This window comes from Hypanus sabinus, chromosome 18 (assembly GCF_030144855.1).
Source record: "Hypanus sabinus isolate sHypSab1 chromosome 18, sHypSab1.hap1, whole genome shotgun sequence".
NCBI classification, from domain to species: Eukaryota; Metazoa; Chordata; class Chondrichthyes; order Myliobatiformes; family Dasyatidae; genus Hypanus; species Hypanus sabinus.
In genome coordinates this window covers 77,554,822-77,843,179 of record NC_082723.1, presented here as the reverse complement: position 1 = coordinate 77,843,179, position 288,358 = coordinate 77,554,822, and the positions used below count along the sequence as shown (strand labels likewise).

At 43.1% G+C, this 288,358-nt stretch overlaps 2 protein-coding genes across 9 annotated transcripts; one reads left to right on the top strand and one right to left on the bottom strand.

The window, feature by feature from the left end:
• The first annotated feature begins 50,095 nt into the window (after window positions 1-50,095).
• Window positions 50,096-170,651, top strand: ydjc (YdjC chitooligosaccharide deacetylase homolog). The gene is made up of 6 exons (XM_059943726.1): window positions 50,096-50,233; window positions 95,168-95,346; window positions 113,568-113,727; window positions 146,807-146,906; window positions 162,906-163,083; window positions 167,534-170,651. Exons 2-6 carry the CDS (start codon window positions 95,183-95,185, stop codon window positions 167,880-167,882), a joined length of 951 nt encoding a protein of 316 aa, XP_059799709.1. The 5' UTR covers window positions 50,096-50,233; window positions 95,168-95,182; the 3' UTR covers window positions 167,883-170,651.
• Window positions 170,652-181,532: 10,881 nt separating this feature from the next.
• LOC132377444 (ubiquitin-conjugating enzyme E2 L3) lies at window positions 181,533-268,648 on the bottom strand. 8 transcript variants are annotated; one of them, XM_059943725.1, is made up of 6 exons: window positions 268,512-268,574; window positions 240,888-241,062; window positions 238,526-238,654; window positions 222,735-222,830; window positions 193,181-193,367; window positions 181,533-183,566 (listed from the first exon to the last, which is right to left on the bottom strand). In XM_059943725.1, exons 3-6 carry the CDS (start codon window positions 238,643-238,645, stop codon window positions 183,412-183,414), a joined length of 558 nt encoding a protein of 185 aa, XP_059799708.1. In that variant the 5' UTR covers window positions 238,646-238,654; window positions 240,888-241,062; window positions 268,512-268,574; the 3' UTR covers window positions 181,533-183,411. The 8 variants fall into 8 exon arrangements, with proteins under 8 accessions (XP_059799708.1, XP_059799707.1, XP_059799703.1 ...); XM_059943724.1 differs by lacking the exon at window positions 268,512-268,574 and adding an exon at window positions 242,650-242,729; XM_059943720.1 differs by lacking the exon at window positions 240,888-241,062 and having other exon boundaries at window positions 238,559-238,654; window positions 268,512-268,556.
• Between the last annotated feature and the right edge of the window lie 19,710 nt (window positions 268,649-288,358).

Here is a 288,358-nt window from a genome sequence, read left to right as displayed (position 1 = left end):
GGTGCGAGAGTCTAAGAGCAGAAGATGCAGACTCAGAATAGAGGTACGTCCATTTAGAACAGAGATGAAGAGGAATTTCTTTAGGCAGGCAGTAGTGAATCTGTGGAATTTGTTGCTACAGGTGACTGTGAGGGCAAGTCATTGAATATATTTAAAGCAGAAATTGATAGATTCTTGATTGGCCAGGGCATGAAGGGATACAGGGAGAAGCAAGAGATGGAAAATGGATCGGCCATGCTGAATTGGTGGAGTTGACTCAATGGGCTAAATAGCCTAATTCTGCTCCTATATCTTGAGATCTTTAACTGGAAAAGGTTTTCACAACAGGTGTTGCTGATCATTCACTGAGTGGGAATAGGGCAGCAAAATTGTTCATTAATCCTTTGGTTTTAGGCCTTGTAAAATGAAGAAAATGCACCCTCATCTGTGATTCATCTTAATCCTCGCTAGATTGTCCAAATGTTCCCATTCTAGTCTGCTTATGGATTTACATCTGAATGAATTGATCAGACTGAATCCATATTCACAGTCTGCACAAGAAGCTAGACATTTTCCAACAATGTCAACAAGAATTGACAGTGGTTCAAATTCTTAATGAGCTACTCCTTCCATTCTGCGTTTGTTGTTACAATTTGGAGCAGAGTTGTAACTTGAAACACTGACAATGTAAGTACATTGAAGCTCTGAAATGTGTCAAGGTAAATGTTGTGATATGTTTATAATTTAGAAAATTTATGGATTATATTCATTAATACATAATTAATTACAGGATTAATCACAAATATATTGGAATAGATTTCCAAATTATGTTAACATTATATAAAAGACAATTAAGTTGATTTAAAAAAGTACATTGATTAAAGGAAAGCAGGCTTGTTTGAAGAAAACCCTTCCCAATAACCATCAGCATATAATCTATAGCACCAAAGATCCCAACACACTTGACCACTGTTACATTAAGGTAAGGAATGCCTATTGTTCCATGCCCAGATGGCATTTCAGTAAATCTGATCTTTTGGCTGTCGGTGACCATGCAGTAACTGAATGCTCCCAAGGACTCATCATCTCATGTTCTCAATGTTTATTGCTTATTTATTTATTTAGTTATGATTATTATTCTATTATGGATTTATTGAGTATGCCTACAGGAAAACAAATCTCAGGGTTGTATATAGTGACATATGTGTACTTTGATAATAAACTTACTTTGAACTTTAATCATTCTAGCTGCACAGCAACAAAGGCTATGTGCTTGGGAGCATTCAGTTACTGCATTCTGCCACCAAAGATCCTAGCAAATTTCTATAGAGATACTGTGTTTCTGGAAGACTGGAAACTTGCAAATGTCACTCCACTCTTCAAGAAGGGGGAGAGGCAGAAGAAAGGAAATTATAGGCCGGTTAGTCTGACCTCAGTGGTTGAGAAGATGTTGGAGTAGATTGTTAATAATGTTGTTTCAGCATACTTGGAGGCACAGAATAAAATAGGCCATAGTCACAATGGTTTCCTTAAACCTGCCTGACTAATCTGTTGGAATTCTTTGAAGAAAGAGCAAGCAGGATAGACAAAGGAAAATCAGTGGATTTTGTGTACTTGGATTTTCAGAAGGCCATTGACAAGGTGCCACGCAAGAAGCTGCTTAACAAGTTATGAGCCTATGGTATTACAGGAAAGATATTCGTATGGCTGATTAGCATGAGGCAAAGAGTGAGAATAAAGGGAGCCTTTTTTGGTTGACTGTCAGTGACAAGTGGTGTTCCATAGGAGTGTGTGTTATTTCTTTTTATGTTATATGTCAATGACTTGGATGATGGAATTGATGACCAAGGAGTCAGTGTGGACATAGCGGAGGATTACGAATACCTGGGGATACGAATGGACAATAAACTGGACTAGTCAAAGAACAATGAGGCTGTCTACAAGAAGGGTCAGAGCCGTCTCTATTTCCTGAGGAGACTGAGGTCCTTTAACATCTGCCGGACAATGCTGAGGATGTTCTACGAGCCAGTGCTGTCATGTTTGCTGTTGTGTGCTGGGGCAGCAGGCTGAGGGTAGCAGACACCAATAGAATCAACAAACTCGTTCGTAAGGCCAGTGATGTCGTGGGTGTGGAACTGGACTCTCTGATGGTGGTGTCTGAAAGGAGGATGCTGTCCCAAGTTGCATGCCATCTTGGACAATGACTCCCATCCACTCCATAATGTACTGGTTAGGCACAGGAGTACATTCAGCCAGAGACTCATTCCACCGAGATGTAATACTGAGCATCATAGGAAGTCATTCCTACCTGTGGCCATCAAACTTTACAACTCCTCCCTTGGAGTGTCAGACACCCTGAGCCAATAGGCTGGTCCTGGACTTATTTCCACTTGGCATGATTAATTTATTTTTATTTAATTATTTATGGTTTTATATTGCTATATTTCTTCACTATTCTTGGTTGGTGAGGCTGTAACAAAATCCAATTTCCCTCGGGATCAATAAAGTATGTCTGTCTGTCTGTCTGTTTGTTGCAAAGTTTGCAGACAATACAAAGATAGATAGAGGAGCTGGTAGTTTTGAGGAAGTAGAAAGGCTACAGAAGGACTTCAAAGATTAAGAGAATGGACAAAGAAGTGGCAGATGGAATACAGTGTTGGGAAGTGTATGATCATGCACTTTGGTAGAAGAAAGAAAAAGGTAGACTATTTTCTAAATGGAGAGAAAATTCAAAACTCAGAGGCACAAAGGGACTTGGGAGTCCTCGTGCAGTCTTCCCTCAACGTTAGTTTGCAGGTTGAGTCGGTGGAGAGGAAGGCAAACATTCATGTCAAGAGGACTAGAATATAAAAGCAAGGACCTGAAGTTGAGGCTTTATAAAGCACTGGTGAGGCATCACTTGGGAGTATTCTGAGTTGTTTTGGGTTCTTTATCTTAGAAAAGATTGGAGAGGGTTCAAAGAAGGTTCACGAAAATGATTCCAGGATTGAACGGCTTGTCATATGAGGAGCGTTTGATGGCTCTGGGCCTGTACTCACTAGAATTCTGAAGAATAGGGGTGACCTCATTGCAACCTATTTAATGGTGAAAGGCCTTGCCAGAGTCGATGTGAAATGGATGTTTCCTATGACGGGGGAATCTAGGATCAGAGGACACCACCCCAAAATAGAGGGACGTCCATTTAGAATGGACATAAGGAGAAATTTCTTTAGCCAGAGAGTGGTGTATCTCTGAAATTTTATTACCACAGGCAGCTGTAGAGGCCAAGTCATTGGGTATATTAAGGCAGAGGTTGATAGGTTTTTAATTGGTCAAGGCATGAAGGGATATGGAAGAAGGGAGATTGGGGTTGAGAAGGAAAATGGATTGGTCATGCTCTTGTATGTTATGGTCTTGTAATAACTCTGCTTCTGATTCTAAAATGGGAGCTGATAGGCAGATCGAGTCAGATGAGGGAGGAGAATGGAGAGACTGTAGATAGAGTCTGAAAAATGATATGGAACAGATACATTTGGGATGATGGGCAGATGGAGCCACCAGGCATGGGAAGGGAGAAAATGGGGCTGTTTCATGCTGTATCACTCTGGGAGGGGGAATGATCAGATTGTTTTCCTTGGAGTCAACACAAAACTGATATCCTCTGGCTTCACAGACTAAAGCACCGTCAGATTCACTCAATAGCAAGAAGACAAAAGAAATGATCATTGACTTCAGGAAGACAAGGAGTTCTGAACAAACCCCACTATTCAGAAATGGTGAGGTAGTGGAAAGAGTCTCCAGTTTCAAGTTTTTGGGGATAAACATCACCGAGAAGCTCCCTTGGTCTATCAATATGATCTCAATAGTAGGGAAGGCACAACAGGCCATTCTAGATTGGGTATTGAGCAATGAGGAAGGGTTAGTTAGCAATCTTGTCGTGTGAGGCCCCTTGGGTAAGTGACCATAATATGGTGGAATTCTTCATTAAGATGGAGAGTGACATAGTTAATTCAGAAACAAAGGTTCTGAACTTAAAGAAGGGTAACTTTGAAGGTATGAGACGTGAATTAGCTAAGATAGACTGGCAAATGATACTTAAAGGGTTGACGGTGGATATGCAATGGCAAGCATTTAAAGATCGCATGGATGAACTACAACAATTGTTCATCCCAGTTTGGCAAAAGAATAAACCAGGGAAGGTAGTGCACCCGTGGCTGACAAGGGAAATTAGGGATAGTATCAAGTCCAAAGAAAAAACATATAAATTAGCAAAAAAAAAGCGGCACACCTGAGGACTGGGAGAAATTCAGAGACCAGCAGAGGAGGACAAAGAGCTTAATTAGGAAAGGGAAAAAAGATTATGAGAGAAAGCTGGCAGGGTACATAAAAACTGACTGTAAAAGCTTTTATAGATACGTGAAAAGAAAAAGATTGGTCAAAACAAATGTAGGTCCTTTACAGTCAGAAATAGGTGAATTGATCATAGGAAACAAAGACATGGCAGACCAATTGAATAACTACTTTGGTTCTGTCTTCACTAAGGAGGACATAAATAATCTTCCGGAAATAGTAAGGGACTGAGGGTCTAGTGAGATGGAGGAACTGAGGGAAATACATGTTAGTAGGGAAGTGGTGTTAGGTAAATTGAAGAGATTAAAGGCAAATAAATCCCTAGGGCCAGATGGTCTGCATCCCAGAGTGCTTAAGAAACTAGCCCAAGAAATAGTGGATGCATTATTGATAATTTTTCAAAACCCCTAGATTCTGGATTAGTTCCTGAGGATTGGAGGGTGGCTAATGTAACCCCACTTTTTAAAAAAGGAGGGAGAGAGAAACCGAGGAATTGTCTGACATCGGTGGTGGGGAAAATGCTAGAGTCGGTTATCAAAGATGTGATAACAGCACATTTGGAAAGAGGTGAAGTCATCGGACAAAGTCAGCATGGATTTGTGAAAGGAAAATCATGTCTGACGAATCCTATAGAATTTTTTGAAGATGTAACTAGTAGAGTGGATAGGGGAGAGCCAGTGGATGTGGTATATTTAGATTTTCAAAAGGCTTTTGACAAGGTCCCACACAGGAGATTAGTGTGCAAACTTAAAGCACACGGTATTGGGGGTATGGTGTTGATGTGGATAGAGAATTGGTTGGCAGACAGGAAGCAAAGAGTGGGAATAAACGGGACCTTTTCAGATTGGCAGGGGGTGACTAGTGGGGTACCGCAAGGCTCAGTGCTGTGACCTCAGTTGCTTACAATATATATTAATGATTTAGACGAGGGAATTAAATGCAGCATCTCCAAGTTTATGGATGACACAAAGCTGGGCGGCGGTGTTAGCTGTGAGGAGGATGCTAAGAGGATGCAGGGTGACTTGGATAGGTTAGGTGAGTGGGCAAATTCATGGCAGATACAATTTAATGTGGATAAATGTGAGGTTATCCACTTTGGTTGCAAGAACAGGAAAACAGATTATTATCTGAACGGTGGCCAATTAGGAAAAGGGGAGATGCAACGAGACCTGGGTGTCATTGTACACCTGTCATTGATGGTGGGCATGCTGGCATAGCAGGCGGTAAAAAAGGCAAATGGTATGTTGGCATTCGTAGGAAAAGGATTTGAGTACAGGAGCTGGGAGGTTCTACTGCAGTTGTACAAGGCCTTGGTGAGACCACACCTAGAATATTGTGTGCAGTTTTGGTCCCCTAATCTGAGGAAAGACATTCTTGCCATAGAGGGAGTACAGAGAAGGTTCACCAGATTGATTCCTGGGATGGCAGGACTTTCATATGAAAAAAGACTGGATTGACTAGGCTTATACTCACTGGAATTTAGAAGATTGAGGGGGGATCTTATTGAAACGTATAAATTTCTAAAGGGATTGGATAGGCTAGATGCAGGAAGATTGTTTCCGATGTTGGGGAAGTCCAGAACGAGGGGTCACAGTTTAAGGATAAAGGGGAAGCCTTTTAGGACTGAGATGAGGAAAAACTTCTTCACACAGAGAGTGGTGAATCTGTGGAATTCTCTGCCACAGGAAACAGTTCAGGCCAGTTCATTGGCTATATTTAAGAGGAAGTTAGATATGGCCCTTGTGGCTAAAGGGATCAGGGGGTATGGAGAGAAAGCAGGTACAGGGTTCTGAGTTGGATGATCAGCCATGATCATACTGAATGGCGGTGCAGGCTCGAAGGGCCAAATGGCCTTCTCCTGCACCTATTTTCTATGTTTCTATGTTTCTAACAGTGCCTAATCTGCCCCAAATATTACTAGCCAACTTTAATCAATGTGCAATAGAGCATACTGACACCGAGTGACAGTGTGGGACTCTAGCTGCAACAAGACAAATCACAAAACACTCCAACAACTCACAATGCCTACGGCGTGATTGTGATATCATTAAAGACCCATCCCATCCCAGGCATCGTCTGTTCAATCCCCTGCTATCGGATAGAAGATACCGAAACATCTTAGGAAAGACAGTAAGACAGAAAAACAGATTCTTCCTGAGGGCTGTTGTGCAGCTGAATAATACTACACCCCGGTTTGCCAATGGCCTTTGAGTGTTATGGACTGTCAAAGTCACTATGTAAATATCAGATTTAAAAAAAAACTATGCCATACCGCAGGCTTTGTAAATATCTATTTTATTTCATATTTTGGAGTTTCTCTGGAAGCTGACCTTTGAAAATTCCTGGCAAGGATAAATCCGCAAACAGAAGCAGGTGCTGTTGCTGGAAACAGTTGACCTTGTCGCGTGCAAATAAAGCAGGTGGAAGAGATAGCAGTTTGAAAACTAACATCCCAGGAACCAAGGGCACCTGGAAACCAGTCATCTGAAACAAAATAATTGCTCCCACCCTCCACCTCCAGAATATCCCTGCATGTCAGTGACTTTAAATGGTCAAAGAGTAGGAGGACAGTGCAGAGAGAAAAAGTGAAGGTCAAAGTTCAAAGTAAATTTATTATCTAAGTACATACTCTATGTATCACCAAATAATACCCTGAGATTCATTTTCTTGTGGGCATCTCATTACTACCATCAGGGAGGAGGTACATCAGCCTGAAGTCACACATTCAGTGATCCAGGAACAGCTTCTTCCCTTCTGCTATCCAATTTGTAAGTGGACAAAAGGTACTTCGCTACCTTTTTTTTCTGTTTTTGCATTATTTATTTAAACTTATAAATATATATATACATATATATAGATATACACACACATGCACACATGTACTGTAATTTACAGTTTTTATTTTATATTGCAGTGTACTACTGACACAAAACAACAAATTTCATGACATTAGCTGGTGTTGTTAAACCTGATTCTGATTTTGAATAAATAAGTTTATGAATAATCTCGAGATCATGAACTTAGAGTAATTGAAAGTGAGCCCATAGGTTGTGGAGTCAGTCCAGCGCTGAGATATCAAATTATTAATACCTATAAATGGCAAATATTTATTTACTAAGATACAGCAAGGAATAGGCCATCTCTCCCTTTGAGCCATGCTGCCCAGGAACCCTTGATTTAACCGTAGCCTAATCACAGAACAATTTACAAAGATCAATCACCTACTACCCAGTGCGTCTTTGGACTGTGGGAGGAAATCAGAGCACCCAGAGGAAATCCATGCATTACACAGGGAGGACACACAGACTCTTTATAGAGAATGTTGGAATTGAACTCCGAACTCCAACGCCCATGCACTAACCATGGTGCCCCCAGTAAAGTTAATAAGGAATGAAGTTGAACTTTGATCCTTAAGAGCCGATACTTTTTTTATCACGCTAATCTTTCAGTGGGCTTTCAGCGTCGAGCAGCGGTTCAGTAATGAACTATTACCCCAATTTCAAATTCAAAGTCAATTTATTATTAAGGCACATATATATAAATCACCATATACAAAGCTGAGATTCATTTTCTTGTAGGCATACTCAATAAATCCATAGAATAATAGCCACTGCAGAACCAACGATAGACCACACAACTTGGGTGCTTAACCAGAGCGCAGAAGTCAACAAACTGTGCATAAATAAATAAATAAACAAACAAAAAAAAAACAAACAAACAATAAATATTAAGAACATGAAGACTCCTTGAAAATGTGTATAGGCCAATGACGGGACAAGTGAAATTGAGTAAAGTTATCCCTTTGGTTCAAGAGTTCAGGTTATGGCTGGCAAATCTCCCTTGCTTGTTTCTCCAGCTTTCAGTATATGCAATCTCATTTTTCCAACATTCTGATGAGTTGAAGTTGAGGCAGGGAGGAAGCAGGAGCACTCTTGTAACAACACTGCTGTCCTCCCTTTGTTTCCATATTCAATGGTTCAATGTTTCCATTTAATATAAGAGAATGTATACAGTATACAACCTGAAATTTGTACTCTTCACAGATATCCAAGAAACAGAAAAAAAATCCAAAGAATGGATAACAGAAAAATGTTAGAACCCCAAAGCAGCAAAAGTATCAACCCTCCCCCTCCTCCACTTGCTCCAGAAAAGCATCAGAAGCATTTCACCTGTTGAAAGGGGCCATGGAGCTTGGAGTTAAAACCTCTTCAGTTCTCAGTGCATGGGGTGAAGGCAGGACAATATGGTGGAGAGGGATAATCAATGGAATGGCGGAGCACATCCCACAGGCAAATGGCCTAATTCAGTTTCTATGTATTATGAACAATATATGAACAATAATAAAGTGGTACATAAGGGTCCACTATGGTGGAGAATATACTCATGGTTAACAGCAAGAAAATACTGAATCATGACTGGACTCTTTCAATTTTCTATTTTATATTCTATGTTTTTGCACACTTTTTTGTTGTTGCTGTTTGTGTGATTTACTTTTTTTTTGCATGGGGGATGGCGTTAATGTTTTTTCTGTGAACATGTTCCATTGTTTTCTTTGTTCATGGCTTGTACACTGTTTGTACACTGCAAACAATCTTTGATAATAAATGAACTTTGAAGATATAAGCTTAAGACCCTAAGGCACAGGAGCTGAATTAGGCCATTCTGTTATGGTTGATCCCAGATCCCACATAACCTGATACACCTACCTTCTCACCATAACCTTTGACACCCTTATCAATCATGAACTATCAATTTTTGCTTTAAATATACCCAAGGTCATGGCAGAGCATTCCACAGATTCACCACTCTCTGGCTAAAAAAATCCTTCTTACCTCTCTTCTAAAGGGTCAAGCCACAATTTTGAGGCTACGCCCTCTAGTTCTAGATACTCCACATGAGGAAACATTCTCTCCACAGCCACCAACCTAGTCCTTTCAGCATTCAGTAGATTTCAATTAGAACCCTCCCCCCATTCTTCTAAATTCCAGTGGGTACAGGCCCAAAGCTGCCAAAAACTTTTCATATGTTAACCCCTACATTCCTGGAATCATTCTCGTGAATCTCCTCTGAACTCTCTCCAATGATAACACATCCTTTCTGAGATACGGGGCTCAAAACTGTTGACAATCTTCCAGGTGCGGCTTGACCAGTGTCTTATAAAGCCTCAGCATTATCTCCTTGTTTTTATATTCTATTCCCATGCAGACGATTGCCAACATTGCATTTGCCTTCTTTACCACAGACTCAACCTGAAAAATAACCTTCTGTGAGTTTTGCATGAGGACTTCCAAGTCCCTCTACACCTCTGATATTTGAATTTTCTCCCCATTTAGATAAAGTCCACACTATTGTTCCTTGTAAACAGAGTGTTGCTAAGACTCTGTTAGTGAGCCATTCTTGGTAATAATGGATTCCACCATGATGTTTACCTAGCATGCATATCTGAAACAGCCATTATGCTCCTTGGTGACACAAACAAATGTCCCTTTACAAAATGTTTTCCAGTCACTGAAAGTCACCACCATGAAGGTAAAATCCAATCTAATCACTTATTATTGAAGAATTATAAATCTGACTGGATATTCAATCAGTGCAAAATAAAAGTTGTGAGAATGTAGATGGCTTATGTACTTGCTGCCTGGTGTTCAGGGCAGGAATGAATGTCCACCATCTCCGTCTGTCCATGCTACTGCATGCAGCTACAGAAGGATGGTTCATTGCTGTTTCCATAATAATTTTGTTTGACCAGTCAGCGTAGTTAGCCCTGGGCTGAACCCCTGAAATCTGGTGGACCGGAGAACCACTCGTAGTCTGGCCTCTACCTTCGATCTGTTTGGAATGGGTGACCCTACCAAGAGTCAAAGCATAAAGCCCTGACTCCACCCAACATAGCTCTCAGGAAAATTGATGCACGCAAGCCTCCAAATCCCATAACAAGATTGTGGTCCTCTTGGAGGATGTAGATTTTGCAAGCTACAATTTGCTGGAAATTCTAACAATAATGGTACAATTGGTTTGATTGACACTCTGCATACTCTGAAGTACACAATTAAGATTATATGGGCTATTAGGGAATATATAAGCAAGGTGCACAATAAGTAAATAGACAATAGACAATAGGTGCAGAAGTAGACCATTCGGCCCCTCGAGTCTGCACCGCCATTCTGAGATCATGGCTGATCATTCACTATCAATACCCAGTCCCTGCCTTGTCCCCATATCCCTTGATTCCCCTATCCATCAGATATCTATCTAGCTCCTTCTTGAAAGCATCCAGAGAATTGGCCTCCACCATCTACCGAGGCAGTGCATTCCACACCTCCACAACTCTCTGGGAGAAGAAGTTTTTCCTCAACTCTGTTTTAAATAACTGACCTCTTATTCTCAATCCATGCCCTCTGGTACTGGACTCTCCCAACATCTGGAACATAGTTCCTGCCTCAATCCTATCAAATCCTTTAATTATCTTAAACGTTTCAATCAGATCCCCTCTCAATCTCCTCAATTCCAGTGTGTACAAGCCCAATCTCTCCAATCTCTCTGCGTAAGACAGCCCTGCCATCCCAGGAATCAACCTAGTGAATCTACACTGCACTTCCTCAATTGCCAGAATGTCCTTCCTTAAACCTGGAGACCAAAACTGTACACAATATTCCAGGTGTGGTCTCAACAGGGCCCTGTACAAATGCAAAAGGACATCCTTGCTCTTGTACTCAATTCCCCTTGTAACAAGGGCCAACATTCCATTTGCCCTCTTCACTGCCTGTTGCACTTGCTCATTCACCTTCATTGACTGGTGAACAAGGACTCCTAGGTCTCTTTGCATTTCTCCCTTACCTAACTCTACACCATTCAGACAATACTCTGCCCTCTTGTTCCTGCTTCCAAAGTGGATAACTTCACATTTATTCACATCGTGGGTCAGCGTACCTGACAAGGAATGCCAACTGGAAAGAACAGATGGCAACCGCAACAGCACGTTAGTGCAGGGGGTTTTCTTTAGCGCCGGGGAAACAAAAGAGCAAAAGCTGCCCAAAAGTTGTGAAGAAAAAAAGTATTTACAAATAGACCAGTGAAAACAAACGTATAAAATTTTCAAATATACAGAGGCTTTCTCCACAACACACTTTGCTGTTAACTTTCCAATATAACTATTCACTATCTGTCAAATACAGCCTCCACATCCCTTAAATCCGCCTGTGTAGGGTGTAAAATGCCTGCGCCACTAACCCACGATTATTTTACGACATCCCAAACTGTCCCTCGGTCTTTTGGAGTCGTTCTGCTGTCTACAAACTGGCGTAATGGTGTGAGTAAAATAAATGAAACTGTTTGGCATGCCTGTGTTTAGAATCCTTATTTTTAATGAGTTATAAACCATGCCAGGACATTAACTGAAGGGATTGTTTTGATTAGCCAAGCTACTGATGGCGTGTGTAAATAGTGAATTCGCAAGAATTACAGAATGGGAGGGCAAAGAATGGGAGACCAGACCAGGGACAGAATGAGGAGTGACTAGCCCAGCAAAGGGGCATGGTTAACAGGAAAATTAGCATTGGCAACCAGTTCTGTCCTATGTTGGGCCCAGGATAGATCCTCTGACTAAGTACTCTCACTGTCTGGGACATTTCCTCTTTACATTATTGCCATCAGGGAGGGGAGACAAGATCCTGAAGACCCATGTTCAATGATTCAGAAACAGCTCTTCCTCTCTGCCATCAGATTTCTGACCTGTTCATGAACCCACGAATACAATCTCATTATTCCTTACTTTTTAGTCAATCTAATTGTTTTTGAAATTTGTAGTCTTTGCACTATCTTGCTGCCACAAAATGTCATAAACACATGAGATTCTGTTGATACTGGAACTCTGGAATAACACACACAAAATGCTGCAGAAACTCAACAGGTCAAGGCAGTATCTACAGGGAGGCATAAACACCTAACATTTCAGGCTGAGACACTACAACAGGCCAGGTATTAACAAAGGGTCTCACACCAAAGCACCAACTATTTATTCCACTCCATAGATGCTGCCTGACCTGCTAAATATCATCTGAGTCAGTAATATATTTCAATCTGGTTCTGAGTAGCAAGAGGTACCAAGTTTCAAACCCTGATAAGAAAATGCATTCCTTTCTTTCACTCTTTCTTGGGGTTTTAGATAGATGAGATAAATGTTAGAACAGCCCCCAACCTGGTAGTTTAGTCTTAACAAAATGCTTCACAGTCGAGCATGAAACAAGACCATAAGACATGAGAGCAGAATTAGGCCATTTGGCCCATCGAGTTCTCCGCCATTTCATCATGACTGATCCAGTATCCTGCCTTCTCTTTGTATCCCTTCATGCCCTGACTAATCAAGAACCTATCAACCTTTGCCTTAAATATACCCAATGACTTGGCCTCCACAGTTGCCTGTGGCAATGAATACCACAAATTCATCACTCTCTGGCTAAAGAAATTCCTCCTCATCTCTGTTCTCACTGGTCTTAGACTCTCCTTTGCATCCTTTTCAAACCTACTCTATCGAGGCCTTTCAACGTTCAAAGGATTTAATGAAATTCCTCCCTCCGTCCTCATTCTACTGAATTCCAGTGAGTTCAGGCCCAGAGCCATCAAATCCACAGCACAACGCACCATAATCTCGATTAGATTTGCACATGGTACACAACACTGCTGAATGCAGTGATTTTTTAGTAATAAAAAATGCATTTCTAAATTGAAAGAAAGTACAGTGTTTTGTGGTATTTTGTATCATGGAGATGGGGGTAAATTATGCCTGTCATCTGTTGAAAGCTTCCTAGTACATGTTAAAAAAACAATTTATTAAACATAGAAGAGTACAACACAGGAACAATGTTGTGCCAAACCAATTAAATTAGTAATCAAATGGTCAACTAAACTAATCCCTTCTGCCTACAAAATGTCCATATTCTTCCATTTCCCTCACATTCATGTGCTTATCGAAGTTGAGAATAAATTCATTATCAAAGTACATTTATGTCACTATATACAACTTGGAGATTCATTTTCTTGAGGGCATACACAGTAAATCCAATAATACAATAGTAACCATAACAGAATCAATGAATGACTGCACCAACAGGGCATTCACCAATGTATAAGAGATAACAGACTGCAAATACAAAAAGTAAGAAATAATAATAATAAACAAATATGCAATAAATATCAAGAACATGAGATGGAGAGTCTTTGAAACTGAGTCCATTGGATGTGGGACATTTCAATGATGGGGCAAGTGGTTCAGGAGCTTAATAGTTGAGGGGATTTAACTGTTCCTAAACATGGTGATGTGGGTCCTGAGGTTCCTGTATCTTCTTCCTGATGACAACAGTGAGAAGAGAGCATGTCCTAGGTGGTGGGAGTCCCTGATGTTGGAGGCTGCTTTCTTGCAACAGTTTTTAGTGCAGATGTGTTCACTGGTGGGGAGGTCTTTATCTGTGATGGACTGGGCCATATCTATTACTTTTTGTAGGATTTTCTGTTCAAGGCCATTGGTGTTTCCATAACAGGTAGGATACACCCAGTCAATATACTCTCCACTACACATTTATAGAAATTGATCAAAAAATTTTGATGTAATGCGGAATCTTTGCAAACTCCTAAGGAAATGGAAGCACTACAGTGCTTTCTTCATAATTACACTTACATGCTGGGCCCAGGAGAGGTTCTCCAAAATAATAGCACCAAGGAATTTAAAGTTGCTGACCCTCTCAGGGAATTACAGAGGCATGAGAGAGGAGCTTGCCCAGGTGGATTGGAGGGGGATACTGGCAGGGATGATGGCAGAGCAGAGGTGGCTGAAGTTTCAGGGAATAGTTCACAAGGCACAGGATAGCTATGTCCCACAGTAGAAGTTGTTCTCAAAGGCAGGGGTAGGCAACTGTGGCTGACAAGGAAGTTAAAGACTGCATAAAAGCCAAGGAAAGTACATATAAGGTAGCAAAAGTGAGTGGGAAGTTGGATGATTGGGAAGTTTTTAAAATCCAACAAAAGGCAACTAAAAAAGCTATAAGAAGAGAAAAGATGAAATATAAGGGCAGACTAGCCAATAATATAAAGCAGAATACTAGAAGTTTTTTCAATTAAATAAAGAATAAAAGGGAGGTGAGAGTTGATATTGGACCACTGGAAAATTATGCTGGTGAGGTAGTAATGGGGGATAAAGAAATGGCAGGTGAACTTAATGGGCACTTTATATCAGTCTTCATGGTGGAAGACCCAGCAGTGTGCTAGAAGTCTGTGAGCGTCAGGGAGCAGGAGTCACTGACCATTGCTGTCACTAAAGGAAAAAGTGCTAGGTAAGCTCAAAGGTCTTAAGGCAGATGAGTCACTTGGAGCAGATGGACCACATCCCAGAGTCCTAAGTGATGTTGCTGAAGCGATAACAGATGCATTGGTCATGATCTTTCAAGAATCAAGTGATTCTGGCATGGTATTGGAAGACTGGGAGATTGCAAATGTCACTCCACTCTTTAAGAAGGGAGGAAGGCAAAAGAAAGGTAACTATAGGCCAGTTAGCCTAACCTCAGTGGTTGGGAAAGCAATGGAGTCTATAATTAAGGATGAGGTTTCAGAGTACATGGAGACTAATGATAAAATAAGTCAAAGTCAGCATGGTTTCTTTAAAAAGTAATCCTGCCTGACAAATCTGTTAGAGTTCTTTGAGGAAGTAACAAGCAGGCTGGCCAAAGAAAAGGCAGTGGATGTAATTTACTTGGATTTTCAGAAGGCGTTTGATAAGGTGCCTCACATGGTTACTTTATTTCAGTATTCACTATGGAAAAGGACCTTAGTGATTGTAGTGATGACTTGCAGCAGACTGAAAAGCTTGAACCATAGAACACTACAGCGCGGTACAGGCCCTTCGGCCCTCCATGTTGTGCCGACCCATATAATCCTTTAAAAAAAGTACTAAACCCACACTACCCCATAACCTTCCATTTTTCTTTCACCCATGTGCCTGTCCAAGAGGCTCGTTAAATACCCCTAATGTTTTAGCCTCCACCACCATCCCTGACAAGTCATTCCAGGCACTCACAAACCTCTGTGTAAAAAACCCCTGATGTCTCCCCTAAACTTCCCTCCCTTAATTTTGTATATATGCCCTCTGGTGTTTGCTATTGGTGCCCTGGGAAACAGGTACTGACTATCCACCTTATCTATGCCTCTCATAATCTTGTAGAACTCTATCAAGTTCCCTCTCATTCTTCTACACTCCAAAGAGAAAAGTCCCAGCTCTGCTAACCTTGCTTCATATGACTTGTTCTCCAATCCAGGCAACAGCCTGATAAATCTCCTCTGCACCCTCTCCATAGCTTCAACATCCTTCCTATAGTGAGATGAGCAGAATTGAACACAATACTCTAAGTGCGGTCTTACCAGAGATTTGTAGAGTTTCTACTCTTCAACTCAATCCCCTTGTTAATGAAGCCTAGCATCCCATAGGCCTTCTTAACTACCCTATCAACCTGCGCAGCGACCTTGAGGGATGTATGGATTTGAACCCCAAGGTCCTTTTGTTCATCCACACTCATAAGTAACTGACCATTAATCCTGTACTCAGTCTTCTGGTTTGCCCTTCCAAAATGCATCACCTCACACTTGTCCAGATTGAACTCCATCTGCCATTTTTCTACCCAACTCTGCAGCCTGTCTATATCCTCTTGTAACCTTCGACCACCTACAGCTCCATCCACAACTCTAGTGAATGATCAGCCATGATCTCAGAATGGCGGTGCAGACTCAAGAGGCCAAATGGTCTACTTCTGCACCTATTGTCTATTGTCTATTGTCCTCCAAGCTTCATGACATCCGCAAACTTACTCACCCATCCTTCCGCCTCTTCATCCAGGTCATTTATAAAAATCACAAATAGCAGGGGTCCCAGGACAGATCCTGCAGCACTCCACTAGTCACCAACCTCCAGGCAGAATACTTTCCTTCCACAACTACCCTCTGCTTTCTTCCTTTAAGTCAATTTTTTATCCAAACTGCCAAGGTTCCACTTATCCCATGCCTCATGACTTTCCGGATGAGTCTCTCATGAGGGACCTTGTCAAATGCTTTGCTAAAGTCCATGTAGACCACATCCACTGCCCTACCCTCATCAATTTCTTTTGTTACCTCTTCAAAAAACTCAATCAGGCTCGTGAGGCATGATCTTCCCTTCACAAAGCCATGTTGACTATCCATGAGAAGACTGTACTTCCCCAAATGCTCATAGATCCTATCCTTAAGAATCCTTTCCACTGACATAAGACTCACCAGACTTTAGTTCCCAGGTTTCTGCCTATTACCTTTTTTAAACAAGGGAACTACATTTGCCATTCTCCAGTCCTCCGGCACTTCCCCTGCAGCCAAAGAGGTTTCAAAGATCATGGCTAATGCTCCTGCGATCTCTTCTCTCAATTCCCACATCAACCTGGGGTGTATCATATCCGGCCCTGGGGATTTATCAATCTTAATGCTTTTAAGAAGAGCATGTAAATATTAAGAAAGAGAACGTGCTGGAGCTTTGGAAAGCATCAAGTTGGATAAGTCGCCGGGACCAGACGAAATGTACCCCAGGCTACTGTGGGAGGTGAGGAAGGAGATTGCTGAGCCTCTGACAATGATCTTTGTGTCATCAATGGTGACGGGAGAGGTTCCGGAGGATTGAAGGGTTGCAGATTTTGTTCCTTTATTTAAGAAAGGGAGTAGAGATAGCCCAGGGAATTATAGACCAGTGAGTCTTAACTCAGTGGTTGGTAAATTGATGGAGAAGATCCTGAGAGGCAGGATTTATGAACATTTGGAGAGGTATAATATGATTAGAAGTAATCAGTATGGCTTTGTCAAGGGCAGGTCGTGCCTTACAAGCCTGATTGAATTTTTTGAGGTTGTGGCTAAACACATTGATGCAGGTAGAGCAGTAGACATAGTGTATATGGATATCAGCAAGGCACTTGATAACGTATCCCATGCAAGGCCTACTGAGGTAGTATGGAGGCATGGGATCCAAGGGGACATTGCCTTGTGGATCCAGAACTAGCTTGCCCACAGAAGGCAAACAGTGGTTAAAGACAGGTCATATTCTGCATGGAGGTTCATTTTGGTAGGTCAAATATGATGGCAGAATATAGTATTAATGGTAAGACTCTTGGCAGTGTGGAGGATCAGAGGGATTTTGGGGTCTGAGTCGATAGGATGTTCAAAGCAGCTGCACAGGTTGACTCTCTGGTTAAGAAGGCATATGGTGTATTGGCCTTCATCAATCGTGGAATTGAATTTAGGAGCTGAGAGGTAATATTGCAGCTATATAGGACCCTGGTCAGACCCCACTTGGAGTACTGTGCTCAGTTCTGGTCGCCTCACCACAGGAAGGATGTGGAAGCCATAGAAAGGGTGCAGAGGAAATTTACAAGGATGTTGTCTGGATTGGGGAGCATACCTTATCAGAGTAGGTTGAGTTAATTCAGCCTTTTCTCCTTGGAGTGAAGGAGGACGAGAGGTGACCTGATAGAGGTGTAAAGATGATGAAAGATATTGATCGTGTGGATAGTCACTTTTTCCCAGGGATAAAATGGTTGCCACAAGAGGACACAGGTCTAAGGTGCTGGGAGTAGGTACAGAGGAGCAGTCAGGGGTAAGCTTTTTACTCAGAGAGTGGTGAGTGCGTGGAATGGGCTGCCGGCAACGGTGGTGGAGGTGGATACAATAGGGTCTTTTAAGAGGCTTTTAGATAGGTACGTGGAGCTTAGTAAAATAGAGGGCTATAGGTAAGTCTAGTAATTTCTAAGGTAGGGACATGTTCACCACTACCTCATGGACTGGAGCGCCTGTATTGTGTTATAGGTTTTCTACGTTTCTATAAGGCTGCTTGACAAGATAAAATCCTATGGCATTACAGGAAAGATACTAGAATGGATAGTAGAATGACTGACAGGCAGGAGGCTGTGAATGGGAATAAAAGGGGCCTTTTCTGATTCTCTGCCAGTGATCAGTGGTGTTCTTCTGGGATCAGTGATTGGATCAGTGATTTAGATAATGGAATTGGTGGCTCTGTGGCAAAGTTTGCAGATGAGACAAGGGTAGGTGGAAGGGTAGGTAGTGTTGAGGAAATGTAACCATCCTCTCCAGTGTAACCATGTCTTTTCCACAGTGTTCCATCTTTGGTCTATCTAAATGTTCTGTAAAATTGCACCAAGACTCTATGGCCCAGCAAACAGTGGTAAATATCCTGACGGCCTTCTTCACCACTCCACCTGTACTGGCACCTACAGGAATCTTCAGGGTGGCAAGCCTTTGGGGTTAGCACAACACTTTACAGTACCAGTAACCTGGGTTTATTTGCTGCTGCTGCCTGTAAGGAAGTTGTATGTATGTTCTCTCTGTGACTGTCTGGGCTTCCCATGGGTGCCCCGTTTTGTCTCACAGTCCAAAGACATAAAGGTCAGTAGGTTAAACTGGTCAATTGTCAATTGTCCTGTGATTAAGCTAGAATTAAGTCAGGGGCTGCTGAGCAGCACAGCTCAAAGGACTAGAAGGGCCTGTATCCCAATAAATAAATAAACAAAAGTCCCTTGTTCCTTTATACCCCCTGGCCTTACCATTTAAAATATGTCCTGTTCCTATTAGACCCCCCCCCCCAAATGCATTATGTACTTCATATTAATCAGAACTAAATTTCATCTACTATAATCCTGCTGAGTTAGCCAACGGGTTAAGTACTATTCGGTATCCTATGGCTACCCTTTTCACTATTCATAGTCATCATCATCATCAACATGTGCCATGTTGTATGACATCATCATCACCATATGTGACATGTCGTATGACATAATCATCATTATGTGCCGTGTCATATGACATGGGCGATCATGGTCTTTCCATGACCATGATTGTTCTTGGCAAATTTTCTACAGAAATGGTTTGCCATTGCCTTCTTCTGGGCAGTGTCTTTACTGAATGACCCCAGTCATTATCAATACTCTTCAGAGATTGTCTACCTGGTGTCAGTGGTCACATAACCAGGACTTGTGATCTGCGCCAGCTGCTCCCATGGCTTCACGTGGCCCTGATTCTTGGAGGATGGTGGGGGGGGGGGGTTAAACAGGTGCTACGCCTTGCCCAAGGGACAGAAGAAGCTCTTGCACTTCCCTTGGTAGAGACATATTTCCACCCCACCACCCATATTTTACCAATATTTATTGTGTGCATTGAAGGCTTCCTAAACAAACCTCTTATATTGACGAGCAGCAAAGAAGCAGCTGCAATCCTAGTGCTACATCGCTGGTCATGAATTTCTGGTCACTGGTGACCCCCATCATTACCCCCTGTCTCCTATTACTTTGACAATTTCAGATTCAGCTTGCCAACTTGCCTTGAATCTCATGGAGCTTACCAGAAAACAAAGCATTTCTCTGTATCCTGGTACCTGTCTCAATAATAAACCAATTTCCACTTACTGACGTCTATGTAAACCACAATGGCAATGCTATCACCATTATATTTAGTAAAAAACTTAATTCAATTAGTCACAGGATCCAATACTAACAAATATAAGGTAATAGTAATCCATGGAAGTATCAGCATGTTACTTGTTTACAAACTATAAAACAAATTGTAACATCATGCATCTCATAACTCACTTAGATAACCATGAATTAATTACAGAGCTGAAAGGATGCCATTGGGCGTAAATGATGTAAAGGACAAATGTTAATAGATTGATCGATCGATTGATTGATCAATTGATTGACATACAGCACAGAACAGGCCCTTCCAGCCCTTCGAGCCACACCACCCACCAATCCTCCGATAAAATCTGAGCTTAATTATGGGACAATTTACAATGACTAATTAACCTAACAACCAGTACGTCTTTGTACTGTGGGAGGAAACCCACATGGTCACAGGGAGAATGCATAAACTCCTTACAGACAGTGGCGGGATTTGAACCTGGGTCACTGGTACTATAAAGCGTTATGCTAACCACTACACTACCATGTGATGGGAATTGAACCCAGGTCACTGGTACTGTAAAGTGTTGTGTTAACCACTACACTACCGTGCGATGGGAATTGAACCCGGGTCGCTGGTACTGTAAAACATTGTGCTAACCACTACACTACCATGTGATGGGAATTGAACCCGGGTCACTGGTACTGTAAAGCATTGTGCTAACCCTACACTTCCATGCAATGAGAATTTAACCTGGGTCACTGGTACTGTAAAACGTTGTGCTAACCACTACAGTACCATGAAATGGGAATTGAACCCGGGTCACTGGTACTGTAAAGCGTTGTGCTAACCACTACACTACCATGTGATGGGAATTGAACCCGGGTCACTGGTACTGTAAAGCGTTGTGCTAACCACTACACTACCGTGTGATGGGAATTGAACCCGGGTCACTGGTCCTGTAAAGCATTGTGCTAACCACTACACTACCGTGTGATGGGAATTGAACCCGGGTCACTGGTACTATAAAGCATTGTGCTAACCACTACACTACCGTGCGATGGGAATTGAACCTGGGTCATTGGTAATGTAAAGCATTGTACTAACCTTTGCACTACAGTTCTGCCCCATTCTGTAAATCTAAATCAGGCCAGGCAGAAAAGCAGAAATCTTTGTTATATTGACTGCCAAAAAGCATTTGATTCTGTCCCACACTCATGGTTAATAGAAGTTCTTAATATTTTTATCTACACCTAATACTTCTGAAATTCCTTCAGCATCTGATGAAGCATCAGTGTACTGTAATCATCCAAAAATATTAACAACCAAAAAAGAACAATACTGTTATCAAGATACGTACACTCAAACATGCTTAGATTTATGCTACCTGGATCAGAAGGAGGAAGAGACATAAAAAATTTGCACATCTTCTAAGGATATATTTTCATCAATGAAAACAGGATTCAGCACTCCACGTAATTCTGATAAGAAGTATAAACCACTAATCTTAAATGACAGCAAAAGCCAGAAAAATGTAACCAATGGAAGAGCATGACCCACCACAGGAGACATTCCAATGATCTGAGCAGACTGGGTGTTGACAAGGAAGCGTCAAACGCCTGGCTCAGGAGACCTCTTCCCAGAAACAGAAGAGTTGCTTATGGCAATACAGGAGCAGGTGGTTAACACAAAAAATCAAAAACACATAATAAGAGACCAAAAAATTCAAAGCAATAAATGTAGAAAATGCCAAGAGTAACCAGAAACAATCCAACACACTACAGTATCCTGCAGCAGTTTAACTCAACCTGATTGCTTACACAGGCACAATCAAGTGGCAAAACATCATTCACCAAAATCTTGCTTTAAAATACAAACTCATGAAAGAAACCGTACCTTACTATAAATACAAGCCAGATCCAGTATTAAGAGCAAACACGAGGAAATCTGCAGATGCTGGAAATTTAAACAACACACACAACATTCTGGTGGAACACAGCAGGCCAGGCAGCATCTATAGGGAGAAGCACTGTCGACATTTCCAGCCGAGACCCTTCATCAGAACTTTGTCAGAAAGTAGTGGGGGGAGAGGGAAATACGAAATGATAGGAGAAGACCGGAGGGGTGGGATGAAGCTAAGAGCTGGAAAGGTGATTGGCCAAAGTGATACAGAGCTGGAGAAGGGAAAGGATCATGGGACAGGAGGCCTCGGGAGAAAGAAGGGGGGGGGGGAGAGCACCAGAGGGAGATGGAGAACAGGCAGTGTGATGGGCAGAGAGAGGAAAATAAAAACAAACAACTAAATATGTCAGGGATGGGGTAAGAAGGGGAGGAAGGGCATTAACGGAATTTAGGGAAGTCAATGTCATGCCATTAGGTTGGAGGCTACCCAGCCGGTATATAAGGTGTTGTTCCTCCAACCTGAGTGTGGCTTCATCTTGACAGTAGAGGAGGCCATGGATAGACATATCAAAATGGGAATGGGACATGGAATTAAGATGTGTGGCCACTGGGAGATCCTGCTTTCTCTGGCGGACCGAGAGTAGGTGTTCAGCGAAACGGTCTCCCAGTCTGCGTTGGGTCTCACCAATATATAAAAGACCACACCGGGAGCACTGGACGCAGTAAACCACACCAGCCGACTCACAGGTGAAGTGTCGTCTCACCTGGAAGGACTGTCTGGGGCCCTGAATGGTGGTGAGGGAGGAAGTGTAAGGGCAGGTGTAGCACTTGTTCTGCTTACAAGGGTAAGTGCCAGGAGGGAGATCAGTGGGAAGGGATGGGGGGGATCAAGTAGACAAGGGAGTCGCGTAGGGAGTTATCCCTGCGGAAAGCAGCACATCTTTCCCTTCCCCCCACTTTCTGCTTTCCGCAGGGATCGCTCCCTATGCGACTCCCTTGTCCACTCGTCCTCCCCATCCCTAGTCTAGATGATTATAACGCAGGATTAAAAAAAGAAAGAACAACTTACTTAATAGATATAGTCATTCCAAACACACATAAGATACAGAAATCAATCAGTAAGTGAGAAACATCAGAAATATGCTGAATTAAAAGAGGAAATTGAAAGACTAGAATGGTGCTCTCGAAGCAGAGCTGCCCCCACCACCACTTCACTTAAGACCTCATTCAGGTCCTCTGGTTCCAAGCACTTTTGCCCTTTGGCCCCACACTTTTTCTGATTATCCTCTTGGAAGGAAGAAAGGTAAGTCTCTTTTTTAAATTGGTGTTTGTTATAATGTTTTTAATTACTTAAAGATGTTTTGAGATGTTTTTAAGGTGTTCAGAAGCAGTGGAAGAGTTTGACAGATGTCAAGACAAGGATGGAACTCTGCTGTCAATCCAAGATATCCAGGGGAGGGTTTCTGGGTGGAGCATGTCCCAGACTGCGCACATAACCCAAGTATGCCACATGAGACACAGACATCATCAGGGCTGCGCTTCATTAGACCTTAAGACCATAAGACCATAAGACAATAAGACATAGGAGCAGAATTAGACCACTTGGCCCATCGAGTCTGCTCCGCCATTCAATCATGGCTGATCTTTTTTCCCCTCTTCAGCCTCACTCCCCAGCCTTCTCCCCGTAACCTTTGATGCCATGTCCAATCAAGAACCTATCAATCTCTGCCTTAAATACACCAAATGCCCGGCCTCCACTGCTGCCTCTGGCAACAAATTCCACAAATTCACCACCATCTGGCTAAAGAAATTACTCTGCATCTCTGTTTTAAATGGAGACCCTTCTATCCTGAGGCTGTACCCTCTTATCCTAGACTCCTCCAGCTTGGGAAACATCCTTTCCACATCTACTCTACATAGGTCTTTCAACATTCAAAAGGTTTCAATGAGATCCCCCTTCATCCTTCTAAATTCCAGTGAGTATAGACCCAGAGCCATCAAATGTTCCTTGTATAATAACCCTTTCATTCCAAGAATCATCTTTGTGAACCTCCTTTGAACCCCCTCCAATGCCAACACATCTTTTCTTAGATTAGGAGCCCAAAACTGTTCACAATACTCAAGGTGAGGCCTCACCAGTGCCTTATAAAGCCTCAGCATCACATCCCTATTCTTGTATTCTAGACCCCTTGAAATGAATGCTAACATTGCATTTGTCTTCTTCACCACCAAGTTAACCTTTAGGGTGTTCTGCACAAGGACCCCCAAGTCCCTTTGCATCTCAGATTCCTGGAATTTCTGCCCATTTAGAAAATAATCTGTACATTTATTTCTTCTACCAAAGTGCATGATCATACATTTTCCAACAATGTATTTCATTTGCCAGTATCTTGCACATTCTCCTACTCTGTCCTAACCTGTTTCATCAACACTACCTGCCACTCCACCTATCTTCATATCATCTGCAAACTTGGCAACAAAGCCATCTAATCCATCATCTAAATCATTGATATACAGCATAAAAAGGACTGGTCCCAACACCAACCTCTATGGAATACCACGTCCCTGGCAGCCATCCAGACAAGGATCCTTTTATTCCCACTCGCTGCTTTAGCTCCAGAATGGCCTTGATCATTGAGACTACCTTTTCAGATGCTGTCAAGTTAAGAGTGGGATAGACAAGGTAATAGTGGAATATAAAGACGGCAGGTGCAGATAGTAAACCATATTCAGCAAAGTCCAGGCCATAATTAATCCAGAGCTGCTAACCTTTCATACAAAACAGACTGGACAACAGAACAACCAAGCAGCTTTATTTGAAGGGTTCAACACTCACCTTCAAACCAGAACTTCAATCATTTATTTGAGGGCAATGGCTCAGAATAAGACATTAAGCCAAAGTTCCCTGTCTCCATCCGGATGGACAGAGAATCCCAGATTTCCTTTTGATAAGGAGCAGAATGGTAGACTATCAAATCATCCTGGACCCCAAAGCAAATAAACTAACAGGCCATTTAACTCATTTAGTGGTTGTGGGACCTGGTTTGCCTGTATGACAACAGTGATGGCACCTCTAAAGTAATTGGTTGTGAAGTGTTTGGAACATGGAAGTTTCTGTCCCATTGCACGTCCTTTCTTTCTTACCTTCTTCCCTTTTTATGATGTCATAGTCAACTAATCACAAGACAGAAAGTATCAGGTGGTAGGCTTGTGCAAGGCATTGGTTTCACATTGCTGATCCTCAATCCAACAAAATGGACAAATAATTGTCCAATCAAAATTCAAACCCAGCATCTGCTGATGTCATAGCATTATGACAAAATTTGTAATATCATCAGATGTTCAATGACATCACAATTACAACACAAATCAGCAAAGATGTTGCTTTTGTGCCACATTTAACTTCTTAGTTTAAAGTTAAACTAAGTTAAGCTAACTAATTTGAAATTACTGGAAAGATATGGTTGAACTGGTAGAGTGTAGAGAAGATTGATGAGAATGTTGCCTGGACTTGAGGGCCTGAGTTATGAGGAGAGATTGGCCAGGCTGGGTCTTTTTCCAAGGAACCTAGGAGAATGAGGGGTGACCTTATAGAAATGTTTAAAATACCTTCATCCTTCATCACTCCAGAGAAAACAACCCAAGTTTATCTGACCTCTCCTCATACCACACACCCTCTGATCCAGGAAACGTCTGGGTAAACTTTTTCTATGCCCTCGCCTTGTCGTCCTTTCTCTAATGGGACAACTGGAACAGAATGCAGCACCACAGACCTTAATTTAAATGATTATGGGAAGTTAGGTAAGGGTCAATTCTCATGTGGTTGAGTGGATGGCAGAATTGCATCACCACCTGTTCGGCATAAACTGTAACCTTGTTAGAAATACTTTATTGTTTGTCCCTCCCCTATCAGGGAGGAGGTTACGTAGCATCCATGCCAGGACCACCACACTCAAAAACAGTTACTTTTCCCAAGCAGTAAGGCTGATCAACACCTCCTGATCAACTCACCCCTTGATACCCCCAATCACTACTACTTTATCATTTTGAGTTATGATCATTATCAGTTATGTACAGACACTCCTGTGCCTAGTGTCACTTTATGGACATACAATCAGTTTATGAATATAAGCTATCTTATGTATTTATATTTACTGTTTTTATTATTCTGTTCTTTATGTTATTGTTTTTTTTTGTGCTCCAACAGATCCAGATTAACAACTATTTCATTTCACTTGTGAAGACCATTAGACTGTAAGTCATTGGAGCAAAATTAGACTATTCAGCTCACCGAGTCTGCTCGGCAATTTGATTGTGGCTGATCCATTTCCCTCTCAACCCCTCTCTCTTGCCCTCTCCCCATAACATTTCACACCCTGACTTATCAACAACTTCTCAACCTCTGCCTTAAATATACCCAATGACTTGGCCTCCACATCCACCTGTGACAACAAATTCCACAGATTCACCACCCCCAGCTAAAGAAATTCCTCCTCATCTCTGTTCCAAATGAACATCCCTCTATTTTGAGGCTGTACCCTCTGGTCCCAAACTACCCGACCAAAGAAAACATCCTCTTCACATCCACTCTATCCAGGCCTTTTAACATTTGATAGGTTTCAATGAGATTCCCCCCTTCATTCATCTAAATTCTTGTGAGTACTGCTCTTCATCAGTAGTGTACCATGGGACTTTTAGACAACACCTTTGATTCTTCCTGAGTGTTGCAGTGAAGTACACCTCAAGTTTCTGAATTGGGAACTTTCCAACACATCAAGACAATGCAACAAACACAAAATGCTGGAGGGACTCGGCAGGTCAGGCAGCATCTATGGAAATGAATAACCTGTCAACATTTCCATAAGACCATAAGATATAGGAAAAGAATTAGACCAATTGGCCCGAGTCTGCCCCATCATTTCATCATGGCTGATCCAATTCCCTCTCAGCCCCAATCTCCTGCCTTCTCCCTGTATCCCTTCATGCCCTGACAATCAAGAATCTATCAACCTCTGCCTTAAATATACCCAGTGGCCTGGCCTCCACAGCTGCCTGTGGCAATGAATTCACCACTCTCCGGCTAAAGAAATTCCACCTAATCTCTTTTCTAAAAGGAATCCCTTTATTTTGAGGCTGTGGTCTCCAGTCTTAGACTCCCCCATCAAGAAAGGGCTGAAACTCTTTTTCAGGATTGAGAAGAAAGGGGGAAGATGCCAGAATAAAAAGGTGCAGGGAGGGAAAGGAGGCTAGCTAGAAGCTAATAGGTGAAGCCAGGTGAGTGGGAAAGGTCAAAGGCTGGAGAGGAGAGTAGGAGAAAGGGAAGGGGGAAGTAATTATTCATTTTCATAGATACTGCCAACTTGTCCTCCTTCCCCTCCCCCTCCCCACCATCTTATTCTGATGTCTTCCCCCTTCCTTTCCAGTCCTGATGAAGGTCTTGCCCTAAAACATCGACTGTATGTTCATTTCCATAGATGCTGCCTGACCTGCTGGGTTCCTGCAGCATTTTGTGTGAGTTGCTATCTGTATGGGGTTTGAACGTTCTCCCCGTGGCTATGCGAGTTTCCTTCCACATTCAAAGGACATATGGGTTAATAGGGAATTGGTCACATGGGTGTAATTGGGTGACCAAAAGGGCCTGCTACCATGATGTGTCTCTAAATAAAATGAAATGAAATCTTTCCCACCCCTTCTGTATTCCTCACCCATCTGCTTCCATCTGTCCATCACCAACTTTCCATCTGGTCCCACCTATCACCTTTCAGTCTCTATCCCAGATCTTTGCTTTGTACTATCTACCAGAAATCGTTCCTCTTGCCTCTCAATCTCAATATGAAACAGCTACATACACCGTTTGCCTCCACAGATGCTGCTTCACCCATTGAGTCTTCTAGTGTTCTGGTTTTTGAACCAAGAAGGTCACTGGTTCATCTGTTGTTGAACCAGCTTTTTTCTTCAGGATTGGTGGTGGAAGTACCTAAAAGCTGACTACAGGGTTCACATTGACGGGGGAGGACATTATGCAGCAACTCTGATCTTGACCATTACCTCTTAACACTGTTGGAAGTAAATAAACATACAAGTGGCATAGTAGGAATACCTCTCTCTACAATCAATCCACCTTGCGTTTCAGAGCATGGTCATGCATCATGGTCACTGAAAGAGAAATGGCATGGTAGCTGATCACTGATCAGGGTTTGATTCTCACCACTGTCTGTAAGGAGTTTGTACGTTCTCCCTGTGAGTTTACTCCAGGTGCTCCAGTTTCCTCCCACATTCCAAAGACACACAGTTAGAGTTCATAAGTTGTGGCATGCTCTGTTAGCATGGCAGTACTTGCATGCAGCCCCAGCACTTTGCAAATGATGACACAGATGACACATTCCACTATGTCTTGATGCCTCAATGTACTTGTGTCAAATAAAGCGAGCCTTTAAAATATTTAAACTGAGGCCTCATCCAGAAAGAGTCAACAACTATGACCAGAGGTGAAGGAAAGGAAGAAACTATCGGGAGATGTTTGTTGACTGACATGTATTGCTATGTTGCCAGAGGTTCCCAAAAAGCTGCAAGGTACATGACAAAGTTTAATATGAGATTAATAAATATAAAAATGACCAGGGAGCGATTAACCATTGTGCATTGAAACCTATTGCTTTTACCTGGTAGATGTTCTTGAGGAATTAAATACAGTATAACACTGTACAACCTATGGACTCACTTTCGAGGGCTGTACAATTCTTGTTCTCAATATTTATTTATTACTTATGATTTTATTCTATTTCTACAATTTGTCTTCTCTTGCACATTGGCTGTTGTCCATCCTTCTGTTTTTCACTGATTCTATTATTTTTTTTTGTATCTACTGTGATTGCCCACAAGAAAATCAATCTTAGGTAGAACATGGTGACATACTGCAAATGGTCTTTGTTAATACACTTACTTTGGAATTAAGGCTTTCCTTGGTGTTAAGAACAATGTCAGATGTTGGTTGAAGACAGACCAGACTACAGTTTGATGGACAAACAACTGAGTCTCACTTAAGGAACAACCTCCAGCGGCATGTCTCCTGTAATACATCAGAACTTATGACATTTCAAGCATGTTTTAAGTTGCAGAGGAGGCAGCAGAATATTTTAAGTAAAGAACACATATAAAGTCCAAAGTACATTTATTATCAAAGTCTGTATACACTATCCTGTGACCGTGTGGTTTCCTTGCACAGTCCAGTTGGTCGTTCAATTGATCACAGTAAATTGTCCCGTGATTAGGCTAGGATTAGGGCAGTGCAGTGTGGCTCAAAGGGCTAGAAGGGCCTAATCTGCGCTGTATCTCAATCGATCAATCAATAAACTATCAAACCTCACATCGAAGAAATATGAGCAGATGTAAGATGACCCTTCAAAGACATCGGGATCATTCTTGCTACTTCTACACAGCAAACAATAACCAACCCAAAACGTTGATATTTCCTCTTCTCTCATTGACACTGTTCATTCCACTCTTTGTCCAACATCTGCCAACACTGCGACTCCATACCAGACAATGCAAATCCCTGAAATCTATAGTTTATCAATATTGCTTTGTTCAAACACGTCCAAGATTCACTACATACTTCAAACAACTGCTTAATTCTATAGTTTCACAATTACCAAAACCTACTATTTGTTATTACCAGCTGAGGTGAATCTGGCTGGGTTTAGAGATTAGCTTTATAGCATCTGTTAATCATAAACTGGAACAATTTGATTCATACTGGGAAAAATGGTTTAACTACATAATGCCTCATAGGCCTGATTTTATTCTCACAAATCAATGAATCTGTTGTAAAAAAAAAGATCACTCCCTACATGTACATAGTTCTTTTCTTTTGCTTGTTTTTTTCTCTCCACTCTTTTCTATAAGTGTATACCTCAGATAAATACTTTGTGGAGATTTGTGATATATATGATTACACAATGTCTGAAATACATCTTATGGAAATGTTTGTTTGATGATGAACTTCAATAAAAAAATAAATTACCAAAAAAAAGTGATTAGCTTTATTTGTCACATGTACAGTATTGTCCAAAAGTCTTGGGTCTATATAGAACCATAGAAAATTACAGCACAGAAACAGACCTTTTGGCCTTTCTCGGCTGTGCTGAACCATTTTTCTGCCTAGTTCCACTGACCTGCACCAGGACCATATCCCTCCATACACCTCTCACCCATGCACCTGACCAAGTTTTTCTTAAATGTTAAAAGTGATCCGGTATTTACCACTTCATCTAGCAGCTCATTCCACACTCCCACCATTTTCTGAGTGAAGAAGCCCCCTTAATATTCCTTTTAAACTTTTCCCCCTTCACCCTTAACCTATGTCCTTTGGTTTTTTTTTCTCCCCTAGCCTCAGTAGAAAAAGCCTCCTTGCATTTACATTATCTATACCCATCATAATTTTATATACATCTATCAAATCTCCCCTCATTCTTCTACACTCCAGGGAATAAATTCCTAACCTATTCAACCTTTCTCTGTAACTCAGTTTCTCAAGTCCAGACAACATCCTTGTAAACCTTCTCTGCACACTTTTAACCTTATTAATATACTTCCTGTAATTTGGTGACCAAAACTGCACACAATACTCCAAATTCGGCCTCACCAATGTCTTATACAACCTCACCATAACATTCCAACTCTTATACTCAATACTTTGATTTATAAAGGGCAATGTACCAAGAGCTCTCTTTATGCCCTTATCTACCTGTGACACCACTTTTAGGGAATTTTGTAACTGTATTCCCAGATCCCTCTGTTCTACTGCACTCCTCAGTGCCCTACCATTTACCTTGTATGTTCTACCTTGGTTTTTCCTCCCAAAGTGCAAAACCTCAGACTTGTCCGCATTAAACTCCGTCTGCCATTTTTCAGCCCATTTTTCCAGCTGGTCTAAATCCCTCTGCTAGCTTTGAAAACCTTCCTTACTGTCCACTACATCTCCAATCTTTGTATCATCAGCAAATTTGCTGATCCAATTTACCACATTATCACCCAGATCATTGATATAGGTGACAAATAACAATGGAGCCAGCACTGATCCCTGTGGCACACCACTAGTCACAGGCCTCCACTCAGAGAAGCAATTCTCCACTACCACTCTCTGACTTCTCCCATTGTGCCAATGTCTAATCCAATTTACTACCTCACCATGTATACCTAGCGACTGAACCTTGTCACAGGCCTTACTGAAGTCCATGTAGGCAACATCCACTGCCTTCCTGGTAACCTCCTCAAAAAACTCTAATAGATTTGTTAAACATGACCGACCACGCACAAGAGCCATGTGACTCTCCCTAATAAGTCCCTGTCTTTCCAAATACTTGTAGATCCTATCTCTTAGTACTCCTTCCAATAATTTACCTACTACCAACATCAAACTTACCGGCCTATAATTTCCTGGATTACTTTTAGAACCTTTCTTAAAGGACCCTCAGCTCAGACGGGAAGGAGGGAAAAGAGGAGAGCAGTAGTGATAGGGCATTCGATAGTTAGGGGGACAGATAGGAGGTTCTGTGGAAGAGATTGAGAATCCCACATGGTCTGTTGCTTCCCTGGTGCCAGGGTCTGCGATATCTCAGATCGCGTTCTCAGTATTCTCAAGAGGGAGGGTGAGCAGCCAGATGTTGTGGTCCATGTAGGGACCAGTGATGTGGATAGAAAGAGGGAGGAGGTCCTGCAAAGAGAATTTAGGGAGTTAGGTGCAAAGTTGAAGGACAGGACCTCCAGGGTTGCAATCTCAGGATTGCTACCTGTGCCACGTGCTAGTGAGGCTAGAAATAGGAAGATAATGCAGCTAAATACATGGCTAAGGAGTTGGTTCAAGAGGGAGGGCTTCATGTTTCTGGACAATTGGGCCGTGTTCCAGGGAAGGTGGGACTTGTTCCGACGGGACAGGTTGCACCTGAACTGGAGGGGGACTAACATCCTTGCAAGAAGTTTTGCTAGTGCTGCTCCGGGGTGTTTAAACTAGATTTGCAGGGGGAGGGGAACCAGAGTGTTAGAGCAGATAGTGAAGTGGAAAAGGATAAAGGTCATGTGACAGCTGCAAGTATAGTTCATGGAGTAAAGCCAGATCTAACATATAGAGAGGCTTTGAGGAAAAATAAACAGAATAAAGGGTGTAAAGATAGTAAGGGTTAAAGTGCATGTACTTCAGTGCAAGAAGCATCAGGAACAAAGGTGATGAACTAAGAGCTTGGACACATACTTGGAATTATGATGTAGTGGCCATTACAGAGACTTGGCTGGCACCAGGGCAGGAATAGATTCTCAATATTCCTGGATTTCAGTGCATTAAAAGGGATAGAGAGGAGGGGTGGCATTACTGGTCAGGGATACTATTACAGCTACAGAAAGGGTGGGTAATGTAGCAGAATCCTCTTTTGAGTCAGTATGGGTGGAAGTCAGGAACAGGAAGGAAGCAGTTACTCTACTGGGGGTATTCTATAGGCCCCCTGGTAGCAGCAGAGATACTGAGGAGCAGATTGGGAGGCAAATTTTAGAAAGGTGAAAAAATAGCAGGGTTGTTATCATGGGTGACTTTAACTTCCCTAATATTGATTGGCACCTGCTTAATTCCAATAGTTTTGATGGGGCAGTTTGTTAAGTGTTTCCAGGATGGATTCCTGTCACAGTATGTTGACAGGCTGACTAGGGGAAATGCCATACTGGATCTAGTATTGGGTAACGAACTGGGTCAGGTCACAGATCTCTCAGTGGGTGAGCAGTGGGGGACAGTGACCACCGCTCCCTGGCCTTTAACATGGAAAAGGATAGAATCAGAGAGGACAGGAAAATTTTTAATTGGGGAAGGGCAGATTATGAGGCTATAAGGCTAGAACCAGCAGGTGTGAATTGGGATGAAGCTTTTGCAGGGAAATGTACTATGGACATGTGGTTGATGTTTATGGATCTCTTGCAGGATGTTAGGGATAAATTTGTCCCAGTGAGGAAGATAAAGGATGGTAGGGTGAAGGAACCATGGGTGACAAGTGAGGTGTAGAATCTAGTCAGGTGGAAGAAGGCAGCATAAGTGAGGTTTAGGAAGCAAGGATCAGATGATTCTATTGAGGAATATAGGGTAGCAAGAAAGTAGCTTAAGAAGGGGCTGAGGAGAGCAAGAAGGGGGCATGAGAAGGCCTTGGTGAGTAGAGTAAAGGAAAACCCCAAAGCATTCTTCAATTATGTGAAGAACAAAAGGTTGACAGGCATGAAGATAGGACCGATTAGAGATAAACATGGGAAGATATGCCTGGAGGCTGTGGAAGTGAGTGAGGTCCTCAATGAAGAATTCTCTTCGGTATTTACCAATGAGAGGGAACTTGATGACGGTGAGGGCAATATGAGTGAGGTTGATGTTCTGGAGCATGTTGATATTAAGGGGGAGGAGTTGTTGGAGTTGTTGAAATACATTAGGACGGATAAGTCCCCGGGGCCTGACGGAATATTCCCCAGGCTGCTCCATGAGGCGAGGGAAGAGATTGCTGATCCTTTGGCTAAGATCTTTATGTCCTCATTGTCCACGGGAAAGGTACCGGATGATTGGAGGGAAGCGAATGTTGTCCCCCTTGTTAAAAAAGGTAGTAAGGATAGTCCAGGTAATTTTAGACCAGTGAGCCTTACGTCTGTGGTGGAAAAACTGTTGGAATATATTGTTAGAGATAGAATCTATGGGCATTTAGAGAATCATGGTCTGATCAGGGACAGTCAGCATGGCTTTGTGAAGGGCAGATCATGTCTAACAAGCCTGATAAAGTTCTTTGAGGAGGTGACCAGGCATATAGATGAGGGTAGTGCAGTGGATGTGATCTACATGGATTTTAGTAAGGCATTTGACAAGGTTCCACACGGTAGGCTTATTCAGAAAGTCAGAAGTCATGGGATCCAGGGAAGTTTGGTCAGGTGGATTCAGAATTGGCTTGCCTGCAGAAGGCAGAGAGTCATGGTGGAGGGAGTACATTCAGATTGGAGGGTTGTGACTAGTGGTGTCCCACAAGGATCGGTTCTGGGACCCCTACTTTTCGTGATTTTTATTAACAACCTGGATGTGGGAGTAGAAGGTTGAGTTGGCAAGTTTGCAGATGACACAAAGGTTGGTGGTGTTGTGGATAGTGTTGAAGATTGTTGAAGATTGCAGAGAGACATTGATAGGATGCAGAAGTGAGGTGAGAAGTGGCAGATGGAATTCAACCTGGAGAAGTGTGAGGTGGTACACTTTGGAAGGACAAACTCCAGGGCAGTGGACAAAGTAAATGGCAGGATACTTGGTAGTGTGGAGGAGCAGAGGGATCTGGGGGCACATGTCCACAGATCCCTGAAAGTTGCCTCACAGGTGGATAAGGTAGTTAAGAAAGCTTATGGAGTGTTAGTTTTCATAAGTCGAGGGATAGAATTTAAGAGTCACGGGGTAATGATGAAGCTTTATAAAACTCTGGTTAGGCCACACTTGGATTACTGTGTCCAGTTCTGGTCGCCTCACTATAGGAAGGATGTGGAAGCATTGGAAAGGGTACAGAGGAGATTTACCAGGATGTTGCCTGGTTTAGAGAGTATGCATTATGATCAGAGATTAAGGGAGCTAGGGTTTTACCCTCTGGAGCGAAGGAGGATGAGAGGAGACATGATAGAGGTATACAAGATATTAAGAGGAATAGATAGAGTGGACAGCCTGCACCTCTTCCCCAGGACACCACTGCTCAATGCCAGAGGATGTGGCTTTAAGGTAAGGGGAGAAAAGTTTAAGGGGGATATTAGAGGAAGGTTTTTTACTCAGAGAGTAGTTGATGTGTGGAATGCACTGCCTGAGTCAATGGTGGAGGCAGATACACTAGTGAAATTTAAGAGTCTACTGGACAGGTATACGGAGGAATTTAAGGTAGAGGGTTATATATGGGAGGCAGGGTTTAATGGTCGGCACAACAGTGTGGGCAGAATGGCCTGTACTTTGCTGTACTGTTCTATGTTCTACACAACGGAACAACATGAGCTATCCCCTAATCTAGCACCTCACCCTTAGATACTGACATTTTAAATATATCTGCCAGGGCCAAAGCAACTTCAACACGAGTCTCCTACAAGGTCCGAGGGAATATCCTGTCGGGTCCTGGGGATTCATCTACTCTGATTTGCCTCAAGACAGCAAGCACCTCCTCCTCTTCAATCTGTACAGATTCCATGACCTCACTGCCTGTTTGCCTTATTTCCACTGACTCCATGCTAGTTTCCTTAGTAAATACAGATGCAAGAAACCCATTTAAGATCTCCCCCATTTCTTTTGGATCCATACATAGCCGACCACTCGGATCTTCAAGAGGATCAATTTTATCCCTTACTCTCCTTATGCTCTTAATATATTTGTAGAAGCTATCCTTCACCTGACCGCCAAAGAAACCCCACGTCTTCTTTTAGCTCTCCTGATTTAAGTATTTTTTTTACACTTTTTATACTCCTCAAGCACCTTATTTGCTCTCTGTTTCCTATAGATGTCATACATCTCTCTCTTCTTATCAAAGTTCCAATATCCCTTGAGAACCAAGGTTCCTTATTCTTATTCACATTGCCTTCAATCCTAACAGGAACATACAAACTCTGCACTCTCAAAATTTCTCCTTTGAAGGCCTCCCATTTACCAATCACATCCTCGCCAGAGAACAACCTGTCTCAATCCACGCATTTTAGATCTTTTCTCATTTCTTCAAATTTGGCCTTTTTCCAGTTTAGAACCTCAACCCGAGGACCAGATCTATCTTTATCCATGATCAAGTTGAAACTAATGGCATTATGATCACTGGAACCAAAGTGTTCCCCTACACACACTTCCGTCACCTATCCTAACTTGTTTCCTAATATGAGATCTAATATTGCATCCTCTCTAGTTGGTACCTCCATATATTGATTTAGAAAACTTTCCTGAACACATTTTACAAGCTCTAACCCATCTAGACCTTTAACAGTATGGGAGTCCCAATCAATATTGTGGAAAATTAAAATCCCCTACTATCACAACTTTATGTTTCCTGCAGTTGTCTGCTATCTCTGCAGATTTGCTCCTCAATTCTTGCTGACTATCGTGTGGCCTCTAATACAACCTCATTAATGTGGTCATACCTTTCCCGTTTCTCAGCTCCACCCATATGGCCTCAGTAGACAAGCCCTCTAATCTGTCCTGCCTGAGCACTGTTGTAACATTTTCCCTGACTAGCAATGCTACACCCCCCACCTTTCATTCCTCTGCCTCTATCATGTCTGAAACATTAGAACCCTGTAACATTAAGCTGTCAGTCCTGCCCCTCCTGTAGCCCAGTTTCACTAATGGCTATAATGTCGTAAATTCCATGTGTCAATTCATGCCCTCAGCTTGTCAGCCTTCCCCACAATACTCCTTGCATTGAAATATATATATATATACACACACACACACACACACGTATACACATATAAACATAGGAGGGTGGGTGCCTAAGACTTTTGCACAGTACTGTATTTGTCAATGTGGAGCAGAGAGCAAGTTTGTAAATCTGGTGGGAGCAAAGGATGTTGAGAATGGGGAGGGGTGTGGGACAGGGGGCAGAGGAGGAGTACTGGGGGGGGCACTAGTGCAGACACACCCAGCCCTGAGACAGCGGACAAAGTAATTTGATTCCAAACAATTGGTTTATTGATCATTACAGAATGTCTCTTTGGTGTTTCCCGTTCCCTTCCCTCTCCCTTCCCCTTTTCCCAAACATGATTCCCTTCTCCCTGCCCCCTTCCCACTCTCAGTCCACAATAGAGACACATCTCAGAATCAGGTTTATCATCACTCACATACAGTACATCGTGAAATATTTTTTTGTGACAGCATTATAGTGCAATATATAAAATTACTGCAGTACTGCATAAAAGCCTTAGGCACCCTCACTATATATATGTGCCCAAGACTTTTGCACAGTACTGCATATCGAAACCTAGAGTGAAATGTGTCTGTTACTTCAAATAAACTCAGCTAGAGTTGTGCTGGGTGGGCAGCCCACAAGTGTTGTCACACTTTCAGCACCAGCATAGCATTCTCACAACTCACTAACTCTAACCATATATCACTGGGGAAACTGAAGCACCCAGGGGAACCCCACAGGGTCAAAGGGAAAACATTACATCCATCATATTCAGTGGTGATTTGAACCCCAGTTGGTGATCACTGGCAGGGTAAAGCCATACACTCACCGCTACACTATGATGCCATACCTCAGAGAGTTTTTCTCTAACCCAAAGCCCGCGGTCATGACGTACATCAGTGATAGTAAACCTGTTTCTGATTTTGACCCAATTTTAAAATGATAGCAGAATAAAGATTATCTTCATTTGTTACATGCACATCTAAAGATGAAAAAATACAGTGAAATGTATCGTTAGTGTTTGAGTCCAAGCACGTGCTGGGAGCTGACAGCGTGTCACCGTGCTTCTGACGCCAACATAGCATGCCCACAACTTACTGTCCATAGCCCATACACCTCCTATGTTAGGGAAGGGGGTGACCTCATTGAAACCTATCAAATGGTGAAAGGCCTTGGTAGAGTGGATGTGGAGAGGATGTTTACTATGGTGGGAGAGTCTAAGACCAGAGAACATAGTGGCAGAATAGAGAAACATCCACTTAAAAGGAGGAGAAATTTCTTCAGCCAGTGAGTGGTAAATATGTGGAATTCATTGCCACAGGCAGCTGTGGAGGCCAAATCTTCATGTATATTTAAGGCAGAGCTTGATAGATTCTTGATTAGTCAGGGCATGAGGGGATATGGTGAGATTGAGCCCGAGAGGGAAATGGATCAGCCATGATGAAATGACAGAGCAGACTTGATGGGCCGAATGGCCTAATACTACTCCTATATCTTACGGTTTTTAGAATGTGGGTGGAATCCAGAGCACCCAGAGGAAATCCACGCAGTGACGGGGCAAATGTACAAACTCCTTACAGACATCGGGGCAGAGGAAATTTTGTTCCAGCTGCTACCATCCGGGAAACTGTACCACAGTATAAAAGCCAGGACTAACTGGCTCTGAAACAGCGTCTTCCACCAGGGCATCAGACTGATTAATTCATGCTGATACAATCATATTTCCATGTTATATTGACTGTCCAGTTGTACATACTATTCATTATCAATTACTACAAATTGCACATTTGGACGGAGACGTAATGTAAAGATTTTTACTCCTTATTTATGTGAAGGATTGGGTGTATGGGGTGATTGGGTCCTAACTAAATACCAGGAAATGCCATTAGCAATTATATAGCTTCTACCACCAAAGACAACTCCGCCTTCACGTAGGACTCAGGTGAGTCAGGTGCACCCTGTCTTGCTGAAGGAGCTCTGTCTATGGCAAGTGTCTGATGCCAGAAAAATAACCAGAGCAATGGCGGTGGTGTCACCGAAAATCACTGAAGTCCTCGGCAGCAGGGAGATGGATTCCAAGCTTTGGTGGAGGATTGTCTTTGTACACCAACAGCAAAGGTTGGGTGACATCTTGTGTATGAACACCAGTAGAGGTCAAATGTTCTAGTTAGATGAGCACTGCAGCAACAGAAGGCAACGGCAAACCACTGTTGAAATTTCTGCCTAGTCAATCATGGGAAGAAACGAAAGAAGGAAACCAGACAACAGCGTGAATGGGGTTGATTCTAATCAACAGAACAATACCTCGCTTGGTAGGGGTAGTCATGTGCTGCAGGTGATACAAAAATGTCATCCAGAGACTGTAAGCAATAGGGAAAGGCTAAGGCTGGCAACATGGAACATCTGTACACTTTACCAGTAAGGTAAGTTGGACAACACATTAAATAAAATGAAAAGGTTGGAAGTTAATATCTTAGGCCTGTCAGAAATTAGATGGACTGACAGTGGCAAATTCACTAAGAATAGTTCTCTGATAATGTATTCTGGAGGTCAACAGCATATGTATGGAGTTGGAATTAATTTAAACAAACGAGTATCAAAATGTCTTATGGGATATTGGGTAACATCCAACCGGCTGCTTTTAGTTAAATTAGGGGGTAACCCTTTAAACATTAGCATAATCCAATCCTGTGTGCCAACAAATGATGCGAATGAAGAGGATAGCAACAAGTTTTTATGAAGATCACAACAGTGCTTATTAGTGATGTAAATCTCAGGATATAAAACTAGTCATGGGAGATTTTAACTCCAAAGTTTGACAGGAAAGGATTGATAACATCATAGGACCTTTTGGATTAGGGAAGGAAAATGAAAATCAGAAAGGTTTACTGATTGGTGTGTCAGAAACAACCAAGTGATCACCAATACTTGGTATAAAAACTATTTACATACATTGTACACTTGGATTAGCCCTGAAGATAGAACAAGGAATCAAATCAATTTCATTACCATCAATGAACACTTTAGAAATAATATCACAAATTCTAAAGCCTACCCAGGAGCAGACTGTGCAGGCCATCCAGTAATAGCTACCATTAAAACAAAATTAAAGAAACTGAAATGTGGTAAAAAGAGAAAGAAGAATATGTTGGGAGAACTTAAAAAAGATAACATACTTAAGCAACAATTCAAAACAGCTGTAGAAGAACACCTCAACAAAAATGTAACAACAGCTATTTGGGACAGATTTAAATATGCTGTACAGCAATTAGCAGAGGAGATAATCCCAGTACAAGAAATCCAACACACCAACAAGGGGTGGATAACCCAAGAAATTCTAGGTCTGATGGAACAAAGAAGGTTAGTGAAGAATAATTTAAGTGCAATACAGAGAGCTAGACAGACAGACCAGACAATTGTGCAATATTGCAAAGGAAGAATGGCTGAATCAAAAAAAATGCAATGAAGTAGAAGGCCATATTAACAACAGCAAAGAAATGCACAAGAAAATTATGGAAATTAATGGAATTAAGAAAACCTCCTCTGCAGGATGCATAAGATCAGCAGACAGATCCATACTAACAGATCCAGATAAAGTATGTGAGAAGTGGATTTAGTATATAGACCAGCTTTTTGAAGATAATAACCCCCAGATATTAAGCACCCTAATTCTGGCCCACCTATTACCAAAGAAGAAATAACTGAAGCAATGAATAGCATGAAACATGGTAAAGCCACCGGACCTGATGAAATTTCAGTAGAAATGATATAAGCCCGAGAAGATCTGAGCATTGATATTTTTTTTGAACTGTTTAATGGCATATATGAGTCTGGTGTATTGCCTGACGATCTCTTGAAATCAGTATTTATAACTGCCAAAAAATTCCTGGAACTACTGACTATGAAAATTATAGAGCAATCAGTCTTATGAGTCACATGATAAAGATTTTGTTGAGAATTGGTCTGAGTCGAATTTAAAAAAAAATTAAGGCCAGAAACTTCTAAACTGCAATCTGGGTTGACTGAGGACAGAGGAACTAGGAACACAATTGTCATACTACGAATGCTATCAGAAAGGGCAATTGAATATCAAAATGATGTCTTTTTATGTTTTATTGATTTCACTAATGCATCCAACAAAGTGCAACATGAAAAATTATTTCAAATTCCCGGTAAACTAAACAATGATGGAAGGGACCAACAACTGCTTCAAAATTGATAATATAAACAGTTGGACTAAAATTCAAAGAGGAGTTAGACAGGGATGCGTTGCCTCACTGGAATTATTTAATATCTATAGCAAAATGATTCTCAGAGAAATGGAAGACCTAGATGGGATAAAAATTGGAGGTGTTAACATCAACAATATAAAATATGCAGACAATACCACCCTAATAGCAAGTGCTGCAAAAGACCTACAAATCCTTCTAGACAAGTGCTGATTTTAGTCTAACCATCAAATGTAAAAAATCCAAATGTATGGTAATATTATGTCCGAATGGTACCGGAGGATTGGAGGGAGGTGAATGTTGTCCCCTTGTTCAAAAATGTAGTAGGGATAGTCTGGGTAATTATAGTGAGCCTTACGTTTGTGGTGGGAAAGCTGTTGGAAAAGTTTCTTAGAGAGAGGATCTATGGGCATTTAGAGAATCATGGTCTGATCAGGGACAGTCAGCATGGCTTTGTGAAGGGCAGATCGTGTCTAACAAGCCTGATAGAGTTCTTTGAGGAGGTGACCAGGCATATAGATGAAGGTAGTGCAGTGGATGTGATCTACATGGATTTTAGTAAGGCATTTAGTAAGACAGGTGTGAGCCACGGTGGCAGGGCCTCTGGCACTGAGTCTGACCCTGTGGTGCAGAAGGATGGGATGGAGAAGAGGAGAGCTGTCATCACTGGAGACTCTATAGTCAGGGGAGCAGACAGGAGATTTTGTGGACGTGAGAAGGACACCCGCATGGTTTGTTGCCTCCTGGGTGCATGACATCCTGGTACGAGAGGGAAAGCAACCAGAAGTCGTCATACATGTTGGGACCAATGACATAGGCAGGAAGAGGGATGAGGTCCTTCAGGAGTGTGAGTTTCGGGAACTAGGCAGAAGGCTGAAGAACAGGACCTCAAGGGTGGTGTTCTCAGGATTGCTGCCAGTACTACGTGATAGTGATGGTAAGAATTGGAGGAGATGGCAGTTGAATGCATGGCTGAGGATTTGGTGCAGGGGGCAGGGTTTTAGATTTTTGGACCATTGGGGTCTCTTCTGGGGAAGGTGGGACCTGTACAGATTGGATGGGTTGCACCTGAACTTGAAGGGGAGCAATATCCTTGTTGGTAGGTTTGCTAGCATGGTTCGGGAGGGTTTAAACTAATTTGCAAAGGGGATGGGACCCGGAGCGAAAGAGCAATGAAAGAAGTGGAGCCAGATCTAACATATAGAGAGGCTTTGAGGAAAGAGCAGCAGAAAAAAGGGTATAAAGGTAGTAAGGTAGAAGGGCTAAAGTGTGTGTACTTCAATGCAAGAAGTGTCAGGAACAAAGGTGATGAACTGAGAGCTTGGAAACATACACGGAATTATGATGTAGTGGCCATTACGGAGTCTGGTGGGCACCAGGGCAAGAATGGATTCTCAATATCAGTGCGTTAAAAGGGATGGAGGGGGGGAGGGAGGAGGGGTGGCATTACTGGTCAGGGGTACTATTACAGCTACAGAAAGGGTGGGTAATGTAGCAGGATCCTCTTTTGAGTCAGTATGGGTGGAAGTCAGGAACAGGAAGGGAGCAGTTACTCTACTGGGGGTATTCTATAGTCCCCCTGGTAGCAGCAGAGATACCAAGGAGCAGATTGGGAGGCAGATTTTGGAAAGGTGCAAAAATAACAGGGTTGTTATCATGGGTGACTTCAACTTCCCTAATATTGATTGGTACTTGATTAGTTCCAAGGGTTTAGATGGGGCAGAGTTCAAGTGTGTCCAGGATGGATTCCTGTCACAGTATGTTGACAGGCCGACTAGGGGGAATGCCACACTAGATCTAGTATTAGGTAACAAACCGGGTCAGGTCACAGATCGGTCAGTGGGTGAGCATCTGGGGGACAGTGATCACCGCTCCCTGCCCTTTAGCATTATCATGGAAAAGGATAGAATCAGAGAGGACAGGAAAATTTTTAATTGGAGAAGGGCAAATTATGAGGCTATAAGGCCTCATTCACAAGTGGGTGTGAATTGGGATGATGCTTTTGCAGGGAAATGTACTGTGGACATGTGGTTGATGTTTAAGGATCTCTTGCAGGATGTTAGGGGTAAATTTGTCCCAGTGAGGAAGATAAAAAATGGTAGGGTGAAAGAACCATGGGTGACAAGTGAAGTGGAAAATCTAGTCAGGTGGAAGAAGGCAGCATACATGAGTTTTAGGAAGCAAGGATCAAATGGGTCTATTGAGGAATATAGGGTAGCAAGAAGAAGGGGCTGAGAAGAGCAAGAAGGGGGCATGAGAAGGCCTTGGCGAGTAGGGTAAAGGAAAACCCAAGGCATTCTTCAATTATGTGAAGAACAAAAGGTTGACAGGCATGAAGATAGGACCGATTAGAGATAAACATGGGAAGATATGCCTGGAGGCTGTGGAAGTGAGTGAGGTCCTCAATGAAGAATTCTCTTCGGTATTTACCAATGAGAGGGAACTTGATGACGGTGAGGACAATATGAGTGAGGTTGATGTTCTGGAGCATGTTGATATTAAGGGGGAGGAGTTGTTGGAGTTGTTGAAATACATTAGGACGGATAAGTCCCCGGGGCCTGACGGAATATTCCCCAGGCTGCTCCATGAGGCGAGGGAAGAGATTGCTGATCCTTTGGCTAAGATCTTTATGTCCTCTTTGTCCACAGGAATGGTACCGGAAGATTAGAGGGAGTGAATGTTGTCCCCTTGTTCAAAAAAGGTAGTAGGGATAGTCCAGGTAATTATAGACCAGTGAGCCTTACGTCTGTGGTGGGAAAGCTGTTGGAAAAGATTCTTAGAGATAAGATCTATGGGCATTTAGAGAATCATGGTCTGATCAGGGACAGTCAACATGGCTTTGTGAAGGGTAGATCGAGTTTAACAAGCCTGATAGAGTTCTTTGAGGAGGTGACCAGGCATATAGATGAGGGTAGTGCAGTGGATGTGATCTACATGGATTTTAGTAAGGCATTTGACAAGGTTCCACACGGTAAGCTTATTCAGAAAGTCAGAAGTCATGGGATCCAGGGAAGTTTGGCCAGGTGGATTCAGAATTGGCTTGCCTGCAGAAGGCAGAGGGTCATGGTGGAGCGAGTACATTCAGATTGGAGGGTTGTGATTAGTGGTGTCCCACAAGGATCTGTTCTTGGACCTCTACTTCTTGTCATTTTTATTAACGACCAGGATTTGGGGGTAGAAGGGTGAGTTGGCAAGTTTGCAGATGACACAAAGGTTGGTGGTGTTGTAGATAGTGTAGAGGATTGTCACCCCCTCTGGATACTGTCAGGGGGAAGGTCTCTGGCACTGTGACTCAGGAGGGAATGGGGACAAGAGTGGAGCAGTGGTAATAGGGGATTTGTTAGTTAGGGGAATGGACAGGAGCTTCTGTGGACAGGAACGAGATGCCCAAGTGGTTTGTGCCTCCTGGGTGCCATTGTCCAGGATATCTTGGATCGAGTCCTCAGCATTCTTAAGTGGAAGAGTGAACAGCCTGAGGTCATGGTTCATGTGGGTACCAATGACATGGGCAGGAAGAGTGAGGAGGTTCTCCAAAGTGTGTTCAGGGACTTAGGTGCCCAGGACCACAAGGGTTGTGATCACAGGATTGCTGTTTGTGCCACGTGCTAATGAGGCCAGAAATATTAAGATTATACACGTGGCTAAGGAGTTGGTGTAGGAGGGAGGGCATCAGATTTTTGGATCATTGAACTCTCTTCCAGGGAAGGTGGGACCTGTGCAAATGAGACGGTTTGCACCTGAACTGTAAGGGGACTAATATCCTAGTGCAAAGGTTTGCTAAGGGGAGTGGGGGAGGGGGTGGAACTAGAGTTACAGGGAGATGGGAACCAGAGTGTCAGAACAGATAGCGGAGAGGCTGTGGTGAGAGATGTCGTTAAGTCCTCAAAGTCAGGAATCAATAGGTTGAGCATGGTGTGACTAATGCCCTGAGCTGCATGTATTTCAATGCCAGAAGTATCGTAGGAAAGGCAGATGTGCCCAGGGCATCAATCACCATGTGAAATTATGATATTGTAGCCAGTAGTGAGACTTGGATGTAGGAGGGGCAGGACTGGCAGCTCAATATTCCAAGGTTCCGTTGTTTTAAGACATGACAGAGCAGGAGGGATTAAAGGAGGAGAATGTTACTAGTCAGGGAAAATGTCACAGCAGTGCTCAATCAGGACAGGCTGGAGAACTCATCTAGTGAGGTTTTATGGGTGGAATTGAGGAATAAGAATGATATGACCATGTTAATGGGGCCATATGAAAGTCCATACAACAGTCTGTGGGATTAAGAGGAACACATTGGTAGAGAGATTGGAGACTGTTGTAAGAAACATAAAGTTGCAATAGTAGGTGATTTTAACTTTCTACATTTTGACTGGGAATCCCATGTTGTAAAAAGACTAGATGGGATAAAGTTTGTCAAATGTGTTCAGGAAAGTTTTGTTAATCAGTAAGTAGAAGTCCCAATAAGCAAGTTTATGATATTTGCTCTGCTATTGGGAAATGAGACAGGGCAGGTGACAGAGGTTTGTGTCAGGAAACACTTTGCACCTGGTGATCATAATGCCATTAGTTTCAAATTAATTATGGAAAAAGATAGGTCTGGTCCTCAGTTTGAGATTCTAAATTGGAGATGGTATCTGAAAGGATCTGGCAAGTGTGGATTGGGACAGGCTGCTTTCAGGCAAAGATGTAATTGTTAGGTGGGAGGCTTTCAAGAGAGAAATTTTGAGAGTACACAGCTTGTATGTGCCTGTGAGATTAAAAGGTAAAGATAATAGGTTTAGGGAACCTTAGTTTTCAACAGATATTGAGGCCCTGGTTAAGAAAATAAAAGGAGGTGCTTAGCAGGTATAGGCAGGTAGGAACAAATAGGTGCTGACGGAGTCTAAGAAATGCAAAAGAAAACATAATTCTATTTTTTATTATGTTTATTTACAGGGGTAGAGTATGGAATAGGCCCTTCTGGCACTTTGGGCTCTGTTATCCAACAATCCCTTGATTTAATCCTAGCCTAATCACGGGACAATTTACAATGACCTATTAACCTAGCAACCAGTAGGTCTTTGGGGAAAAGACCAGAAAACCAGAGCACCTCATGCAGTCACAGGGGAGAAAGTATTAACTCTACAGTCAATAGTGTGAATTGAATCTGGGTCACCGGTAATATCAAGCTTTGAGCTAACCACTATGCTACTGTGCGAGCCCAGACGGGAGTGTTGCTCCTCCACCTGAGGATGGCCTCATCTTGCTTGAATCAGTTTTTAGTATAAAGGAGGAACACAAGGGAAGTTCTTAGTTCAAGTTATTTGGTTACAGTTAGACTTGGTTCCCTGCTGCTGTGTTAAACTGTAAAACTGTTATGAACATTTAATAAAACTGATGTAGCCACAAGATCTGCATCTCATTCGCGACTTCCTGAGAACCTTCTGAACAATATCTTCTCCAGATCTATCAGATTGGCTATCCAGACAAATCCTGCCTCATGTAATGGTCTTTCTGTAGGAGGAGTGTTTGGGTTATGGTTGGAGATAACCAGTGCTTTGGAATGTGAGCCATCCAATGATGGGAGGGTGTTTTCGTGACACTGGGGCTTTTGCTCAGGAGGAGATGAAGGGACGAGATGCTGGAATGGGACCATGATCTAACGAAGGTCGGGGAGATCGAAGGAGGATCGGTGAAGGGGAAACCGTGAGCTCCAACTTGTGCACATTAGACTGTTTCATTAAAATGGGTCCTTTTCTTGCTTTTTCTTCACTAACTCTGTAGTCAGATTAAGAATTATAAAGCTAAATCATCTAATTGTATGCGTTGTACTGTCTGTTATTTCGAGGTTCAGATTTGTAACAGGGTAACAAATCACAGAGCATCCACTCAAACAGGGCAGTTTCGGGGTGGACTCGCATCTCAATCTCACACATTTGGTGGAATCAGAGATTGTCTTCCCTAGACTTACGCAGTAGACAGAGCCTGAAGGTTACACACACACACATACTGTATATATAAATCTGTCTGATGCCTCCATCAGTCAGATATTGCATCCTAGCTGTCTAGATATGCAGGAGCCTGGGCAGTACAATATGGAAGAGTGGATATAGCAGCAAGGCCGCAGAGGTTTGAGATCAGGTTTCTTTCTGCTAGATGAACTGCCAATCACAGCTGATGAGCTGCATTTGCTTAAAGCAACTGGTTTTAAGGTACCAATGACCGAACTTCTTCATCAGTAGAAATGTTTCTACTGGGCTTAGTAGTGAAACCACACGTCAAAGGCTGTTTGAGGCATATGCCATTGGGAGCATTTAATAGGTATTGGGAGCTTGTCTCCATTACCACCCCCAGCTGTAACAACCTTAAGAAATAAAGGATACCACATACATACATGCAGAAATAAATAAATATGTGTGTCAAAATGGTCACTGTGATTGATATGTCTAGTGTGGTGGTGTTGTGGGTATTGCTTTTATATATATACACACACACACACACACACACGGAATTACAGGGGAGTTAGCATGGATGGAGCATTGGCTGATCAGCAGAAAAGACAGAGTGGGAATAAAGGGATCCGATTCTGGCTGGCTGCCAGTTACCAGTGGCGTTCCACAGGGGTCGGTGTTGGGACCATTGCTTTTAACGATGTATGTCAATGATTTGGACTATGGTACCACTGGATTTGTGGCTAAATTTGCCAACGATACAAAGATAGGTGGAGGTGCGGGTAGTGTTGAGGAAACAGAGAGCCTGCAGAGAGACTTAGATAGTTTAGGGCAGGGGTCAGCCTGAAAAAGCCACTTCGACCCGTTTCCCACAGAAAAGCCTTTACCACTGAAAAAGCCACTTGGACCCGTTTCCCACAGAAAAGAAAACACTGGGAGCCGCAAAACCCGTTTGACATTTAAAATGAAATAACACTGCATACAACGTTTTGTTTTGCCTTTATGCTATGCATAAACAAACTATAATGTGTTGCATTTATGAAATTGATGAACTCCTGCAGAGAAAACAAAATTACATTTCTGCATGCAACAAAAACATTTTGAATTCCGAAAAAAAGACGTTGGGTTGAAGGTTACTTTTAAGTAAAATAATCAATGTCTAATTGAGTCCTTCTTGTATTTATGAAAAACGCCAAACTTAAATTTGCCGCCAGCAGCAAACCAAAAATAACGTCAGCCAGCTGTCAACCTGAAAAATAAAAGGACTATTTCACTGAACAATGAAAACATATGAATATACGTAAAATAATAGGCAATTAAAATATTTATCATACTTGTTCAGGTTGACTCACACCTGACAATGCAGTCATATTCAGTAGGGATGGATCGATGCCTAAGGGAGTGACCGGAAAGGATAATGTGTCTTTTTCCTCTCTGAACTCACAGAAGCATTTCCCAAACGATGTTTGCATTGCGATGATTGCAGAATGTAAATACTCCGAATTTATCATGTCGTGACCTTGTTTGAACTCTTTCAAATTGGGGAAGTGAGACAATGTGCCTTTCTGTAAATCTCTGGCAAGCACTGTCAACTTGCGCTCGAATGCCAAAACATCCTCCAACATGTGCAGGGCTGTACGTCCTTACCCCTGAAGAGCTGTGTTCAGCGTGTTCAGGTGCGCTGTCATGTCTACCATGAAGTGTAGCTTTTCCAGCCACTCTGGCTGTTCCAGCTCAGGAAAGGTGGGCCCTTTGCTGCCCAGGAAAGTTTTCACTTCTTCCAGACACGCGACAAAGCATTTCAGCACCTCCCCTCTGGACAGCCAGCGATAAAAACACGTTGTAGCGGTGTGCTACACGCAGTCAGTAAACTCCAGTCAAAGATAGCTTTATTCGAACTAAACAGCCTTGCTTTTAAGCCTCCCTCAACCCGCCCCCCCCCATGGGCGCGGATGCTGCAAAAGACACGTACTCACAAACCCCCGTAGGCTATCTCCCTTAGCCTGAACGCTGGCTAATTGTGAGCCGGTTCGGATGTGTCAGGAAATGGGTCGCCACAACGTCTTAATTAGATTGTACAAGATCACCATAATCTTCAAATTTAGAATTACATTTCAAAAACTAACAAACTAACATAAAATACATTTTAATTAAATACTGACCAATTATTATCACCGGCATGTGACACAAAATTTGTTAACTTAGCAGAAGCTATGCATAATGCAAGGCATAATCTAGCAGAGAGAGAAAAAATAATAAATAAAATAAAACATAATAATAAGTAAATCAACTTTGTTAATTGAATAGATTATTAAAAAGTGTGCAAAAACAGAAATACTGTATTTTAAAAAACATGAGGCAGTGTCCAAAGTTTCAATGGAAGAGTTACTGTATGAGGAACATCTGGCAGCTCTTGGGCTGTATTCCCTGGAGTTCAGGAGAACGAGGTGGGATCTCATAGAAACATTCTGAATGCTAAAAGGCCTGAAAAGATTAGATATGGCAAAGTTATTTCCCATGGTAGGGGATTCTAGGACAAGAGGGCATGACTTCAGGATTGAAGGGTGTCCTTTTAGAACTGAGATGTGGAGAAATTACTTTAGTCAGAGTTGCAAATCTGTGGAATTTGTTTCCACGAGTGGCTGTGGAAGCCAAGTCATTGGGTGCATTTAAGGCAGAGGAGTGGGGATGATTGGAAGACCCATGGTTGAATGGCAGAGCAGATTCGATGGGCCGAATAGCCTACTTCTGCTCCTGTATGATTGATGTGTATGTATATATATATATATATATATATATATATATATATATATATATATATATACATACATACACACTCACACACACACACACACACGTGTATATATACACACACGCAAGTATGTATATAACTGGGGTACCTAAGACTTTTGCACAGCATTGTAGTAACCTTCTGACGCAAAGGGCGAGTCAGCTGAAAAGGGGTCTCGGAAGGAAAATCTACTGTTTATTCATTTCCTAGTTCCTCCAGCATTTTGTGCGGTGCTTGAGAGATCAAGTGCTTCTCTTCAGTACATGATTCATTAAAGAGTCTGCCCACGGGACGAAGGTAGGAGTCCTTGACCATGAACGTGGTTAGAGAGCCCAGACGAAGGGTCTCGACCGTCCACTCGCGTTGTGTTGTTCCTCTCCCACCCTATCCTGACTACTACCGGTACCCCCCCCCCCCCCAGCAAGCCGCTCGGTTCAAGGGGAACAAGGGGTGGGGGAGAATTCTAAACGAAGGACACCATCACGATACCTTTTTAATTCAGAAGTCACAAAAAACTGGAATCCGGAGCAACACCAAATCTGCTGGAGGTACTCAGCGGGTCCAACAACATGCGTGGAAGGAAAGGAATTGCCAATTTGAAGCACTAATGCAGGGTTTTGACTCGAAACGTCCCCAGTTCCTTTCCTCCAGCCCCTCCCTGCGCGACGCGCTGAGTTCCGCCGGAATTTTGGTCGTTGCCCTTTTAATTCCGCTCTTTAGAGGGCGCAGGCACTTTGCGGCAGCATATTCTCCTTTCTTTGGGAAAAGGGACGCCCACTGAACCTTCACCGTCGGTCAGATGGTCCCAGGATTGGATAAGGTTGACAGAAAGGAGACTGTGTGTGTAAACGTTGCGAAATACTCGCCTCCCTGCTGAGGTGGATCTCCGGAAGCCTGAAGCATCCACAGTTTCTGTAGAATGCGACTGAGGTTGTGGAGGCACCTCTGCCAGTAGACCGGCGAGACCAGAGACTTACAGAAACGTGACTTCTCACGGGGTTTTATTACGGTACTGCCCCCTCCCTTTTCTTACAATGCCCTTCAAGGACGTAACATCCTCCTGAACGGCGGGCATTTAACTCCAAGTCGGATGTAAAGGAGTTTCCCCCCCAGTCGCTACTTGGAAATCCATTCACCACTTCCGCCGTTTAACACAGCCCGGCAGCATCAAGGAATCAGGAGCCGGAAGCAAAGCAGGTACATTCCCGTCAAAATGATCCCCGGAAAGCCAAACAGAAACTTTTCCTGCCTGGCTCTCTCATGTGGCCGGAGCTGGCGTGTTAGACAGAGAAATGACCCGCACCAGGAACTGGTGTATCATTTTCTCAGCGTCCTAGGGCTCTGGTTCAGTTAAGCACTGTTGGAAACAGGTCGACACTGAAATGTGTGTTTGGCTTCCGTTAAGTTTTGTGCAGACTGAGATTCACAGAATACAACGTGGCTGTTTTTAAACTTAAGTTTGTGGTTTCCCTTTTCATCTCAGTTTCTTGTTTTATTTAAGAAAGTATGTTTATTTTGCGGAGTCCCGATTTAACAAGACCACAATTAATTCTATCCCCTAATCTTCCCGCTGGTGCAGGAGTTTGCATGGTCCCCTGTTACAGCGTAACATGCCCGAACGTACCGGTTGGTCGGTTAATTGGCCACTGTAAACTGTCCTGTGATTAGGCGAGGGTTAAATCTGGGGGTTGCTGGGCACCGTGGCTGGAAGGGCTAGAAAGGCCTGTTCTGCGCTTGTATCTCAATAAACAAATGTTTAATTGTGGGTATACAGTCTTTTTCTGGTTGTATATGATAATTTTATAACTGTTGTTTGAATCCACATGTCTCTGATGTTACTGCAAATCTCCTTTTTTGGTTACATTTTACTGTATTTGTGCGCATGACAATAATCTTCAATGTACCTTTTCCCTCAATTCCCCCCCCCCCCCCCCCCCACACACACACTTGTCTCCTAGATCTGTTCTCTTGATTCATTCCCTCACTCCCAGCTGCATCGTCTCACCTCGATCTGCCCGATCCCATGTCTTCAATCCATTCCCCTCCTCAGGTCTCTGTCACCTTGATTTACCATTCCCCCCCCCCCCCACACACAGGTCTCTGTCACCTTGATTTACCATTTCTCCCCCCCCCCCCACACACACACAGGCCTCTGTCACCTTGATTTGCCATCCTCCTTCCACACACACACACATCTCTGTCACCTTGACATACCATTCCCCCCCACACACACAGGCCTCTGTCACCTCTGTCATCCTCCTTATATATACATACACACACACACACACACACACACACACACACACACACACACACACACACACACACACACCTACCTCTGTCATCTTGATTTGCCATCCTCCTCCCACACACAGGCCTCGGTTCCCTTGAAGCTTCCCCTCTTCTCCCACTCCCCTCCCCTTGAATTTGCCACTCCCCACTCTATCCGTTCAGTCCATTTCCCCTCTGCACAGCTCTGACCTCCTGCCTCCTTCTATCCCCCTCTACATCTCCTCACTCCCCACTCTGTCCCTCAGACCTGTTCTCCAAACGTCCACCAGTTTTGGGAAACTGTTCAATTAAAGAGAGAGGTAATTTAATTTAAAAAATGTTCAAATCTGAAAATGGTTTGACTAATTTGGAATATTGTGTTCAGTCCTGCTCATTTCTTTATAGGAAACATGGGGAAGCTTTAGAGAGGTTGAAGAGGATATTTACCAGGATTCTGTCTGGATTAGAGAGCATGTCTTATGAGGACAGGTTGTATCAGCTAGGGCTTTTCTTTTTGAAGTTACAGAGGATGAGAGGTGAATTGAAAGAGGTCAAAAATAGCTAAAACAAAAGGGCATCATTTTAAGGGAAGTGTTGGGATGTCAAAGGCAGGACTTTTTTTTTTACACAGAGAGTGGTGGGTACATAGAACACTCTACCAGGGGTTCAGATGTTTCAATTTAATATCAGAGAATGCAACCTGAAATTCCTACTCTTCACAGACATCCAGAAAACAAAAAAAAACCCAAATGAATGATCAGAACCCCAAAGCCCCCACTCACACCTCACACCCTCAAGAAGCATCGATCCTCCCCCTCCCCCTCACTTGTGTCAACAGAAACACGAACCCACATGTCCCCACCACACAAGCAACAGCAAAAGCCCCCTAAAGAGGTCAAGAGTCCATGAAAAAGGCTCTCTCAGCCCATTGCTGTTCCAGTGTTAAAATTGGGTAGTGGTAAAGGCTGATAAATGAGGGATGTTTAAGAGACCCGTGGATGAAATAAAAATGGGAGGGAAGGGTTAGATTAAAAGGCTGACCCAAAGGGTCTGTACTGTGAACTACTGTTCTGTGCTCCAAGGTGCTGGGTCTATATTGGGATCCAGGTCAGATGAAGATTATCGAGCCAAAAACGGCAACTTGTCTGTTTACTCTGATAGATGCTGCTCAACCTGCTGAGTTCCTCCAATCAGTGTTTGTCCACATGCCAGCATCTTTAGTTTCTTGTGTCCCTGGAATAAAATATTGCTGACCTGCTGAGTTTTTCTGGTTTGAGTTCAGTTGCTTCACACTACTGGGAAAAGCTGTAAGACTGTCAGTTTGTTAACAACTCGGCCAGCTGAGCTGTTTTGTTTTTGGGTGTCGATGGCTTCCAGGTAGATATACATCCGTGTAGCAGATCTCCAGCCAGCACTGTTCGGTATTGTGATTGCCGAGAGTCAGATTTGCGATTTGCATTGGATTAAATGTCAGCTTTCCTCCGGAGGCATGGTTTTAATGTCGTGGCAAGCCAGTAGATTTCAGTGTTTAGTAATGAGAGCCCGAGGCATAGATATCAATACACACAGAGTGCTGGAAGGACTCAGCAGGTCAGGCAGATGGAAATAAATGTTTTGGGCCGAGACTTTTCATCAGGACTGGGGGGAAAAAGGAGTGGTGTTCACTATTCACTGTGACCTTTTCCTCTCTGAGGAAGAACGTTCTGTCCTCAGTAAGTGACCCTCTTTGTCCCCCTGCGCCCGCACCTCAGTGAGTTCTGCACCCACCGTGATGCTGAGCTCTTCTTCCGTTGCCTCTGTCTCTGTGCTGCTACTCGCATCCTGCACTGATGACCCCTTCTCCCGTCTTCAACCCACCTCCCCTTCTTGGACACCCTCCTCTAGATCTTTTATTGCTCACTGCTGCTGAGACATCAACAGTCTTGACTTTACAACTCCTCTCCCAATACAAACCTCACTCCCTCATCTATTTTTTTTTCCATTCTTGATGAAGGGTTTTGGCCCGAAATGCGGTCTGCAGATTTTCTTGTGTTTGGATATATAAGAAACTTGATGGTCAGGGATGTGAGAATGAATGGGAAAGTAGTGTGTAAGGGGTGTGACTCCAAGCCACTATTCTGACATGCATCGATCCCAGTGCTAGAGCAGAACACACTCATTTGGATGAGAGCAGGAGAAATTGGAGGGTAATGTTGACTATTCAGCCCTTTGAACCTGTTATCTTATGCAGCGAGATTCCACATTTCTCTTATTCCTTCATTTCTATGATGTGCAGAAATCTATCAGTGCCTAGGTCTGCACAGTCCTTTGCAGGAGTCAATTGCAAAGGTTTACCACCATCTCAAAGGTGAATAGAAATCTGCTCTACAAATATAGTCTGTCTGGTATTTAAATGGTTATACAGGACAAGAATTAAATGCACATTATGTCATAGGGAGGCATGGTGGTTAGCACAATGGTTAACAGTACCAGCGACCCAGGTTCAATTCCCATCGCATGGTTGTGTAGTGGTTAGCAGAACACTTTACAGTACCAGTGACCCGGGTTCAATTCCCATCGCACGGTAGTGTAGTGGTTCGCACAACGCTTTACAGTACCAGTGACGGGTTCAAATCCCATCACTCCTGTAAGGAGTTTGTATGTTCTCCCCATGACCATTTGGGTTTCCTCTGGGTGCTCTGGTTTCCTCTCATTGTCCAAAGACCTACGGGTTGGTAGGTTAATAGAATGCTTTAAATTGTCCCATGATTAAGGGACAATTTAATTCTGGGTGATTGCTGGGTAGTGTGGCTCGAAGGGCCGTAAAGGGCTGTTCTGTATTGTATCTCAATAAATCAGTTAATTAATAAGTTTTTTTTACATAGAAAGTGGTAGGGGTGTGGAATGCCCTGGTGGTGGAGAGGGATACATAGGGACATTTAGGAGATCTTGGGCACATGGATGATAAAAAAAATGGAGGGTTATGTGGGAGGGAAGGGTTAGATTGATCATAGAGTAGTTACAAACTAGGCACAACATTGTGGGCTGAAGGTCTGTGATGTTCAGTGTGTGTTTCCCACCCGCAAGATGTTCCTCATGGTTTTCTTTGTTTCATGGCTGTCTGGTGAAAATGAATCTCAGATGTATACTGCATAATGAATGAATGGGATGTGCAGATGGCAAGAGTGATTGATGGGAGGAGGATAATGAATGAACCTTTGAATCTTTCCATACTGAAAACCTGGATCTGAGAACAGAAATACAAATATATGAGGAATGATTGATATGTTCGTGGCCTAAGGTAGAAGGAGATGAGTTTTTAACTTCAAACTTTCAGCATAATCACTCAAAGAGTTGAACTGCATGTGCATGTAATGAGAACTGTATAACTCATCTCCTGAGTCCTGACAAAGGGTCTCGGCCCGAAACAGCGACAGTGCTTCGCCCTATAGATGCTGCCTGGCCTGCTGTGTTCCACCAACATTTTGTGTGTGTTGTGTAACTGATCGTTTACCTTAGGCCACGAACTTATCAATCACCCATCTGTGGACACTTTCTGGAGGTCCAAGATCCATATGCTCTACGACTGCTGGACTAAGTATGTAAGTGTAGGAGGAGACTAGGTTGAAAAATAAATGTGTTAGGTTTTCTAAAATTGACGCCTTCTACCCTAAGCCACAAACATATCAATCACTCCTTGTATAAGGATAATCTAATAGCCATTAGTGAGATCTGGCTGCAGGATGAAAAATTCAAAGGAAATTTTATTATCAAAGTACATATGTCACCATGTACAACCCTGAGATTCATTTTTTTGTGGGCGAACTCAACAAATCTATAAAATAGTAATTATAACAGGATCAATGAAAGATCAACCAGAGTGCAGAAGACAACAAAATATAAATAAATAACAAGAAAATGAGATGAAGAATCCTTAAAGTGAGACTATTGGTGGGAATATTTCAATGACAGGGCGAGTGAAGTTATCCCCTTTGGTTCAAGAGCCTGATGGTTGAGGAGTAGTGACTATTCTTGAACCTAGTGGTGTGGGTCCTGAGGCTCCTGTACCACCTTCCTGATGGCAGCAGCAAGAAGAGAGCATGACCTGGGTGTTGGGGATCCCTGATGATGGATGTTGCTTTCCTACAACAGCATTTCATGTAGATGAGCTCAATGTTTACCTGTTATGCAATCTACTTTCTGGAGGTTTGACCATTCAAAGGCATTGGGACCTGATCACTGAAGGTACTTGACATTGAAAGAGGTCAGAATGTTTGCTGAGGGGAGGGGGTTGGCTCTGTTGGATAATGGTGTAAGGAATAAAGAGTTGTATGTGGCTTCTATTCAAGCATAGAGGTGGTTTGGTTGGGGATGATGAAGCTTACAGGGAGAATTTACAAGGATGTTACCAGGTCTTGAGTCAGAGAAAACTATAGCACAGAAACAGGCCCTTTGGCCCATCCAATCTCTGACAAACCATTTAAACTGCCTACTCCCACTGACCTGCTTTTGGACCAAAGCCCTCCATACCCTTACCATCCACATGTCTATCCAAACTTCTCTAAAACTTTGAAATCCAAATTGCATCCACCACCTGCACTGGCAGCTTGTTCCACACTCTCACCACCCTCTGAGTGAAGAAGTTTCTCCTCATGTTCCCCTTAAACTTTTCACCTTTCACCCCTAACTCATGACCCCTAGATGTAGTCCCACACAACTTCATTGGAAAAAGTTGGCTTGCATTTACCCTATCTCTACACCTCTATCAAATCTCCACTTAATCTTCTACGTTCCAGGAAATAAAGTCCTAACTAGTCCCCGCAACATCCTTTTAAATTTTCACTGTACTCTTTCAATCATGTTTACATCTTTCCTGTAGGTAGGTGACCAACACTGCACACAATACTCCAAATTAGGCTTCACTAACATCTCATACAACTTCAACATAACATCCAAACTACTGTACATAGTACTTTGATTTACAAAGGCCAATGTGCCAAAAGCTTTCTGAATGACACTATTTGCCTGTGACACCAAATTTAATGAACTATGGACCTGTATTCCCAGGTCCCTTTGTTCTACCACACTCCTCAGTTCCCTACCTATCCTGGTTGGTCCCACTGAAGTTTAACACTTCATAATTGTCTGCATTAAATTCCACCTGCCATTTTTCAGCCCATTTTGCTAGTCCAGATCCAGCTGCAAGCTTTGATGGTCTTCCTCACTGTCCGCTACACCCCTAATTTTAGTGTCATCCACAAATTTGTTGATCCAGTTAACCACATTTTCATCCAGGTCATTGTTATAGGTGACAAACAACAATGGACCCAGCACAGATCCCTGCGGCACACCACTAGTTAGTTACACAGAGGGGTAACCTTCAAATACCACTCTCTGGCTTCTCCCTCAAAGCCAATGTCTAATCCAATTTATTACCTCATATTGAGTGGCAAGCAACTGAACCTTCTTGACCAACGTCCCACATGGGGCCTTGTCAAATGATTGCTGAAGCACATGTCAACATCATTCACTCCCTTGTCTTCAACTTTCCTGGTAACATCATCAAAAAACTCTATAAGATTGGTTAGACATGACCTACCACACAATGGTATGCTGATTATCCCTAATGAATCCCCGTCTATCCAAATACCTTTCAATAACTTTCCCACTACTGATGAGAGGCTGACTGGCCTATAATTTCCTGGTTTATTTTTAGAGCCTTTCTTAAACAGCCATCCTCCAATCCTCCAGTCCCTCAGCTGAGGCTAAGGATGATTTAACTATCTCTGCCAGGGCTCTGCAGTTCTGCACTTGCCTCCCTCAGGGTTCAAGGGAATACCTTATCAGGCTCTGAGGATTTGTCCACCCTAATTAGCCTCAGGACAGAACACCTCCTCCTCTGTAATCGGTGTAGGGGTCATGACCTCACTGCTGCTTTGCCTCACTTCTACAGACTGAGTTTAAAGAAAAATGCAGTTAAGATCTCCCCCATCTCTTTTGACATTTCTGGTCTTTCAGAGGACCAGTTTTGTGCCTTGCTATCCTTTCACCTTGTCTGCTAAGACAACCTCATGCCTATTATCCCTCCTGATTTCTTAAAGCGTTCATTTGCATATTGTCCATAAATACCTCATTTGTTCCTACTTGCCTAATCTGCTATGAATTTCATTTTTGTTTTCTTAACCAGGTCCTCCATCTCTTGAAAATTAATGTTTCCACAACCTGTTATCCTTGCCTTTAATTCTGACAAACACAAAAGTTTTGTGCTATCAATATTTTGCTTTCGAAGGCCTCCCACTTACCAAGTACACTTTTACCAGAAAGCAGCCTGTTCCAATCCAGACTGGCCAAATCATTTCTGATACCATCAAAATTGGCATTTCCCCAGTTCAGAATCTCAACCCAAGGACCAGACTGATCCATTTTCATAATTGCCTTGAAGCTAATGGCATAATGATCACTAGATGCAAAGTGTTCCCCTACACAAGCTTCTGTCATCTGCCCTATCTCACTCCCTAATAGCAGGTCAAATATCAAATGCTGTCTCTATTTCCTGGAGCATTAGGAGAAAGAGGGAAGATTTGATGGGGACCTGCAAAATTATGAGGTGGTATAGACAGGTTAAATTCAAGAAGACTTCTTCCACTGTGGGTGGCTGAGAATAGAACAAGAGGTCATAGGTTAAGATGAAATGTGAAATATTTAAGGGGAACCTGAAGGAGAACTTCTTAGAGGGTGTGGGTGTGGAGTGAGGAAGTAGTGGATGAGGGTTTGAGCGAAGTTGAAGAGGTCTGGATAAATATGTGGATGGGAGGGGTGTGGAGGTGCAGGTCATTGGAAGTTGGCAGAATAACACAGTCTAGATGATCCAAAGGTCCTGTTTCTGTGCTGTAGGTGTGTCTAATAACTGCAGGCTATCACATGTGCGAGTGACATCTAGTAAATGTAGCCTCACATTCTGGTGGAGTATAAAGGAAGTATTTTTTACAGAAGGTGTGGTACAAATTATGGGGACTTTTAAACAAAACAACCCAAACTGCTGAAGGAAATTATGGTGCCAGGAATAGACAGTCGATTTTTAGGATGGTGGTGAATTAGTATTGGGTTCAGGTGTTTGATATTGCGGTGTTTGCTGAGCTTGGCAATTAGCCTGTAGACATTTCATCACCAGTCAAGATGACATCCTCTGTGCTTGGCGACAGTCAATGTTTGGAGTTGATACCCTTCGTCTGCACAGGAAATGTAGAGGGGAAATGGCTTGTGTAATGAGCTGAGGGGTTGGAGGTAGATCCAAGGTGCTGATTGGCAGATGGTCACATGGGCATGGGAAGGGTGGAGGTGACATTGGAGGCTGGGATGGGGGAGGTGGAGGCTGTAGATGAAGGTGAAGAAGAACCAATTGAGGGAGATATGGAGGGCGGATTGGAGGAGTGTGTGGGTGGTGGGCAAGTGGAGTAGATGGAGGAGAAAGGATCTGTGAGATGGGAGACTCCTTATGGGAGGGGGTGGCTTGGAATTAAAAGCAAGGATGTGATGCTGAGGTTTATAAGTCAGACCACACTTGGAGTATTGTGAGCAGTTTTGGGCTCCTTATCCAAGGAAAGCTGCACTGCCTTTGGAGAGGGTCCAGAGGACGTTCACGAGAATGATTCCAAGATTGAAAGGGCTAATGTATGAGCACATTTGATGTGCTGGGCCTGTACTCACAGAGTTTAGAAGAATGGTGGGGGGGAGGGGGGCGAGATCTCAATGAAACCTATCAAATATTGAAAGGCCTAGACAGACTCATAGGAGTCAAACTGGACACACTGGAGGCTCTGGTAGAACAAAGGACTCTAAGGAAAATCCTGGCAATTCCAGACAATGTTTCTCACCCTATGCATGCCACCTTGGCTGAAAAGAGGAGCATTTTTAGTAATGGACAGGACAACTGCGCTGTTCCAAAGAGTGCCATATGAGGTCATTCTTACACTCAGCCATTAGGTTCTATAATGAGTCAACCTATAACTGGGGAAATGATGACCCACTCCTGTTAGATTGTTTGAGGTAACTTTTAAAATTCCTTCTTTCTTATATTTGTAAATCTGTGCAATTGTAATGCAACTGTGACACTGTAATTTACAAAGTACTTTGGGATCAATAAACTACCTATTTATCCACTTATCATAGAACCATAGAACATTACAACACAGAAACAGGCCTTTTGGCCCTTCGTGGCTGTGCCAAGCCATTTTTCTGCCTAATCCCACTGACCTGCACCTGGGCCATATCTCTCCAAACCCCTCTCATCCATATACCTGTCCAGGTTTTTCTTAAATGTCAAAAGTGAGCCCGCATTCACCACTTCATCTGGCAGCTCATTCCACACTCCCACCACTCTCTGCCTGAAGAAGCCCCCTAATGTTCCCTTTAAACTTTCCCCCTTCACCCTTAAGCCATGACCTCTGTTTTTTTTCCTCCCCCAGCCTCAGTGGAAAAAGCCTGCTTGCATTCACTCTCTCTATACCCATCATAATTTTATACAACTCTATCAAATCACCCCTCATTCTCCTATGCTCCAGGGAATAAAGTCCTAACCTATTCGACCTTTCTCTGTAACTCAGTTTCTCAAGTCCCGGCAACATCCTTGTAAACCTTCTCTGCACTCTTTCAACCTTATTAATATCCTTCCTGTAATTAGGTGACCAAAACTTCACATGATACTCCATATTCTGTCTCACCAATGTCTTATACAACCTCACCATTGCATTCCAACTCTTATACTCAATACTTTGATTTATAAAGGCCAATGTACCAAAATCTCTCTTTATGACCCTATCTACTTGTGATGCTACTTTTAGGGAATTGTGTATCTGTACTCCCAGATCCCTCTGATCTACTGCACTCCTCAGTGTCCTACCATTTACTTTGTATGTTCTACCTTGGTTTGACCTTCTAAAGTGCAATACCTCACACTTGTCCGCATTAAAACTCCGTCTGCCATTTTTCAGCCCATTCCTCCAACTGGTCCAAATCCCTCTGCAAGCTTTGAAAACCTTCCTCACTGTCCACTACACCTCCAATCTTTGTATCATCAGCAAATTTGCTGATCCAATTTGCCACATTATCATCCAGATCATTGATATAGATGACAAATAACAATGGACCCAGCATTGATCCCTGTGGCACACCACTAGTCACAGGCCTCCACTCAGAGTAGCAATCCTCCACTACCACTCTCTGGCTTCTTCCATTGAGCCAATGTCTAATCCAATTTAGTACCTCTCCATGTATACCTAGCAACTGAAACTTCCTAACTAACCTCCCATGCGGTACCTTGTCAAAGGCCTTACTGAAGTCTGTGTATACAACATCCACTGCCTTCCCTTCATCCATTTTCCTGGTAATTTCCTCAAAAAACTTTAATAGATTGATTAAACATGATCTACCACGCACAAAGCCATGCTGACTTTTTCTAATAAGTCCCTGTCTATCCAAATACTTGTAGATCCTATCTTTTAGTATTCCTTCCGATAATTTACCTACTACCAATGTCAAACTTACTGGCCTATAATTTCCTGGTTTACTTTTTGAGCCTTTTTCAAACAAACGGAACTACATGAGCTATTCTCCAATCCTCCGGCACCTGACTCGTGGATATTGGCATTTTAAATATTTCTGCCAGGGCCCCTGCAATTTCAACACTAGTCTCCTTTAAGGTCTGAGGGAATACTCTGTCAGGTTCTGGGGATTTATCTACTCTGATTTGCCTCAAGACAGCAAGCACCTCCTCCTCCACTTTAATCTGTACACGTTCCATGACCTCCCTACTTGTTTGCCTAATTTCCATTGACTCCATTCCAGTTTCCTTAGTAAATACAGATGCATAAAATCCATTTAATATCTCTCCCATTTCTTTTGGTTCCTTACATAGCCGACCACTCTGATCTTCAAGAGGACCAATTTTATCCCTTACTATCCTTTTGCTCTTAACATACCTGTAGAAGCTCTTAGGATTATCCTTCACCCTGACTGCCAAAGTAACCTCATGTCTCCTTTCAGCCCTTCTGATTTCTTTCTTAAGTATTCTCTTACTCTTATTATACTCCTCAAGCATCTTATTTCCTCCCTGTTGCCTATACATGTTGTACATCTCTTGCTGCTTCTTTATCAGAGTTCCAATATCCCTCGAGAACCTAGGTTCCTTATTCTGATTCATTTTGCCTTTAACCCTGACAGGAACATACAAGCTCTGCACTCTCAAAATTTCTCCTTTGAAAGCCTCCCACTTACCAATCACATCCTTGCCAGAGAACAACCTGTCCCAATCTACGCTTTTTAGATCCTTTCTCATTTCTTCAAATTTGGCCTTTTTCCAGTTTAGAACTTCAACCTGAGGACCAGATCTATCTTTATCCATGATCAAGTTGAAACTAATGGCATTATGATCACTGGAACCAAAGTGTTCCCCTACACACACTTCCGTCACCTATCCTAACTTGTTTCCTAATAGGAGATCTAATATTGCATCCTCCCTAGTTGGTACATCTATATATTAATTTAGAAAACTTTCCTGAACACATTTTACAAGCTCTAACCTGTCTAGACCTTTAACAGTATGGGAGTTCCAATCAATGTGTGGAAAATTAAAATCCCCTACAATCACAACTTTCTGTCTCCTGCAGTTGTCTGTTATCTCTCTGCAGATTTGCTCCTCCAATTCTCACTGACTATTGGGTGGTCTATAATACAACCCTATTAATGTGGTCATACCTTCCCTGTTTCTCAGCTCCACCCATATGGCCTCAGCAGTCAAGCCCTCTAATCTGCCCTGCCAAAGCACTGCTGTAATATTTTTCCCGACTAGCAAAGCCACCCCCCCTCCACCCTTCATCCCTCTGCCTCTATCATGTCTGAAACATCAGAACCCTGGAACATTGAGCTGCCAGTCCTGCCCCTCCTGTAGCCAAGTTTCAGTAATGGTTATGATGTCATAATTCCATGTGTCAATCCAGGCCCTCAGCTCGTCTGCCTTTCCCACAATACTCCTCGCATTGAAATATACACACCTCAAAAGATTATTACCACCACACACAACCTTACTATTTGTGACTTTGAATGAACTACTAACATCATTTATTTTTACCCCTGTTCCACTATCTACTCTGGCACTCTGGTTCCCATCCCCCTGAAAATCTGGTTTAAACCCGCCCCAATAACACTAGCAAACCTCCCTGTAAGTATATTGGTCCCCCTGTAGTTCAGGTGTAACCCGTCTCTCTTGTACGGGTCCCACCTGCCTCAGAAGAGGTCCCAATGATCTAGGAATCTGAAACTCTGCCCCCTACACCAGTTTCTCAGCCACTTAATCTTCTACGTTCCAGGAAATAAAGTCCTAACTAGTCCCGGCAACATCCTTTTAAATTTTCACTGTCCTCTTTCAATCATGTTTACATCTTTCCTGTAGGTAGGTGACCAACACTGCACACAATACTCCAAATTAGGCTTCACTAACATCTCATACAACTTCAACATAACATCCAAACTACTGTACATAGTACTTTGATTTACAAAGGCCAATGTGCCAAAAGCTTTCTGAATGACACTATTTGCCTGTGACACCAAATTTAATGAACTATGGACCTGTATTCCCAGGTCCCTTTGTTCTACCACACTCCTCAGTTCCCTACCTATCCTGGTTGGTCCCACTGAAGTTTAACACTTCATAATTGTCTGCATTAAATTCCACCTGCCATTTTTCAGCCCATTTTGCTAGTCCAGATCCAGCTGCAAGCTTTGATGGTCTTCCTCACTGTCCGCTACACCCCTAATTTTAGTGTCATCCACAAATTTGTTGATCCAGTTAACCACATTTTCATCCAGGTCATTGTTATAGGTGACAAACAACAATGGACCCAGCACAGATCCCTGCGGCACACCACTAGTTAGTTACACAGAGGGGTAACCTTCAAATACCACTCTCTGGCTTCTCCCTCAAAGCCAATGTCTAATCCAATTTATTACCTCATATTGAGTGGCAAGCAACTGAACCTTCTTGACCAACGTCCCACATGGGGCCTTGTCAAATGATTGCTGAAGCACATGTCAACATCATTCACTCCCTTGTCTTCAACTTTCCTGGTAACATCATCAAAAAACTCTATAAGATTGGTTAGACATGACCTACCACACAATGGTATGCTGATTATCCCTAATGAATCCCCGTCTATCCAAATACCTTTCAATAACTTTCCCACTACTGATGAGAGGCTGACTGGCCTATAATTTCCTGGTTTATTTTTAGAGCCTTTCTTAAACAGCCATCCTCCAATCCTCCAGTCCCTCAGCTGAGGCTAAGGATGATTTAACTATCTCTGCCAGGGCTCTGCAGTTCTGCACTTGCCTCCCTCAGGGTTCAAGGGAATACCTTATCAGGCTCTGAGGATTTGTCCACCCTAATTAGCCTCAGGACAGAACACCTCCTCCTCTGTAATCGGTGTAGGGGTCATGACCTCACTGCTGCTTTGCCTCACTTCTACAGACTGAGTTTAAAGAAAAATGCAGTTAAGATCTCCCCCATCTCTTTTGACATTTCTGGTCTTTCAGAGGACCAGTTTTGTGCCTTGCTATCCTTTCACCTTGTCTGCTAAGACAACCTCATGCCTATTATCCCTCCTGATTTCTTAAAGCGTTCATTTGCATATTGTCCATAAATACCTCATTTGTTCCTACTTGCCTAATCTGCTATGAATTTCATTTTTGTTTTCTTAACCAGGTCCTCCATCTCTTGAAAATTAATGTTTCCACAACCTGTTATCCTTGCCTTTAATTCTGACAAACACAAAAGTTTTGTGCTATCAATATTTTGCTTTCGAAGGCCTCCCACTTACCAAGTACACTTTTACCAGAAAGCAGCCTGTTCCAATCCAGACTGGCCAAATCATTTCTGATACCATCAAAATTGGCATTTCCCCAGTTCAGAATCTCAACCCAAGGACCAGACTGATCCATTTTCATAATTGCCTTGAAGCTAATGGCATAATGATCACTAGATGCAAAGTGTTCCCCTACACAAGCTTCTGTCATCTGCCCTATCTCACTCCCTAATAGCAGGTCAAATATCAAATGCTGTCTCTATTTCCTGGAGCATTAGGAGAAAGAGGGAAGATTTGATGGGGACCTGCAAAATTATGAGGTGGTATAGACAGGTTAAATTCAAGAAGACTTCTTCCACTGTGGGTGGCTGAGAATAGAACAAGAGGTCATAGGTTAAGATGAAATGTGAAATATTTAAGGGGAACCTGAAGGAGAACTTCTTAGAGGGTGTGGGTGTGGAGTGAGGAAGTAGTGGATGAGGGTTTGAGCGAAGTTGAAGAGGTCTGGATAAATATGTGGATGGGAGGGGTGTGGAGGTGCAGGTCATTGGAAGTTGGCAGAATAACACAGTCTAGATGATCCAAAGGTCCTGTTTCTGTGCTGTAGGTGTGTCTAATAACTGCAGGCTATCACATGTGCGAGTGACATCTAGTAAATGTAGCCTCACATTCTGGTGGAGTATAAAGGAAGTATTTTTTACAGAAGGTGTGGTACAAATTATGGGGACTTTTAAACAAAACAACCCAAACTGCTGAAGGAAATTATGGTGCCAGGAATAGACAGTCGATTTTTAGGATGGTGGTGAATTAGTATTGGGTTCAGGTGTTTGATATTGCGGTGTTTGCTGAGCTTGGCAATTAGCCTGTAGACATTTCATCACCAGTCAAGATGACATCCTCTGTGCTTGGCGACAGTCAATGTTTGGAGTTGATACCCTTCGTCTGCACAGGAAATGTAGAGGGGAAATGGCTTGTGTAATGAGCTGAGGGGTTGGAGGTAGATCCAAGGTGCTGATTGGCAGATGGTCACATGGGCATGGGAAGGGTGGAGGTGACATTGGAGGCTGGGATGGGGGAGGTGGAGGCTGTAGATGAAGGTGAAGAAGAACCAATTGAGGGAGATATGGAGGGCGGATTGGAGGAGTGTGTGGGTGGTGGGCAAGTGGAGTAGATGGAGGAGAAAGGATCTGTGAGATGGGAGACTCCTTATGGGAGGGGGTGGCTTGGAATTAAAAGCAAGGATGTGATGCTGAGGTTTATAAGTCAGACCACACTTGGAGTATTGTGAGCAGTTTTGGGCTCCTTATCCAAGGAAAGCTGCACTGCCTTTGGAGAGGGTCCAGAGGACGTTCACGAGAATGATTCCAAGATTGAAAGGGCTAATGTATGAGCACATTTGATGTGCTGGGCCTGTACTCACAGAGTTTAGAAGAATGGTGGGGGGGAGGGGGGCGAGATCTCAATGAAACCTATCAAATATTGAAAGGCCTAGACAGACTCATAGGAGTCAAACTGGACACACTGGAGGCTCTGGTAGAACAAAGGACTCTAAGGAAAATCCTGGCAATTCCAGACAATGTTTCTCACCCTATGCATGCCACCTTGGCTGAAAAGAGGAGCATTTTTAGTAATGGACAGGACAACTGCGCTGTTCCAAAGAGTGCCATATGAGGTCATTCTTACACTCAGCCATTAGGTTCTATAATGAGTCAACCTATAACTGGGGAAATGATGACCCACTCCTGTTAGATTGTTTGAGGTAACTTTTAAAATTCCTTCTTTCTTATATTTGTAAATCTGTGCAATTGTAATGCAACTGTGACACTGTAATTTACAAAGTACTTTGGGATCAATAAACTACCTATTTATCCACTTATCATAGAACCATAGAACATTACAACACAGAAACAGGCCTTTTGGCCCTTCGTGGCTGTGCCAAGCCATTTTTCTGCCTAATCCCACTGACCTGCACCTGGGCCATATCTCTCCAAACCCCTCTCATCCATATACCTGTCCAGGTTTTTCTTAAATGTCAAAAGTGAGCCCGCATTCACCACTTCATCTGGCAGCTCATTCCACACTCCCACCACTCTCTGCCTGAAGAAGCCCCCTAATGTTCCCTTTAAACTTTCCCCCTTCACCCTTAAGCCATGACCTCTGTTTTTTTTCCTCCCCCAGCCTCAGTGGAAAAAGCCTGCTTGCATTCACTCTCTCTATACCCATCATAATTTTATACAACTCTATCAAATCACCCCTCATTCTCCTATGCTCCAGGGAATAAAGTCCTAACCTATTCGACCTTTCTCTGTAACTCAGTTTCTCAAGTCCCGGCAACATCCTTGTAAACCTTCTCTGCACTCTTTCAACCTTATTAATATCCTTCCTGTAATTAGGTGACCAAAACTTCACATGATACTCCATATTCTGTCTCACCAATGTCTTATACAACCTCACCATTGCATTCCAACTCTTATACTCAATACTTTGATTTATAAAGGCCAATGTACCAAAATCTCTCTTTATGACCCTATCTACTTGTGATGCTACTTTTAGGGAATTGTGTATCTGTACTCCCAGATCCCTCTGATCTACTGCACTCCTCAGTGTCCTACCATTTACTTTGTATGTTCTACCTTGGTTTGACCTTCTAAAGTGCAATACCTCACACTTGTCCGCATTAAAACTCCGTCTGCCATTTTTCAGCCCATTCCTCCAACTGGTCCAAATCCCTCTGCAAGCTTTGAAAACCTTCCTCACTGTCCACTACACCTCCAATCTTTGTATCATCAGCAAATTTGCTGATCCAATTTGCCACATTATCATCCAGATCATTGATATAGATGACAAATAACAATGGACCCAGCATTGATCCCTGTGGCACACCACTAGTCACAGGCCTCCACTCAGAGTAGCAATCCTCCACTACCACTCTCTGGCTTCTTCCATTGAGCCAATGTCTAATCCAATTTAGTACCTCTCCATGTATACCTAGCAACTGAAACTTCCTAACTAACCTCCCATGCGGTACCTTGTCAAAGGCCTTACTGAAGTCTGTGTATACAACATCCACTGCCTTCCCTTCATCCATTTTCCTGGTAATTTCCTCAAAAAACTTTAATAGATTGATTAAACATGATCTACCACGCACAAAGCCATGCTGACTTTTTCTAATAAGTCCCTGTCTATCCAAATACTTGTAGATCCTATCTTTTAGTATTCCTTCCGATAATTTACCTACTACCAATGTCAAACTTACTGGCCTATAATTTCCTGGTTTACTTTTTGAGCCTTTTTCAAACAAACGGAACTACATGAGCTATTCTCCAATCCTCCGGCACCTGACTCGTGGATATTGGCATTTTAAATATTTCTGCCAGGGCCCCTGCAATTTCAACACTAGTCTCCTTTAAGGTCTGAGGGAATACTCTGTCAGGTTCTGGGGATTTATCTACTCTGATTTGCCTCAAGACAGCAAGCACCTCCTCCTCCACTTTAATCTGTACACGTTCCATGACCTCCCTACTTGTTTGCCTAATTTCCATTGACTCCATTCCAGTTTCCTTAGTAAATACAGATGCATAAAATCCATTTAATATCTCTCCCATTTCTTTTGGTTCCTTACATAGCCGACCACTCTGATCTTCAAGAGGACCAATTTTATCCCTTACTATCCTTTTGCTCTTAACATACCTGTAGAAGCTCTTAGGATTATCCTTCACCCTGACTGCCAAAGTAACCTCATGTCTCCTTTCAGCCCTTCTGATTTCTTTCTTAAGTATTCTCTTACTCTTATTATACTCCTCAAGCATCTTATTTCCTCCCTGTTGCCTATACATGTTGTACATCTCTTGCTGCTTCTTTATCAGAGTTCCAATATCCCTCGAGAACCTAGGTTCCTTATTCTGATTCATTTTGCCTTTAACCCTGACAGGAACATACAAGCTCTGCACTCTCAAAATTTCTCCTTTGAAAGCCTCCCACTTACCAATCACATCCTTGCCAGAGAACAACCTGTCCCAATCTACGCTTTTTAGATCCTTTCTCATTTCTTCAAATTTGGCCTTTTTCCAGTTTAGAACTTCAACCTGAGGACCAGATCTATCTTTATCCATGATCAAGTTGAAACTAATGGCATTATGATCACTGGAACCAAAGTGTTCCCCTACACACACTTCCGTCACCTATCCTAACTTGTTTCCTAATAGGAGATCTAATATTGCATCCTCCCTAGTTGGTACATCTATATATTAATTTAGAAAACTTTCCTGAACACATTTTACAAGCTCTAACCTGTCTAGACCTTTAACAGTATGGGAGTTCCAATCAATGTGTGGAAAATTAAAATCCCCTACAATCACAACTTTCTGTCTCCTGCAGTTGTCTGTTATCTCTCTGCAGATTTGCTCCTCCAATTCTCACTGACTATTGGGTGGTCTATAATACAACCCTATTAATGTGGTCATACCTTCCCTGTTTCTCAGCTCCACCCATATGGCCTCAGCAGTCAAGCCCTCTAATCTGCCCTGCCAAAGCACTGCTGTAATATTTTTCCCGACTAGCAAAGCCACCCCCCCTCCACCCTTCATCCCTCTGCCTCTATCATGTCTGAAACATCAGAACCCTGGAACATTGAGCTGCCAGTCCTGCCCCTCCTGTAGCCAAGTTTCAGTAATGGTTATGATGTCATAATTCCATGTGTCAATCCAGGCCCTCAGCTCGTCTGCCTTTCCCACAATACTCCTCGCATTGAAATATACACACCTCAAAAGATTATTACCACCACACACAACCTTACTATTTGTGACTTTGAATGAACTACTAACATCATTTATTTTTACCCCTGTTCCACTATCTACTCTGGCACTCTGGTTCCCATCCCCCTGAAAATCTGGTTTAAACCCGCCCCAATAACACTAGCAAACCTCCCTGTAAGTATATTGGTCCCCCTGTAGTTCAGGTGTAACCCGTCTCTCTTGTACGGGTCCCACCTGCCTCAGAAGAGGTCCCAATGATCTAGGAATCTGAAACTCTGCCCCCTACACCAGTTTCTCAGCCACTTAATCTTCTACGTTCCAGGAAATAAAGTCCTAACTAGTCCCGGCAACATCCTTTTAAATTTTCACTGTCCTCTTTCAATCATGTTTACATCTTTCCTGTAGGTAGGTGACCAACACTGCACACAATACTCCAAATTAGGCTTCACTAACATCTCATACAACTTCAACATAACATCCAAACTACTGTACATAGTACTTTGATTTACAAAGGCCAATGTGCCAAAAGCTTTCTGAATGACACTATTTGCCTGTGACACCAAATTTAATGAACTATGGACCTGTATTCCCAGGTCCCTTTGTTCTACCACACTCCTCAGTTCCCTACCTATCCTGGTTGGTCCCACTGAAGTTTAACACTTCATAATTGTCTGCATTAAATTCCACCTGCCATTTTTCAGCCCATTTTGCTAGTCCAGATCCAGCTGCAAGCTTTGATGGTCTTCCTCACTGTCCGCTACACCCCTAATTTTAGTGTCATCCACAAATTTGTTGATCCAGTTAACCACATTTTCATCCAGGTCATTGTTATAGGTGACAAACAACAATGGACCCAGCACAGATCCCTGCGGCACACCACTAGTTAGTTACACAGAGGGGTAACCTTCAAATACCACTCTCTGGCTTCTCCCTCAAAGCCAATGTCTAATCCAATTTATTACCTCATATTGAGTGGCAAGCAACTGAACCTTCTTGACCAACGTCCCACATGGGGCCTTGTCAAATGATTGCTGAAGCACATGTCAACATCATTCACTCCCTTGTCTTCAACTTTCCTGGTAACATCATCAAAAAACTCTATAAGATTGGTTAGACATGACCTACCACACAATGGTATGCTGATTATCCCTAATGAATCCCCGTCTATCCAAATACCTTTCAATAACTTTCCCACTACTGATGAGAGGCTGACTGGCCTATAATTTCCTGGTTTATTTTTAGAGCCTTTCTTAAACAGCCATCCTCCAATCCTCCAGTCCCTCAGCTGAGGCTAAGGATGATTTAACTATCTCTGCCAGGGCTCTGCAGTTCTGCACTTGCCTCCCTCAGGGTTCAAGGGAATACCTTATCAGGCTCTGAGGATTTGTCCACCCTAATTAGCCTCAGGACAGAACACCTCCTCCTCTGTAATCGGTGTAGGGGTCATGACCTCACTGCTGCTTTGCCTCACTTCTACAGACTGAGTTTAAAGAAAAATGCAGTTAAGATCTCCCCCATCTCTTTTGACATTTCTGGTCTTTCAGAGGACCAGTTTTGTGCCTTGCTATCCTTTCACCTTGTCTGCTAAGACAACCTCATGCCTATTATCCCTCCTGATTTCTTAAAGCGTTCATTTGCATATTGTCCATAAATACCTCATTTGTTCCTACTTGCCTAATCTGCTATGAATTTCATTTTTGTTTTCTTAACCAGGTCCTCCATCTCTTGAAAATTAATGTTTCCACAACCTGTTATCCTTGCCTTTAATTCTGACAAACACAAAAGTTTTGTGCTATCAATATTTTGCTTTCGAAGGCCTCCCACTTACCAAGTACACTTTTACCAGAAAGCAGCCTGTTCCAATCCAGACTGGCCAAATCATTTCTGATACCATCAAAATTGGCATTTCCCCAGTTCAGAATCTCAACCCAAGGACCAGACTGATCCATTTTCATAATTGCCTTGAAGCTAATGGCATAATGATCACTAGATGCAAAGTGTTCCCCTACACAAGCTTCTGTCATCTGCCCTATCTCACTCCCTAATAGCAGGTCAAATATCAAATGCTGTCTCTATTTCCTGGAGCATTAGGAGAAAGAGGGAAGATTTGATGGGGACCTGCAAAATTATGAGGTGGTATAGACAGGTTAAATTCAAGAAGACTTCTTCCACTGTGGGTGGCTGAGAATAGAACAAGAGGTCATAGGTTAAGATGAAATGTGAAATATTTAAGGGGAACCTGAAGGAGAACTTCTTAGAGGGTGTGGGTGTGGAGTGAGGAAGTAGTGGATGAGGGTTTGAGCGAAGTTGAAGAGGTCTGGATAAATATGTGGATGGGAGGGGTGTGGAGGTGCAGGTCATTGGAAGTTGGCAGAATAACACAGTCTAGATGATCCAAAGGTCCTGTTTCTGTGCTGTAGGTGTGTCTAATAACTGCAGGCTATCACATGTGCGAGTGACATCTAGTAAATGTAGCCTCACATTCTGGTGGAGTATAAAGGAAGTATTTTTTACAGAAGGTGTGGTACAAATTATGGGGACTTTTAAACAAAACAACCCAAACTGCTGAAGGAAATTATGGTGCCAGGAATAGACAGTCGATTTTTAGGATGGTGGTGAATTAGTATTGGGTTCAGGTGTTTGATATTGCGGTGTTTGCTGAGCTTGGCAATTAGCCTGTAGACATTTCATCACCAGTCAAGATGACATCCTCTGTGCTTGGCGACAGTCAATGTTTGGAGTTGATACCCTTCGTCTGCACAGGAAATGTAGAGGGGAAATGGCTTGTGTAATGAGCTGAGGGGTTGGAGGTAGATCCAAGGTGCTGATTGGCAGATGGTCACATGGGCATGGGAAGGGTGGAGGTGACATTGGAGGCTGGGATGGGGGAGGTGGAGGCTGTAGATGAAGGTGAAGAAGAACCAATTGAGGGAGATATGGAGGGCGGATTGGAGGAGTGTGTGGGTGGTGGGCAAGTGGAGTAGATGGAGGAGAAAGGATCTGTGAGATGGGAGACTCCTTATGGGAGGGGGTGGCTTGGAATTAAAAGCAAGGATGTGATGCTGAGGTTTATAAGTCAGACCACACTTGGAGTATTGTGAGCAGTTTTGGGCTCCTTATCCAAGGAAAGCTGCACTGCCTTTGGAGAGGGTCCAGAGGACGTTCACGAGAATGATTCCAAGATTGAAAGGGCTAATGTATGAGCACATTTGATGTGCTGGGCCTGTACTCACAGAGTTTAGAAGAATGGTGGGGGGGAGGGGGGCGAGATCTCAATGAAACCTATCAAATATTGAAAGGCCTAGACAGACTCATAGGAGTCAAACTGGACACACTGGAGGCTCTGGTAGAACAAAGGACTCTAAGGAAAATCCTGGCAATTCCAGACAATGTTTCTCACCCTATGCATGCCACCTTGGCTGAAAAGAGGAGCATTTTTAGTAATGGACAGGACAACTGCGCTGTTCCAAAGAGTGCCATATGAGGTCATTCTTACACTCAGCCATTAGGTTCTATAATGAGTCAACCTATAACTGGGGAAATGATGACCCACTCCTGTTAGATTGTTTGAGGTAACTTTTAAAATTCCTTCTTTCTTATATTTGTAAATCTGTGCAATTGTAATGCAACTGTGACACTGTAATTTACAAAGTACTTTGGGATCAATAAACTACCTATTTATCCACTTATCATAGAACCATAGAACATTACAACACAGAAACAGGCCTTTTGGCCCTTCGTGGCTGTGCCAAGCCATTTTTCTGCCTAATCCCACTGACCTGCACCTGGGCCATATCTCTCCAAACCCCTCTCATCCATATACCTGTCCAGGTTTTTCTTAAATGTCAAAAGTGAGCCCGCATTCACCACTTCATCTGGCAGCTCATTCCACACTCCCACCACTCTCTGCCTGAAGAAGCCCCCTAATGTTCCCTTTAAACTTTCCCCCTTCACCCTTAAGCCATGACCTCTGTTTTTTTTCCTCCCCCAGCCTCAGTGGAAAAAGCCTGCTTGCATTCACTCTCTCTATACCCATCATAATTTTATACAACTCTATCAAATCACCCCTCATTCTCCTATGCTCCAGGGAATAAAGTCCTAACCTATTCGACCTTTCTCTGTAACTCAGTTTCTCAAGTCCCGGCAACATCCTTGTAAACCTTCTCTGCACTCTTTCAACCTTATTAATATCCTTCCTGTAATTAGGTGACCAAAACTTCACATGATACTCCATATTCTGTCTCACCAATGTCTTATACAACCTCACCATTGCATTCCAACTCTTATACTCAATACTTTGATTTATAAAGGCCAATGTACCAAAATCTCTCTTTATGACCCTATCTACTTGTGATGCTACTTTTAGGGAATTGTGTATCTGTACTCCCAGATCCCTCTGATCTACTGCACTCCTCAGTGTCCTACCATTTACTTTGTATGTTCTACCTTGGTTTGACCTTCTAAAGTGCAATACCTCACACTTGTCCGCATTAAAACTCCGTCTGCCATTTTTCAGCCCATTCCTCCAACTGGTCCAAATCCCTCTGCAAGCTTTGAAAACCTTCCTCACTGTCCACTACACCTCCAATCTTTGTATCATCAGCAAATTTGCTGATCCAATTTGCCACATTATCATCCAGATCATTGATATAGATGACAAATAACAATGGACCCAGCATTGATCCCTGTGGCACACCACTAGTCACAGGCCTCCACTCAGAGTAGCAATCCTCCACTACCACTCTCTGGCTTCTTCCATTGAGCCAATGTCTAATCCAATTTAGTACCTCTCCATGTATACCTAGCAACTGAAACTTCCTAACTAACCTCCCATGCGGTACCTTGTCAAAGGCCTTACTGAAGTCTGTGTATACAACATCCACTGCCTTCCCTTCATCCATTTTCCTGGTAATTTCCTCAAAAAACTTTAATAGATTGATTAAACATGATCTACCACGCACAAAGCCATGCTGACTTTTTCTAATAAGTCCCTGTCTATCCAAATACTTGTAGATCCTATCTTTTAGTATTCCTTCCGATAATTTACCTACTACCAATGTCAAACTTACTGGCCTATAATTTCCTGGTTTACTTTTTGAGCCTTTTTCAAACAAACGGAACTACATGAGCTATTCTCCAATCCTCCGGCACCTGACTCGTGGATATTGGCATTTTAAATATTTCTGCCAGGGCCCCTGCAATTTCAACACTAGTCTCCTTTAAGGTCTGAGGGAATACTCTGTCAGGTTCTGGGGATTTATCTACTCTGATTTGCCTCAAGACAGCAAGCACCTCCTCCTCCACTTTAATCTGTACACATTCCATGACCTCCCTACTTGTTTGCCTAATTTCCATTGACTCCATTCCAGTTTCCTTAGTAAATACAGATGCATAAAATCCATTTAATATCTCTCCCATTTCTTTTGGTTCCTTACATAGCCGACCACTCTGATCTTCAAGAGGACCAATTTTATCCCTTACTATCCTTTTGCTCTTAACATACCTGTAGAAGCTCTTAGGATTATCCTTCACCCTGACTGCCAAAGTAACCTCATGTCTCCTTTCAGCCCTTCTGATTTCTTTCTTAAGTATTCTCTTACTCTTATTATACTCCTCAAGCATCTTATTTCCTCCCTGTTGCCTATACATGTTGTACATCTCTTGCTGCTTCTTTATCAGAGTTCCAATATCCCTCGAGAACCTAGGTTCCTTATTCTGATTCATTTTGCCTTTAACCCTGACAGGAACATACAAGCTCTGCACTCTCAAAATTTCTCCTTTGAAAGCCTCCCACTTACCAATCACATCCTTGCCAGAGAACAACCTGTCCCAATCTACGCTTTTTAGATCCTTTCTCATTTCTTCAAATTTGGCCTTTTTCCAGTTTAGAACTTCAACCTGAGGACCAGATCTATCTTTATCCATGATCAAGTTGAAACTAATGGCATTATGATCACTGGAACCAAAGTGTTCCCCTACACACACTTCCGTCACCTATCCTAACTTGTTTCCTAATAGGAGATCTAATATTGCATCCTCCCTAGTTGGTACATCTATATATTAATTTAGAAAACTTTCCTGAACACATTTTACAAGCTCTAACCTGTCTAGACCTTTAACAGTATGGGAGTTCCAATCAATGTGTGGAAAATTAAAATCCCCTACAATCACAACTTTCTGTCTCCTGCAGTTGTCTGTTATCTCTCTGCAGATTTGCTCCTCCAATTCTCACTGACTATTGGGTGGTCTATAATACAACCCTATTAATGTGGTCATACCTTCCCTGTTTCTCAGCTCCACCCATATGGCCTCAGCAGTCAAGCCCTCTAATCTGCCCTGCCAAAGCACTGCTGTAATATTTTTCCCGACTAGCAAAGCCACCCCCCCTCCACCCTTCATCCCTCTGCCTCTATCATGTCTGAAACATCAGAACCCTGGAACATTGAGCTGCCAGTCCTGCCCCTCCTGTAGCCAAGTTTCAGTAATGGTTATGATGTCATAATTCCATGTGTCAATCCAGGCCCTCAGCTCGTCTGCCTTTCCCACAATACTCCTCGCATTGAAATATACACACCTCAAAAGATTATTACCACCACACACAACCTTACTATTTGTGACTTTGAATGAACTACTAACATCATTTATTTTTACCCCTGTTCCACTATCTACTCTGGCACTCTGGTTCCCATCCCCCTGAAAATCTGGTTTAAACCCGCCCCAATAACACTAGCAAACCTCCCTGTAAGTATATTGGTCCCCCTGTAGTTCAGGTGTAACCCGTCTCTCTTGTACGGGTCCCACCTGCCTCAGAAGAGGTCCCAATGATCTAGGAATCTGAAACTCTGCCCCCTACACCAGTTTCTCAGCCACGTGTTCATCTGCCAGAACATCCTACTCTTACCATCACTGGCACATGGCACAGGCAGCAATCCGGAGATTACTACCCTCGAGGTCCTGTTTTTCAATTCCTACTAAGCTCTCTGTACTCACTCTTCAGGACCTCCTGACTCTTCCTACCTATGTCATTGGTACTGATGTGTACCACGACATCTGGCTGATCACCCTCCCGCCTTAGAATGCTGTGCATGTGATCAGAGACATCCCTGACCTTGGCACTCAGGAGGCAACAAACCATCCGGGAGTCTCTGTCACAACCACAGAATCTCCTGTCTGTACCCCTGACTATGGTGTCCCCTATCACTACCGCTCTCCTCTTCTTCCTCCCTCCCTTCTGCACTGCAGAACCAGACTCGGTGCCAGAGCTCCAGCTGCCGCTGCTTGTCCCAGGTAAGCCATCCCCCCCAACAGTATCCAAATCGGTAAACCTGTTTTGGAGGGGAATGGCCACAGGGGAACCCTGCACTACTTGCCCTTTCCCCTTCCCTCGCCTGACGGTAACCCAATTACCTGTGCCCTGTTCCTTAGGTGTAACTACCTCCCGGAAGCTCCTATCTATAAACTGCTCAGTCTCCCGAATGATCCGGAGGTCATCCGGCTCCTGCTCCAGTTCCCTAACGCGATCTGTTAGGAGTTGCAGCTGGATGCACTTCTTGCAGGTATCATTGTCAGGGAGACCTCCCACATCCTGCAAGAGGAGCATTCCAACATCCTCCTGGCATATTCTCTAGTCTGAACAAACAAAAAAGAAGAAAAACAGAAACTTACTGGAACCTACCCTCGCCTCTGCCTGTTTCTCGCCAAAGCCTGTTTGAGCCAAAGCCGTCCCACTCCGACTCAGTCCACTCCAAAGATGGCCACTGTATATGGCGGTCTTTCTTTTAAACCTTGGCACACTACATCACGCACCTGCGCGGTCTAGCCTCTTTTCCTTGAGCTGTTAAAGGAAAAACAACCTTCTCTCCGCGATGCCTTCAGTCTTCCACTCTCAGCCTCTTGCTTTGATTGAAAAGGTGAACTATCACTTCTCGCTCCCCTCACCCATCTTTTAAATCTAATCCTCATCTATTTTTTCCATAGATGCTGCCTGGCCTGCTGAGTTCCTCCAGCATTTTGTTTGTTGCTAGGGTTTCCAGCATCTGCAGATTTTCTGTTGTTTATCTATATTTCTATCTAGAGAGGATGTTTCCTATAGTCGGGAAGTCTCAGACCAGAGGACACAGCCTCAGCATAAAGAGACATCCATTTAGAACACAGATGAGGAGGAATTTCTTTAGCCAGAGGATAGTGAATCTGTGGAATTCACTGCCACGGACGGTTGTGGAGGCCATGCCATTAGGTATATTTAAAGCAGAGGTTGACAACACGTCAAAGATTATGGGGAGAACTCGGGAGAATGGGGTTGAGAGAGGGATAATAAATCAGCCATGATGGAATGGCAGAGCAGACTCAATGGGCTGAATGGTCTAATTCTGCTCCAATGCATTACAGTCATGATTGGGATTGGGTGTGAGAGGACTTGGGTAGGTCAGAGGGAGAAAGAGATACAGGGGTGGGGGTCTGTTTACCTGAAATTGTAGAATTCTTTGTTCATTCATTCAGATTGAAGACTACCCAGGGGCAATATGGGGTGCTGTTCTTTGAGGTTAGCGCTTGGCCACACCCTAGCAGTGGAGGAGGCAGAGGAAAGATGGATGGGTGTAGGAATAGGGAGGGGAAATACAATGGCTGGCTATTTGGAGCCTCCGGTGCCCATGGTGAATAGTGTGCTGAAACTCGCAAAGCAGTCTCCTGGTCTGGGCTCAGTCTCACTCACCCACGTCCAATGTGGGCAGAGGTGGTGGGGTGGCCCTGTTGGTGAGGAATGAGATTCAGTCCTTTGCAAGGGGGGACATAGGATCAGGAGAAGGAGAGTCTGTGTGGATAGAACTGAGGAACAGTAAGGGCAAAAAGACCCTAATGGGTGTTGTCTACAGGCCACCAAACAGTAGCATGGATATTGGGTGCAAGTTGAATAGGGAGTTAACATTGGCATGTGGCAAAGGTAATGTCGCAGTAGTTATGGGGGATTTCAACATGCAGGTGAACTGGAGAATCAGGTTGGTGCTGGACCCCAGGATAGGGAGTTTGTAGAGTGCCTACGGGATGCATTCTTGGAACAGCTTGTACGAGAGCCAACCAGGGCAAGGCTATTCTGGATGTAGTATTGTGTAATGAACAGGATTTGATAAGCGATCTTGAGGTAAAGGAGCCATTAGGAGGTAGTGACCATAATATGATAAGTTTTTATCTGTAATTTGAGACGGATAAGGGCAGATCGGAGGTGTTAGTGTTGCAGTTGAACAAATTAAACTATGGAGCCATGAGGGAGGAGCTGGCCAAAGTTAAATGGACGGATATCCTAGCAGAAAAGACAGTGGAACAGCAATGGCAGGTATTCTTGGGAATAATGCACAAGGTGCAAAATTAGTTCATACCCCGGAGAAGGAAGGATTCAAAGGGGGGAAAAGGGGCCACAGTGGTTGACAAAGGAAGTCAGAGATTGCATGGCATTTTAAAAAAAAGTATGACAGAGCTAAGGTGAGTGGGAAGACAGATGATTGGGAATTTTTTAAGGAACAACAGAACTTAATTAAAAAGGCAATACGGGGAGAAAAAATGAGGTACGAACGCAAGCCAGCCAGGAATATAAATGAGGATAGCAAAAGCTTTTTTTTAGGTATGTGAAGAGAAGGAAGATAGTTAAGAACAATGTTGGGCCCTTGAATGAATTGGGTGAAATTGTTATGGGAAACAGAAATGGCAGAAGAATTTAATAAGTACTTTAGATCTGTCTTTACTAGGGAAGACACAAGCAATCTCCCAGATGTATGGATGGGCCAAGGACGTAGAGTAACAGAAGAAATGAAACAGATTGACATTAGGAAGGTAACGGTGATGAGTAGACTGATGGGACTGAAGGCTGACAAACCCCCAGGTCCAGATGGTCTGCATCCTAGGGTACTAAAAGAGGTGGCTCTGGAAATTGCGGATGCATTGGTAATCATTTTCCAATGTTCCTTAGATTCAGGATCAGTTCCTGAGGATTGGAGAATGGCTAATGTTATCCCACTTTTTAAGAAAGAAGAGAGAGAGAAAACAGAAACTATTGTCCTGTCCTATCAGTAGTGGGGAAGATGCTAGAGTCCATTATTAAAGATGAAATAGTGGCATATATAGATAGCAGTATTAGGATTGGGCCGAGCCAGCATGGATTTACCAAGGGCAAATCATGCTTGACTAATCTATTGGAGTTTTTCGAGGATGTAACCAGGAAGTTAGACAAGGGAGATCCAGTGGATGTAGTGTACCTTGATTTTCAGAAGGCATTTGATAAGGTCCCACATAGGAGATTGGTGGGTAAAATCAGAACTCATGGCATTGGGGGGAAGATATTGACATGGATAGAAAACTGGTTGGCAGATAGAAAGCAAAGGGTAACGGTGAATGGGTGTTTCTCAGAATGGCAGGTGGTGACTAGTGGAGTGCCACAGGGCTCGGTATTGGGACCACAGCTGTTTACGATTTACATCAATGATTTAGATGAAGGCATTGAGAATAACATCAGGTTTGCTGATGATACTAAACTGGGTGGCAGTGTGACATGTGATGAAGATATTAGGAGAATTCAGAGTGACTTGGATAGGCTGGGTGAGTGGGCAGATACTTTAATGTTTAATGTGAATAAGTGTGAGGTTATCCACTTTGGGAGTAAGAACAGGAAGGCAGATTATTATCTGAACAGTGTAGAGTTAGGTAAGGGAGTAATACAAAGAGGTCTAGGAGTCCTTGTTCATCAGTCACTGAAGGTGAATGAGCAAGTGCAGCAGGCAGTGAAGAAGGCTAATGGAATGTTGGCCTTTATTACAAAGGGAATTGAGTACAAGAGCAAGGAAATCCTTTTGCATTTGTACAGGGCCCTGGTGAGACCACACCTGGGGTATTCTGTACAGTTTTGGTCTCCAGGGTTAAGGAAGGACATCCTGGCTGTAGAGGAAGTGCAGCGTAGATTCACGAAGTTAATTCCTGGGATGTCCGGACTGACTTACGCAGAGAGGTTAGAGAGACTGGGCTTGTACACGCTGGAATTAAGGAGATTGAGAGAGGGTCTGATTGCAACATATTAAGGGATTGGACAAGATAGAGGCAGGAAATATGTTCCTGATGCTGGGGGAGTCCAGTACCAGAGGGCATGGTTTGAGAATAAGGGGTAGGTCATTTAGGACAGAGTTAAGGAAAAACTTCTTCTCCCAGAGAGTGGTGGGGGTCTGGAATGCACTGCCTCAGAAGGCAGTGGAGGCCAATTCTCTGGATGCTTTCAAGAAGGAGCTAGATAGGTATCTTATGGATAGGGGAATCAAGGGATTATGGGGACAAGGCAGGAACCGGGTATTAATAGTAGATGATCAGCCATGATCTCAGAATGGCGGTGCAGGCTTGAAGGGCCGAATGGTCTACTTATGCACCTATTGTCTATTGTCTATAAAGTTCAAAGTCAGATTACTGTCAAAGTACAGCCATGTCACCATGTACAACCCTGAGATTCATTGTCCTGTGGGCACACTCAATAAATCCATAATGGAATAATAACCATAACAGAATCAATGAAAGACCTCATTAACTTGGGCATTCAACCAGTGTGCAAAAGACAGCAAACTGTGCAAATAGAAAAAGAAATAATAATAATAATAATAATAAATATCAAGAACAAGAGATTAGGGTCTTTCAAATTGAGTTCATGGGTTTTGGGAGCATTTCAATGATGGAGCAAGTGAAGTTGAGTGAAGTTGCACACACAAAACGCTGGAGGAACTCAGCAGGTCAGGAGCATCTATGGAAGTGAGTAAACAGTTGATGTTTGGGACCGAGACTCTCCTTCAGGACTTAGTGATGTTATCCCCTGTGGTTCATGAGCCTGATGCTTGAGGGCTAATAACTGTTCCTGAGCCAGGTGAGGAGAGTATTTTCTGAATAGCTTTGTAGAAATTTCAAACTAAAATCTATAGAACAAGCCAAATAAGTTCTAGTAGTGTGCATTGTGATTGGTTTAATTGATAATCCCATCAAGACAATGTTCGTGGGCAGTACCCGCTAAGTAATCCAATTGAATTTTACATTCAATTGAAGGGAAAGAAGAATGGGTCCAAGATGAGTTAAATAAGCTCGGGTGTTAAAACGAGAATTTGCTAAAGTAAACTGTCCAGTTGGATTAAGGGACCATTATCTGCAATACAGTGGCAAACACTTAGTGGAGCAAGCCATTCGGCCCAGCTCATCCCTGCTAACTGTGTTGCCCAGTGAGCTATTCACATCTGCCCATATTTGGGCCATAACCCTTCAACTCTCTTACCCATGTACTTTTAAATGTTGCTAATGTACCTGCCTTTTGCAAAATGTAAAAGGAAGGATGTAATGTTGAGGCTTTATAAGGCACTGGTGAGGCCTCACTTGGAGTATGGTGAGCAGTTTTGGGCCGCTTATCTAAGAAAAGACATTGGAGAGGGGTCAGAGGAGTTTCACAAGAATGCTCCCAGATTGAAAGGCTTGTTGTATGAGGCCTGTACTCACTGGAATTCAGAAGAATGAGAGGTGACCTCACTGAAAGCTATCGAATGGTGAAAGGTCTCGACAGAGTGGATGTGGAGAGAATTTTTCCTATGGTGGGAAAGTCTCAGACCAGAGGACACAGCCCCAGAATAGAGGGGTGTCCATTCCGAACTGAGATTTAAGGTGGAGGTTGATGTTTTATATTCACTAGGTTTCAACGAGACCTCCTTCCTCATTCTTTTAAACGAAGTTCTGCTGGCCAATCAGTTTCCTGGCTGGTGTTTTTCTAAATTTGGAATTTTCTTTGTTATCAAAATTTGATGCTCTAAGAGTCGTCCATTAGACTGTAAGATTTAGAAGCAGAATTAGGCCATTTGGCTCATCGAGGCTGTTTTGCCATTTCATTATGGCTGATCCATTTTCCCTTTCAGACCCAACCTCCTGCCTTCTCCCTGTATCCCTTTATGCCCTGAGTAATCAAGAATCTATCAACCTCAGCCTTAAATACAAGCACCCGGGTTACGTACGAGTTCCGTTCCTGAGTCTGTCTTTAAGTCGGATTTGTACGTAAGCGGGAACAAGTACATCTGGTATTATTTAGTGTTAATTAGTAAAACATTTGTCTTAGTATATAGTATATATTTTACCTTTCTATGCATATCCAAGATGGTGGTGCGAAGCAGCTTGCAGCGGCCACTCCAGAGCTGATTATGTGTTATTTGTGAAGCGGGGTACCGTGCGCAATCATAATCGGATGAAAAACGGACATGGGAGCATGGAGGAACATCTGAAAATCTCCAGGAAGACCTTCTTTGTTGCTGCTGTGAGGTCTGGGTCTCTGCTGGGAAGAACAGGCCCCCAGTACTTGGGGTCGCGTTGCCGATGGCTGTTGGCCATAATACGCTTAGTATTAATACGCTCAGCAGAGGATGGTGCTCGGAGAAGCTGTGCCGGAGGAGGTGGTTGGAGGCTCGGAGGTTCGACGGACTCGGAGTCTGCTGTGGTCAGGTCGCTTTCAGTGTGTGCTGTGTCCGACGGAGCTTTCATTGTGTGCTGCGTCTGCGAGGCTGAGTCGGGCGGTGCCGTGGAAGTCCATAGCGGGGGTATTCCCTTCTGCCGCCTGCGTGGGATGGCGAGTCAATCGGGGACCCCGAGGACTTAGGGAAACTGTGTGGTGGTTTCTATCGAATTTAGTCTTTCAACATCTTTGGACTATTTTTACAGTGTCCATGGTCTGTTTTTTTTTAAAATCAATTATGCTATTGTTTACACTGTTGTAACTATATGTTGTAAATATGTGGTTTTGTGCAGATCTTGTAGCTTTAGATTTTGGTCTTATTTGTCTGGTGGGATTGGAGCTCCTTTCCAGGGAATGCGCTAAGATGGTAGCGCGATAGTAATATGCAGGATTGGGGATTGCCAAACGTTATGTGGATTTTCTGGTGTAGTCTGTTTTGTCATGTGTTTTTGTGATAACACTCTGGAGGAATGTTGTCTCATTTTTTAACTGCATTGCATTTGTGGTTTCTAAATGCCAATAAACTGAATCTGAATATAAACACTTAAGAAATGTATGTATTCCAATAATTAAACCACTGCGTTGCTTAGTAATAATTATAGTTTTTATCAGGGCAGGGCCATTATTCATTATCCATGATTCATTATTCTCACTTTATCCGTTATCCTTTAAAATTGTTCTGATCATTGACCGACTGTAGCCTAATGCCTTTCCAATGACCGATGGCGTTTCACCTCTTTCCAAACGCTTTATTATTTCCAGCTTATTTTTAATTGCGATCGCTTCCCAGAACAGGAACAGAAACACTGCGGGCGGCAGGTCCCGAGCTGAGCCGGTTCCCGAGTTCCACTGGGTCCTAAAGACCACCGTATTGAATTCCCCAGGTCTGAAACTCCACCGCACTGAGACAGGCTAAATGGGACAAGTGGGGGGCTGTGCTGGGTTTGGGTATTTGATTCTCCACAATATTCCATGAGGGAATTTAAACTGGAGATGGCAGTGTTTTTTATGAGGTTGAATTGCAAGCTCGACATCAACCAGGCACGGATGGTACATGAGTCACTGGATTGATATCAACCCGGCACGGGAGCGGTCTGTCACTAAATCGAACTCAGGAACCATCCGTTCTTGAGCCCGGCGCTGATCTGACTGCGCCACCAGCCGACCGGAAGGTGGGGGGGGTGTCAGGGTGAATCTTACTAAGAAAAATTTAAGCTAAATACAAAGTTAAATACCCGACACAGTGTCAACGGCAATGACTTAAAATGGTGGACGACGTTCTCCTTCCTCGGTTCGTTAGTATGAGTTGTCCGTAAGTCGGACATTTGTAACTCGAGGACTACTTGTATACCCAATCACGTGGCCTCCACAGTCACCTGTGGCAACAAATTCCATAGATTCATCACCCTCTGGCTAAAGAAATTCCTCCTCATTTCCATTCTCAAAGGGCACCCCTCTATTTTGAGGCTGTGTCCTCTGGTCTTAGATTCCTCTGTCATAGGAAACATCCTCTCCACATCCACTATCGAAAGCTCTCAATATTTGATAGATTTCAATGAGGTCACCTCTCATTCTTCTGAATTCCAGTGAGTACAGGTCCAAAGTCTTCAAACATGCCTCATATCATTAGCTGTTCCATCCCAGAATCATTTTCATGACCCTCCTTTGAACCCTCTCCAATGTCAGCACATCTTTTTTAAGATAAGGGGCCCAAGACTCTTCAAGATATTCCAAGTGAGGCCTCACTAGTGCTTTATAAAGCCTCCGGGTTCTATGTTCAGAGCCATATTGGCAGCCGATGAGTAACATCGTCTTAGATTGCTCCTCCCCTACTTACTTTGTTGTATCCTACCAGTTTTTTTTTGAAACCTTATTATAATATTTTAATACTACTCTACTATGGCTGGGAAAAGAACAAAAGCTTTTGCAAAAGAAAGAGAAACAGAAGATGAATCGCCAGTCACTTTGAATTCTATCAGCAACTTCCTTAAACAGCAAAAATTGGAATTTTCTGACTTAACGGCAAATTGGATACATTCCAACTAAGTTTAATTGAGCATGACAATCGAGTTCAGGAAATTAATGCAAAACTGGCGACTCTTGCAGAGAATGTTGAAGATACAATTAAACTCTACAAGGAGTTATCCTTATCCAATGGAAAAAATGATGAAAAGGATTATCAGTTTAGAAAATAGAAACAGGTGAAATAATTTGCGAATTCTGGGTCTTGAAGAATCAATTGAAGGCACTGACCCTACAAAGTTCTTTGCAAACTTTCCGAAACAGTTATTCCCTGCTTTATTCTCTTCCAAGTCGAAGCTTGATTGAGATCGCTCGCTGACTTCAAAGCCATTGTCGTCGGCTGTGAGATCCAGGTTGGTCATTCTAAGTTTTCATGAATTTCGTATTAAGGACCTTTTAATTCGCCACACCCATTGACTAGGAATGATCGATTTCCATAGTTATAAGGTCAGATTTGTGGAAGACTATTTGCCTGAAGTCATGGCTGAACATATGAAATACAAAGAAGTTATGTCGGAATTGTACGATAAAGGATTTAAACCATCCCTTTGGTTTCCAGCCCGTCTGAGTATTTTGAAGAACGGAATGCAATGAAGAATAAAGTCGGTTGAAGATGCAAAAGAGTATTTGAAAGTGGAAGTCTAAAACTTATAATTCATATTTGATCAATTTTTTCTTCTGTTAATATGAATCTGAAATAAGGTTTTAATAAGCTTACATTTTGGCTGTGCATATACTGTCTTTTGTTATATTTTCTTTGAATTTGTTTAAAGCAACCTTTTTATATTTTTGAATATCGAGTTAGTTTTCTTTCTATGTTGTCTTGGTAGGCACATAATTGACCTTGAAGGACTGGAGTTTCTGTCAACAGGATTTTTTGGGAAGGGTACTTAGTTCTTAGCTCGCTGACTGCCTATTGGTCAGCTTTCTGGCTTTGGGTGGGGGAGGGGCTAGAGTCTAATTCTTTCTGGGAGCTGTGTTGGGTTGATTATATGATTGTCTGTTTGACTACTGTAGGGTTCTCAGTACCAGTAACAGTGGTGTTAATTGTTCAGGTTAACAAAATGGCTTCTCTGTATTTTATAAAGAAGTGGCTTCTCCGTAATGCTGTAATGGGATCCTGTGTCTCATATGTTTGGGTTATGGGTATTGATAAGGGGAAAACTAACCAATGGAGAAGTGTTATGCTATCTTGGCTGTGTAAGCTGAGCAGGAGTTCACGGTCTTTTTTGGGAAGAGGGCAAGGAGGATGGACATGTGTGGAGCGGGCAGCGGTTCCAGAGCAACGGATACTGGACGTTGGCGAATCAGACAGTGGCCGAAGGCTCAGAAGGTTGTTGTGGAAAGGAACCCGGAGGCGTGAGCTCCAACGTATTAAAATATGTGCACAAACTGATTATTACTTTGGCACCTTTAGGTTATTTGTTTTTACTAACCCATCACTAAGAAATCACTATAAAGCTGCAATTATTTATTTGCTTTTGGGTATTGTCTGGTATTTGTATTGTGAGTGTGTACTGACGGGGCATTACACCGTATTTACACAGAAGTATTGCGCTACTGGCGGGGCGACGGCGGTTTACCCTAGGCAAATGGGGGTCAATAGGGGGCACAGAGGCTACACTACCTTACCTTACGATTTGCATTTTAGTTTCAATAACTTATGGCCAGATCTTTTAATTACATGATTTGTATTTAGAATGGTTTGAAATATTAACTTAGTTTGAATGTGAAAGGGCTGAATCATCCTATTAAACGGAGCAAAGTGTTTGCTTATGTTAAAACATTAAAAACTTTTTTTTACAAAAAACGCACATACACAGCTGTGATAGTTTACATTTTTTTTTACTCAGTGGAAGGGTATGCAATTCCATTCTTCGTTTAATGCAAAATCACGTGGAGTTTTGATTTTTGCAGATAGTAGTTTCCTTTGTTCAGCATAAAGTAGTTTCAGATCCTAATGGTCGATTTGTCATTGTATCAGGGAGTTTAGACAGTAAATTGGTTGTTTTTGCTAATGTATATACCCCCAACGTAGACAATCCAGGATTTTTTGAATGCCTATTTTTGTTTCTGCCAGATTTGTGTACTTATTGTCTTGTAATGGGAGAAGATTTTAACTGCTGGTTAGACCCAGTATTAGATTGCTCATCTGTCAAACCAGCCACACTTAATAAATCAGCTTTGTTTATCCAATCCTTTCTAACTAAATGTGGTATAGTTGATACTTGGCATTTTCTTTATCTGATGGACAGGGAGTATCCTTTGTTTTTCTCTCATGTCCATCATTCTTGTATCAGGATTGATTAATTTTTATTGACAGTCAAATGATTCCATTGATTCAATCGATAGAATATAAAGAGATTCTGTTTCTGACCACCCTCCTGTACTTCTATCTCTAAATCTTCCTGGTCCTATCCCTATGAGTAGATTTTGGAGATTTAATTTAACACTGTTATCTGATGACAACTTTTTAAAATTTATGAAGAATCACATTACTCTTTTTTTTGAAGAAAATATGTCAGAAGAGACGTCTCATCTTATTATATGGGATACTTTTAAAGCATATATCTGGGGTCAATTTATTTGTTGGACTGCAATCATCATTAAAAAAGCTAACAAAGAGAGAAATGAACTAGCTGATCAGTTAAAACAACTGGATCGTAAATATGCTTCGGTACCTGATCCTGAAACATATAAGTGACGTATTGAAACCAAAGCTAAATATGATCTCCTTTTGACCTATCCAATTGAAAGTCAGCTTTTAAAAGATAGAAGTCAATTTTATATTCACTGAGATAAAACTGGTAAGCTACTGGCTACTCAATTGAAGCCGTTTATAGCTAAGTGGCAAATTAAAGAAATACGTAAAATTAATGGGGATATGACAACTGACCACTTTGAAATTAATTATACTTTTAGGGAATTTTATTCCAAATTGTATAGCTCTGACTCTGTTAATGATAATATTGCAATGAATAATTTTTTAAATCAATTAAATATTCCTAATCTTTTGATAGATGACCGTAGGCAATTGGATCTACCCATTTTTCAGGAGGAAATTGCTCAGGCTATTTGAGAATTGCATTCTGGGAAATCCCCAGGACCCGATGGATTCTCTGGAGAGTTTTATAAGGCTTTTTCCTCCTTGTTTATACCACACTTATGTTCTACCCTTACAGGTTCCTTCAAGGTAGGAAGATTACTGCAGTCTTTTCACGGCCTCCATTTCGCTTATTCTCAAAAAGAATAAGAATCCTACTGAATATTCTTTGTATAGACCTATCTCTTTACTCAATTTTGATGCTAAAATTTTATCTAAAACGTTGGCTCGCAGAATAGAAAATATTATATCATTTCAGATGATCAGATAGGATTTATCAAAAATCAATATTCCCATTTTAATATATGGCATTTGTTAAATGTTATGCATTCTCCATCTAAGGAAATATCGGAATGTGTGATATTTTTGGATGCAGAGAAAGCCTTTGACAGAGTTGAATGGAATTATCTTTTTACATCCTTAGAAAAATTTAATTTTAACCATATGACCATATTTTATACCTAATTTTATTCATTGGATTAAATTACTTTATTTATCTCCCTCCGCTCAGATTCTTACTAATCTTCAGAATTCGAAAGCTTTTAAACTCCAATGTGGAACTAGACAAGGTTGTCCTTTGAGCCCTCTGCTTTTTGACTTGGCATTAGAACCCTTAGCATTTGCTTTTCAAGAGTCCAAAGAGATTACTGGTATTTTAAGGAGAGGTACTATTCGTAAAGTATCACTCAATGCTGATGACTTACTGCTTTTTATATCTAATGTTACAACCTCTTTACCATTTGTGTTCCATTTACTGACTAATTTTAGTCAACTCTCAGAATATGAATTAAATTTACATAAGAGTGAACTGTTTCCTTTAAATAATTTAATACCATCTGATTTTAACCTTCCTTTTAAAATTTTAAGAAAATAATTTACGTATTTTAGCGATGTGCTACACACAGCGCTGAAATAACGACACGCAGTTGATAAGTCGTTTGGAGACTAGTTTATTCAAACTTCGTGGCGCTGGCATTTAATCCCTAGCGCCTGCCCTGTCCGGGCGGAAATGACCTCAGAGGTGCATTACCAAAGTCTCCCCCCGCGTGCTGGCTATTTGTGAGCTGGTTCACTTGCGCAGAAAGTGGGTCGCCACATAACCCCGCCCCCCCCCCCAGAACCGGCGATATACCCCCCAATATCCACAGTCTGGACCAGCCTCTGTTTGGGAGGTCTGCCTCTGCGCCGCGGTGCCTGAACCTCGACCGGCTGCACCAAGTCCACATGGGCTGGTTTGAGTCGGTCCACCGTGAAAACCTCCTCTTTCCCCCCAATGTTCAGAACGTACATGGACCTGTTATTGTTGATCACCTTGAACAGCCCCACGTACGGCCGCTGTAGCGGTGCCCAGTGTCGACCAAGAAGCGGTGTCCTGTTTGTCCCAGGCTGTCCTGGTGGCCAGCTGCCATAGTCATTAGCGGCAGCTGACCATGGCCCTTGCAGGGCGGGCGACAACGGCGGGCTTTTGTGCCCCACCACTGGTGGTAGAAACACCACTGTTCACTGGCCTCCTCAGTCCTGCCTCTGTGTTGTGTGCTCCCCCCTGCCGGGCCTGGTCTGGTCCGCTGTTGGGCGCGTGGCCTGGTAATCTGACCAACGGACACCATGCTCTCCCTCTTGGCTTTCCACAGCATGTCTGCCTGGGCCGCCACCTTCCAGGGGTCGCTGAAATCTGCGTCGGCCAGCAGCAGATGTATGTCCTCGGGCAGTTGCTCTAGGAACGCTTGCTCAAACATGAGGCAGGGCTTGTGTCCGTCAACCAGGGCCAGCATCTCGTTCATCAATGCTGACGGCAGTCTGTCTCCCAAACCGTCCAGGTGAAGCAGGCGGGCACCCCGCTCATGCCGCGAGAGGCCAAAGGTCCCAATGAGCAGCACTTTGAATGCTTCATATTTGCCTTCTTCCGGGGGCGACTGTATGAAATCCTCAACCTGGGCGGACGTCTCCTGGTCAAGGGCACTCACCACGTGGTAGTAACGCATGGAATCAGAGGATATCTGCCGAATCTGGAACTGGGCTTCTGCTTGGCTAAAGCACACGCATGGACGCAGCGTCCAGAAAGTCGGCAGTTTTAGTGAAACTGTGTGAACAGATGAAGAGTCAGTCATCTTTGGTCCAAATACTGTTTGGACCGTCAGGGTCACCAATGTAGTGATGTGCTGCACACAGCGCTGAAATAACAACACGCAGTCAGTAAGTCGTTTGGAGACTAATTTATTCAAACTTCGCGGCACTGGCATTTAATCCCTAGTGCCCGCCCTCTCCGGTCAGAAATGACATCAGAGGTGCATTACCAAAGTCTCCCTCCCCCACCCCCCACACGCTGGCTATTTGTGATCTGGTTTGCCTGCGCAGAAAGTGGGTTGCCACAGTATTTAGGAGTAGCAATCACTAAGAATTATGAAGATTTATTTAAGGAAATTTTTTTAACTTTATTGAATTATGTTAAAAAAACACTTCCAAATTGGTTGCCTCTCTCTTTATCACTGATTGGCTGAATTAATTCTATTAAAGTGAATATCTTGCTTAAATTTATATACCTTTTTCAGGCTGTGCCTGTTTTTATTCCCATTTTTGCCTGTTTTTGACTCTCTGGATTCAATTCTCTCTTCCTATATATGGAAGAATAAAAAACCCCGAATAAATAAAATTCACATTCAAAACACCAACCAGAATGGAGGCTTTGCCTTGCCCAATTTTAGATTATATTATTGGGCAGTTAATATATGAAATATTATGTTCTGGATATATTACATTAACCATGAGAATTGCCCTGTATGGGTTTCTTTGGAACTCAATTCTGTTATGAAATTTTCCAGTACTTCTTTACTTGGATCCTCACTTCCTCTATCTTTAAATAAACTAACTGACAATGTGGTGGTCAAACATACTTTGAAGATTTGATTACAGTTTAGAAAACATTTTAGTTTATTGAGATTTTCCCTCCCAAGTCCCATCCCTTCTAATTGCTTTTTTAAACCATCATTAATGGACCTGTCTTTTAAAGAATGGGATAGATTGGGTATTAAATGATTTCAAAAACAATTTTTAATCTGAAACCCTTTGACAGCGGTTCAATATCTCACATTTACAGTCTGCTGTTGGGACGAAAAAGGACACTTTAGATAAAATTAAAGGAGACTGGGAAAAGGATTTACAGATTCTCATATCTGAAGAGAAGTGGAAGACTATTTTAAAATTGATTAATTCTTCATCATTATGTGCTTGTCATTCTTTATTTCAATTCTAAGTGGTACATAGAGTTCATAAGTCTAAAGGCAAACTCTTTCCCCCCCCCCCGTGATAAATGTACTAATGGAGTGTCCACACTATTTCATATGTTTTGGACATGTCTGAACCTTGAAAAATTTTGGTAAGATGTATTACAAACTTTTTCTGTACTCTTCAATGTTAGTTTTAAGCCCAATCTCTTGACTGCCATGTTTGGTATTGTTGAGGATAGTATTGCAAACTGAAGCCATCTAATTTGCGGGTATTGGCCTTTATGTCTCTTATGGCCAGGAGGGTGATCTTGCTCAAGTGGAAGGAGGCTGCCTCGCCCACTCATGTTCAATGGCTATCTGAAGTTATGTTGTACCTTGATCTAGTGAAGATGCATTGTTCGATTTTTGATTCTAAACATGATTTTCTAATGATATGGGGACCCTTTCTGGGTTATTTTCATAATCTTTGAACTGTTGTTAAAGTATGGTTCTGAGCCATCATTATTATAATATTATATGGTAAGGTTTTTTTTTCTCCTCTTCACCGACCAGCTCATTTTGGTAGTGGGGATAGATTTTTTTTAAATAAAATACAATTATTCTACTTTACTTCATTTCATAATTCAATCTTTTTTTCTACATGATTGATTTGGAATATGGGATACTGTGATCATATTACTGTGATTGAAATGTAATGTAATTCGTATTACTTGTATCCTTATGAACTTTGTATTTGTATCCATGCAATTTATATAATAATAAAAATATTGAAAGAGGGTTCTGTGTTCAAAATGTCCTCCACATGCAGTCAGCTATAAATTCCTGGAATGATTCCTTCAATACCCCTGTCTGAGAATAAAAATACCTTTCAGTAAACCAGATAACACGTGAACTAGGGACTGGAGTAGGCTGCTTTATGCTTCCAATCTGTCTCACTATTTAATGACGCGCCTCTACAGCAGGGGATCCCAACCTGGGATCCATAGACCCCTCGGTTAATGGTAGGGGCTCATGGCATTTTTTTTTTAAGTTTGAGAACCCCTGTTCTAGAGGCATATTAAACAGTGCTATTTAAAATAAAAACAGATAATTGATTATAGGAATGCCAAGAAGATGACAAATAAACAGCCAGATCCAATATGGATAAACAGCCAGGAAGCTATTTGTTCATGGAGCTTTGTAGGAACTAAGGTTCACGGGAATGATCCTGGGAATGAAAGGGTTAACATATGAGGAATGTTTGCTGGCTCTGGGACTCTACTCGTTCGAGTTTAGAAGAATGAGGGAGGAGATCTCATTGACAGTTCTATCGTTACAATGTATCTACAATGCTGCTTTTAAATTACATATAACTTTTAAACACCTCCCTCTTCTCACCCACACTCCAAGCATCCAAAATTAATGTTAATCATTACTGACTCTGGGCTGTATTTGCATATGCACACATCTCAGGTCAATGGAGTGTTTCTTGGTTTGCAATCAACCCCAGTTGGCAGCTCCAGGAAGACCATTGTTCTGAGCTGCATTTTAAACTCAATCTACCATCCACATTCAGGTCTGAAGACTGGTTGCAGTTGAAATTAATATTTGTGGGAACAAATTGGAGTACCCAGAGGAAGCCCACACGACCGTGAAGTGAATGCACGAACTCCTTACAGATAGTGTTGGGCACTGAAGCCTGATATTCCTCCCCCCACCCCCACCCAAGAAGGCATTATGTTTGTCTCTGCACTACTATGTACTTACACTCCAGGTCCCTCTGAAAACTTACTTAGTTTGGGAAGAGTGAGATCTAAGAAGGTTCTTGTGTTTGGCTTGTGACCCCCCCCCCACCCTGAAGTTCAAAGTAAATTTATTATCGAAGTACATGTATGTCACCATATGCAACCTGAGATACATTTTCTTGTGGGCATATTCAATTAAGTGAAGTTCTCCCCTTTGGTTGAAGAGTTTGGTGGTTGAGGGGTAGTAATTGTTCTTGAACATCTTGTAAGGACAGCATTTATTGCCAGGATTGATATTAATTATCGTAGTTGTTTTTAAATGTATTGTCATATAGCACTGCCACAAAACAAGAAACTTCACAATATTTTATCAGTGATTGTGTGGAAGCATGCAAAGTTACTAAACCACTGGTTGTAGTTCTGTTGTGACACAATCAGAATCAGGTTTATTATCATGTGACTGGCATATGACGTGAAATTTGTTAATGTAGCAGTTCAATGCAGTACATAATCCAGCAGAGAGGGAAAAATAATATTAAATAAAATAAAACAATATAAACAAATAAATCAATTATATATTGAATAGATTATTAAAACATGCAAAAACAGTAATACTGTATATTAAAAAAAAAGTGAGGTAGTGTCCAAAGCTTCAAAGTCCATTTAGGAATTGGATGGCAGAGGGGAAGAAGCTGTTCCTGAATCACCGAGTGTGTGTCTTCAGGCTTCTGCATCTCCTATCTGATGGTAACAGTGAGAAAAGGGCATGCCCTGGGTGCTGAAGGTCTTTAATAATGGACACTGCCTTTCTGAGACAACACTCCCTTAAGATGTCCTGGGTACTTTGCAAGCTAGAGCCCAAGGTGGAGCTGACTAGATTTGCAACCTTCTGCAGCTTCTTTCAGTCCTGTGCAGTAGCCCCACAATACCAGACAGTGATGCAGCCTGTCAGAATGCTCTCCATCGTACAACTATGGAAATTTTTGAGTGTATTTGTTGACATGCCAAATCACTTCAAACTCCTAATATAGTCGCTGTCTTGCCTTCTTTATAACTGCATCGATATGTTGTGACCATGTTAGATCCTCAGAGATCTTGACACCCAGGAACTTGAAACTGCTCACTCTCTCCACTTCTGATCCCTCTATGAGGATTGGTATGTGCTCCTTCATCTTGCCCTCCCTGAAGTCTTTCGTCTTACTAACGTTGAGTGCCAGGTTGTTGCTGTGGCACCATTCCACTAGTTGACATATCTCACTCCTGTACACTCTCTCATTACCATCTAAGATTCTACCAACAATGGTTGTATTATCAGCAAATTTATAGATGGTATTTGAGCCCCAAAGTCATGGGTATAGAGAGAGTAGAGCAGTGGGCTAAGCACACACCCCTGAGGCACGCCAGTGTTGATCATCAGTGAGGAGGATACGTTATCACCAATCTGCACAGACTGTGGTCTTCTGGTTAGGAAGTCGAAGATCCAATTACAGAGGGAGGTACTGAGGCTCAGGTTCTGCAACTTCTCAATCAGGATTGTGGGAATGATGGTATTAAATGCTGAGCTATAGTCGATGAACAGAATCCTAATGTAGGTGTTTGTGTTGTCTAGGTGTCTAAATCCGTGTGGAGAGCCATTGAGATTGCATCTGCCATTGACCTATTGTGGCAATAGGCAAATTGCAGTGGGTCCAGGTCCTTGTTGAGGCAGGAGTTCAGACTAGTCATGACCAACCTCTCAAAGCATTTCATCACTGTCGATGTGAGTGCTACCGGGCGATAGTCATTAAGGCAGCTCACATTATTCTTCTTTGGCACTGGTATAATTGTTGCCTTTTTAAAGCAAGTGGGAACTTCTGCCCATAGCAGTGAGAGGTTGAAACACAATCACGTAAACATATCTTTACTCCTCCCCCCCCCCTTTGCTTTCTGCATGATTCTCTTGTCTATTTGTCCCTCCCAACTAATCTCCCTACCTGCTACGGCCTAAGTGCTATACCTGCCCATTCACCTCCTCCCTCCCCTCCATTCAGGGTGTCACATGTGTATCAGCACTTCACCTGCAAATGTGTTGGGTTTGTCATTTGTAAGTTGGGGGAATTGCTTCATCAAGCACCTCCGCTCCATCTGCCACAAGATGACGAAACATTTTAATTCAATTCCCATTCCTGTTCTGACGTGTCGGTCCATGGCCTCATCTTGTGCCAAGATGAAGCCACACCTTCAGGGTGGAAGAGCAACAACTGATATTTCCTCTGGGTAGCCTCCAACCTGATGGCATGAATATCAATTTCTCTTTCTGGTAAACAAATATTCCCCACCATCTCCTTTTCCCCTATTTCTCACTCTGACCTTTTATCTCTTCTCTTCTGCCTTTTACTTCCCCCTGGGTCCCCTCCTCCTTCCCTTTCTCCTGTGGTCCATTTTCCCCTCCTGTCAGATTCCTTCATCTCCAGCCCTTTTGCCTTTCCCACCAACCTGGCCTCACCAAGCTTTCTTCTGACCTCTCCCCCTCCCCCACCTTTTTATTCAGGCACCTTCCCCCTTGCTTTCCAGTCCTGAAGAAGGTGTCAACTGTTTATTCATTTCCGTAGTTGTTGCCTGACCTGCTGCGTTCCTCCACCATTTTGTGTGTGTTGCTATGTAACATGACTGGTCAGAAAAAGTATGGTAACATTACATCTCTTGCTTTCTGTCTGCAGTGCTGATGTTTGAGAATGCCACAGCCTACGGTGAGATTAATCGTGACTGGTGATGACTTTGGTTACTGTCGGAGGCGGAATCGCGGTATCATGGAATGTTTCAAAGCAAAAGCGATTTCCAATGCATCCTTGCTGGTGAATGGGAGTGCAGCTAAAGAGGCTGCTGCAATGGCTACCAGGTGAGTTTAATTTAACAGTGCAGGAACACATTTTCATCAGAGACCTTCATTGAGATTTATTTATACATATAACTTCTGAAATACTGTATAGTCAAGATAAAACGATCAGATTTTGTTAGTAAATGCAGAACAGAAGTAACAGGAAGGAGGATAGTAATAGCAACTACAGCGGAGTACAGGCCCTCCGGCCCACCGTGGTACTTACTGATCATATGCCACTGGCGTTTGGGGCAGCAATGAAGCTCCTCCATCTCTGGCTTCAAGGCTTTCCTCATCGTGTCAGTAGCTTCCTCTCCGTTTTCACTGACGTCAGCCATATAAGTCCCAGGGGGGAGACTCAGGAATACTATTGCACTCAGAAGTAGGAGGTTACTTCATTGCTGTTTCCGTAACAATTTTGTTTGACCAGTCAGATTTGTTGCCCCTGAGTTGAATCCCTGAACCAGGAGTACTGTTTAGTCTGGCCTCTGCCCATTGATCTGTTTGGCATGGGTGACCTTACCAAGAATCAAAGCACAAGACCCTGACTCCTGCCAGCATAGCTCTCTGGGTCTCATTGAGGCACATAAGTCTTCAAACCCTACAACAAGGTTATGGTCCTCTTGGAGGCCAAGTTTGTTGTGCTGGCCTTTTAACCAACTCTAAAATCAATCTAGCCCTTGTCCCTTGCATAGCCTTCTATTTTTCTATTGTTCATGTGCTTATGTAAGAATTTTGGTTATTTGCTTGTATTTGTGCCACGTGTAGCTGGATATATTGAAAAGCCTGTCTTGGTACTGTTCGTGCAGATCAAATCATTATATAGTGCATGGGGGGTGCGGGGTGGAGATGCGTCTCTACCAAAGGAGGTACAAGATGCTCCTTCCCGCCACTGGCCTGCAGGTCACCCTTAGACAAGGTGCAGCACCTGGTTAGCTCCTCCGCGCACCCCCCTCCCCACACCAATCAGAGTCACGTGAAGCTATGGGAGCAGCTGATACATATCACAAGTCCTGGTTATGCGACCACTGATGCCAGGCAGACAATCTCTGTGGAGTATTGATAATGGTTGGGTTCACCCATCCTGTAAAGACACTGCCCAGAAGAAGGCACTGGCAAACCACTTCTGTAGAAAAAAAAATTGCCAAAAGCAATCATGGTCACGGATATATCATACAACCTGGCGAGTGATGATGATGGCATATACAACACGGCGCATGATGATGATGATTGAGGTAGTACAAGGGAAAACACTAACAATGCAGAAGAGTGTAATAGCCACAGAGAAAGTGCGAGATCGTAATGAAGTAGATTGTGAGGCCAAGAATCTAGCTTATCGGACAAGAAGTTGTTTCAAGAGGGACATTCCTGGGGCCTGAATGTCATAAAGGGTGGTACAATGATGAGCCCAGCAGAGCTGTTTTCCTGCATCACCAACAATAGAGGTTCAATTCTGACCCAAGCTGATGTCCTTGTGGAGTTTGCATTTCATTCCAGTCCTCCCCCTTTCCTGGCCCCGTCGCTGCAGACCTCGTGCGATCATCGCAAGAGTGGTTCAATATCAGGGTGTCCTGCAGTGGTGACTCGTCTCCTGAGAGACCAGAAACACCCACCGTGGGTGAATCTGGAGTGTGATGCAGCAATCTTCAATTGGCTAGGTGAACATAGCTCTGACAGACTCAAAAAGCTCCACACCGTTCTTTATGCCGTGGACAAATATCATTAAGCAAGGAGTCTGTGCACCCCAGGTTGGAAACACCCGGTCTACACCTCCCAGAGTATGAGTTATTTTAATTGGCATCTCATCAACATAGAACTTAGACCCTTAGGACATAGAATACTGACCCTTATGCTGACCCTTAATGTACTCCACGATAACCCCAATTCTTCCCTCCCACTTCACTCTCCATTTTCTTTCATCTATGTTCCCTACCTATGAGACTCTAATGCCCCTAATGCTTCTGTCTCTCCCACCACCCTGGGAATTAAACATCCACTTTAATGTTTGCCCCACACAGTGGCTAGGGTGGGAACTCTACGTAGTTCGTTGTTACCCCAATGGTACCTCTGAGCTTTCAACCTGAAAGTTGCCCTCCAAGCCACACACCATCCTGACTTGGAATTGGCTCACTGGGTCAAAATCCTGGAATTCTTTCGCTAACAACCTTGTGCTTTACCCACACAGATTGCAGTGGCACAAGGGATAGGTCATGAGATTCTGCAGATGCTGCAAATCCAAGCAACACGCATAAAATACTGGAGGAACGCACAGGTCGGGCAGCATCTATGCAGAGTCAACTTAGTGGGCTGAGATAGTTCTTCTTGAACTTCAAGTTATGCAAGACCTTCAGGTCCTGAAGAAGGGTCTTGGCCCGAAACATTGTCTGTTCATTCTTCTCTTGTCCTGCTGAGTTTCTCCAATATTTTGAGTGTGTTTTACTCTGGGTAATAAAATTTTCTGCCCAATGAAGTAATGAAGCCTTCCTCAGTGAATATATTTAAGACAAGGTTGGATAGATTTTTGTATAGTCGGGGAATTGAGGGTTATGGGGAAAAGGCAGGTAGGTGGGGTTGAGTCCATGACCAGATCAGCCATGATCTTATTGAATGGCGGAGCAGGCTGGACGGGCCAGATGGCCGACTCCTGTATCTATTTCTTATGTTCTTAAAATGCTGCTCGTCCAGTGAAGCCCACAAACTTTGAATGAAGGAGAAAAGAAAGACTGGCAAAGACATTTATTATTAAAGTATGTATACACAACACAACCGTGAGATTCTTCTCCTCACAGGCAGCCAAAACAAAGAAACAAAGAAATCTCAAATGAAACCACTTGCAGAGAGGTTTGCTAGTGTTATTGGGGAGGGTTTAAACTAGATTTGCAGGGGGATGGGAACCAGAGTGCCAGAGTAGATAGTGGAACAGGGGTAAAAAATAAATGATGTTAGTAGTTCATGCAAAGTCACAAATAGTAAGGTTGTGTGTGGTGGTAATAATCTATTGAGGTGTGTATATTTCAATGCGAGGAGTATTGTGGGAAAGGCAGACGAGCTGAGGGCCTGGATTGACACATGGAATTATGACATCATAGCTATTACTGAAACTTGGCTACAGGAGGGGCAGGACTGGCAGCTCAATGTTCCAGGGTTCTGATGTTTCAGACATGATAGAGGCAGAGGGTGGGGTGGGGGGGGTGGCTTTGCTAGTCAGGGAAAATATTACAGCAGTGCTTTGGCAGGGCAGATTAGAGGGCTTGTCTACTGAGGCCATATGGGTTGAGCTGAGAAACAGGAAAGGTATGACCACATTAATAGGGTTGTATTATAGACCACCCAATAGTCAGCAAGAATTGGAGGAGCAAATCTGCAGAGAGATAACAGACAACTGCAGGAGACAGAAAGTTGTGATTGTAGGGGATTTTAATTTTCCACACATTGATTGGGACTCCAATACTGTTAAAGGTCTAGATGGGTTAGAGTTTGTAAAATGTGTTCAGGAAAGTTTTCTAAATCAATATATAGATCTACCAACTAGGGAGGATGCAATATTAGATCTCCTTAATAGGAAATGAGTTAGGGCAGTTGACGGAAGTGTGTGTAGGGGAACACTTTGGTTCCAGTTATCATAATGCCTTTAGTTTCAACTTGATCATGGATAAAGATAGATCTGGTCCTCGGGTTGAAGTTCTAAACTAGAAAAAGACCAAATTTGAAAAAATGAGAAAGGGTCTATTATTGGAACTCTGATAAAAAGAGAGAGATGTATAACATGTATAGGCAACAGGGAGGAAATAAGATGCTTGAGGAGTATAAAAAGAGTAAGAAAATACTTAAGGAAGAAATCAGGATGGCTAAAAGAAGACATGAGGTTGCTATGGCAGTCAGGGTGAAGGATAATCGTAAGAGCTTCTACAGGTTTGTTAAGAGCAAAAGGATAGTAAGGGATAAAATTGGTCCTCTTGAAGATCAGAGTGGTCGGCTATGTAAGGAACCAAAAGAAATGGGAGAGATATTAAATGGGTTTTTTGCATCTGCATTTACTAAGGAAACTGGAATGGAGTCTATGGAAATAAGGCAAACAAGTAGGGAGGTCATGGAACTTGTACAGTGGAGGTGCTTGCTGTCTTGAGGCAAATCAGAGTAGATAAATCCCCAAGACCTGACAGGGTATTCCCTCGGACCTTAAAGGAGACTAGTGTTGAAGTTGCAGGAGCCCTGGCAGAAATATTTCAAATGTTGATTTCCACCGGTCAGGTGCCGGAGGATTGGAGGATAGCTCTTGTAGCTCCGTCGTTTAAAAAAAGGCTCAAAAAGCAAGCCGGAAAATTATAGGCCGGTAAGTTTGACATCGGTAGTAGGTAAATTATTGGAAGGAATACTAAGAGATAGGATCTACAAGTATTTGGATAGACAGGGAGTTATTAGAAAAAGTCAGCGTGGCTTTGTGCGTGGTAGGTCATGTTTAATCAATCTGTTAGAGTTTTTCGAGGAAGATACCAGGAAAGTGGATGATGGGAAGGCAGTAGATATTGTATCCATGGACTTCAGTAAGGCCTTTGACAAGGTCCTGCATGGGAAGTTAGTTAGGAAGATTCAGTCGCTAGGTATACATGGAAGAGTGGAAGAATGTATCAATGGAAGAAGCCAGAGAGTGGTAGTGGAGGATTGCTACTCTGAGTGGAGGCCTGTGACTAGTGGTGTGCCACAGGGATCAGTGCTGAGTCCATTGTTGTTTGTCACCTATATCAATGATCTGGGTGATAATGTGGTAAATTGGATCAGCAAATTTGCTGATGATACAAAGATTGGAAGTGTAGTAGACAGTGAGGAAGGTTTTCAAAGCTTGCAGAGGGATTTGGGCCAGTTGGAGGAATGGGCTGAAAAATGGCAGACAGAGTTTAATGCAGACAAGTGTGAGGTATTGCACTTCGGAAGGTCAAACCAAGGTAGAACATACAAAGTAAATGGTAGGACACTGAGGAGTGCAGTAGAACAGAGGGATCTGGGAGTACAGGTACAAAATTCCCTAAAAGTGGCTTCACAAGTAGATAGGGTTGTAAAGAAAGCTTTTGGTACTTCGGCCTTTATAAATCAAAGTATTGAGTATAAGAGTTGGAATGTAATGGTGAGGTTGTATAAGATATTGATGAGACAGAATTTGGAGTATTGTGTGCAGTTTTGGTCACCTAATTACAGGAAGGATATTAATAAGGTTGAAAGAGTGCAAAGAAGGTTTACGAGGATGTTGCCGGGGCTTGAGAAACTGAGTTACAGAGAAAGGTTGAATAGGTTAGGACTTTATTCCCTGGAGCATAGGTGAATGAGGAGTGATTTGATTGAGGTATAGGTGATGTGTATAGATAGAGTGAATGCAAGCAGGCTTTTTCCACTGAGGCGAGGGGAGAAAAAACCCCCCAGAGGTCATGGGTTAAGGGTGAAGGGGGAAAAGTTTAAAGGGAACATTGGGGGGGGGGGCTTCTTCAGGCAGAGAGTGGTGGGAGTGTGGAATGAGCTGCCAGATGAAGTGGTGAATGCGGGCTCAGTTTTGACATTTAAGAAAAACTTGGACAGGTATATGGATGTGAGGGGTTTGGAGGGATATGGCCCAGGTGCAGGTCAGTGGGACTAGGCAGAAAAATGGCTTGGCACAGCCAAGAAGGGCCAAAAGGCCTGTTCCTGTGCTGTAATGTTCTATAGTTCTATGGTAAGCCACTACAAAAAAGTCCAAACATCCAGTGATCAGGGAGGGAGAGAAAAAACATTGTGCAATCAACAAAAGCAAGCGAATAGCTTCAGAACTGGAATTTGAAGGCCAGGCATCACAGCAACTGGTGTAGGCAACAGTTATAGTTCATTCCAAAGCCCAGAAAACTTTGCAAGACCACAGACATGAAGCTGGGCATCAGTTTAGTGCAGCGTGGAGCTGAGTAAACGTGGTGGACCCACAGACCCGGCCTGTCCCTTGTCTCCAGTCCCCACTCCCTGACCTTTTCAATCTGGCCCGACGCTTAACCCGGCCAAACAGCAGGTTGTTCCTCACTCTCCAACAGCTCTGGGTCCTGAACCCTGCTGCCATAATCCAGTCTGTACCCAACCTTTCCAATTCAGCCCAGCGTTTAAATCGACCAGACATTGGGTCTTTTCTCACTCCCTGAGTCGCCACAACTCTGCCTTCAGTTTGTTTCCACCCCGATTGCACTTTGCCACCGTAGATGTCCACTTGCCTTGACCACCCTTTGTTTACCTCTGTTTTTAGTGTCGATCGTTATTAATAAGATGTATAGTAGTTTGTTTTGTTTTTTGGGACTGTAAGTCATTGCTGTGCATCGCCAGTACCATCTTAAATCTTAATGGGCAGGAGCAGGGGCAAACCCACTGCATGCAGGTTTCCCCTCAGGTCACAGAGTATGGGCTCTACACTGTCAACTTTATAACATGCATTTAAGGTGGGATGTGGGAAAGATTAGGGAGATGTGTGGGCAAGTTTTGTTTTACGCAGTGCTGAATGTCTGGAACAGGTTGTTGGGGGAGCAGTAGAAGCAGACACAATAGTGACATCGAAGAGGCTGTGAGACATGTGAATATAGAGGGACGTGGGCCACGTACAGGCAGAAGGCAGTTAGTTCAATTTGACATTGTGTTTTTATTTGTTTAGAGATACAGCACGGTTACAGGCACATCTGTCCCAGCATAGTTACGCACGTGACCAATTGACGTATGTCTTTGGGATGTGGGAGGAACCTGGAGCACCCAGAGAAAACTCGTGTGGTCACAGGGAGAATGTACAAACTCTTTACAGGGAGCAGAATGGCAGGAATTGAACCTGGGTCACTAATGCTGTAATAGTGTTAGTTCAGCCACTGCGTTACCAAGGTGACCTAAAATCGCGTTATGGGACGAAGAGCACATTTCTGTCCTCCACTGCACCAGTTTCAGCCTAACTTTGAAATATATGTCTGTTCCTTTGGTATCTTAGAACTCCCTACCCGAAAACATGATGGAAGTACCTCTGCCCTAGGTGGTTCAGTGGTTCCATTGAATATCAGAGAATGTATACAACTTGAAATTCTTACACTTCAAAGACATGCACAAATATCAGGGAATGTATACAGTATACAAGCTGAAATTCTTACTTTTCACAGACACCCAATTGTTCTGATACTGAAAACTAGCTGATTGAAGTTATAACTCACAGTATTATTTCACCGACCAACCCCTTAGTTGATCAGAGAGAATCTGTAATTACCAACAAGTACCTTTATTGTCTGAGCATGAATTTACACAACCAAATACCTAAATGCAGAACTACTAAGTTTTCCTGACGCACCATGAACAGTCAATGAAGAGAAAAAGTGTTACCTGGGAAAGGAATCTACACTGGTCAGTCATTCCTCATGGTCCTGCACCAATCTCAGTGCCCGTGGGGTCCTCCACATCCACAATGGCTGGACTCTGGAGAGCTGCTGCTCCTTTGCATTTGAAGCTCCTGACTCTTGTAGTGTTTCTCATCAGTTCAAATGATACACTTCCATCCTATTGGCTGAAGGTCACTGGACCTGCCTGGGTTACCTTTGTATTGGGTCTGGCCCAGGGCTATAACCTGCATTGTTCTGTGGGCGATCATGGCCTTGACCATGATTATTCTTGGCAAATTTTTCTACAGAAGTGGTTTGCCATTGACTTCTTCTGGGTTGTGTCTTACAAGACGGGTGACCCCAGCCATTATCAATAATCTTCAGAGACTGTCTGCCTGGCGTCAGTGGTCACAAAACCAGTACTTGTGATATGCACCGGCTGCTCATACGACCATCCCCCACCTGCTCCCATGATTTCACGTGACCCTGATTAGGGGGAGGGGGTCCAAAGCAAATGCCACACCTTGCCCAAGGGTGACTTGCAAGCTAGTGCCTTACACCACCTTTGGTAGAGATGTCCCTTCACCCTGCCACCCTCCCATACCAGCAGCTTTAGTTAAACACAAAGCTGTGAGGATTTAGACTAAACTTTGAAATGGCTAGTGGCCAGAAAGCAATATTGGGCAGCATGGTAGCGTAGCAGTTGGCACAATGCACTACAGCCACATTGATTGCAGATCGGGGCTCAATTCCTACCACTGTCTTCAAGGAATTTGTAAATTCTCCCTATAAATACTTGGGTTTCCTCGGGTGATCCAATTCCTCCCACATTCCAAGGGCTTATGGGCTGGGGTTAGTAGGTTGTGGTATGTTATGTTGGCATTGGAAGCATGGCAAAACGTGGGCTGCCCCAAGCACACCCTTAGCCTGTGTTGATCGATGAGGCGTTCTCTGTATGTTTGGTATACTTGTGACAAGTCAAGCTAATCTTTGTTTGCAGAGCTGTTCGCTGAGATTGGGTCACCAGTCGTTGTAGAGTGTTGTTTCTGCCGAGTGCTTGCATTGATATGGCCTGACTCTCAGTTGGCAATCAGAATATCAAGAGTCGGACCATGTAAAAGCCAGCACTCAGCGGAAATTGCGCTCTGATGATGTCACAAAGTTTGTGACTAGGCTCAGTGAGCGACCCTATAAACAAGCAACCAAATTCTTTAGTTTCAAAGCTAATCTGTTTAATATTTCATTGTATTCAGTACCTAGACTACAGGTGACTGCTCATGAAGATAATTCTTAAATTATTCATTTAACCTTGTATAACAGGCATTATATTATAGTTGCGCGTAATGTGCTACTAAAGAAACACACGGAGGCAGAGAGAGCTGAACTCAGAATGCCTTTACTGATTCAAAATAGTGTGCTTAAATCTCCCCTCCCATGGACCCCTGCGAATCGCGGGGCAGACGTGATGGCAGACTGTGGCCCGGAAGGTCCGCCCCAAGCGGGTAGTTCCAAACGCGCTACCACGTGTCTGCCCGCGGCTCCCGATGGCGGTTTGAGTCCTGCGTGTGCCACAGCATTCCCCCCCCCCCCCCAAAAAAAAACATCCATCAGGGGAGTGGAGCCCCCAGTCTGTGTGGCTTGCCTGGGTGGCCGGCGCAGTTCGGGTACCCTCACTGGTTGTTCAAAGTCTCTTCCCGGCCACCCACCTCCACGACACACATGGTTCCGTTGTGCTGGGTCCCTCGTGCGGCCGCTGTAGGGGTGACCTGTGTATGCCCCTGTGAATAAAAACATACTCACAGTCTCGGAGGTCTTTAGGGGTGAAGGATGGCGTGGGACCATGCCTGGAGGTCAGGACCGGTGCCAGGGTCCCTACCTTGTCCCACAGCCTTGTTAGCACCACTGCTGGAGTTTCTTCCGAACCTCGGGCTTCTGGTACGAACTCGCCTGGGACCGTCAGGAGGGGGTGGAGGGGGCGCCGTAGACCAATTCTGCCGAGGAGGTGTCCAGGTCCTCCTTGAGGGCTGTGCGGATGCCCAGTAGGACACAGGGAAGTTAATCTGTCCAGTTGGGGTCCCTGAAGCGCGCCATCAGGGCCGACTTGAGATGCCGGTGAACTGGGGATGTGGGGATGGTACCCTGTGGTGTGATGCAGCTGAGTGCCCAGGAGCTGCGCCAGTGCTGTCCACAAACCAGACGTGAACTGCGCCCCTCTGTCGGAGGTGATGTCCGTTGGGAGGCCGAACCTGGCGATCCAGTTTGCAATGAGCGTCCTGGCGCAGGACTCAGTGGACGTGCCTGCGAGCGGTACGGCTTCCGGCCATCTGGTGAACCTGTCTACCATGGTAAAGATATACCTGGTGCCCCAGGAGACTGGCAGGGGGCCGACGATGTCCACGTGGATGTGTTGGAACCCCCTGTGCGTCGGCTGGAACTGCTGGAGGGGAGACTTCACGTGCCGCTGGACTTTGGCGGTCTGGCAGTGTACGCAGGTCCTGGCCCAGTGTCCGACCTGTTTGCGCAAACTGTGCCAGACGAATCTGTCCGCTACCAGCTTGATGGATGCCCAGATGGACAGTTGGGCCAGGTTGTGCAGCGTGTCGAACACCCAGCGCCTCCATGCTGCTGGTACCAGGTGTCGGGGTTTGCTGGTAGACACGTCGCACAGGAGTCATTCCGCTGCCGGGCTGACGGAGACGTCCTCCAACTGGAGCCCTGAAATGGTGGTGTGGTAAGCTGGAATCTCAGGGTCTGACCGTTGTGCTTCCGCCAGTGCTGCGTAGTCTATTCCTGAGGACGATATGCCTACTGAGTGGAGGCAGGGACGAGACCGTGTGTCGGTGTCTGACCATTGTGCTTCCGCCAGTGCTGCGTAGTCTATTCCTGAGGACGATATGCCTACTGAGTGGAGGCAGGGACGAGACAGCGTGTCGGCGACAACGTTGTTCTTCCCTGTGATGTGGCGGACGTCCATGGTGAATTCTGAAATAAAGGACAGGTGCCTCTGCTGCTGAGCCGACCATGGGTCCGATACCTTGGCCAGTGTGAAGGTGGCTTGTGGTCTGTATACACGGTGAACTCCCTTCCCTCGAGGTAGTACCAGAAATGCCAGACAGCCAGATAGAGCACCAGCAACTCTCTGTCAAAAGTGCTGTACTTCACCTCTGGTGGCCGTAGGTGTCGGCTGAAGAAAGCGAGTGGTCGCCACTGGTCCTCGGCGAGCTGCTCCAGGACTCCGCTGACTGCTGTGTCGGAAGCGTCGACTGTGAGTGCCGTGGGTACATCGACTCTTGGGTGCAGCAGGAGGGCTGCCTTTGCCAGCGCCTCCTTGGTCTGCTCGAACGCCTCCATGGACTCCGCGTCCCATGCCACCTCTTTGGCCTTGCCGGCCATCAGGCTGAACAAGGGTCTCATGATGCGTGCCACCGCTGGCATGAACCGATGATAAAAGTTGACCATCCCTACAGACTCCTGCAGGCCCTTGACCGTGCTGGGCTTGGGGAACTGGTGGATGGGCTGGACCTTGTCCAGTAGGGGAACTGCGCCATGTCGGTTGACTCTGTGGCCCAAGAAGTCGATCTCCGTCAGCCCGAACTGGCACTCCGCCGGATTGATTGCCAGTTCGTGGTCGCTCAGGCATTGACAGAGCTGGTGCAAATGTGCCACGTGCTCTTGGTGTGAACAGCTGGCCACCAGGATATCGTCCAAGTAAATGAAAACGAAATCTAGGCCGCGTCCCACCGAGTCCATGAGCCTTTGGAAAGTTTGGGCTGCATTCTTGAGACCGAAAGGCATCCTCAGGAATTTGAACAAGCCAAATGGGGTGATGAGGGCTGTCTTGGGCACGTTGTTGGGGTGCACTGGGATCTGATGGTATCCCCTGACCAGGTCGATTTTTGAAAAGATGGTCGCTCCCTGCGGGTTTGCAGTGAAGTCCTGGATGTGGGGTACCGGGTATCTGTCAGCAGTTGTGGCATCTGTAGTCTCTGCAGGGCCTCCATCCTCCTGCGGACTTGGGCACCATGTGCAGCAGGGATGCACATGGGCTATCTGAGTGGTGTACGATTCCCAGCTCTTCCATCTTACGGAACTCCTCCTTGGCGAGGTGGAGCTTGTCGGGTGGTAACCTGCGAGCTCAGGCGTGCAGCGGGGGGCCTTGTGTGGGGATGTGGTGTTGCACGCCGTGCTTGGGGTCGACTATGGAGAACTGTGGGGTGACAATGGAGGGGAATTCCACCAACACCCTGGCGAATTCGTTACCCGAGAGGGTCACAGAATCCAGGTGGAGGGCCGGTAGCTTGACTTCTCCGAGCTGGAAAGTCTGGTATGTCTCAGTGTGGACCAAACGTCGGCCTTTTAGGTTGACCAGGAGGCAGTTGGCTCATGGAAAATCTGCCCCTAGTAGTGGCTGTGACACCGCTGCCAACGTGAAAGTCCAAGAGAAACGGCTGGACCCGAAATGCAGTGAGATAGTTCATCTGAATACTGGTGCCATTTGTAGCAGTGAGTTCGGGGCCTGGGACCGTGTTACAAGTGTCCATGTTCGAGGGGGAGAGTACGCTGACTTTGGCCCCGGTGTCTACCAGGAAGCGCCGCCCGGAGTGTCGGTCCCAGAGGGTCAGGAGGCTGTCTCGGTGACCAGCCGTCGTAGCCATTAGCGACGGCTGGCCCTGGCATTTCCCGAAAAGCACATGGTGGGCGGCAGCGACGCGTGCCTGAGCCCCTCTTTGGTGATAGAAACATCTTTCATATCTTTCCCCCGTGGGTCTCAACGGCTTCGGTTGCGGGGACTGGGCTTTGGGGTGCGCGATTGTGGCTAGGTCAATGGAGGCTGCTCCATGATGCTTGCTCTGCCAAAGGACGTCTGCTTTAGCCTCCATGGGTCGCTGAAATCCTCACTCGTGAGGAGGAGGTGAATGTCTTCTTGCATTTGCTCGAGGAACAACTGTTTAAGTAAAAGGCACGGCTTATGGCCGTCCATGAGCACCAGCATATCATTCATGAGCTCAGATGGTGTGCGATCGCCCAGGCCGTCCATGTGTAGGTGTTGCGTCGCCCATTCACGGTGGGTGAGTCCGAAGGTACAGATCAGGAATGCCTTAAGCTGAGTGTACCTGTCCTCCATTGGTGCCTGGCGTAGGAAGTCGATGATCTGTCCTGCCATCTCCTGGTCTAGCGTGCTGACCATGTAGTAGTACCACATGGTACTACTGTAATGTCCCTGATATTGAACTGAGCCTCAGTCTGCTCGAACCAAAGGTGGGGCTGAGTGGCCCAGAAAGTCAGGAGCTTCAGAGAGACCACGCTGTACGAGTTTCTCAAACTCGTGGCTGGTCACTGAGTCGCCGGCTCCAGATGCCGTCTGGAACGTCGGGGTCACCAATGTAGTCGCACGCAACACGCTACTAAAGAAACACACGGAGGCGGAGAGAGCTGAACTCAGAATGCCTTTACTGATTCAAAATTGCGCGCTTAAATCTCCCCTCCCATGGGCCCCTGCGACTCGAAGGGTGGAAGTGACGTCAGACTGTCCCCAGAAGGTCCGTCCCGAGCGGGTAGTCCCAAACACGCTACCGCATATCTGCCCATGGCTCCCAATGGCGGTTCAAGTCCCGCATGTGCAGGCCGCCACAATATATTCACATAATGTCAAAAAATCCCAAATTCTGAAGTGCCATCATCCTATTTTACATTCCATTAACTTTAATCTTTAAAAAAAATCCAGAAAGTAACTGATTTGTCTTTGAATTGTGTGGTGTATGAGGTTTTTTATCCACCATTTTATTTATATGGAATATAAGTTGTGATTCATGTTGGTACCAACGACATAGGCAGGAAGAGGGATGAGGTCCTGAAGTGTGAGTTTTGGGAACTAGGCAGAAGGCTGAAGAACAGGACCTCAAGGGTAGTGTTCTCAGGATTGCTGCCCGTGCTACGCAATAGTGATGGTAAGAATTGGAGGAGATGGCAGTTGAATGCGTGGCTGAGGAGTTGGTGCAGGGGGCAGGGTTTTAGATTTTTGGATCATTGGGATCTCTTCTGGGAAAGGTGGGACCTGTACAGATTGGATGGGTTGCACCTGAACTCGAGGGGGAGCAATATCCTTGCAGGTAGGTTTGCTAACATGGTTCGGGAGGGTTTAAACTAATTTGCAAGGGGGATGGGACCCGAGCGATAGAGCAGTGAAAGAAGTGCATGGAGTAAAGCCAGATCTAACATATAGAGAGGCTTTGAGGAAAGAGAAGCAGAATAAAGGGTATAAAGGTAGTAAGGTAGAAGGGCTAAAGTGTGTGTACTTCAATGCAAGAAGCATCAGGAACAAAGGTGATGAACTGAGGGCTTGGACACATACATGGAATTATGATGTAGTGGTCATTACAGAGACTTGGCTGGCACCAGGGCAGGAATGGATTCTCAATATTCCTGGATTTCAGTGTTTTAAAAGGGATGGGGAGGGAAGGGAGGAGTGGGTGGCATTACTGGTCAGGGATACTATTACAGCTGCAGAAAGGGTAGGTAATGTAGCAGGATCCTCTTTTGAGTCAGTATGGGTAGAAGTCAGGAACAGGAAGGGAGCAGTTACTCTACTGGGGGTATTCTATAGGCCCCCTGGTAGCAGCAGAGATACCGAGGAGCAGATTGGGAGGCAGATTTTGGAAAGGTGCAAAAATAACAGGGTTGTTATCATGGGTGACTTCAACTTCCCTAATATTGATTGGTACTTGATTAGTTCCAAGGGTTTAGATGGGGCAGAGTTCAAGCGTGTCCAGGATGGATTCCTGTCACAGTATGTTGACAGGCCGACTAGGGGGAATGCCATACTAGATCTAGTATTAGGTAACGAACCAGGTCAGGTCACAGATCTGACAGTGGGTGAGCATCTGGGGGACAGTGATCACCGCTCCCTGCCCTTTAACATTATCATGGAAAAGGATAGAATCAGAGAGGAAAATTTTTAATTGGGGAAGGGCAAATTATGAGGCTACAAGGCTAGAACTTGCGGGTGTGAATTTGGATGATGCTTTTTCAGGGAAATGTACTATGGTCATGTGGTCAATGTTTAAGGATCTCTTGCAGGATGTTAGGGATAAATGTGTCCCAGTGTGGAAGATAAAGAATGGTAGGGTGAAGGAACCATGGGTGACAAGTGAAGTGGAAAATCTAGTCAGGTGGAAGAAGGCAGCACACATGAGGTTTAGGAAGCAAGGATCAGATGGGTCTATTGAGGAATATAGGGGAGCAAGAAAGGAGCTTAAGAAGGGGCTGAGAAGAGCAAGAAGGGGGCATGAGAAGGCCTTGGCGAGTAGAGTAAAGGAAAACCCCAAGGCATTCTTCAATTATGTGAAGAACAAAAGGATGACAGGAGTGAAGGTAGGACTGATTAGAGATAAAGGTGGGAAGATGTGCCTGGAGGCTGTGGAAGTGAGCGAGGTCCTCAATGAATACTTCTCTTCAGTATTCACCACTGTGAAGGAACTTAATGAGTGAGGAGAATATGAGTGAGGTTGATGTTCTGGAGCATGTTGATATTAAGGGAGAGGAGGTGTTGGAGTTGTTAAAATACATTAGGACAGATAAGTCCCCGGGGCCAGATGGAATATTCCCCAGGAATATTCAGAGGATTGCTGAGCTTCTGGCTAGGATCTTTATGTCCTCGTTGTCCACGGGAATGGTACCGGAGGATTGGAGGGGGGCGAATGTTGTCCCCTTGTTCAAAAAAGGTAGTAGGGATAGTCCAGGTAATTATAGACCAGTGAGCCTTACGTCTGTGGTGGGAAAGCTGTTGGAAAAGATTCTTAGAGATAGGATCTATGAACATTTAAAGAATCAAGGTCTGATCAGGGACAGTCAGCATGGCTTTGTGAAGGGCAGATTGTGCCTAACAAGCCTGATAGAGTTCTTTGAGGAGGTGACCAGGCATATAGATGAGGGTAGTGTAGTGGAGCTTCTTTAGGTAAATGAATAGTAAAAAAAATAGTTAAGACCAAAATTGGGCCATTGAAGACAGAAACGGGTGAATTTATTGTGGGGAACAAGGAAATGGCAGACGAGTTGAACAGGTACTTTGGATCTCTCTTCACTAGGGAAGACAAAAGCAAACTCACAGATGTAATAGTGGCCAAAGGAACTAGGGTAAAGGATGAACTGAAGGAAATTTATATTAGGCAAGAACCGGTGTTGGATAGACTGTTGAATCAGAAGGCTGATAAGTCCCCGAGACCTGATGGTCTGCATCCCAGGGTACTTAAAGAGGTGGCTCTAGAAATCGTGGACGCATTGGTAATCATTTTCCAATGTTCTATAGATTCAGGAACAGTTCCTGCTGATTGGAGGGTGTCTAATGTTGTCCCACTTTTCAAGAAAGGAGGGAGAGAGAAAACAGGGAATTATAGACAGGTTGGCCTGATGTCAGTGGTGGGAAAGATGCTGGAGTCAATTATAAAAGAGGAAATTACGACACATTTGGATAGCAGTAGAAGGATCAGTCCGAGTCAGCATGGATTTATGAAGGGAAAATCATGCTTGACTAATCTTATGGAGTTTTTTGAGGATGTAACCATGAAAATGGATAAGGGAGAGCCAGTGGATGCAGTGTACCTGGACTTCCAGAAAGCTTTTGATAAAGTCCCACATAGGAGATTAGTGGGCAAAATTAGGGCACATGGTATTGGGAGCAGAGTACTGACGGATTGAAAATTGGCTGGCTGACAGGAAACAGAGTAGTGATTAACGGGTCCCTTTCAGAATGGCAGGCTTGTGACCAGTGGGGTACCGCAAGGTTCAGTGCTGGGACCGCAGCTGTTTACAATATACATTAATGATTTAAATGAAGGGATTAAAAGTAACATTAGCAAATTTGCTGATGACACAAAGCTGGGTGGCAGTGTGAAATGTCAGGAGGATGTTATGAGAATGCTGGGTGACTTGGACAGGTTGGGTGAGTGGGCAAAAGTATGGCAGATTAATGTGGATAAATGTGAGGTTATCCACTTAGGTGGCAAGAACAGGAAGGCAGATTACTATCTAAATGGAGTCAAGTTAGGAAAAGGAGAAGTACGAGATCTAGGTGTTCTTGTACATCAGTCAATGAAAGCAAGCATGCAGGTACAGCAGGCAGTGAAGAAAACTAATGACATGCTGGCCTTTATAACAAGAGGAATTGAGTATAAGAGTAAAGAGGTCCTTCTGCAGCTGTACAGGGTGCTGGTGAGACCCCACCTGGAATACTGTGTGCAGTTTTGGTCTCCAAATTTGAGGAAGGACATCCTTGCTATTGAGGGAGTGCAGCGCAGGTTCACAAGGTTAATTCCCAGAATGGCGGGACTGTCATATGTTGAAAGATTGGAGCAACTGGGCTTGTATACACTGGAATTTAGAAGGATGAGAGGGTATCTGAGGGTATCTGATTGAAACATATAAGATTATTAAGGGATTGGACACACTGGAGGCAGGAAGCATGTTCCCGCTGATGGGTGAGTCCAGAACTAGAGGCCACAGTTTAAGAATAAGGGGTAGGCCATTTAGAACAGAGATGCGGAAAAACTTTTTCACCCAGAGAGTGGTGGATATGTGGAATTCTGTGCCCCAGAAGGCAGTGGAGGCCAAGTCTCTGGATGCATTCAAGAGAGAGTTAGATAGAGCTCTTATAGATAGCGGGGTCAAGGGATATGGGGAGAGGGCAGGAACGGGGTACTGATTGTGTATGATCAGCCATGATCACAGTGAATGGCGGTGTTGGCTAGAAGGGCCGAATGGCCTACTGCACCTACTGTATATTGTCTATATCTTATGGTCATATAGATGAGGGTAGTGCAGTGGATGTGATCTACATGGATTTTAGTAAGGCATTTGACAAGGATCCACATGGTAGGCTTATTCAGAAAGTCAGAAGGCATGGGATCCAGGGAAGTTTGGCCAGATGGATTCAGAATTGTCTTGCCTGCAGAAGGCAGAGGGTTGTGGTGGAGGGAGTACATTCAGATTGGAGGGTTGTGACTAGTGGTGTCCCACAAGGATCTGTTCTGGCACCTCTACTTCTCATGATTTTTATTAATGACGACACAAATGTTGGTGGTGTTGTAGATAGTGTAGAGGATTGTCGACGATTGCAGAGAGACATTGATAGGATGCAGAAGTGGGCTGAGAAGTGGCAGATGGAGTTCAACCCGGAGAAGTGTGAGGTGGTACACTTTGGAAGGACAAACTCCAAAGCAGAGTACAAAGTAAATGGTAGGATACTTGGTAGTGTGGAGGAGCAGAGGGATCTGGGGGTACATGTCAACAGATCCCTGAAAGTTGCCTCACAGGTAGATAGGGTAGTTAAGAAAGCTTTCATAAGTCGAGGGATAGAGTTTAAGAGACGTGATGTAATGATGCAGCTCTATAAAACTCTAGTTAGGCCACACTTGGAGTACTGTGTCCAGTTCTGGTCACCTCACTATAAGGATGTGGAAGCATTGGAAAGAGGAGATTTACCAGGATGCTGGGTTTAGAGAATATGGATTATGATTAGAGATTAAGGGAGCTAGGGCTTTACTCTTTGGAGAGAAGGAGGATGAGAGGAGACATAATAGAGGTGTGCAAGATATTAAGAGGGATAGACAGAGTGGACAGCCAGCGCCTCTTCCCCAGGGCACCACTGCTCAGTACAAGAGGACATGGCTTTCCGTTAAGGGGAGGGAAGTTCATGTGGGATATTATAGGAAGGTTTTTCACTCAGAGTGGTTGGTGCATGGAATGCACTGCCTGAGTCAGTGTTGGAGGCAGATACACTAATGAAGTTTAAGAGACTACTAGACAGGTATATGGAGGAATTTAAGGTGGGGGGTTATCTGGGAGGCAGGGTTTTCTATTTTTTTGAGCCAAGTTCTTTCTTCCTCTCTCAAACAGAAACAGGCTTCCCCTTGGCCTTCATGCAAATCTGTCTGAGGGTTTCCCTGTCTGTCAACAACTCCGAATGGGCTCTTCCCTGGTCAATAAGGATGGCTTTTTCCATGGCAAAATGGGAATTCGGGAAGTGCTGAAAAGTGGCCACATCAACCTATCTGAGGTATGTGTCGAGGCTGACCATGGTGTGAAGGTTAAACAGGAACACTATCATCTTTTCAGATCTCCAAAGGAAATATAAATGTAGACAGGGCTGAGCTTTCACAGCTGACATATCAGAATCAGGTTTGATATCACCGGCACCTGTCGTGAAATTTGTTAACTTTGCAGCAGCAGTTCAATGCAATACATGACAAATTTAGGGAAAAAAACCTGAATACAAAATAAGTAGAGCAAAAACAGAAATAAATTTAAAAAGTGATTAGTGAGGTATTGTTCGTGGATACACTATCCATTCAGAAATCGGATGGCAGAGGGGAAGAGGCTGTTCCTGAATTGCTGAGTGTGTGCCTTCAGGCTTCTGTGCCTCCTTCCTGATGGTAGCAAAGAGAAGAGGGCACAACCTGGGTGATGAACCGCTTTGAGGCACCGCTGCTTGAAGGTGGCCTGATACTACAGAGGCAGTGTCCATGACAGAGTTGACAACTTTCTGCAGCTTCTCTTGATCCTGTGATTTAGAACCCCCCCCCCCCCCCCCCATACCAGTTAGAATGCTCTCCATGGTACATCTGTAGGAAATTTTGCTTTCATATAGAGGATAAGCATGGAGATATTGCACATTCTGGAAATGCAAACACACACAAAATGCTGGAGGAGTGTAGTGAGTCAGGCCACATCTCTGGAGAGGCCAAGACCCTTTATCAGAACTGGAGAGGAAAGTGGGTAGGGAGGGCAGAAGCCAGAATTAGGGTGAAGGGAAGCTGGCAGGTAATAGATGGAGGAAGGTAGGGGCAAAGTAACAAGCCGAGAAGTGATAGGTGGAAGAGGTAAAGGGTTAAAGAAGAACAAAACTTAACAGGAGAGAACTGACTGTAGAAGGAAGAGGAGGAGGAAGAGAACCAGATGAATGTAATTTCATGTTGAGAAGAGAAGAATGAGATGCTAACCAGAATGGGGAATGGGAGAAAGAGAAAGGGAGAGTGGTCAAAATGGTTGGATGCTGGAGAAATCGATGATCGTGCCATCAGGTCGAAGACTACCCAGACAGAATATCAGGCATTGCTTCTCCGATCTGTGCTTTGCCTCATCGTGGAAGTAGAGGAGGCCGTGGACTTAATAGGGATGCAAAGTCAAGTTGAAATGGGTAACAACCTTGAAATCCTGCCTTTTTTCAGTGGACAGAGTGAAGGTGCCTGATTAAGTGGTCCCTCAATTTGTGTCAAGTAAAGGAGGTTGCCCTGGCTCCATCGGATAAAATTGAAAAGCCCAATGGGTTTGCAGCTGAAGTGTTGCCTCACCTGGAAGGGTTTTGGAGCCCTGAATGGAGGCGAGGGGAAGGAGGTGAGGAAGCAGGAATGGAGGTAGGGGGTGCAGGGGCAAGAATGGAGGCGAGGGTGCAGGAATGGAGGCTGGGGAGGCGCGGGGGCAGGAATGGAGGCTGGGGAGGCGCGGGGGCAGGAATGGAGGCTGGGGAGGTACGGGGGCAGGAATGGAGGCTGGGAAGGTGCGGGATCAGGAATGGAGGCTGGGGAGGCGCGGGGCAGGAATGGAGGCTGGGAAGGTGCGGGGTCAGGAATGGAGGCTGGGGAGGTGCGGGGTCAGGAATGGAGGCTGGGGAGGTGCGGGGTCAGGAATGGAGGCTGGGGAGGTGCGGGGGCAGGAATGGAGGCTGGGGAGGTGCGGGGGCAGGAATGGAGGCTGGGGAGGCGCGGGGGCAGGAATGGAGGCTGGGGAGATGCGGGGGCAGGAATGGAAACGGGGGGAGATGCGGGGGTAGGAATGGAGGCGGGGAGGTGCGGGGGCAGGAATGGAGGCGGGGGAGATGCGGGGTTAGGAATGGAGGAGGTGGGAGATGCAGGGGCAGGAATGGAGGCTGGGGAGGCGCGGGGGCAGGAATGGAGGCTGGGGAGGTACGGGGGCAGGAATGGAGGCTGGGAAGGTGCGGGATCAGGAATGGAGGCTGGGGAGGCGCGGGGCAGGAATGGAGGCTGGGGAGGTGCGGGGTCAGGAATGGAGGCTGGGGAGGTGCGGGGTCAGGAATGGAGGCTGGGGAGGTGCGGGGTCAGGAATGGAGGCTGGGGAGGTGCGGGGGCAGGAATGGAGGCTGGGGAGGCGCGGGGGCAGGAATGGAGGCTGGGGAGATGCGGGGGCAGGAATGGAAACGGGGGGAGATGCGGGGGTAGGAATGGAGGCGGGGAGGTGCGGGGGCAGGAATGGAGGCGGGGGAGATGCGGGGTTAGGAATGGAGGAGGTGGGAGATGCAGGGGCAGGAATTGAGGCTGGGGAGGTGCGGGGGCTGGAATGGAAGCGGGGGGAGATGCGGGGGTAGGAATGGAGGCTGGGGGAGGTGCGGGGGCAGGAATGGAAGCGGGGGGAGATGCGGGGGTAGGAATGGAGGCGGGGGGAGGCACAGGGCAGGAATGGAGGCTGGGGGAGATGCGGGGTTAGGAATGGAGGAGGTGGGAGATGCAGGGGTAGGAATGGAGGCTGGGGAGGTGCGGGGGCAGGAATGGAGGCTGGGGAGGTGCGGGGGCAGGAATGGAAGCGGGGTGATGTGGGGGTAGGAATGGAGGCGGGTGGAGGCACAGGGCAGGAATGGAGGTGGGAGATGCGGGGGAGGTGCGGGGGCAGGAATGGAAGCGGGGTGATGCGGGGGTAGGAATGGAGGCGGGTGGAGGCACAGGGCAGAAATGGAGGTGGGGAGATGCGGGGGTAGGAATGGAGCTGGGGGTAGATGCGGGGGAAGTGCGGGGGCAGGAATGGAAGCGGGGGGAGATGCGGGGGTAGGAACGGAGGCGGGGGAGGTGCGGGGGCAGGAATGGAAGCGGGGGGAGATGCGGGGGTAGGAATGGAGGCGGGTGGAGGCACAGGGCAGGAATGGAGGTGGGGGGAAGTGTGGGGACAGGTGTAGCACTTGTCCTGCCTGGTTGGTTGGAGTATGTGCTATGAGGAGAATTTGGACGCTGTTGCTGTTTTCTCTAGAGTGGCAAAAACTGTGAGGAAATTTGACAGAAATATGTAAAATTATATATCAATAAAGATACCCCATGGGTCATACTACAGTGCAATACACAATCAGGCCTTTTGGCTCATCTACTCTGTGCCGTACCATTTAAATTGGCTACTCCCATCAACATGCACTGGGACCATAGCCCTCACACCCCTCTCTGTACCTGTCCAAACTTCTCTAAATGTTGAAATCAAACCCACATATACCACTTCTGCTGGCAATTTGATCCACACTCTTACCAACACTGAAGAAGTTTCCCTTAAATATTTAATCTTTCACTTTTAACCCATGACTTCTCATCGTAGTCTCACCCAACCTTTGTGAAAATAGCCTTTACCCTATCTATATCCTTCATAATTTTATATAGCTCTATCAAATCTCCCCTCAGTCTTCTACATTCTAGGGAATAAATTCAAAACTTCAAAGTAAATTTACTATGAAAGTACATATGTCACCAGACACAACTCTACGATTCATTTTTGTGCAGGCATTCACAGTAAATACAAGAAACATAATGGAATTAAAGAAGGACTGTGCCCAACAGGATGGACAGAGTGCAAAAGACAATAAACTGTTAAAATACAAAAAGAAAGAAACAGTTAATACCGAATAAACAATAAATATGGAGACAATGAGATGAAGAGACCTTGAAATTAAGTCCATAGGTTGTGGGAGCAGTTCAGTATTGGGACAAGTGAAGTTATCCTCTCTCATTCAGGAACATGATGGTTGAGGTGTAGTAACTATTCCTGAACCTGCTGGTGTGGGTTCTGCAGCTCCTGTAACTTCTTCCTGATGGCCACAATGAGACGAGAGCATGTCCTGGGTGGTGGTGGGGGATGCCTGATGATGGATGCTGCTTTCCTGTGACAACACTCCATGTAGATGGTGAGGAGGGCACTAGATGTGATGGACTTGGCCGTATCCACCGTTTGTAAGTAACTTCTGCACTTTTTGTAGGTACTTTGGTAAGTCCTAACCTATCCAACCTTTCCCTGTAACTCAGGACCTCAAGTCCTGGCCACATCCTTGTCAATGTTTGTGTGAATGCTAACCATAGTTCCTAGCAAAGATTTTGAGAGTGCAGAGTTTGTATGCTCCTGTCAGGATTAAAGGCAAAGTGAATAAGAATAAGGAACCTTGGTTTTTGAGGGATAATGGAAATCTGATTAAGAAGAAGAGAGAGATAAATGACAGGTATAGGCAACGAGCAAGTAAGGTGCTTGAGGACCATAAAAAGTGCAAGAAAATACTTTAGAAAGAAATCAGGAGGGCTAAAAGATGACATGAGGTTGCTTTGGCAGTCAGGGTGAAGGATAATCCTAAGAGCTTCTACAGGTATATTAAGAGCAAAAGGATAGTAAGGAATAAAATTGACCTCTTGAAGGTCAGAGTGGTCAGCTATGTATGGAACCAAAAGTAATGGGGGAGATATTACATGGGTTTTTTGCATTTGTATTTACTAAGGAAGCTGGCAAGGAGTCTATAGAAATAAGGCAAACAAGTAATGAGGTTATAGAAACTATACAGATTAAAGAGGAGGAGGTGCTTGCTGTCTTGAGGCAAATCAGAGTAGATAAATCCCCAGGACCTGACAGGGTATTCTCTCAGACCTTTTAGGAGGAGTGTTGAAATTGAGGGGCCTTGGCAGATATATTTACAATGTCGGTATCCATGGGTGAGGTGCTGGAGGATTGGATGCTCCTATCATGCTGTTCCGTTGTTTTAAAAAAAGCTCTAAAAGTAATCCTGGAAATTATAGGCCTGTAAATTTGACGTCAGTAGTAGGCAAACTATTGGAAGGAGTACTAAGAGATAGGGTCTACAAGTATTTGGATAGACAGGGACTTATTAGAAAAAGTCAGCATGACTTTGTGCATGGTGGGTCATGTTTAACCAATCTCTTAGGGTTTTTCGAGGAGGTTACCAGCAAAGTGGATGAAGGGAAGGCAGTGGATGTTGTCTACACAGACTTCAGGAAGGCCTTTGACAAGGTCCCGCATGGGAGGTTAGTTAGGAAGATTCAGTCACTAGGTACACATGGTGAGGCAGTAAATTGGATTAGACATTGGCTCAATGGGAGAAGTCAGAGAGTGGTAGTGGAGAATTGCTTCTCTGAGTGGAGGCCTGTGACTAGTGGTGTGCCACAGGGATCAGTGCTGGGTCCATTGTTATTTGTCATCTATATCAATGATCTAGTTGATAATGTGGTAAATTGGATCAGCAAATTTGCTGATGATATAAAGATTGGAGGTGTAGTGGACAGTTAGGAAGGTTTTCAAAGCTTGCAGAGGGACTTGGACCAGCTGGAAAAATGGGCTGACAAATGGCAGATGGAGTTTAATGCAGACAAGTGTGAGGTATTGCACTTTGGAAGGACAAACCAGGGTAGAACATACAAGGTAACTGGTAGGACACTGAAGAGTGCAGTAAAACATAGGGATCTGGGAATACAGATACAACATTCCCTAAAAGTGGCATCACAGGTAGATAGGGTCGTAAAGAGAGCTTTTGGTACATTGGCCTTTATAAATCAAAGTATTGAGTATAAGAGTTGGAATGTTATGGTGAGGTTGTATAAGACATTGGTGAGGCTGAATTTGGAGTATTGTGTGTAGTTTCGGTCACCTAATTACAGGAGGGATACTAATAAGGTTGAAAGAGTGCAGAGTGCAGATGGCCTGTTTCCATGCTGTAATTGTTATATGGTTATTTGTTATATAGAAGGTTTACAAGGATGTTGCCGGGACTTGAGAAACTTGAGTTACAGAGAAAGGTTGAATAGGTTAGGACTTTATTCCCTGGAGCATAGGAGAATGAGGGGTGATTTGATAGAGGTGTATAAAATTATGATGGGTATAGATAGAGTGAATGCAAGCAGGCTTTTTCCACTGAGGCCAGGGGAGAAAAAAACAGAGGACATGGGTTAAGGGTGAAAGGGAAAAGTTTAAAGGGAACATTAGGGGGAGCTTCTTCACACAGCATAGTGGGAGTGTGGAATGAGCTGCCAGTTGAAGTGATGAACGCAGGCTCACTTTTAACATTTAAGAAAAACTTGGACAGGTACATGGATGAGAAGGGTATGGAGGGATATGGTCTAGGTGCAGGTCAGTGGGATTAGGCAGAAAAATGGTTCGGCATAGCCAAGAAGGGCCAAAAGGCCTGTTTCTGTGCTGTAATGTTCTATGGGAACATCACCGATGCTGACACCATTTTTCAGCTTGGTCCATCAGCTAATGTTGGACTTACACATCTTAACCAGCTTCTGCTGTCCACAACACAGCTGCACCGAGACACTGTGGTTAGATTCCTGACTGAAATGACAATAAAGTCAAGTCAAGACACTTCTATTGTCATTTCGACTATAACTGCTGGTACAGTACATAGTAAAAATGAGACGACGTTTTTTCAGGACCATGGTGTTACATGACATAGTACAAAAACTAGACTGAACTACGTAAAAAAACAACACAGAAGAAAACTACACTAGACTACAGACCCACCCAGGACTGCATAAAGTGCACAAAACAGTGCAAGCATTACAGTAAATAATAAACAAGTCAATAGGGCAGTAAGGTGTCAGTCCAGGCTCTGGGTATTGAGGAGTCTGATAGCTTGGGGGAAGAAACTGTTACATCATCTGGTTGTGAGAGCCAGAATGCTTCGATGCCTTTTCCCAGACGGCAGGAGGGAGAAGAGATTGTATGAGGGATGTGTGGGGTCCTTCATAATGCTGTTTCCTTTGCGAATGCAGCGTGTTATGTAAATGTCCATAATAGCAGGAAGAGTAACCCCGATAATCTTTTCAGCGGACCTCACTATCCGCTGCAGGGTCTTGCAATCCGAGTTAGTACAATTTCTGAACCAGGCAGTGATGCAGCTGCTCAGCATACTCTCAATACAACCCCTGTAGAATGTGATGAGAATGGGGGGTGGGGGGTGGGAGATGGACTTTCCTCAGCCTTCGCAGAAAGTAGAGACGCTGCTGGGTTTTCTTTGCTATGGAGCTGGTGTTGAGGGACCAGCTGAGACTCTCCGCCAGGTGATCACCAAGAAATTTGGTGCTCTTAACAATTTTTACCAAGGAGCCGTCGATGTTTAGCAGGGTGTGGTCACTCCTTGCCCTCCTGAAGTCAACAACACTCTCTTTTGTTTTGTTCACATTCAGAGACTCTGCACTAGTCGGTCAGCCGCTGCACCTCCTCTCAAAGTCAAGTTGCTCCCATAATACCAGAGGTCTGAATCTTAAAAACATCTGTACCTACTGCTCCTTGAAGCTTTGCTCTTGAATCAGTTATTTTTCTCCTTGTACCTAAGCAGGACAATTTCCTTAAAGCAAGGACTAAACTCTGTCCACCAGTTTAAATCTAACTTTACATATTGTGCTAGCATCTGTTCAGGCTGTACCTTGGGAGCCCTTGTGCTGGATTCTTGAAAGGTTAATTTGCAGGTTGAGACAGTGGTGAGGAAGGCAAATGCAATGTTCACATTTATTTTAAGAGGACCTCCAAGAAGACTGCAACCTCGTTGTAAGGTTTGGAGGCTTGAGTGCCTCAGTGACTCAGAGTTATGTTGGCCTGAATCAGGGATTTATGCTTTGGCTCTTGCTTGGGTCACCCATGCCAAACAGGTCAAAGGGTAGAGGCCAGACTAAGTGGTCCATCGGTCCTCCAGGTTTCGGGGTTCAGCTCAAGGCTAATAACCTTGACTGATTGACTGGGAAAACAAAACTGTTACAGAAACAGCAATGAAGATTCCTTCTATATCTGAGTGTGACAGTATTCCTGAGTCTCCACCCGGGACTTGCACAACTGACAGTAGTAAAAACTGGGAGGAAGCTACTGGGAAGGAAGCACAGAACACGACCTAAGATGGAGGACCTGCAGTAAATCTGCCGTGAGATCTGATTCACTGTAAGCTTGTAGTCCCCACATATCTTCGCCATTTTATGTCTTCAAAACTGGAACAATGGGAGCTGCCCACCTTGAAAACTGGACGGGCTCAATGATGCCCAGCCCCTGTAAACGTTCCAGCTCCTCCTTGACTTTGTTTTTCATGGCATAGGTCACTGACCTGGGCTTAAAAAAAACATGGTGTGGCCTCAAGGAGTTTCCCTCATGGAGTTTCACTGTCACACCCTTCAGCATGCCCAGCTCGTTCCTAAAAACTTAACTATACCGTTGCAGAATGTCTTCCGTTGTGTGTGCATACTTAATTTGGATAATAAATACAAAATTTGGATTTTGCGAAGCCAATCACAGCCCAAAAGACTGGGCCCACTGTCCTTAGCTATCACTAGCCTGGCTTCAGCCTTCTAACCCCCGGCTGAAATATCCACATATAACACCGTTAAATGAGGTATGGGCTGCCCTCTATAGGTCCTGAGTTTGAGCTGAGATGGCCAGGTTGGACCCCCATGCCCTCCTGTAGGTCTCCTCACTAATGACCGATGCAGTAGCCCCTGAATCAATCTCAAACTTAATGCTCTTTCCTCTGACAGTAACTGTGGCATAATATGGTTCAGAAGGTTCCTCATCCGTTTCCACTCCAAACGCGTTGTAGGCACATACTGCTTCCTCGTCTGCTTCTCCTAGGTCAGGGGTCAGCAACCTTTACCACTGAAAGAGCCACTTGGACCCGTTTCCCACAGAAAAGAAAACACTGGGAGCCGCAAAACCCGTTTGACATTTAAAATGAAATAACACTGCATACAACGTTTTGTTTTGCCTTTATGCTATGTATAAATAAACTATAATGTGTTGCATTTATGAAATTGATGAACTCCTGCAGAGAAAACGAAATTACATTTCTGCATGCAACAAAAACATTTTGAACTCCGAAAAAAAGACGTTGGGTTGAAGGTTACTTTTAAGTAAAATACTCAACGTCTATTTGAGTCCTTCTTGTATTTATGAAAAACGCCAAACTTAAATTTGCCGCCAGCAGCAAACCAAAAATAACGTCAGCCAGCTGTCAACCTGAAAAATAAAAGGACTATTTCACTGAACAATGAAAACATATGAATATACGTAAAATAATACGCAATTAAAATATTTATCATACTTCTTCAGGTTGACTCACACCTGACAATGCAGTCGTATTCAGTAGGGATGGATCGATGCTTAGGGGAGTGACCGGGAAGGATAATGTGTTTTTTTCCTCTCTGAACTCACAGAAGCGTTTCCCAAACGATGTTTGCATTGCGATGATTGCAGAATGTAAATACTCCGAATTTATCATGTCGTGACATTGTTTGAACTCTCTCAAATTGGGGAAGTGAGACAATGTGCCTTTCTGTAAATCTCTGGCAAGCAACGTCAACTTGCGCTCGAATGCAAAACATCCCCCAACATGTGCAGGGCTGTACGTCCTTACCCCGTTGAAGAGCTGTGTTCAGCGTGTTCAGGTGCGCTGTCATGTCTACCATGAAGTGTAGCTTTTCCAGCCACTCTGGCTGTTCCAGCTCAGGAAAGTTGAGCCCTTTGCTGCCCAGGAAAGTTTTCACTTCTTCCAGACGCGCGACAAAGCGTTTCAGCACCTCCCCTCTGGACAGCCAGCGATAAAAACACGTTGTAGCGGTTGCTACACGCAATCAGTAAACTGCAGTCAAAGATAGCTTTATTCGAACTAAACAGCCTTGCTTTTAAGCCTCCCTCAACCCGCCCCCCATGGGCGCGGATGCTGCAAAAGACACGTACTCACAAACCCCCGTAGGCTATCTCCCTTAGCCTGAACGCTGGCTAATTGTGAGCCGGTTCGGATGTGTCAGGAAATGGGTCGCCCGCCACAACGTCTTATTTAGATTGTACAAGATCACCATAATCTTCAAATTTAGATTTACATTTCAAAAACTAACAAACTAACATAAAAAACATATTAATTAAATACTGACCATGTAGCGGTGTGCTACACGCAGCGCTAAAATTACGACACGGAGTCGGTAACTGCAGTCGAAGGAAAAAAACTTTATTCGAAATCTTCAGCCTCACTTTTAAGCCTCCCTCAACCTGCCCCCCCCCCCCCCCCATGGCGCAGAGGCTCCAAAGCTCTGTGCTCGCAAACCCCCGTAGGCTATCTTATTGTGAGTCGGTTCGGATGTGCCAGGAAAAGGGTCGCCACAACCAATTATTTCCCAAAGCAACAGGGAGCCGCAGCACAGACCTAAAAGAGCCACATGTGGCTCCAGAGCCACATGTGGCTCCGGAGCCGCGGGTTGCCGACCCCCGTCCTAGGTGGTGTGTGGCTGTCTGAGCCTATTGAGCTTTCCCCTGCCCAGGCTTAACCTCACCCTTTGAACTCCCACACTTTTTAACTAAGTGCCCCTTTTTGCTACAAGCATGGCAGACAGTATCTTTCTTTGAATGTGCAAGCATTTGCATAGTGTGTCCCTCCACACTGAAAACATTCCACCCGCTTTGCCTGTTTGCCAGACTCCCTCCTGACTTGGTGCACTGCTGCTGACTGCGACTCCCCCCACCCCCCCCCCCCCCATGTCCTTTCTGGATATCCTGAGCATTATTAGCAGCCATCTCCATGCCTTGGACAATCTCTAGGGCTTTCTTGAAAGTCAATGGTGGGTTTTCCCTAACAAGCGGTGTTGTATGGGATCGTTATTAATGCCGCATACTAATCTATCATGGAGCATGTCACCCAACACTGCTCTGAAATCACAATGCTCCGACAGCTGCTGAAGCTCGGCCACAGACTGACCTGGCTTCCGGACACGGCAGTGAAACTTGGACTGTTGGACTATGGACTATCACCGAAGGTTGCGGATTGTGATGGTTCCTCACGAGTTTGACCAGTTCGTCATATGGAATTTCTCCCAGTTTCTGCGGCACGGCTAAGTTCCTTATCAACTTGCAAGTCTTTGACCCACACACACCCAGGAGAATAGAGCACTTCTTAGCCTCCTCAGTAGTTTCAGTCGCACAGAAAAAGTGCCCCAACCTTTTATCACACCCCAGCCAATCCTCGATTTGCTCATCGAACTCACCGATAGTCCCGAATGTAGCCATCTGAACACGAGGCTCCTCGTCCTCTCACAGCTCCTGTTTGAAACGGGTCCACAAAACCAGTTCACCTCATTGCCAAAAAATGTGGTAACTTCTACTTTAAGAAAGGACCACTCGACAATTTCATGGTCAAAAGAACATCTTTATCTGGGACGGCAAATGATATTTACAATACAGAGGCTTTCAGGTACCTCGTGCGGCATGGGTGGTGGAACTACATACAATGTATACCAGAAGTAAACCCCACACCTCCCAACCCTGGAACCAGCCCCTTGTTACCAACAGCTTCCTGATTAGTATTAACTTACTTTTAATAATACTCACATTACAACATAGATGGATGATAGACGGATGGAGGGTTATGGCAGGGAAGGGGTAGGTTGATCTTGGAGTAGGTTAAAAGTTTGGCACAACATAATGGGCTCAAGAACCTGTAATGTACAGTTTTATGTTCTATGGTTGTTACTCTAATAGGGCAGCGTGGTACAATGCTTTACAGTACCAGTGACCCGGGTTCGATTCCCATCACACGGTAGTGTAGTGGTTAGCACAACATTTTACAGTACCAGTGACCCGGGTTCAATTCCCATCACACGGGTAGTGTAGTGGTTAGCACAACACTTTACAGTACCAGTGACCCGGGTTCAATTCCCATCACACGGTAGTGTAGTGGTTAGCACAACACTTTACAGTACCAGTGACCCGGGTTCAATTCCCATCACATGGTAGTGTAGTGGTTAGCACAACACTTTACAGTACCAGTGACCCGGGTTCAATTCCCATCACACGGTAGTGTAGTGGTTAGCACAACACTTTACAGTACCAGTGACCCGGGTTCAATTCCCATCACATGGTAGTGTAGTGGTTAGCACAACACTTTACAGTACCAGTGACCTGGGTTCAATTTCCACTGTTGTCTGTAAGGAGCTTGTATGTTTTCCCCATGACTCCATCGGTTTCCTCCGGGTACTCTGGTTTCTTCCCATAGTCCAAAGATACAGAAGTTGAAAGGTTAATTCGTTATTGTAAGTTGTCCCATGATTAAGTCAGGAGGATTGCTGGGCTGTGTGGCTCGAGGGACAGATGTGCCTGTTCTGTACTGTATACCAGTAAATAAAAAATACTGATGGGGCCAAGGAATGGGAGCTTTACGTCTCATTATCGCCACTGTTGGTTTGGCTTGGCCAGAAATAAATCCAACAGCGAGGGAACAATCTACACAGCCCTGGTCAGTCCCCTATCTGCAATGCAAAATAATTTATTTCTTACATATAGCTTTTGTACTTCAAGAACCATACAGTCAAGTTGCTTTGCTCAGAATATGTCATATGCAGTACAAATGTAAAACCCTGGTTTAAGAATCACTGAGCAGGTTTACTAAGGCTGTTGGAGTGATTTAAACTAATATGGCAGTGGGATGGGAACCAGGCTGATAGAGCTGAGCATGAGCCAGCAGGTTTACAAGTAGAAATGAGAAAATCTGCAGATGCTGGAAATCTGAGCAAAACACACAAAATGCTGGGGGGAGCAGGCTAGGCAGCATCTATGGGGGGGTGGGGGGAAGTATAGTCAATGTTTTGGGCTGAAACCCTTTGGCAAGACTGAAGAAATAAAAGCTGAGGAGTAGATTTAAAAGGTGGGGGAGGGGAGAAAGAACCACCAGCTGATAGGTGAAACAGGGAGGGGGAGGGATGAAGTAAAGAGCTGGGAAGTTGATTGGTGAAAGAGAAGGAGGACAGAAGGCCATGGAAGAAAGAAAATGGGGGAGGAGCACCAGAGGAGGTGATGGGCAGGCGAGGAATGAGATCAGAAAGTGGGATTAGAGGGCATTACTGGAAGTTTGAGAAATCAATGTTTGTGCCATCAAGTTGGAAGCTACCCAGACAGAATATAAGGTGTAGTTCTTCCAACCTAAGTGTGGCCTCATCACAACAGTGGAGGAGGCCATGGATGGACATTTCGGAATGGGAAGTGGAATTAAAATGGGTGGCCACTGGGAGATCCTGCTTGTTCTGGTGGACAGAGTGTAGATGCTCAGCGAAGCAGTCTCCCGATCTATGTCAGGTCTCACTGATGTACAAGAGGTCACACCGGGAGCACTGAACACAGTATTAACCCCAACAGTTCCACAGGTGAAATGTCACCTCACCTGGAAGGACAGTTTAGGGTAGTGAATGGTAGTGAAGGAGGAGGTGTAGGGGCAGGTGTAGCACTTGTTCAGCTTACAAGGTTAAGTGCCAGGAGGGAGATCAGTGGGGAGGGATGAGTGGACATGGGAGTCACATAGGGAGTGATCCCTGCAGAAAGTGGAGGGGGGGGGGCAAGTCCATGGGTATATTTAAGGCTGAAGTTAACAGTTCCCTGATAGGTCAGGCCATCAAAGGATGTGGTGAGAAGGCAGGTGTATGGGATTGATTGGGATCCAGGATCAGACATGATGGAATGGTAAAGCAGACTCGATGAGCTGAATGGCCTAATTTTTTTATGTCTTATGGTCTTGTACATCGTGAAATTTGCTAACTTTGCAGCAGTAGTGCAATGCAGAATAATAGAGTGAAAAGAAAACTGAATTATTGTGCAAAAAATGAGATTAAGAAAAGTAGTGAGGTAGTGTTCATGGGTTCAATGTCCATTCAGAAATTGGATGTCAGAGGGGAAGAAGCTGTTCCTGAATCACTGAGTGTGTGGCTTCAGGCTCCTGTACCTCCTCCCTGATGGTAACAATGAGAAGAGGGCATGTCCTGGGTGATGGGGTGCTGCCTTTCTGATGCACCACCCTTTGAAGCTGTCCTGGATACTACGAGTCTGGTCCCCATGATGGATCTGCCTGGTTTTACAACTCTTTGCAGCTTACTTCGACCCTGTGCAGTAGCACCCCCCCACCCCACCACCTACCATACCAGACGGTGATGCAGCCAGTTAGAAAGCTGTCTTTATTTTATTAATATAGTTGTGCTTTAGAGCATTTTTTTGTAGATTTTTTTAAAATGCAAATCTATACATAATTATTCCTTTAATTACATGATACAATTGAGTATTTAGCTCTTACTGAAAAATAAAAATTACTTTAAGTTAGCCTTGTTGTAATTAGCCAATAGGATTTGTCTCGTTAACATTTTAGTCAATAAGATGCCTGGGAAAAGAAGGATAGCCATTTTCTCCAGAGGGAGCATGGGGCTGAGGAAGTTTTGGGAAAGGAAGGGAATAGAAACAGACAACAAGCAGGGCTGAAGGGCAAGATGCTCAAAGAACCAAATTCGGAAGGACGGATAGAGATATCAGAAAATCTGCATGAAAGCTATGGTTTCCTGGAGAAAGCATAAATCACTTTCAGTTAGCCAGCTTGCAAAATTTGACGCCTTTTTCCTGGACGTTGCATGGATATATTTATTTATTTATTTTAAACTTGGTTCTTCCCCTTGGTACTGTTTTGGTATTGTCATTAAATGGGGTGAAGCAAACTGAATTGATTATACACCTATAAGCTCTAATGATTACGTGCATGATGTAGACTAATGGGTCCTCTTCTTTATTTTGTTTATTATAGTTTAAAATATTTTGTCAGTGCAGTTTCGATCCAAGTTTATGCTGGTGTGAGTTAAATTGTTGCTTTGTGGTGAACTGTAAATTTGCATGGGTGTGTCAGAGAGTGGCCTATTGCTGCTCCTATGTCTTATGGTAGTGGGCTTATTTTCCATTAGAAGAAACAGTCAAATTGTTGTGTGTTTTGTGTTTATCCACCCTCGACCTGGTAATGGTGTTCTCATGCACTGTAGAGTTGTGTTGCTGTTGGTCTGTATCGACAGTGAGAGCTAACTCATTACAAGTCTGCAGTGAGGCTTTCACAAACAAAACCGTAACCTTTATCTTGTGAACGTTTGCTCCTTGTGCTCATGACCCAGAAAGGTGGTGATTTCAGCAAAACTCAGACTTCTAGGAAGTCATCGTCACCATTAAACTAACACAGTGCCTTTAAAAAGTATGATCCCAGGAAATGCTTCATTTTCAAGTACTTGTATTCAGTTATATTTGATTAGCAAATGCTTCTAAAGGCTGTTTATTGACAGCACCCCTCTCTTCCACAACCTTTATTTCTTTCCTTCCACCTGGTCTAACAGATTACACAAGGTATTTTATCCAGGCAGAGAGCACGTGATTCGAAGCGGCAGAACTGAGGCCTGGCAGAGTCAAGGTGACGGGGTCTGGGCATCAGAGTGAAGAATGATTCAGCGCTGGGCCAGATTTGGAAAGGTCAGGTATGGGCCAAATTGAGGAGGCAGGCTCGGGTCCGAGAGTGAGGAATGACCTGACGTTTGGCCGATTTATGCACCAGAGCCGATTGAGAAAGTCAGGGTGTCAAGGCCAGAGGTGAGGGATGGGCCAGTGTTCAGCTCACTGTTCCATGAGGTTTACTCAGCTTTGAGCTGAACTCAGACTGTGGCCTGCAGCTAAGGGCTCCTGGATCGACTGCAAATGGCTTTGTGGTTGTGGACTCACTTTTGTGAACTTCAGTTCCGAATTTTACTTGCTTCCTTTCATTGTTTGCACAGTTTGTTCTTTTTTCAGCACATTGGGTGTTTGATGGTCTCTCTTTTTTTAATGGGTTCCATTGTGTTTCTTTGTTTTGTGGCTGCCTTTAAGGAGACTAATCTCAAGGTGGTATATAGAACACATACTCTGACTGTAAGTGTATTTTGAATAGGCACCATGCAAGTATACATCTCTGATATCTTGGAGATAACATGTGAATTTTATTTCATAACATTATATAAATGGAAATTACTTGCATAGGGATGATGTAAATTCAAATATTCTCTCTAGTGTAAATGGAAATCATGGGGTGTGTGGACCAGTTGGGCTGAAGGTCCCATTTCTGTTCTATATGGCTCTATACTCGAGCACTGGATGACCTCCTGCTTTCATTTTCTCAGTTCCTATCTGGCTAACCTCTCTAAGTATTTCCAATTTGCCTGTGTTTAGCCTGCGTCTCTCTAAACCTTTCCTATCCATGTACCTGAACATATCCCTCTAAACCTTCCCTATCCCTGTCCCTATCCCTCTAAATCTTTCTCATCCATGTACCTATCCATATCTCTCTAAGCCTTTAACCCTTTAATCCCTTCGTGATTTTATACACCTCTGTATGGTCACCCCTTGGTCTCCTGCAGCCCCAGGGAATAACGTCCTAACCTGCCTGAGTTCTTCCTGTAACTTAGGCTCTCTGGTCTTGACAGCATCCTTGTAGATCTTTGTTGCATTTCTTCCAGTTCAGTGACTCAACAGAATAACCAAACCTGTACACAATACATCAGCTGTGGCCTCACTAACATCTGGCCCAAAGATGTCAGAGACGTTCTAGGCTTCTGATAAAATAGCTAGATGGCAGCATCCAAAAATTAGTGTAATCCTTTACTTAGTCATTGTTAGAGAAGTATCTTGTGATGGTACCAGCAACCAACAGCAATGTCCTGAAGGTAGTTCATGAAGTAACTACTTCTTTTAAATGTGCTTCTCCAATTGAACCGCGTGCAGTTGGAGCCTGGAGTTTACATTTTGATGGGGTGATTTTTGGCGATCTGGCTCTTTTGCTGTCTCTGGGGAAGTTTGATGAGTTTGAGAACAGAATGGCAGAATATGAACTTGTGATCACCTCTATTACTCATTGCTGATTAAAGTGTCCATGACTTTGGACTTGTTTCAGAGCACTCTGCGTTTCGATGTTTAATCTTTGTGGCTTTGGACTCTTTTTGGAGGATTCTGCAGTGTGATGTTTAGTCTCTTTGGGAGACAGCAAAGCACCAAATTGCACATTTGACCTGAAAACACACCATGATATGCAGCCCTGAGATTCATCTTCATGCTGGCAGCCACAGAAAAGAACCACAATAATATCCACATAAAATACCACATAAAACAAAGGCTGCCATGCATATTTTAGGACTAGATCTGAACCCGATTCTCTCTGAAGAAAGATGAGTTGGTACAGTGGAGCGGATGTTAATGGACTGGCCACTAGACTTCTAGATAATTGATCCAATTTGAATTTAACTGGCTGCTGGTGAACTTATACCAGTTTCTCTTTTCAATTAAATTATGGAATGTGAAACTTTTCAATTGTTATTGATTTCATGTTGGCATTCATTTCAAGAGGACTAGAATATAAAAGCAAGGATGTAAGACGGAGGCTTTATAAGACACTGGTGAGGTATCAGTTGGAGTATTGTGAGCAGTTTCAGGCCCCTTATCTAGGAAAGGATGTGCTGTCATTGGAGAGGGTTCAAAGGTGGTTCAGGAAACCGTTTCCAGGATTAAAAGGCTTGTCATATGAGGAATGTTTGATGGCTCTGGGCCTGTATTCACTGGAATTCAGAAGAATGAGAGGTGACCTCATTGAAACTTGTCGAACGGTGAGAAGCCTCAATAGAGTGGATGTGGAGAGGATGTTTCCTATAGTGAGGACACCATAAGACCATAGGACACAGCCTCAGAACAGAGGGGTGTTCTTCAGAAAGGAGATGAGGAGGAATTTGTTTAGCCAGAGAGTGGTGAATCAGTGAAATTCATTGCCACAGGCAGTTGTGGAGGCCTAGTTGTTTAATGTATTTAAGGCCAAGATTGATTCTTGATTAGAAGGGATACAGGGAGAAGGCAGGAGATTGGGGTTGAGAGGGAATTGGATCAGCCATGATGAAATGGTGGGACAGATTCAATGGGTCAAATGGCCTAATTCTGCTCTTATGGTCCAAAAGCGATGATAAACATGAGATTCTGAAGAAGCTGGAAATCCAGAGCAACACATACAAAATGCTGGAGGGATTTCAGCAGCTCAGGTTAGTATTTATGGAAATGACGTTCCCCTTCTTCAGGATTTGAAGATATTTTGTCAGATGGCTATTTCTCTTAGTAAATAGTTAACAAGTCTATGGCTGTTTACAAGAAAGGGATGAACAGACAAAGGAAGCTGAGATCTTTCAATGTGTGCAGCTGGATGCTGGAGATCTTTTATCAGTCTGTTGTAGCGAGTGCAGTCTTCTTTGCAGCTTTATGTTGGGGAGCAGCATCGATGCTGGAGATGCAAAAAGACTCATCAAAAAGGCAGGACCCATCCTTGGCTGCAACCTGGACTCTTTTGAGTTAGTGGTGGAAAGGAGATCACTAAACAAACTGTTCTCCATTATGGACGAACAGGCTCATTCAGCACTGCTGTCACAAGGATAGTTACAGAAAATATTTTCTTTAATATACAGTCTTTCTGTTTTTACATGGTTCTTAATCTATTCAATATACATAATTGATTTACTTGTTTTTTATTATTTTTTTATTTTATTTTTTTCTCTGCTTGATTAGGTATTGCATTGAACTGCAAAGTTAACAAATTTCACATCACATGCTGGTGATAATAAACCTGATTCTGAATGCAACAATCATATACAACAGTTCTCTGTACAACAGGAGAACACACATCATAGTGCAATAGTTTTATTATTTTGTATGGTATTATTGAACATTTGGTGAATTATTGTGCATATTATTATTCTGTACTTTATTATCAGTTAAGTCTGCACACAGCTAAGTGTGTTTTTAATTGTTGCTGTAATGAAATAATTTCCCAATTAGGCTCAATAAAGTATTATTATTTTATCAGATGGCTGTTTCTCTTAGTAAATAGTTAACAAGTCAACAAGAAATTAATTATTGTTAAATATTATTGAAGTTTCACCATGGAAGAAATTTATCCTTGAGCAAACATCTGGCCTGTATTTTGTGCAGTGCTTTCAAACATCAGCTGTAAATTTTTGTGCAGCATGTAGCCATTACTGTACTTCAGGTGTGTGCACTGAGGAAGCAGAGAAAGGTGAGGAGAATTTGAACACAATCATTTTGCAAGAGTAAATGAGAAACTCCTGTCAGTGCAGAAGGAGAAATTATTAAAGATGTTATTGTCACACGTACTTGTTGACTGTTACATAGCTGGCGTTTAGGGCAGCCATGAATCTCTGGTGGTGTTCAGGGTTTCGTTCATCATGTCAGTACCTTCCTCGTGGTTTTCACTACTGTCAGTCATGTAAGTCCAGGATAGAGACTCAGGAATACAGTCACACTCAGATGTAGAAGGGTTCTTCATTGCTGGTTCCATAACTATTTTGTTTTACCATTCAGGGTTGTTGGTCCTGAGCTGAACCCCCAAACCTGACAGTGAGGCACTCTAGTTTAACCTCTACCCTTTGACCTATTTGATGCGGGTGACCCTGCCAAGAGCCAAGCAAAAGGCCCTGACCCCAGCCAATGTGGCTCTCTGGGTCACAGAGGCACGTAAACCTCCAAACCCTACGATGAGATTGTAGTTCTCTTGGAGGTATTGTCATATATGTCCAGTGAAAAACTTTCTTTTGTATGCTATCCACTCAGAAGGAATAATAGTGCAGAAAAAAGTGATACAGTTACAGAGAAAGTGTAGTGCAGGCAGACAATAAGATAGAAGGTCACATGAAGGTCAAGATTGCTCGAGGGTGGGTGGGTGAGTGGGGAAAATGGCTTCTTTTTCTGTTGTTCTGTTAACATCGTGGATGTGCTAGGTTGGAACTGGAATGTGTGGCATTCCTAGTAGCTGCTCCCAGTACAACATTGGGTTGTGTTGGTTGTTAACGCAAAAGATCCATTTCATGTTCAGTGCTGTGCAAAAGTCCGAAACACATATAAATCGCTAGGGTGCCAAAGACTTCGGCACAGTACTGTATTTGTCAATGTGGAGCGGAGAGCAAGTTTGTAAATCTAGCAGGAGCAAAAGATGTTTGGAATGGTAAGGGTGGAGCACCGTGGGAGGTGTGTGGAACAGGTGGCAGAGAAGGAGTGCCAGGGGCAGGGGGTGCCACAGCTGTGGACACACCCTGTCCTGAAACACCAGGCAAGGTAATTTATTCCAAACAATTGGTTGTTGATCATTACAGAATGTCTCTCTGGTGCTTTCCACTCCCTCCCTTCGCCTAACCGTGATTCCCCTCTCCCTGCCCCCTTCCCACTTTCGTGGTAAGTGAATCTCAATCTGTGTATTATCTTTTTCCCTTTTAAGAAAACTTTGAATATTGCAGACTTGAAATGATTTGCTATCTGTGATACAATGGAAAACATTCCTCTTCATGCACATTTAGAAGTTGTGCCTTTCATAGCTGATTAGATAATTGTTGTGTTCTGTTAATTTTACCAGTAATTACAAAGTTAGCCAGCTGATAAGTGAAATTTGTGTGGTTGCAGCTGTTTCAAATTTCATGAGATTAATTAGAGGTTAATGGCTTTTGTGAGCAATGTGAACTTGGCATCAGAAGAAGCTTGGGTGGGTTTCCGGTGATGTCATCATTGAGAATGGCAGCTTAACTCACCAGCTCCTCCAGAAAAACGCGTATTAAGCCCTGTTAACCCATCAAATATAATATTTTTCAAAAAAATATTTGAACTGAAAAGAGGGGCAAGAATGGGGAAAAAGAATGGAAATAAAAAAAGCGACACTGCGGAGCCTACGGCCGAGAGGAGTGCAGCGAGCGGCTCTCCTATCCGCCCGCGTGCTAGTGAGGCAGACACTGGGCCTCGTTTAGGCGAAGTGGCGAATATCTTCAAAATCCTGAAAGAAATAATGGAGGTACAGAAAGATATAAAGCAGCAGCTCCTTGATATTAAGTCAGAGCTCACCAGCGTCAATCAAAAAATAGCGGTGGCAGAGACTCGAATTGAGAAGGTGGAAGATCGTGTTCAAAACGTGGAACGGATACTAAGTAAGACAATAAAAATATGACATCACCAAGAAGGTAAACTGCTTGACCTGGAGGGAAGATCACGGCGGAAAAATATCTGAATCTACATCATTCTGGAAGGAGCGGAGGGCTCGTCTATGATGGAGTTTGTCGGAAAGTTACTGCGGGATGCGCGGGATCTTCCCCCGGCTATGGAGCTGGAAATCGAAAGAGCCCACCGCGTGTTAATTCCGAAACCTACCCAGGATAGAAAGCCACGTTCAATAATAATAAAATTCCTTCAGTACAGCACCAAGGCCGAGATTCTACAAAGGGCCTGGGGTAAGAAGAAGTGTTTTTCGATGATAAATTAATATATTTTGACCAAGATTACCCCCCCACCCCGCGGTCCTCCAGAAACGTAGAGAATACTCTGAAGTAAAGAGAGTACTAAAGCAAAATAAGATTAGATTTCAAACTCCATTCCCTGCTAAACTTCGAGTGTTTTATGACAACGGGACGCGGTTGTACCAGACAGTGGAAGAGGCGACTACAGACATGAAAGCCAGAGGGTTGGCCGTCAGCGTGACCAAAATGAGGGAAAGCCTGGCTGAGGAATTATCCCGCTCCGCTTGGGAAATAGTGCAAGAATCAAGACGGGAGGAGGCCGAGAGAAATATGTCAGGAAGAGACCGGGAGTTTCCCAAAGACGGTCGTCACCACCCTTCAGAAGAGCCATAAGGTTTGGCTAACTTTAAAAATGTTGAGAAGCTAAATAGAAGCAAAATTACACGGTGATATACCTATCTCAAGAAATACTTATTATAATGTGGATTTTATATTACTTAGTTGTTATTCTTTATTCGCTCACTTACTCCTTTTTCCCCACCAAAATGAGAATATGTATGTTTTGTGTGTGTGTATATGTATATATAAATATATATATATAAATATACACATACGGAGTACACAGGGAAATCTTTTCTGAGTAATGGATTTGTTCGCTGACTTTTATGAATACTGCTGATTCATTGTGATAATCCCTCACAAGTAGGAGGGGTTATCCCCCACAGCTAGTCTTTTCCTCTAGCTCAACACAGGGTCATCTACTAGAGACCTCAGCCTTGGAATCACACGTTTGTTGCCATTTTTGTTATTATTTGCGTTTCTTGGTTCTTATTTGTTCAGGGAGTAGATCAATTAAGTTTTATTCTGCTAATTTCAATGACAGATAAATACAGATGGCTAAGGACAAGGTAAAATTCATTTCCTTTAATGTCAATTGGCTATTAAATCCAATCCAACGTAAGAGATTTTATCCAAAATGAAAAAAGAACAAGCGCATGTTGTATATTTACAGGAAACTCATTTAAGTGATAATGAGCATAAAAAACTAAAAAGATTGGGCTTCACTAATCTGTTTTTCTCCTCATATAAATCAGGACATAGGAGAGGAGTTGCTATTCTTATCTCAAGTAAGGTAAATTTTGAAGAAGTATTCAAAATGGGAGATAAAGAGGGCAGATATATTCTGGTAAGGGGGAATATAGACGGCAATTCGGTTACTCTATTGAATATATACACACCCCCAGGAAGTGATACTGGTTTCTTTCAGAAAATTACTGATATTATGGTAACGGAAACAGAAGGTCTCCTGATATGTGGGGGAGACTTAAATTTACAATTACAGCCAAGCTTAAACTGTTCCAATAGAAAAACTTATGAAACAAAATCTTTACATAAGAAAGTTAATACACTTTTTGAGGATGTTGGTTTATTTGATGTATGGAGGGACCTTTTCCCTAACAGTATTCTGTACTAAGTATTCAATACTCAGTATTCTGCTCTGTACTCAAGTATTCAATACTCAGTATTCTGCTCCCCACTCTGTATATACAAGAATAGACTATTTCATAACATTGGAAAAGACAAAAGCAAAATAAACACCTGTGGAATTGGGACAATATATGTAAATGACCATGCACCTATGCATTTATCTGTTGATTTTGACCTACAACCAAAGAATACTATTTGGAAACTAAATTCAAGTCTACTCAATGATCCGTACTTTAAGAAACAAATTAGAAAAGAAATCGGTCTCTACTTAGAATTTAATGATAATGGAGAGGTTTCACCTCCCATTTTATGGGATACTCTGAAGATGGTCTTAAGAGGAAAAATTATAGCGATATCTTCATACAAGAAAAAATAAGGAATAAAACAGAGGAATTACAAAATAGACTGAAAGAACTAGAGAAAGAACACAAATTGAATTTGGCACAGGATACATTAGGGGAGATTAAAAGAATTAGGAATGAAATAAATAATTTGGCAATGCAAGAAATCAGGAAAAACTTAATGTTTCTGAAACAGAGACATTATGAAAGTGGATCAAAATCTATGAAATTACTGGCGTGGAAACTGAAAAAAAGGGATAGCAGAAAATACAATTCATAGAATTCGGGACCCAAGAACGAAAATGATATAAAAAAAATTAAGCTAAGTGAAATTCAAGAAGCTTTTGAAGTGTTTTACAAAACTCAATATTCCAAAGTTCCAAGGGGGAAGCATAACCCAAATTGACACTTCTTGAATTCTCTAGTGTTACCCACTTTGAGCGAGGAACAAAATAGAAGGATGACTGCTGACATAACTGAAGTTGAATTAAAAGCTGCAATTAGTAGGCTTAAATTAAGTAAGCCACCAGCATCAGATGGGTATACGGCAGAGTGGTACAAAGAAATTAAAAATGAGTTAATTCCTGTTTTACTCCCCACACTGAATTGGGCTCTAAAAAAGGCACAAATTCCACCCAGTTGGAAGGAAGCGATAATCTCAGCTATACCGAAAGAAGGCAAGGATAAAATGGAATTCGGGTCATTTAGACCAATATCCGTTCTTAATGTAGTTTATAGGTTATTTACCTCCATCATGGCCAAATGATTAGAGGAGTTTCTACCCATACTGATAGTAATGATCAGACAGGTTTTATACGACAATGCCAGACTCAAGACAATATACGAAGGACACTTCACATTATGGATTATATACAAAAAAATAAAATCGAAGCAATAGTGATAAGCGTGGATGATGAAAAAGCATTTGATTCGGTTAATTGGAATTTTCTTTACAGAGTTTTACATAGATTTGGTTTCCAAGATACAATTATTAAAACTACACAGACACTATATGACAATCCTACTGCTAGGATTAAAATCAATGGATATTTATCAAAAAGTCTTGCCCTAGAAAGGAGCATGAGACAGGGTTGTGCATGGTCACCACTACGCTTCACATTATATCTGGAACCATTAGCTCAATACATCAGACAAAATGAAGATATCAGGGGAATTACTATTAAAGGGACAGAGCATAAATTGGCTTGTTATGCGGATGACATTTTGATCTATCTAGGGCAACCAATATACTCTTTACCTAAATTGATGCAATCCTTTGAGCAATATGGTCAATTATCAGGATACAAGATCAACATAGGTAAAACCCAATTACTTTCATATTACTATAGCCCACCAAGAGAAATTGAAAGTCGATACCCCTGGGCATGGCACACAGAGTCTTTTAAATATTTGGGCATCATTATGCCAAAAGATTTGGCAAAATTATCAGAATGTAATTATCAGCCTTTATATAAAATTAAGGAAGATGTGGCAAGATGGAGCCTGATTCCTTTTTTCTATCTCAGTTCAAGGATTGAGTCTATTAAAATGAATATACTGCCCAGACTGCTATATCTCTTTCAGACCCTACCAATAGAGATTAATCAAAATCAATTAATGGAACAAGATGCTATCAAGGTATATTTGGCAGGGTAAAAGGCCTAGAGTTCGTCTCAAAACTTTGCAATTAGCAAAGGAAAAGGGGGGATGGGACCTACCTTCTCCTAGAGATTATTATTTTGCAGCACAGTTGAGAGCTGTGATATGTCGGTGCAACCCATCATATGACGCTCAATGGAAAAACATTGAGGAGCGGGTACTTCCCATCCCCATACGAGCAATTTTGGCTGATAACAACCTGCAAAGGTACATAAATTCTGTTGATAACCCATGGGTAAAATTGACTTTTAAAATGTGGAAAACTACTATAAAAGAATATAATCTAGAGGGAGATACTGCAATTCTTAAATGGTGTGCATATGACTCTGATTTTACACCAAATAAATTGGATGCTAGATTTAAGGACTGGACAGCTAAAGTTCTTTGCAACATAATGAAAGAAGGAACACTGTTCAGTTTTGAAATGCTTAAAGAGAAACAGTTATTAGAAAAAGAAGATTTTTATCGGTATTTACAGATGCGACAATATGTTAATAAGATGCTTAAAAATGTAACCAAGGCAAATACATGCTTGATAGAGCTCTTTAGAAAAGCATATAATTTAGATAATGGTAGTAGAATCATTTCAAGCATGTATAAGGGGTTGTCAAATCTTAAAACACATTCGACTGCATACATTAAAACAAAATGGGAGAAGGAAGGAGGGATAATTATATCTGAGGAAGAATGGACAACAATATGGAGATAGCAATGGAAGTGTACCAATTCACAGAAATGGAGGAAGTTTGGATGGAAAAACTTGATAAGAAATTTTATTACACCCTCTCAGAAATCCCACTATGATAGTAACCTCCCTGTTTGCTGGAGAAATTGTGGAAATCAAAATGCAAATCATTATCATATTTTTTGGGACTGCCCTGTTATCAAAAACTATTGGAGGGGGATACACAATGCCCTACAAGACATCTTTAAATGTGAAATACCCTTAGAGAGTAGGACCATATATTTTGGATATATACCTCAAGAATGGTTGAAAAGAGATAAATATTTAATGAATATACTGTTGGTGGCTGGTAAAAAGACTCTTACTAGGAAATGGTTATCACAGGAGAGCCCAACTTTAAATACATGGATGGAAATTACAATGGACATTTACAAAATGGAGAAGATAACAGGATCTGTTAATCATAAGCTGGAACAATTTGATTCATTCTGGGGAACAGTGGTTTAAATACATAATGCCTCATAGGCCCGGTTTTATTCTCACAAATCAATGTATCTGTTGTTTTAAAAAAAATCACTTTGTACTTGTACATAGTTCTTACCTTTTGCTTGTTTTTTCTTTCCTCTCTTTTCTATAAGTGTATACCTCAGATAAATACATTGTGGAGATTTGTGATATATATGATAATATGATATATATGTACAATGTCTGAAATACATCTTACGGAAATGTTTGTTTGATGATGAACTTCAATAAAAAAATAAATTACAAAAAGAAGCTCGAGTGGAAATCCCACCAGCCTGCATTTTGTTTTTAAGAGGTTATAGCGTTTCTATGAAAGATTCTGATGGCGAACATCAGGAGAAACTTCCCTCAGGAAAGAGGTCCTCAAGATGACAAACTCTGCAATTGCTGTTAAATAAACACAGATAAAGTTTAGAAGGATTTCAAAGTTCAAAGTAAATCTGTTATCAAAGTACATATACAACCCTGAGATTCACTGTCTTGCATTCACAGTACAAACAAGGAAACAAAAAGAGCAATAAATATCAAGAATATGAGATGAAGAGTCCCTGAAAGTGAGTCCATGGGTTGTGGGAACATCTCAGTTCATGGGACAAGTGAAGTTAATCCTGCTGATTGATGGGTAGTAACTATTGCTGAACCTGGTGCTGGGGTACTTTACCTTCTTCCTGATGGCTGCAGCAAGAGAGAGCATAGCCCAGATGCTGGTGCTGTCTGAAGGGTGCTGCTTTCCTGCATCATGTAGATGTACTTCCCCCGTAGGGTGGGGGTGGCTTTTGTGGAACCTGAGTAATCTCTGGCATCAGTTTTCCTACACACATTCCTGTGCACACATATGAACTTAACTCTTAAAACTGCAAAGTATTGAAGGGAGCTTGTAGAATTTGTCTGTGGGGTTGGAATGGTAACATAATTAGAACAGCACCAGCAACTCTTGTTGGATTCTCTGCAGTCTATAAGGAGTTTATTTGTTCTCCACCGGACCAGGTGGGCTTTGCTCGTTGGACCAGCAGGACCTGTACTATGCTGTATCCCAAACAAATGAGTAAAATGCCATTCCAGTGAACAGGTTCCCCTGTGAGTTATGAGCACCTGACTTGTAGCCTCCTGCCCTACATGGGTTTGTGAGATCTGTGGGATGAATTTGCAGGCTGCTATAGGGTTGTTGGCACCTTCTGGGTGGGAATGGGGCTCTTCCAGGTGGCTTAGCCTGACCCCAAACCACAGCCACAATCATCTTATTTCATTGAGATACAGTGCAGAATAGGCCCTTTCTGCCCTTTGAGTTACATCGCCAGCAATCGCTGATTTAACCCCAGCCTAATCATGGGGCAATTTACTATGACCAATTCACCTACTAACCGGTACGTCTTTGGACTCTGGGAGGAAACTGGAGCACCTGGAGGAAATGCACGTATTCCACAGGAAAGAACGTACAGATTCCTCACAGAGGACAGAGGGACCCATGAGCTGGGTGGGATTGAGCAGAGCTGGGAATTCCGAGCAGACTTGGTGGGTTAGTGATGAAGATGGAGCTGGGAATTCTGAGCAGACTTGGGGGTCAGTGACAAGGACTGCTGGCCACACTTCCCTCACCACTTTTTGTGGGATACAGTACAATATCAGGCCCTACCAGCCCAGCCACTGGTTCCGGGACCGACTTGCCGACCCGGCCAAACTAACCTACTTGTCTTTGGAAACTGGAGCACCTGGAGGAAAGCCTAGTGGTCGTGGGCAAATGTACAAGTTCTTGACAGACAGTGGTAGAATTGAAACCGGGTCGCTCGTGCTGTAACGTGCCACCCGAAATCTGTGATCCTGTCCCACTGTTCATTTCTGACTCACTGAGGGTATGTTGGAAACTGCAACACATCTGCATACTATTGCTGAGAACAGCAGGTGAGGTGGAGTGAGACTGGTCTTTGTTATGCTTATCTCCTTACCTGCCCAACACCTTCCTCTGCTGCTCCTCCCCTTTCCTCCATGGCCTTCTGTCCTCTCCTGTCAGATTCCCCTTTCTCCAGCCCTGTATCTCTTTCACCAATCAACTTCCCAGCTCTTTACTTCACCCCTCCCCTTCTCCTGGTTTCACCTATCACCTGCCACCTTGTACTACTTCCTTTCCCTCTCCCCCACCGTCTTATTCCGACTCCTTCCCCCTTCCTTCCCCGTCCTGAGGAAGGGTTTCAGCCTGAAACATCGACTGTTTATTCCCATCCATAGATACTGTCTGACCTGCTGAGCTCCTCCAGCATATTGTATGTATTGCTCTAGATTTCCAGCATCTGTAGCACCTCTTGTGTCTGGTGTTTATGTACTGTTTTATACTTCATGGAAGCAGTACAAACAATTATTTCAAAAGCAGCAACTGATAAGTGGCCTTAGCCTCCAGTTTGATGGCCGGAATATAGATTTCTTCTTCCAGTTTAAATTTAAAAAAATCCCCCTCCCTTCCTCTTCTGACCCCCACTCTGGTCTCTTACCACCTTCTCACCTGCCTATCACCTGCTTGGGTCCTGTCCTCCTGCCCTTTCCTCTGTGACCTTTCCCACCCACCTAGCTTCATCTGTCACCTTCTAGGTATCCCACTTTTTAATTCTGCCATCTTCCCCCATCGTTTCCAGTCCTGAGAAAGGGTCTTTGCCCAAATCATCAACTGTTTGTTCATTTCCATGGATGCTGCCTGAACTGCTGAGTTCCTTCAGCTTTGTGTGTGTGTGTGAGACCATGTATTTACTGGGCATGGACTGGCTGGCAAGGTCATCATCAGCCGAAGGTGGCGGCACTGTATGTTTGTAAGTCTAGGTGGAAGTGGTGCTCCCACAGTGCTGATTGGTTTGGGGGGGGGGGGGTACAGGATATAGACCAGGGGTTCTGTAGGAGCCATGCACTGTATCTATTTTCTGTCCACCTGTATTTATTTTGTGTTGCGTGTTTATTATAAGACCATAAGATGCAGAAGCAGAATTAGGCCATTAGGCCCATCGAGTCTGCTCTGCCACTTTGATAGTTCAATAGATCCATTTAATATCAGAGAAATGGATACAATAAGCTACCTGAAATTCTTCTTCTTCAAAGACATCCACGAAAATAGAATGCACCAAAGAATGAGAGAAAGTAAAAACGGTAGAACCCCAAACTCCCTACTTACCCCCTCCCACTCAATCAGCAGCAAAGCAACAACCCTCTCCCCAACCATCAAGCAAACAATAACAAAGCCCCCAAGAAAGACCATGATCTGCAGTACAACAAAATCATTCACCTGACAATCTGACATACCACGGCTCTCTCTCTCCCTAATAAAGGGACAGAGAGATGTTCCCTTTTCACAGTGAGAGGGGAGATATACAGAGACAAACAACTGTGCTGAGTTGTGGTGTTAAAATCTGCTGCATCACTTCACCCCCTCCCCCAAAAGTTCTCAGACTTGAGAATCGACAATAAACTCTCCCCCACCAATGAGAGGGAGAGATCCAAGTACTGAGCCCTCTGATAGCTGATCTGTTGTTCCCTATATTCTGTTTTCACCTGCAACACTTCAATTGGCGGCACTGGCTTGTTCCCAGGGACGCGAAGCCTTGGAATCCTGAAGGCACTTTCACGTTCTATGCTGCATCTTTGGGATATCGGAAAACGGCTGGTTGGTGAGGACAGGAGCAGGTCTCATCGCTACAAAGAAACGAGGTTTGAGTGCAGCTGTAGGTCAAGGTCTTTGACAGAACCCCATTCGCATTGAAAAGGAAAAAGAAAGACACGAAAGGCAGAAATTAAGCAGTTTCCACAGATGAGCGCAAAGAAGTTCCCTTGTAGCTCCTCCCTCATCATGGCTGATTCATTTTTTCTCTCAGCCCCAATCTCCTGCCTTCCCCCTCTGTTTTTAGTTCAGTCTAGTCAGCTAGAGCTAGGGTGTGGGCCAGGTGATACCTTGACTGTGTAAATGCTCTTAAGTGTACTTTGATCGGGACGGACTGCAGGTAATGAATGGCACAGCACTAGACTGAACTGAACTGAAATCCCCGCACCCTTTCGATTTCTGTGTTTTTATTCGGTGCTTTACTGCTCTTGTTTTTTTTCGCGTATAGAGGGTTGTTTGATGTTTTTCTTGGAACAAGTTCCATGGTGTTTCTTCATTTTGTGGCTGTTTATGGGAAGACGAACCTCAGGGTTGTATTTGTTATGCATACTTTGACAATAAATGTACTTTGAACCTTTGAGGGTTTGTTGGACAACAGGGAAATGAGGGAGGGTTGGGAGTGTCCATGGGAGGCAGCATTTTCCCAGTTGATTGCGTAGCAGTCACACATTCCAGTGTGTTCACACCCTTAGTTAAGTTCAGCTGGTGTGACAGGTAGAAGTCTTGCTGAATTACTGCAAGGCAACTTCCAGGTGCTGCCCACAGCCTGGTGGAGGATAAAATGCTGCTCAAACACCCCATCTAGGAGCAATAGAGTATTTTTTGTCGATGGCTTTAATCTTATCAACCAACATAAAAATCTCTTTATAAATTCGTTTTTTTAGTCCAACAGGATATGAGATAATCTGCCCATGGATGTATGCTTTAAAAGTATCCCATAGTACCCCACTGGAAATTTCTTCCGTAGAGTTTGTTGAAAAGAAAAAATCAATCTGTTCCTTAATGAAATTCACGAATTCTGAGTCCTGTAGTAATACGGAATTGAATCGCCATTGTCCAAAGTATCCATTAATTTAATAGAGAGTGTCAGGGGCGCATGGCCAGAGATGGCAATGGAATCATAATTGCATTCAATAACAGAGAGAATTAAATGAGAGTCGATAAAAAAGTAGCCAATTCTAGAATAACTGTGGTATACATGGCAAAAGAATGTAAAGTCTTTATCCTTTGGGTGTAAAAACACCCAAATTTCTGAAATTCCAAAATCAAGCAAAAAGGAATTAATAAAGGTAACCGATTTATTCGGAAGCACCTGATTAGATTTAGATCTATCCATTGAAGGATTTAAACAGCAATTAAAGTCTCCACCCATTATCAACATATAGTCATTTAAATTGGGAAGGGATGTACATAAGTGTTTAAAAAATTCAGGATAGTCAACATTTGGAGCATAAACACTAATCATAACCAGTTTTGTCTTACAGAGTAGGCCAGTAATTAACAAAAATCTACCATTCAGATCCAAAATTGTTTCGTAGTGAACAAATGAAGTTGAAGAATCTATAAAAGTAGAAACTTCTTGCCTGAGAATTTGAATGGTATTGTTAGTCTTTCCGAAACCTACAAATACTACAAACGTTTGTAGTATTTCAGAAAAAAGAGAAAACAAACAGCAGTTCATGTTGTTGGTTATTTTCACACACAAACAATTGAAAATGATGCAACAAGAAAATAAGGTCTTATGGGAAGAAGAAAGCAGGACGGCATCTTAAAATGTATAAAAAAAAAGAGAGAGCAAATACATCTCCATTCAAAGAAAAAGAAATCAAACACCAAATCATCTACTAAATAGTTTCAAAAAATAAAAAGCAGGATCCCAAAAGGGAACAGAAAAGTTTAATGTAGAAATACTAAAAATACCTACAATACAAACCAAAACAGAGAACCCTCGCATTCTAACTGACCAGATCAGTAAACTGGTTAATAGCTTAAAAATTTAAGTAAAAGCCAAAAAAAGAAAGCGGAACCTTAATTAGACCATAGCAGAGGAGGTTTGTTGGTCGAAAAATTTTTGAGCTTCATTTAATGACTTAATAAGACAACGGGAATTATCAGAGAGGACAATTCTCAATCCGGCAGGAGACAGCAGGAGTGGTCTGAGACCCATTTGAAAGAATTCTGACATCAGTGGCTTAAACACCATTCGTTCCTTCAGAAACTCGGGACTGAAATCTTCAAAGAAGCAGAATTTGAAACCTTTAAATATGAACATGCCTTTCCGCTGAGCAAAACATATCAAATGATTCTAATGTGAACATAATGGAGTCGAATGAGAACTGGTCTTGGTTTAGAACCAGAAGAAGGTTTTGGACGTACTATACAATGAACACGGTCGATTAATGGAGGGGCGTCCAGAACTTCTGTGCCAAACACATCAAATAAAAATTGAGAAAGGAACTTGATAGGGCCACCCTCCTCAACGTCTTCTGGAAGACTGATTATCTGTAGATTCTGTCTTCAAGATTGATTTTCAAGGTTGGTAACTTTGAATTTATAATGATCCAGTTGTTGAGGCATCGAAGTAAATTTTGTTCCAAAGGTGTAATCCTTTGGTCTCTTTGCCGAACTCCTTCATCAAGTTCTGAAATTGTTGCTTGCTGCAGTTCAAATCCACATCGAAGCAATTTAAAATTATCCTCAACCGTCTTTAAAACTCCTTCGAACACGACAAATTTTTGAGTAAGTTTTTCATCTAGAAGTTTCCACATTGTTTCAACAGTTAAAGGAGGTTGCTTAGATGGTTTCAGATCACCATCTTTTTTTTAATTAGGATCAGAGTCTTTCCTGTTTTTGCTTCTCGTGATCTGGTATTCATTTCCAACAACTTAAAGTCAAAGTCCAAAAATATGTTTATAACATAAGCCTGTAGTGTAGGTATAAAACAGAGTTTTATAAATAAGGGTGGATACAGGTAATAGAGATAAAGGGAATGGAGTGAAGCCAAACTGAACCTCACGCCATTTACCATCTAAACCAATCGAATATTGAAAGACATAGATAGAGTGTAAGTGGAAAGGATGTTTCCTATAGTGGAGGAGTCCAGGACCAGTGGGGACAGCCTCAAAATAGAGGGACATCCATTTAGAACAGAGATGAGGAAAAATTTCATTAGCCAGAGAGTGGAATTCATTGCCACAGGTGGCTGTGCAGGCCAAGTCTTTGGGTATACTTAAGGTGGAGGTTGATAGGTTCTTGATTAGTCAGAGTGTCAAAGGTTACAGGGAGAAAGCAGGAGAATGGGGTTGAATGAGATAATAAACCAGCCATGATGGAAAGGTGGAGGAGACTCAATGGACCAAATAGCTTAATCTGCTCCTATGTCTCATGGCTTCAATTTCATGTGCCTCCATTTCAGTGTCAATAAGGAGCAACTTTACCTCTGACAGTTTTCATCAATTTTAACCAGGGGTGAAAATACCAGACATGGTGCCTACAATTCCCCCCACATACACTGCATCTGTGTTTATGAAATTCACCTGCATCTTGCTCTTGGATCACACACTCAGTCTGACTTGCTGGTCCAAATGGATGACTCCTCAACCAACCTGGTGCAAGCCATTCATCTGGTGTTCCTTTTTGTGTTTCCCTGCCAGGTAGATAAGGAGCTCAGAGGTCAGGTGGATCTATTCTGTGAACTGACAGGCCATTTACCTCTTCATATGGATGGACATCAGCATGTTCATGTTTTACCAGGTAAGTACCAGTAGAACTTGCACAGAACAGCACAGCACAGGAACAGTCCCTTCGGCCCATAATGTTGTATCGAACCAAATATATTAGTAATCAAATGGTCAGCTAAACTAATCCCTTATGTCTACACAATCAATTCCCCCATGGATCGTCCCCAGACTGGCTACAAAAAGATAGAGGGTTGAGCATAGGGCTAGCAACTCCATTCCGTAAAAACCCAGCACTACAAAAACATCTAAAGAAACTTCAAAGACCTGGATGTTTGACCAAAGGATGTTTGAAGATGGAATACACCTGGGAACAACTTGAAAGACTGGCCCGGCACAGAGGACTCTGGCGAGCTGCTGTTAGTGATCTATGTCCCAGTGGGGGTGAGAGACTTAAAAAAATGCCTACACAATGTCCATACCCCTCCATTTTCTCACATATGTGGATAGTGTGGAGGATTGTCAGAGGCCACAGTGCGACATCGATAGGATGCAGAAATGGACTGAGAAGTGGCAGATGGAGTTCAACCCAGATAAATGGGGTGGATCATTCCAGTAGGTCAAATTTGAAGACAGAATATAATATTAATGGTAAGACTCATGGTAGTGTGGAGGATCAGTGAGATCTCGGAGTCCATGTCGACAGGACCTCAAAACTGCTGCACAGGTTGACAGTGTTGTTAAGAAGTCATATGGTGATTTGACATTCATCAATTATGGGATTGAATTCAGGAGCCGTGAGATAATTTTACAGCTATATCCATTTGGAGTACTGTGTTCAGTTCTGGTCACCTCACCACAGGAAGGATGTGGATACTATAGAGAGAGTGCAGAGGATATTTACAATGATGTAGCTTGGATTGGAGAGTGTGCCTTATGAGAATAGGTTGAGTGAACTCGGCCTTTTCTCCATGGAGCAACAGAGGATGAGAGGTGACCTGATAGAGGTGTATAAGATGATAAGATGAGATGAGAGAAGGATTCCTGACAGTATGTGGATCGGCTGATGAGAGGAGGGGCTATACTGGATCTAGTTCTGGGTAATGAACCTGGTCAGGTTCACAGACCTCTTGGTGGGGGAGCATTTTGGTGAGAGTGACCAGAATTCCATGGAAAGGGATAAAATCAGACAAAATGGTAAAGTGCTTAACTGGGGAAGGGCTAACTTTGAAGGGATGAGGCAGGAACTAGTGAGAGTAAATTGGAAACAGATGTTCAAAGGGGAAAGCACAGAAGTAATGTGGGAGAAGTTTAGGGACCATTTGAGCTGGGTTCAGGATAGGTTTGTCCCATTGAGACAAGGAAAAAATGGTAGGAAAAGGGAACCATGGCTGACGAAATGTGAGGCAACTCGTCAAGAGGAGAAAGTAAGTATATGACAGATATAAGAAGCAAGAAGTAGGAGGGGTTTATGAGAAATGTAGGGTAGCCAGGAAAGAGCTAAAGAAAGGACTTAGGAGAGCTTGAAGGGGGCATGAGAAGGCCTTGACATGTAGGATTAAGGAGAACCCCAAGGTGTTCTATGCGTATGTAAAGAATAGGAGGATGACGAGAACCAAGGTTAAAGGATAAAGAGGGCAACATGTGCCTGGAAGCGGAGGAGGTTGGGGAGGTCCTAAATGAATACTTTACTTCAGTATTCACAAGTGAAAAGGATCTTGATCAGGTTGAGGTCGAAGTAGAGCAGGCCTGTGTGCTGGACAATATGGAGATTAAGGAAGAAGTGCTAGATCTTCTTAAAAACATTAAAATTGATAAATCCCCAGGACCGGATATGACACACCCCAGATTGTTATGGGAATTGAGAAAAGAGATCGCAGGAGCATGAGCTATGAACTTTGAATCCTCTTTGGCTGCAGGGTAAGTGCCAGAGGACTGGAAAATGGCAAATGTAGTTCCTTTGTTCAAAAAAGGTAATAGGGAGAAACCTGGGAACTAAAGACTGGTGAGTCTTACGTCATTGGTATGCAAACTACTGGAAAGGATTCTTAAGAATAGGATCTATCAGCATTTGGAGAAGTACAATCTACTCATGGATAGTCAACATGGCTTTGTGAAGGGAATTTCATGCCTCACAAGCCTGATTGAGTTTTTTGAAGAGGTAACAAAAGAAATTGATGAGGGTAGGGCAGTGGATGCGGTCTACATGGACTTTAGCAAAGTATTTGACAAGGTCCTTCATGAGAGACTCATCCAGAAAGTCATGAGGCATGGGATAAGTGGAACCTTGGCTGTTTGGATAAAAAATTGGCTTAAAGGGAAAAAGCAGAGGGTATTTGTGGAAGGAAAGTATTCTGCCTGGAGGTTGATGACTAGTGGAGTGCCGCTGGGATCTGTCCTAGGACCCCTGCTATTTGTGATTTTCATAAATGACCTGGATGTAGAGGCAGAAAGATGGGTGAGTAAGTTTATGGATGACACGAAGATTGGAGGAGTTGTGGATGAAACTGTAGGTTATCAGAGGTTACAAGCGGATATAGACAGGCTGCAGAGTTGGGCAGAAAAATGGCAGATGGAGTTCAATCCGGACAAATGTGAGGTGATGCATTTTGGAGGGACAAACCAGAAGACTGAGTACAGGATTAATGGTCAGTTACTTAAGAGTGTGGATGAACAAAGGGGCCTTGGGGTTCAAATCCATACATCCCTCAAGGTCGCTGCACAGGTTGATAGGGTAGTTAAGAAGGCCTATGGGATGCTAGGCTTCATTAACAAGGGGATTGAGTTGAAGAGTAGAGAGGTCATGTTGCAACTCTACAAATCTCTGGTGAGACTGCACTTAGAGTATTGTGTTCAATTCTGGTCACCTCATTATAGGAAGGATGTGGAAGCTCTGGAGAGGGTGCAGAGGAGATTTACCAGGATGTTGCCTGGATTGGAGAATAAGTCATATGAAGCAAGGTTAGCAGAGCTGGAACTTTTCTTTTTGGAGCGTAGAAGAATGAGAGGGGACTTGATAGAGGTCTACAAGATTATGAGAGGTATAGATAGGGTGGATAGTCAGTACCTGTTTCCCAGGGCACCAATAGTAAACACCAGAGGGCATATGTACAAAATTAAGGGAGGGAAGTTTAGGGGAGACATCAGGGGTGTTTTTTACACTGAGGGTTGTGAGGGCCTGGAATGACTTGCCAGGGATGGTGGGATGGTGGTGGAGGCTAAAACATTAGGGGTATTTAAGAGCCTCTTGGACAGGCACATGAATGAAAGAAAAATGGAGGGTTATGGGGTAATGTGGGTTTAGTACTTTTTTTTAAGAATTATATGGGTCGGCACAACACGGAGGGCTAAAGGGCCTGAACTGTGCTGTAGTGTTCTATGGTTCTATGGAGAGGCATTGATCATGTGGATAGTCAAAGGCTTTTTACCAGGGCTGAAATGGCTGAAATAGCATAGTTTTAATGTGCTTAGAAATAAGTACAGAGGGGATGTCAGAGGTAAGTTTTTCACACAGAGAGAGTGTTGGGTGAGTGGAATGCACTACCAGCAAAGGTGGTAGAGGTGGATACAATAGGGTCTTTCAGAGACTCTTACATAGAAAACCTACAGCCCAATACAAGCCCAATACAAGCCCTTTGGCCCAAAAAGCTGTGCCGAACATGCCCCTACCTTAGAACTACCTAGGCTTTACCCATAGCCCTCTATTTTTCTAAGCTCCATGTAGCCATCCAGGAGTCTCTTGAAAGATCCTATCGTTTCTGCCTCCACCACCGCCACCGGCAGCCAATTCCACGCACTCACCACTCTCTGAGTAAGACCAACAACAACAACCTAGCCCTGACATCTCCTCTGTACTCACTTCCAAGCACCTTAAAACTATGTCCTCTTGTGTAAACCATTTCAGCCCTTCCTCTCTCTCAAAAAATTGATTTCCAGGATATTGTATATAATTTGTGGGTGTCAGGGAGCCACTATCAATATGCGGGAGACTCCCGGAATTTCCAGGAGAGGTGGGAGGTCTGCTATCTATGAGCGTGATCTGTTTTATTCTGGAACAGATTCATCACAATATAAGGAATACTGTCATTCCTCTCCCAAGGCTTCATGCTGCCATTAACAAGGAGAAGACATCTGATTTGGTCGCTGCTCTGGGACATTTACTCTGCTCTCTGCAGTGCTGCAGCTGTGGACCTGCTCCAGGCTTCGTGCCTGTCAGCTCCGCTCTGCTGGGTGCTGAACTGAGGCTAAGGCTGTGGGGCACCCACTGCTCTAGACTGACTTAGTGTCAACTTTACACCGAGTGCTATTGCTTGCTTTTATGGTTTGCACAATTGCGTGTGTGTTTTTTTTTCCCTTCTCTCTGTCCACATTGGGTGTTTGTTGGGTGTTTATGGGTTATTTGGGGTTGCTTTGTTTTATGGCTGCCTGTAAGGAGACAAATCTCAAGGTTGTGTAACCCCCTGGGTCGCCTCAGGCTCGCTCAGCTCGTTCTCGTCGAGGGGGAGCAGCCTTCGGCCCCGCCAAACTGGGTAGTCAGCTGGTGTGGATGCTGTGTGATGTCCCCGCCTCGCCCACAAACAGACAGTACACCATATGCGATTAAATGAGTACAATTTATAAAGGTTACTATAACTAAGTGATTAATAACGATACAGTATATATGAAGAGAAAAATAAAGAAAAGGCGCCAAACTTATCAAAGTCCAAACCACTTTGTGCACAACCGTTGGAGCTCAATTTCTGAAGTCTTCTGGCCGCCATTCGATCCCCTCCGAACTCCTCGACTCGCAGCTCAGGACCCTCCGAACTCCTCGACTCACAGCTCAGGACCCTCCGAGTGGTCAACCAAGCACATCTAGCTTCATCCCCCCTCCTCGGAGTACCTCCCGGCCTTGGACCCCCACTTGGGGTCCTCGCTCAGTTTACAGCATTGCGTCCTCTCTCTCGACCCCCTCGCGCCAATCTCCCCAAAAGCCCGTCAACAAAAGCTTACATACTCAGAAGAAAGAACATTAATCCCCATTTGGTTTACAAAGGAATACAATTCTCCCAGCACTCTCTCGCAACAAAGAAACATTCCTGCTTTTACCGAAACAAAAGAAGCCCTTTTGATTACATACACAGTAACAAAGAAAAAAGAAGAAACCCCCTTTACACTTGTATAATATATACATTATTTGATGATAAATGAACTTTAAACTTTGAATATCCTGAATCGTCAAGTTCCACATCAGCTTCACATGCAGTGTGGGGCAAGGAGAAGAGGGCCACAATGTGAAGAGTTAAATGCCTCCATATCCTACACAGTTGCTGAAAGTTGCCACACAACTTGATGTGATGGTAAAGATGTGTGGCCTTGTTACCACCTTTGGTGGGGCCATTGACTGAAAGAGTAATGAAATCAATGCAGGAGCAGACTTGATGGGCTGAATGGCCTGCTGCTCCTGTATCTTATGGTCCTGCAGCTACATGAACTGTGGCCAGGCCTCAGTTTTGGAGTATTGTGTGCACCTCAATGCAGGAAGGGTGTGGAAACTTTGGAAAGTGTGTATAAGAGGTCCACCTGGATTAGAGGGCATGAGACAAAAGGAAGGGGCTTCTTCCCCCTTCCTTTCCAGTTCTGTTGAAAGGTCTCTGTCTGAGCTGTCGACTGTTTATTCATTTCCGTTGATGCTGCCTGACCTGCGGAGTTCCTGCAGCATTTTGTGTGTGTTTGACAAGCCTGGGTTGTTTTCTATGAACCAGCAGTGACTGAGAAGGAGACCTGGTGGAGGTTTACTAGACTATGGAAGGCATAGATCATTAGAATTACAATTAGAAACAGGTTTACTATCACTGACATATCATGAAATTTGTTGTTTTGCGGCAGCAATACAGTGCAAGATATCAAAATGACCATCCAGGCCATGCTGTCTTCTCTCTACTAGCATCATGCAGGAGGTAGAGAAGCTTTAAGTCCCACACCATCAGTTATTACTCTACCGCCATCTGGCTCCTGATCCGGCATGGATAATTTCACTCACCACAAATTTGAACTGGTTCCACGCCCTACAGACTCACTTTCAACGACAATAGACAGTAGGTGCAGGAGTAGGCCATTCAGCCCTTCTAGCCAGCACCACCATTCACTGTGATCATGGCTGATCATACACAATCAGTACCCCGTTCCTGCCCTCTCCCCATATCCCTTGACCCCGCTATCTATAAGAGCTCTATCTAACTCTCTCTTGAATGCATCCAGAGACTTGGCCTCCACTGCCTTCTGCGGCAGAGCATTCCACATATCCACCACTCTCTGGGTGAAAAAGTTTTTCCGCATCTTTGTTCTAAATGGCCTACCCCTTATTCTTAAACTGTGGCCTCTAGTTCTGGACTCGCCCATCAGCGGGAACATGCTTCCTGCCTCCAGTGTGTCCAATCCCTTAATAATCTTATATGTTTCAATCAGATCCCCTCTCATCCTTCTAAATTCCAGTTCCAGTAAATACAAGCCCAGTTGCTCCAATCTTTCAACATATGACAGTCCCGCCATTTCCGGAATCAACCTTGTGAACCTACGCTGCACTCCCTCAATAGCAAGAATGTCCCACTCAAATTTGGAAACCAAAACTGCACACAATACTCCAGGTGGGGTCTCACCAGGCCCCTGTACAGCTGCAGAAGGACCTCTTTACTCCTATACTCAATTCCTCTTGTTATAAAGGCCAGCATGCCATTAGCTTTCTTCACTGCCTGCTGTACCTGCATGCTTGCTTTCATTGACTGATGTACAAGAACTCCTAGATGTCGTTGTACTTACTTTTTTCCTAACTTGACTCCATTTAGATAGTAATCTGCCTTCCTGTTCTTGCCACCAAAGTGGATAACCTCACAGTTATCCACATTAAACTGCATCTGCCATACATTTGCCCACTCACCCAACCTGTCCAAGTCACCCTGCATTCTCATAACAACCTCCTGACATTTCACACTGCCACCCAGTTTTGTTTCATCAGCAAATTTGCTAATGTTACTTTTAATCCCTTCATCTAAATCATTAATGTATATTGTAAACAGCTGCGGTCCCAGCACCGAACCTTGTGGTACCCCACTGGTCACAGCCTGCCACTCCAAAAGGGACCCGTTAATCGCTACTCTTTGTTTCCTGTCAGCCAGCCAATTTTCAATCCATGTCAGTACTCTGCCCCCAATACCATGTGCCCTAATTTTGCCCACTAATCTCACTTTACACACTTTAAATGACACTTTACAACTCGCGTTCTCAGTAATATTTATTAATAATTCCTTCCACAATTTGTCGCCTTTTGCACATTACTTGTTAGTGTTGGTTTCTGTATAGGTTTTTTCATCAATTCCATTAGATCCTGTTTCTCAGATCCTGTAAAGGCCTGCAAGAAAATAAATGTCAAGGTAGTACATGGTGACATATACGTACCTTGATAATATATTCTACTTTGACTTTAACCTTCTGGAAATCCAAAAAAAAAACCCACATCCACCGGCTTTGATTTCCTGCCTGTAATTTCTTTAAACATTTAGAGAGAGATCTCCATTGCAGAAAGTTGCGTTAAGTGTACCTGATAAGAAACTGGTATGTGATGGTGGTGAATATTGGTGGCTCTGGCTGAGGTGTTTGACGTTGTGGTGCTCACCGAGCTTGGCAATTAGTTTGCAGACCAGTGGAGATGCGCAGTTGTTGCTGTTTCTCTCTGAGAATGCTCCAGTTATGTAGCCCCCTGTTTGATTGCCTCGGTGCTGATTGGCTACTCTTCAGTTGACCTTTAAATTCTATTGGCTCACATTTAGAAATATAGAAAATCTACAGCACAGTACAGGCCCTTCAGCCCACAACATGTAGCCTACTCCAGAAACTGCTTAGAATGTCCCTACCATATAGCCTCTGTTTTCCTAAGCTCCATGTACCTATCTAAGAGTCTCTTTAAAGACGGGGTCTCCCATCTTCGCTGGCAGTGCATTCCATGTACCCACCACTCTTTGTGTGGAAAAACTTACCTCTGACATCCTCCTTGTACTTACTTCCAAGCACCTTAAAACAATGCCTGCTCATATTAGCCATTTCAGTCCTGGGAAAAAGCCTCTGGCTATCCACAAAGTCAATGCCTCTCATCATCTTGTACATCTCTCTCAGGTCACCTCTCATCCTCTGTCGCTCCAAGGAGAAAAGGCCAAGTTCACAATCCTATTCTCATATAGGCATGCTGTCCAATCCAGGCAACATCCTTGTAAATCTCCTCTGCACTCTCTATAGTATCCACATCTTTCCTGTGTGAGGTGACCAGAATTGAACGCAGTACTCCAAGTGGAGTCTGACCAAGGTCTTGTATAGCTGCAACATTACCTCTTGGCTCTTGAACTCAATCCCATGATTGATGAAGGCCAACACACCATGCATCTTCTTAACAACACTGTCAAGCTGCGCAGCAGCTTTGAGTGTCCTATAGACATAGATCCCCAAGATCTCACTGATCCTCCACACTGCCAAGAGTCTTACCATTAATATTATATTCTGTCTTCAAATTTGATCTACTGAAATGAACCACCTCAAATTTATTTGGGTTGAACTCCATCTGCCACTTGACTACCCCCAACTTTTGTGTCATCAGCAAACGTACAAACCCACCCTTCTACATCCTCATGCAGGTCATTTATAAAAATCACAAATAGGAGGGGGCCCAGACAAATCTCTGCAGAACACCACTGGTCACCATCCTCCATGCAGAATATGAACCATCTACAAACACCCTTTGCCTTCTGTGGGCAAGCCAATTCCAGATCCATAAAGCAATGTCTCCTTGGATCCCACGCCTCCTTACTTTCTGAATAATCCTTGCCTGGGGAACCTTGTCAGATGCCTTACTGAAATCTATATACACCACATCCACTACTCTACCTTCATCAATGTGATTTGTTACAGCCTCAAAGAATTCAAACAGGTTTGTAAGGCATGACCTGCCCTTGACAAAGCCATGCTGACTGTCCCTAATCAGATTGTTTCTCCAAATGCTCATAAATCCTGCCTCTCAGGATCTTCTCTAACAACTTGCCCACTACTGAAGTTAGACTCACTGGTCTATAATTTCCTGGGTTATCTCTACTTCTTGACCTTTCTTGACCAAGGGAACATTTACAACCTTCTGGTACTTCTCCCATCCCTATTGGTGATGCAAAGATCATTACCAGAGGCTCAGCAATCTCCTCCCTCACTTCCCACAGCAGCCTGGGGTATATCTTGTACGGTCCTGGCGACTTATCTAACTTAATACCTTTCAAAAGCTCCAGCACATCCTGTTTCTTAATGTCTATATGCTCAATTGTTTCAGTCTGTTGTAATTTATCCCCACAATTGGCACGATTCTTTGCACTGGTGAATACTGAAGCAAAATATTCATTAAGTACCTCTGCTACCTCCTCCAGCTCCATACACACTTTTCCACAGTCACACTTGATTGGTCCTATTCTCTCACATCTTATCCTCTTGCTCTTCACATACTTGTAGAATGCCTTGGGTTGTTTTCTTAATCCTGCTCACCAAGGGCTTTTCATGGCTCCTTCCAGCTCTCCTAATTTCATTCTGGAGCTCCTTCCTGGCACCCTCGTAATTTTCTAGAGCTCTAACAGTACTTATTTTCTTGAACCTTTCATAAGCTTTTCTTTTCTTCTTAACGAGATTTTCTACATCCTTTGTCCAGCATGGTTCTTTTACCCCACCATCCTTTCCTTGCCTCAATGAAACATACCTATGCAGAATGCTATGCAAATGTTCCCTGAACATTTCACATTTCTGCCATGCATTTCCCTAAGAACATTTACTCCTAATTTATGTTCCTAAGTTCCTGCCTAATATTTTCTCCTCCCCTACCCCAATTAAATGTTTCCCAAATTTTCTGGTTCTATCCCTCTCCAGTGCTATGGTAAAGGAGATAGAGTTGTGATCACTACATAAGAACACAAGAAATAGGAGAAAGAGCAGGAGTAGGCCATCTGGTCCGTCGAGCCTGCTCCGCCATTCAATAAGATCATTGCTGATCTGGCCATGGACTCATCTCCAACTATCTACTTTTTCCCTATAAGCCTTAGTTCTCCCACTATGCAAAAATCTATCCAACCTTGTCTTGAAGCAGTGGAGGGATGGGCTAGTAAATTTGCTGATGACACAAAGGTTGGGAGTGTTGTGAATAGTGTGGATGGCTGTCAGAGGTTACAGTGGGACATCGATAGGATGTAAAACTGGGCTGAGAAGTGGCAGACTGAGTTCAACCCAGATAAGTGTGAGGTGGTTCGTTTTGGTAGGTCAAATATTATGAGAATATAGTATTAATGGTAATGCTCTTGGCAGTGTGGAGGATCAGAGGGATCTTGGAGTCTGAGTCCATAGAAACATAGGAAACCTACAGCACAATACAGGCCCTTCGGCCCACATAAGTTGTGCCAATCATGTCCCTACCTCAGAAGTTACTAGACTTACCCATAGCCCTCTATTTTACTAAGCTCTATGTACCTATCTAAAAGTCTCTTAAAAGACCCTATCGTATCCGCCTCCACCACTGTTGCCGGCAGCCCATTCCACACACTTGCCACTCTCTGAGTAAAAAACTTACCCCTGACAGCTCCACTGTACCTACTCCCCAGCAGCTTAAACCTGTGCCCTCTTGTGGCAACCGTTTCAGCCCTGGGAAAAAACCTCTGACTATCCACACGATCAATGCCTCTCATCATCTTATACACCTCTATCAGGTCACCTCTCATCCGCCGTCACTCCAAGGAGAAAAGGCCAAGTTCATTCAACCTATTCCCATAAGGCATGCTCCCCAATCCAGGTAACATCCTTGTAAATCTCCTTTGCACCCTTTCTAAGGCTTCCACATCCTTCCTGTAGTGAGGTGACCAGAACTGAGCACAGTACTCCAAGTGGGGTCTGACCAGGGTCCTATATAGCTGCAACATTACCTCTCAGCTCCACTGGACACTCAAAGCTGCTACACAGGTTGACTTTGTGGTTAAGAAAGCATGCAGTGCATTGGCCTTCATCAATCATAGAATTGAATTTAGGAGCTGAGAGGTAATATTGCAGCTGTATAGGAACCTGGTCAGACCCCACTTGGAGTACTGTGCTCAGTTCTGGTTGCCTCACTACAGAAAGGATGTGGAAACCATAGAAATGGTGCAGAGGAGATTTACAGTGATGTTGCCTGGATTGGGGAGCATGCCTTATGAGAATATGTTGAGTGAATTCGGCCTTTTCTCCATGAGCAGCAGAAGATGAAAGCTGATCTGATAAAGGTGTTTAAGATGATGAGAGGCATTGATCATGTGGACAGTCCCAGGGCTGAAATGGTAAACACGGGAGGGCACATTTTTAAAGTGCTTGGAAGGAGGTACAGAGGAGGTGCCAAGGGTAAGTTTTCAAACGCAGAGAGCGGTGAGTGCGTGGAATGGGCTGCCGTGGGTGGTGGTGGAGGTGGAAACGATAGGGTCTTTTAAGAGACTCCTGGATAGGTACATGGAGCTTAGAAAAATAGAGGGTTATGGGTAACCCTAGGTAATTTCTAAAGTAAGTACATGTTCAGCACAGCATTGTGGGCCTGCACTGTGCTGTAGGTTTTCTATGTTTCTATGTATTTACTGAGGTAGCCTCCACTGCTTCATGGGGCAGAGAATTCCTCAGATTCACCATGCTCTGGGAAAACATAGAATAGTACAGCACATTACAGGCCCTTCGGCCCACAATGTTGTGCTGACCCTCAAACCTGCCTCACATATAACCCCCCACTTTAAATTCCTCCATATACCTGTCTAGTAGTCTCTTAAACTTCACTAGTGTATCTGCCTCCACCACTGACTCAGGCAGTGCATTCCACGCACCAACCACTCTCTGAGTGAAAAACCTTCCTCTAATATCCCCCTTGAACTTCCCTCCCCTTAACTTAAAGTCATGTCCTCTCGTACTGAGCAATGGTGCCCTGGGGAATAGGCGCTGGCTGTCCACTCTGTCTATTCCTCTTATTTTACTAAGCTCTATGTACCTATCTAAAAGCAGATAGAAGTATAGAAACATAGAAAACATACAGCACAATACAGGCTCTTCAGCTCACAAAGCTGTGCCGAACATGTCCCTCCCTTAGAACTATCTAGGCTTTACCCATGGCCCTCTATTTTTCTAAGCTCCATGTATCCATCCAGGAGTCTCTTAAAAGATCCTATCGTATCCGCCTCCACCACCGTCACCGGCAGCCCATTCCACACACTCACCACTCTCTGTATTTAAAAAACAAACTTACCCCTGATGTCTCCTCTGTACCTACTTCCAAGCACCTTAAAACTGCTCTCTCGTGCTAGCCATTTCAGCCCTGCGGAAAAGCCTCTGACTATCCACACGAACAATGCCTCTCATCATTTCCTCCTCATCTCCATCCTAAATCTACTCCCCCAAATCTTGAGGCTACGTCCCCTAGTTCTAGTCTCACCTACCAGTGGAAACAACTTTTCTGCCTCTACCTTATCTATTCCTTTCAAAATTTTATGTTTCTCTAAGATCTCCTCTCATTCTTCTGAATTCCAGGGGGTCCAATCCCAGGTGACTCAAACTCTCCTTATAGTCTAACCCCCTCATCTCTGAAATCAACCCAGTGAATCTCCTCTGCACTGCCTCCAAAGCCAGTATATCCTTCCTCAAGCAAGGAGACCAGAACTGCACGCAGTGCTCCAGGTGTGGTCTCACTGGTACCCTGTATAGTTGCAGCATAACCTCCCTGCTCTTGAATTCAATCCCTCTGACAATGAAGGCTAAAATTCCATTTGCCTGGGGAACCTGCAAACCATCTTTTTGTGATTCATGCACAAGCACTCCCAAGTCCCTTTGCACAGCAGCATGCTGCAACTTTTTTTTACCATTTAAATAAGAATTTGCTCTTTCATTTTTTTCTTTCCAAAGTGGATGATCTCACATTTACCAACATTGTACACCATCTGCTAGACCCTTGCCCACTCACTTAACATATCTATATCTCTCTGCAGTCTCTCTGTATCTTCTGCACCATTTGCTTTTCCACTCAATTTAGTATCATCAGCAAACTTAGATACACTACACTCAGTCCCTTCTTCCAGATTGTTAGTACATATTGTGAACAGTTGAAAATCCAGCACTGACCCCTATGGCACACCACTCACCATAGATTGCCAACCATCCCAACCCGCTGCTTTCTACCTCCAAAATGCTCTCCCACCAAGAGATCTGACGCCTGACCAGATCAAGTACATCCTGTCCTCTAGTTGGCTTATTACATACTGTGTCAGGAAACCTTCCTGAACACACCAAACAAACTCCACCCCTTCTAAACCCCTTCCTCAAAGGAGATGCCAGTCAAATTTAAGGAAGTTAAAATCACCTATCACAACAACCCTATTATTATTGCACTATTCCAGAATCTGCCTCCCTGTCTGCTCCTCGATGTCTCTGTTACTATTGGGGGGGAGGTCTATTTAAAAAAAAACACCCAGTAGAGTTATTGCTCCCTTCCTGTTTCTGACTTCCACCCACAATGACTCAGTGGACAATCTCTCTATGATTTCCCCTGTTCTGCAGCCGTGATATTATCCCTGATTAGCAATGGCACTCCGAACTTTTTTGAAACATCTGAAGCCCATTACACTGAGCAGCCATCCCTGCCCCTGAGACATCTAAGTCTGTGCAATGGGCACAACACCATTGTTCCACGTATTGATCCACACTCTTAAGTTCAGCCAAATTGCTCATGATACTCCTTGCATTAAAATAGACACATCTCAAACCATCAGGCTGAGTGCTTCTTTGCTCTATCAACTGCCTATACTTCCTCATAAATTTCCTGCAAGCTGAAACTACTTGCCAACTGACCCATTCTCTGCCTCTTTACTTCAGTTTAAACCCTCCCCAATAGCATTAGCAGACCTCCCTTCCAGGATAATGGTTCCACTCCAGTTAAGGTGCATCTCATCCCACTTGTACAGGTTGTCCCTTCCTCAGAAAAGGTTCCAATGATCTAAGAACTTGAAACCCTGCCCCCTGCACCATCTCCTCAGCCACTCATTCATCTGCGCTATGTCCCTGTTCTGAACTTCACTAGCTAGTGGCAGAGGGAGTAATCTGGAGATTAGCACCTGTGAGGTCCTGCTCTCTAGCCTCCTTCCCAACTCCCTAAACTTACTGCCCGGGACCTCTACCCCTCTCCTGCCTATGTCAATGGTACCGACATGTACCAGGACTTTTCCACTCAATCTAGTATCAGCAAACTTACACTTACATTAGATACACTACACTCAGTGCCCTCTTCCAGATTGTTAATGTATATTGTGAACAGTTGTGGGCCCAGACCATCCCTACTCTCCAGCCACTCAGAGACATCCTGGGCCTTAGCACCCAGGAGGCAAAGCACTATCTTGGTGTCTCTTTTGCTGCTGCAGAATCTCCCATCTGTCCCCCAAACTATCAAGTCCCCATCATTATAGCTCTGCCTGACTTCACCCGACCCTTCTGAGGCTCAGAGCTGACCACAGTGCTATTGTTTACAATATATATTAATGATTTAGATGAGGGAATTAAATGCAGCATCTCTAAGTTTGCGGATGACAGGAAGCTGGGTGGTGGTGTTAGCTGTGAGGAGGATTCTAAGAGGATGCAGAGTGACTTGGATAGGTTAGGTGAGTGGGCAAATTCATGGCAGGTGCAATTTAATGTGGCTAAATGTGAGGTTATCCACTTTGGTTGCAAGAACAGGAAAATGATTATTATCTGAATGGTGGCCGATTAGGAAAAGGGGAGGTGCAACGAGACCTGGGTGTCATTGTACACCAGTCGTTGAAAATGGGCATGCAGGTACAGCAGGTGGTGGAAAAGGCAAATGGTATGTTGGCATTCATAGCAAAAGGATTCGAGTACAGGAGCAGGGAGGTTCTACTGCAGTTGTACAAGGTCTTGGTGAGACTGCACCTAGAGTATTGTGTACAGTTTTGGTCCCCTAATCTGAAAAAAGACATTCTTGCCATAGAGGGAGTACAAAGAAGGTTCACCAGATTGATTCCTGGGATGGCAGGACTTTCATATGAAGAAAGACTGGATCGACTAGGCTTATACTCACTGGAATTTAGAAGATTGAGGGGGGATCTTATTGAAACATATAAAATTCTAAAGGGATTGGACAGGCTAGATGCAGGAAGATTGTTTCCGATGTTGGGGAAGTCCAGAACGAGGGGTCACAGTTTAAGGATAAAGGGGAAGCCTTTTAGGACCGAGATGAGGAAAAACTTCTTCACACAGAGAGTGGTGAATCTGTGGAATTCTCTGCCACAGGACACAGTTGAGGCCAGTTCATTGGCTATATTTAAGAGGAAGTTAGATATGGCCCTTGTGGCTAAAGGGATCAGAGGGTTTGGAGAGAAAGCAGGTACAGGGTTCTGGGTTGGATGATCAGCCATGATCATACTAAATAGCGGTGCAAGCTTGAAGGGCCGAATGGCCTACTCCTGCACCTATTTTCTATGTTTCTATTGGTTTGGCTGCTGCTGCCTTGCCCAGATAGGTCTTTTCCGTCAGCAATTATCCAAAGGGGTATACCTGTTGCTGAGGGGAATGGCCACAAGGGGACCCTGCACTGACTTCTTTCTCCCTTAACCTCTCTCGCTGTTCACCCATCTACTCCCTGAATTCTGCACTCTGGGTGTAACCACCTGTTCAAAAGTTGTATCTATCAATTGCTCTGCCTCCCGGGTGATCCTAAGTTCATCCAACTCCAGTTCCAGCTCCTTAATGTGGCTTTTCATGAGCTGGAGTAGGCTGCACTTCCCACAGTGTAGTCATTGGGAGACCAAAAGGTCCATGAATTCCCACATCCTACAGGAGCAGCATTCAACTGCCGTATCTGCCATCCTGCCTGAACTATATAATGTGCAACCAAGACCAAATCAGCAATAACAAAAGAAAAAAACTAACCCTTTGAACCTGTTTGGGGTTTCTAGAGGTAGAGCAAGCTTAAAATTTTGGATCAACTTAACATGGCTCCTTTATACTTTCTGGACTGCAGGTATCCGCGATGTATTTGCCCAAGTGCTTTCCGATTATGGCATCATTTACACTCGTGTTCCTGTGGAGCCAGGCCTGCATCGCTGTGATCAGATAGCACAACATCTCATGGACTTCTACCTACAGGTTGAAAAGGACGCATTCAATTCAGTGGATGTTTTCCAACGACATGGAATTAGGTAAGTGATTAGAATCCACTCTTAAGGTTGCCCAGCCACACAACAGAAGCAGATTCCATCAAGATTTGCAAGCCAGAGGTTGTGGTCATTCACCTGCTGCTCCCTCCCTGCTATCAGTTATCCCTGCATTCCTTTCCTATTCAATGGTTCAGTGGTTCTATTTAATATCAGAGAATGTCTACAGTATACAACCTGAAATTCTTACTCTTCCAGGCATCTACAAAACAGAAGAAAACCCCATGTTTATGAAATAAAGATAAAGATTTGCTTCATTTGTCACATATGTTAAAACATACAGTGAAATGCATCATTTGCATCAACAACCAACGCAGGGTGACGATGTGCTGGGGGTAGTCCACAAGCATCACCATCCTTCTGGCGCCACCATAGCATGTCCGCAACTTACTGAACCTGTACGTTTTTGGAATGTGGGAGAAAAGATGGAGCACCACACAGAAAAGACAAGCTCCTTGCAGACAGCAACAGAATTGAACCCGGGTTGCTGGCACTGTTAGCCACTATTCCACCTACTATTCAAAGTCAAAAACCCATTACAATTCAAAGTTGGAAAAAAGAAATGCGGCTTCTTATTCCAAAACAGCCAGGATGCTCAGCAGGCCGGCCTGTGGAGTGAGAGTCATCAACCTGAAACATGAACTGTTTCTCTCTCTCTAGATGCTGATTGACTTGCTGAGTATCCCCATCATTTTCTGAGCTTTTTAATTTCATCTTCTGCAATTTTGCTTCCTAAATTATGTTGTTTTCATTGTTTCATTGCCTTTCATTAAATCACATCTGATCAATATCTCAGTGCCCATTGGTTGTGATTGACTGTGGATGTTGTGTCCCAGCTGTATGACATGGAGAGCAAGCTGTTGCCATGCTTACCAAGCGGCTGCCTCTCTCCATGCAGCTGATGAATCAAAATGAACAGCAGAGACCGATACAGTTCAGCACCAGCAGCGTCGTCGGAGTTCCCAGTTAACATTGAACTTATTCAACTCCAGCTTCAGATTGTTCCCTGGGGGTTTACTCCCAAAGCCTTCTTCGTGAGTGGGTATGGCTCTGAGGCAGTGGAAGTTTGAGATCAGAGTTTTCCTTCACCTAGATGAGCAGCCATTCCCTGCTGACGAGCCCCATCTGCCTGAAGCAAATGGTTTTAAGGCATCAGTAAACTGCCTTTGCCCCTTCTGTCAGTAGAAACTGTTCTGTCAGGCTTAGTAACTAAGCCACACGTGAAGGCTAGGAATGGGACTTGGTTGTCAGAGGCTATTGGAGATGCATGCCATTGGGAGCATTTAATAGACAGTGGGAGCTTATCTCCCACTAATTCCCCTGGCTATAAGGAGTTTGGTGTCCATACTTAGCACACAGTCAGTCTAAAATTTCAATTGATCCAGGTAGCAATGGTTTTGGTTCTGGAGTGGTCCTCTGCAAGATCTTACTGGCAAGCCAGCACTGAGATTCTCTTTTGAGCAACATACCATTGGTATTTTTCTTCAAAGCTTAGTTTAGACTTATGAGGAAATGGAAGGGAGGATTAGTAAGTTTGAAGGTAACACAAAGGTTGGGAGTGTTGTGGATAATGCAGAAGGTTATAATGGGACATTGATTGTTGTGGAGGTGGGCTGAGAAGTGGCAGATGGAGTTCAACATGGCAAAGTGTGAAGTGATTCACTTGGGAGGACGAACTTTAAAGCAAAGTACAAGTTTCTTGCGGTGGGGAGGAACAGAGGGATCTTGGGGTTCATGTCCATAAATCCCTTCAAAGATACTGCTCAAGTTGAGATGGTGCAAGGCATAATGTGCTTCATTGTTCAAGAGCCACAAGGTAATGTTGGAGCTCTGGGAATATTATGTTCAATTCTGATTACCTCAATATAGGAAGGATGTGGAAGCTTTGGAGGAGCTGCAGAGGAGATTTAGAGCTTAACATCCAAGGATACATATTGGATTGAAAAGACAGGCAGGTAGGCAGAGGAGGTGGTGTGGCTTTGTTGGTTTAAAAAGTGAAATCAAATCCTCAGAAAGAGGTGACATGGGATCGGGAGAGGTAGAATCCTTGTATGTAGAGTTAAGAAACTGCAAGGATAAAAATGGGCCATGTCCACAGGAAAAATGGATCTCAGGGTTGTACATGGTTACGTGTATGTACTCTGATAATAAAATTTACTTTGAACTTCGAGTTAACCACATCTACACAAATATTTAATCCTACGTTTACAACAAGCATTCCACAAAAATAAACCTATCACTGCACCAAATACCTTGCCCAATTCTCTGCTGTTTAAAATCTATTTAAAACAGTTAGAACTTTTCTTTGTTCGTCTATTAATATGGGTGTAGCTATTAAAATTTCCATATAACACACGTCACTCTTCATTAATTTCATTTAATTGAGCAGATCCCCATGAAATGCTGTCACGGGAAAGCAACACCCATCATCAGAGATCCCCACCACACAGCCCATGTTTTTTGCTCGCTGCTGCCATCAGGTAGAAGGTGCAAGAGCTTCGGGACTCACACCAGGTTCAGGAAAGTTACTACCCCTCAAATGTCAGGCTCTTGAATAGAAGCAGATAACTATACTCATCTACTGAGAGGTTCTCACAACCAATGATCTCACTTTAAGGGATCTTTATCTCGTGCTCTCATTATTTATTGTTATTTATTTCTATTTGCATTTGCACAGTTTGTTCTCTGCTTTACTCTGGTTGATCTTTCATTGATCCTGTTATAGTTACTGTTCTTTTGAGTTGCTGAGCATGTCCACAGGAAAATGGATCTCAGGGTTGTACATGGTTACGTGTATGTACTCTGATAATAAAATTTACTTTGAACTTCGAGTTAACCACATCTACACAAATATTTAATCCTGCGTTTACAACAAGCATTCCACAAAAATAAACCTATCACTGCACCAAATATCTTACACATACTGTGAGTTACTGTTAAACAGACAGCTCCTTTCTTCAGTGTAAAATATTGCAGGTCATATTCACAGTGGATAACTATTCCACTCACAGTGGGGGAATTGAAATCCCAGTTAGAAACTTGATTAAAAAGCAGCAACAAGTGTTAATAAAGCAAGAACAGAAAGTCCTTTCTAGAGGAATGGAACTGAACTCAGTAAATCAGGCAGCATCTGCAGAAGGAAATGAACAGTCAGCATTTTGGACCAAGACCCTTCCTTTCCTTCCATTGCTCCTGCCTGACCGGCTCAAGCTCATCTTGAGATCCCTTTTTCTCCAGAGGTGAACTGAGAGGAAATCTGGAGATGATTAAAGGACTTGATCTGGAGAAGGAAAAAATGTGGACTATTTTCTAAACTGGGAGAAAATTCAAAAAATCTGGGGTGCAAAGGGACTTGGGAGTCCTTGTGCAGGATTCCCTAAAAGTTAATTTTCAGTGGTGAGGAAGGCAAATGCAATGTTAGCATTCATTTCAAGAGGACTAGAATATAAAAACAAGGGTGTAATGTTGAAGCTTTATAAGGCTTCACTTGGAGTATTGAAAGCAGTTTTGGGCACTGTCATTGGAGAGGGGTCAAAGGAGGTTCACACAAATGATTCCAGGCTTGTCATGTAAAGAGTGTTTAATGGCTCTAGGCCTGTACTCACTGGAATTCATGTGACCTCATTGAAACCTTTCGAATGTTGAAAGGCTATGAGAGAGCAGATGTGGAGAGCATATTTCTTATGTCCAGAGGGGCAGCCTCAGAACAGAGAAGTGTCCTTTTAGAACGGAGATAAGGAATTTTGTTAGCCAGAGAGTGGTGAATCCGGAATTCATTGCCACAGGTAGTTGTGGGTATATTTGTTCAGGGCATGAAGGGATACGAGGAGAAGGCAAGAGAATACGGATGAGAGGGAAAATGGATCAGCCATGATGACATAGTGGAGCAGACTCAAAGGTAAAATGGCCTAATTCTGCTAATGTGTCTTATGATTAAAGGACATGGGAGATGACACAGCAGCATAGCATTTAGCATAACTGCTTACATCGCCAGCAACCTGGGTTCAATTCCCGCCAGCCTCAGTAAGGAGTTTCTACATTCTCCAGTGACATCATGCATTTCCTCTGCATGTTCTGGTTTCTTCCCACGATCCAAAGACGTACAGATGAATTGGTCACATGGGTGTAATTGGGCAGGTGGGCTAATTCGGCCAGAAGGGCCTTTCATCTTGCAGAGTCCAGAAATGACAGGGCATAAATGCAAAATTGTCACTAATAAGTTCAGTAGTTAATCATGTTACCAATCATATGATTTTGGAATACTAATGCTAGGTCTGACGGATGGATATGACCTATGGAGATGGTAAACTGCTCTTATTTCTGCAAGTTCTGCCCCATTTGAAAACCGACTATGTCAATGGACAGTTTTGTGCATGTTGAGCTTTGTATTATATTTTATCCTAACGACAGCTGTTTTTATCCTCCCTCCTCCCAGGTGGCCCGATATCTACATTGGCCTAACAACAATGGGGAAAGACATGTCAGTGTCCAGCCTGCAGACAGCCATAGAAAATGGCATGGCAATGAGGAAAGTGAAGCACTACCAGTTGTTGGAAGATTTTCCTGCGGATGCCCAAAGACAAGATGATACCATATTGACTATGGAGTTAATGGTTCACCCTGGGTATTCCAGCTATCCCAATGAAGGTGGATGTGGCGAAGGGCCAGACGAGTTCTCCCTATCTGCAGATCGGTTTCATGAACTGGAAACCCTCAAGGCACCAAAGCTACTGAAATATTACGAACAGAGGAATATACAATTGTGTGCTTTTAAAGATTTATAATAGTATTGCTTCCTGACTCCCTGAAGCAAATGGAGGAAGATTGTAGAGGTACTAGAAGGTGCAATAATTACCAGAATCAATTCCTATGTGATGCAGTAGGTCGTCAGAGGGGAAAATGAAAATGATTCAGTGTCTTTCCGGAGAGGCTTTTATGGGGAATTTAATTACATTTCCAGTATCCCACGTTTAATTTTTGTCTCAACAATCACCAAAGGAATTGTAAAGAGCTTTACTTCCCTCCCATCCCCTCTCCCAGTCCCACCCATCACCTGCCGCATTGTATTTCTTTCTCCCCCTCCCCCCACCTTAATTGGGCTTCTGCTTGTAGCAAGCAGAAATTCGATTCACACAACCATGCGGTGTTCTTCAAGCTTTTCACCCATAAAGTCAGAAAATCAAGTCTTAGGTGCAGGAACATTTTGTACTTGATTGATAACTTCTATAGGGGATATTAAATTGTGCAATAAACTGTTCAAGTTCAGGGTGAAGAGAAATATTTAATGATTTTATTAAATCCCTTGGTCATCACAAGAGCAGGTTCATGAATCACTTTACTCGGATGACTGTTTCCGTGGATTGCCACCTTGTCGTGGTGGAGAAGCTTGTGTGGTCCAGAGACCCCAAGAGCGATGCCGTCTGGAGCTATGCTCCTGGTAGGGTCACCCATGGTGGTAAGGTCGAGGGTGAGGTCCCTGACAAAGAACAATCCAACCAAGACCTCAACGGTGGAACAGGCGGACGAAGTTACTTCGAACTCAACAGCTGCGAAGGCGGATGAAGGCTGCAACAAATCCAACAACTCCAATCGTCGTGTTTTCTATGCCATTGGAATCAGTTGGTTGATTTGTGAAGTATCATGTACTTCTTGGAGTGCAACATCAAGTACATGTTACACGCACAGGTGTCTTCATTCTGTGATAGATCAACGAAACAAAGACCATCATCCTCGACCTCGAGGAATAGCCACGACAACGACACTTGCCTATGCAGTATCTCTCAGGTTTCTTGTTGCAAAACACTGTAGCACCAGTCCTGAAGTCCTTGGTGTGATTAATGATTGCAAAGCATTAAAGGACTTGAATCATTTGGACAACAGAGGCAGTGGCCATGTTGTTCACAGTGCCTGTGCCAGCTCTTTTAGGATAGGAAGCTCTCTGATTAGTCCTATTACATTTGCTCTCACAGCCCTTGCAAACATCCTTTTGGAAAGTTACTGTTGAACCTGCTCTTGTCACCCTTTGCACTGTAAAGATTTTACTGAGAGAAATGAACAGATAGTCTGTTTTATGGTGATGTTTGGATCAGTGTTAGGCAGGGCACTAGGAACATTGATGTGGCCTCTATTACATCTGCCTTATCAGGGAAAATACATGAATCCTAGATCACAACACCATGCTGCTCTTATTTCAAACTGGGAGGTTTCTGCCAAACACATCGTTGTACCGCATAGAAGTATCTCTTTAATTCATTTTAAATGTTTCATGATTGAGTGCCTCTGTTAAGTCTCCCCTCAACTTTCTCCACTCTATGAAAGTAGATTATATATTGTATATTTATATATCATATATAAATTAATTATATAATATATAATTATTTAATGTTATTTAATTATATATTACATATAATTAATGTTATTTAATCACATTGTATATATATATATACATGTACAGTACTGTCAAAAGTCTTAGGTACATACAAGATAGCGAGGGTGCCTAAGATTTTTGCATAGTACTGTATTAAGCAACATGGAGCAGAGAGCAACTTTGTGAATCTGGCAGGAGCAAAGATGCTGGGAATGGTGCCGGTGGAGTGCTGCAAGAGGGGTGTAGGACAGTCAGTGGCACGAATGTAGACGCACCCAACCCAGAGACACCAGGCAAGGTCATTTGATTCTGAACAATTGGTATATTGATCATTACAGAATCCTTCTGGTGCTACCTGCTCCCTCCCTTCTACCAAAAGATGGTTCCCCTTTCTCTGACCCCTTCCCACTCTCAGTCCACAATAAAGAACCAGGTTTATCATCACTCACATATGTATTAAATGTTTTTTTTTGTGGCAGCAGTACAGTGCAATACATAAAATTACTACAGTACTCTGCAAAAGTTCTAGGCATCCTATCTGTACATAAATGGCTTAGACTTTTGCACAATACTGTATATATACAATCTATTTATGTGGAGAACACAGACAGTAAAAGATATATAAAGATCTAAGATGCATGGAGGGAGGAATTCATCTGTGATCACTGGTGCTAAATGTGCAGATTGAGCACAAGATATCACAAAGCATCCTACTGCAGAGTTTTTGTAGTCAGGGTGACACTAAAGCAAGCATGTTCCCCGCAGCGAATCACACAAACTACAGTGAGATGAGTGCCAAGGAAGTTTGTTTTATAATGTTTATTGAGAGACTGAGGATACCTCCCTTGTACACTTCAGCAACTGACCTGAAGCAGAACAAAGCCTCTGTACTGTCACGGCCCACCAGCTGCTCACCGGCAAGCGTGCACTAAATGAGCTACAACTGACATCCTAAATTCTCAAAACACTTCTGCAGAGTGTGAGGTTATTCCATAACCAAAGATAGCTGTGAAATACTTTTGGGTCTACAAGGCTGATGATGTGCCTATTTAATTCAATGTTAAATGCAGAAATATATATAATATTAATTTACATAATATTTAGCTATAAAGCAATGGGGGATTTCAATATGTCACATAAAGTTTGGAAAAATGCAAATGTCTTAATAAAATTCACATTTAAAGTGCAATTACTTTATTAATGTTGTGTCAAATTCATTAAGGTGTGTTAACTGGATAATACTGGTGAGGGGCAAGTGGTAATGGGAACATCCTGATAGGGTGGGACGTTAGTGTAGCGGTTAGCACAACGCTTTACAGTCCCAGTGACCCAGGTTCAATTCCTGCCACTATCCATAAGGAGTTTGTATGTTCTCCCTGTGTACTGCATGGGTTTCCTCCCACACTCCAAAGATGTACCGTTTGGTAGGTTTATTGAGCATTGTAAATTGTCCCATGATTAGGCTAGGGTTAAATCAGGGGATTCAGCATGGCTCGAAGGGCCAGAATAAATCAATAAAATATGAACTGCTCTTCTTGTCATACTTATAGTTTCCTCACACACTACAACATGCCTCTTTAAATGGAAACAGCTGCTTCCCCCAATACAATTTGCAAAAGGGAGAACAGGTTAGCATTTTTCAGACTGCATGGCAAATTATAGAACCATAGAACACTACAGCACAGTACAGGCCCTTCAGCCCTCCATGTTGTGCCGACCCATATAATCCTTAAAAAAAAGTACTAAACCCATAATACCCCATAACCCTCCATTTTTCTTTCATCCATGTGCCTGTCCAAGAGGCTCTTAAATACCCCTAATGTTTTCACCTCCACCACCATCCCTGGCAAGCCATTCCAGGCACCCACAACACTATGTGTAAAAAACTTACCCTTGATGTCTCCCCTAAACTTCCCTCCCTTAACTTTGTACATATGCCCTCTGGTGTTTGCTATTGGTGCCCTGGGAAACAGGTACTGACTATCCACCCTATCTATGCCTCTCATAACCTTGTAGACCTCTATCAAGTCCCCTCTTATTCTTTTTCGTCTTCCACGAGAGGGGTTTCCCACCAGAATCAAGCTATATTTGTGTAACTTGGTGCTTCACTTGTTCAAATAATTCAAGTTACAGTGTCATTCAACCAGACATGAATGCAGCCAGTCTTATTCGAGTGCCAAAGTGCAAAACAGTACCAACAGTCACACAGTGCACAGGGCACATATATCCATCCATGAGCCAGTCCTCACTGGAGGATCAGTGGCAAAGAGAGTCAGTAACTTTAAATTCCTCTGTGTGACTATCTCAGAGGGCCTGCCCTGGACCCATCATATAAATGTAATTGCAAAGAAAGGACAACAGTGCCTCTATTTCCTCATGTGGAGATTCGGCATGACATCAACAGCTTTGACAGACTTCTATAGGTGTGCAGTGGAGAGCGTATTGACTGGTGACATCACAGCCTGGTATGGAAACATCAGTGTCCTTGAATGGAAAGATAGCATAAAAGGTAGTGGATTCAGCCCAATCCATCACAGGTAAAGCCCTCCCAACCACTGAGCATAGCTGCATGAAATGCCATGGTAGGAAAGCAGCATCCATCAAAGATCCTCACCACCTAGGCCAAGCTCTTTTCTCACTGCTGCCATCAGGTAGGAGGTATAGGAGCCTCAAGACTCACAGCACCAGGTACAAGAACAGATACTACCCGTCAACCAAAAGGGAATAACTACACTCATATTGTTTCTGGTGTTCCCACAACTGATGATCTTGTTTAAGGACTCCTTGTTATTTTATGTTTTGGTTATTTTTTGCTATTTATTTATATTTACATTTGCACAGTTTGTCTTCTGCGTTCTGGCTGATCTTTGATCCTGTTATAGTTACTATTCTATAGATTTGCTGAGTATGTCCACAGGAAAATGAATCTCAGGATTCAAGAGGTTCTGTGGAAGAGATTGAGAACCTCGGATGGTTTGTTGCTTCCCTGGTGCGAGGGTGAGCCGCCAGATGTCATGGTCCATGTAGGGACCAATGACGTGGGTAGGAAGAAGGAGGAGGTCCTGAAAGGTGAGTTTAGGGAGCTAGGTGCCAAGTTAAAGGACAGGACCTCCAGGATAGCAATCTCAGGATTACTACAAGTGCCACGTGCAGGCGGGTTTAGAAATAGTAAGATAGCACGGATCAACACGTGACTGAAGGCATGGTGCAGGAGGGAGAGCTTCAGATTTATAGGTAATTGGGCAGTTTTCCAGGGAAAGTGAGACCTGTTCTGGTGGGACAGTTTACATCTGAACTGGAGGGGGACAAATATTCTTGCAGGTAGCTTTCCTAGAGAGGCTCCAGTGGATTTAAACTAGGTACAAGGGGGGAGGGGAACCAGAGCCTAGGAACAGATGTATGGGAGAAGGAAGAAAAAGAAGATAGTAAAGTTGTTTGCACCGTTAGAGATAAACAGAGAGTAAGAGATGGACAATTTCTTAAATGCATTTATTTTAATGCTAGGAGCATTGTAAGAAAGGTGGATGAGCTTAGACCATGGATTGATACCTGGAAATATGATGTTGTAGCTATTAGTGAAACATGGTTGCAGGAGGAGTGCGATTGGCAACTAAATATTCCAGGATTTCGTTGCTTCAGGTGCGATAGAATTGGAGGGACAAGAGGGGGAGGTGTTGCATTGCTTGTCAGAGAAAACAATTACAGCAGTGCTCTTGCAGGATAGAGGGGTCGTCTAGGGTGGCTATTTGGATGGAAGTGAGGAATGGGAAAGGTGTAGTAACACTTATCAGAGTGTATTATAGACCACCTAATGGGTAGAGAGAATTGGAGGAGCAAATTTGTAAGGAGATAGCAGATATTTGTAGTAAGCACAGGGTTGTAATTGTGGGAGATTTTAATTTTCCACGCATAGACTGGGAAGCCCATACTGTAAAAGGGCTGGATGGTTTGGAGTTTGTAAAATGTGTGCAGGATAGTTTTTTGTAGCAATACATAGAGGTACCAACTAGAGAAGGGGCAGTGTTGGATCTCCTGTTAGGGAATGAGATAGGTCAGGTGATGGAGGTATGCGTTGGGGAGCATTTCGGGTCCAGTGATCACAATGCCATTGGTTTCAATATAACTATGGAGGACGATAGGACTGGACCCAGGGTTGAGATTTTTGATTAGAGAATGCAAAAGGATTTAGAAGGAGTGGATTGGGACAATTTGTTTTATGGGAAGGATGTAATAGAGAAATGGAGGTCATTTAAAGGGGAAATTTTGAGGATACAGAATTTTTATGTTCCTGTTAGGTTGAAAGGAAAGGTTAAAAGTTTGAGAGAGCCATGGTTTTCAAGGGATATTGGAAACTTGGTTCAGAAAAAGAGAGATATCTACAATAAATATAGGCAGCATGGAGTAAATGAGGTGCACGAGGAATATAAAGAATGTAAGAAGAATCTTAAGAAAGAAATTAGAAAAGCTAAAAGAAGATACGAGGTTGCTTTGGCAAGTAAGGTGAAAATAAATCCAAAGGGTTTCTACAGTTATATTAATAGCCAAAGGATAGTGAGGGATAAAATTGGTCCCTTAGGTAATCCCTTAGCTATGTGTGGAGCCAAAAGAGATGAGGGAGTTTTTGAACAATTTATTTTCTTCGATATTCACAGAGGAGAAGGATATTGAATTGTGTAAGGTAAGGGAAACAAGTAGGGAAGTTATGGAAACTATGATGATTAAGGAGGAAATATTGGCACTGTTCAGGAATATAAAAGTGGATAAATCTCCAGATCCTGACAGGATTTTCCCTAGGACCTTGAGGGAAGTTAGTGTAGAAATAGCAGCGGCTCTGACTGAAATATTTCAAACGTCATGAAAAATGGAGGTGGTGCCAGAGGATTGGCATATTGCTCATGTAGTTCCATTGTTTAAAAAGGGTTCTAAGAGTAAACCTAGCAACTATAGGCCTGTAAGTTTGACGTTGGTGGTGGGTAAATTAATGGAAAGTATTCTTAGAGATGGTATATATAATTATCTGGATAGACATGGTCTGATTAGGTTTCAGCACCTAAGTTACAGAGAAAGGTTGAACAAGAAAGGGATAAACTCAGACGAAATGGTAAAGGACTTAACTGGGGACGGGCTGACTTTGAAGGAGTGAGGCAGGAACTAGCGAGAGTAAATTGGAAACAGATGTTCAAAGGGGAAAGCACAGAAGTAATGTGGGAAAAGTTTAGGGACCACTTGAGCTGGGTTTAGGATAGGTTTGTCCCACTGAGGCAAGGAAAAAATGGTAGGAAAGGGGAACCGTGGCTGACAAAATGTGTGAGGCAACCCGCCAAGAGGAAAATGGAAGCATATGTTAGATATAAGCAGGAAAAGGGAGGGGCTTATGAGAAATACAGGGTAGCCAGGAAGGAGCTAAAGAAAGGACTTAGGAGAGCTCGAAGGGGGCATGAGAAGGCCTTGGCATGTAGGATTAAGGAGAACCCCAAGGCATTCTATGTGTATGTGAAGAATAGGAGGATGACGAGAATGAAGGTGGGACCGCTAAAGGATAAAGAGGGCAACATGTGCCTGGAAGCGGAGGAGGTTGGGGAGGTCCTAAATGAATACTTAGCTTGAATATTCACAAGTGAAAAGGATCTTGATCAGGATGAGGTCGAAGTTGAGTGGGCCTGTGTGCTGGACAATGTGGAGATTAAGGAAGAAGAAGTGCTGGATCTTCTTAAAAACATTAAGATTGATAAATCCCCAGGGCCGGATATGATACACCCCAGGTTGTTGTGCGAATTGAGAGAAGAGATCGCAGGAGCATTAGCTATAATCTTTGAATCCTCTTTGGCTGCAGGGTAAGTGCCGGAGGACTGGAGAGTGGCAAGTGTTTAAAAAAGGTAATAGGGAGAAACCTGGGAACTATAGACCGGTGAGTCTTATGTCAGTGGTATGCAAACTACTGGAAAGCATTCTTAAGGATAGGATCTATGAGCATTTGGAGAAGTACAGTCTACTCATGGATAGTCAACATGGCTTTGTGAAGGGAAGATCGTGCCCACGAGCCTGAATGAGTTTTTTGAAGATGTAACAAAAAAAATTGATGAGGGTACGGCAGTGGATGTGGACTTTAGCAAAGTATTTGACAAGGTTCCTCATGAGAGACTCATTCAGAAAGTCATGAGGCATGGGATAAGTGGAACCTTGGCTGTTTGGATAAAAAATTGGCATAAAGGAAGAAAGTAGAGGGTAGATGTGGAAGGAAAGTATTCTGCCTGGAGGTCGGTGACTAGTGGATTGCCGCAGGGATCTGTCCTGGGACCCCTGCTATTTGTGATTTTTATAATTGACCTGGATGTAGAGGTGGAAGGATGGGTGAGTAAGTTTGTGGATGACACGAAGATTGGAGGAGTTGTGATGAAGCTGTAGGTTGCAAAAGGTTACAAGAGGATATAGACAGGCTGCAGATTTGGGCAGAAAAATGGCAGATGGAGTTCAATCCGGACAAGTGTGAGGTGATGCATTTTGGAGGGACAAACCAGAAGACTGAGTACAGGATTAATGGGCAATTACTTAAGAGTGTGGATGAACAAAGGTACCTTGGGGTTCAAATCCATATGTCTCTCAAGGTTGCTGCACAGTTTGATAGGGTAGTTAAGAAGGCCTATGGGATGCTAGGCTTCATTAACAGGGGGATTGAGTTCAAGAGTAGAGAGGTCATGTTGCAACTCTACAAATCTCCCCTAGAGTATTGTGTTCAATTCTGGTCACCTCACTATAGAAAGGATGTGGAAGCTATGGAGAGGGTGCAGAGATTTACCAGGCTGTTGCCTGGTTTGGAGAACAAGTCAAATGAAGCAAGGTTAGCAGAGCTGGGACTTTTCTCTTTGGAGCATAAAAAAATGAGAGGGGACTTGATAGAAGTCTACAAAATTATGAAAGGCATAGATAGGGTGGATAGTCAGTACCTGTTTCCCAGGGCACCAATAGCAAACACCAGAGGGCATATGTACAAAATTAAGGGAGGGAAGTTTATGGGAGACATCAGGGGTAAGTTTTTTTACACAGAGGTTTGTGAGTGCCTGGAATGTCTTGCCAGGGATGGTGGTGGAGGCTAAAACATTAGTGGTATTTAAGAGCCTCTTGGACAGGCACATGGATGAGAGAAAAATGGAGGGTTATGGGGTAGTGTGGGTTTAGTACTTGTTTTTAAGGATTATATGGGTCAGCACAACTGTTACGAACCCCGTAACTGGGTGTCTTACCAACAAAGATAGGAGTGTCCGTTGAAGTCTGATGATACTATTTTAACAGTATTTATTAGTAAAAATACACAAAAATAATATCAATGCAAATATACAGATAATTTACGTCTTCAATACTAAACCTAAAAGTGCAGGTATAATAATCATCAATAAGAAATAAGCTCTATCGTTTTCTAGGGGATAATGAATTGTCCGATGGAAATATAAAGTTCAGTTCAGTTCATATAGGCTGCAGTCGTTGCTGATCACCGTGTGGCAATTGTTGGAGAGAGAGAGAGAGAGAGAGTGAGAAACTTGCCGACTTTCCTTGTTACGATCTTGATCCATATCCGTCCTTTAACTAGGCCGTTCCGTGGAGGACTCACCACCCAGGCAAGGTTGGGGACACACACATGCCCCCCCACCGGTCTCGTAGCGCTTCTCCTGGTGTGTCTGAGGGGTGTTCCCCAGACCCGACTTTTATCCTCACTCATGAGGTCTCAGATGTCAATCAGGTTGGGATGATGCAATCCCTCAACCAGACCACTCCGGTTGCCCCCTGAGAGGTTTCAATGAATAGTACAGTACTCAATACACAATTCCTTCTCCAAGAGACAATAGCTGTAATTAGTGGTTCCGTTCCGCTTTTGTTAGGAGACATTCCACTTTTTGTGTATTCCTGCGTTGTCAATAACAACTGCCTTTTCTGTTATCCTGCATCTCTCTCTCATTACTGACGTGATGTGTATCTCTCTCATTTCCTGGGTATCAGACCCGAAATAAAAGCAATCTTGTGATTCTCAAAAAGGAGGGGACGACTTTGCACCCTTCGGCCCATCAGAGTTGCTCCAAATTCGTAACACAACACGGAGGGCTGAAGGGCCTGTGCTGTGCTGTAGTGTTCTATGGTCTTTATGCTTTGGAGCGTAGAAGGTTGAGGGGGGACTTGATAGAGGTATTTAAAATAATGGGGATAGATAGAGTTGACGTGGATAGGCTTTTTCCATTGAGAGTAGGGGAGATTCAAACAAGAGGACATGAGTTGAGAGTTAGGGGGCAAAAGTTTAGGGGTAACACAAGGGGTAACTTCTTTACTCAGAGTGTGAAACGAGCTTCCAGTAGAAGTGGTAGAGGCAGGTTTGATATTGTCATTTAAAGTAAAGTTGGATAGGTAAATGGACAGGAAAGGAATGGAGATTTATGGGCTCAGTGCAGATCGGTAGGACTAGGTGAGATTAAGCGCTCGGCGTGGACTAGAAGGGCCGAGATGGCTTGTTTCCATGCTGTAATTGTTATATGGTTATATGATTGTATGTGGTGACATATATGTACTTTAATAATAAAAGTTACTTTGAACTTTGATCAGTAAAATAGTCACACCTGGTCACTAGGGAAGCTAAATTGAGTTAATAGAGACAGCTGGAATTACTTTACAAAAACATGGAGACAGTGATCATGTCAGAGTTCTGGGTCTTGGACAAGGTTTAAACGACATGTTTATGGATTGCACAGTTCATGTTATGATGTGTTTCTGTTCTCACCGATTTTTGGGCGATTTTGAATTAGGGCAGCCTCAATTAAATCCGAGCTGAACTGAACATGCCTGGATTCTTTCGATTTTGTGTTTTATATTGTTTTTCACAGTATTTTGTGCACTTTACCTGCTGAAGCACATGGTGAAAATAAACTCTACAGCACTTACCAGTTATAATCTGTGATATTTCTTAACAGAAGCAGAATACTGGAAGAATTCAGCAAGTCAGGCAGCATTTTTGAGGAAATAGCATTTGAAATCAAGGACATTTTATTAGTCTTTGATTGCCAGTCTGCAGCATCTGTAGCTTGTTCAGTCATTTGTGTTGCTGCAGTGGACTGGCTCTGGAGTCTCCATGTTCTTTCCATGAGAACGTGAGTTTCCTCCCACATTATTTAAGTTGGAGAAGGTTGAAAGGAGGTTCACGAAAACGATTCCAGGATTGAAAGGCTTATCTATGAGGAGTGTTTGATGGCTCTGGGCCTGTACTCACTGGAATTCAGAAGAACAAGAGGGAAATCTCATTGAAACCTATTGAATGTTGAAAAGCCTCAGTAGAGTGGATGGGAAGAGGATGTTTCCTATGGTAGGGGTGTCTAGGATCAGAGGGCGCAGTCTCAGAGTAGAATGGGGTTCATTTAGAACAGAAATAAGGAGTAATTTCTTTCAGCAGAATGGTGAATCTGTGGAGGCCAAGTCAATGGGTATATTTAAGACAGGTTGATAGATTCTTGATTAGTCAGGGTATAAAGAAATACTGGGAGAAGGCAGGAGAACGGGGGTAGGAGGGAAAATGAATCAGCCATGATGAAACGGCGCAGCAGACTCAACAGGTCAAATGGTTTAATTCTGCTCCCATATTCTATGGTCTTATGGATCACAAAGACATGGTGATTGATTAATGGATGCAAGTTACCCCTTGGTATAGGTACAGAAAAAAACTATCAAAGGGAAGTTGATGAGCATGTGTGAGAAAGAGAGTTGTAAGGAAATGGGGCTAACAGTATTGCTCCACAGGAGATGTCATAGAATCGAAAGGACAAATTCCATCCTGTTTTGTTACAACCTTTAAGATAACATCCCTGAGACTATATGAATTTATTGTTTAAACTTTGCTCTGATACTAATCCTGTAGAATGGTATTGACACCCAATACTGGGGATCGCCTGTTGCAATACAGATTTCAGCCTCCTTGAATCCTGTTTATATTGCATGGATCTGCCACACTGCAGCTCTTGGCCTGAGAAACCTCACACTGGTATAGATTTATTCAATATTAGAAACCTTACTACTAATAGAACATAAAACAGTAAAGCATAGGAACAGGCCATTCAGCCCAGTGTTGTGCCAACCAGCTAAAAAACAAATCAAAAACACCCAGACACTAATCCCTCTTACCTACACCATGTCCATATCCCCTCCATCTTCCTTACATCTATATGCCTATCCAAACGCCTCTTAAAAGCCTCTAACATATCTGCCTCTACCACCATACTAGGCAGTGCATGGTATCTACACTGCAGGCATCTACGACTCTCTTAAGTAAAAAAAACTCACCCTTCACAAACCCTTTGGACCTACCCACTCTAACCCTCAATGCATGCCCTCTGGTATTAGACATCTCAACCTCAGGAAACAGCTACTCTATCTATTCTCCTCATAATTTTATAAACCTCTCTGATCTCCCCTCAGCCTCTGGTACTCCACAGAAAACAACCCAAGTTTGTCCAGCCTCTCATGATAGCACTCATTCTCAAAAGCAGGCAGCATCCTAGTGAACCTCTTCGGCATCCTCTCTAAAGCCTCAACATCCTTTATATACCGGGCGACCAAAACTGTATGCAATACACCAGATGCGGCCTAACCCGAGCTTTATAAATTTGCAACATAACCTTTTGACTTCTGAAATCAATGCCTTGACTAATAAAAACAAGCATTCCATAAGCCTTCTTAACCTTAAATTTATCTGAGAGGGTGGTGTTAGAATAACAGTTTTTAAACTAAATTAAATTCAAAGCCACAATTGGTGAAGTATCTTTGAAGTTTAACAAGAGCACCCTAATCAATCAGAACTTTTTTTTAAAATTGGGGAGTATTTATATAATTCAAAGTGTAAGACCGTCTCCTTCAATCCTTTCCCCACGTTTAGTGTCACTCAATGAAAACCTTGCTGTTTAGAGTTTAAATCTTTCTCTTAAGTCTGTTAGATCATTTAGAATGATTAGATATTTTAAAAGGGCTGTATAATTTTGTTTTTATCTCGATAAATCTAAGGTTTAAAATTCAGGCTTAATACTGTATATCGATCCTTCTGAAAACAGGTTCCTAACGTACCAGATCATTTATTTAATCAAGACAAGATTTTGTTTTTGAATTCCATATCACTACCAGAGAGAAAGGATTGTATTGCTAGAAGGCTCGGCCAAATAGGATTTCAGGAATGACTTAATTCCCTTTGTATAGAATGAAGGTATAGTTCATTATGAGTGTGTTCTTTTGTAGACAGGTACAACTAGGGAAAGGAAAAGCTAACAGTCAGAGCCATAGAGTACTACAACACAGAAACAGGCACTTTGGCCCATCTAGTCCTTTTCTATTATTTGATCTAGCCCCTCCCCTCCATTTACTTAGCCAAACTTCGCTTAAATGTTACCACTTCCACTGGCAGCTCGTTCTACATTTGTACCACTCTGAGTGATTTCCGCTCATGTTTCCCATAAACATTTCATCCTTCACCTGTGACCTCCAGTTCTAGTCTCAACGAACCTCAGTGGAAAAAAGCCTGCTTGCATTTACCCTATCTATACCCCTCAAAATTTGTATACCTCTATCAAATCTCCCCTCATTTCCCTTCACTCTAGGGAATACAGTCCTAATTTCCTATAACTCAGGTGCTCAAGTCACAGCAATGGCCTTGTAAATTTTCTCTGTACTCTTTCACTCTTATTGATAGCTTGATAGCTTTCAGTTCTAGTGTCACCCAATGTCGGTGGAAAATGGGTGCTTGCATTAACCCTATCTGCACCATAATTTTGTAAATCATACCTCCCCTCATTCTCAAACGCTCTCAGGGAATAATGTCCTAAGCTATTCAACTTTTCCGTATAACTCAGGTCCTCAAGTTCCAGCATCATACTTCTAATTTTTCTCTGTATTCTTTCAATCTAAGTGATATCTTCCCTGCAGATAGGTGACCAGAACTGCATGCAGTACCCCAAATTATACCTCACACAACTTCATCCCAATGAGTGACAGAAGGAAGTGGGATGTAGAGAGAAAGAGTGTGCTCAGATTTCCAGTAATACACTGCATGAAGAGTAATAAACCGCATGAAGTTTTATTTGAATCCCAAAGTGCCCGGAAGTTTGTCAGATCCAGTTTCATTCACAATTTTCTATACAAACCCAATTGAGACAATTAAGCTTTATCCAGACTAATTTTAATATTGACTGCTTAAAAAAAATGATTCGGGGTACTTAAGTTGAGAGGGTGGTTGCTACCATTGTACAGACAGTACCTGCAGGTTAACAGTGTACACGAGTCAAAACAGGATACAATTTCAGAGCTTCAGTGGTTAAAATATAAGCTTAAATGACATACTTTGACATACTCCACTTACTTACATTTCAGCAGTGTAAATACTTTTTCCAAATACCTTTATCCTTAAGTTCCAATTTCAATTTATTTTCTATTCTTTCCCAGATTAAAACATGGAAATATGTTTGAGGAAAAAACAAAATGGAAAATGAGCAACAGATCACCTGCTGTGGGCAACACCGTCTTGCCCAGTGCGAGTTTCCACCCAGTAATCAGGCTGTCTAAGACAGGGTAGAAATAGGCATTTTCACCTCAAGTTACAAGATGATTGAAATTTTAAATGTGACAAAGCCCTGAAATTAAACACCCCAGACCTTTACTCGTAGAGCAACGCTGTGATGTCAAATACTTTTACCTCTCTACTGTATCAGTTGGATGCAAACACGTTTTCTGGAGCCAAAGATCAGCATGGAAGGAGCGTGGAGGTTTGGCTCAAATTTCCCCAAAACTGAGCCAAGCTGGATGCAAGGTTTTTTTAAAAAAAAAGACCAACCATCTCTACAAATGCTAAGTTGAGGTAACACCATTCCTAAACTAGTGAAGCAGATTGTGCAGGATCTATTCCACAGGTGCACAGAGAGTTTCTGAATCTTGTTAAATGAGCAAAAATTAACCAAGAGGCGGAATCAAATGCCTGAATCACAGCACACAAAGATCTAAACAGTGGCCAGAAGGAGAATACGGGGGACTCTGTCTGCCCATGGAATCACTTCATGCATATTCCTACTGCTAACTTTGAATTCTCAGTTGATTAATACTGACCACCAAACCGCAAACAGCTTGACGCTGGTTTAAAACATTACCAATTTGAGTTGCCTCACTGTACGTGCAACTTGTCAGCATCTGCTTGGATGCGGAAGCTCAAGGCAATGTGGACAGTGGCCAATGTTTAGGGTCATGGCCTGATAACCTACGCCAGGGACAAATCCTCTGCAAGTCAGTTAATTCAGAGGTAACCAAGGAATGGGTGTAAAAAAACACTTAAAAAAAATTCAGCCCAAAAATTCCTATTTTGTCAACTTTACTGTATAGTAACAGAGCTAAATTACATTGGAACAGGCTGATCTACTCTCGCTGGCCATGTTAGCATTTCCCCTTCCCAGCTTCTAAATACACTGTAGGCCAGGTTCACTTGCAGAACATTCAAAGCTAAAAAGAAAACACTTGCCCACCTCCTTCAGGACTTTGTCATTCTTCACTGAGAGATTGGTTTGGATCGCGTAATTTTTATTGAAAGAAAAAAGCAGAGGCAATAAAGGGAAACATGGATTTGAAGGAAAACAAAAAAGCTCAAGAATAGAACACCATCTGTTAAAAGAACTTGTGGAATTGAGAGAGAAAAGTTGTTTACTAAGCAGTGATTTTGTGTTTTTAAACTAGAAAGCAGAACTAGACTGTTTTATTTAAAGTTTTAATCCCATCTGAACAGTCATTATCTAAACCACTTCTGATTATATGAAAACTGTAGAAAGTTAGTAACAGCCACAAGTTAACACCAAAGGTGACACTTGCACGTGTTCAGAGTCCTGCTGGATGGTGTTGTTGAAATGTACTGCCCAGAATCTGATGGTCAGAAAGGCAGTTTGACAGAAGTCTTAGTCCACTGGTCGTTTTTCTGCATATTTCTTAGTAAACTCTTCAGCGTTCTTAAAGAATTTTTTACGGTCCTTAGAGTATTCTTCAGCTAGGTCAGCTCTTAGAGGATGCTCAGGCTGTGGGTCATTGACAAGTGCAATGAGTGACTGGATAACTGAAAGCAGAACAAAATAAAGAGCGTTAAAATGCAGATTTGAAAAGCACTCAAATCACAGAGACAAAAAAAACCCCAAAAGATGACAATTTTCCTGAAACGATCTTCAAAACTTCTAGCATTCTTGAAATAAGAACATATTGATATAAATGGTGAGCAGGTCAGCCAATACGCAGAGAGGGAAAGATATAATGTTTCTGGTTGATAATATTTCATAATGCTGCAGGATCTCAGCAGCTCAGCATCTATGGAAATGAATAAACAGTCGATATTTGAGACAGAGACCCTTCTTCAGCACCGGAAAGGAAGAGTTTCTGTGCTGTGTGTGATATATATTGTGTGGGTACACTGTGCACTGGAGGAATGTTGTTTTGTTTGGTTGTGTATATGCACAGTCAGACGACACTGAATTTGACTTGAACAAGTTTCTTGATTCCCCATCTGTAGGAAACAGACTGTTTATTCACCTCACGACAATTTCACACATTTCTATATTATTCCCTTATTCTCCTATGAAGTACCAATTGCTCAACCTCTTCCTATAACTTGGTGCCTCCAGGGCCAACATCATCCTCCTATTTCTCCTCTCAACTCCTTCCAATTTAAAGGCATCTTTAATGGCAGCTGACTAATTAGATGATCTAAAACAATATTAGGCTATATACATACTTTGGAATGTCAACTTAAGGTCCGATTTCCAGTTTGTTTATTGATTTACAGTGTGGAATAGGCCCTCTAGCCCTTCGAGCCACACTGCCCCCAATTAAACCGAGCCTAATCACTGGGGAACTTACAATGACCCTTTAACCTACCAACCTGTAGGTCTTTGGACTGTGGAAGGAAACCAGAGCACCCAGAAGAAACCAATGTGGTCACAGGGAGAACATACAAACTCCTTATGGGCAGTGATGGGAAATGAACCCAGTTCTCAGATAAGTCTGCACAGCAGAATGGATGGTCATTAAAATTAGAGTACATTACTACTCGGGGAAAGTTTACATTTATAAAGTTAGATATGGATTTTGTTTTAGTTGAAGAATCAGTTGAGGGGAATTTTCAATTATTTTTTGTTTTGAAAGAAGAGTAAAAGATCTCAGGTAGTGAGTGGGAAATTGGTAAATGGCTACACTCAGGATTTTGTAATACAAAAAGAATTATTCAGCAATTCATTGGAACCCTTTTAGCATATGTGGGTAATGAATCACAGGTGCACCAGTTTAAAAAGAAGATGGATCACAAACACGAGAAGCTCGCAGATGCTGGAAATCCAGAGAAACACACACAGAATGCTGGAGGAACTCAACATCTCTGGAAATTAATGAACTGTCGACATTTCAGTCTGAAACCTTCATCTGAGATGGAAGGGGGCAGACAGCAGAATAAAAAGGTGTGGGGTGATGGGTGGAGAAGGAAAGAGGCTAGCTGGAAGATGATAGGTAAAGTCAGGTGGGTGGGAAAGATAAAGGGCTGGAGAGGAAGGAATCCGATAAGAGCAGAGAGTTGACCATTGGAGAAAGGGACCAGGAGGGGACCCTGGGGGAGGTGATGGGAAGGTGAGATGAAGTAAGAGGCCAGAGTGGGGAACAAAAGAAGAATAGGGGAGGGAGAATTTTTCTTCTCAACTGGAAGGAGAAATTGATATTCGTGCCATAAGGCTGGAGGCTACCCAACCACTTATCAGTTGCATCTTTCAAAATAATTGTTCTTCTATGAAGTAAAAAAGTATAAAATAGCACACAAACACCAGTCTCCTCCCACAACCAGAACTCCAGGATCTGTAGAACTTTGCATGTTTATGATGACATTTCAAAGCTGGTTTTTATAATTATTTCAAAATAATCAAATTTTACTGGGTTTTTAATTTTACTCTGTGCACATCTTCAAAACCAACAAAAGCTTCCTTCACCAAAAGAACATAAATGTTCACGGATTATGTATGAAACAGGAAATAGATTCTGCTCTTCTGTTCAAGTTCTTCAAGAATCACTAGATTCTTGGTTCTGGAGGACTGGAAAATTGCAAATGCCACTACCACTCTTCAAGAAGCCAGGGAGGCAGAAGGTAGAAAATTATAGGCCAATTAGCCTGACCTCAATGGTTGGGAAGATATTGGAGTTGATTATTAAGGATGATGTTTCAGGCTACTTGGGGGCATATGAGAAAATAGGCCAAAGTCAGCATGGTTTCCTTAATGGGAAATTATATCTGACAAATCTGTTATAATATTGTGAAAAAAAATAACAAGCAGAATAGACAAAAGGAAAATAGGCAGATGATTTTCAGAAGTCTTTGACAAACCGCTGCATATAAGATAGCTTAACAAAATAAGAGCCCAAGGTATTAAAGGAAAGGTTCTGGCTGCTTGGCAGGAGGGAAAGCTTCTTCTGGTTGGTTGTTGTGACTAGTGGTGTTCCACAGGAGTCTGTGCTGTAATTGGTTCTTTTTACATTATATACCCATTATTTTGATGACAGAATTGATGGCTTTGTGGCCAAGTTAGCGTATGATATGAAGATAGTGGATAGAATTGAAGAAGCAGGGAGGCTGCAGGACTTGGACAGATTAGGAGAATGGGCAAAGAAGTGGCAGACAGAATAAAGTGTAAGGAAATGTATGGTGATACACTTTGAGACAAGGAATAAAGATGTGGACTATTTTTTAAATGGGTAGAAAATTCAAAACTCAGGTGTAGAAGGGTGGGTTAGTAAGCTTTTTGATTACACAAAGGTTGGGGGTGTTGTGGACATTACAGGGGGACATTGATAGAAGCAGAACTGGGCTGAGAAGTGGCAGATGGACTTCAACCCAGGTAAGTGTGAAGTAGTTCATTTTGGTAGGTTTAACTTGAAGACAGAATATAAAATAAATGGTAATCAGTGAGGAAGATCTGAGAGATCTTGGGGTCCGTGTTGATTGGACCATCAAAGTTGTTGTGCAGGTTGAGTGTTGATGGTGTTTTGGCATTCATCAACAGTGGGACTGAGTTCAAGAGCCGTGAGGGCATGCTATATAAGACCTTGGTCAGACCCTACTTGGAGTACTGTGTTCAGTTCTGGTCACCTCACTACAGGAACGATGTCGATACTATAGAGAGAGTACAGAGGAGACTTACAAGGATGTTGCCTCAATTGGAGGGCATACCATATGAGAATAGGTTGAATGTACTTGGTCTTTTCTCCTTGGAGTAGTGGTGACCTGATAGAGGTGCATAAAATGATGAGGGACATTGATCGGGATAGCCAGATGCTTTTCCCCAGGGCTCAAATGGCTAACACGAGGGGGCATAGCTTTATTGTGCTTGGAAATAGGTACCGAGGGGATACCAGGGTAGGTTTTTCACACAGAGAGTGGTGGGTACATGGAATGCACTGCGGACGATGGAGGTGGAAGCCGATACAATAGAGTCTTTTTAGAGCCTCTTAGATAAGTACATGGAGCTTAGAAAAATTGAGGGTTCTGGGCTGGGGAAATTCAAGGCAGTTTCCAGAGTAGGTTACATGGTTGGCACAACATTGTGGGCTGAAGGGCCTGTAATGTGCTGTAAATTTCTACGTTCTATGTTCTATACCATTTTATCCTTAAATCCATAAAACTGCTCTCAACCCTTATAATTACCTTCATCTGCATTTAGATCAGCATTGCAGACTTAAATTTCTTATAAATTTCTTGTAAATTTGAAATTCTACCATGCTATGATCACTCTGATCTAGAGGAACTTTTAGTACAGCACAGGAACAGGTCCTTCAGCCTTCATAAGGTAGGCTTATTCAGAAAGTCAGAAGGCATGGGATTCAGGGAAGTTTGGCCAGGTGGATTCAGAATTGGCTTGCCTGCAGAAGGCAGAGGGTCATGGTGGAGGAAGTACATTCGGATTGGAGGGTTGTGACTAGTGGTGTCCCACAAGGATCGGTTCTGGGTACTCTACTTTTCGTGATTTTTATTAACGACCTGGATGTGGGGGTAAAAGGGTGAGTTGGGGCAAGTTTGCAGACGACACAAAGGTTGGTGGTGATGTGGATAGTGTTGAGGATTGGCGAAGGTTGCAGAGAGACTTTGATAGGATGCTGAACTGGGCTGAGAAGTGGCAGATGGAGTTCAACCTGGAGAAGTTTGAGGTGGTACACTTTGGAAGGACAAACTCCAAGGCAGAGTACAAAGTAAATGGCAGGATACTTGGGACTGTGGAGAAGCATAGGGATCTGGGGGTACATGTCCACAGATCCCTGAAAGTTGCCTCACAGGTAGATAGTGTAGTTAAGAAAGCTCATGGAGTGTTAGCTTTCATAAGTCGAGGGGTAGAGTTTAAGAATCGCGGGGTAATTATGCAGCTCTATAAAACTCTGGTTAGGCCACACTTGGAGTACTGTGTCCAGTTCTGGTCGCTTCACTCTCGGAAGGATGTGGAAGCATTGGAAAGGGTACAGAGGAGATTTACCAGGATGCTGCTTGGTTTAGAGAGTATGCATTATGAGATTAAGGAAGATAGGACTTTACTCTCTGGAGAGAAGGAGGATTAGAGGAGACATGATAGAGGTGTACAAGATATTAAGAGGAATAGACAGAGTGGACAGCCAGCGCCTCTTCCCCAGGGCACCACTGCTCAGTACAAGAGGACATGGCTTTAAGGTAAGAGGAGGAAAGTTCAAAGGGGATATTAGAGGAAGGTTTTTTTACTCAGAGAGTGGTTGGTGCGTGGAGTGCACAGTGATGGAGGCAGATACACTAGAGAAATTTAAGAGACTACTAAACAGGTATATGGAGGAATTTAAGGTGAAGGGTTATATAGGAGCCAGGGTTTAAGGGTCAGCACAACATTGTGGCCGAATGGCCTGTACTGTGCTGTATTGTTGTTTGTTTTTTGTTCATTGTGGTGAACCAGCCAAAAAGCACATCAAAAACACCCAAACACTAATTCTGCCTACCTACACTATGTCCATATCCCTGCATTTTCCTCACATCCATGTGCCTATCCAAACATCTCTTAAATGTCCCTAATGTGTCTCCCTCTACCACCATACTGGCAGCATCTTCTGGGCATCCATCACTTTCTGAGTAAAAAAACTTACCCCTCACACCCCCCTGAAACCTATCCCCTCTCACTTTCAATGCATGCCTTCTGGGTTTAGACATTTCCACCCTGGGAAACAGATATTCTCTGTCTTATTTATGCTTCTCATAATTTTGAAAACCTCTATCAGATCTTCCTTCCCTCAGCCTCTGGCACGCCAGAAAAAACAACCGAAGTTTATCCAGCCTCTCATGATAGCACTTACCCTCTAAACCAGGCAGCATCCTGGTAAACCTCTTTTACACCCTCTCCAAAGCCTCAACATCCTTCCTACAGTGGAGCAACCCAGAACTGTATGTAATACTCCAGATGTGGCCTTACCAGAGTTTTATAAAGTTGCAACATAAACTTTACTAGATCATTAAATAATCCCGTCACATTAGATAACAGTCCACTCCCTGGTTGATTCTTCATTGAAACAATCTCAATACATGATAAACTCGTCCTCAAGGTGACTGTTGCTAATTTAACTTGACTAGTCGTTACATAGAGGGTAATTGATAAGAGATTTGTAAGCCAACAGAAGGCTGTGAGTTGGGATATGTAGGCATTTTTCTGGTTGGCAATAAATAGTAAGCATGTGCTGTAGGTGAAGAGAAAAATGTGAAGGGAAAGAGAGAGAAAAAAAACAAACTAAATATATCAGGGATGGGGTAAGAAGGGGAGGAGGGGCATTAATGTAAGTTAGAGAAGTCAATGTTCATGCCATCAGGTTGGAGGCTACCCAGCCGATATATAAGGTGTTGTTCCTCCAACCTGAGTGTGACTTCATCTTGACAGTAGAGGAGGCCATGGATAGACATATCAGAATGGGAATGGGACGTGGAATTAAAATGTGTGGCTACTGGGAGATCCTGCTTTCTCTGGCAGACTGAGCATAGGTGTTCAGACATATTTAGTTGTTTGTTTTTTTCTCTCTCTCTGCCCATCACTCTGCCTGTTCTCCATCTCCCTCTGGTGCTCCCCTCCCCCACTTTCTTTCTCCTAAGGCCTCCCGTCCCATGATCCTTTCCCTTCTCCAGCTCTGTATCACTTTCGTCAATCACCTTTCCAGCTCTTAGCTTCATCCCACCCCCTCCAGTCTTCTATCATTTCACATTTCCCCCTCCCCCCACTACTTTCAAATCTTTTAGTATCTTTCCTTTCAGTTAGTCCTGACGAAGGGTCTCGGCCCGAAACGTCGACTGTGCTTCTTCTTATAGATGCTGCCTGGCCTGCTGTGTTCCACCAGCATTTTGTGTGTGTTTGAATTTCCAGCATTTGTAGATTTCCTCCATTTTGTATTTAAGAGTAGAGAGGTTATGCTGCAACTTAAGTAAGGAGACCACAACTACTGTACATGTTCATGGATTCAATACTCACTGGGAGAAGCCAGTGTATATTTTCTCAAGTAAGGAGATGTGATCTGTGTGCATTACCAGTACCTGGAGAACCTGAGTACCTGACAACTGCAGAGGAGAGTAGATCACCAAGCTGATTCTGGAGATGAGGGGTTAAACTATGAGGAGAAAATGAGTCTCTGGGACTATACACACTGGACTTCAGAAGAAGAAGAAGAAGATAGAAATATAAAATTATGAAAGATGCACAAGAGAGAGATGGAAAAGTTGTGTCCATTGGTAGGTGGCACTCAAGATTCAGCGGTGTAGATTTCAGAAGCAGATGAAGAGGAACTGTTTTTTTCCCCAGAGAGTAGTAAATCTGTGGAATTATCTGCCCAGAGAAACAAGAGACAGCTCCATTAAATATATTTAAGATATGGTTAGATAGACTTTTGCTTAGAAGGAGAATAAAGAGTTAAGTGGAAAAGGTATGTTGGTGGAGCTGAGTCCAGATCAACCACGATCTTAATAAATGATGGCCTACTCCTGCTCCTATTTCTTCTGTTATGACGATTAAAATCACCCATGACCATTGCAGCATCCTTCCTTATTTTATACACTACCCTCTGTGTAGCTACTGCTACACAGAAATCAAGTGATTTCTTATCCTAACTACCTACAGAAAAGATGTAAATAAGTTTGAAAGAGTACCAGAGAAAATTTACAAGGATGTTGCCAGGTCTGGAGGATCTGAGTTATATGGAAAGATTGAACAGGTTAGGACTTCATTCCTTGGAATGTAGAGGATTGAGAGATTTGATAAGATACACAAAATTATAAAGGTATAGATAGGGTAAATGTAAGCAGGCTTTTTCCACTGAGGTTGGCTGGGACTACAACCAGAAGACATAAGTTAAGTTGAAAAGTTTAAGTTTCCTCACTCAGGGAGTGCTAGTGTGGAATGAGCTGCCAATGCAAGTGGTGCATGCAATCTTGATTTCAATGTTTAAGCGAAGTTTGTATAAGCACATGGATGGCTGGGGGTATGGAGAGTTATGGTCCCAGTGCAGATCAATTACAGTAAGCAGTTTAAATGGTTCAGCACAGACTAGACAGGCCAAAGGTCTGTGCTGTACTTTTCTACAACTCAAGAATCAGACTTATTATCACTGACATCATCTTCATATGACATCATAGTTATGTAGTGTGTCATATGACGTGGGCAATCACGGTCTTTCCATGACCATGATTGTTCTTGGCAAAATTTTCTACAGAAGTGGTTTGCCATTGCCTTCTTCTGGGCAGTGTCTTTAAAGATGGGTGACCCAAGCCATTATCAACACCCTTCAGAGCATTGAACACTGGCGTCAGTAATCACATATCCAGGACTTGTGATATGTACCAGCTGCTCATATAACCATCCACTACCTGCTCCCATGGCTTCAAGTGATCCTGATTGGGGGAAGCTAAGAAGGCGCTATACCTTGCCCAAGAGAGTCGCATTTCCATCCTGCCACACAACCACAGATGTGTTGCAAAATTTTTGGAGTGACAATTTTACAAATGTTATGGGACCCAGGAATTTGTAGGCTGACCTACCTAAGTTGAGGATGAACTCTGTCACTTGTAAAAAAAAATCTACTGATTATAAGATCTTAAAAGTCTGACATTTAAACTATTCTGATGAAGCATTCTGATCTGAAACATTGACTATTCATTTCCCTTCATAGATGCTGCCTGACCTCATGAGTTCCTCCAGCATTTTGTGTTACAAACAGGTCAAAGGGTAGAGGTCAGACTAGGAGTAGTCCATTGGCCCTCCAGGCTCAGGGGTTCAGCTCAGGACTAATGGCCCTAATTGGTAAAACAAAACTGTTATGGTCTCCACCTAAGACTTGTGTGACTGACAACAGAGAGGAGTTGAGAGGAAGCTACTGGCACGATGAAGGAAGCCCTGAACACCGTCAGAGATGGAGGATCTTTATTATTGTCCTGAACACCAGCAGCGCAATGGGCAGTAGGCTAGATGCTGCTTAAATTGAAGTGAATTCTTTTTGAATAAAGCCAATTAAAAGCCAGAAGAAATACTAGTATTAAAGCACAATATCAACTTACTTTCTCCTTGGTGTATTCACTACAATAACCTTCAAAAATCATTGTTACCTTGGACCTTGTTCAAACATTGCCAGCAGGGTCCAAGGTAATCATTGTTTCAAAGTAGGGCTCCTGGTTGAGGTAGAGTCACTATCCTCACCTAGCCTCTGAATGCTGCTGGAATGTGGAGGGCATCAACATCCAGATCAGGTAAGGACAAGCATGGGGCAAACTTTGAGCAGGGTCCTGAGCAGAATAGTCAATGCCAAAATAAGAAGACTTGCCACAAGATTGAAGGGGTGATCATCCAAAATAACTCTAAGCAACAACAACTAAACTAAGATCTGATGGTGGACTCCTTGAGGAGTACAACAGCAATGTGAAAATGGTCAATTCAATCCTCCTGGTCCTGTCAGTGAATGCTGGACTTCCACTGATCAAAATGCACACACAAGATCAATTATTTCAATGACAAGATAAAACACATTCTGCATGTAAAGCTACACTTACAAAATGCTGGAGGTACTCAGCAGGTCAGGCAACATCTATGGAAAAGAGTAAACGCTTGACATTTCGGGCCAAGACCCTTCATCAGGACTGGAAAGAATGAGGAGGCAGAATAAGAAGGTGGGGAGAAGGGAGGAAGAAGTACAAGGTGGCAGGTGATAGGAGAAACCAGGAAAGGGGATGGGTAGAAATAAAGAGCTGGGAAGTTGATTGATCATAGAACAGAGAAAAACTACAGCACAATACAGGCCCTTCAGCCCACAATGCTGTGCCGAACATGTACTTACATTAGAAGTTACCTAGGGTTACTCATAGCCCTCTATTTTTCTAAGTTCCATGTACCTATCCAGGAGTCTCTTAAAAGACCCTATCATATCCATCTCCACCACCATTGCCACTGGTGGAAAAGGCAGAATCTGATAGGAGAGGATAGGAGATCATGGAAGAAAGAGGAGGAGGAGGAGCAGCAGCGCAGGGAGATCATGGACAGGTAAGGAGATAATGTGCAAAGCTCCCTGATTTAAACACATTGTCATATTTCCATTTCTCCATTTAGAATCAGGAAAGTTCTTGCAAACACTGTTATTTGTAACAGTAATGGAACCCCATTAACCTTCTCTCACCTTGGTCAGTTCTGGTTGCTGGCTTCCAGTTTTCTGCACTAATGACTGGGAGACAAACTTGTCCTTTTTCATCAATGTTGGGATGATAGATCTTTGTCTTGAATGTAATTTTAGGTGGTTTGAAAGGGTATTCTGATGGAAAGCTTATTTCAATCCTGAAAGCCCCTTTGTCATATGGAGGGTTATCCTAGGAGAGAAGAGGAGCATTTTAATATGTTTGAAAAACCACTGAGCGGTATTGCTTAGAGAATAAACATCTTAACCAAATAAGCAGAACTGAATTAAATTCCATATTCGGGCTTTCCTCTATAGAAACATCACCAACAACCCAAACCTTTTAAGATACCATGATACTTGAGGTTTAAAACCAGCCAAATTGCATACGAGATCAACACACACAAAACACTGGAGGAAATCAGGTCAGGCAGCATCTATGGAAATGAAAAAGTAGTTGACATTTTGGGCTGACACCCTTCATCAGGACTGGAAAGGAAGGGAGAAAGAAGCCGGAATAAGTAGGTGTGTCACACCTGGCATGGCTAATACCTTATTTTAAAGTGACTGGAGGAATGTATGGGGGGATGTTATTGGCAGATTTTTTTTTAAACACAGAGTAATAGGTGCATGGACTGTGCTACCAAAGATGGTGCTACAGGTAGATACATTGGGGATATTTAAGAGTCTCTTTGATAGGCACATGGATGACAGAAAAACAGAGGGCTGTGAAGGAAGGAAAGATTAAATTGATCTTGGAGTAGGTTAGATGTTTGGCATGACACTGTGAGGTGAAGAGTCTGTACTGTTCCATATTACAGCTTTCAGTGGTAATGTATACTAATATTTTCCAAGATATACGAGCAGAATCAGGCCATTTGGTCCATCGAGTCATTTCATCAAGGCTGATTCATTTCCCAATCAGCCCCAATTTCCTGCTTTCTCACCGTATCCCTTCGTAGGCTGACTAATCAAGAATCTATCAAACTCAGTCTTGAATATACCCAATGACTTGGCTCCCACAGCTGCCCGTGGCAACGATTTCCACAAATTCACCACTCTCTAGCTAAACAAATTCCTTCTCATCTCCATTCTAATAGGACATCTCTCTACTCTGTCTTCTGGTCCTGGAGTCCCCCACCATAGGAAACATCCTCTCTAGTTCCACTCTATTGAGGCATTTCAACAGGTTTCATAGAACGTAGCTTACAGCACATTACAGGCCCTTTGGCCCCCAACATTGTGCCAACCACGTAACCTACTCCAAAAACTGCCTAGAATTTCCCTAGCGCATAGCACTCTATTTTTCTAAGTTCCATGCACCTAAGAGGCTCTCAAAAGACCCTATTGTATCCACTTCCACCACCGTCACCAGCAGTGCATTTCACACACCCACCACTTACCCCTGATATCCCTTTGGTACCTATTGCTAAGCACCTTGTGTTAGCCATTTCAGCCCTAGGAAGCAGCCTCTGCCTATCAACATGATCAGTGCCTCTCATCAGGTTTCAATGAAATCCCCTCCATTCCATTCTTCTGAATTCCAGTGAGTACAGGCTCAGAGTGATCAAACGCTGCTCATATGATAATCCTTTCGATCTTGGAATCATTTTCATGAAGCTCTTTAAATCCTCTCCAATATCAGCACATCTTTTCTTAAATATGGGGCTAATAATTGCACACAATACTCCAAGTGAGACCTCAGCAATGCCTTATAAAGCCTCAACATTACATCCTTGCTTTTATATTCTAGTCCTCCTGAAATGAATGCTAGCATTGGTTTTGCCATCCTCACCACTGACTCAATCTGCAAATGAACCTTCAGGGAATCGTGAACAAGGATTCCCAAGTCCTTTTCATTGTAATACAAATAAGAATTGCTTGTAAATCCCCAGTAAGTATCTATCAAGACCAAAAAGAGTGAAGGTTTAGAAACATTGAAAGCCTACAGCACAATATTAGGCCCTTCGGCTCTCAAAGCTTACCTTACCTTGGAAATTACCTAGGGTTAGCCATAGCCCTCTATTTTTCTGAGCTCCATGTAACTGTCCAGGAGTCTCTTAAAAGACTTTATTGTATCCACCTCCACCACCGTTGCCAGCAGCCCATTCAATGCACTCACTACTCTCTGTGTAAAAATTTACCTGACATCTCCTCTGTACCTACTTTCAAGCACCTTAAAACTGTGCCCTCTTCTTGTGTTAGCCACTTCAACCCTGGGGAAAAACCTCTAGCCACACGATCAATGCCTCTCATCATCTTATACACCTCTATCAGGTCACCTCTCATCCTCCGTCGCTCCAAGGAGAAAAGGCCAGGTTCACTCAACCTACTCTCATAATGCATGCTCCCCAATCCAGGCAACATCCTTGTAAATCTCCTCTGCACCCTTTCTATAGTTTCCACATCCTTCATGTAGTGAGGTGACCAGAACTGAACACAGTACTCCAAGTTGGGTCTGACCAGGGTCCTATATAGCTCCAAGTGGGGTCTGACCAGGGTCCTATATAGCTGCAACATTATTTCTCGGCTCCTAAACTCAATCCCACGACTGATAAAGGCCAATACAGTGTATGCCTTAACCACACAGTCAACCTGCGTAGTGTAGAGTGTCCTATAGACCCTCTGATCCTCCACACTGCCAAGAGTCTTACCATTAATACTACCTTATGCCATCATATTTGACCTACCAAAATGAACCTCACACTTCACACTTTAGGAAATGTTTTAGATTGAAGATCTCTCTGACTCTGTCCAGATGTTGCCTGATTTGCTGAGTATCTGGGGTATTTTCTGCTTCTGTACCAAGTTTCCAGCATGTGTAATTTTTTTGTGCTTTTTGGGTAATATTTTTGCTGCATCCCCCCAACAGGATCCAGAAAAGAGTAGATCCTCTTCTCCACAAAAATGAGGGTATTTTTAACCTTTCTTGTTGCAGAACATGCTACATAGAGGTGGGGAGATTCTTAAGTGCTTTAATTTTTCATGCCATATTGTGCAGGTTCAAGTAGCATTCTGGACCCTCTTCATTATGGGGTTAAGGCAGTCCTGGGTACTTCATGATCTTAAATATTACTGAGACAAAAAGCTGGTAGCAAAAGCAAATCCTTTTACAAGTAAAGCACTCTAAAAGTTCTGACTTCAGCCTCCAACAGCAGGTAAATGCTGTTTTACCTCAGAATAAAACTACAAACACAGTACACAAAAGCAACAAGGTTGACTGGTTCACTAGGCTTTGATAGTTTTCTCTGTTCTAAAGTAGGGTTCCCAACCTTTTGGGAATCTGTGTTCTAGAAGTAATAACTGGTGCAACCTTTCAGTAAACATTTGTGAATGGACGATGAATCTATAATAGAAACATCTCTATCAGGTCACCTCTTAACCTCCATCGCTCCAAGGAAAAAAGGCCAAGTTCACTCAACCTATTCTCCTAAGACACGCTTCACAATCCAGGCAACATCCTTGTAAATCTTCTCTGCGCCTTTTCTATAGTTTCCACATCCTTCATGTAGTGAGGCGATCAGAACTAAGCACTGTACTCCAAGTGGGGTCAGACCATGGTCCTATATAGCTGCAACATTACCTCTCGGCTCCTAAACTCAATCTCACGACTGATGAAGGCCAATGCACTGTATGCCTTCTGTGGTTAACCTATAATATACCTCTATTTTATTGCTCTCTTTTTGCATTACAGTTAATTTTTATATATTTCAAGTAATTTTGTTAAGTATATATTTCACTGTACTGCTGCCACCAAACAATGTATTTTGCAACATACACCAGTGATATTGAATCTGATTCTGAACATCTGAGGTAACTCTCTTAATCAAAGCTGATGGTCAGGACCCAGGAGTTCAAAGTGACTTAATAAATTCCAACCTGGTTTACTGCTTTATCAAAGAGAAACACAATTAGCAAATATTGTTAAGAGATGTAGATACTGCTGTCTTTGATTTGAAGTCTTCATTGAAATAACACTGAAGATCAAGAATCCTCACAATTACAAAAGAAAACGTGAATCAAGGATTTCAAAGGCCAAAGCTAGTGAGGCTTTCACAGTGTTGCTAGGTTGGTGATAGTTATCGTGCTTATGGAAGACTCTTTGTGAGCCAAATGAAAAGCTTAAGATGGATATTGCAGGCAAACAATTAGTGCCTGTAAAATCCATCTTAAAATTTTTTACATCCAGATTTACCAACTGCCTATTGGTAAGCCTTGCTCACGTCATTTTATTACAATCTCCATTAGTGAGTTATAACCCATTAAAATGCGTTTTAATATTGGTGAGGTGTATGCCATCAGAAGATTTTCTTGTTCTCAAGGGAAATGTGCAATGGTCTAGAAGAGCAACTACTGAATTAATTAAGGCAATCTAATAAGTGTTTATTAAACTTACGACAGAACATCTCCAAACAGGTGAAGCCATAACACTAGCTCATCTCGGATTTTGCTAACGGCGTAATCCCAAAAAAACCTGGTATTGCATACAATTCTGGTCACCCCATTATGTTGAGGTTTTGGAGAGGACACAGAACAAACAGGTTTATCAGGATACTGCCTGAATTAGAAAGCATGCAACATGAAGAAAGTCTGGAAAAAACTTAGGTTGTTTCCTCTGCAGTGGCGTTCGCTAAGGGGAGATCTGACAGAGTATGAGAGGCACAGATAGAGAGTACCTTTTTCCTAAGGTTAAAATGTTTAAAGCCATGCATGTAAGGTGAAAGGGGCAATTTTAAAGAAGATGTGAAGGCCAATTATTTTTTTTTGCAGAGAGTAGTGGGTGTCTAGGGTGGTGGTAGAGGCAGAAACATTAGGGATTTTTAAAGAGATGTTTAGATAGACACATGAATGTGATAAAAATGAAAGGATGTGGACATTTTGTACGCAGAGTACAAAATGCTAGCCTTTAAATTACTAGTTTAATTGGTTCAGCACAACATTGTGGACCAAAGGGCCTGTTCCTGTGCTGTACAGTTCTTTGCTTGATCTAGTTCAAAATATTGGAATAGAAGATATATCAGTGAGAATGGAAATACATCGGTTCAGTACCCCCTTGTGCAAAGGATCAGTGTCAGTTGTACCACAGATGGCAGCACTCTTACCAAGGGTTTGGGTTGCTTCTGCACTGGCTTTAGCTCAAAAATTTTATCCGACATGAAGTATCACAGTAACATTATACACTTGGAGATGCCTTTGCTAATAACATGATCAGAGCCACATCTGGTCTCTCAGATGGATATACAATAGACAAGGCACCATCTCAGACAGCAAAGGAAAGATGCCCAGTGTCATGGTCAGTACTAATCCTACAATCAATATTATTTAGTGAGAGGACCTGACTGGATTGAATTAACATCACTGATTGTTGGGTGAGAAAGCACTGCATTTCCTTTCATTATAACCACAGCGCAAAAATATCCATATTGGTTGTTTGTGTTCCAGAGGATGAATGACTCATATTGCTTTCACCTCTCACAATAACTTGCAAAGTTTCAGAAAGTATTAAGCACGATAATTCTACAAGTTTTGGCAATGACTTTTCCATTACAAATTCGAACTTCACCAATTTGTCATTTTGAAAACAGCTGTAAGTAGGCGATTGTAGAGTCACAGAGTTAGACAGCACAGAAACAGGCCCATCTTTCCAACTGGCCCATGCCTATCATGATTCCCATCTAAGCTAACCCTTTCTGCCTTCTTATGGCCCAAATCCCTCTAAACCTGGAGTCCACAGACCCCCTACTTAATTGTATTAGGTCCATGGCATTAAAAAGGTCAGGAACCCTTGCTCTAAGTCTTTCCTATCCATGTAATCTGTCCAAATCCTTTTTAAATATTAAAGTACTTTCTCGGCCAGCTCCTTCCAAATACTGACCAAACTCTGGGTGAAAAAGATGCCCCTCAAGTTCCTATTAAATTTCTCCCCTTTCATCCCAAACCTCTGTCCTCTAGTCTAGGAGTTGGCGATGTGCACGGTGGACTCTGTGCTCCGGCTCCAAACAAAGGTGAAATTTCTTGTCCTGTTCACCTTTTTTATGAGCAAAGATTATTAAGACAGTGCTGAATACTAAGAACGCTAAGATCTGCGAGGGAAGTGCAGTTACAGACTAACATGGCTCTGCAGTCTACTACAATGAGTTGGGGAAGTGGCTGTCGGAAGCAGTGCACTCAGAGAAGCTTGGTAAAGCTAGACTTAAAGGCAGGTCCCTGTTGATTCTACTCGCTTGCGTCCGATTATTGGAAAATAAACTGAATTACCTGTATCTGAACCGGCAGCAGATGCCGGTTGAACACTCATCCTGACAGAAAAGTGGCTTCAAGACACTATTCCAGGACCTAGCCAGAAGCGTCACCTCAGCACTGCCGGACAGTTTCAAAACCACGGACTGGAGTGTATTCAGGGAGGTGGCTACCTATGATTGTCACGTCAACATTGATGAATATGTGGGATTGGTGACTGGCTACATAGGAAAAGGCATTGAGGGTTTACCATGACTAAACACCACACTGCCAGGGCAACCAGAAACCATGGCTGACTGTGAAGGTTTGTGCAAGCTTAGGGATCAGGATGACTCTAAGGTCCGCACGGGCAGCACTCTCCCATCCCATTAGGAAGGCAAAGCATGAGTAGACACAGAAAATCCACACAGGCACAACACACAGCACATGTGGTAAGGTATACAAACCTTAATAGATTACAAGTCCACCCTGAGTGTCACTGACAGCCACAGCTTCTTCCTGCCAGACTGAATGCTTTCTAATCATAACTCAGTAAACTGAATGATGTGACTTAGAGGAAAACTCCCTCTCCCCCAAGGAACAGGCACCCTCTTACCATAGCTGAGATGAGGAGGATCCTAGCCACCAGCAGGGTCAGACTGCATACATCATATCTGGTCAGGCGCTGAAGGATTGTGTAGCCCAGCTAGCTATCAAAGGTCTTAATGGACATCTTTAATATCTCTCTGAAACAGTCCGCTGTCCCTGCAAGGTTCAAGGCAGCCACCATCATTCCAGTGCCTGAAGGAGTAATGGTTACTGCCCTAAGTGATTACAGCTCAGCAGCACTGACTTCAACAGTCATGCAGTGCTTTGAGCAGCTGGTAGTGGATCACATAAAGTCCCATCTCAAGCTCCATCATATGCTGAGATCTAGTGCCCCCCAGGCATGGTGTGCTCAGTCCGCTGACAATACTACAGTAACCATGATGAGCCGTCATACAGAGAGAGAGTACAGAGGCTTGTCAAATGGTGTGAGAATCTCAATATGGACAAGACAAAAAGAGATGATTATAGACTTTAGGAAGGCACACATCAACAACCCCCCATTGCACATCAATGGCTCTGCCATGGAGATAGTGAAGAGCACCAGAAGTTCCTAGATGCGCATATAACAGATGATCCAATCTGAAGCACATTCTGCTGCTTCTGTGTGGTGGTGGAGTAAGTGAATGATTGTGGATGGGGTGTCTATCAAGCAGCAAGCTGCTGTGCTATGTAGAATTGTTGAAGCAGCACTCATCCAGGGAAGTGGAAAGTATTGCACTGGACTCATTGTCTGAGCTCTGTAGATGGTGAACAGGCTTTGGGGTGTTAGGAGGTGAGTTATTCCTTAGCCCTGCAATGGTGACCACCAGAATATTGGCAGCAGAGAACTCAGAGATGGTAATGCCACTGAACATCAGCAGTTAGCAGCATCAATGCCCGGTGTTTATGTGGAGTGAATGTAACCTGCCAATGGTCAGCCCAGGCGAAGATATCGTCCAGGGCTTGCTACATTTGGATGTGGCCTGCTTCATTATTTACACTACACGCTGCATCCACAAAGGGAACAGCATTATGGAGGACCCCACGCACCCCTCATACAAACTCTTTTTCCTCTTGCCGTCTGGGAAAAGGCACCGAAGCATTCGGGCTCTCACGAGCAGACTATGTAAGTTTCTTCCCCCAAGCTATCAGACTCCTCAATACCCAGAGCCTGGACTGTCACCTTACTGCCCTATTGTCTTGTTTATTATTTATTGTAATGCCTGCACTGTTTTGTGCACTTTATGCAGTCCTGGGTAAGTCTGTAGTCTAGTGCAGCTTTTTTCTGTGTTGCGTTCTACTGTACCAGCAGTTATGGTTGAAATGACAATAAAAATGACCACTTGACTTGACTTGATTATCTGATGCAACACTGAATGGTACTAAACATTGTGAACATCCTGCTTCACATCGTATGACTGAAGGAAGATCATTAGTAAAGTTGACGCTGTTTGGGTCTAGGATACTACCCTGAAGGACTCCAGTAGAGATATCTGGTACCTGATTGACTGACTTCCAACCACAACAATCATCTTTTGTGTTAGGTGCGGGGGGGGGGGGGGGCGTCTTGCACCTCTGGTGAAGGGATTTGTCATGTCCAATCTGGAGCAGCTCACTCACCTTTGATCCCCAACGGACACTCAGCTCTCACCTATGACTTCAAATAACTGCTTGCATGTGACAGAGACTACACCCCAGCACACCACTTCGACAAGCAAGATAAATTAAGTGACGGTAGCCAGCAGCCTCACATCCCAGTGAGATGGGGACATGCCTGTTCTAGCAACTGAAGTCAGCTCTGGTGGACTGGACAGATGAGATCCAACAGCCAGAAAGGCAGCTCTGCAACACTTTATAGAGAACAAAGGTTATGACAAGGCACAGAAGTAGTCATGGTCATCCACTGCAAGGCCAAGGAAGATCCTGACTGCTCATATCAATGGACCTGGATTTCCAAGGTTGAGAGAGTGGAAACGTCCCAATGCAATGACTTTTCCACTTTAAAAACTCCCGCACAGGATTCCTGTCATGGTGGGATACAATAGACAACCACCACACTTGAAATCATAACATGAATGCAAGTGGTAACAGTAATATGCATTTTTAGTGCTTTATCAAAAATTCACTGGTTCTACCATTTAAAACTGTGAAGATGGTGCCAGCGGACAACATGACCAAGGGGAAGATCCTCCAGATGGTTCATGAAACTTTATGTCTCCTTTTCCTTTCAAATGTGGGTCAGCTACTGATGGAGCCTGTGATCTACATTTTGGTGGTGCGTTTTAAGCGATCGATACAGTCTTGAGGCCAAGAAGCCCAGAGCCTCCATTTCTCACCAATCTTGTCAATTAAAGCACTAAGATTGAATTCACTGAGGCAAGTGTGGAAGCAGGTGTTCAGTGCCGTCTACCAGCCTCTCACGGTGCTGCCGGAGGAAGGTCCCTATGGAAGGTCTCTCCCCCTCAACCCCCATTGATACTGTGGGATCTTGGGCAAGGTTAAATTGACGCAGTTTGTGGAGTGGACTCTGTAGTTCACTTTGTGATGAGTTTCTGGTCTGTCTTTTTTTTTGTTGTTATTTTGGGTGATTTTGAATCGGCGGAGCCTGCAGATAATGAACACCGAGCTGAATAATTAAGATGGTTTCAATTCATCCCTATAACTAGAATCTGTGGCATTCAAGTCTGGCGATCCAGTACCAGAAAGAAAGGTTGAGAATGTCCTTGAATACTCCCACCAGTTGGTTGGCAAAAGTATTCAGAGTCTTATCAGGTACTCCCATCAGGACCTTCTGCCTTGTGAGGGTTCACCCTCTTTAAAGACAAGCTAACATCAGTCTCCAAGATAGAGATCATAGGGTCACCTGGTACAGCAGGAATCTTCACATCTGCAGTTATATTCTCACTTTCAAAGCGGGCGTAGTTCATCTGGTATTGAAGCATCACACTTTTGGGTTTCGCTTTGTTGAAAGTAATGTCTTGCAAACCCTGCCAAAGTTGTCATGCATCTGATGTCGCCTCCAATCTCATTTGAAATTGTCTCTTTGTCTTTGAAATAGCCCTCCACAAGTCATAGAGTTTGGATGCTTGCATGCCTCAATGAGACCTGGAGAGCTATGCTGGCAGGAGTCAGGGTCTTGTGCTTTGATTCTTGGTAAGGTCACCCATGCCAAACAGGTCAATGGGTAGAGGCCAGACTAAAGAATGGTCCACCAATCCCCCTGGTTAAGGAGGTTCAGTTTAGGGCCAACAACCCTGACTGGTCAAAAAAAAAAATTGCTACAGAAACAACAATGAAGATCTTTCTATATCTGGGTGCGACAGAATTTCTGAATCTACACCTCCACCTGGATCTTGCATGACTGACTGCAGTGAAATCCTGAACACTATCAAGAGGACCCTGAACCATACCTACAACACAATTCTAATCTGATGAAAAACAGATATGGGAGCACGGAGCAACATCTGGAAATCTCCAGGAAGGCCTTCTTCGTTGCTGCTGCTGTTGTGAGGTTCGGGTCTCTGCTGAGAAGAACAGGTCCCCAGTCCTTGGGGTCTCGTTGCCGATGGCCGTTGGCGGGGGCGTTGTAGTGCACTCGGCAGAGGATGATGCTCGGAAAGGCTGTACCAGAGGGGAATGTCGAAGGCTTGGAGGTTCGACGGACTCCGAGTCCGCTGCAGTTGGGGCGTTTTCACCGTGTGCTGCATCTGCAAGGCTGGGTCCGATGCTGTGGAAGTCCATAGCGGGGGTACTTCCTTCTGCCGCCTGCATGGGATGACGAGTTTAATCGGGACCCTGTGGACCTATGGAAACTGTGTGGCGGTTTCTTTCAAACTTACAGTCTATTGTCTGCACTGTTGTAACTATATGTTAATTATAACAATATGTAACTATGTGGTTTTGTGTAGGTCTTGTAGCTTTAGTTTTTGGTTTGTTGGGTGGTAGAGTTGGTCTCTTGACTTGGTGTGTCTGGGTAGTCTTGTTTTGTCTGGCGGATTTGGGGCTCCTTTCCGGGCAATGTGCTAAGATGGTAGCACGATATTAATACGCAGCAGCCTCTCCGGACTCTGGATTTGGGGATTACCAAACGCTATGTGGATTTTCTGGTGTAGTTATCATTCTGGAGAATGTTGTCTCATTTTTCAACTGCATTGCATTTGTGGTTTCTAAATGACGATAAACTGAAACTGAACTGAATAGAGAAGACCAAGGACAGACACTACATACCAGCAGAGTAATAGGCAGTAAGCAAGCAAGAACTCTACCACAGTGTATGCAATTTCCTCTCAAGCAATATTGCTTCAAAATAGAAAAAAAACAAAGCCCCTTAATTTCTTTTAATGCTCTTTCAGCTCTTTTAACAACTGAAATTAACCCTACCTTGAGTCAATATTTTTCCTACCACTGACATTAAGTGAATTGGTCTGCAGATTGCCCAAACAGTAAGGCTCATTAACACCTCAACCCACTAACCCACTCCTCCACACCCCCAACCACCACAACTTTATCATTTTCTGTCTGTCATGTTATGTACAGACACTCCTGTTCCTCGTGTCACTTTATGGACATACAGTCTATGTATATGTATTTATATTTACTGTTTTTTACTATTCTGTTCTTTATGCTATTTTTTTTGTGCTGCATTGGATCTGGAGTAACAATTATTTCATTCTGCTTTACACTTGTGTACTGGAAATTGCATTAAACCATCTTGATTCTTGAGAATGTTGGATTTGTTGGTTTCCTTCTCATTCCCACTTTTCCCACTGATGCTTCTAATGAGGTCATATACTGGGTTACTGAAGAAATCCCAGGGCGATTGGCTCAGCCAGGGGGCTTAATATTAAAGATGATTGGAGGAAAGTATAGGGGAGTGTCAACAGTAAGTTGTTTTTTTACACACAGGGAGTGGTGGGTGCATGGAACACGCTGCCAGGTGATAGAGGAAGATACATCAGGGGCATTTAAGAAACTTTTAGTTATGCATATGGATGACAGAAAAATGGAGGGCTATGTTGGAGGGAAGGGTTAGATTGACCTTAGAGTAGGTTAAAAAGCTGGTCCAACATTGTGGGCCAAAAGGAACTGTAGTGTACTGTCATGTTCTGTGTAAATACCGCGCCTGAGCCTGACTAGAGGGCTCAGGCACAGTATTTTTAGAACAGAAATGAGGAGAAATTTGTTTAGCTGGAGGGTGGTAAATCTGTGGAATTCACTGCCATGGACAGCTGTGGAGGCCAAATCATTAGGTATATTTAAAGCAGAGGTTGATAGCATCTAGGTTAGTCAAGCAGAGAAGATGGAAGAATGGCATTGAGAGAAATAATAAATTAGCCATGATGGAATGGCAGAGACTCAATGGGCCAAATGGCCTGATTTTATTCCAATTTCTTAAGCACACTCATGCTACAGGTTTATTTTCTGGAATTTCAAGGCTCTGCTTGTGTGGCTTCTTTTAAACAACATTACACAACATTTCTACTTCATATACATCTACCTGAACCTGTCAACCAGCATCAGCTAGGCTTCCAGAGATAGCTGAAGCCCTCTTGTCCCAGTTAAAGTTGTGGATTTGATCCTATTCCACAGAATTGAACACACAAAATTGATCAGATGGTAAAACTGGGCTCAACCCCTCATTAAACATACATGATTACATAACACTAATTTCAAGACAACCAAGGAATCATCTCTGGCAAATAAGTATCTACAACTTCATCCAATATTTCAAAAACAAAAGAAAGTAGAATTCTTCTCATTATGGACCTACGGACTATGTCTTGGGCACAGATTAGCTACCATGTTTCCCACATTATAATTAAGTGTAAATACTACCTTAATTGTAAAGAGCAAACACAAGGAAATCTGCAGATGCTGGAAATTCAAACAACACACTCAAAATGCTGGTGGAACACAGCAGGCCAGGCAGCATCTATAAAGAGAAGCACTGTCGACGTTTTGGGCCGAGACCCTTCGTCAGGACTAGCTGAAAGGAAAGGTACTAAAAGATTTGAAAGTAGTGGGGGGAGGGGGAAATGCGAAATGATAGCAGAAGACCAGAGTGGGTGGGATGAAGCTAAGAGCTGGAAAGGTGATTGGCAAAAGTGATACAGAGCTGGAGATGGGAGGCAAGGGAGAAAGAAAGGGTGGGGAGCACCAGAGGGAGATGGAGAACAGGCAGAGTGATGGGCAGAGAAAGAGAAAAAAACTAACAACTAAATGTCAGGGATGGGGTAAGAAGGGGAGAAGGGGCATTAACGGAAGTTAGAGAAGTCAATGCTCATGCCATCAAGTTGGAGGCTACCCAGATGGAATATCAGGTGTTGTTCCTCCAACCTGAGTGGGGCTTCATCTTGACAGTAGAGGAAGCCATGGATAGACATATCAGAATGGGAATGGTACATGGAATTAAAATGTGTGGCCACTGGGAGATCCTGCTTTCTCTGGCGGACCGAGCGTAGGTGTTCAGCGAAATGGTCTCCCAGTCTGCGTCGGGTCTCACCGATATATAAAAGACCACACCGGGAGCACTGGACGCAGTAAACCACACCAGCCGACTCACAGGTGAAGTGTCGTCTCACCCGGAAGGACTGTCTGGGGCCCTGAATGGTGGTGAGGGAGGAAGTGTAAGGACAGGTGTAGCACTTGTTCCACTTACAAGGATAAGCGGCAGGAAGGGATGGGGGGGATGAGTGGACAAGGGAGTTGTGTAGGGAGCGATCCCTGTGGAAAGCAGAAGGGGGGGAGGGAAAGATGTGCTTGGTAGTGGGATCCAACTGGAGGTGGCAAAAGTTATGGAGAATTATACGTTGGACCTGGAGGCTAGTGGGGTGGTAGGTGAGGACAAGGGGAACCCTATCCCGAGTGGGGTGGCGGGCGGATGGGGTGAGGGCAGATGTGCGGGAAATGAGAGAGAGATGCATTTGAGAGCAGAGTTGATGGTGGAAGAAGGGAAGCCCCTTTGTTTAAAAAAGGAAGACATCTCCTTCATTCTGGAATGAAAAGCCCCATCCTGACAGCAGATGCAGCGGAGACAGAGGAATTGTGAGAAGGGGATGGCATTTTGGCAAAAGACAGGGTGGGAAGAGGAATAATGAGAGTCTGTAGATTTTTGGTAGATATCAGTAGATAAGCCGACTCCAGAGATAGAGATAGGAAGATCAAGAAAGGGGGGGGGGGGGGGGGGGAGGTGTCAGAAATGGACCAGGTAAAGTTGAGGGCAGGGGGAGGCAAAGTTAATGAAGTCAATGAGCTCAGCATGCATGCAGGAGGCAGTGCCAATGCAGACGTCGATGTAGCGAAGGAAAAGAGGGGGACCCGTATAGACTTGGAACCCATGCGGGTGCCCATGGCTACACACTTGGTTTGGAGGAAGTGGGAGGAGCCAAAGGAGAAATTATTGAGAGTAAAAACTAATTCTGCTAGACGGGGGAGAGTAGTGGTAGAGAGGAATTGGTTAGGTCTGGAATGCAAATAGAAGAGAACAGCTTTGAGACCATCCTGGTGGGGGATGGAGGTATATAGGGACTGGATGTCCATGGTGAAAATAAGGCGGTGGGGGCCAGGGAACTTAAAATCACTGGAAAAAAATTCAAAGTGTGAGAAGTGTCACAAACATAGGTGGGAAGAGATTGAACAAGGTGGGATAAAACAGTATCCAGGTATGCAGAAATGAGTTCGGTAGGGCAGGAGCAAGCTGAGACAATAGGTCTACCTGGACAGGCAGGTTTGTGGATCTTGGGTAGGAGGTAGAAACGGAAAGTGCAGGATGTGGGAACTATGAGGTTGGTGGCAGTGGATGGGAGATCCCCAGAGCTGATAAGGTTGGTGATGGTATAGGAGACAATGGCCTGGTGCTCCTTAGTGGGGTCATGATCAAGGGGTAAATAAGAGGAGGTATCAAGAGAGTTGTCGCTGTGCCTCAGCCAGGTAGAGGTCAGTATGCCAGACAACAACAACTCCCCCCTTAACAGCAGGTTTTATAGTGAAGTTGGGATTGCTGCAGAGGGAGCGGAGAGCAGAGCGTTCAGAAGGAGTGAGGTTGGAATTGGAACAGGGTGTGGTGAAGTCAAGACTGTTGATGTTCCGTCGGCAATTAGCAATAAAGAGATCCAGAGGAGGCAGAAGACCAGAGCGGGGTGTCCATGAAGAGGAGGAGGGTTGAAGACAGGAGAAGGGGTCATCAGTGGGGGTAGGAGAGTCCTTGCCAAAGAAATAAGCTCAGAGATGGAGCCGGCGGAAGAAGAGTTCAGCCTCATGGTGTACGTGGAACTCGCTGAGGTGTGGGCGAAGGGGGACAAAGTTGAGGCCCTTACCGAGGACACAGCGCTCTGCATCAGAGAGTTGAAGGTCGGAGGGAATGGTAAAGACTTGGCACGGATGAGAGATGGGATCAGAGGGGGGAGGCCTGTAGTGTCAGTGGAGAGGGAAGGGTTGGGGTGAGAGGAAGATGAAGCCTCTGAGGGCCCAGGCACTGACGATGGGGATGGCAGAGTGGTGGTGGGGGAAGGGGAGACAGGAGTCACAATTGCAGCATGTGAAGACCCGGCCTGGAGTTCAAGGCTGGAGTCGCAGTCGGTGGTTGCATAATCGCTTTGAAGCCGACTATGGTTGTTGGAACACGCGTTAATGGTGCTGGAATCTGGGTTTTCAATACGCCCTGAGTTGCTGGGGCAGCCGAGATCGACAGCCGGGCCCAGGGCCGCGATATGAATGAAGTCCATGCTCTGGAGTCGGCAGTTGGAAGATCTTGCGATCCTTGCAGGATGAGATAAAGTCAAAGAAACGGCGATTGTACACATAGATCCGATGGAGGATGAAATAATGGACAGGTCCATTGCAAACTGAGAAAAAGATGCCCCGGAGGCGTGGAAGGGATTGTGATAGGGATGCCAGGTACCTTCTCATGGCAGAGAGTGTCGCCCTCAGAGCTCGATGGGAGAAACAACGGGAGGCAGAGTCAATTAAATGTGAGTACCTGGGATCCTCAAAAGGTCCAAATTGAGAAGCTCGAAAACGGATCCTGAAACCAACTGGAGTTAGTTGGCGGTGGAGACACGTTTCAAGGAAGGATATATATGGCTGTAATAGTGGGTCCTTATTTGTGAAGTGCACATACATGTGATCTTCTGGTCAAGATGGCGGCTGTACACAATGCCTAGGTCAGCATCTTTTGGATTGACCAGGAAACCATTTACTTCACCACTTTTTACATCTGTTTTTCATCTTGTGATTCAAATGTGGTTCTGGAACTGTTGGAGCCTACGATTTACAGTTCGGAGATTGATTGAGTGACCCAGCGCTTTGCTGTCTCTGAGAAGATTCCGGGAGGCCGTGAGTGTGAGCCTTCAGGCAGAGAAACAACGAGACAGGAAGCAAGCTGATGCTCGACTACATTTCATCAATTGAAATGACAAGGAAGATTGAAAACTGAGGCGAGTGCTGGCTACCTGCTTTCTGACTGCTGATGGGATCACTCTGCTGTTGGAGAAGGAGCCTATGTGGTCAACCGCTGTGTCCAGAGGGAAGACTCTGCCTTTGAGCTCTCTTGATGATATTGAGGATGTTAGCAAGGTTCTGGACTATGGCCTTTATGGTTTTTATATTCCATGTTTTCACCCATTCCTTCTCGTTGTTTTTTGTGTGTGTGGAGGTGGATTTGGCCGTTGATGTTCTTGTTGCACTTTTGTTAGTCTTTTTGTGCAGAAAGGTCTGGGGGGGGGCGACATTCATGTTGCATTTTTATTAGTTTTTTGTGTGGGGAGAGGGGTATTTTGGGACCAATGTTCTTGTTACGTTTTGTGTGGGGGGAAGGGGGGTGATGATCATGTTACCATTCTTTTTTCTGTGTGAGAGGGGTTGAGTTTGCTATTTCTCTTTGAACTGACTTCCAAGGTTTCTGTTTTGTGACACTCTGGAGAAGAATCTTAAGAGTTGTATACTGCATATGTGCTCTGCTAAAAAATGAACCTATGAACCTTTTGCTTTGAGATGTCCTGAAAAGGGTCTTCAAAAGGACTGCAGCAAATCTCCAATAATTCACTAACCAACTATTCAGAAATCCTGATGGCTCAGGAATGACATTTCCCACACTGCCCTGAACACTACCCAAGCCCCAGTCCTTCAAGCTTAGTAGATTTTCACTAGAAAATTTATTATCCCATGTAACATTGTAATTAATATTAAGAAGTTTGCATCTTGTAGGCCACTTGTGACCCTGGCTATTTTTTGTAAGGGTCATAGAAGCTAAGAGCTAGAGAAAAAGAGTATAGACACACAAATGCTTTCTCATAAGAAAAGCTGAGCGGGTGACATCATCCTTGGTATGTGATCTGTGCTTAACTTCAGTTTTGCTTAGAGTAACTTGTATCACTGCTTGATTAATTGCTGTGAGAAACCTATTTTGCCTTGTATTCCTTATGGCACCTGCAAGATAAGCATACAAAAGAGTGCCTATTTTCAAGGGCAGGAGGCTTTGGATGGTAAGCCTGTACTTGTTTGTATCCAGACATAGTAGCAATTAAAACTGTTATACAAACAATTTATGACTGATAAAGTTAACAATACCCGCCTGTACAGAAACTAAGGGGGTGAACCCACATGTATCCGTGTACATGACTGCATTATATAAAAAGAACTGTATTTGCTTCAGGCGAGAGAGACCCTTGAAGCAGCCTCTGAGAGAGAGTGCTTAAGGAGGGTTCTCTCGAGTAACTTGCTAATAAAGATTTAAAGTTACTTTCACCATAGTACATGGTGTCTTTGCATCGGGTAGATCGAAAGAAGTTTACAAGTTGGCGAGCCAGCTAGCTCAAGACGAGGTATCTCCGTAAAGACGGCGTCAGTGGTTGACTCTGTGGTAACGACCTGAGGTGGATGGGCCCACGAGGTAAGATTTACCTTGATCCCTCATTAATTGACCACTTTGGTGACCCTTTGACGAGCTCCTACTTAGTTAGTACACAGTTAGTACTGTAGCGGTGTGCTACACGCAGCGCTAAAATTACGACACGGAGTCGGTAACTGCAGTCGAAGGAAAAAACTTTATTCGAAAACTTCAGCCTCACTTTTAAGCCTCTGTCAACCGGCCCCCCATGGCGCAGAGGCTCCAAAGCTCTGTGCTCGCAAACCCCCGTAGGCTATCTAATTGTGAGTCGGTTCGGATACGCTAGGAAATGGGTCGCCACAGTACTATGGTAACTAAGAGAGTGAGGTTCGAGTCCTCAAGATCAAGGTATAAGGTGAGGTTCAAGTCCTTAAACTTAAGGTATCTGGGGTTAGAGTCCTCAAAACTTTGCAGTATAATGCAATTTTAGAGTGAAGAAAAGGAGCACCATGCAGAAGTTTGGGCACCCCAAGAGATCTGAGCTCTTAGATAACTTTTATCAATGTTGCAGACCTTAATTAGTATGTTAGGGCTATGGCTTGTTCACAGTCACTGTTCTGAAAGGCCAGGTGATGCAAATTTCAGAGCTCTATAAATACCCTGACTCCACAAACCTTGTCCCAACAATCAGCAGCCATGGGCTCCTCGAAGCAGCTGCCTAGCACTCTGAAAATTAAAATAAATGATGCCCACAGAGCAGAAGGCTATAAGAAGATAGCAAAGTGCTTTCAGGTATCCATTTCCTCAGTTCGTAATGTATTTAAGAAATGGCTGTTAAAAGGAATGGTGGAGGTCAAGTTGAGGTCTGGAAGACCAAGAAAACTTACAGAGAGAATTGCTCGTACGATTACTAGAAAGGCAAATCAAAGCCCCCGTTGGACTGCAAAAGACCTTCAGGAAGATTCAGCAGATTCTGAAGTGGTGGTACACTGTTCTACTGTGCAGTGACACCCTGCACAAACATGACCTTCATGGAAGAGTCATCAGAAGAAAACATTTCCTGCGTCCGCACCACAAAATTCAGTGTCAGAAGTTTGCAAAGGAACATCTAAACAAGCCTGATACATTTTGGAAACAAGTCCTGTGGGCTGATGAAGTTAAAATAGAATTTTTTGGCCTCAATGAGCAAAGGTATGTTTGGAGAAAAAAAGGGTGCAGAATTTCATGAAAAGAACACTGTTAAGCACAGGGGTGGATCAATTATGCTTTGGGCTTGTGTTGCAGTGATTAGCACAGGGAACACTTCACTGGTAGAGGGAAGAATAAATTCAGTTAAATAGCAGCAAATTCTGGAAGCAAACATCACACTGTCTGTAAAAAAGCTGAAGGTGAAAAGAGAATGGTGTAGCGATGTGCTACACATCGTTTCGAGACTAGTTTATTCCAACTTCACGGCGCTGGCATTTAATCCCTAGCACCCGCCCCCTCCGGGCGGAAATGATGTCAGAGGTGCATTACCAAAGTCTCCCCCCACGCGCTGGCTATTTGTGAGCCAGTTCGCCTGCGCAGAAAGTGGGTCGCCACAATGGCTTCTACAACAGAATAATGATCCTAAGCACACATCAAAATCAACAATGGACTACCTCAAGAGGCGCAAGCTGAAGGTTTTGCCACGGCCCTCACAGTCCCCCAACCTAAACATGCAAGACAGCCCAAGAATCCCGCAGAACTACAAGCCTTTTACAAGGAAGAATGGGTGAAAACCCCCAAACAAGAATAAAAAGACTCTTAGCTGGCTATAGAAAGTGTTTACAAAGGGGGTGTTATTAAGTAACAACCATGCAAGGTGCCCAAACTTTTGCTTCAGACCCTTTTCCTTTTTTGTTATTTTCAAACTGTAAAAGATGGAAATAAAAAAGCAATCTTGCTTAAAATATTAAAGAAGTGTGTCATCTTTAACTTTATGCCTTTTGGAAATCAGGTTATCTTGTACTCGCTTAGCTATTCACAGTAACAGAAATTTTGACCGGGATTCCCAAACTTTTGCACGCCTCTGTATGTGAACCTCTAGGATTAACAGTTCACTTAAACGGGAAATTAAGAGTCAGGTGTTTCAATCAATGGGATGATAATCAGGTGTGGGTGTGGGAGGCCCTGCCCCATTTAAAGAACATAAACTGTGGTCTTCACTATCAAGTTTGATCTTCACCAGCCTCGTCCAGAGAAGATTTCCAAGGACCACAGAAAAAAAAGTTGTTGATGGAAAGCATCCATCCTTTTCCAGGCAGGAAAAGAATACAAAACCATTTCTAAAGAGCTTGGGCTCCACAGTGCACAGTCAAGAAGATGGTGTACAAATGGAGGAAACAACACCATTGTTACTCTCCCAAGGAGTGGTCGACCAAGTGCAAGGCATGTAATATTCCAGGAAGACACAAAGAACCCCAGGGTAACATCCAAGGAGCTACAGGCATCTCTTGCATTGGCTAATGTCAAATGTTCATGAGTTTACCATCAGGCAAACACTGAACAACAATGATGTGTATAGCAGGATTGCAAGAAGAAAGCTACTACTCTCCAAGAAGAACATTGCTGCTTGTATACTGTTTGCTAAAGACCACATGGATAAGCTATTGGAAGAATGCTCTGTGGATGGATGAATCCAAAATAGAACTTCTTGGCTTATATGAGAAACGTTTTGCTTGGCAACAAGAAAACACTGTATTCCAGCATAAGTACCTTGTCCCATCTGTGAAACACGGCAGTGGCAGTGTCATGGTTTGGACCTGCTTTGCTGCTTTGGGACCAGGATGGCTTGCTATCATTGATCAAACTGTGAATTCTGAATTGTACCAGCAAACTCTACAGGAAAATGTCAGGGTACCCATCCGTGAAATGAAGCTCAAGAGAAAGTGGGTCATGCAGCAAGGCACATGTCAATTTACTGAAGAACGGTTAAAGCAGAAGGAATTTCATGTTTGGGAATGGCTGAGTCAAAGTAGTGACCTTACTCCTATAGAAATGTTGTGGAAGGACCTGAAGCAAGCAGACATGAAAAGAAGCCCACCAACATCCCAGAGTTGAAGCAGTTTTGTAAGGAGGAATGGCCTAAAATTTCTCAATGCCAAAGTGTGGGACTGATTAACAGTTTAACAGAAATGTTTGGTTGAAGTTATTACTGTACAAGGGTGTCACACCAAGTCACTGAAAAGTAAGGTTCACATATTTTTCCAACAAACACATAGTACTAGATAATTTTTTCCTCAATAAATAAATGAAAGTTTTTTTTGTGTGCTTATTTAATTGGGTTCTCTATCTAGTTTTAGGACATGTGAAGATATGATCACATTCTAGGTCACATTTATGCAGAAATAGAGAAAATTCTAAAGAACTCACAAACTTACAATCTGAAGATTTAGAGTTATGAATATGCTAAGAGTTTATGGGTGTGGTGGGATTATTGCTTATGCTTGGTGTTGGGGGGAGATGGATTGTAGTGTGTCTGACAGTGTGGGCATGTAGATGTGTGTGAGGTTAAGTTTAGGAATAGGGGTAAGGTTGGGATGAAGGTGAAAGGCTGGAGGAGATTGGGTTATCAACATTAGGGTTCAAGGTAGAATTGGAGTATGGAGGGGGGTATGGAGGTGAGGGTCTGGAGGGGAGAAGGGGTCAAGGATAAGTACATGGAACTATGATGACTCTTGGTCAAGAGAGGGACAAGACTGGATGCTTTATGTTCCAGGCTCCCAATGCATTAGAAGAGATGGAGAAGGGGGTAAAATGGGTTGGGGGGGGGGGCTGTTGCAGCAGAATTTGTTAGGTGCATCCTGGAGTTTCTTTAATCAATTGCAGAAGTGCAACAAGAGGAGGGGCCATATTGCACCTGATGATGGACAATGTAGCTGACCAGCTGCCTGACCTACCAGAAGCAGAACAGATACAGAACAGGAATGACAGCTCCACAGTTTTATTGATTAATTGAGAAAGAGTGCAGAACAGGATCTTCCAGCCCTTCCAGCCAGCAACTCCCCCCCCCCCCCCTCCCAATTTAACCCTAGCCTAATCACAGGACAATTTACAATGACCAATTAACCTACCAACCAGAAAGTCTTTGGGCTGTGGAGGGAAACCGGGGTACCCAGAGGAAACCCACACGGTTACAGGCATCAGATTGAACCCGGGCTGCTCACACTGTAAGCCACTATGCTACCGTACCCAACAGCCAGTTTGCCTACCAATCTACAGATATTATTGTGGGTGGAAGCTGGAAACACCCAAAGGAAACCCATGTAGTGAAAAGAGAGAACACACAAAATGCACAGATACTACTTGAGGTCAGGATTAAAGTTGGCTCTCTGGCACTGTGAAGGAGTGGCTGAACTAACTGCACAATTGCTCTGACCTATAATTTCAAGGTTATGTGGAAATATATTTGCAACCCTGAAGTCTTCAAGTAAAATATAATGTGACAAAATGGAACCTGTGAGATCCCAGAATGCTTTGCTAGTTTGGATGGATGGAAGCTTTAAGGTGTCTGCATGTTTTTTGAGCGGGGAAAGGGAGTTTATGGCAGGACTATTTTGACAACAGAAAAACAGAACACAGCTGTCATGGAGAAGAATCCTCTAAAAAGCAAGTGGCAAGATTTTTTGTTTCGGAAGTACTTGCAAATAATGGAGGGACGTTACTATGGAATGAAACAACCTAACTACTGCTCTCTTTATGTAACATGCTGTAAGGTTTATTGTTAATGTTAGTGGTTTCTCTGTAGCAGCAATGTTTGCATTATGACTAGAGATAATGGGGTTTGGAATGCTGTTGTTCTTTCTTGTGAGTTGGAAGTGAGATTTTCGCAGTTTTTTGCCAGGGAGAGATGAGGAGAGAAGACGCGACTGGAAACATTTGGTAGACCTCCAGACAGGGTGGACTTGAAGCGAGAGTCTGAAGGGCAGCAACGATTGGAGGAGGTCGATGGTGGATGATCGACTTTTCAGTGAGCTCCAACATTGCGCAACAGACTGTTTAATAAGATTGGGCCCTTCTTTTACCTTTTTTCCTTTCTTTACTAACCATATAGTCAAAGTAAGAATTATAAAGCTTAATCGTTTAATATCGCATGTTCTGTACTGTTTGTGATTTCGGGGTACTGATTTATAACAGGGGGCTATCACCCCCAATATTAAGCTGCTAGCTGAAGCAAGAATTACAATTGTGGGGGTTATGTTCAGGATTGATTCCATTGGATGCTGAGTGATTACCCTGAGCAATGAACCAGTGGGGCAGATATTTGTACTCCGGATGAATTATTAATTCCACTGTTAAGTACTGTTGAAGTTGCAGTTGTGGGTGGAAGTTTGATAAAATGGCTGGCGCAGCTCTCATTTTAATGCAGACCAGCGCTGAGGAAGCTGTACCCGGGTTTGGGGGGGCGGGGTGGGGGGAGAATTTCAAAGACAGGATTCCCTCATTTCTGAGGAGTGAGGGGAAAGGATAGTTGGATTTGGAATGTTTAATTAGTCCACGTTTCCTGGTGAAGAGTGAGAATTCTGAGGTAGTATCTGCCCTTCTCTGGCAAATAAATGGAAAAATCAGATTCAAAGTCCTGGCTATTCTCCGGAATAATGCCCACCCCTAAAGGGGAGGAGGAGTATGAGACTTGGGCGGAGCGGACGCTCAGTCGTTAGATGAGTGGCAGTGCCCTGATGATGAAAAGCGACGGAGATTGGTTTAAAGTTTGAATGGGTGGGCCGCTGACATTGTGAGAACTGTCAGGTTGAAATCCCCCATAGTGACGGCTGTCAATTACATCCAAGCACTGGACAATGTTTTTGGCCCAACAGGAAGCCCAATGGAACTCATTGTGGGGTTTCAGATCATGCATCAGGGGAAGGGGGAGAAGCTTACTGCTTTTATTTCTCGGCTAGAGAGGCAGCTAAGTTGCTTGCAGCGCAGAGGGGTCATTCAGGCAGCTGAGATGGATCAGATAAGAATGAACCCGATAGCCTGGGGCGCCCAGTCCCATGACCTGATTGCTTGGGGTCTCCGAAAGTCTCATAAGATGCGCCCCCCTCCATCTTTAGTTGAGCTGATCAGAGAGGTACAGGAAGAAGAGAATGCGGTGGAGGCACGGGAGGACTCTGTCAACAGGATACAGTCATCGGTAGTAGTTCCCTGCAGTGAAGTGACCACAGAGAACGGAGCTATGTCAGCTGTTATGTGTGACCCCTCCATATGATGGAGCTAATGGGGGGGTGGATTCCCCAAGGGGACGAACAATGCAGAGGGCTTCTGGCAGCAGGTGTCAAGCCCGAAGGAGAGTGAGCCCCCTAGTACCTCAGCAGAGAGAGTTGTTGGGAAAACTTAAGAGCAGACCTAGTGAGGCCTGGTGTCTCTGGGGGAACACATTCTCAGCAAAGTACCAAGGAACCCCTGAAAGCGAAAGGTCCAACTCCTGAAGGCTTAGTGGGTCCATGCTCCAGTGTGTTGCTACAAATACAGAGTATTTATGCTAAAGCCATACTCAACACGGGGCCACGTTGTTGTACAGTTTGTTTTACAACTAGTATCTGAAACGTTTACCATTGACACCATTCAGGACACTGGAGACCAGGGGGCTTACTGTTGATTATCCATACGATGGTTATTTGTCAGTGAAGTTGGAGTTCTTGGAGGCCGATGTGGGAGTGTCTGAGGTTCCTGATACATTGGTGCTGGTTTGTCCGGACCCTGTTGAGAAGGGCAGCATTTCAATTCTGGTGGGGACCAACACCTCTCTCGTGAAGAGGCTAATAGGGGTCTGCAAGGAGAAGGCTGGCGAGAGCTTTCTGGGAACATTGTCCGTGCACCTGGGGTTTTGAGCTGCTTTTGAGGAAGTGTGTGGCAGCATTGGGCCCGACACTGAATTTAAATGAGGGACTGTGTGGTTCACCCAGTCGAAGCCAATGGTGGTATGGCCCAGGGAAGTAGCGACAGTGATGGGGATCCCCAAATTTCCTGGAGGGCCTGAGGGTGAAACCCCCTTAGTGCATGCTAAGACAACAAGGGGGAGTCGGGATTTCCGGCTGGGGTACTGGTGAGGCCTGAATTGCAGAAGCCGTTGGTTGTACAGGAACGCAGGATGGCAGAGAATGTCAGGAACACTACTAAGAGGGAGGTCACCTTCAAGCTGGGCATGCCCCTGGCACATTTGTTCCCGGTGACCGGTAATGTCCAGTGCCCCTGGGACACACGCCGGGTGAGAAACTATTAGAAAAGGGGGGAAAGTTGACCACTGAGTCATTCAACTTTGGAGGTTCTCCAGTTCCTGGGGGTTGGAAGAGGAGGCTGGTAGAGAAGATGTTGAAGCTGGAAGGTGTCTTTTCCACTGACGAGTTTGATGTGGGTTGTTCCAAGAGCATGCATCACACTCTCCAGGTGACTGAGGATACCCCGTTCAGAGAAATGTTGCAGCGACTGGCCCCTGCAGAGGTGGAGGATGTTTGGCAGCATTTGTGTAAGTTGAAGGAAGCTGGGATCATCACCGAGTCCCGAAGCCCCTATGCGTCCCCAATAGTCATGGCCCGAACGAAGAACGGGAAGGTATGGATGTGGGTGGACTATAGGACTCTGAACATGCGCATCATCCCTGACCAGTATACTGTCCTGAGGATTGAAGACGCGCTGGTCTGCCTGATTGGTGCGAAGTGGTTCAGTGTGCTGGACTTGAGTGGATATTACCAGATCCCCATGAGTGAGGCCAACAAAGAGAAAACAGAATGTATATGTCCCCTGGGATTTTTCCAATTCGAAAGGTTGTCCCACGACATCTTGGGAGCTCCTGCAACCTTCCAGTGGGTCATGGCGAAGACAGTGGGGGATATGAATTTGCTTGAGGTATTAGTATAACTGGATGACCTCATAGTATTTGGATCCACCTTGGAAGAACATGCAGCAAGACTGCTGAAGGTGCAGGGCTGCCTGAAAGCTGAAGGGTTAAAAATTTCCCTGGACAAGTGCCAGTTCTGCCAAACATCTGTTATGTTGGGCACATAGTTGTACGGGATGGAGTAGCTATATATCCAGCTAAGATAGAGGCGGTAACCACTTGACCAAGACCTTAGACTGTGGGCACTCTGCACTCATTCCTCAGTTTCTGTGGTTACTATCGCAGGAGTATCTTAGCCCATCGGAGCCCTTTGGACTGAGGTGGAATGCAAAATGTGAGGAGCCCTTTCAGTTGCTGAAGGAGCTGCTGACCCAGGCGCTGGTGCTGGCTTTTGCGGACCCCCGATTACCGTATGTACTGCAACGGATGCCAGCCAAGGGGGTCCTATATCAGGATCAGGGCTCTGGGCTGCCCATTGTGTGTGTCAGCCAGAATCTGTCACCCTCTGAGAAAAACTATCCCACACACAAGTTGGAATTTCTGGTGTTGAAATGGACGGTGGTGGATAAGCTGAGTGGCTACCTCTATGGGGCGAAGTTTGAGGTGAGGACAGACACCAACACCCTAACTTATATCCCGGCCTCAGCAAAACTGGATGCCACAGTGGCTGATGGTGTTGTCTGCCAATGATTTCAGCCTGAAGTACTGGCCAGGAAGCAGGAACGTTGATCTTGATGCTTTGTCCCAACCAGTGCATGAGTGACTGGTCAGAGACGAGGAGTGAGAGAGCATTCCTGCTCTGGGGGTGAAGGCCCTGTCTCAGATTGCCATCACCATAAATGCAGAGGAAAAGGAGGGGCAGGAGTGAACGGCGGATCAATTGGGGGCTTCTGATGATGCCATCCCCCAAGTTTATTGTAACCTGACTGTTCTGAAGACAAATCAGCTGCCAGTTCTGGAGAAGTGGCTGCTGCTCAGCGAGATGATCCCAGCATTGGTACCATTTGGGCAGTGGTTGAAAAGGGAGACATGGCTCAGGCACACAGGACGAAACACACATCGGTGCCTCCATTACTACGAGAATGGCCTGGGTTGGAGTTGAAGAACCAGATCTTATACTGGGTCACGTCACCCCCAGAGTTGCCAGCTGGTCCCTCCCGAGAAGTATCAGAGGATGGCATTGAAATCACTTCATGATGATTCTGGACATTTGGGGGTGGAGGAGACCTATGGATTGCTCAGAGACCAGTTTTACTGGCCATGAATGAAGTCGGAGGTCAAAGAATACTGCAAGTCATGCATTTGATGCATACGGCGAAAGACACTGCCTACCCTTGACCCACCTGCAGAGACCTGGTGCATATGGATTACTTGTCAATAGAACCTGATGCCAGCAACACGGCGAATGTCTTAGTCATCATGGACCACTACACCATATATGCTCAGGCTTTTCCTACCAAGGACCAGAGGGCGTCTCTGGTGGCAAAGGTATTATGGCAGAAATATTTCATTATTATGGCCTTCCCAGGCAAATACTTGGTGATCAGGGATGGACTTTCCAGAGTAGACTCATTTGAAAGTCCCCACAGGGTGATCCCCAGCCAGAGCGCTTTAACCAGACCTTGCTAGACATGCTCAGGACCCTAGAGATCAGCAAGAGCACGTGGAGTCAACATATTGGGCATCTGGCTCACAGTTATAATTGTACACAAAATAAAGCTGGCCATATTATCTGATGTTTGGGCACGAGGCAAGGTTGCCCACTGACCTTTGTTTTGGGACTGATGAGGGTGACTTACCACCAAAGGCTTATGTGTCTGACACTTATGTATGTGTCTGACATGAGAAGAGAGGTGAATAGCTGGGGTCACAGCTGCCAAATAGAATCAAGGGATTAAGAGAAGGTATGATCTAAAGCTGAGGTTCTCCCAGCTCCTGCCGGGAGACAGAGTCCTCATAAGGCTACCTGGAGAGTATAAGCTGGCTGACCGCTGGGCGGCTATGCCCTATGTAGTGGAGTCAGATGCCAAACCTACTAATTTTCCAGGTGAAACCAGAGGATGGGAATGGGACTGTCAAGATTCTCCATCAGAACCACCTTCTGCCCCTGGGACAAGAGGTGCAGGTAGACCCACAGTCTGACTTGGAGCCTACACCTAGTAAGAGGGCTCTTCGGAAACGTGGGGGGACTACCAGGCCCCCAACAGGTGAGGTTAGGCCAGTCTCCACCCCTGAGAGGGATACTGATTTGGAGGATGAGAACCTGGACGTGTGGTATATGCTGCCTTTCACTAACTCCCCAGTGATTGAGGAAGAGACTCCCTGCCCTTCTCCCAGAGACAGGTGAAGTGGGGGAGGGGGGGGCAGCCTGGGTTCAGCAGGACTGTGTAGGGGAGGAAGCAGGGTTTGATCACAAACCAGAGGGATCCGAGTTGCAGGTGGGCACGAATTATAGATAGGGGGAGGCCTCGTCAGGTATCCCCAGTAATGTCGGAACCTGAAGAGTTATATGATGGGGTGCTGAGGTCTCAGAGAATTAGGAGACCACGGGATAGGTTGGCCTACATGGCACCAAGGAAACGGAGTGTGACTATGTGAACCTGCACTATGTTGGTACTGTGTTGGTGAGTTATGCCACTGCTTTTTACACCTGGATTAGACTTAGTGTTTTGCAGGAAAGGTTGGTGAATTATCTCAACATCATAAGGACGTGACTAAATTTGGTGGGGGGGAAAGTGTAGCACCGCAGTGTAACACGCCGTAAGCGAGAGTTACATGTAGAACATATAAAATTTGTTTGTTTGAGCTAAAAGATTGAAGCTTTTCTCCAATGTGTGGAGGTAGTTTCCCTTGCAAGTAAAATAATAATGTGTCCATAATTTGATCCACTCTGAATTTGTTGTTGTACATTAGAAGACCCAGCTGGATGGTACATGACAATTACTATGACTGAACTAGCTTTTGAGTTTAACTCCCATGGTTACCATGGTGAGAACTGAACCTGCACTATGAAATCAAAGGCGCTAAAGATAAGCTGCTAACCCAGTAACTTAATACTACTGTAACCTTCCTTAACTCATACGTCAACATCATATTCTGAACTTACCTCGGCAGCCTTTTTAATTACATGTAATGATATCCTCATTCAAATGTAATAATTCTCATTAATAGAGAACTATTAAAACTGTTATATTTACTAGAAACAGAAGCCAGAAGATTACCGAAACTGATCAACAGTTTGATCACAAGCAGGTCTCAAACCGCATTTTAAAGTAATAAGAGTTAGGTAGAGGGGTATCAGAGGGAAAAAAAATGCACAGTGAAATATACGGCTGCCAATATTCAGAGTAATTTTCTTTGGGGATATTGGAGAAATCCAAATATTGTGGTGAGTTACAGGGGCAAATGATATTATTTAAATGAGAAGCCAGTGGGGATTTGAAACATGGAAATATTAGAACTGAAAATGTAATGATAATTAAACTGGAATTCTACAAATTAAAAGAAAGCTGGACAAAATTTTTAATGATAAATACAATTTACAATGACCAATTAACATACTAACTGGTATATCTTTGGACTGTGGGAGGAGACCCAGGCACTCATAGGAAGAACATACAAACCTTACTAGAGGATGCCAAATTGAACTCTGAAAATCACGAGCTGTAATAGCATCACACCAACTGCTACACTAACATGGAACAATCAAACACTGGGAGATAATGAAACATTGATGAGCTTCAACTGCACATTAGCTGAGGCAAGAAACAAACACAACTATGTTAAAAAGATGGAAAGGGGCAATTCTCTGTGATGAATGGATACCAGGCCAGGTGCTTCTACAGGGACAGAAATGACATCAGATATGTGCATTGTTCACATTGATTTCAGGCAATTACCAATAATCCAGTTAAGGGACTGAGTTCACCACTAATCTTTAAAAAAATGAAATAAATAGTTAGTTAATTTCTGTAAGATGAGCTTTAAACTGTGAATTAACAGTGAATTGATAATTAAAGCATGATCAACTACAAAAACTGTATTATGTACTGTGGTCTACTTACAGGAACAATAAGCCCTTGCCAAGACAAAATGTTCGTATCATCCACTAGGATATTACGGAAATTCTTCATTCCAGACTCACGAATATCTTTAAGCTCCTAAAAAGATTAAAAAAAAAACATTGGTAGACTACCAAAAACTACTCTGTGACAGAATATTGAACACTGGACCTATTCCAATTACTGCCCATCACTAAGTTCATGTCAAATCATTTCACTATATACACGTATATCATCAAATGAGACAACATTTCTCCAAGCCAGTGTGTAAAACACATATGATACACAGTAACTTGAGAGTAAGGGTAAATCTACTGATGAATTACGGATACACAGAGTTCATAAATTAAATATTGTAAGGGACAGGACAGATTAATCAGCAACACTTTGAAAGAGATATGGCAGGGAGTTCAGAATCCTTATGGCCCAAGGGAAGAAACTGTTTCTCACCCTGTCCGTTCTGGTCTTTATGCATAGGATTCCCCTGCCTAATGGTAGAAAGTCAAAGAGGATGCTGAATGGATTGGTGGGATCCTTGATAACACCAAGGTCCTTGCCTACTTCGTGCTCCTAATAAATGACCCCAGTGGATGGTAGGGATCCTCTCAGCCATTTTCACAGTCCTTTATAGGGATTTCCTATCAACTGCTTGGTTGCTCCCAAACCAAATGGAGATGTAACCTGTCAGGATACTCTCAATAATACTCCTATAAAATGCATTTAAGATGGGGGAGGGAGGGCAGGTGAGAAGACTGATTTGCTTTAGTCTCCATAGGAATGGTGGTGCTGCTGTGCCTTCTTGTTCAGGGAGGTGGATGCAGTACAGAGAGGGACAAGCTGACCCTCTAAACCTTCCCTCTCAAGCTGAATAGAGGCCTCAGGTAGTGCACCCTGGGAGTCTGTCCCATGACAACCTGAAAACCTTGTGATGATTCAGTATCCAAGCCCTTGCAGCATAAACCTGCTTAAAAAGTAAACATTTAAATATTAAAAGTTTAAAAATATATCACTCATATACATTTACACTCTATTCAGGAGGTTAAGCTATTTATCTGGCCATCACTAGCATAAGCTTGAGGAGTCAAGGTGAAGTACATACTACGGTTAGTCAGGACATCATTGATCTACCACTGGCATCAATGAGGACTGGTGAAGTAGGTGGTCAGATGAGCCGGCATAAAGACAGGCTGACCAGAATAGAGAAGAAAAACAATAGTTTTTCCCATGAACAACGAGGAAAAATTCCACTCAAAAATTTGTTATTTCTTCTCCCTTGAAAAAGCAGCTAAATGGCTCAAAGTATGTATTAAATATTTGTTAAGAAGCATTTAAAAAGATGTAATTGAAATCCTCTGCAGCAGAAAACTCAATGCATCATGCGCTCAGTGGTCAAAGCAAATCAATAAATTTGACCTTGCAATGTTACCTTCAAAATTCATCCATATAATTGCATGAATCTCCTAATCACTTTTTTTAAAATGGTGTGGTTATTAACACACAGAAATGTGGCAGCCAGCAACAAGGAACACCCATAAAACAGAATCCCAGCTATAGTGATTAAGTACTTAATTCAATTTCAGATTATCTTATGACATCTAGATTGGTTTGACTGTTTTCACATCCTATACTGCACTCAATCACCAGTACAGTGGCTTATCAATGCAGAAACTGGAACTTCCAGTTTAAAATGGCACTGTTGAAGGCATGCAACAACGTACTTGTGGTTTGGAAGCAAAGAAGTTCAATTAAAAACATTACTAATAACACTTTTTTGAAGTAAATTGTGGTAAACTATCACACAAACAATGAAGAGACAAGTGAACATGCAACATAAAATATTACAGCACAGTACAGGCCCTTCAGCCATAATGTTGTGCTGACCCTTAAACCCTGCCTCCCATATATACCCCTCTTTTAAATTCCTACATATACCTGTCTTAGTAGTCTCTTAAATTTCACTAGTGTATCTGCCTCCACCACTCTCCATGCACCAACCACTCTCTGAGTAAAAAATCTTCCTCTAATATCCCCCTTGAACTTCCCACCCCTTACCTTAAAGCCATTTCCTCTTGTATTGAGCAGTGGTGCCCTGGGGAAGAGGCACTGGCTGTCCACTCTATCTATGCCTCTTAATATCTTGTATACCTCCATCATGTCTCCTCTCATCCTCCTTCTCTCCAAAGATTAAAGCCCTAGCTCCCTTTATCGCTGATCATAATGCATACTCTCTAAACCAGGAAGCATCCTGGTAAATCTCCTCTGTACCCTTTCCAATGCTGCCACATCCTTCCGAGAATGAGGCGACCAGAACTGGACACAGTACTCCAAGTGTGGCCTAACCAGAGTTTTATAGAGCTGCATCATTACCTTGTGACTATTAAACTCTACCCCAACTTTTGAAAGCTAACACCCCATAAGCTTTCTTAACTACCCTATCTACCTGTGAGGCAACTTTCAGGGATCTGTGGACAAGTAACCCCAGATCCTTCTGCTCCTCCACACTACCAAGTATCCTGCCATTTACTTTGTACTCTGCCTTGGAGTTTGTCCTTCCAAAGTGTGCCAACTCACACTTTTCCGGGTTGGACTCCATCTGCCACTTCTCAGCCCACTCCTGCATCCTATCAACGTCTCTCTGCAATCTTCGACAATCCTCTACACTATCCACACCACCACCAACCTTTGTGTCATCTGCAAACTAGCCAACCCACCCTTCTATCTCCACATTAAGTCGTTAATAAAGATCACGAAAATTAGGGGTCCCAGAACCCATCCTTGTCGGCCACCACTAGTCACAACCCACCAATCCGAATGTACTCTCTCCACCATGAACCTCTGCTTTCTGCAGGCAAGCCAATTCTGAATCTACCTGGCCAAATATCCCTGGATCCCATGCCTTCTGACTTTCTGAATAAGCCTACCATGTGGAACTTTATCAAATGCCTTACTGAAATCCATGTAGATCACATCTGCTGCACTACCCTCATCTATATGCCTGGTCACCTCCTTAAAGAACTCTAACAGGCTTGGTAGACATGATCTGCCCTTCACAAAGTCATGCTGACTGTCCCTGATCAGACCATGATTCCCTAAATGCCCACAGATCCTATCTCGAAGAATCTTTTCCAACAGCGTTCCCACCACAGACGCAAGGCTTACTGGTCTATAATTACCTGGACTATCCCTACTACCTTTTTTGAACAAGGGAACAACATTTACCTCCCTCCAATCCACCGGTACTATTCCATCAGGTCCTGGGGACTTATCCATCCTAATGTATTTTAACAACTCCAACACCTCCTCTCCCTAAATATCAACATGCTCCAGAACTTCAAGTTCATATTGTCCTCACCATCATCAAGTTTCCTACTATCGGTGAATAACGAAGAGAAGTATTCATTGATGACCTCGCTCACTTCCACAGCCTCCAGGCCTATCTTCCCACCTTTATCTCTAAGGCCTACCTTCACTCCTTTCGTTTTGTTCTTCACATAATTGAAGAATGCCTTGGGGTTTTCCTTTACCCTACTTGCCAAGGCCTTCTCATGCCTCCTTCTTGCTCTTCTCAGCCACTTCTTAAGCTCCTTTCTTGTTACCTCAATAGCCCCATCTGATCCTTGCTTCCTAAACCTCATGTATCCTGCCTTCTTCCACCTGACTAGATCTTCCAACTCACTTGTCACCCATGGTTCTTTCACCCTACCACTCTTTATCCTCCTCACCTGGACAAACACCCTGCAAGAAATTCCTAAACATTGACCACATGTCCATAGTACATTTCCCTGAAAAAACATCATCCCAATTCACACCCACAAGTTCTAGCCTTATAGCCTCATAATCTGCCTTTCCCCAATCAAAAATTTTCCTGTCCTCTCTGATTCTATCCTTTTCCATGATAATGTTAAAGACAGACAGACATACTGTATTGTCTGAATAGAACATGACTATTTCCATTGCTTCCAAGGAAAATTATAAATTGAGCATAGAAAGAAGTTTTTTTTTCCCCCAGAGCATTATTGAAGTAGATGTCATTAAAGTGCTCAAAAAGGGAAAGTTGAAAATATTGAAAGGGGAAGGGTGGCGAGCACTAGAATATGACTTGATTTGATGGAACAAAACACCAATATAAACTTTAAATCAAATATACCTTTTCCAGGCCAGGTGTTATGATTAATCATAATAACAGGAATCTAAATCAATTCTTTTCATAATTGTGTGGCAGACCTAGAACTTTTCACTGGCTTAACGGGGCTCCTTTATTGAATTTCATTGCCAAAATGAGTTGGATGAAGATGCTGAAGTTCAGGTGCTAGATTTGCTGTTGACACAGCTAGTCTGAAATGTGAATTATCCAGAGGACATTAGGAACCTAAAAAGGGACGTTAAGGAAGTGGGTTTAAAAAAAGGTAAAATCCAATGAGTACAGGAAGCAGAATAAAATGACATGTTATCTAAATCAAGAAGAGATTGAAGATCTCTAAGCTGGATAGAATGAGTCACAAAAGCCTAGTGTGTAGATACAGCCAGCAATTAAATAAACTGATAATTTATTACAAGGGGAATTAAAACAAAAGCTGTGCTATACTCACATTATATAACACATTGGTAATGTGTCATATCTGGAATACTATACGCATTGCTGATTTCCATATTTACCGAAGGCTATAAATGCACTAGTAGTAGTACATATGTTTATTAGAATAATAATGGAATGCAGTTTTCCTTAAAAGAAATGCTTTGTTCAAGTTCAAGCCCTCGGCCATTAGGCTCTATAATCCTCCTTTTAGACTGTGGTAACTTATTGTTTTATTTTCTACTTTTCTTCTAATATTTATATCTGTGCACTTGTAATGTTACTGTGACACTGTAATTTACTTTGGGATCATACCTATCTAACTGTCAGTCAACCATACACTTTTGGGTTTAAGATGACACTGCTGAATCTCAGTGTCTTCTGGCCAGTGGCCAATGAAACAAGGAAAACAACAAAATACTTTGTTAATCACTCTTATTTTTTGGTAAATGATCATCACAAACAGTAGCCTGCAACTTCGACCTGGACTTGGAGGTAACTAGATGCGACAGAACCGAGGCGAGGCGAGATGAGTCAAGGGAGTGAGCCTGCCGCTGAGAGTGAGGAAGCAAAGTTCAATCGATTTAAGCTCTGGTTCAAATCAGAAAGGTCAGGTACAGGCCGAATCGAGGCAGCGGGGTCCAGGCTCTAGAGCGAATCGAAGTGACAGAACCTGATGATTTAGGTGCTGAGCCAGATTGAAAAGATCAGGGTACTGGGACCCAAGGCGAGGGACAGACCAGTTCAGCCTGCTGCTCAGCTCTGTGCTTAGCTAAGTGTCTATGGACAAATTCTGTCTGTGGACTTCTCTTCAGAATGCTTCGTTTTTTTTCCTCTCTCTCTGCACATTGGATTTCTGACAGTTCTGAAGGTGAAAAGCTTCAAATTCCTCAGTATACACATCACCGAGGATCTCACTTGGTCTGTACATACCGGCTGTGAGGTAAGGAAAACACAACAGCACCTCCTTTACCTCAGAAAACTGAAGTTTGGAATGAGTCTCCAAATCGTAAGGATTTTCTACAGGGGCACAATTGAGAGCATCCTGACTGGCTGTATCACTGCCTAGTATGAGAACAGTACTTGTCTCAATCGCAGGGCTCTGCAAAGAGTGGTGTAGACAGCCCAGTGCATCTATGGAGCTGAACTTCCCACTATTCAGGACGTTTACAGCAACAGGTACATAAAAGGACCAGAAGGATCATTGCAAGTCACCCCAACCACAAACTGTTCCATCTACTACCATCTGGAAAATGGTATGACAGCATAAAAGCCATGACCAACAGGCTCCGGGACAGCTTCTTCCACCAGGCATCAGACTGATTAATTCACTATGACACAATTGTATTTCTAAGCTATATTGACTGTTCTTTGTGCTTCTTACTGCACGTACTATTTATTACAAATTAGTATAATTTGCACATTGCACATTCAGACGGAGACGTAACGTAAAGATTTTTACAAAGCAAACACGAGGAAATCTGCAGATGCTGGAAATCCAAGCAACACATACAAAATGCTGATGGAACGCAACAGGCCAGGCAGCATCTATAGGAAGAAGCAATGTTGACGTTTTGGGCCAAGACCCTTCATCAGGACTAACTGAAAGGAAAGATATTAAGAGATTTGAAAGTAGGAGGGGGAGGGGGAAATGCGAAATGATAGGAGACCGGAGGGATGGGGTGAAGCTGAGAGCTGGAAACATGATTGGCAAAAGGGATACAGAGCTGGAGAAGGGAAAGGATCATGGGATGGAAGGCCTAGGGAGAAAGAAAGGGGGAGGGGAGGGAGATGGAGAACAGGCAGAGTGATGGGCAGAGAGAGAGAAAAAAAGGGAGGGGGGGAACTAAATATAATAGGGATGAGGTAAGAAGGGGAGGGGGGCATTGACGGAAGTTGGAGAAGTCAATGTTCATGCCATCAGGGTGGAGGCTCTGTACGTCTGTACGTCGTTCCGAAACGACAGATATAACTCTGGGCAAATTTTCTTAGTTCTGGAAAATGTTCATATAGGGTAATGATCGTCAGAAATTAATCATGTCAGAAGCATTTGGGACTGAGGGAATCTCATCAAACTTCATGTTCAATAATGAATTTGTTTTCAAGTTCCATTTGCATCTTCATCTTCATGATTTTTTGTTCACTAAGTGAAAATGGATTTAAAAATGCAAGTATGCAGTCTTCTTCTTTAGCAAAATCACAAAAACAACTTTTAAATGACTCTTGCAATAACCTGGTCCTGACGAAGGGTCTTGGCCCGAAACGTCGACAGTGCTTCTTCCTATAGATGCTGCCTGGCCTGCTGTGTTCCACAGCATTTTTTGTGTTGCTTGCAATAACCTGATTTTTTCAATATATTTTGTAAAATTGCCATTATCTTCAGCACATTCACTCTGCTCTTTTAAGTGCGGTAACTGGCTCAAGTCCTCATTTTCTAACTGAGAGGTGAACTGTTTTAACTTCATCTTGAATGCATTGATATAATTTACTAAGCTAGGAAACAATTTGTTCTTGCCCTGGAGTTTCAAATTTAGATCATTGAGATGGCTGGTAACATCAACTAAAAATGCAAAATCAAATAGCCAATTGTTATCACATAAAAAGGCTCTTTCCTCAGGCAGCTCATTTTTCTCTTCTAGAAAATTATGAACAGTATTTTTCAGTTTCCAAAATTTACTCAGAACCTGTCCTCTAGAAAGCCGGTGCACCTCACAATGAAGGACGAGATCGCCATATTCCACATCTAACATTTAACAATATTCTCTGAATTCTCGTCTGTTTAATCCTCTTGCTCTAATTTTATTCACAAATTTCACAACCAGTAACATAACATGCTGCAAATTTAAAGTTTTTCCACACAGTGACTCTTGGTGTGTAATGCAGTGACATTTTAGTAAGAGGACGACCTAACACGTTTTCAAGTAAAGTTGTAGTCCCAGTGGCTTTACCTATCATTGACGGCGCTCCATCAATACAAACACTGATGAGTTTACTAGAATCTAGTTGTAGATTTTCTAGGCATTACTTTACTTTGTCAAATATGTTTGATCCTCTTGTTTTACCATGAAGCGACTCAAGACCGATAAGTTCTTCAAAGACGTTAAAATTATCATCAATTCCTCTTATAAAAATAACTGGGCTACATCACATTGTCAGCAGATTCGTCCAAAGCTAAAGAAAAGAAAGTACACGCATAGACAAGGTCTTTCAGTTGCTCAGATACATCATGACAGAGTTCTTCGGTGTGTCTCGTAACATTTGCTTTGACAGAGCAATTTCATCTACTTTCCTTTCGATATTTTTAATCACCAAGACATCTTGCAAATATTTGGAGACAAGGCTCAACAATTTCTTCTCCATCAGAGAAAGACTTCAGCTTTTTGGCCAACGCTAAAGCAATTTCGTAGGACGGCTCTGTCATCACCAAACTTACACAACTTCTTTTAACAAATATATTTTGTCTTCTTTTGATTTCTTCCTTTCTCTTAATCACATATTCTTTCTGTAACTCAGACCCAAGCATGAGCTTCAGTTTTCCTTCTATTTCAGTCTGATGTTGTGTTTTATAGTGTCTATTAAGATCATATCTTCTATTATGTGAGAAAGTGTTTTCACAAACAATGCACAACAGCTTTCTTGACGGACCCGCTATAAATTAAGAACTCATTTTCCCACTGTTCATTGAATTCATGCTTACTATCACTTTCTGTTTTCCTTTTGCTCATTTTCTTTTGCACTGTGATGGGTAACAGAATGTAAAAACAAGGCTTAATTTTCAAAAAAAAAGTACAAAACAGCAGATGTTCACAAAGGACGAACAAAGCACAACTCCATAGTGCACGTGTGTCAATTGTAAACTGACCGGCAAAAACCAGTGTCTGGTGCAGACGCCTGGCGCCTCAGGATCAAACGTGTATTGAACAGTTATGGAACAACTACAGAGCAAAAGTCCTTCTTTCCTAGTTTGACTCATTGAACATTTTTTAAAATTGAAAACAGAGTAATGTGAAAGAAGATAACATTCGCCAAAAGATGTGCATGAAATAATAAAATGGCTAAAAAATAATTGCTAAGTTTTAGATTTATTCTCAGTTAAACCCATTTCTAGCTCTAAGCTACTTGAATTCCTGTTATAGATTTTTTTTCTACAAATTGGTTTTTGGTTAATACTTTTTGCATGAGTAGGCTTACTTTTTTATTATTATCACTGAGGTGCAACGCGCTACCTTTGGCGCATGCGCCATAGGTTGGTCATCTCTGGCATTAAGACAAGAATGTTCAGGATGGGAAACTATTTTTTCCCTCAGGTCATTAGGCTTCTGAACTCTCTGTTGCATCACATTGTCACTGGTTAATATGTACTGTACCCTATAATATTTAATTTATGCACTTTGCTTATCTATGAGTAATTCACTTGTAGATTTAATTCTTACTTTGCTAAGACTGCGTCCACAATAGACTGGATAATTTTGAAAACGCCAGTTTCGCGTAAAAACAACAGGCGTCCACAGCAGGCGTTTTTGAAAATACCTCCCTCCACATTAAAATGGGTATTTGGGCGAATCTCTTCCTACTGAGCACAAGCAGGACACATCTACAGAAAACAAGCAAAGGAGAAATGGTACACTATTTCCATTACTGTGGCAGCATTGTGCTACTTCCATTGGTCAAAAACTACAGTACCTACAACAACAGTGAAAGAAAATTTTCAACAATGTCTTCGACGAATACAAAGAAAACCTACACTGAAAAAAGCAGGTCAGACTTCTTTGTTTGGCCATCAGCCATTGTTGTTGTGGTGTTGGAGGTTGCCTTCAAGAAAACAATGAAATGCTGCGCTGCCCCACCATCTGTTCCAGCACGTCATGACAGCGTTTTTAAAAAGCTTTGATCCTACACTGCCCAACCCGCATTTTCAGATTTACACAGTTTGGACAGCGTTTTAGAAAAGCTCCATTTTCAGGAGAGGAAAACGCCATTTCAGTGTGGACGGAGGGTCAAAACGAAGAGAAAAAGCTTTGGTTATGGATTTATCTGGTCTAGTGTGGACACAGCCTACGTTATTGTGTGTGTAATGTGTACTACTGCATTTTACACCCTGGTCCAGAGAAACAGCTCATTTGACAGTGTACATTGCAATGAACTATAGATGAATGACAATAAACTTGACTTGCTTATTCACACTACTCCACATTTTATCCTTCAGAAAGTTCGACTTTGTACAGGGTGACTAGTTTACATAGCAGCCCTTCTCTGCAAACTACAAAAACTTTGAGCCTTATTAAAGGGGCAAATAAACTTCCACATAAATGGATCTTATATTGGAATATAATAAAGGAAGGCACATGCTCAAATTTTGAAAAATAAGAACAGAACCCCAATATCCAACTTACACTGCAAAACAAGGGTTATAAGTTCCTGAGTGCTCATTATTTCCACATTTTGTCATCCAAGTGGTTCAAATAGCTGAATTTAATATCAGAGAATGTATACAGTGTACTATTTGAAAGACACCCATCAAACAAGAAACCCTGAAGAATGAATGATATCAAAATCAGAACCCCAAAGCCGCCCCCTCCCACAAGCAGCAGAAGCAGAAGTTGAAACAAAAAAGCTAGAATAAGCAAAAGAGCTTTTAATTAATGTTTTATATTTTTTGCACAGCCAGTACGGTTTACATCCGCAACCACTCATTTTTTTTGTAATGTTCCATTCTAATAAATGAACTAACTCAAAGAGAGATGTTGTTACAAAAACAGCATCCTTCCACATCTGAATGCAACGGTACTCCTGAGTCTCCACCCAGGACATATTGCTTGAAGTGGACAGTATGACAGAAGCAGCAAAAGAAACATTGGAATAATCAAATCACAAACAACATAAATGATAAAGTAATCGTGGGTTATGGTCAGGATGTAGGGATTTAAACACCAGTCTAGCACTTATTCAGAGATACAGCAGGGTAACAGGGCCTTCCGGCCCAATGAAACCATTGCTCCCAATTATACATGTAACTAACTAACCTACCAAACCATACAATATGGTAAACATGAGAAAGTCTGCAAATGCTGGAAATCCAGAGCAACGAACACAAAATGATAGAGGAACTCAGCAAGTCAGGCAGCATCAATGGAAATGAATAAACACTTTGGGTCAATGCCCTTCTTCAGAACTGATAAGGGACACACACACACACTATATATATATATCTATCTCTAGGGTGCTCAAGACTTTTCAACAGTACTGTAATAATTTTATGTATTGCACTGTGCTGCTGCGGTTAAAAAAACAAATTTCATACATGTGTGAGTAACGATAAACCTGATTCTGTACAGGTTTCTATTGTGGACTGAGAGTGGGAAGGGGCAGGGAGAGGGGAACCATGGCTGGGAAGAGAAGGGAGAGGGAGAGGAGCAGGAAGGACCAGAGACAGAGACATTCTGTAATGATCAATAAACCAATTGCTTGGTATCAAATTACCTTGCCTGGTGTCTCAAAGCTGGGTGTGTCAGGACCCACGCTAACCCCCCCCCCCCCCGCCACCTCCCACAGTACTCCACCCTTGCTACTATCAACATTGTTTGCTCCCATCAGATTTACAAACTCACTTTCCACACCGTGTTAACAAATTCAGTACTACATCAAAGTCTTAGGCACATAAATATATAACTGGATTGCGAGCATGACAATACCACTACACTAACTGCTAAGCTGCTGTCACCCAATTGTAAAGCCATAAGATACATGAGCAGAATCAAGCCATTTGGCCCATCAAGTTTGCTCTGCCATTTTATCATGGCTAATCTATATCCCTCTCAGCCCCAATCTGCTATAGTTTTCTCCACTTGTTTACTCAGACTGGACCTATATACTCAGTGGCCATTTTATTAGGTACAGAAGGTACCTAATAAATGGGCCTCTGAGTGTATTTCTGTATGCTTGTGGTCTTCTGCTACTGGAGTCCATCCATTTCAAGGTTCAACATGTGTGGTCAGAGATGCCCTTCTGCACACCATTGTTGTATGACGTGGTTATTTAAGAGACTGTCACCTTGTTGTCAGTTTGAACCAATCGGGACATTCTTCACTGATATCTCTCATAACAATGCTTTCACTCACACAACTGCTGCTTACTGGATTTTTTTTTGAGTTTCACGCCACTCTCTGTAAACTCCAGAGTCGGGATTCCCAACCTGAGGTCCACGGACCCCTTGCTTAATGGTAGTGGTCCATGACATAAAAAGAATTTGGGAACCCCAGCTCTAGACTGTTGTACATGAAAATCCCTGGAGATCCACAGTTTCTGAAAAACTCAAAACCATTCTCCCTGGCACCAACAACCAATCCACAGTCAAAGTCACTTAGACCAAATTTCTTCCCCATTCTGATGTTTTGTCTGAGCAACACTTGAAACTCTTGACTTGCTTTTATGCATCTAGTTGTTGCACATGATTGACTAATTAGATATTTGCACGCAAAAACTTCTTAATGCTGTCAATATAGTGCCAAAATACCCCTACCCCAAAAAAAAAGCAAAAAAAAGTTTTATGGTCATTTCTTGTACTTTCAGACATACTGAACAACATACCAAAAGTTAATAGACAATAGACAGTAGGTGCAGGAGTAGGCCATTCGGCCCTTCTAGCCAACACCGCCATTCACTGTGATCATGGCTGATCATACACAATCAGTACCCCGTTCCTGCCTTCTCCCCATATCCCTTGACCCCACTATCTATAAGAGCTTGATCTAACTCTGTCTCATATGCATCCAGAGATTTGGCCTCCACTGCCTTCTCGGGCAGAGCATTCCACATATCCACCACTCTCTGGGTGAAAAAGTTTTTCCACATATCTGTTCTAAATGGCCTACCCCTTATTCTTAAACTGAGTCTAGTTCTGGACTCACCCATCAGCGGGAACATGCTTCCTGCCTCCAGCGTGTCCAATCCCTTAATAATATATGTTTCAATCAGATCCCCTCTCATCCTTCTAAATTCCAGTGTAAACAAGCCCAGTCACTCCAATCTTTCAACATATGACAGTCCCGCCATTCCAGGAATTAACCGTGTGAACCTATGCTGCTCTCCCTCAATAGCAACAATAGCAAATTGGACTGAAATGGGGCACGGGAATGTAAAAAAATCTGACGTTTAAAAAACTGGCGGCCAATGAAAAAAATCGGACCCATACCTGTTCTATTTTGCTATATTTCACTGTTTCTACCAATTGTAGTGCCATAATTGTGGTATAAAATGGAGGATCATGGAGGATGACATTGGTTTTCAAGACCAAGTGGAGGAACTTGAGAGACTACACGCTAATGGAGACTGGAGCAAGTGACTCAGCCATTGTTGAAATCAGATTGCATTTGCAGGATTGACAAAGCTGTAACTCTCAAAAAGGATGGAGGTCCCTGCCAGTTCAAAACCAGTACACTGTGGATCAACTACTAGCACATGGTAGGGTTTGCCTAGGGCACTTGTTGCGGCCAATCAAATGGGGTCATGGGCGATGCATCTCAGCTTGCTTGCTGATATTTGCGGCTGCTAGCCATCCGAATGATCTGAAGACAGCTCGTCTCTATCTCCAGAAGATGCATGCATTGGAGGATAAAAACTCTGAGGTTCATCAGAAGTTCCAGCCTGGGCTCCATGTAATCAGACACAGAAGCTAATACAGGGCTAGCCTTGGCTCTGATCTTGTGATAGAACAGAAACTAATGTGCTCACTAAAAAGCCAAGGGGGGCCAACACGAGGAAGTGGGATGTCAGAGCACCAGAAAGCAGTTTGGACAATGTCTTCCACTGTGTCATCTCTTACAACCTTGTCATGCAAGAACTGACCGCGAATAGTTACACCACAGGTGAATAACATAAGGAGTTGTCCATCGCCAGAGTGAGTAGAGATGAGGCTGATCTTGAAAAAGTTGCAGCAAAACTGGACTGTTTCATGCCATTTTCGGATGATAAATCATTGCACAACATCATCACAAGGGTTTGTGTAAATGAGAATGTCAATGTACATGAGCTGTTCGCAATAGGAAATTACATAGGAAGATGGACAGACACTCTGTTTTCTCGTATTCGCACAAAGGAAGTTTGAAGGTCAAGACACTAGCATCTAGCAGGGCAGTCAAAGTTGCTGAAGACTGTACCATAGATCCAGTGTTGTTATTCCAGAGGTTCCTAGTTGTGTCACGGATGGGTGATCTCCGGCTAGACAAAGTGATAACCTATGAACTCTGTCCATATCCGATGTCTTTGTTTGAAGCAAAGAACATTTTGCGCCAGCCAGATAAGCCACAACTGGCAGAAACAAATCGGACAATGCTGCCACACAGACGGTCCCATTGACAGATCACTATGTTCTAGATGGGGGATCACTTCTGCACCACTTAAAATGGATGGAGGGGTGCACCTACAGTTCAATTGCAGATGACTATGCCTCATTCACTGTCAAACACTATGCCAGAGCCACTGTAGTGTTTCATGATTATGGGGTTGGGCCAAGCGTAAAGGACTGTACTCACCACCGAAGTAGAAATTTGAATGCGAACAAGGTGAACATTACAGGGGCGACAAAATTTGTTGGAAAAAAAGAGGACTTCCTGTCGAATGAGGCAAACAAGCAGGTAATTATCCAGTGTAAAGTTAAATTCATGCCGGATCAATAGTCACACAGTTAAGCAACTTATCAGTTTATACTAGACTCAGTTTATTTCGTCAAGATCAGCTGGCCAGAGGTGCAGTGCCACACAACATAGGGACAGAGTTACTCTCTCTCTGGGGGCTCATATTGAACCTCTAGCATGTAGACACATTACAGTTTACAGCATTAGGTTACGTGACAAAGAGCACTTAGCTCAACTGGTACTCCCACCAAGTCCGTTGGAGCAAAACTTAATTACTTAGATAAGAGAGTCCACTAAATCAAGTTTTTAAATTATAAATGGATCTTTGCTGGGCCCTGACTTAATTACAGACAGATATTCATTCCTGTCCTTATCGGTGAGTCCTCCTCCTACTCAAACGAGGGTACTTAGCTCAATTCCTGTGAAACCATAAGGCAGGATGTGTGTAACTGATAAGCAGAACCCAACCCCCGGAACATAACATTCTCAGGGAACATCTGTCAAGTCATTAATCTAAAACCAGCCGCAGGCAGATTACTCAGAGTAGAACAAGCAGAAGTTTGCGCACTACCCAGAACAGAACACACATAAGTTTGCATTCAATTAAAACCCATTACTTCAAGAGTCTAAGAATCATTTCTTACTTCCCCAATACCCTTAAAACTTCATCATTCCCTCCTTTTTATCATTACATGATAACCTTTCACAACCGATTGTCACTTCTACATGATACAAATCATGGCCAAAGCCACCATAGGATACAGACAATAATAAGGATTAATACAACCAGACTTCCGAAATGCAAAAACACCCCCCAGAAATCCCTGAATATATTAAGGGGCCAGGGCCATTCCCCTGCATTATTGATCCCAAAACTGTGTAGCTTACTGCCAACATCTTGAATTTTCTGGATCTCTTAGGTTAGAGAGTACATAGCATCAGTGACCAGCTACATCAGCAAGTGGATTGATGATGTTACTCTGTCCAAGACCATCACTATACGTGCCAACCAGAAGCCATGGATGACCACAGAGATGCGTGCACTGCTGAGGTTCCGCGTCTCCGCCTTCAGGGCAGGCAACAAGGCAGCTTTAACAACAGCAAGGGCCAAACTGTCCCAAGCATCAGAGGGGCAAAGCGTGCACATGCCCAGCTAATGCACAGTTACTTCCAGGACAGCGGCGATACATGGTGCATGTGGAAGGGTATCCAGGACATCACTGACTGTGCAGGTGATGCCTCCCTCCCAAATGCGCTGAATAACTTCTACGCCCAGTTTGAGGTGGAAAATGACGTGGCGACGAGTAAGTCCACCCGTCCTGCGAATGGCCAGGTGCTGTATCTCTCTGTGGCCGACGTGAGAAGAACCCTGTGCAGGGTTAACCCACGGAAGGCTGCTGGACCAGACAACATCCCTGGAAGAGTGCTCAGAGGATGTGCAGACCAGCTAGCAGATGTTCTCACTGACATCTTCAACATCTCCCTGAGCAGCGCCACCATTCCAATGTGCTTCAAGGCTGCCACCATCGTCCCTGTGCCGAAGAAGTCTTCAGTGTCCTACCTAAATGACTACCACCCGTTGCACTTACATCCATCATCATGAAGTGTTTCGAGAGGCTCACCATGAGGCATTTCAAGATCCTGCTGCCCCCCTCACTGGACCCCCTGCAGTTCGCGTACCGTCCCAACAGCTCAACAGATGATGCCATTGCCACCACCTGGACAAAAAAGACACATACGTTCAGATGCTGTTCATAGACTTTAGTTCAGCATTCAACACAATCATCCCTCAGAAACTGATTGGAAAGCTGAGCCTATTGGGCCTGAACACCTCCCTCTGCAACTGGATCCTAGACTTCCTGACTGGGAGATCTCAGAAGGTCCAGATCGGGAGCAGCATCTCCAACACCATCACACTGAGCACGGGGGCTCCCCGGGGTTGTGTGCTCAGTCCACTGCTGTTCACTCTGCTGACCCACGACTGTGCTGCAACACACAGCTCCAACCATATCATCAAGTTCGCCAATGACACCACAGTGGTGGGTCTCATCAGCAAGAACAACGAGTCAGCTTACAGAGAGGAGGTGCAGTGGCTAACGGACTGGTGCAGAGCCAACAACCTGTCTCTTAATGTGAACAAAACAAAAGAGATGGTTTTTGACTTCAGGAGGGCATGGAGCGACCACTCCCTGCCGGAAATCGACGGCTCCTCGGTAGAGATCGTAAAGAACACCAAATTTCTTGGTGTTCACCTGGTGGAGAATCTCACCTGGTCCCTCAACACCAGCTCCATAGCAAAGAAAGCCCAGCAGTGTCTCTACTTTTTGCGTAGGCTGAGGAAAGTCCATCTCCCACCCCCCATCCTCATCACATTCTACAGGGGTTGTATTAATGGTCTGAGCAATTGCATCACTGCCTGGTTCGGAAATTGCACCATCTCGGATCGCAAGACCCTGCAGCGGATAGAGGTCAGCTGAGAAGATCATCCGGGTCCCTCTTCCCGCCATCACGGACATTTACACTACATGCTGCATCCGCAAAGGAAACAGCATTATGAAGGACCCCATGCACCTCTCATACAATCTCTTCTCCCTCCTGCCATCTGGGAAAAGGCTCCGAAGCATTCGGGCTCTTATGACCAGACTATATAACAGTTTCTTCCCCCAAGCTATCAGACTCCTCAATACCCGAAATCTGGACTGACACCTTGCCCTACTGTCCTGTTTATTATTTATTGTAATGTCTGCACTGTTTTTGTGCAGTCTAGTTTTTTGTACTGTGTCATGTAAACCATGGTCCTGAAAAACATTGTCTCATTTTTAACTGCACTGTAACTGCAGTTATGGTCGAAATGACAATAAAAGTTGACTTGACTTAACTTATGTGTTTAGATACATCAGTAATATTTGAGGATTCTTCAGGGATATAGGTGCACATTCTTTTCCTATAATAGCACAGGTCCCTCCTTTTTCTGCCAGGATATAATCAAGGTTCTGTAAGACTGTCTGCCGGATTGCAATTTTGGTGGATACTTCAGTCACCTGCATTTGAGTCTCAGTTAGTGCCCCAGCCGTATTGCTGGTTAACTCCTCTAGGGCTGCTGCTAAATTAATCATCTCCCTGGAATTTCCAGCTGCCCCATAAAAAGGGAAGGTGATCATCCAAAACTGCTCAGTTTCAGTTATTCCTCTTCACTTCCTATTCAATTAGGGATGTTCCTGAGGATGATCCATGACCCTCACATGGGGCACTAGATATGCTAGATAACAACACCCACCCCATCCTTTATCGTCCTGCTTGTTGGAACAACTAAGGGAAATCACTCCACCAGTTACATTAAAATTTTCCCTGGGCAGCCAGGGATAAGCCCTATTCCCACAAATCCAGTAAGTGCCATTGAGGGGATGGGGAAGAGAGGTATCAGTGGCAGTCATATTTTTTATGAAGGAGGAATTCCCTACTTGGTATGGAGTGCTAGAATTGTTATTACAGTAGCAGGTGGTATTTGCCAGTCCAGACGGTGGAGTTACACTAATTCCTGGCCATAGTTTGGATGGATTCAAAGGAGGAGGTCACTAGCACCATCCTTCAAAGACACAAGGCCATTCTAGCCCATTTTTAGTATAATTGACGCTACTACCATTCCTGTCCCCACTAAACACCACTGATGTAACCTCGCGTGAATTGAGATGGATCACAGACATAGGGATCATAGCTTTACCATGTTGGGGAATTTCAGCACATACCCAGCATACTCCCCGCTCTACTTGCATAGGTGTGGCAGAGGGACAGAAAAGTGTTAACTTGGGGGCCTCCTGAAACAGGGAGACTTTTCCTTAAGGTTATTACAGTCAGTATTAACCAATACATTTCTTCCTTTCAGTCTTTATCCGTTCTGCCAGTAACGCGTTTACAATCTGTTCAATGTATCCACCACAGCTGCCCTTCCACCTTCACCGCCGTTGGTGTTGTCAGTAGCACTTGGTATGGCCCTTTCCACCTAGGTCCCAGTTTCTTGCAATCCCAATTCTTAATCAAGACAAAGTCTCCTGGCTCGATGGTGAGGTAGTCACATTTCGACTGGTTTTCGCCTTCCCGATAGGCCTGTCGCACCTGTGAATGCAAGCTTTGGAGAGTTTTGGTTAGCTTACACAAGTATTTTCCCATCTCCTCCCCCGAGGTTTGCATATCCAATTGGGCAGGTAAGTTTTTGGGGAGGAGCGGCACACAAGGTCGGGGTCCCCATGGGGTTCTCATGGGTTTCCTGTAAACGATTTCCGCTGGTGATAGCCCCGTCTTACTTGATGGTGTGATCCTCATATGAAATCGGGCTAAGGGCAGGATCTTTAACCGGGTCATTCCTGCTTCTTGCATGACTTTTGCCAACTTATCTTTCAGGGTACCACTTGCTCGCTCCACTATGCCAGCTGCTTTTGGGTGATGGGTGCAATGGAACTGTTGTTTTATGGCAAGTTCCTCACAAACCTCCTCATTTATTTTGGCTAAAAATGTGGTCCATTGTCCGAGCTTATCACTTCTGGAAGTCCGTAGCGGGGGATTATTTCCTTCAGCAATATTTTTACAACAGTCATAGCTGTGTTATTAGTTGTAGGAACAGCTTCAATCCATCTGCTAAATACACCTACTATCACTAAACAATACTCTTAACAACGTACTTTAGGTAGTTCTATAAAATCAAGTTACAAACAAGAAAAAGGCCCACCAGGCCAATGGGGGTGGTTCCAGAAACACAAGGCAACCCCTTTCCAGAATTCATTTTCTTACAAATTAAGCATGCTTTAGCTCACTTTTCAGCTGCTTGCTGGAAATCAGGTCATTGCAATCAAGATTGTAATATTAACCATTCCCTCCTTGCCAAGGTGTGTACAATTATGTACATAATCCATTAAGGTGGGTAAAAACACAGAAAGAACACAAACTTGTCCCACAGGGGTCACCCTGTTCTGAGGTTCAAGGTGACAACCCATTTGGGACCGTAAGTTCCCCCTGAAACATACGTATCTCCCCATGTCTGGCATACCCGTCCTTAGATTTTGTCTAATAGGAGCTTGCTGGGCTCCCGAGGGGACTAAAAGTGTGGGGTCTAAGGCTGTCTGTTTAGCAGCTGCATCAACCCGAGCATTACCCTTTGAAGCCTCATCAGATTCTCCGGTGAGCAGCGCATTTAATAATCACCACACTGGCAGGGAGCTGTAAGGTATGAAGTAAGTTATATACGAAAACAGCATTACTGATGGGTTGGCCTGTCGAGGTCAGAAATCCCCCACATTCCCACAAGGCACAGTAATCATGAGCCACCCCAAAGGCATAGCTGGAGTCTGCATAAATGTTGGCGGACTTCCCCTTGGCTAGTATACAAGCTCTGGTCAGGGCAAAGAGCTCTGCCTTCTGTGCAGACACTGGGGTTTCAAAGGACTCTTGTTCAACCACCTTGGAGTTAGTGACGACTGAGTATCCCAAGCAGTGCTGTCCTGCAGGCATGATAGAAGAGCTACCATCAACATATAACATTTGGCAAAGGTTGGTCTCCTAGGACTTCACGGGCGGTTGTTTAAAAAAACATGATTTCTAAGCAGACAGTCGTGCAGCAGCCAGGTAAGATGCTGCTGTGGTTTTGTTAAAAACGTAGCTAGGTTCAATGTTGTACAGTGAGAAGGTAAGTTGTGGGTTATTCAACAAGGCCATCTCATACCTGTTCTGGCGGGCCTGAGTCAGGTGTTGAGTCTGTTGGGAGGTTAGCAATTTGACCAGAGTGGGGGAATCAGAACCATAACTTGCTGGTGCGGAGTAACATTAAGAGGCTGCCGTTATTAACATGTAACTAGCCGCTAGCACATGGGAGCAGGGAGGCAGGCCAGCAGCAACTGGATCCAATTTCATGGAATAATATGCCACTGGCCTTTAATGGTTGCCATGCATCTGTGTGAGGACGGCAGTGACAGAGTCTTCTCTAATTGTAACATACACTGGAAAGGTTGATCGTGCAACGGTTGGCTGAGGGCTGGAGCCCGGAGGAGGCTGTCCTTTAGTTCCATAAATGCTGTTAATTCCTCGGTCATTAGAGTAAAATTAGAATGCTGGGCATTCGAGGAGGCCAGGGGTTTAACAAGCGGGTGTAAATAGCAACATTGGATATCTATTGCCGACAGAAGTTTAAAAGACCAAGGAAGGAACGCATCTGTTGGGGGTAGTTGGTGGAGGAGTGTTGGCAATGGACCGTATCTGATATTCTGTCAGTTTTCGTTCCTTGGCTGAGAGTACAATAGCTAGAAACTTAACTTCCTCCTGAGAGCATTTCACCTTGTGAGGTGGGACCACGTATCCCAAAGAATACGAGTAGTTCAGTAATACCGTGGTGTTGGTTTCACAATCTTGCACATTGCTACCAGCGAGGAGTACATCATCCGAGACTACTGTAGAGCCCTTCGGCAGCTCTAGGTTGCATAATTGTTTCTGTAGAGTCTGGATAAACAGGGTAGAGGATGAAACCCTGGTGTAATCGTGTCTAGGTGTATTGTTGGCCTTGATAGGTAAAGGCGAATAAATACTGCAAATCCGAATGTAGTGGCACAGCGAAAAATGCATGTTGTAAATCTATTATAGTAAATACACATGCATCTGCAGGTATGAAACTTAGAATAGTAGCCGGGTTTGGAACTAATGCATGGAGCGGAGCGACGATTTCATTTATCTTCTTTAAATCTTGAACCAGCCGTCAGTCTCTTCGTCCTGGTTTGGGGACAGGGAATGTAGGAGTATTACAGGGAGAGCTACAGGGAACAAAAATTCCTTGTGCCTCAAAGGAGTCAAATAGCACTCGCACCCCTTCTTCTACTTCTGGTTTCCGAGGTACTGAGGTATAGAGGGCAAAACTTGGTTTTCCTTTAACTTAATTCAAATTGGGGTACAGATGGTCCATCCAACCTCATAGATGGAGAGCAACCTCCTTTGTCTGGTCCATACTGGAAATATGGTGGACCAGGCAGCCAACTTTTGTTTTGGTTGCTTCGAGTATTTTAATCGTCCTTCAGGAAAGACTTGCCAGGTCCCCTTAGTGTCGGCAGCCAGCTGAGTTAGTGTATAAGCAAGAAATCCCAGGCTCTTCCGCTTATACCAAGGATTAACGGCCAGGATAATGTGTGGAACCAGAGTCTGGTGCCAGAAGCAGTCTGGAATGGTCAGGTAAGCTGAACCTTCCTTATCTTTCACCTCTCCTATCAATACCAGGTACTCCAATCCTTTTCGTAGCATACAGTCACATGGGGGTCTGGTGTTGGAGACGGCAAGATAAATGTCATTTGGTCGATGCTCAAACCTCACCATTGAGGGACTGCAAACTAGGAGTAATGACGGCGGCCAAGCAGTCCCAAGTAATTCCTTCAACAGTGCAGATTATTTCCACTCCCAATGGACAAAGCAGATCTCTCCCAGCCAGGTTGCATCCTAGAATAGTGGTCATAGTAAAGGAGACGTTACAGCAATGTCCATAATATTCAATTGGTAATGGCTGAGTTCGTGGGTAGCAGCACTCAAGTCCTTCCAATCCTGACAGGATATTGGTAGTACTGATAGCTAGAATCCCTTATCGTTCACTATTTCCAGATTGAGGGTGGACGTGGTTGCCCCCCCCCCCACCCCCATATCAATCATAAACGGAATCCGGATTCCAGCCACTTGTAGGGTGACATGAGACTCTCCACTCGGGGATATGCTTACCACTGGGAGGTTTCTTCCTGTGGGTCAGTTGCTGAAGGGGTTGTTTGTTCAGAATGGAGCTTGTGAGGGCCCGAGGTGGTGGTCCAGATCCAGATTTCTGTGGGCAGGTGGCCCTCCAATGCCCATAGCGGTTGCAATTAAAGCAGGGGCCTCACGAGGATCCTTCAGGTTCCCGGCGATATCCTCCTAGGTGCCGAGGCAATTCCATCAAGCACGATTCTCGTGGCGGTCCCTTTGGGCGTCCTTAAACCATATTGTGGCTGGGTGGTGGCCACCAGTCAGGAGGCTGATCCCATGGCTCCACATCATCAGGGTTGGGATATGGCCAACCTGGGAACCGCCGGTCAGGATCTTCAGGCCCTTCCCTCCCTAAGAGTGGATCTCTATTTCCATTCGCTGGTCCCCTCTGGGAGGTACGCTGTACATACTCAATTTTTAACTAAGGACAGGGTTGGGACTGAGGCTCACCGTGTTTATCCCACCAGTATACTACTGCCCGTCTCATCCGAGTCTAGAATTATCAGACCAATTCACGTTATTCATTCTGATCATATCAGCAATGTCAGAGGGTATGTACTGCAGGATCATAGCATTAAAGAGTGGAGAATCCTGACCACCACTGAAAGCAGAGTCTCCTGCAAATGTCCTGTAACAGGCCACAGACCTTTCCCAGTAATCAGAGCAGACTCCCCTGGTTTAGGCTTGCATTCCAAAACCCTGGTAATATTCACTGGTTGCTGAAAAGCTCACTCCAAAAATTGTATTATTTACTCCATCTGATCCTGGGGCTGGAGTAGAGCAGCAGACAGGGCAGTAAAGTCCCAGTGGCTTCCTATCCCTTCTTACCACTTTTGTTTCTCTTCTAGTGAAAATATCATGCAGCATAATCCGAACAAGTCCTGTGGCGTAGCATTATACATTTGGGTGGTGCTCCGAATATATTGGGCAAACATTGCGGGTTTTTCCTTCCTACCTGGGGCTTGGTTCATAATCATTATAATCTCTTGAGATTTCCAAGGGGCGTAAACACTAATGTCGGGTTCTGGCTGCCTTGGCTGGCCTAAGGGTTCGGCATTTGCCGAATAAGATATTGGTGAAGGGGTGACATTGTCAGACCTTCAAGCAAATTCCGAAGTCCGTAATCCTCCCCGTCAACTCTTGGGCAGATTCCTCTGTAATTATTCTTGCTCGGCCACCGTCCCTAAGGGAAGGTAAGGAGAAGTTGGAGCAGAAGGTGGAGACAGGATAAATGGAGGTGGAAGTTGGGGATAGCAACCCCATTCCTTGTCCCTATCACTATCATCAAATGTGCCAAACATAGGTTCAGAATTCTCTTGCCTGTTCGACATTGACGATCCATATCCTGTCTATCCATATCAGCCTTTGCCTGCTTACGCTGCTTTTCCTTCTCTCTATTCCGTCACCCATCTACCCACTCATACTCTGCTTTCAGTGTCTCCCAATTCTTGGGAGTCCCTTCTGCCACATATTCCTTTATTACAGGCATTATTCCTCCAGCTGGCCAGCAAGGTACTATTCCATTTAGTATCAGCTTTATCTTTCCATTATTTGATCAATAATTTCCACTTTTTACCACAATTCTTTTTCCAGATCAAATTCACAGCTTGTTCACAAGATGTTATATCTCAGGTTCCCCCAGGTGGCCACACACCATTCCCCAATTTTAGTCAGTGCTGCACTTAATATCCCGAGGTCCTTTTCCTTATCTGGTATTTGTTCACACATAGACTGCAAGGGAGTTCCCTTGCCCTCTGTATCCAAAGTCTGTCCCATCCTGTGCTGATTATTCAATTATACAGTTTAATCGACCAGGCCAAACACTTATTGTCCAATTATACAAATAGACCAGGCCTTTTCCTTACCCGTTGTCCAATTAGTCAAATTGACCCAGCACCAACAGACCTTCAGTATTAACATAAATATACGCTTACCTCACTATCCTGGTCCTGGTAGTTCATTGGATCACATTAAAGTACCAGTTCCTCTGGGCAAGGGGCAGGAGTTTCGGACAAGTAGAAGTGACAGTCAGAGGTAAAACACCTCAGGGTGCCTCTCACCCGCAACTCTCCGTCACTTCCTCAGCCCAGCACCAAATGTAAAGTTAAATTCACACCGGACCAATAATCACATAGTTAAGCAACTTATCAGTTTATAGTAGACTCAGCTTATTTCATCAAGATCAGCACGCCAGAGATGCGAAGCTACATAGAGGGACAGAGTTACTCTCCCTCTGTGGGCTCATGTCAAACCTCTGTCTAACATGCAGATACATTACAATTTATAGAACTAGTTTGCATGACAAAAAGCACTTAACTCAATTGTACTCCCACCAAGTCTGTTGGAGCAAAACTTAATTACTTAGATAAGAGAGTCCACTCTATCAAGGTTTTAATTACAGATGGATGTATTGTCCAGTCCTTATCTTTGCTAGGTCCTGACTTAATTACAGACGGATATTCATTCCTATCCTTATTGGCGAGTCCTCCTCCCCCTACTCAAATGAGGGTACTTTGCTTAATTCCTGTGGAACCATAAATCAGGATGTGTGCGACCGATAAGCAGAACCCAACCCCCAGAACATAACATTCTCAGGGAACATCTGTCGAGTCGTTAATCTAAAACCAGCCGCAGGCAGATTACTCAAGAGTAGAACAAGCAGAAGTTTGCGCACTACCCAGAACAAAACACACATAAGTTTGCACTCAATTAAAACCCGTTATTTACAAGAGTGCAAGAATCATTTCTTACTTCCCCAATACCCTTATAACTTCATCACCAGCTCATCATGGAATGTTTGCAACAGAGAGGATGCAAAGTGATTAAAGCTGAAGGAGGTGCTGACACTGAGATCACAAAAGCAGCCATCATGTTTGCTTTCAAATCTACCACCCTCGTTGGAGAAGACACAGATCTCCTCGTACTCTTGCTCTACCACGTAGCAATAACAAACTGCACTGAACTCTATTTCCGCAAAGACAAGGCAAAACCAAATGCCTATAATATCAAGCAGATACTCGGAGAAGCAGCTTATAATAACTTACTGTTTCTCCACGCCTTTACCGGATGCGACTCAACATCCAGAATATTTGGGATCGGAAAGAAGTCAGGGTTCCAAAGAATCATCAAGAAAGAAAAGGGAATCAGAGACTGTTCGAAAGCCTTCTGTTCACCAAAGCAAGTCAGGATGTTGTGGAAAACCAATGGCTGTGGGGCAACGGTGGCATTGTTCAATGGAAATCATAACTCCCTGGTATCCATCAGATACAATATGCTCTGCAATAAAGTTGCGAAAGCTAAGACATTCTTCACACCTGAAAGACCGCCACCAACCACCTCAGCCTGTAAATTTCAGTCCCTGCAGACTTACTACCAGGTTATGTAGTGGATGAGCTGTAGTGATGAAATAGAGCCATCTGAGTGGGGATGGTGGGTAGAAGGGGAAAAACTCGTTCCAGTGATGACAGACAAAAGGCCTGCTCCAGAGGTACTTATTCAGATGATTCACTGCAACTGTTCGGGAGAGTGCAATATGCTAAAGTGAACCTGCAGAAAGCATGGGCTGGAATGCACCTCGTGGGCATTGCCAAGATGGCAATTGTGACAATATGACAAATGAACCAGTGATAATAGAGGATGATGAACAAGACTGCACCTGATAAGCCATAAGGTAGCATATTATGTGTCATGACGTCAGTACAAATGCAACTTTCATTCCAGGAACTACTGTTAGTTGAAAAATATTTGTGAAAAGAGCATTCATTAAAACATCAGGTTTAAAAAAATTGCAATTTGATGGTTATCAGATTTTTGATGTTTCTCTGCTGGTGGACATCTTGTTTATTGATGTCATTTTTGGAGACTTTCCCGTGTGTCAACTTTCAATATGTTGTTCTCCACATCAAAATTTGTTTGCAATTTTTTTGAGGTTAGGTGGTATATTAACCTGATGTGCTGTACAGTGCATTCTGACTGGTTGGCTGCATTACCGTCGAGGGTGGCAGCTACTGCACGAGATAGCAAACTGTAACAAGTTGTACAATTAGACAGCTCCATCACAGCCTCTGTAGTATCCAAGACATCTTCAGGGAACGGGCTTCCATCATCAAGGACCACCATCCCCCGGGACATGCCCTGTTCTCATTGCTACCATCAAGCAGGAGGTACAGAAGCCTGAAAACACAAACTCAGTAATTCAGGAACAGCTTCTTCCCCTCTGCCATCCGATTTCTGAAAGGGCAATGAACACTACCTCACTACTCTTATTTAAATTTGTTTTTTTTTGCACTACTTGTTTTAACTATTTATAATACATATATCCCTACTGTAATTGATTTACTTTTCTATATTATGTATTGCATTGCACTGCAGTCGCAAAGTTAACAGATTTCACAACATGCCAGTAATATTAAACCTGATTCTGATACTAATAAGATAGACAAATAGATACTTTATTGATCCTAAAGGAAATTACAGTGTCACAGTAGCATTACAAGTGTACAGATGTACAAATATTAGAAGAAAAGTAAGAAAGAATAAAAAATAAGTTACCCCAAACAGTAACACAGGAGAGGTTCTCCATTTCCCTGGCTATAGGTTGACTCATTACAGAGCCTAATGGCCAAGGGTGAGAATGACCTCATATCTTTGGAGCAGAGCTGTTGTCTTAGTCAGGTGTACCTAATAAGCAGGTATATTCCTAAGTGTATATTCCAAAATTATTTTTCTCATTGATGACAATCTCACTGGCAATTTGTACTACCTCATGATCACTTCACTTTGGCCACTTGAATTTCCATGTGATAGCCATTCTTTCGAGTTGGCAATTATCCCATTCACTAAATTCTAAATTAAAAGTAGCATGATTTATGGCATCATTAGCATATATTTTATGCAGGCAGCAGTGCCAGCCATTGCCAGATGACATTGCATGAAGGTTGTACAAGGTTAAATGAAACTGCATAATTGCAATGGCTACTGCTTAATTTGTGGAAATGTGTGCTTTCAGCTTCTAGCAGCTGTACATATCTGCAAAAAATGCAATTAACGGACATGGCTCTGTCGGCTTCTATTTAACAATGTCCAGTGATTAGAGGGCTGTAATAAGAATACTTGTGATAAAGTTAACTATTCCAAACATATTTAATTCAGTCATTATCAAGGTAAATAATGTGTTGAATCACAATCTGGATCAGAATCAGGTTTAATATCAATGGTATATGAAAAAGGATACAGTGCTTTCCCGGCATATATGACAAAAAAACTCTTCTCAGGCTTCCAGCCAAGAAATACTGGATTAATACCATCCACCAACCCATAAGGAAGCTCAAATCACAACTTATGTGAGTCAAAGATGATCTGGGACTCAGGTCAGCTGGCATTTACAGGATTCCCTGTGCAGCATATATTGACCGGAACCATATCAAGGAGCACAGGAGGTGTATCTGTTTGGTTTACCTGGAGTTAGAACACTGCATTCGCAATGGCCATTGGATTGACTTCAACTGCACAAGACTACTGTACTGGTCCAATGGGTTTGGGACCAACTGTCTCAAACAGTAGAGGGTTAAATACACATCCTTGAGGTGTGCTGGTGTTGACTGTCATGAGATGTTATTTCCAATCTGTACCGACTGTCTCCCAGTGAGGAAGTCAAGGGTCCAGTTGCAGATGGGGGAACAGAGGCCCAGGTTTGGAGCTTGTTGATTAGTAGGGAGGGTACGATGGTGTTGAACGTTAAGGTGTTATCAATAAACAGCAGCCCAGGGTAGATAATGCTAGTGTCCAAGTGGTCCAAGGCTGAGTGGAGAACCAGTAAGATTGCATCTGCTGTAGAAGTGTTGTGACAGTAGGCAAATTGCAGCAGGTCCAAGTCCTTGCTTAGGCAAGAGTTAATTGTACCCATGACCAACCTCTCAAAGCACTTCTCCACTGTGGATGTGAGTGACTAGATGATAGTCATTAAGACAGCTCACTCTGCTCTTTTTGGCCACTGGTACGATGTTGCCCTTTTGAAGCAAGTGAGAAACTTCAATTGCAGCAGTGAGATTGATGGTTGGCATTGGCTTTCAGTGCCCCACCAGGTACATCAATGGCACCTGTGAAAGTTCACTCTCTTGCAAAATGATTTATTATCATTTAATAATAATACTATTATGATTTAATTTAATTTTTATGAATACAGGATTTTGTGATTATAACTGTATTTTAATACAAAGTATCTAGTACTATTTTTTTTCTTTTGACATACATCTTCTTGTACTCTGTATTCCTCTATGCAGAAATTAATAAAAATATTGACAGAGAAAGAGAAAAATATTCTGGCATCAGCCTCCAGGACAGAGATTACAGGGTCACCAAATGCTGCAGGGATTTGCACAAGTGTAGTTTTAGTCTCTCCATCAAAGCGTGCATAAAAGACATTGAGCTGATCTGGGAATGAAGTATCACATCTATTCATGTTAGGTTTCACCTTGTAGGAAGCAATGACCTACAAACAACCATGTCAGACCCCGTCAAATACACTCAAAAACGTCTATAGTTGTACCGTGGAGAGCATTCTGACAGGCTGCATCACTGTCTGGCATGGAAAGACTACTGCACAGGACCAAAAGAAGCTGCAGAAGGTTGTAAATCTAGTCAGCTCCATCTTGGGTACTAGCCTACCAAGTACTCAGGACATCTTCAAGGAGCGATGTCTCAGAAAGGCAGTGACCATTATTAAGGACCTCCAGCATGCCCTTTTCTCACTGTTATCATCAGGTAGGAGGTACAGAAGCCTAAAGGCACACATTCAGCGATTCAGAAACAGCTTCTTCCCCTCTGCCATCCAATTCCTAAATGGACACTGAATCTTTGGACACTACCTCACTTTTTAAAAAAAATATACAGTACTTCAGTTTTAGCATGATTTTTTAAAAATCTATTCAATATACATATACTGTAATTGATTTACTTGTTTATTATCATTGCTGTTTTTCTTTTATTTTTTTCTCTGCTAGATTATGTATTATTTTAAATTGCTGCTGCTAACAAACTTTGTCACACATCCATGATAATAAACCTGATTCTGATGTGCATTTGAATCCACCTCTAACCCCAATAGAAGTTGATGTTTTGCTATTAAAATAGCCTCCCATAGGTCGTACCTGGACAGTCTTGAATGCCACCAATCTAGCCCTCAGCAGACTATGAATCTCTTGGTTCATCCATTGCTATAGAATGTGGGAGCTGATAAAAGCTATTGGGATCCATGATGACTTTACCTGCAGTAAGGATTTGCCATTTAAGGTAATTCAGTTGAGAGTTGGTGAGCAGGGAGTGAACTTGGCAAGCAGTCACCTGGTACTGTAAAATTAGTCTGTAGAAGATGATAGGGGACAGCAGGTATGAGTAGGTTGCATCCAACAAGTACAGGTGTTTTTACAGCCTGTGTGAATAACACAAATGTGGCATGTATGAGCATACTGATGGCACAATAATTGTGCAAGGGATCATTAAAATAAGAAAATAAAATAGTAGTACAAAGGGGACAGCATAGATGGTGTGAAGTAAGTGATGCTTTCTACAGTTACTGTAGGCTAGACCATCTCCCCACTGCTAGGCTAAAGGTATCTCTTCAGGAGTGGAGTAGTACTTGGGCCAGGTGGGAAGGTTCCAGCAATAATAGTCTGTGGTCCATGTGGGAACCAACAAAATATTTGATTGGAGCAAACCCTGCTCAGTCAGCTCCCATCATGGGCTCCAGACTCACCAGCATCCAGGACACCCACAAGAGTGATAACTCAAAAAGGCAAAATCCATCATTAAGGACAGCCTCTTTGCATTGCCACCACTAGGAAGGAGGTACAGGAGTCCGAAAACATACTCAATGATTCAGGATCAACTTCTTCTCCTCTGCCATCCAATTTCTGAATGGACATTGAACCACAAACACTACCTCACTACATTTCTTTTGCACTAGTTATTTAAACTATATACTTCAAAGATTCAAAGTAGTACAGGTCCACAATCCCTTATCTGAAATCCAGAAAGCTCCGAAAACAGAAGTTTTTTCGCCAACAGCTGACATCACTCAGGTGTGACGTGGCAGCACTAGCAGAGGCTGCCAGACGTCAGTTGTAGCTCAGCCCTCGTACTGGTTACACGTGCATTTACTGTTCGCTGATATTTTATGTTTACTGTTGACTTTGTGTTTAATTTCACTGTGAAAATGTCAAAAAGAGCTGCAGATACCCCTTTGGGCCACAGTGAGAAAAAGAGAAGGAAGCATCTATCATTATCAATAACACAGAAAGTGGAGTTATTGCAGAAGTGTGATCGTGGTGTGGTCTGTGTGGGGTCTTACTGAAGAATATGGTGTCGGAACTACCACTGTATGTGATTTAAAGAAACAGACAAGTTACTGAAGTTTTATAGTGACAGTGATGTTCTACATTTATTCCAATAAGTCATTTACCATGTGTTTGATTCGGTTCGTTTGAAGCTGTATATTTTTATGCTTTATTGTATGTTTTTGTTGGAAATAAAAAAAATTCTTGTCATTAATCCCTAAACAATAATGCATGACAACTATTTACAGAGCATTTACATTGCATTAGGTATTATAAGTAATCTAGAGATAATTTAAAGGATATGGGAGGATGTGCATAGGTCTGGTGCTCCGCAGGGTCCTAAAGTCCACCTGCAATAAGACGGGTTAAGTAAGGGACTTGAGCATGCATGTTTTTTGGTATCTGCGTTGGGGGGGGGGGGGGGGGGGGGAGGGTCTCAGACCAATAAGGAGGGATTCTGAAAATCTAAAAAATACCGAATTCCAAAATGCAACTGGCCCTAAGGATTTCGGATAAGGGATTGTGGACCTGTACTTACTGTAATTCAGTTCTTTTAAAATTATATATTGCAGTGTACTGCTGCTGCAAAGACAACAAATTTCATGACGTATACCAGTGATATTAAAAGTGACTCTAAATTAAATTAAAAGAGGTAACAACAAATATATATATTTATTAGAGGTGGCAGTGCTGTGAGCCAAATGCCAGTTCACAGTGTAGGCTGTGCAAGATTAATTGAATCTGCACAATCAAAATGCTGGGTGGAGATACATCTCTACCAAAGGAGGAGTGAGGAGGTCCTTCCCTTTGCATGCCTGCAAGTCAACCTTGGGCAAAGTGTAGCACCTACTTAGTCCCCAAATCAGGGCCATGTAAAGCCACAGGTGCAGGTGGGGGATGGTCGTATGAGCAGCCGGTGTATATCACAAGTCCTGGTTATGTGACCACTGACAACAGGCAGGCAATCTCTGAAGAGTATTGATAATGGCTGGGGTCATCCGTCTTGTAAAGACACTGCCTTAGAATGCAGCAATGGTAAACAAGTTCTGTAGAAAAAAAATTGTAGTACATCCAATTTTTAGGGTAGGGAAAAATTGCAGTTAAAAGGTCTTTATCTCAATACAAGCATGACAAGGGAGTAATCACTAAGCAGGAAATGGAAGAGTAACAACAAAGGAAAATGAATCTCAGAGTTGCAGACAGTGAATTCTGATAATAAATTTACTTTGAAAATGGAGTTGCAGTTGTAAAGTAACAAAGCTTGGGAACTAACTGCTCTAGATTAATAACTTTTAGAAGCAATAGCAAAGTGGGAAAAGAGATGGAGTCACTCTGATTTCGAAGTATGAGTGACAGGTTGACATTTCTCTTGAAAGGTGTGTCAGGAACTGGGGGTTATGGTCTCAAAGTACAGACAGAAGCAATTTTGTAACCCAGAAGACCATGAATCTTCGTCATTCTCCATTCAAAAGCACTATGGGGATTTAGACATTGAGCTTATACAAGGTAGCAATCAATAGATCTTTATATAATAAGTGAATTCAGGGATTATGTATTTGGTGCAGAAGAATAAGTTGTAAAAGTTCAGCTGTCATTTATTGAATGGTGTCTACTGGCCTCCTCTTGCTTCTAATCGCATTTTCATCTAACCTTGGCAGAGTTTCGCAGGCATGTTTCTTCCTTCAGGCCATTAGGCTTCTGAACTAATTTGACGCATCACCAGATAATTTGTACTGCACCCTATAAAATTTAATCTTTGCACTTTATCTGTGCATAATTCATTTGTAGATTTACTTCACGAAGCTATTGTGTGTTATGAGTACCACTGTGCTTTATGCCCTGGTGTGGAGAAACATTGTTGCAATTGGCAGTGTACACGTACAGGTAGCCTCAGAGTTACGAACGTCCGACTTACGGACAACTCGTACTTACAAACCAAGGAAGAAGAACGCTGCCCGCCATTTTAAGTCGGATCGCAATGCCATCTGCCATTTTAAGTTGTTGCCATTGACACTGTGTTGAGTGTGTAACTTCGTATTTAGCTTACATTTTTCTTAGCAAGATTCACCCTGACCCCCCCCACCCCCCCCCCCCCCGTCAGCTGGTGGCGCAGTGAGATCAGCGCCAGGCTGGAGAACGGAGGCTCCTGAGTTCGATCCAGTGACAGACCGCTCCATGCTGGGTTGATGTCGATCCAGTGACTCCCGTATCATCCGTACCAGGTTGATGTCGAGCTTGCAACTCGACCTCCTTAAAAAAACACTGCCACCTCCAGTTTAAATTCCACGTGGAATATTCTGGAGGATCAAATACCCAAACCTAGCACAGCACTCACTTGACCCATTTAACCTGTCTCAGTGCGGTGGACTTTAGGATCCGGGGATTTTAGTGCAGTAGTCCTGAGGACCCAGCGGACCTTGGGAGCTGGCGGAGGTCAGGATCCGCCGCCCGCAGTGTTTCTGTTCCATTGACAGGAAGTGATCGCAATTGAAAATAAAGTGGAAATAATAAAGCGATCGGAAAGAGGTGAAACACCATCAGTCATTAGAAAAGCGTTAGGCTACGTTGTTCAATGATCGAAACATCTTTAAAGGATAAAGTGAGAATAATGGAGCATATGAAAGGCCCTGCCCCGATGAAAGCTACAATTATTACTAAGCAATGCAGTGGTTTAATTATTGGAATACATAAGTTTCTTAAGTGTTTCATATGCATAGAAAGGTAAAATATATACTATATACTAAGACAAACTTCTGACTGATGCTAAATAATACCGGATGTACTTGTTCTGACTTACGTACATATCCAACTTAAAGACGGACTCAGGAACAGAATTCATTCGTAACCCGGGGACTGCCTGTATACAGTTAAAGGACAGTAAACTTTACTTGACTGTCTGCCTTTATGTACTTTACATTCTGAACCAGTCCCTATTCTTAGTCCGTCTGTGCTGAAGTGACTAATTTGGACTGAGATACTGCAATTAACCTCAACGAACTCATTAGAAATAATTAACCTCAACTGCTGTGACTGAAAGGGATCACACACAGCCTCCGACAAGCTCAAATGATATCATCCCTCCTCTTCCCACATAATATCCTTCACAAGTAATGTAGCAATAATCCTCCTACATAAATTTATAAATGAGACCCGACACTGGAATCAAGAATGTTCAATGGTGGTGTAACAATGGCATAAAACAGTAATTGCTGGAAATATTCAGCAGGTAGGACAGCATCTGGGGACAGGATTGCCCAAGGGTCTTCAGCATAAAATGTTCACTCAGTTGTCTTTCCACAGGCCCAACCTGCTTCATGCTTCATGAACCTGCTACTTTTTATTGAACTATTTTCATTCTCAGATCAATAATGATAATGAAGGGGGGGGGGGGGGGAAGGAGAAAACTTTAGTACATTAATTAATACTTTATATTCAGGTCAATTAAGATTAGTTCAATGTGTCTTTTTATTCCCAGTTTCTAACACAATTTATCTGACCAAATTCAAATTAAATTCACACATTTGTCAAAAATCTGCTATGTATCATCAGATTACATTCCTAATAATTTTCTTCTCCCCCCCACCACTTCTGAATAGGTATTATATTAACCACATTCATCCAGGTATGGGTATTTTGATAAAAGTTTACAATTTATCAAGAGGTAGCATCCATTTAACATAGAACAGTACAGAAAATAATGTTGTGCCAAACCAGCTAAAAAGCAAATCAAGAAACCCCAAAAACAAATCGCTCCTCCCTACACAATGTCAATATCCCTCCACCTTCCTCAGAAAGGACAAGGCAAGGGAACATCAAAGAGGGATCATAAGTAGAAAGAGTGAACAATTTCAGGTTCCTGAGTGTCAATATCTCAGAGAATCTATCCTGGACCCAACATATTGATGCAGATACAAAAAACGCACAACAGCAACTATAACATTTCATGAGTTTGAGGAGATGTGTTATCTCACAAGAAATACTCGCAAACTTCTACAGGTGTACCATGGAGAGCATTCTAACTGGCTGCAGCACCATCTGATATTGGGTTGTGAAGGTGGATGGGGGGGCTACCGCACAGGAACAAAATATGCTGCAGAGAGTTGTAAACCCAGTCAGCTCCATCATCTTCGAGGAGCAAGGCCTCAGAAAGGCAGTGTCCATCATTAAGGACCCTCACCACCCAGGACATGCCCACTTTTCATCAGGAAGGAGGTACAGAAGCCTGAAAGCAACACTCAACAATTTAGAAACAGCCATTTCCTCTCTGCCATCCAATTTCTAAATGGACATTGAACCATGAGCATGAGCTTTTAGTTTCATTTTTGCGCAACTTATTTATACAACATATACCTCTAAAACAGAAAATCATAATATAGGAAAAAAATAGGAAATCAAAATACATATAAAACAGAAAATCATACAGTGGCATGCAAAAGTTTGTGCACCCCAAGAGATTTGAGCTCTCAGATAACTTTTACCCAAGTTCTTAGACCTTAATAAGCTTGTCAGGGCTATGGCTTGTACACAGTCACCGTTAGGAAAGGCCAAGTGCTGCAAATTTCAAAGCTTTATAAATACCCTGACTCCTCAAACCTTGTCCCAACAATCAGCAGCTGCCTAGCACTCTGAAATCAAAATAAATTATGCCCACAATGGGACTCTCCAGGAGGAGTTCATGACATGAGGCTCACTCTGGCTTCGCTCCATTTCTTTTAATTTTTTTTTATCCGTAATCACCCTTATTCATTTTGTTTATACCTACACTGAAGGGTTTATACCCAGACATATTTTTGAGCTTTGTTTTTAATTTGCTGAAAATGCAGACCAGAGCTCAAGAATTTAAAAACGGGAAAGACTCAAACGGCAATGGACAAAAAGATGGTGATCCTAAATTATCTAAGCAAGCTCCATTAACTTTTGAAACAATGTCGAAGCTCCGAGATGAAAAACTCAGCCGAAGATACAACGCATTTGAAAGAGTTTTAAAAGTGGTTGAAGATAGTCTTAAATCATTTAAACGTGAATTTGAATTACAACAAGCAAGAATTTCAGAACTCGAAAAATCTGCTTGGCAGAGAGACCATAGGATTGATACTCTCGAACAAAATCTATCTTCGACATCCCAACTGTTGGGACGCTATAAATCCAAGATTATCGACCTCGAAAATCGATGCCTGAGCACAGAATCTACGAATAATCTGATCCTATCAAATTACTTTGCTCAATTTCTATATGATGTCTTTGGTTCAGAAGTTCTGGACTCCCCTCCGTTGATCGATTGCACTCACCGTACTTTGCGGGCTAAACCTCCTAGAGAATCTAAACTAAGACATGTGATAATTCGGTTCCATTATGTTCACATCAAGGAGCGTTTAATATGAGCTGCGCAGCGGATAGGTATGATCGAATTTTGCTTCGTCGAAAATTTTAGTCCTGAAGTTCTAAAGGAACGGATGGCTTTTAAACCTCTGATGTCCGAATTTTATCGAAAGGATTTTAAACCAGCTTTGCTGTTTCCAGCACGTCTGAGAATCGTCCTGCCTGATAATTCCTGGTGCTTATTTAAATCTCTAAGCAAAGCTCAAAGATTTCTGGATGATCAACTTTCATTAGCTTCCGACTAATTAATGTACTGTTTTTTGTTTCATCTCGTGTTTACTTGTTTTTTTTAAGCTAATAACTAGCTTACAGATCTGGAGTTTTATAACAAGGGTTTTCGTTTTGTATTGTAGGTATTTTTCGTAATTCTACGCGTTTTCCTTTTTCCTTTTAATGATTCTGCTCTTTTTATTTTTAACCTTTTGTTTCTTAAAGTAATTAAGTAGAAAAATTGATTTTTGATTCCTCTTTTTTGTAACTTTAATGGGGAAATATTTGGATTCTTTTGTTCTTTTTCAATACAAGATGTCATCTCGTCTTCTTCCTCTATGACGCTATTTTTTCAGTGCGCTATTTTCAATCATTGTATTTGAAAATAACCAACAATGAATCGGCACTGGTTCTTCTTTGTTTGAAAAAATACTCTTCTACTAATCACTATAGTTTTTTTATCCATTTATGTGAATCTCTTTTTTTTACATGTTTTGTTTTGACTGTGGGTGTTTTTTTTAAAAAAAAACATATCTTTCGAGCCACCTTCAGGAGAGATCGGGTTAGATTTAGATTTAGTCTTTGGCCATTCTTTGGCCTATTTTTTCTGAGCTTTTGTAGGTGGGGGAGGGGTATTTCTATTTTTAGTTTAGATTTTTTCAACTGAGCTGATGTGAAACTATTAAAATGTCTGAAATGTCGTAACTTCCAGTTCCTCTTCAAACCTTTTTTCCTCTTCTGGGTTCATAAGTTTGTGCACTGGTTAATCCTTTACGTATATAACAACTATTCTAGAATTGATTATTATTTTTATTGATTCTCATTTAATTCTACTTGTTGCTGATTGTAACTATGATTCCATTGCTATTTCCGACCATGCACTCTTGAAACTTTCTGTCAAGATATTGGCTACATCTTCTAATAGCAGACAATGGCGGTTCAATTCCGTCCTACTTTAGGACTCGGGCTTTGTTAATTTTATTAAGGAACAGATTGATTTTTTCTTTTCAACAAATTCTACAGAAGAAATTTCCAGCGGGGTACTATGGGACACTTTTAAAGCATATATCCGTGGACAAATTATTTCATATTCTGCTGGATTGAAAAAACAAACTAATAATGAAATACTTAAGCTGGCTGACAGATTAAAGAAATTGATAAGAAATATTCTACTGCTCCTAGTAAGGAGCTTTATAAAAAGGTTGAACTTCAAATGGAGCATAATTTATTATTAACATCCTTGAATGAAAATCAATTAATTAAAACTAGGAGTCAATTTTATATACTTGTTGATAAATCTGGCAAACTATTGGCTAATCAATTGAAAATTGCTTCTGTTAAACGCCAGATTATTAAGATTCGTAAACGAGACGGTACTGACGGTTAATCATGAGATAAATAAAGCTTTTCAAGAATTTTATACTTCTTTATATCAATCAGAATTTCCTGATGACTCTACTGTAATGCATGTATTCCAAAAATACCACCCAATGAATGTTTAACATTAGAGGCACCTATCACGGAAGAAGAAATAAAGGATGCTATTTCTTCGATGAGTTCAGGTAAAGCACCTGGTTCGGGTGGCTATACAGTAGAATTTTTAAAATCCTTTTTACTATACTTCCTCCTTGGTTATGCAGAACCTTTAAGGATGCATTATTTGTAGGTAAATTACCACCATCTTTTTACGGAGCCTCTATTTCCCTAAATCTCAAAAAAGATAAGGATCCTACTGAATGTGCATCATATAGGCCATATTCTTGCTGAATGTGGATTCCAAGATTTTTTTCTAAAATACTGGCGACCAGATCCGGTAATTAAATATACACTACGAATATGGTTTCAGTTTCATAAATTTTTTGGTTTGAATAAATTTATCCTATCAAGCCATATTATATCTAATTTTTTTTCCAACCCTCTGTTATGGATCAAGCCTTTTTGATATGGAAAATGAAGGGCATAATATGCTTTTGTGACTTATTTTTGGATAACTGTTTCATGTCTTTTGAACAGTTGTCTAATAAATATAATTTGCCCAGATCTATTTTTTTAGATACTGACAAATTAGAAACTTTCTGGATACTACATTATCTACTTTTCTGACTTCATATCCAACTGATATCACAGAAAAAGTTTTAGGTTTAAACCCTTATCAGAAGGATTTAATAACTACTATCTATGATATGATTATGAAAATACAGCCAGGTATATCTGATAAAATTAAAAATGAATGGGAAAGGGAACTTCAACTTGTATTACTGATAGAGAATTGGGAGAAAATTTTTCAATTAGTTAACTTTTCCTCTTTATGTGCTAAATATGCATTAATACAATTTAAGGTGGTGCATAGATGGTGCAGAATACACCATTCTGAGGTAGCTTCTTTGACCCACATGTTCTGGTCTTGTCCGCTTTTGAAAACATACTGGAAAGATATCTTCGATGCTATTTCAACAGTTTTGTGTATTGATTTACAACTTCATCCTATTTCCGCAATTTTTGGCTTACCATAGTTATTTATCCTCCTCAGCTCGTCGGATGATTGCTTTTGCTACATTAATGGCTAGATCATCTATTCTGTTAAATTGGAAAAAGATTAACCCTCCTACTATTCTTCAATGGTTTTCCCAAACTATATCATGTTTAAGTTTAGAAAAAATCAGAACAGTCACTTAGAAACTTGGAGACCATTTATTCGACACTTTCATATGATGTAACTTGACCTTTCCGAATTCCTTTTATCAACCTTAAATATATGGATAGAGGAGCAGAACTAGCAACATTAATGATTCTATCTGATGTAATATAATAGCCCAGCTATTTTTTTAAATCATGTTTAATTACATTAAGAGTTTGGGAGGTTTAGCATACTTATGTTATTTCTAGTTTATATTCGCAAATGCAATTATCAATGATGTAATCCCAATCTCTTTGCACTATTACTGTTGTTATGTATATGAATTTGAAAAGTAATAAAAAGAGTGAAAAAGGAATTATGCCCACAAAGCAGAAGGCAGTAAGAAGATAGCAAAGTATGTTCAGGTAGCCGTTTCCTCAGTTTGTAATGTAATTAAGAAATGGCAGTTAACAGGAACGGTGGAGGTCAAGTGAAGGTCTGGAAGATCAAGAAAACTTTCTGAGAGAACAGCTCATAGGAAAGGCAAATCAAAACCCCCATTTGACTGCAAAAGACCTTCAGGAAGATTTAGCAGACTCTGGAGTGGTGGTGCACTGTTCTACTCTGCAGCGACACCTGCACAAACGTGACCTTCATAGAAGAGTCATCAGAAGAAAACCTTTCCTGCATCCTCACCACAAAGTTCAGCATCATAAGTTTGCAAAGGAACAGCTAAACAAGCCTGATGCATTTTGGAAACAAGTCCTGTGGACTGATGAAGTTAAAATAGAACTTTTTGGCCACAATGAGCAAAAGCATGTTTGGAGAAAAAAAGAGTGCAGAATTTGCTGAAAAGAATACCCCTCCAACTGTTCAACATGGGGGTGGATCAATCATGCTTTGGGCTTGTGTTGCAGCCAGTGGCACAGGGAACATTTCACTGGTAGACGGAAGAATAAATTCAATTAAATAGCAGCAAATTCTGGAAGCAAATGTCACACCGTCTGTAAAAAAAATGCTGAAGATGAAAGGAGGATGGCTTCTACAACAGGATAATGATTCTAAACACCTCAAAATCCACAATGGACTACCTCAAGAGGCGCAAGCTGAAGGATTTGCCTAGGTTCTCACAGTCCCCGATAGACCTCAAAAGAGCAGTGCATGCAAGACGGCCCAAGAAACTCACAGAACTAGAAGCCTTTACAGAGAAGAATGGGCGAAAATCCACCAAACAAGAATTGAAAGACTCTTAGCTGGCTATAGAAAGCATTTACAAGCTGTGATACTTGCCAAAGGGGGTGTTATAAACTTTTACTTCAGGCCCTTTTCCTTTTTTATTATTTTGAAACAGTAAAAGATGGAAACAAAAAAGTAATCTTGCTTAAAATATTAAAGATATGTCATCTTTAACTTTAAGCCTTTTGAAAATCAGGTCATCTTTTACTCGCTTAGCTATTCACAGTAACAGAAATTTTGAGCGGGGTGCCCAAACTTTTGTGCGAGTACGCGTGTGTGTGTACACACACACATATATAAATATATATATCTAAATTTTATGTTTTTTGCTCTATCGTGTATTGCATTGTACTGCTGCTGCAAAGTCAACAAATTGCACGACACATGCCAGTGATATTAAACCCGATTCTGACTCATGTGCCTGTCTAAGCATCTCTGAAAAGACTAATATTTATTTGTAGTCTGTGCTATGTCACTCCAGCCAAAGTGAGCTGCGTTTGAAACCATGACTCACCTACAGATAGCTCCTTAAATCTATCAGCATGAAAATGTTTGTCAGGGTGAGAAACAAAACAAATTGAACTGAAAACTTATGAACAAACGCTTCGATGCTTTTAATCTGTTATCATAAAACGACTGGACAATTCATGAGAGATGTAGTCAAATGGAGAATGAGACAAATAACCCAAGGTGAATGTGACTGCGGTCATGGTCATATGGCACAAGTGATAGATCCCATCTCCTCTGGATATCCTCTTTGTTCTTCTGACAGAGAGTTAAAGGACCTCCAAAGCTGAAGTTAGGGACAACTACTCTGCTCAATTATTTGTAAGGCATTCGATCAACCAAATGGAAGTAATCACTTTCTTACAGTACTATGCAAAAGTCTTAGGCATGTGCCTAAGATAGCTATGATGCCTAAGGCTTTTGCACTGTACTGTAGTAATTTTATGTATTGCACTGTACTGCAGCCACACAAAAAAAACACAAATTTCATGTCATATGAAATTTGGCAACCCGTGATTCTGATATAGGACTCTATTGTGGACTGAGAGCAGGAAGGGGTAGGGAGAGGGGAATCATGTTTGGGGAGAGGGGAGGGAGCAGGAAGCACCAGACAGACATTCTATAAAGATCAATTAGCAAATTGTTTCAAATCAAATGATCTTGCTTGGTGCCTCAGGGCCGGGTATGTTTGCACATGTGCCACACCCCCGGGGCGCCCCTGGAACTCCTCCTCTGCCACCTGCCCCACACCCCTCCTGCAGCATTCCACCCTCACCATTCATTTTCTGCATCCCCATTTAGACTTATTCCCTACATATCTTGGTGCTGTCAGTGATGAGCATGGTGAAAAGTTTCACCAGGATTTTGCAGGCATGTAGAAGCTGTATCAGGCCTTGTAGAATCCATCACCGCTGGCAGATTATTGTTGGACACTTAAGCGAGAAGTGTCAGCCACTGAGTACAAACAAAAATCAGCAGCAGAAAAGCTTCAGCACTGTTATGCAATTAAATGCATTATATTCAATAATAGTCTGAAATTATATTTGTGCTCAGCTTCAAGTAATATATCCTAAATTTTAGAAAAAATTCTGAGGAAGCAACATTTTCGAAAAAAAATTGTCGTCTAGCATTATGCAGGACTAGTTCAGGCTTGGGGAGCTGGGCAGTCCTACTTTTCCAACTTTCTTACAGTTTCCTAATGAATTAGAAACACTGCTGATATAAGGCAGAATGATCCAAGGAAGATCTCTGGTACTCATTGATTTTCTCTTGGAATCTTGCTGAGTCACCATATTAAATTAATTCAGTTTATTTAACACTAGTCAGAATTTTGCTCAGGAACTATTACCTGAACTATTTCTTACACTTTAACCTCCCATCAGGAATTGGTCACTAGACAAATTGTCATCTTAGTTATAAAACTTTGGCTGACTAGTGGTGTAGTGGCATTAGCACTGGACTTAGAGGCGAGTGGTCCCAGATTTGAATCTGGCCACCTCCTTGTACACTTTCCATCTGTGCTGGGTTAAGCATCGATAGCAACTCGGCCTCGTAAAAAACAGACAAATGTTAAAGTAATGGCAAGATTGCTGCCCAATGCACAAGGCATGGGAAGGACTAACAATTATCAAATTAAGAGAATTGATCGGAATTTTTTAATTTGCTTGAATACAGACCCTTTCAGGACATACAAAACACTTGGAACACCTTGATAGAGACAACAGATCTTACAAAAAACAGCAAGAAGGCTTGGTCTCTCATACGCAAACTTGGAGGTGATCCCGAGAAAGCTGCCCAACATCCCAGTGTGTCTGCTAACCAAGTTGCACACCAGTTGCTCCTAAATGGAAAAAACCAACAAGCAACCAAGAGCACAACTAGATAGGAAGTACAGCGATGACCCTGGCTTCACTGGACCATTCACCATGGAAGAGCTGGAAATTGGTATATCTAGTCTGAAACACAGGAAAGCAATTGGTCTTGACAACATAGCATTGGAGCAGATAAAGCATTTTGGACGCCAAGCAAAAAACTGGCTCCTACAACAGTTCAACCAACACACAAACTACTTAATATTTGGCAGAAGTTACACGTAATAGCACTATTAAAGCCCAGAAAAGATCCCTCAGATCCTAAGAGTTTTCGGCCAATCTCACTGCTTTGCCACATCAATAAGCTGTTTGAACGCCTGTTACTCAATAAGATAGCACCAACTGCAGATGAGAAGATCATTCCAGAGCAAGCAGGTTTCCACCTTGGCAAATCAACAACAAGCCAACTTCTCAACCTCACACAATATATCAAAGATGGTTTTGAGCAAGGGATGGTATCAGGTGCTGTTTCTGTAGACTTGTCAGCAGCTTACGGTAGTGACCATAGACGCCTCCTCTGCAAGATCCTAGAGATGACAAAAGATATTCACTTAACAGAGCTTTTAGAAAGCATGCTTCAGAATCACTGGTTCTATGTTGAACTGTGTGGGAAGCACAGCAGGAGGAGTATTCAGAAGAATGGTCTTCCTCGGGGAAGTGTGCTTGCACTGCTGCTGGACAACATCTACATGAATGACCAATCTATAGATGATGTCACATGCTGTTTTATATATGCTGAAGACTTATGCATTACTGCCCAAAGCACTAATTTTAACACTGTGGAGAAAACGCGTTCTGAGGCCTTGGAGGGACTAACATCCTACTATGAAGAAAACCACCTCCACGCAAACCCATCAAAGACGCAAGTTTGTGCATTCCACCTCAGGAACTGTGATGCCAAACGATAGCTTAAAGTAACCTGGTGTGGAGCAATACTGATGCATTGCGAGCACCCTATCCACTTAGGAGTCACCCTTGACTCCTTACCTTCAAGAACCACATCAACAAGACAAAGGCAAAAGTGAGCGCATGAAACAACATCCTGAATAAATTCACTAACACAAAATGGGGAGCAAGCTCGAAAACATTGCAAGCCAGTGCACTTGCTCTTTGCTATTCCACTGCCGAATACACCTGCCCTGCATGGGAAAGATCTACTCATACTAAGATGGATGCCGTTCTAAATGCAAGCTGCCCACTTATCACAAGTTGTTTAAAACCAACAAACACCAACAGCCTATATATATCCTGGTGGATATCGCTCCCTGATATAAGAACAGTAGCCAGCAAGAAAGAACGACTCCATCAAACATCAGATGAGAGGCACCCTCCACATGGCCATACACCTACACCCAACCACCTAAAGTCAAGGAAGAGCTTCATGATTCCATTACAATCAACCCTATCTGAAGCCCATATCGCCTTGTGTAAAGACCGGCTCGCCAGTCTCAAACAACCCCTAACAATGGAAATTCCACTGGATGAAAGCCTTCCCAGGAGCTAATTGCAACTGGGCAACCTGAAAGTGCCAATAGACTGAGGACTGGTGTAGGTCATTCAAAGGTGTCACAAAGCAAGCAAGTGTCACAACCAGCCCAACAACTTGTGAATGTGGAACTGAGCCACAAACTATGCAACATTTCCTGCAATACCCATCGTTAGAGGAACCCTGTGCTGTTGCAGATCTTGCCAAATTCAACAACACGGCTCAAAAATGTGTCCAGTTCTGGCTGGGCCATGTATAGACTATCCATGAGCACGATAAGAAGGACATACAAAGACATCAGGTCCAAAAGACTAAATTGATATAGAATGAAATTAGAGGTATATAAGGGTGATGGATAGAGATACATCTCTACCAAAGGAGGTGTATGGCACTCTTTCCTTCCACAAGCCTGCAGGTCACCCTTGGGCAAGGCGTAGCACCCGATTAACACTACCCCCCACCCAGATCAGAGTTGTGTAAAGCCAGGAGTGTAGGTGGTGCATGGTGATATGCATATCACAAGTCATGGTTATGCAACCACCTGACGCCAGGCAGACAATCTCTTAAGAGTATTGTTAATGGCTGGGATCACCTGTCTTGTAAAGACTCTGCCCAGGAGGAGGCAATGGCAAACCACTTCTGTCAAAAAATTAGTCAAGAACAACCATGTTCACCCATGTCAGACACAGCACACAATAATATTGGCAAACAAAACAGACTGAAACAAAACAGAATGACTCCTCTGAAAAAAATTCAATGGAAATGTCTTTACTAGTTTGGTCCAAATCAATCCATCAAACTAATCTGACAACCAATTCGAAAACCTACTCACAGAGTTTAGACAGAGGCAAGCTCAGGTGTTTTTTTTTTGCCAGAAATGTCAACATCTCCAGAGCATATTTTTCCCCAAACAGCTTCAATACAGTATTTATCTTAAGTTTTAACACGCACATACACACACACACACACACACAAAATGCTGGCAGAACTCGGCAGGTCAGGCAGCATTTATGGAGAGGAATAAACTTCCCTATTAACCAGGGATTCCCAACCAGGGGTCCAAGGACCCCTTGCCTTATGCCATAGACCAATGCTATATAAAAAAGGTTGGAAACCCCGCTATAAAGGATCAAATACTTGCTTTTCTTTCTCTGCAAGTGACAGAAATGCTCCTGGGTAGGAAAGCAGATTACAAATTTTCAATCAAATTAACCCAAACAGTGCGCACCTAGAATCTGTAGTATTCTGGACAAATTAATTCAGGTTAACCAATCTAACCTAAGAAACCACGTGCAGAACGCACAAAATGCTGGATGTTCTTTCGGGCCGAGACCTTTCCTCAGGACTGGGGACGGTGGGGGTGGGGGGGGAGTAAAGATCCATGTGTAGTGAGATGCGGAAGACTGCATTTCACGTCACTATTGCGAAATCAGTACCAAATGAGGTACAGAAGCAAAACAAAAAAAACAAAGGATAAGGAGATGAGAAGACCAGAAATTGAAAAACACTTGAAATTATAAAACACTATAGAAACTCCCTGCTTTGGCTTGGGGGGGGGGGAATATTCACTGCTAATAATGGTATTATATAATAGTCTAATTATAGCAGGCGCGTGTTAGCTTCACTGCAATTTCCCCTGAAAGCAAGTCTAATTTTAATAAGATGGTGCTGGCGATAAGGACGAGGGAGATGTTGCGGTAGTTGTGACTTCCAACGCCCCCCCCGGGGGAAACGAAACTGCTGAGTCAAGGGCAGAGGGCACGTTTTCCCCTCCCCTCTCCGGAGAACCAGTAACCCTTTTGGCCGACTCTGCTTTCGGTTTTAAGCGCGGCGGGACGGGGGCGAGGGAGGAAGAGGAAGAAGCTGCTGCAGGGCCGCTTAGATCGGCTAACACACACACACACGATGTGCAAAAGGCCCGAGGCCTCCCTTGGGCCGGACAGCAGGCGGCGCCACGAAATGGACAGGAAGGCCGCCCCGATTTTGACGACGAAAATACCGTTACCGCTACCGCTCCTGCCTCCTCCCTCCAGCCCAGGGCCTGTCTGCCCGCTTCGCACCGACATCCCCACCTACTTCCCCCTTCCGCCACAGCTAATAAGCCGTCTAGATTTCTCGCCTCTCGTCTCCCACCCGAGGGATTTATTTCCCGCAAACCCCCGCCATCACACCAACACTTACCTTCGACAGCCGCTTGCTGGCCGACATCTTGACGATCCTTCACTTCCCACAATGAACCGGCGCTTGCTCGCCCGCTTCCGCCGTCCAATCAGAGGGCGGCTCCGGGGGCGGGCGCAATCAGACGCCAGCGCGTCATCGTGTGCCCGGGCAGGGACGTGCTGACGCACGCGAGTAGAATCCTGGGCAACATGTCTGGGGCATGTGTGCGCTGAATATCCGTGTTCGCAGGGCATTCTATCACCGTATCTCAACATATATGTCCATCAATGGCACTTCCGTTATATCCTCGATAACGGACCACCTGACTGCAGACCACAACTTGTGTGGCTTCTGAGCTGTGTGTCAGACATGTCTATAAGCAGCACTGGGGTGCTCCCTTCCTGTTTACCCTGATACAGCCCTGAGTCATGTCATCTGCAGGGTGTATAAAGGGAGGACAGGAGGATGAATACAGGGCCCTGGTGCCAGCTGAATCACACGCAGCTCAACATCAGTAAGACAAAAGAGGTGGTGATGGTCTTTAGGAAGGCAGCCTGCACTGCTCCCTGTTACTATTTTTTTTTATTTTTTTAAATGCATTTTCTACAACACGACAAAAAAAACCCAAGAACGAAATAGGAAATTAATACAGTGCAAGATAAACATACAATGGTAATATAATACAAAATATAATAATTGAAAAAGCACCCAAATGGAAGTCGTGCAAAGTTAGTATCCACCCCCACCCCCACCCCGTAAGAAAAAAAACTCCAGACCAACCAGAGCAAAGTGTAGGAAATATAAATCAGAACATTCAAACCCCCAAAACTGTAAATACAATTTAAAAACAGAAGATAATAATGCCTACTACCAAAGAAAAGCTGAATGCAAGGGACTGAAAAAGAAACTTAGTCAAAAGGAAAGTTATGAAAATACTCAATAAAAGGTCCCCAGGCCTTCTAACACTTTATGTCCGAATTAAGAATTGAGTAATGAATTTTTTCAAGATCTAAACAGGACATAATATCGTTAAGCCATTGAGTGTGCGTGGGTGGGGCAACATCTCTCCATCTAAGAAGAATTAGATGTCTAGCCAGGAGAGAAGCAAAAGATAATATTCAACGTTTAGTCAAACTCAAGCGTATATCTGTCTCAGCCAAGAAACTAAAAAGAGCAATTAAAGGGTTAGGTTCTAAGTGGCGATTCAGAATACAGGATAAAGTTAAGAAAACATCCCTCCAAAATTTCACTAGACTAGGACAGGTCCTTTTCATATGAATGAGAGAAGCCTCGCCACTTTTACATTTATCACAAAGAGGACTAATATTAGGATTAAATCGAGATAATTTAGATTTGGACATCTGAGCCCTATGAACAATCTTAAACTGTAAAAGACAGTGGCGAGCACAAAGAGAAGTTGAGTTAACTGACTTGAGAATCGAGTCCCAAACCTCATCAGATAAAGGGATATTTAAGTCATGCTCCCAAGCCATTCTAATTTTATCCAAAGGGGCGCGCCGTAAGGATACTAATTTATCACGAATAAAAGATATTAAACCTTTGCACAATGGATTAATAGAAAGAAACAAGTCCATAGCATTTTTCTCAGGCATCTCAGGGAAGTTGGGTAATAAAGGATTAATGAAGTGTCTAATTTGGAGATATCTAAAGAAATGGGCATTAGGTAGATTAAACTTAGCAGAAAACTGTTGAAAAGATACGAAGCAACTATCAATGAAAAGATCTTCAAAATACCTAATGCCTTTTCTATACCAATCATAAAATGTTGAATCATGCATAGAAGGTAGAAAAAGTTACTATTGATGGTGAGGATCTACAAGTTCCTGGATGACAGACTTGACTGGAGCACCAACACAGGCTGTACACAAAAAGGGCCAGAGTCGCCTCTACTTCCTGAGGAGACTGAGGCCCTTTGGAGTATACACATCTCTCCTTCACATGTTCTACCAGTCTGTTGTCACCAGTACAATCTTCTATGTGTGGTATCTCTGGAGCAATGGCATAAACATGGGTGATGCCAACAGGCTCAATAAAATGATTAGAAAGGCTGGCTCAGTTATAGAAGTCAAACTAGACACACTGGAGTCTGGTGGAACAAAGATCCCTATGGAAAATCTTGGCAATTTGCAGTAGGACAAAGGTCCCTACAAAAAATCTTGCATGCCACCTTGGCTGGAGTGTGGAGCCATTTTAGTAATAGACTAAGACAACTGCACTGCTCCAAAAAGTGCAATTTGAGGTCATACTTACCCTTGGCTCTATAATGAGTCAACCTATAGCCAGGGAAGTAACTGTTTGAGGTAACTTGTTTTTATTTATTCTTCTTACCTCTCTTCCAATATTGTACATCTGTGAACGTGTAATGCTACTAACATTATAATTTCCTTTGGGATCATAGAAACATAGAAAATAGGTGCAGGAGTAGGCCATTTGGCCCTTTGAGCCTGCACCACCATTCAGTATGATCATGGCTGATCATCCAACTCAGAACCCTGTACTTGCTTTCTCTCCATACCCCCTGATCCCTTTAGCCACAAGGGCCATATTTAACTTCCTCTTAAATATAACCAATGAACCGGCCTCAACTTTTTCCTGTGACAGAGAATTCCACAGATTCACCACTCTCTGTGTGAAGAAGTTTTTCCTCATCTCGGTCCTAAAAGGCTTCCCCTTTATCCTTAAACTGTGACCCCTCGTTCTGGAGTTCCCCAACATCGGAAACAATCTTCCTGCATCTAGCCTGTCCAATCCCTTTAGAATTTTATATGTTTCAATAAGATCCCCCCTCAATCTTCTAAATTCCAGAGAGTATAAGCCTAGTCGATTCAGTCTTTCTTCATATGAAAGTCCTGCCATCCCAGGAATCAATCTGGTGAACCTTCTTTGTACTCCCTCTATGGCAAGAATCCTCAGATTAGGGGACCAAAACTGCACACAATACTCTGGGTGCGGTCTCACTAAGGCCTTGTACAACTGCTGTAGAACCTCCCTGTTCCTGTACTCAAATCCTTTTGCTATGAATGCCAACATACCATTTGCCTTTTTCACCGCCTGCTGTACCTGCATGCCCACCTTCAACGACTGGTGTACAATGACACCCAGGTCTTGTTGCACCTCCCCTTTTCCTAATCGGCCACCATTCAGATAATAATCTGTTTTCCTGTTCTTGCAACCGAAGTGGATAACCTCACATTTATCCACATTAAATTGCACCTGCCATGAATTTGCCCACTCAGCTAACCTATCCAAGTCACCCTGTATCCTCTTAGCATCCTCCTCACAGCTAACACCGCTGCCCAGCTTCGTGTCATCCGCAAACTTGGAGATTCTGCATTTACTTCCGTCGTCTAAATCATTAATATATATTGTAAACAACTGGGGTCTTAGCACTGAGCCTTGCGATACCCCACTAGTCACTGCCTGCCATTCTGAAAAGGTCCCGTTTATTCCCACTCTTTGCTTCCTGTCTGCCAACCAATTCTCTATCCACATCAATACCATACCCCCAATACTGTGTGCTTTAAGTTTGCACACTAATCTCCTGTGTGGGACCTTGTCAAAAACCTTTTGAAAATCCAAATATACCACATCCACTGGCTCTCCCCTATCCACTCTACTAGTTACATCTTCAAAAAATTCTAAAAGATTCGTCAGACATGATTTTCCTTTCATAAATCCATGCTGACTTTGTCCGATGATTTCACTGCTTTCCGAATATGCAGTTATCACATCTTTGATAACCGACTCTAGCATTTTCCCCACCACCGATGTCAGACTAACCGGTCTATAATTCCCCGGTTTCTCTCTCCCTTCTTTTTTAAGAAGTGGGGTTACATTAGCCAACCTCCAATCCTCAGGAACTAATCCAGAATCTAAGGAGTTTTGAAAAATCATCACTAATGCATCCACTATTTCTTGGGCTACTTCCTTAAGCACTCAGGGATGCAGACCATCTGGCCCTAGGGATTTATCTGCCTTTAATCCCTTCAATTTACCTAACACCACTTCCCTACTAACATGTATTTCCCTCAGTTCCTCCATCTCACTAGACCTGCAGTCCCCTACTATTCCCGGAAGATTATTTATGTCCTCCTTAGTGAAGACAGAACCAAAGTAGTTATTCAATTGGTCTGCCATGTCCTTGTTCCCTATGATCAATTCACCTGTTTCTGACTGTAAGGGACCTACATTTGTCTTGACCAATCTTTTTCTTTTCACATATCTATAAAAGCTGTTACAGTCAGTTTTTATGTTCCCTGCCAGCTTTCTGTCATAATCTTTTTTCCCTTTCCTAATTAAGCCCTTTGTCCTCCTCTGCTGGACTCTGAATTTCTCCCAGTCCTCAGGTGTGCCGCTTTTTCTGGCTAATTTATATGTTTCTTCTTTGGACTTGATACTATCCCTAATTTCCCTTGTTAGCCATGGGTGCACTACCTTCCCTGGTTTATTCTTTTGCCAAACTGGGATGAACAATTGTTGTAGTTCATCCATGCGATCTTTAAATGCTTGTAATATCCACCGTCAACCCTTTAAGTATCATTTGTCAGTCTGCCTTAGCTAATTCACGTCTCATACCTTCAAAGTTACCCTTCTTTAAGTTCAGAACCTTTGTTTCTGAATTAACTATGTCACTCTCCATCTTAATGAAGAATTCCACCATATTATGGTCACTCTTACCCAAGGGGCCTCGCACGACGAGATTGCTAACTAACCCTTCCTCATTGCTCAATACCCAATCTAGAATGGCCTGCTCTCTAGTTGGTTCCTCAACATGTTGGTTCAGAAAACCATCCCGCATACATTCCAAGAAATTCTCTTCCTCAGCACCCTTACTAATTTGGTTCACCCAATCTATATGTAGATTGAAGTCACACATTATAACTACTGTTCCTTTATTGCACGCATTTCTAATTTCCTGTTTAATGCCATCCCCACCTCACTACTACTGTTAGGTGGCCTGTACACAACTCCCACTAGCATTTTCTGCCCCTTAGTGTTATGCAGCTCTACCTTTATCGATTCCACATCCTCCAGGCTAATCTCCTTTCTTTCTATTGTGTTAATCTCCTCTCTAACCAGCAATGCTACCCCACCTGCTTTTCTTTCCTCACTATCCCTCCTGAATATTGAATATCCCTGGATGTTGAGCTCCCATCTTTGGTCACCCTGGAGCCATGTCTCTGTGATCCCAACTATATCATATTCATTAATAACGATCTGCACATTCAATTCATCCACCTTGTTATGAATGCTCCTTGCATTGACACACAAAGCCTTCAGGCTTGTTTTTACAACACTCTTAGCCCTTATACAATTGTGTTGAAAAGTGGCCCTTTTTGCTTTTTGCCCTCGATTTGCCTGCCTACCACTTTTACTTTTCACCTTACCGCTTTTTGCTTCTACCCTTATTTTACACCCCTCTGTCTCTCTGCACTTGTTGCCATCCCCCTGCCACATTAGTCTAAATCCTCCTGAACAGCAGTAGCAAACGCTCCCCCAAGGACATTGGTTCCAGTCCAGCCCAGGTGCAGACCGTCCTGTTTATACCGCTCCCACCTCCTCCAGAACTGGTTCCAATGCCCCAGAAATTTGAATCCCTCCTCTTTGCACCATTTTTCAAGCCACGTATTCAACTGAAATATCCTCCTATTTCTACCCTTACTAGCATGTGGCACTGGTAGTAATTCAGAGATTATTAAGTATCTATCTATCGATCTCCACATATAGATCCATAGATTTACATGTTATGTACGTGCACCCTAACTCTGCAAATTTATGTGTTGATTCACATTTTATGCAATAGAGATACTTCTCAGAGTACTTAGCATTGTCAATGACCCCTGGCCAACAATCTTGTTGACCCCCCCTCCCCATCAGGCTGGAGGTATCGCAGGATTTGAACAAGGATTGTTAGGATGGAAAACAGCTTCTCTCTTGCCCCCCACCCCCTTCCCCGGCTGTGAGATTACTGAAATCCCTGCCACCATCCAGGCACCATCACACATAAAGTGCCAGTAGGGTTATACCATTTGATTTCTAACTCATGTCTTGAATGCACCTTTTATTTCAAACTTTATAATAAATTTTAGTTTCATAGAACATACACATCTCCAAAAACAATCCTGAGATTCATTTTCCTGCAATCATACTCAGCACATCTGTAAAATAGTAGCTATAAAAGATCAACCAGAAGACAGCAAACTGAGCAAATGCAAATATACAAAAATGGGAACATGAAATGACAAGTCCTTAGAGAGGGATGAGTGGTCATCGGAACAACTCAGTGGATGAGCAAGCGGGTGTATTTATTCACTTTTGTTCAAGAGCAGGATCATTGATAATTTATTTTGTGTTACTTAAATGCACTATACTGGTCCAGACAACCTTTACTGGTATACATGTATAATTGATTGACAATATATTGAAACTGCACCTTACCTCTGCTGAAGGATGAATGGATAGATCTACAATCTCTGCTGAAGGATAAATGGATACATCTACAGTTTCTGCAGGAACAATAAATGGATGGATCTACAGTCTCTGCAAGAAGGATGAATGGATGGATCTACAATCACTGCTAAAGGATGAAAAGATGAATCTACATTCTCTGCCAAAGCATGAATGGATGGATCTACCAACTCTGCCGAAAGATGAATGGATGGATTTACAATCTCTGCCGAAGGATGATTACATGGATTGACAATCTCTGCCAAAGGACGAATTGGTACATCTGCAGACCATGCAGGAAGGATTAATGGATGAATCTACAATCGCTGCTGAAGAATGAATGAATGGATCTACAGCCTCTGCAGGAAGGATGAAAAGATGGATCTACAAACTGCTGATGGAAAAATGGATGGATCTACAATCACTGCCTAAGGATGAGTAGATGGATCTACAATCTCCATTGTAGGATGAATTAATGGATCTGCAGTCTCTTCAAAAAGGATGAATCAGTGGATCTACAATCTCTTCCTAAGGATGAATGAATGGATGTACAATCTCCACTGAATGATGAATGGATGGACCTACAGTCTCTGCAAGAAAGATGAATGGATGGATCGATAGTCTCTGCAGGATAGATGAATGGATGCATCTACAATCTCTGCTGAAGGATGAATGGATCGATCTACAATCACTGCAGGAAGGCTGAACAGATGGATCTACAATCTCTGCAGGAACGATGAAAGGATGAATCTACAATCCCTGCTGAGAGATGAATGGAATGATCTGCAGTCTCTACAAGGAAGATCAATGTATGGATCTACAATCTCTGCAGGAAGAATGAATGGATGGATCTACAGTTTCTGCCTAAAGATGAATGGATCATTCAACAGTCTCAACAGGAAGGATGAAAGGACGGATCTACAATCTAGGCTGAAGGATGAAGGGATGGATCTACAATCTCTGCAGGAAGGATGAATGGATAGATCTACAATCTCTGCTGAAGGTTGAATGGATGGATATACAATCTCTGCTGAAGGGTGATTTGATGGATCTACAATCTCTGCCAAAGGATGGATTGGTGGTTCTGCAGTCTATACAGGAAGGATGAATAGTTGGATCTACAATCGCTGCTGAAGAATGAATGGAATGATCTACAGTCTCTGCCTGAGGGTGAATGGATTGATCAACAGTCTTTCAGGAAGGATGAAAGAATGGCTCTACAATCTAGGCTAAAGGATGAAGGGATGGATCTACAATCTCAGCAAGAAATATGAATGTATGGATTGACAATCTCTGCAGGAAGAATGAATGGAAAGACCTACAATCTCTACTGGAAGGCTGAATGGATTGATCTACAGTCTCTGCAGGAAGGATGAAAGGATGGATCTACAATCTAGGCTAAAGGATGAAGGGATGGATCTACAATCTCAGCAAGAAATATGAATGTATGGATTGACAATCTCTGCAGGAAGAATGAATGGAAAGACCTACAATCTCTACTGGAAGGCTGAATGGATTGATCTACAGTCTCTGCAGGAAGGATGAAAGGATGGATCTACAATCTAGGCTAAAGGATGAAGGGACGGATCAGCAATCACAGCCGAAGAATGAACAGGGAGATCTACAATCTCTGCAAGAAAGATGAACAGATGGATCTAAAACCTCTGCAAGAAAGATGAACAGATGGATCTAAAATAATGCCGAATAACAAATGGATATACCTACAAGCTCTGCTGATGTATGAAGAGATGAATCTACAACCTCAGCAGGAAGGATTAATGTATGTATCTAGAATCTTTGACAAAGCCTGATTGCATGGATCTACAATTGTTGCCGAAAAATAAATTGATGGATCTATAGTCTATGCAAGAAGGACGAGTAGACAGATCTACATTCTCTGCAGGAAGGTTGAATAGATGGATCTACAATCTGCTGGTGGTAAAATTGATGGATCTACACTCTCTGCCGAAGGATGAGTAGATTTGTCTACAATCTCTGCAGGGTGGATGAACAGAAGGATCTACAATCTCTGCTGAAGGATGAACTGATGGATCTACAATTTTGCAGAAACGATGAACGGATTGATATACAATCTCTGCCGAAGGATGAATGGATAGATCAACAATCTCTGCAAGAAAGATGAATGTATGGATCTACAATCACTGCAGGAAGAATGAATGGATGCATCTTCAATTTCTGTAAAAGGATGAAGGGATGGATCAACAGTCTCTGCAGGAAGGATAAAAGTATGGATCTACAATCCAGGCTAAAGGATGAAGGGATGGATCAACAGTCTCTGCAGGAAGGATGAAAGTATGGATCTACAATCCAGGCTAAAGGATGAAGGGATGGATCTACAGTCTCTGCCAAAGGATGAGTAGATGGATCAACAATCTCTGTTGTAGGATGAATAGATGGATCTACAACTCTACTGAACGATAAATGGATGGACCTACAGTCCCTGCAAGAAAGAAGAATGTATGGATATACAATCTCTGCAGGATGGATGAACAGAAGTATCTACAATCTCTGCTGAAGTATGAACTGATGGATCTACAATCACTGCAGTAAGCATTAATGTTTGGATCAACAATCTCTGCAAGAAAGATGACTGTATGGATTTATAACCCCTGCAGGAAGAATGAATGAATGCATCTTCAATCTCTATAAAAGGATGAAGAGATGGATCTACAGTGTCTGCAGGAAGGATGAATGGATGGGTCATCAATCTCTGCTGAAGGATGAATGGATGGATCTACAATCTAGGCTAAAGGATGAAGGGATGGATCTACAATCACAGCCGAAGGATGAACAGGGAGACCTACAATCTCTGCAAGGAGGATGAGCAGATGGATCTAAAATCTCTGCTGAAGAACAAATGGATATAGACAAAAAATGGATCTTCAACCTCTGCAGGAAGGATTAATATATATATCTAGAATCTTTGAAAAAATGCTGATTCCATGGATCTATAATAGCTGATGAAGAATAAATTGATGGATCTACAGTCTATGCAAGAAGGAAAAGAAGATGGACCTACACCAGTGGTTCCCAATCTTTTTTTGGCCATGCCCCACCTAATCACCTCTAAAATCCTGATGCCCCCTGTGGTGGTATATAATTCTTATTATTCAAAAAGTGAACTCCTATTCACCTGGAGGAAGCCTAAAAGACCATTAACTTGGTTTAAACAAGCTTCCAAAGAACATGGCATTCATGAAAGAGAAAAATAAAAGAACCAAAGGACTGTTAAAGTTCTGAGGAAGAAATTACTAAGAAATTGTAAAAAAAAGAACATTAAGTGATATTAAAATAATAATAATAATAGATCAAACAATGCCGATTCGTTTCTACAGCATACAAAGACAGATACACCGTTTAAAAGAGATGATACAATGTACACACCTTCACGCCACCAAGAACCGAAAGCTACTGCAAAAAGCAGCATTGGCGCGACCTCGTACGAGTTTCTTACGCATTTGGACTTGTTCATTCGTTCCTTCCTACATCAGTCAATTCATTAATTTAATTATGAAAGCCATTTGATGGTTGTAATGATGGTGATACACTATATATATAGTACATGCGCAATTACACATGTACATACACACAAGTATTTTTATGTATGCATACTGTATATACACATATGTATTAACTCGCACACACACTCATACTCACACAGACTTACTAGAAAAAATTCACTGTTAATAACTCATTCTCGAATTGCCCCCCCCTTAAAAATCAAATTAAGCCCCACGTTGGGAACCACTGATCACTGTTAAAGAGACTGATCTACAATATGCTGAAGGTAAAGTGGATGGATTGACAATCTATGCTGAAGATTGAATGGATGGATCTACAATCTTTGTCGAAGGATGAAGGGATGGATGTACAGTTTGTGCCAGAAGGACGAATGGATGGATCTACAATCTGTGCTTAGGTATGAATGGGTGGATCCACAATCTCTGCAAGATAGATGAATGGATGGATCTACAATCTTTGTAAGATGGTTGAATGGATGTATCTACAATCTTTGCCAAAGCATGAATGGATGGATCTACAATCTCTGCCGAAGAATGAAGGTGTCGATCTACAGTCTCTGCAGGAATTATGAAGAGATGGATCTACAGTTGCTGCAGGAAGGATGAATGCATGGATCTACAATCTCTGCAGGAAGGATGAATGGATGGATCTACAATGTTTTACTAAGGCTGAATGGATGGACCTATAATCTCTGCTGAAAGATGAATGAATGGATCTACAGTCTCTGCAGTAAGGATGAAGGGATGCAACTACAGTCCCTGCAGGAAGGTTGATTGCATGGATCAGCAATCTCTGCAGGAAGGATGAAAGGATAGATTTACAATCTTTGACGAAGGATGAATGGATGTATTTTCCATCTCTGCCAAAGGCTGAATAGATGGATCTACAATCTCTGCTGAAGGATGAATGAATTAATATACAATCTTTCATGAAGGATGAATGGATGGATCTGCAATCACTGCTGAAGGATGAATGGAGGGAGCTAGAATCTCTGCAAGAAGGATGAACGGATGGATCTAAAATCTCTGCCGAAGAACAAATGGATATACCTACAAGCTCTGCTGATGGATGAAGGGATGGAGCTACAACCTCTGCAGGAAGGATTGATGTGTATATTGACAATCTCTGATAAAGGCTGATTACATGGATCTACAATCACTGCCGAAGAATAAATTGCTTGATCTACAGTCAACGCAGGAAGGAAGTGTGGATGGATCTACAATCTCTGCTGGAAGTTTGAATAGATGGATCTACAATCAGCTGATGGAAACATGGATGGATCTACAATCTCTGCTGAAGGATGAGTAGATGGATCTACAATCTCTGTTGTAGGATGAAAGGATGGATCTACAGTCTATGCAGGAAAGAAGAAGGGATGGATGGACTGTCACTGCAGGAAGGATGAATCCATGGAACTACAATCTCGGCAGGAAGGTTGAATGGATGGATCTACAATCTGTGCTGAAGGATGAATGGATAGGTCTACAATTTCTTCCAAAGAATGAATTGATGGATCAAAAATCTCTGCTGAAGGATGAATGGATGCATCACCAATCTTGGCAAGATGGATGAGTGGATGGATCTATAATCTCTGCAAGAAAGATCTGTGCAGGAATGATGAATGGATGCAAGTACCACTTCTGCAGTACAGATGAAAACATGGAACTACCATCTCTGCAGGAATGATGAATGGATGTATCCATACAGTCTACGTAGGAAGGAAGTGTGGATGGATCTACACTCTCTGTTGGAAGGTTGAATAGATGGATCTACAAGCTGCTGATGGAAAAATGGATGGATCTGCAATCTCTGCCAAAGGATGAGTAGATAGATGTACAGTCTCTGTTGTAGGATGAATAGACGGATCTACAATCTCTACTGAATGATGAATGGATGGACCTACAGTCCCTGCAAGAAAGATGAATGCATGGATCTACAATCTCTGCAGGATGGATGAACAGAAGGATCTACAACCTCTGCTGAAGGATGAGTGGATGGACATGTAATCTGCCGTGAAGCATGAATGGATGGATCTACAATCACTGACGAAGGATGAACGGGGAGATCTACAACCTCTGCAAGAAGGAAGAACAGATGGACCTAAAATCTCTGTGAAGAACATATGGATATACCTGTAAGCTCTGCTGATGGATGGAGAGATGGAGCTACACCCTCTGCAAGAAGAATTAACAAATGTATCTAGAATCTTTGACAAGGGTGATTACATGAATCTACAACTGCTGCCAAAGAATAAATTGATGGATCTAGAGTCTATGCAAGAAGGATCTACACTCTCTGCAGGAATGTTGAAGAGACAGATCTACAATAAGTTGATGGTAAAGTGGATGGATTGACAATCTCTGCTGAAGAATCAGTTGATGAATATACAATCTCTGCTATTGGATGAATAGATGGAACTACAATATCTACTGAACGATGAATGGATGGACCTACTGTCCCTCCAAGAAAGATGAATGTCTGGGTCTACAATATCTGCAGGATGGATGAATGGAAGGATCTACAATCTCTGCGGAAGGATGAACGGATGGACCTACAATCTCTACAAGAAGGATGAACAGATGGAACTAAAATCTCTGCGGATGAACAAATGGAATATACCTACAAGCTCTGCTGATGGATGAAGAGATGGAGCTACAACCTCTGCAGGAAGGATTAATGTATGTATCTAAAATCTTTAACAAAGGCTAATTATATGGATCTACAATCACTCCCAAAGAATAAATTGATGGATCTACAGTCTATGCAAGAAGGAAGAGTAGACGGATCTACACTCTCTGCAGGAATGTTGAACAGACGGATCTACAATCTGCTGATGGTAAAATGGATGGATCTACAATCGCTGTTGTAGGATGAAAGGATGATCTACAGTCTGTGCAGGAAAGAAGAAGGGATGGATGGACTGTCACTGCAGGAAGGATGAATCCATGGATCGAAAATCTCTGCAGAAGGATGAATGTATGCATCAACAATCTTGGCAAGATGGATGAGTGGATGGATCTACAATCTCTGCAAGAGGGATGAAAGGATGCTTCTACAATCTCTGCATAAGGATGAGTAAATGGATCTACATTATCTGCAGGAAGTATGAATGGATGCAAGTACAACTTCTGCGGGAAGGATGAATGCATGGAACTACCATCTCTGCAGTAATGATGAATGGATGTATCTACATTCTTTGCAGAAGGATGAATGGATATATCTACAAACTCTGCCAAAGCATAATTGAATGGATCTACAATCTCTGCTGAAAGAGGAATGGATGGATCTACAATCTCTGCAAGATGGGTGAATGTGTACATCTACAATCTCTGCTGAAGCATAAATGGATGGATCTGCCATCTTTGCAGGGAGGATGAATGGATGGATCTACAATCTCTGATGAAGGATAACTAGATTGATCAACAATCTCTGCGGAAGGATGAATGGATGGATCTATAATCTCTGCCGAAGGATGAAGGGATGGATCTACAATCTCTGCAGGAAGGATGAATGGATGGATCTTCAATCTGTGCTGAAGGATAAATGGATAGTCTACAATCTCTTCCGAAGGATGAATTGATGGATTGACAATCTCTGCTGAAGGATGAATGAATGGATCTACAATCTCGGAAAGATGGATGACTGGATAGTTCTACAATCTCTGCAAGAGGGATGAATGGATGCTTCTACTATCTCTGCAGAAGGATGAGTAAATGGATCTACATTATCTGCAGGAAGTATGAATGGATGCAAGTACCACTTCTGCAGGAAGGATGAACACATGGAACTACCATCTCTGCAGGAATGATGAATGGATTTATCTACATTCTTTGCAGAAGGATGAATGGATATATCTACAAACTCTGCTGAAGGATGAATGTATGGATCTACACTCTCTGCAGAAATGATAAATGGCTGGATCTATAATCTATGACAAAGGATGAATGGATGGATCTTCAATCTGTGCTGAAGGATAAATGGTTAGGTCTACAATCTCTTCCGAAGGATGAATTGATGGATCAACAACCTCTGCTGAAGGATGAATGAATGGATCTACAATCTTGGAAAGATGGATGAATGGATGGATCTACTATCTCTGCAAGAGTGATGAATGAATGCATCAATAATCTTTGCAAGATGGATGACTGGATAGATCTACAATCTCTGCAAGAGGGCTGAATGGATCGTTCTACAATCTCTGCCAAAGGATGAATAGATGGATCTACAATTTCTGATGAATGATGAATGGATGGATCTACAGTATCTGCAGGAAGAATGAATTGATTGATTTACAATCTCTGCAGGAAAGATGAAAGGCTGTATCTACAATCTCTGATAAAGGATGAATGGATGGACCTATAATCTCTGTCAAAGAATCAATAGATGGATCTACAATCTCTGCTGAAGGAGGAATAGATGGATTTAAAATCTGTGCAGTAAGGATGAATGGATGGATCTACAATTTCTGCTGGAGGATGAATGGATGGATCTGCAATATGTGCAGGAAAATAAAAGGATGTACATACAATAGTTGCTGAAGGATCAATGTATGGATCTACAGTCTCTGCAAAAGGATAAATGCATGGATCTACAATCTCTGCAGGAAGAATGGATTGATGGCTCTACAAAATCTGCTGAAACATGAACTGAGGGATCTACAGTCTCTGCAGGAAGAATGAACGTATTGATATACAATCTCTGTAGGAATGATAAATATATGGATCTAGAATCTCTACAGGAAGGAGGAATGGATGGAGCTACAATCTCCACTGAAGGACGAATGGATGGATCTACAATCTCCTCAGGATGGTTAAATGCATGGATCTACAATCTCCGCAGGGAGAATGAATGGATGGCTCTACAAAATCTGCTGAAACATGCTCGGAGGGATTTACAGTCTCTGTAGGAAGAATGAATGCATTGATGTACAATCTCCACAGGAATTATGCATATATGGATCTAGAATCTCTACTGGAAGGAGGAACGGATGGAGCTACAATCTCCACTGACAGATGAATGGTTGGATCTACAGTCACTGCAGGAAGGATGAATGGATTTATCTACATTCTCTGCTGAAGGGTGAATAGATGGATCTGCAAAATCTGCAGAAGGATAAACGGGTGGATGCACAATCTGAGCTGAAGGATGAATAGATGGACCTACAGTCTCTGCAGGAAGGATGAATGGTTGGATCTACAATCTCTGCTGAAGGATGAATGGATGGATCTATATTCTCAGTAGGGAGGATGACCGGATGAATCTACAATATCTGCTGGAAGGATGGATCTACAGTCTCCACAGTAAGCATGAATGAATGGAACTACAGTCTCCGCAGGAAGGGTGAATGGATCATCTCCAAACTCTGCAGGAAAGAAAAACGGATGGATCTACAATCTCTGCTGGATGATGAATGGATGGATCTACAATCTCTGCTGATGGTTGAATGGATGAACCTATGTTCTCTACTGAGGAATGAATGGATGAATCTACACTCTCTGCTGAATGATGAATGGATGGATCTGCAAAATCTGCAGAACGATGAACAGGTGAATGTACAATCTGAGTTGAAGGATGAATAGATGGAACTACCGTCTCGGCAGGAAGGATGAATGGATGGATCTACAGTTTGTGCAGGACGGATCATTGGATAGATGTACAATCTCTGCTGGTGGTTGAATGGATGGATCTACAATCTCTGCAAGAGGAATGAATGGATGCTTCTACTATCTCTGCAGAAGGATGAGTAAATGGATCTACATTATCTGCAGGAAGTATGAACGGATGCAAGTACCACTTCTGCAGGAAGGATGAACACATGGAACTACCATCTCTGCAGGAATGATGAATGGATGTCTCTACATTCTTTGCAGAAGGATGAATGGATATATCTACAAACTCTACTGAAGGATGAATGTATGGATCTGCACTCTCTGCAGAAAGGATAAATGGCTGGATCTATAATCTATGATGAAGGAGGAATGGATGGTTCTACAATCTCTGCCAAAGAATGAATAGATGGATCTACAATTTCTGATGAAGATTAAATGGAAGGATCTACAATCTCTGCTGAATGATGAATGGGTGGATCTACAGTATCTGCAGGAAGAAGGAATTGATTGATTTACAATCTCTGCAGGAAAGATGAAAGGCTATATCTACAATCTCTGATAAAGGATGAATGGATGGACCTATAATCTCTGTCAAAGAATTAATAGATGGATCTACAATCTCTGCGGAAGGATGAATAGATGGATCTAAAATCTGTGCAGTAAGGATGAATGGATGGATCTACAATTTCTGCTGGAGGATGAATGGATGGATCTGCAATATGTGCAGGAAAATAAAAGGATGTACATACAATAGTTGCTGAAGGATCAATGTATGGATCTACAATCTCTGCAGGAAAGATGAATACATGGATCTACAATCTCTACTGAAGCAGAAATGAATGGATCAACAATCTCTGTCGAAAGGATGAACAGACAGATCTACAATCTCACAGGCAGGAGGAATGGATAGAGCTACAATCTCTGCTGAAGGACGAATGGATGGATCTACAATCTCACAGGCAGGAGGAATGGATGAATCTACAAGCTCTGCAGGAAGAATGAATTGATGGCTCTACAAAATCTGATGAAACATGAATGGAGGGATCTACAGTCTCTGCAGGAAGAATGAACGTATTGATATACAATCTCTGCAGGAATGATGAATATATGGATCTAGAATCTCTACAGGAAGGAGGAACGGATTGAGCTACAATCTCCGCTGACAGATGAATGGTTGGATCTACAGTCACTGCAGGAAGGATGAATGGATTTATCTACATTCTCTGCTGAAGGGTGAATAGATGGATCTACAATCTCTGTCAAATGATGAATGAATGGATCTGCAAAATCTGCAGAAGGATGAACGGGTGGATGTACAATCTGAGCTGAAGGATGAATAGATGGGTCTACCGTCTCTGCAGGAAGGTTCAATGGATGGATCTACAATCTCTGCAAGAAGGATGATTGGATGGATGTACAATCTCTGCAGGAATGATGAATGGATGGATTTGCAATCTCTGCCTAATTATGAATGGATATATATACATTCTCTTCTGGAATGATGAATGGATGGATCTACAGAATCTGCAGGAAGAATGAATTGATGGATTTACAGTCTCTGCAGTAACATGAAAGACTGTATCTACAATCTCTGCTGAAGGATGAATGAATTGATCTACAATCTCTGCGAAGGATGAATAGATGAATCTACAATATTTGCAGGAAGAATGAATTGATGGCTCTACAAAACCTGCTGAAACATGAACGGAGGGATCTACAGTCTCCGCAGGAAGAATGAATGTATTGATGTACAATCTCTGCAGGAATGATGAATATATAGATCTAGAATCCCTACAGGAAGGAGGAACGGATGGAGCTACAATCTCCGCTGAAGGATGAATGGTTGGATCTACAGTCTGTGCAGGAAGGACCATAGGATGGATGTACATTCTCTGCAGGAATGACAACTGGATGGATCTGCAATCTCTGCTGAATGATGAATGGATAGATCTGCAAAATCTGCAGAAGGATGAACGAGTGGATGTACAATCTGAGCTGAAGGATGAATAGATAGGTCTACTGTCTCTGCAGGAAAGATAGATGGGTGGATCTACAATTTCTGCGAGAAGGATGATTGGATGGATGTACAATCACTGTCGGAGGTTGATTGGTTGGACCTACAATCTATACTGAATGATGAATGGATGGATCTACAGTATCTTCAGGAAGAATGAATTGATTGATTTACAATCTCTGCAGGAAAGATGAAAGGCTGTATCTACAATCTCTGCTAGAGGATGAATGGATGGACCTATAATCTCTGTCGAAGAATCAATAAATGAATCTACAATCTCTGCTGAAGAATGAATGAATTGATCTCCAATCTCTGCAGGAAGGATGAAAGGACGGATCTACAATCTGAGCAGGAAGGATAAATGGATGGATCTACAATCTCTGCTGAAGGATGGATAGATGGATCTAAAATCTGTGCAGGAAGGATGAATGGATGGATCTATAATTTCTGCTGGAGGATGAATGGATGGATCTTCAATATCTGCAGGAAGCATGAGAGGATCCATATACAATGGTTGCTGAAGGATCAATGTATGGATTTACAGTCTCTGCAGGAAGGATGAATACATGGAACTACAATCTCTACTGAAGGAGAAATGAATTGATCAACAATCTCTGTTGGAAGGATGAACGGACGGATCTACAATCTCACAGGCAGGAGGAATGGATGGAGCTACAATCTCTGCTGAAGGACAAATGGATGGATCTACAATCTCCTCAGGATGGTTAAATGCATGGATCTACAATCTCCGCAGGAAGAATGAATGGATGGCTCTACAAAATCTGCTGAAACATGCTCGGAGGGATTTACAGTCTCTGCAGGAAGAATGAATGTATTGATGTACAATCTCCACAGGAATTATGCATATATGGATCTAGAAATCGACAGGAAGGAGGAACGGATGGAGCTACAATCTCCACTGATGGATGAATGGTTGGATCTACAGTCACTGCAGGAAGGATGAATGGATTTATCTACAATCTCTGCTGAATGATGAATAGATGGATCTGCAAAATCTGCAGAAGGATGAATGGGTGGATGTACAATCTGAGCTGAAGGATGAATAGATGGATGTACAGTCTCTGCAGGAAGGATGTTCAATCTCTCCAGAAAGGATTAATGGATGGATCTATAATCTCTGAGAGAAAAATAAATGGATAGATCTACAAACTCTGCAGAAGGATGAATGGATGGATCTACAGTCTATGCAAGAAGGATCATTGGATGTATGTACAATCTCTGCAGGAATAATGAATGGCTGGATCTGCAATCTCTGCCGACGGTTGAATGGGTGGATCCACAATCTCTACTGAATGATGAATGGATTGATCTACAGTATCTGCAGGAAGAATGAATTGATGGATCCACAATCTCTGCTGAAGGATGAATGGATTGATCTACAGTATCTGCAGGAAGAATGAATTGATGGATCCACAATCTCTGCAGGAAGGATGAATGGACGGATCTACAATTTCTGCAGGAAGAATGAAAGGATGTATATACAATGGTTGCTGAAGGATCAATGTATGGATCTACAGTATCTCCAAGAAGGATGAACGGATGGATCTACAATCCCTGCAGGAAGGATGAATATATGGATCTAGAATCTCTACAGGAAGGAGGAATGGATGGAGCTACAATCTCTACTGAAGGACAAATGGATGGATTTACAGTCACTGCAGGAAGGATGAATGGATTTATCTACAATCTCTGCTGAAGGGTGAATGGATGGATCTGCAATCTCTGCCTAAGTATGAATGGATATATATACATTCTCTGATGGAAGGATGAATGGAAGGATCTACAGCCTCTGCCAAATGATGAATAGATGGATCTATAACCTCTGCAAGAAGGATGAATGGATGGATCTAGAGTCTCTGCAGGATAGATGAATGGACGGATCTACAATCTGTGCAGGAATGATGAATGGATGTATCTACAATCTCTGTTGGAAGGATGAACGGGTGGAGCTACAATCTCTGCTCATAGGATGAATGGATGGATCTACAAAATCCGCTGAAGTTTGAACGGATGGATCTACAGACTCTGCAGGAAGAATGAATGGTTGGATGTTCAATCTCTGCAGGATGGATGAATGGATGGATCTACAATATCTGCAGGAAGAATGAAAGGATGTTTTTACAATAGTTGCTGAAGGAACAAGGGATGGATCTACGTTCTCTGCTGAAGCGTGAATTAATGTATCTACAATCTCTGCAGAAGGATGAATCTAT

Excerpts from the sequence above, each read along its gene's own strand:
- ydjc (XM_059943726.1), top strand. The coding sequence starts at position 95,183 with ATGCCACAGCCTACGGTGAGATTAATCGTGACTGGTGATGACTTTGGT. Across the intron at positions 95,347-113,567 it reads GCTGCTGCAATGGCTACCAG|AAACAGGCTTCCCCTTGGCC; the intron begins GTGAGTTTAATT and ends TCTCTCAAACAG. Across the intron at positions 146,907-162,905 it reads GCATGTTCATGTTTTACCAG|GTATCCGCGATGTATTTGCC; the intron begins GTAAGTACCAGT and ends TCTGGACTGCAG.
- LOC132377444 (XM_059943718.1), bottom strand. The coding sequence starts at position 268,538 with ATGTCGGCCAGCAAGCGGCTGTCGAAG. Across the intron at positions 222,831-238,525 it reads AACACTTCATGATGATGGAT|GAGCTTAAAGATATTCGTGA; the intron begins GTAAGTGCAACG and ends TAATCTTTTTAG. Across the intron at positions 183,567-193,180 it reads AGCAACCAGAACTGACCAAG|TTATCCAGTCACTCATTGCA; the intron begins GTGAGAGAAGGT and ends TTCTGCTTTCAG.